We start from the raw sequence: 251158 nt of genomic DNA, 5'->3' as shown, positions 1-251158 counted from the left end.
AAGACTGCTTTCTTCCATTTGCGCAACATCTCTAAAATTAGAAATATCCTGTCTCAGAGTGACGCTGAAAAACTAGTTCATGCATTTATTACTTCCAGACTGGACGACTGTAATTCATTATTATCAGGATGTCCAAAAAACTCACTGAAAAGCCTTCAGCTAATCCAAAATGCTGCAGCAAGAGTCCTGACAGGGATTAGAAAGAGAGCAGATTTCTCCTGTTTTGGCTTCCCTTCATTGGCTTCCTGTTAAATCCAGAATTGAATTCAAAATCCTGCTCCTCACATACAAGGTCTTAAATAATCAGGCCCCATCATATAGTAATGATCTTGTAGTACCATATCACCCTATTAGAGCACTTCGCTCTCGCTCTGCAGGCCTACTTGTTGTTCCTAGAGTATTTAAAAGTAGAATGGGAGGCAGAGCCTTCAGTTTTCAGGCCCCTCTTCTATGGAACCAGCTTCCAGTTTGGATTCGGGGGACAGACACTATCTCTACTTTTAAGATTAGGCTTAAAACTTTCCTTTTTGATAAAGCATATGGTTAGGGCTGAACCAGGTGACCCTGAATCCTCCCTTAGTTGTGCTGCAATAGACGTAGGCTGCCGGGGGATTCCCATGATGCATTGAGTTTTTCCTTTCCAGTCACCTTTCTCACTCACTATGTGTTAACAGACCTCTCTGCATTGAATCATATCTGTTATTAACCTCTGTCTCTCTTCCACAGCATGTCTTTCATCCTGTTTTCCGTCTCTCACCCCAACCGGTCGCAGCTGATGGCCCCGCCCCTCCCTGAGCCTGGTTCTGCCGGAGGTTTCTTCCTGTTAAAAGGGAGTTTTTCCTTCCCACTGTTGCCAAAGTGCTGCTCATAGGGGGTCATATGATTGTTGAAGCACCTTGAGGCGACTTTTGTTGTGATTTGGCGCTATATAAATAAAATTGAATTGAATTGAATTGAATTGAACTATATGCCTTTTTGAGCATTGCTATCTGTCAGGGAATTCCTTTCTTCTTTTTTTTTGCCTGTCCCATTTGGTTCTTTAGCCGTCAGAATTGTTGTCTGAAGACCAACAAGGATACCCAATGGATTTACTTTGCCAAATGGGTCATCATGGCATTGCCGTATTGGTCCATTTGATCGACTTTTGTTTTTATTATTTATTTTATTTTATTTTACACACGGGACAGACATGAGTGAGGGATAGGAAAGGGAGAAAGAAAGAGGAAGGCAAAGAAAAACAGAAGGGGAGAGGGACAGTGAGAAAGGGGAAAAAAATCTCCTGGATCACCTGTTGAGAGAAAAAGAATAGAAAACAAGCAATAAAAAGCCAAAGCAACATACTAAACACAACACATTATTCTAGCATCACATTAATCTAGCTAAGTGTAAACAGCAGTAAACACTAAATATTGAATGTTGTTGTGCAGCACGCAGGACAGACAGCGCACAATGTGCTTTGACGTAGCAGCCAAGAAAGGTGTAATTTAAGTCTACGAACTGTGAACACCCATGTGCACACCTGTGTGGATCAGCGCGCTTGTATTCAAATGGTTTCCCCATGTAATGGTCTGCAAGAGGCTGTAGAGAGCCATAACCCTGTCCCCCAGGGCATGAAGCAGGCATGAAGGAGATCCAGGCCCCAGACATCCAGAGGCCCCAGAGTGCGAGAGCCCAAGGAGAATGCATTGAGTATTTCTTCCTCAGTCACCTTTCTCTCTCACTGAGGTTGTATCCCAATTCAGGGTCTGCAGCCTTAAAGGCCGCATTTTAAGGCCGATTACATCACAGTGAAGGCTGTCCCAATTCAAAGGCTGCTTGAAATGCGGCCCTCAAATGCGTCCTTCACTTCCCTGAAATTTAAGGCTGTGGCGGTGTAGACTTCGTGGCCCAATATATCCCACAATTCATAGCACGGCAGTCGGTGTGGATAATTTTGCGGCAGACGGCAGAAGCGGAGTGGCCAAGGAGTAAACTGATAAAAGTAAGTACTGAATAATATATCACTTATTTATGTGCAAATGTTGAATAATGAAGAACATTAAAACATTACTGTTGGCCACATGTCGGCAAAGTTATGTGTCATTAGTCATGTTTGTACTTTCAGCATTTACTTGGTTTTAAAGCCTTTACTTTAAAATATACGCCGCTCAATAGTGGACTTTAATCTTACAGAGATTGTGATGATTTTGTGGATAATTAAAGTCAGTCATATATCCACAAACACAACAGGCTGAAAGTCAGTGATGCTGCTCGGTTTGCAGTCCTGAACATCACGGCACAAGCAGGATTCACTGCACTGTTAATGTTAGCTATGTTATATTGCTGCCTCTGTTCGGTGGTGTCGAGCCAAACAGACTTTAACGTGTGTTTGAACGAGCTGACGGTTCACTCGTTAAGCTGAAAAAAAGATGCTTTAATCACAGCAGTCACACATGTGTCCACTGTACCATCTGGGAACTCTTCTTGTTTAGCACTCGTAATAACACAAACACTAAATCCTGTTTGTAGCAGTGTGTACACCTGAGACTCTCACCTGTCTGTCTGTCCTGCTCTCTCTCTCTGTTTCTTTCTCTCTGATTGTGGAATAAAAGTATGAACATGTGTTTATAAGTTACACTTGTGTTTGAATCCTGCAGCTTATCACACATTTGATCTCCATGTGTGACGACTGCAAGTGTCCAGAGTGAGGACAGACTGAGGGACCCACTGCTGCACATCATCTGTGAGGCTTTGCACCCCTGATGATCCACCAGGACAAACTCAGCAGTGTGTGAGGAAGAGGAGGAGGAAGAGCCAGCAGCAGCTGACAGATGGAGAGAATAGACAGACTGTTCCCTGTTTGTGAAGGACTGCTAGGAAAGTTTAACATGTCCTGTCCTGAATCAGTCTAATTAGGTAATGTTCAAATAATGTGATCATTCCAGTGTTTTCAGTGTGGGAGAAAGTACTCAGGGCCTTCAAGTTACACACTATGAAAGGCAGCAACAAGTGTAATATTCAGAAACCTAAAGTCTGTATCAGCAGCAGAATGGAGCTAAAAATAAATGTTTGTTTCAGTTCTATGAAGCTTTGAGTATTTTGGATCAGTAACACTGCTGTGTTTGTTGCATCATATTGCTGTACTTGTTTATGCTTTATATATTCTGAGGTAAGTTGATCTATAGTGTTACATCATATTCTATAAGGATGTTATGTGTTTGTAGACTTTCTAACCAGTTTGACCCATTTAGCAGAAGTCAGCCTGTTTAAGGCTCTGATCTCTCCCTCCCTCCCTCCCTCCAACATTAGCTAATTGTTATTTACTAACTAATCTTAAAATGACAGTTCAGCACAGAAATGAAGCCCAACAGTCATGTTTTACAGTCCCGTGGTCTCAGCCTCAGATACTCAACTAATCAGAGTGATGTCATGACAAAAACGAATGACCAACAAAACACTTTTTTTTCCGCCTTCATTTCTGTCAAACAAAGCTGTATGTAACGTTTCTCGTGGTTAGTATCATGGTTGCTAGGCAACCTGAACAGCGCGACGAAGGCTAGAACGTCCCATTTCACAAGCCTCTCACTTCCGCACTTCTCGTACTTATAGTACGCACCGTATGTAGTACACGTAGTGCGCGTACTTCAAGCGAGCGGTCTCTTGATTGGGACACAGCCGAAGTTTTCCAGAGGCCTGGTAATGAGCTAATCATGTGATACAGGTGTGTTGACCCAGGGTGCGATCTAAAACCTGCAGGGACACTGGACCCCTGCAGTAGATGCTATGCAGATGACACTGAGCTTTGTCTATCCATAAAACCAGGTAACACACACCAATTAATTAAATTGCTGAAATGTTTTAAAGATATAAAGACCTGGGTGATGTCTAACTTTCTGCTGCTGATTGTACGTGGCCCTAGAATTCCTAGAAATATAATATCTAACCAGATACTTGCTCTGGATGGAATTACCGTGGCCTCCAGTAGCACTGTCAGAATCTTGGAGTAATATTTGACCAGGACATTATACAAATATGTAGAGCTGCTTTATTTCATATGCGCAATATCTCTAAACATCTCAAAATATTCTGTCTCAGAGTGATGCTGTTAATTAATTTATTACTTCTAGACTGGATTACTATTACTACTACTACTACTAGTGTGCATAACACAGGATAAATGGACTCAAATATGGAAACAACAATGGAAATGCACTACCTCACAAAGATGGAGGGAATTTGGATGGAAAATTTTGATTAGGTTCTTTATCACCTCTTACCAAAAGACTCATTATGATGGGAATCCCCCGTATGCTGGAGAAAATATGGACACAGACGAGTACACCTCTGACATTTGCAGGCAGAATTTTAAACCTTGGGTGAAATGGGGTCAATGCAGTTCTTAAGCATGCATGCAAATGTTCATTAGTCAGCTGTGAGCGAGTTTTTCCTATTTATGTTTAAATGCCAGATTTTCACTTCAGGAAGCACACAGCCCCACCCCACTGACGACTTGCTGTTGGCCAACACCCACAACGACTTTTACTGTTGGTTTGATGATCCATCAAGCGGCTTTCACACCTCAATAGAGACTTCCCCAACAATAGGGCTTCGGAGCGTGATGTCACGGGGGTGGGCGTGGAAAGGATTTTGGCCCGATTCACCATTTTGGGGGTCTAAGCTAGGAGCGATAGCATAGCCATGGTTCGTACTTGCTGTGTGCTCGGCTGCAATGTTCGATCTTACGACCGGCACGGGAATAAGGTTGGATTGTCTTTTTATGCTTTCCCAACCTGGAAGCAACGTGAAGGAGCTCATGTATCGGATGTTACCAAACGAAGGCGTCTAGCCTGGATAGCAGCCGTGAGACGAGCTGATATCAAGTTCTGTTACGTCTCCAGATATCAGCTGGTGTGCTCACGACATTTTCATTCCGGTAAGTTCTAAATATGTTCTTATCACAAAATAAAGTACTATTTGGAGGTAAACGACAACCGCACCCCCAGCCACAGTCTCTTATTTTAAAAGTTGATCTTAGTCAATTAACACAAACATTTTTGAGTATTCATACGGCCTTAATGTATAAACCATTTAAAAGTTCCCTTGTGTATTTGCACTCTTTTTATTGGACAGGCTTTGACAATGGAGCAGCAGAGTGTGAAGGTGAAGCCTCAGCAGAAGTTACCACAGAAGAGCAGCCAGAGATGGACACCACCGAAGAGCAACACCATAACAACCTTGTTATTTTGGCTGAGGGACAAATTTGTGCTGGACAAGTAGAAGCAGAGGTAACGGGTGCAGATGCAGAAAACATTGATATCAGAGAGAAACAGACAGAAGATCAACAACTGACAAATGATTGTGTGCACTGTGTACAGAGCAGAGCAGAAATAAACCGGCTGCTGGAGGAGAACAGAAAGCTTAAATCAAAGTTGGATTTAAGCTTTAAGATCCCAGCATTTACAAGGGGCTTCTGTCAACTAGATGCCAAGGACATAGAAAATACACGAGCCATTGCACACCTAAGAATCCATGTTGAACGAGTAATTGGCAGTTTGCGCAACAAATTCAAAATGCTACATACTACCATGCCCATCCGTTCTCTTCTTCCATGTGAGGGTGAAGACGTTACCTTCCTTGATAAAATTGTGAGGGTGTGTTGTGTTTTGGTTAACATGTGCCCCAGTGTGGTAGTGAAACCAGGCACACATGAGACTTGTACTTGTTAATTAATAATTGTTTAAAAAAGGAAAACCTTTTTAGTTTTTTGTATGTGTGACTGTATGAACACATTGACATTGCGTTATGTAACCATTTCTGTACCTGTATACTATAAGCGAAAGTTTATCATCACTTTGGACTCTTTGTTTCACTAAAATTACGTTATAATAAAAGCAAGATAACAAATAACTGCTTTGCACTCTTTATTTCACACTTTGACAATTGGTACATGGTAAGTGCTGCACGTTTGAAATCAAGTTATACATATTTCAATGCACTTCTGACAAAAAACTAGACACCAGAAGAAAAAACGTTGTGACCACTCGGGGCTGCATTTCGCTTAGAGAAATGTTTTCCTACAAGTTCAGGAAGGCACACCTTCTGAAACAACTCCTGAGCTTTCTTTAAATGTGATTCCTGTTCTTCAGTTACTTTAGCTGTGTTTATGTACTTTACGCAGTGCAGTTGTAGCTCGGTAAGGCCAAGAGACTGTGCACCTGTGCTGTGCAAACACGCCAGAGACAGTGGTAATGTGGATGACTGTACAGTGTGTGATGTGTAGTATTTCTCCAATCCAGACAAACACACTGCTTTATTGTGTTTTTGAAGTGTGTCTAACACTGGTGACAACTCCTCAAACGTAGCAGAGGGAATCTTTCTTTTTGAAGGACGGCTTCTTCTGCCTTTCACCACAGACGGTCCGTTTATATTTTCATCAAGAGTCTTTTTTTGTGCTGCTGAAGATGTAAAGTCAATGTTATGGCCAACCTCTGGCTGTATCTTGGTTGTGTTCCCCGGCAAAACCCAGTAGGCTGGTTCATCTGTGACTGTCTTTGTGCCACGTATCCTCACTGTTGCCTCCACTTTAAACAGAAGTGCAGCGACATGGGTGCAGGTCTCAGCAACTCCGGCCATACAGGTGCAGTGTGCAGTTTCGACCTTCCCTGTGGTGCTTACAATTACCCATGGTCGTAATGCAGGTTCATTCAATCTTTGGGAGTGCAGTACCTGTAACATGCAAGGACAAGGTTGATGTAAAGACAATAAATGAAATGAGACAGGGAGGACACTGATTGGCGTTAATAATTTGCCCGATTATCAATGTGTTAATTTGCATCTACTATACAATTATGGGCACATAATATGATAACGATATTTTAACAGTTCAATGATAAAGATTTAACATTAATTATGGTGGGGGGTGGAAAATGGCTATGTCACTCGATGCACTCCAGCTGACTTACCTTGGTATGAATGACGACGTACTCAGATTTTGGCGGCTTGAAAATAGCCAAATCTTGCACCCAGCCATTTGTAAATTGGATGTGCGCCTCCAGTGACTTGTAATTACGAAACTGGTTCGCAGCGTAAGCACTTACTCCACAAACAAGATAGGTGAAGATATCGGGGTAGGACAGTGGCGGTAAGTCGTCTGGGTCTTTACTCCACTGCCGTATGTCGTATGGGTCCAGATTTGCGATGCACTCTATTTTTTTTTCAAATACTGCTGCTTCGCCTCTGGACGCAATCGATCTCTATACCGTCCGTTTTCTTTCGAGCTGCTTTTAAGCATGTTTCTTGTCGTAGTCGCCGTTCCAATACAGTGTTTGTGTTTGGATCGTAGACCCCGAAAATGGAGCTGCGCTCCCACAATGCATTGCGGCGTGACGTCAACTCCGAAGCCCTATAGAGACACTTTAGTCACTCATCCCCCCACCTTCCCCGCTCCCCCCACAACAGAGCCATCGATGCTATCAAAGACTTCACCCACAGGAGCCCCCTCCTCACTTCACACCTATGAGGATTTCAAACCACCTTCTCCCACTACAGCCCTTCATATTCATGAAGCAGATGTGAGGACGCAGTTTAACCCCTCTAGACCTACTAAAGAACCAAGTCAATTCAATTTTTATCTATATAGCGCCAAATCACAACAAAAGTTGCCTCAAGGCGCTTTATATTGTACAGTTGTCACCCAGGTCTTTATATCAAGCTCTGCTGTGTTCAAGCTATTAATTACTGCGCGCAAGAGAACCACAACACACATCAAACATTAAGTTTCAGTTATGCCAGCTTTAACTTTGGGATGCCTCAGCTTCTCCTTTATCCCCCCCACACACAACTCTCTGCATCAGGAAGGTCCTGGCACTGGTCATCCTGGGAGTTTCGTCCTTCTACGCCCTAACAGTTAGCAGATAACATAGTGAAGCAGCGCCAAGCAGTTTTCACAAGGTCATGCTGACACATAATTTGACTATGACTTTAAACATTGGTAACTTCAGGTGTTGCTCTGATATACAGGAAATGACATCACGGCTCAAACTCTTTGTCAGTAAACCATTTCTTTATTTAACATATAAAATTTTGGTTTAACTGTTGCAGGATCTCATAACAAACAAGCTGAAAAAAAACTGCAGAAAACATGGATCGATGCATTCATTAAAAACATGATAACAGGAAACAGATTTTTTGATTCAACTGCTGGAACAAAGCTAACCACTCAACATGAACACTACAGTAGAACAGTTTAGAAAGCTTAAAATGTAACAAGAGGCACATTTTCATTCATATTGTTTGAAGTCCTTTGAAGTGGTGAAGCTTCTCCCACATTCTTTACAGTAGTTCAGTTTGTCTCCAGTGTGTCTACGTTGATGTATTTTAGGGTCTTTTGATGACTGAAAGTTTTTCCGCAAAGGTCGCAAAAAAGTCTTTCCCACAGCGATGACAGGGTTGAGAACTGGATCCATCTGTGTCGCTCTGCTTCTAAACAAAGACACAAACACAGTGTAAGTCAGTCCGTCAACATTTGTATCCTGAACGTTGCCTGAAATAAAGAGCATCTCTGCCAAAGTCCAATTACATTTTACTGTTTACATTATCACACTCGGCTCAATTTAAATTGCTATAAAAACGATAAGAGTAAAACCATTAAATTAATACTAGTTTAATGCTACAATAACAATAATACAATTCTCAAACACTATCACTAAAAACCTGTGATTAGAGTCTGAATAATCACTCAGAGGTGTTTTTCCATGCAGTAAAATTGCTAACATGCTAATACAAGTTGTTTCAAACAGTTGGGTTGACAAGATAAAAATATAGATACATACCTCACAGTAACTGCACTTGTAGAGTCTTTCTTGTGTGGATCTTTTGGTGTGCTTTCAGGTCATATGGAGATTTAAAAGTCTTGTCACACAAGTCACATTTATAAGGTCTCTCCTCAGAGTGGGTAAACATGTGGCGTTGTAACTTTGTGCCTGTTAAACATAGTTTACCACACTGATCACAGCTGTACACATCATGTCTGGTGTGAATGCGTAGGTGTGTATTTCGGTGCTGTTTCCGGCTGAAGGTTTTTCCACAAACGTCACAGCTGTATGCTTTAATCCCAGAGTGGGTAACTAGATGACTCTGTAAGCTCTTACGCTGAGTAAAAGCTCTGCCACACTGATCACAGCTGTACGCTTTAACTCCACTGTGGATGAGTTGGTGTGTTTTTAAGCTTCCAGACTGAGTAAACGACTTTCCACAGTCTCCACAGCTGAACGGTCTCTCTCCAGTGTGGATGAGTTGGTGTGTTTTTAAGTGTCCAGAGTGGATAAAAGACTTTCCACAGTCTCCACAGCTGAACGGTCTCTCTCCAGTGTGGATGAGTTGGTGGTTTTTAAAGGTTCCAGACTCGGTAAAAGACTTTCCACAGTCTCCACAGCTGAACGGTCTCTCTCCAGTGTGGATGAGTTGGTGTCTTTTTAAGTTTCCAGACTCGGTAAAAGACTTTCCACAGTCTCCACAGCTGAACGGTCTCTCTCCAGTGTGGATGAGTTGGTGGTTTTTTAAGCTTCCAGACTGGGTAAAAGACTTCCCGCACTCATCACAGCTGAACGGTCTCTCTCCAGTGTGGATGAGTTGGTGTTTTTTAAAGGTTCCAGACTCGGTAAAAGACTTTCCACAGTCTCCACAGCTGAACGGTCTCTCTCCAGTGTGGATGAGTTGGTGGTTTTTTAAGCTTCCAGACTGGGTAAAAGACTTTCCACACTCATCACAGCTGAACGGTCTCTCTCCAGTGTGGATGAGTTGGTGTCTTTTTAAGTTTCCAGACTCGGTAAAAGACTTTCCACAGTCTCCACAGCTGAACGGTCTCTCTCCAGTGTGGATGAGTTGGTGGTTTTTTAAGCTTGCAGACTGGGTAAAAGACTTCCCGCACTCATCACAGCTGAACGGTCTCTCTCCAGTGTGGATGAGTTGGTGTTTTTTAAAGGTTCCAGACTCGGTAAAAGACTTTCCACAGTCTCCACAGCTGAACGGTCTCTCTCCAGTGTGGATGAGTTGGTGTTTTTTAAAGGTTCCAGACCCGGTAAAAGACTTTCCACAGTCTCCACAGCTGAACGGTCTCTCTCCAGTGTGGATGAGTTGGTGTCTTTTTAAGTTTCCAGAATCGGTAAAAGACTTTCCACAGTCTCCACAGCTGAACGGTCTCTCTCCAGTGTGGATGAGTTGGTGGTTTTTTAAGCTTCCAGACTGGGTAAAAGACTTCCCGCACTCATCACAGCTGAACGGTCTCTCTCCAGTGTGGATGAGTTGGTGTTTTTTAAAGGTTCCAGACTCGGTAAAAGACTTTCCACAGTCTCCACAGCTGAACGGTCTCTCTCCAGTGTGGATGAGTTGGTGGTTTTTTAAGGTTCCAGACTGGGTAAAAGACTTTCCGCACTCATCACAGCTGAACGGTCTCTCTCCAGTGTGGATGAGTTGGTGTTTTTTAAAGGTTCCAGACCCGGTAAAAGACTTTCCACAGTCTCCACAGCTGAACGGTCTCTCTCCAGTGTGGATGAGTTGGTGTCTTTTTAAGCTTCGAGACCCAGTAAACGACTTTCCACAGTCTCCACAGCTGAACGGTCTCTCTCCAGTGTGGATGACCTGATGCATTTTTAGGGAAGCTTTAACGGTAAAATCCTTCCCACACTCGTCACAACTGTATTTTCTCTCTCCCTTTCTTCTGTGAGGTTTGTCGGCCTCCTGAGAGCGCTGACTTCTTGGTCCACGTTGGTCCTGCAGTGACAGAGAAACAAACAGAGGCAGTGAGTGAAATGCAGTCGTGGAACAAACTGAACTCCCTCCATTAACCCTTTATGGGTGGTCCAAGTGTGCTATAGAGATTATCTATAGCACATTTGGACACACACACGCACACACGGACACACACACGCACACACACACGCACACACACACACACACACACCTGTGTTGAGCTCATTGTTTCCTCTGTAGTGACTCAGCTGAGCCCAGATGGCTGAAAATGTTCCTCTGCTGCTCCGTCAGACTCTTCTCCTCCTGCTGATCAGCTGGGACACAAAACAGATCTTTGTTAGGCTCCACACTGCACTGAAGAGTCAAAGTGTCTCATATGTTCATCTGACAACACAAAGTACAAATTTCACTCTGATTGCTTGTAGAAATCTTGTGAGACGTGTTGTGCTGCAAAGTGAGGAAACTCTCTCACTCACTTATACTTCAGGAAGAACTTTGTGACATTGGCTCTAATATTCTAAGCAGCCCTTTACTATGACAGGGCCAGAAAGTCCTATTTGAAGGTTTGGGAGAAGGACCATGTTAAAGGTGGATTGGGGTTTATACACTTTGTTATGATACAGGTAAGGCTGTAAGAGCCTGAGAAGGTGTCCTGAATGAACCTCTAAAACCAGTTTTCAGCTAACGACTCTGCTTCAGTCTGGAAAACAGCAACTACAAGTTTAAAGACTCCATCAACAATTCACACCCAGCAACAGCCTGAACAGCTCCTCCTGTGGTTTCCACAAACAGGGACAGACCTGTTACTCCCCCACCCCACACTTTCAACTCCTTCAGGCCCCCAGCTCCACCTACATAATGACTGAAACTAGCACCACTGAAGGAACAATGGGCTGGGAGGTCAGTTCCTTGACCATTAATATGCAAATTCTCATGACCATGTGATTGCAGCCATTCCCCAAACTCTTCGTGAAAGGTACTCATGACCATTGATCAATGAGCTTCTATCAGTGAAAAGACTTTTCTACTCCAACTTTCTGCCAGCAAATGCTCAACTTCTCCCAGCGTGCTGAGCCAATGATTAGTTGGTGTTTTTCTTTTGCTAATTAAAAAAAAAGAAAACCACTTCCTGTCATGTGTTCATCCAGAGCAGGTGGACAATAAAGTTTATTGTGATCCTGATACTGCAGCAGATCGCTCTCCAAGTTCCAAGTTCAACTTTATTGTTTATCAGTCAGTCCCTTTTTGCTGAGGAGACGGATGGCTTGTGGAAAAAAGCTGTTGCACAGTCTGGATGTGTGTGCCCGAATGCTTCGGTACCTTTTTCCAGATGGCAGGAGTGTAAAGAGTGTGTGAGAGGGGTGTGTCCGATCAGCCACAATGCTGGTGGCTTTGCGAATGCAACGTGTGGTGTAGATGTCCTCAATAGAGGGTAGAGAGACCCCGATGATCTTCTCTGCTGTTCCCACTATCCGCTGTAGGGTCTTGCGGTCTGATATGGCACAGCTCCCAAACCAGACAGTGATGCAGCCGCTCAGGATGCTCTCAATAGTTCCTCTATAGAAGGTGGTCAGGATCGGTGGTGGAAGCCGGGCCTTTCTCAGTCTTCTCAGAAAGAAGAGACGCTGTTGGGCTTTCTTGTGCAGGGAGCTGGTGTTGAGGGACCAGCCGAGGTCCTTCTCCAGGTGTACACCCAGGAATTTGGTGCTGTCAACGATCTCCACAGAGGAGCCGTTGATGCTCAGCGGTGAGTGGTCGCCTCGTGTCCTCCTAAAGTCAACAACCATCTCTTTTGTCTTGTCAACATTCAGAGACAGGTTGTTGTCCTTACACCAGTCCGTTAGTCTCTGCACTTCCTCTCTGTACGCTGACTCGTCGTTCTTGCTAATGAGACCCACCACGGTCGTGTCATCAGCGAATTTAATGATGTGATTTGAACTGTGTGTTGCTACACAGTCATGAGTCAGCAGTGTGAACAGCAGAGGACTGAGCACACAGCCTTGTGGGGCCCCAGTGCTCAGTGTGGTGGTGCTGGAGGTGCAGTTCCCGATCCGTACTGACTGAGGCCTTCCGGTCAGAAAGTCCAGGATCCAGTTGCAGAGGGAGGTGTTCAGGCCTAACAGGCTCAGCTTTCCGATCAGTTGTTGGGGGATGATCGTGTTAAATGCTGAGCTGAAATCTATGTACAGCATTCGGACGTGTGAGTCCTTCTTGTCCAAGTGTGTCAGGGCAAGATGGAGTGCAGTGGAGATGGCGTCGTCCGTTGAGCGGTTATGGCGGTATGCAAATTGCATTGGGTCCAGTGAGGGGGGCAGCAGGGTCTTGATGTGTCTCATGACGAGCCGTTCGAAGCACTTCATGATGGTGGGTGTAAGTGCGATAGGGCGGTAGTCATTGAGACAGGACACAGAAGACTTCTTGGGCACGGGGACGATGGTGGTGGCCTTGAAGCACGTGGGGACAACGGCACTGCTCAGAGAGATGTTGAAGATGTCGGTGAGAACATTTGCCAGCTGATCAGCACATTCTGAGCACTCTGCCTGGGATGTTGTCTGGTCCAGCAGCTTTACGTGGATTGACTCTGCGTAGAGTTTTCCTCACCTCAGCTGTAGTGAGACACAGGACCTGGTCGTTCGGAGGAGGGGTGGTCTTCCTCGCCGCCACGTCGTTCTGCCTGTCGAACCGAGCATAGAAGTTGTTAAGCACATCTGGGAGGGAGCCGTCACTGTCACAGGCAGGTGGTGTCGTCCTGTAGTTAGCGATGGCTTGTAAGCCTTGCCACATGCGTCGTGTGTCGCCGCTGTCCTTAAAGTGGTTGTGGATTCTCTGGGCGTGTGCGCGCTTCGCCTCTCTGATGGCCCGAGAAAGTTCAGCCCTCGCTCTTCTAAGCGCCACCTTATCTCCCTCTTTGAAGGCAGAGTCTCGGGTCCTTAGAAGTGCACGCACTTCCGCAGTAATCCACGGTTTCTGGTTGGGTCGTGAGATGATGATCTTGGAGACAGTGACGTCATCGGTGCACTTGTTGATATAGCTGGACACTGATGATGTGTACTCCTCCAAGTCAGTGAAGTCGCCGTAAGTTGCAGCCTCTCTAAACATGTTCCAGTCAGTGCTCTCAAAACAGTCCTGAAGAGCAGAGATGGCTCCTGCTGGCCAGGTTTTCACCTGCTTCAGAACCGGTTTTGATCGCCTGACGAGTGGTCTGTATGCTGGAATTAGCATAACAGAGATGTGGTCTGAGTAGCCGAGGTGGGGGCGGGGCTCTGCCCGATATGCGCCGGGGATGTTTGTGTAAACAAGATCCAGCGTGTTTTCTCCCCTCGTTGCAAAGTCCACATACTGATGGAATCTAGGAAGCACTGACTTGAGATTTGCATGGTTGAAGTCCCCAGCAACAATAAACAGTCCATCCGGGTGTGTATTTTGCAGTTCACTGATCTTTGTATACAATTCCCATAGCGCTTCCTTAGCATTAGCGCTAGGTGGAATGTACACTCCGATAATGAAAACAGTGGTGAATTCCCGTGGTAAGTAAAAAGGTCTGCATCTAACAGTCACAAACTCCACCAGCGATGAGCAATAACTAGAGACTAGCACAGAGTTCTTGCACCATTTCTCGTTGATGTAAACACACAAGCCGCCACCGCGAGTCTTACCGCACAGAGCTGCATTTCTGTCGGCGCGAAACGAGGCCAGCCCGTTTAGCTGAATAGCGGCGTCCGGTACTCTTTCGCTGAGCCATGTTTCCGTGAAAACAAAGACACAGCAGTCTCTAATCTCACGCTGTGTGGCCTGCTGGAGTCGGATGTAATCCAGTTTGTTATCCAGGGAGCAGACGTTGGATAAGATGATGGACGGTAGAGCCGGCCGGCAAGGGTTTGTTTTTAGCCTAGCACAGACTCCCGCCCGCTTGCCGCGCTTCCGCTTCCTCGCGCAACGCTTCCGATGTCTCCACCTCCGTCCGCCGGCATCAGGCAACGCCGAGGCTTCGAGGCCTGGTTCGCGGAGCAAGCCGAGTTCACGCAGCGTTTCCCGCAGCCCCTCCTGGATGTCGTCAACTAGGTTATTTAGGTTGAAAAGTGTCTGGCTGTTGTATGCACGAACACCGACACCAGTTGCGACGTTATCCATACATAGTGCAAAATAAGCACGCTACACACAAAAACGTAAACAATAAACAATGCAGCACCAGTTTTGGCTCCGGAGTGGCCGCTGTGTGCTACTGCCGCGCCGCCATTTCCTGTTATCACTTCAAATAGAAATCAGGCTGTAGAGGTTTGGTGCAGGCAGAAAAACAGCTGCAGGGACAATGAAAAGACTTTTCTGCTCCAACTTCTCCCAGCATGCTGAGCTAATGGTTAGCTGGTGTTTTTCTCCAAACACTCTCTCACTCTTCTCTCAACGTGTTCACAATAAACTGTGAACAGACACCGAGGAGAGCAGCAGAAGACCTCATTCAGGAGCTAAACTCAACATGAACTGAACTCACAGTAAAGTTAGCTCGGTGCTTACCTTTAGATGAGCCCACAAACCGAGAGAAACTCCGCGATGAAGCTGCAACTCTTTCCAAACACAGGAAACAGATCAGGGAGCAGAGACCCACGTGGTTCACGCTGATCTCGGCTACGATCCAGGAGACAAGGGTGGGCAGATCGATGCAGATATCGATCCAAACGGTGGTAGTGGTTTATGATCGATGCTTTAGTTCGTCCCTCTCCTCTAAATTTAGAACTTTACTCCCTTTGGATGAAAAAGCAGCTCTGTCTGTGAAAACACCGCTTCTTATGCGGCAGACTCACTTTGCTCCGCCCCCTTCTTTTTGCCCTGCTGGGATTTGTTACTGTGCGGTCACGTGACTCAGATGCGCTCGGAAGACGCATTTGGGCTGCAGAGAGAGAGAGAGAGAGAGAGAGAGAGAGGAGCACCATGTGGAGATATTTTACGGTTGTAAATGAAAATGCAGGAGAACAGATGGAAGGCATGTCAGCACCTAAAGCCACAGGAGACCACAACAAGATGTAGAGTTCAGCTTAGTTTTTTCACATCTCAGTTAAATGCTTTGACTGAATTCTCACTGCACAGTCTGTAGTGGAGATATCAAAGATAGGCACGGCTGTGGCACTGATTCAGTCTTTGAGCACTACGGTCACCCCGGTGTGTCGGCCAGAACACCACTTAAGGCCAAATTGCCCAGAGCACGAAAGAAGGAGAGAGCTTAAGGTTCCGTTTGAGGCACTTTATTGTCACCGCTTAATTTCTGGGGCTGTAACACAGCGGGTGTACATAAGTGTGTGTCTGGGTGTGTGTGTGTGTGGTTTCCTACAAAGGAAATAAACAAGGGAAATAACAATAAATAAAGAGAATGGAAAAGTCAAATACTCAAATATAAACATAATACAACATAGTTAACATAATCAAATATAAAGATCAGAAAAATATAATACACTTCAAACTGCTCACACTATGCAACTAAATAGCATTAGTGCGAGGTTAAGCAACCGTCAGTACATGTGAACTACTTCCGGTAGTTATACAAAATAAAAGCGTCCCCCATTATATTCCGCTATAATGCTCTTATTGTGAAGGGCAAGCGGGACGCCATACTTCCGGTTATACTACGTTTGCTATTTTATTAATCCACGTACCTAATTGTTCGCTACAAACTCCGCTACTTCAAAGTAAACAATCACAAGCATCACATACAACATATAGAGAAGGTCTGATAACACAGGAATGACATTATGGGCATGTCCTGTGACCGTACATGCGTCAACAAGCTAAACCGGGGCCAAGCTAACAACATAAGTTAGCATATGAAATGAGGGTGAACTCACGCGTTGCATGCGTGGCCTACCGCTCCAACTATGGACTACATTAGCTCCTAAATGGTAACATACTACAGTACTGACACAACAAAGGCAAAATACGACACAGGTCACTACTTACTTGTCATTTACGCACACCTAACATGCCCCAGGAATCAGTGCACCCCCTCCGGACCAACACTGCTCAGCCGCCATTAAACTGCCCACCTTACTAACCGGATGATGTCACTAGAAGGTGGGCTGGCCCAAACTGACAGAAGATGGAACATTACATGAACTTATATAAACTTATAAACACCAGTAAAACTATTATATGAACTTTGGGCAGGGATAGCTCAGTAGGTAGAGTGGTTGCCCCATGATCGGAAGGTCGGGGGTTCGATTCCCCTTAACAGCTACCCTGAGGTACCCCTGAGCAAGGTACCGTCCCTACACACTGCTCCCCGGGCGCCCAATGGCTGCCCACTGCTTCACTGAGTGAATGGGTTAAATGCAGAGAGCAATTTCCCCACAGGGCTCAATAAAGTACGATAATGTACACACTTTCTTCTTGGGGCCTTTTATACACAGTCTGTCAAGTAAAATATTCACAGTCTTGGAGTAATATTCGACTCTTCTTTGGGCCTTGACTCTCATGTAAAATATTTTTCTCGTTCCTGTTTCTATCATTTAAGAAACATCTCTAAACTGCGACATGTGGTTTCCTCAGCTGAACTGGAAAAACTCATTCATGCATTTGTGTCATCACACTTAGATTACTGTAATTCCCTGTTTACTAGCTTGGATAAATCATCTCTCTGTCGCCTCCAGGCAATACAAAACGAAGCAGCCAGACAACTAACTCGCTCTACCAAGCGTGTTCACATCACTCCCATCTTATATTCTTTACATTGGCTCCCAATACAGTTTAGAATTTGCTTTAAAATTCTTGTTTTAACATACAGAGCACTAAATGGCCAGGCCCCAGATTATTTATCCAAGCTTCTTATAAAATACACTGCTGCTTGTCATCTCCGCTCACAGACTCAGAGTCTGTTAGTTGTTCCCCGTACACGACTGAAGACAAAAGGGGACAGCCTTTCGGTCAGTTGCACCAAGCCTGTAGAACAGTTTACCACATCAATTACGTTTGCTTGACTCTGTGGATTCTTTTAAAAAACAGTTAAAATCTTTTCTGTTCAAACAAGCCTTTTGTTGATCTACATATTTTATTTTATTTTTTTACATTATTTACATTTGATCTTTTACATTGTATATAATATCTATTGTTTTTATTATTTATCTTAATATTTGTGTACAGAGGGGAAAAAAAGTTACCGGGTGTTGAAAGATTTTATTATGTTTATGTATAGAAGTAGATTTCATTTAAGGTTCTCTAGATGTGTTTGCTCTTTTTACTAGAGAAGTTACACTGTGCAAGCTCAGCACGAAGTCTCTATCGTTGTATGTTATCTCTTCCACTCATGTGTCTGTGACAAAGTCTCTACCTTTGTATGTTATCTCTTCCTGCATGTGATGAAGTCTCTACCTTTGTATGTTATCTCTTCCACTCATGTGTCTGTGACGCAAACATGCTTGAGTATAAATAAAGGGTGGCAACTGCTGCGGAGTGTGAGTCTCCGTTTGAACTCTCACCCGTGTGCACGTTAAACCTGCAAACCTGTCTGAGTGTCATTTATTCTGACCTGAGTTGCATTACAGGAAAACTCCTGACACCGGGCCACCGAGGAAATGCCCGATGGCCAGTCCAGCATTGGTTGTGCCAACAGTTAACCCTTCGCGTGCAAACTGTGGCACGCGTGCCTAGGGTTGCTGACCCCTGATGTAGATGCTAAAAATGACAGCCTCAACATGATCAAACTATCTCTAATAATCAGCTATGTACCACAGGCCTTCAAGGTGGCTGTAGTTAAATCTTTACTCAAAAAGCCATCTGTAGATCCAGCAGTCTTAGCTAATTATAGGCCAATCTCCAACCTTCCTTTCATATCAAAAATCCTTGAAAGAGTAGTTGTCAAACAGCTAACAGATCATCTGCAGAAGAATGGCTTATTTGAAGAGTTTCAGTCAGGTTTCAACAGCTTTAGTGAAGGCTATAAATCAGGGGTGCCCAATCCCGGTCCTCGAGAGCTACCGTCCTGCAGCTTTTAGATGCATCCTTGTTCCCACACACCTGAATCAAATGAATGGCTTGTTATCAGGCCTTTGCCAAACATGATGGCATGCTGAAGAGATCAAACCATTTGATTCAGCTGTGTTGGAGTAGGGATGCATCTAAAAGCTGCAGGATAGTAGCTCTCGAGGACCGGGATTGGGCACCCCTGCTATAAATGATCTTCTTATGGCCTCTGACAGTGAACTCATCTCTGTGCTTGTCCTGCTAGACCTTAGTGCAGCATTCGATACTGTCGACCATAATATCCTATTAGAGCGATTAGAACATGCTGTAGGTATTACAGGTACTGTGCTGCAGTGGTTTGTATCATATCTATCTAATAGACTCCAATTCGTACATGTAAATGGAGAGTCCTCTTCACACACTGAGGTTAATTATGGAGTTCCACAGGGTTCAGTGCTAGGACCAATTCTGTTTACATTATACATGCTTCCCTTAGGCAGCATCATTAGAAGACATAGCATACATTTTCACTGCTATGCTGATGACACCCAGCTCTATCTGTCCATGAAGCCAGATAACACACACCAATTAGTTAAACTGCAGGAATGTCTTAAAGACATAAAGACCTGGATGGCTGCTAACTTTCTGCTTCTTAATTCAGATAAAACTGAGGTTACTGTACTCGGCCCTGAAAATCTTAGAAATATGGTATCTAACCAGATTCTTACTCTGGATGGCATTACCTTGGCCTCCAGTAACGCTGTGAGGAACCTTGGAGTCGTTTTTTACCAGGACATGTCCTTCAACGCACATATTAAACAAATATGTAAGACTGCTTTCTTCCATTTGCGCAACATCTCTAAAATTAGAAATATCCTGTCTCAGAGTGACGCTGAAAAACTAGTTCATGCATTTATTACTTCCAGACTGGACGACTGTAATTCATTATTATCAGGAAGTCCTAAAAACTCACTGAAAAGCCTTCAGCTAATCCAAAATGCTGCAGCAAGAGTCCTGACAGGGATTAGAAAGAGAGAGCATATTTCTCCTGTTTTGGCTTCCCTTCATTGGCTTCCTGTTAAATCCAGAATTGAATTCAAAATCCTGCTCCTCACATACAAGGTCTTAAATAATCAGGCCCCATCATATAGTAATGATCTTGTAGTACCATATCACCCTATTAGAGCACTTCGCTCTCGCTCTGCAGGCCTACTTGTTGTTCCTAGAGTATTTAATAGTAGAATGGGAGGCAGAGCCTTCAGTTTTCAGGCCCCTCTTCTATGGAACCAGCTTCCAGTTTGGATTCGGGGGACAGACACTATCTCTACTTTTAAGATTAGGCTTAAAACTTTCCTTTTTGCTAAAGCATATGGTTAGGGCTGAACCAGGTGACCCTGAATCCATCCCTTAGTTGTGCTGCAATAGACGTAGGCTGCCGGGGGATTCCCATGATGCATTGAGTTTTTCCTTTCCAGTCACCTTTCTCACTCACTATGTGTTAACAGACCTCTCTGCATTGAATCATATCTGTTATTAACCTCTGTCTCTCTTCCACAGCATGTCTTTCATCCTGTTTTCCGTCTCTCACCCCAACCGGTCGCAGCTGATGGCCCCGCCCCTCCCTGAGCCTGGTTCTGCCGGAGGTTTCTTCCTGTTAAAAGGGAGTTTTTCCTTCCCACTGTTGCCAAAGTGCTGCTCATAGGGGGTCATATGATTGTTGAAGCACCTTGAGGCGACTTTTGTTGTGATTTGGCGCTATATAAATAAAATTGAATTGAATTGAACTATATGCCTTTTTGAGCATTGCTATCTGTCAGGGAATTCCTTTCTTCTTTTTTTTTGCCTGTCCCATTTGGTTCTTTAGCCGTCAGAATTGTTGTCTGAAGACCAACAAGGATACCCAATGGATTTACTTTGCCAAATGGGTCATCATGGCATTGCCGTATTGGTCCATTTGATCGACTTTTTTTTTATTATTTATTTTATTTTATTTTACACACGGGACAGACATGAGTGAGGGATAGGAAAGGGAGAAAGAAAGAGGAAGGCAAAGAAAAACAGAAGGGGAGAGGGACAGTGAGAAAGGGAAAAAAAATCTCCTGGATCACCTGTTGAGAGAAAAAGAATAGAAAACAAGCAATAAAAAGCCAAAGCAACATACTAAACACAACACATTATTCTAGCATCACATTAATCTAGCTAAGTGTAAACAGCAGTAAACACTAAATATTGAATGTTGTTGTGCAGCACGCAGGACAGACAGCGCACAATGTGCTTTGACGTAGCAGCCAAGAAAGGTGTAATTTAAGTCTACGAACTGTGAACACCCATGTGCACACCTGTGTGGATCAGCGCGCTTGTATTCAAATGGTTTCCCCATGTAAGAGGCTGTAGAGAGCCATAACCCTGTCCCCCAGGGCATGAAGCAGGCATGGAGGAGATCCAGGCCCCAGACATCCAGAGGCCCCAGAGTGCGAGAGCCCAAGGAGAATGCATTGAGTATTTCTTCCTCAGTCACCTTTCTCTCTCACTGAGGTTGTATCCCAATTCAGGGTCTGCAGCCTTAAAGGCCGCATTTTAAGGCCGATTACATCACAGTGAAGGCTGTCCCAATTCAAAGGCTGCTTGAAATGCGGCCCTCAAATGCGTCCTTCACTTCCCTGAAATTTAAGGCTGTGGCGGTGTAGACTTCGTGGCCCAATATATCCCACAATTCATAGCACGGCAGTCGGTGTGGATAATTTTGCGGCAGACGGCAGAAGCGGAGTGGCCAAGGAGTAAACTGATAAAAGTAAGTACTGAATAATATATCACTTATTTATGTGCAAATGTTGAATAATGAAGAACATTAAAACATTACTGTTGGCCACATGTCGGCAAAGTTATGTGTCATTAGCGATGTTTGTACTTTCAGCATTTACTTGGTTTTAAAGCCTTTACTTTAAAATATACGCCGTTCAATAGCTGACCTTAATCTTACAGAGATTGTGATGATTTTGTGGATAATTAAAGTCAGTCATATATCCACAAACACAACAGGCTGAAAGTCAGTGATGCTGCTCGGTTTGCAGTCCTGAACATCACGGCACAAGCAGGATTCACTGCACTGTTAATGTTAGCTATGTTATATTGCTGCCTCTGTTCGGTGGTGTCGAGCAGACTTTAACGTGTGTTTGAACGAGCTGACGGTTCACTCGTTAAGCTGAAAGAAAGATGCTTTAATCACAGCAGTCACACATGTGTCCACTGTACCATCTGGGAACTCTTCTTGTTTAGCACTCGTAATAACACAAACACTAAATCCTGTTTGTAGCAGTGTGTACACCTGAGACTCTCACCTGTCTGTCTGTCCTGCTCTCTCTCTCTGTTTCTTTCTCTCTGATTGTGGAATAAAAGTATGAACATGTGTTTATAAGTTACACTTGTGTTTGAATCCTGCAGCTTATCACACATTTGATTTCCATGTGTGACGACTGCAAGTGTCCAGAGTGAGGACAGACTGAGGGACCCACTGCTGCACATCATCTGTGAGGCTTTGCACCCCTGATGATCCACCAGGACAAACTCAGCAGTGTGTGAGGAAGAGGAGGAGGAAGAGCCAGCAGCAGCTGACAGATGGAGAGAATAGACAGACTGTTCCCTGTTTGTGAAGGACTGCTAGGAAAGTTTAACATGTCCTGTCCTGAATCAGTCTAATTAGGTAATGTTCAAATAATGTGATCATTCCAGTGTTTTCAGTGTGGGAGAAAGTACTCAGGGCCTTCAAGTTACACACTATGAAAGGCAGCAACAAGTGTAATATTCAGAAACCTAAAGTCTGTATCAGCAGCAGAATGGAGCTAAAAACAAATGTTTGTTTCAGTTCTATGAAGCTTTGAGTATTTTGGATCAGTAACACTGCTGTGTTTGTTGCATCATATTGCTGTAATTGTTTATGCTTTATATATTCTGAGGTAAGTTGATCTATAGTGTTACATCATATTCTATAAGGATGTTATGTGTTTGTAGACTTTCTGCCCAGTTTGACCCATTTAGCAGAAGTCAGCCTGTTTAAGGCTCTGATCTCTCCCTCCCTCCCTCCCTCCCTCCCTCCAACATTAGCTAATTGTTATTTACTAACTAATCTTAAAATGACAGTTCAGCACAGAAATGAAGCCCAACAGTCATGTTTTACAGTCCCGTGGTCTCAGCCTCAGATACTCAACTAATCAGAGTGATGTCATGACAAAAACGAATGACCAACAAAACACTTTTTTTTCCGCCTTCATTTCTGTCAAACAAAGCTGTATGTAACGTTTCTCGTGGTTAGTATCATGGTTGCTAGGCAACCTGAACAGCGCGACGAAGGCTAGAACGTCCCATTTCACAAGCCTCTCACTTCCGCACTTCTCGTACTTATAGTACGCACCGTATGTAGTACACGTAGTGCGCGTACTTCAAGCGAGCGGTCTCTTGATTGGGACACAGCCGAAGTTTTCCAGAGGCCTGGTAATGAGCTAATCATGTGATACAGGTGTGTTGACCCAGGGTGCGATCTAAAACCTGCAGGGACACTGGACCCCTGCAGTAGATGCTATGCAGATGACACTGAGCTTTGTCTATCCATAAAACCAGGTAACACACACCAATTAATTAAATTGCTGAAATGTTTTAAAGATATAAAGACCTGGGTGATGTCTAACTTTCTGCTGCTGATTGTACGTGGCCCTAGAATTCCTAGAAATATAATATCTAACCAGATACTTGCTCTGGATGGAATTACCGTGGCCTCCAGTAGCACTGTCAGAATCTTGGAGTAATATTTGACCAGGACATTATACAAATATGTAGAGCTGCTTTATTTCATATGCGCAATATCTCTAAACATCTCAAAATATTCTGTCTCAGAGTGATGCTGTTAATTAATTTATTACTTCTAGACTGGATTACTATTACTACTACTACTACTAGTGTGCATAACACAGGATAAATGGACTCAAATATGGAAACAACAATGGAAATGCACTACCTCACAAAGATGGAGGGAATTTGGATGGAAAATTTTGATTAGGTTCTTTATCACCTCTTACCAAAAGACTCATTATGATGGGAATCCCCCCTATGCTGGAGAAAATATGGACACAGACGAGTACACCTCTGACATTTGCAGGCAGAATTTTAAACCTTGGGTGAAATGGGGTCAATGCAGTTCTTAAGCATGCATGCAAATGTTCATTAGTCAGCTGTGAGCGAGTTTTTCCTATTTATGTTTAAATGCCAGATTTTCACTTCAGGAAGCACACAGCCCCACCCCACTGACGACTTGCTGTTGGCCAACACCCACAACGACTTTTACTGTCGGTTTGATGATCCATCAAGCGGCTTTCACACCTCAATAGAGACTTCCCCAACAATAGGGCTTCGGAGCGTGATGTCACGGGGGTGGGCGTGGAAAGGATTTTGGCCCGATTCACCATTTTGGGGGTCTAAGCTAGGAGCGATAGCATAGCCATGGTTCGTACTTGCTGTGTGCTCAGCTGCAATGTTCGATCTTACGACCGGCACGGGAATAAGGTTGGATTGTCTTTTTATGCTTTCCCAACCTGGAAGCAACGTGAAGGAGCTCATGTATCGGATGTTACCAAACGAAGGCGTCTAGCCTGGATAGCAGCCGTGAGACGAGCTGATATCAAGTTCTGTTACGTCTCCAGATATCAGCTGGTGTGCTCACGACATTTTCATTCCGGTAAGTTCTAAATATGTTCTTATCACAAAATAAAGTACTATTTGGAGGTAAACGACAACCGCACCCCCAGCCACAGTCTCTTATTTTAAAAGTTGATCTTTGTCAATTAACACAAACATTTTTGAGTATTCATACGGCCTTAATGTATAAACCATTTAAAAGTTCCTTTGTGTATTTGCACTCTTTTTATTGGACAGGCTTTGACAATGGAGCAGCAGAGTGTGAAGGTGAAGCCTCAGCAGAAGTTACCACAGAAGAGCAGCCAGAGATGGACACCACCGAAGAGCAACACCATAACAACCTTGTTATTTTGGCTGAGGGACAAATTTGTGCTGGACAAGTAGAAGCAGAGGTAACGGGTGCTGATGCAGAAAACATTGATATCAGAGAGAAACAGACAGAAGATCAACAACTGACAAATGATTGTGTGCACTGTGTACAGAGCAGAGCAGAAATAAACCGGCTGCTGGAGGAGAACAGAAAGCTTAAATCAAAGTTGGATTTAAGCTTTAAGATCCCAGCATTTACAAGGGGCTTCTGTCAACTAGATGCCAAGGACATAGAAAATACACGAGCCATTGCACACCTAAGAATCCATGTTGAACGAGTAATTGACAGTTTGCGCAACAAATTCAAAATGCTACATACTACCATGCCCATCCGTTCTCTTCTTCCATGTGAGGGTGAAGACGTTACCTTCCTTGATAAAATTGTGAGGGTGTGTTGTGTTTTGGTTAACATGTGCCCCAGTGTGGTAGTGAAACCAGGCACACATGAGACTTGTACTTGTTAATTAATAATTGTTTAAAAAAGGAAAACCTTTTTAGTTTTTTGTATGTGTGACTGTATGAACACATTGACATTGCGTTATGTAACCATTTCTGTACCTGTATACTATAAGCGAAAGTTTATCATCACTTTGGACTCTTTGTTTCACTAAAATTACGTTATAATAAAAGCAAGATAACAAATAACTGCTTTGCACTCTTTATTTCACACTTTGACAATTGGTACATGGTAAGTGCTGCACGTTTGAAATCAAGTTATACATATTTCAATGCACTTCTGACAAAAAACTAGACACCAGAAGAAAAAACGTTGTGACCACACGGGGCTGCATTTCGCTTAGAGAAATGTTTTCCTACAAGTTCAGGAAGGCACACCTTCTGAAAGAACTCCTGAGCTTTCTTTAAATGTGATTCCTGTTCTTCAGTTACTTTAGCTGTGTTTATGTACTTTACGCAGTGCAGTTGTAGCTCGGTAAGGCCAAGGGACTGTGCACCTGTGCTGTGCAAACACGCCAGAGACAGTGGTAATGTGGATGACTGTACAGTGTGTGATGTGTAGTATTTCTCCAATCCAGACAAACACACTGCTTTATTGTGTTTTTGAAGTGTGTCTAACACTGGTGACAACTCCTCAAACGTAGCAGAGGGAATCTTTCTTTTTGAAGGACGGCTTCTTCTGCCTTTCACCACAGACGGTCCGTTTATATTTTCATCAAGAGTCTTTTTTTGTGCTGCTGAAGATGTAAAGTCAATGTTATGGCCAACCTCTGGCTGTATCTTGGTTGTGTTCCCCGGCAAAACCCAGTAGGCTGGTTCATCTGTGACTGTCTTTGTGCCACGTATCCTCACTGTTGCCTCCACTTTAAACAGAAGTGCAGCGACATGGGTGCAGGTCTCAGCAACTCCGGCCATACAGGTGCAGTGTGCAGTTTCGACCTTCCCTGTGGTGCTTACAATTACCCATGGTCGTAATGCAGGTTCATTCAATCTTTGGGAGTGCAGTACCTGTAACATGCAAGGACAAGGTTGATGTAAAGACAATAAATGAAATGAGACAGGGAGGACACTGATTGGCGTTAATAATTTGCCCGATTATCAATGTGTTAATTTGCATCTACTATACAATTATGGGCACATAATATGATAACGATATTTTAACAGTACAATGATAAAGATTTAACATTAATTATGGTGGGGGGTGGAAAATGGCTATGTCACTCGATGCACTCCAGCTGACTTACCTTGGTATGAATGACGACGTACTCAGATTTTGGCGGCTTGAAAATAGCCAAATCTTGCACCCAGCCATTTGTAAATTGGATATGCGCCTCCAGTGACTTGTAATTACGAAACTGGTTCGCAGTGTAAGCACTTACTCCACAAACAAGATAGGTGAAGATATCGGGGTAGGACAGTGGCGGTAAGTCGTCTGGGTCTTTACTCCACTGCCGTATGTCGTATGGGTCCAGATTTGCGATGCACTCTATTTTTTTTTCAAATACTGCTGCTTCGCCTCTGGACGCAATCGATCTCTATACCGTCCGTTTTCTTTCGAGCTGCTTTTAAGCATGTTTCTTGTCGTAGTCGCCGTTCCAATACAGTGTATTTGTTTGGATCGTAGACCCCGAAAATGGAGCTGCGCTCCCACAATGCATTGCGGCGTGACGTCAACTCCGAAGCCCTATAGAGACACTTTAGTCACTCATCCCCCCACCTTCCCCGCTCCCCCCACAACAGAGCCATCGATGCTATGAAAGACTTCACCCACAGGAGCCCCCTCCTCACTTCACACCTATGAGGATTTCAAACCACCTTCTCCCACTACAGCCCTTCATATTCATGAAGCAGATGTGAGGACGCAGTTTAACCCCTCTAGACCTACTAAAGAACCAAGTCAATTCAATTTTTATCTATATAGCGCCAAATCACAACAAAAGTTGCCTCAAGGCGCTTTATATTGTACAGTAGATACAGAGAAAAGCCCAACAATCATATGAACCCCTATGAGCAAGCACTTTGGCGACAGTGGGAAGGAAAAACTCCCTTTTAACAGGAAGAACCCTCCGGCAGAACCAGGCTCAGGGAGGGGCGGGGCCATCTGCTGCGACCGGTTGGGGTGAGAGAAGGAAAACAGGATAAAGACAAACCAGACTGTACTGCCATGTTTGTTGTTTACAATTGTGGTTTGTTTAGTTACTCCTCGTGTGTCATAGTGGTCTGATCAGACTTTATATATACCCTTCTGTGTCAGTTCATGTTTAGGTCAGTTATATTTCTTTGTGCAGTCATTTGGTTTGTTAAGTTTGCAGTTCTTTGCCCGAGTTCAGTTTTGTTTCTTTGACCTTTTTTATGAGCTCAACATTAATTACTTTTGTAAATATAATTTTTGGGTTAAATGAATGAAAACCCTGTTTTTCTAATAATTCTTGTGACTCCTGCTTTTTCCAACTCGGCCGATCACACAGCCCTAAATATTTGTTTAATGTCCTGGTCAAATATTACTCCAAGGTGTTACTGGAGGCCAAGGTAATGCAATCCAGAGCAAGTATCTGGTTAGATACCACATTTCTAGGTATTTTAGGGCCACGTATAATCAGCGGCAGAAAGCTAGTTGTCACCCAGGTCTTTATATCAAGCTCTGCTGTGTTCAAGCTATTAATTACTGCGCGCAAGAGAACCACAACACACATCAAACATTAAGTTTCAGTTATGCCAGCTTTAACTTTGGGATGCCTCAGCTTCTCCTTTATCCCCCCCCCCACACACAACTCTCTGCATCAGGAAGGTCCTGGCACTGGTCATCCTGGGAGTTTCGTCCTTCTACGCCCTAACAGTTAGCAGATAACATAGTGAAGCAGCGCCAAGCAGTTTTCACAAGGTCATGCTGACACATAATTTGACTATGACTTTAAACATTGGTAACTTCAGGTGTTGCTCTGATATACAGGAAATGACATCACGGCTCAAACTCTTTGTCAGTAAACCATTTCTTTATTTAACATGTAAAATTTTGGTTTAACTGTTGCAGGATCTCATATCACAAACAAGCTGAAAAAAAAAAACTGCAGAAAACATGGATCGATGCATTCATTAAAAACATAACAGGAAACAGATTTTTGATTCAACTGCTGGAACAAAGCTAACCACTCAACATGAACACTACAGTAGAACAGTTTAGAAAGCTTAAAATGTAACGAGGCACATTTTCATTCATATTGTTTGAAGTCCGTTGAAGTGGTGAAGCCTCTCCCACATTCTTTACAGTAGTTCAGTTTGTCTCCAGTGTGTCTACGTTGATGTATTTTTAGGGTCTTTTGATGACTGAAAGTTTTTCCGCAAAGGTCGCAAAAAAGTCTTTCCCACAGCGATGACAGGGTTGAGAACTGGATCCATCTGTGTCGCTCTGCTTCTAAACAAAGACACAAACACAGTGTAAGTCAGTCCTTCAACATTTTCACCCTGAACGTTGCCTGAAATAAAGAGCATCTCTGCCAAAGTCCAATTACATTTTACTGTTTACATTATCACACTCGGCTCAATTTAAATTGCTATAAAAACGATAAGAGTAAAACCATTAAATTAATACTAGTTTAATGCTACAATAACAATAATACAATTCTCAAACACTATCACTAAAAACCTGTGATTAGAGTCTGAATAATCACTCAGAGGTGTTTTTCCATGCAGTAAAATTGCTAACATGCTAATACAAGTTGTTTCAAACAGTTGGGTTGACAAGATAAAAATATAGATACATACCTCACAGTAACTGCACTTGTAGAGTCTTTCTTGTGTGGATCTTTTGGTGTGCTTTCAGGTCATATGGAGATTTAAAAGTCTTGTCACACAAGTCACATTTATAAGGTCTCTCCTCAGAGTGGGTAAACATGTGGCGTTGTAACTGTGTGCCTGTTAAACATAGTTTACCACACTGATCACAGCTGTACACATCATGTCTGGTGTGAATGCGTAGGTGTGTATTTCGGTTCTGTTTCAGGCTGAAGGTTTTTCCACAAACGTCACAGCTGTATGCTTTAATCCCAGAGTGGGTAACTAGATGACTCTGTAAGCTGCTACTCTGAGTAAAAGCTCTGCCACACTGATCACAGCTGTACGCTTTAACTCCACTGTGGATGAGTTGATGTGATTTTAAGCTTCTAGGCTGAGTAAACGACTTTCCACAGTCTCCACAGCTGAACGGTCTCTCTCCAGTGTGGATGAGTTGGTGTTTTTTAAAGTTTCCAGACTGGGTAAAAGACTTTCCACAGTCTCCACAGCTGAACGGTCTCTCTCCAGTGTGGATGAGTTGGTGGTTTTTTAAGCTTCCAGACTGGGTAAAAGACTTTCCGCACTCATCACAGCTGAACGGTCTCTCTCCAGTGTGGATGAGTAGGTGTTTTTTTAAGTTTCCAGACTCGGTAAAAGACTTTCCACAGTCTCCACAGCTGAACGGTCTCTTTCCAGTGTGGATGAGTTGGTGGTTTTTTAAGCTTCCGGACTGGGTAAAAGACTTCCCGCACTCATCACAGCTGAACGGTCTCTCTCCAGTGTGGATGAGTTGGTGTTTTTTAAAGGTTCCAGACTCGGTAAAAGACTTTCCACAGTCTCCACAGCTGAACGGTCTCTCTCCAGTGTGGATGAGTTGGTGGTTTTTTAAGGTTCCAGACTCGGTAAAAGACTTTCCACAGTCTCCACAGCTGAACGGTCTCTCTCCAGTGTGGATGAGTTGGTGGTTTTTTAAGTTTCCAGACTTGGTAAAAGACTTTCCGCACTCATCACAGCTGAACGGTCTCTCTCCAGTGTGGATGAGTTGGTGTCTTTTTAAGCTTCGAGACCCAGTAAACGACTTTCCACAGTCTCCACAGCTGAACGGTCTCTCTCCAGTGTGGATGACCTGATGCATTTTTAGGGAAGCTTTAACGGTAAAATCCTTCCCACACTCGTCACAACTGTATTTTCTCTCTCCCTTTCTTCTGTGAGGTTTGTCGGCCTCCTGAGAGCGCTGACTTCTTGGTCCACGTTGGTCCTGCAGTGACAGAGAAACAAACAGAGGCAGTGAGTGAAATGCAGTCGTGGAACAAACTGAACTCCCTCCATTAACCCTTTATGGGTGGTCCGAGTGTGCTATAGAGATTATCTATAGCACATTTGGACACACACACACACACACACACACACACACACACACACACACACACACCTGTGTTGAGCTCATTGTTTCCTCTGTAGTGACTCAGCTGAGTCCAGATGGCTGAAAATGTTCCTCTGCTGCTCCGTCAGACTCTTCTCCTCCTGCTGATCAGCTGGGACACAAAACAGATCTTTGTTAGGCTCCACACTGCACTGAAGAGTCAAAGTGTCTCATATGTTCATCTGACAACACAAAGTACAAATTTCACTCTGATTGCTTGTAGAAATCTTGTGAGACGTGTTGTGCTGCAAAGTGAGGAAACTCTCTCACTCACTTATACTTCAGGAGGAACTTTGTGACATTGGCTCTAATATTCTAAGCAGCCCTTTACTATGACAGGGCCAGAAAGTCCTATTTGAAGGTTTGGGAGAAGGACCATGTTAAAGGTGGATTGGGGTTTATACACTTTGTTATGATACAGGTAAGGCTGTAAGAGCCTGAGAAGGTGTCCTGAATGAACCTCTAAAACCAGTTTTCAGCTAACGACTCTGCTTCAGTCTGGAAAACAGCAACTACAAGTTTAAAGACTCCATCAACAATTCACACCCAGCAACAGCCTGAACAGCTCCTCCTGTGGTTTCCACAAACAGGGACAGACCTGTTACTCCCCCACCCCACACTTTCAACTCCTTCAGGCCCCCAGCTCCACCTACATAATGACTGAAACTAGCACCACTGAAGGAACAATGGGCTGGGAGGTCAGTTCCTTGACCATTAATATGCAAATTCTCATGACCATGTGATTGCAGCCATTCCCCAAACTCTTCGTGAAAGGTACTCATGACCATTGATCAATGAGCTATCAGTGAAAAGACTTTTCTACTCCAACTTTCTGCCAGCAAATGCTCAACTTCTCCCAGCGTGCTGAGCCAATGATTAGTTGTTTTTCTTTTGCTAATTAAAAAAAAGAAAACCACTTCCTGTCATGTGTTCATCCAGAGCAGCTGGACAATAAAGTTTATTGTGATCCTGATACTGCAGCAGATCGCTCTCCAAGTTCCAAGTTCAACTTTATTGTCACTTCAACCATATACAGTTTAAAAATACACAGTGAGGCGAAACAACGTTCCTCCAGGAACCAAGGTGCTACAAGACAAGTTAGTGCAAAAAATAATAATAATAATATATAATATATCTAGTAATAATATTGTGCAAAAGAGCATTTACAGGTTGGTGTGTGCGATGGTTTGGTGGTGTAGGTCAGTGTGTTTGCGCTTTGTGTTGGTTAGTCAGTCCAGTCTCAATGTTTTGAGGTATTTGAGTTAAGCTGAGTGATAATGTTAGTGTATGTGTGTGTGTGCGCGTGTTTATCAGTCAGTCCCTTTTTGCTGAGGAGACGGATGGCTTGTGGAAAAAAGCTGTTGCACAGTCTGGATGTGCGTGCCCGAATGCTTCGGTACCTTTTTCCAGATGGCAGGAGTGTAAAGAGTGTGTGAGAGGGGTGTGTCCGATCAGCCACAATGCTGGTGGCTTTGCGAATGCAGCATGTGGTGTAGATGTCCTCAATAGAGGGTAGAGAGACCCTGATGATCTTCTCTGCTGTTCCCACTATCCGCTGTAGGGTCTTGCGGTCTGATATGGCACAGCTCCCAAACCAGACAGTGATGCAGCCGCTCAGGATGCTCTCAATAGTTCCTCTATAGAAGGTGGTCAGGATCGGTGGTGGAAGCCGGGCCTTTCTCAGTCTTCTCAGAAAGAAGAGACGCTGTTGGGCTTTCTTGTGCAGGGAGCTGGTGTTGAGGGACCAGCCGAGGTCCTTCTCCAGGTGTACACCCAGGAATTTGGTGCTGTCAACGATCTCCACAGAGGAGCCGTTGATGCTCAGCGGTGAGTGGTCGCCTCGTGTCCTCCTAAAGTCAACAACCATCTCTTTTGTCTTGTCAACATTCAGAGACAGGTTGTTGTCCTTACACCAGTCCGTTAGTCTCTGCACTTCCTCTCTGTACGCTGACTCGTCGTTCTTGCTAATGAGACCCACCACGGTCGTGTCATCAGCGAATTTAATGATGTGATTTGAACTGTGTGTTGCTACACAGTCATGAGTCAGCAGTGTGAACAGCAGAGGACTGAGCACACAGCCTTGTGGGGCCCCAGTGCTCAGTGTGGTGGTGCTGGAGGTGCAGTTCCCGATCCGTACTGACTGAGGCCTTCCGGTCAGAAAGTCCAGGATCCAGTTGCAGAGGGAGGTGTTCAGGCCTAACACTTAGACCCCCGGAGAGCAGTCATTTTGGTTTTCTACCTTAGACCCCTGCGGAGTCATCATTTTGCGTTTCTACCTTTAAAAGCCGGAGAGCAGTCAGTCAAATGCTGGAGTCATTCATATGTATATTAGGTCGTTACCTAGGAATTCTGGAGGGAGGGGAGTGGGGGTGAGTGATTGAGGGGGTGGGGGAGTGGAGTGTTGCATGATGTCTTGGAAGCGGTTTCGTGCCATAGTTCCAATTATCTGTGGGTTTCCCAGGTTTGCTGACCAGCAGTCATTTACCGATGGAACCCTGTAAACCCCCCGCAAGATGACAATTGCAATAAATGCCATTAGTTCAGGGAGGTCCATGAACCAATGAACATGCTCCATGCACCACTCAGCAGGCCATTTGTAAATATGTGTACAAATGGTTGGTTTTTTGTACTGTTTTTATCAATAAATGTCAGCAACAAAGGACATACAAAGGACATGTGTTGATTTCTCCCTAAGATGGCAAACTGAAACACTCCACTCCCCCACCCCCTCAATCACTCACCCCCACTCCCCTCCCTCCAGAATTCCTAGGTAACGACCTAATATACATATGAATGACTAGCCAATTTAGCTTCCACTTCCACCATTTGACTGCTCTCGGGTTTTATAGGTAGAAAGGTAGAAGCCTGGGGATGCTAGTGGCTCAGGCTCAGCTTTCCGATCAGTTGTTGGGGGATGATCGTGTTAAATGCTGAGCTGAAATCTATGTACAGCATTCGGACGTGTGAGTCCTTCTTGTCCAAGTGTGTCAGGGCAAGATGGAGTGCAGTGGAGATGGCGTCGTCCGTTGAGCGGTTATGGCGGTATGCAAATTGCATTGGGTCCAGTGAGGGGGGCAGCAGGGTCTTGATGTGTCTCATGACGAGCCGTTCGAAGCACTTCATGATGGTGGGTGTAAGTGCGATAGGGCGGTAGTCATTGAGACAGGACACAGAAGACTTCTTGGGCACGGGGACGATGGTGGTGGCCTTGAAGCACGTGGGGACAACGGCACTGCTCAGAGAGATGTTGAAGATGTCGGTGAGAACATTTGCCAGCTGATCAGCACATTCTGAGCACTCTGCCTGGGATGTTGTCTGGTCCAGCAGCTTTACGTGGATTGACTCTGCGTAGAGTTTTCCTCACCTCAGCTGTAGTGAGACACAGGACCTGGTCGTTCGGAGGAGGGGTGGTCTTCCTCGCCGCCACGTCGTTCTGCCTGTCGAACCGAGCATAGAAGTTGTTAAGCACATCTGGGAGGGAGCCGTCACTGTCACAGGCAGGTGGTGTCGTCCTGTAGTTAGCGATGGCTTGTAAGCCCTGCCACATGCGTCGTGTGTCGCCGCTGTCCTTAAAGTGGTTGTGGATTCTCTGGGCGTGTGCGCGCTTCGCCTCTCTGATGGCCCGAGAAAGTTCAGCCCTCGCTCTTCTAAGCGCCACCTTATCTCCCTCTTTGAAGGCAGAGTCTCGGGTCCTTAGAAGTGCACGCACTTCCGCAGTAATCCACGGTTTCTGGTTGGGTCGTGAGATGATGATCTTGGAGACAGTGACGTCATCGGTGCACTTGCTGATATAGCTGGACACTGATGATGTGTACTCCTCCAAGTCAGTGAAGTCGCCGTAAGTTGCAGCCTCTCTAAACATGTTCCAGTCAGTGCTCTCAAAACATTCCTGAAGAGCAGAGATGGCTCCTGCTGGCCAGGTTTTCACCTGCTTCAGAACCGGTTTTGATCGCCTGACGAGTGGTCTGTATGCTGGAATTAGCATAACAGAGATGTGGTCTGAGTAGCCGAGGTGGGGGCGGGGCTCTGCCCGATATGCGCCGGGGATGTTTGTGTAAACAAGATCCAGCGTGTTTTCTCCCCTCGTTGCAAAGTCCACATACTGATGGAATCTAGGAAGCACTGACTTGAGATTTGCATGGTTGAAGTCCCCAGCAACAATAAACAGTCCATCCGGGTGTGTATTTTGCAGTTCACTGATCTTTGTATACAATTCCCATAGCGCTTCCTTAGCATTAGCGCTAGGTGGAATGTACACTCCGATAATGAAAACAGTGGTGAATTCCCGTGGTAAGTAAAAAGGTCTGCATCTAACAGTCACAAACTCCACCAGCGATGAGCAATAACTAGAGACTAGCACAGAGTTCTTGCACCATTTCTCGTTGATGTAAACACACAAGCCGCCACCGCGAGTCTTACCGCACAGAGCTGCATTTCTGTCGGCGCGAAACGAGGCCAGCCCGTTTAGCTGAATAGCGGCGTCCGGTACTCTTTCGCTGAGCCATGTTTCCGTGAAAACAAAGACACAGCAGTCTCTAATCTCACGCTGTGTGGCCTGCTGGAGTCGGATGTAATCCAGTTTGTTATCCAGGGAGCAGACGTTGGATAAGATGATGGACGGTAGAGCCGGCCGGCTAGGGTTTGTTTTTAGCCTAGCACAGACTCCCGCCCACTTGCCGCGCTTCCGCTTCCTCGCGCAACGCTTCCGATGTCTCCACCTCCGTCCGCCGGCATCAGGCAACGCCGAGGCTTCGAGGCCTGGTTCGCGGAGCAAGCCGAGTTCACGCAGCGTTTCCCGCAGCCCCTCCTGGATGTCGTCAACTAGGTTATTTAGGTTGAAAAGTGTCTGGCTGTTGTATGCACGAACACCGACACCAGTTGCGACGTTATCCATACATAGTGCAAAATAAGCACGCTACACACAAAAACGTAAACAATAAACAATGCAGCACCAGTTTTGGCTCCGGAGTGGCCGCTGCGTGCTACTGCCGCGCCGCCATTTCCTGTTATCACTTCAAATAGAAATGAGGCTGTAGAGGTTTGGTGCAGGCAGAAAAACAGCTGCAGGGACAATGAAAAGACTTTTCTGCTCCAACTTCTCCCAGCATGCTGAGCTAATGATTAGTTGGTGTTTTTCTCCAAACACTCTCTCACTCTTCTCTCAACGTGTTCACAATAAACTGTGAACAGACACCGAGGAGAGCAGCAGAAGACCTCATTCAGGAGCTAAACTCAACATGAACTGAACTCACAGTAAAGTTAGCTCGGTGCTTACCTTTAGATGAGCCCACAAACCGAGAGAAACTCCGCGATGAAGCTGCAACTCTTTCCAAACACAGGAAACAGATCAGGGAGCAGAGACCCACGTGGTTCACGCTGATCTCGGCTACGATCCAGGAGACAAGGGTGGGCAGATCGATGCAGATATCGATCCAAACGGTGGTAGTGGTTTATGATCGATGCTTTAGTTCGTCCCTCTCCTCTAAATTTAGAACTTTACTCCCTTTGGATGAAAAAGCAGCTCTGTCTGTGAAAACACCGCTTCTTATGCGGCAGACTCACTTTGCTCCGCCCCCTTCTTTTTGCCCTGCTGGGATTTGTTACTGTGCGGTCACGTGACTCAGATGCGCTTGGAAGACGCATTTGGGGTGCAGAGAGAGAGGGAGAGAGAGAGAGAGAGAGGAGCACCATGTGGAGATATTTTACGGTTGTAAATGAAAATGCAGGAGAACAGATGGAAGGCATGTCAGCACCTAAAGCCACAGGAGACCACAACAAGATGTAGAGTTCAGCTTAGTTTTTTCACATCTCAGTTAAATGCTTTGACTGAATTCTCACTGCACAGTCTGTAGTGGAGATATCAAAGATAGGCACGGCTGTGGCACTGATTCAGTCTTTGAGCACTACGGTCACCCCGGTGTGTCGGCCAGAACACCACTTAAGGCCAAATTGCCCAGAGCACGAAAGAAGGAGAGAGCTTAAGGTTCCGTTTGAGGCACTTTATTGTCACCGCTTAATTTCTGGGGCTGTAACACAGCGGGTGTACATAAGTGTGTGTCTGGGTGTGTGTGTGTGTGGTTTCCTACAAAGGAAATAAACAAGGGAAATAACAATAAATAAAGAGAATGGAAAAGTCAAATACTCAAATATAAACATAATACAACATAGTTAACATAATCAAATATAAAGATCAGAAAAATATAATACACTTCAAACTGCTCACACTATGCAACTAAATAGCATTAGTGCGAGGTTAAGCAACCGTCAGTACATGTGAACTACTTCCGGTAGTTATACAAAATAAAAGCGTCCCCCATTATATTCCGCTATAATGCTCTTATTGTGAAGGGCAAGCGGGACGCCATACTTCCGGTTATACTACGTTTGCTATTTTATTAATCCACGTACCTAATTGTTCGCTACAAACTCCGCTACTTCAAAGTAAACAATCACAAGCATCACATACAACATATAGAGAAGGTCTGATAACACAGGAATGACATTATGGACATACGAGCGACCGTACATGCGTCAACAAGCTAAACCGGGGCCAAGCTAACAACATAAGTTAGCATATGAAATGAGGGTGAACTCACGCGTTGCATGCGTGGCCTACCGCTCCAACTATGGACTACATTAGCTCCTAAATGGTAACATACTACAGTACTGACACAACAAAGGCAAAATACGACACAGGTCACTACTTACTTGTCATTTACGCACACCTAACATGCCCCAGGAATCAGTGCACCCCCTCCGGACCAACACTGCTCAGCCGCCATTAAACTGCCCACCTTACTAACCGGATGATGTCACTAGAAGGTGGGCTGGCCCAAACTGACAGAAGATGGAACATTACATGAACTTATATAAACTTATAAACACCAGTAAAACTATTATATGAACTTTGGGGCCTTTTATACACAGTCTGTCAAGTAAAATATTCACAGTCTTGGAGTAATATTCGACTCTTCTTTGGGCCTTGACTCTCATGTAAAATATTTTTCTCGTTCCTGTTTCTATCATTTAAGAAACATCTCTAAACTGCGACATGTGGTTTCCTCAGCTGAACTGGAAAAACTCATTCATGCATTTGTGTCATCACACTTAGATTACTGTAATTCCCTGTTTACTAGCTTGGATAAATCATCTCTCTGTCGCCTCCAGGCAATACAAAACGAAGCAGCCAGACAACTAACTCGCTCTACCAAGCGTGTTCACATCACTCCCATCTTATATTCTTTACATTGGCTCCCAATACAGTTTAGAATTTGCTTTAAAATTCTTGTTTTAACATACAGAGCACTAAATGGCCAGGCCCCAGATTATTTATCCAAGCTTCTTATAAAATACACTGCTGCTTGTCATCTCCGCTCACAGACTCAGAGTCTGTTAGTTGTTCCCCGTACACGACTGAAGACAAAAGGGGACAGCCTTTCAGTCAGTTGCACCAAGCCTGTAGAACAGTTTACCACATCAATTACGTTTGCTTGACTCTGTGGATTCTTTTAAAAAACAGTTAAAATCTTTTCTGTTCAAACAAGCCTTTTGTTGATCTACATATTTTATTTTATTTTTTTTACATTATTTACATTTGATCTTTTACATTGTATATAATGTCTATTGTTTTTATTGTTTATTTTAATATTTGTGTACAGAGGGGAAAAAAAGTTACCGGGCCACCGAGGAAATGCCCGATGGCCAGTCCAGCATTGGTTGTGCCAACACTTAACCCTTCACGTGCAAACTGTGGCACGCGTGCCTAGGGTTGCTGACCCCTGATGTAGATGCTAAAAATGACAGCCTCAACATGATCAAACTATCTCTAATAATCCTCTATGTACCACAGGCCTTCAAGGTGGCTGTAGTTAAACCTTTACTCAAAAAGCCATCTGTAGATCCAGCAGTCTTAGCTAATTATAGGCCAATCTCCAACCTTCCTTTCATATCAAAAATCTTTGAAAGAGTAGTTGTCAAACAGCTAACAGATCATCTGCAGAGGAATGGCTTATTTTAAGAGTTTCAGTCAGGTTTCAACAGCTTTAGTGAAGGCTACAAATGATCTTCTTATGGCCTCTGACAGTGGACTCATCTCTGTGCTTGTCCTGCTAGACCTCAGTGCAGCATTCGATACTATTGACCATAATATCCTATTAGAGCGATTAGAACATGCTGTAGGTATTACAGGTACTGCACTGCAGTGGTTTCTATCATATCTATCTAATAGACTCCAGTTTGTGCATGTAAATGGAGAGTCCTCTTCACACACTGAGGTCAATTATGGAGTTCCACAGGGTTCAGTGCTAGGACCAATTCTGTTTACATTATACATGCTTCCCTTAGGCAGTATCATTAGAAGACATAGCATACATTTTCACTGCTATGCAGATGACACCCAGCTCTATCTGTCCATGAAGCCAGATAACACACACCAATTAGTTAAACTGCAGGAATGTCTTAAAGACATAAAGACCTGGATGGCCGCTAACTTTCTGCTTCTTAATTCAGATAAAACTGAGCTTATTGTACTCCGCCCTGAAAATCTTAGAAATATGGTATCTAACCAGATTCTTACTCTGGATGGCATTACCTTGGCCTCCAGTAACGCTGTGAGGAACCTTGGAGTCATTTTTGACCAGGATATGTCTTTCAACACACTTATTAAACAAATATGTAAGACTGCTTTCTTCCATTTGCGCAACATCTCTAAAGTTAGAAATATCCTGTCTCAGAGTGACGCTGAAAAACTAGTTCATGCATTTATTACTTCCAGGCTGGACGACTGTAATTCATTATTATCAGGATGTCCAAAAAACTCGCTGAAAAGCCTTCAGCTAATCCAAAACGCTGCAGCAAGAGTCCTGACAGGGACTAGAAAGAGAGAGCATATTTCTCCTGTTTTGGCTTCCCTTCATTAGCTTCCTGTTAAATCCAGAATTGAATTCAAAATCCTGCTCCTCACATACAAGGTCTCAAATAATCAGGCCCCATCTTATCTTAATGACCTTGTAGTACCATATCACCCTATTAGAGCACTTCGCTCTCGTTTTGCAGGCCTACTTGTTGTTCCTAGAGTATTTAAAAGTAGAATGGGAGGCAGAGCCTTCAGTTTTCAGGCCCCTCTTCTGTGGAACCAGCTTCCAGTTTGGATTCGGGAGACAGACACTATCTCTACTTTTAAGATTAGGCTTAAAACTTTCCTTTTTGCTAAAGCATATGGTTAGGGCTGGACCAGGTGACCCTGAATCCTCCCTTAGTTATGCTGCAATAGACGTAGGCTGCCGGGGGTTTCCCATGATGCATTGAGTATTTCTTCCTCAGTCATCTTTCTCACTCACTATGTGTTAACAGACCTCTTTGCATTGAATCATATCTGCTATTAACCTCTGTCTCTCTTCCACAGCATGTCTTTATCCTGTCTTCCTTCTCTCACCCCAACCGGTCACAGCAGATGGCCCCGCCCCTCCCTGAGCCTGGTTCTGCCGGAAGTTTCTTCCTGTTAAAAGGGAGTTTTTCCTTCCCGCTGTTGCCAAAGTGCTGCTCATAGGGGGTCATATGATTGTTGAAGCACCTTGAGGCGACCTTTGTTGTGATTTGGCGCTATATAAATAAAATTGAATTGAACTGAACTATATGCCTTTTTGAGCATTGCTATCTGTCAGGGAATTTCTTTTTTTTTTTTTTCCTGTCCCATTTGGTTCTTTAGTCGTCAGAATTGTTGTCTGAAGACCTACAAGGATACCCAATGGATTTATTTTGCCAAATGGGTCATCATGGCATTGCCGTATTGGTCCATTTGATCGACTTTTGTTTTTATTATTTATTTTATTTTATTTTCAGTTGTTACAGACGGGACAGACATGAGTGAGGGATAGGAAAGGGAGAAAGAAAGAGGAAGGAAAAGAAAAATAGAAGGGGAGAGGGACAGTGAGAAAGGGGAAAAAAATCTCCTGGATCACCTGCTGAGAGAAAAAGAATAGAAAACAAGCAAAAAAAACCAAAGCAACATACTAAACACAACACATTATTCTAGCATCACATTAATCTAGCTAAGTGTAAACAGCAGTAAACACTAAATATTGAATGTTGTTGTGCAGCACGCAGGACAGACAGCGCACAATGTGCTTTGACGTAGCAGCCAAGAAAGGTGTGATTTAAGTCTATGAACTGTGAACACCCATGTGCACACCTGTGTGGATCAGCGCACTTATATTCAAATGGTTTCCCCATGTAATGGTCTGCAAGAGGATGTAGAGAGCCATAGCCCTGTCCCCCAGGGCATGAAGTAGGCATGGAGGAGATCCAGGCCCCAGACATCCAGAGGCCCCAGAGTGCGAGAGCCCAAGGAGGACCACTGGAGGGCATCCGTGCCACCCTCATGGGAAGGGCTGAGGATCCCCAGACGAGGGGTCACCCAGTAGCCATCGAGCAGAAGCTAGAGGGGGCTGCACCGGCGTGCCCGCCGGCTCTGCCGGCAGCCAGCTGTGCCAGAGTGAACCGAGCCGCAGGCCCAGAGGCCGGAGGCCCGAGGGCCCCCCCGCACCCCGGAGGAAGCCTGACCGAGCAACAGGCGCCAGGCCCCGGGGTCATATGATTGTTGAAGCACCTTGAGGCGACTTTTGTTGTGATTTGGCGCTATATAAATAAAATTGAATTGAATTGAACTATATGCCTTTTTGAGCATTGCTATCTGTCAGGGAATTTCTAAGAATCTCCCAACAGTTCTTCAGCTGAGACACCTGAGTTAGAAAACACAAACACTGCAGTTGTCTTTACTCCCGAGGGCAGCCAGAGCGCTCGTACTCGCAGAGAGACGCTCACGGATTCGTGCTCTGTCACTGTCTGCGTTCTTTATTTATACAAGCTGGTTACACGTGTGTACAAAGATAACAAAGTTATTCCAAGAACTCAGAGCTGAGGTTCCCCTTTTCTGCATCTGTATGTTCTCAGAACAGAGGAAGCTGTTAGTTGCTAAATAAGTTTATCACCACTGTAGCTGCCTCCACCAGTGTGTGAATGTGAGAGTGAATGAATAGTGGCATTGTAAAGCGCTTTGGGTGCCTTGAAAAGCGCTATATAAATCCAATCCATTATTATTATTATTATTATTATTATTATTATTATTAAAAGTTGTTATATGAAAAGTCACGTAGACATGAGGTTTGCTTAACTATCCTTACAAGGGCACATTTCATAAAACTGATCACATTATGTATAATTGACTCTTAACACTATCAAATCTACATTAGTGTCCGACACCACTGTAATTGTCATCTTTATATAGTGTCTTATTTGTAAGTATCAATAGAAATCCTGCGATCTTTTCCAGATCGTATTTTTTTTTCAATGTATCAACACTAATTAAATTCCCATCTTTAATCCGCCTATCAAATGTAGGTAATCCTTCAGCAGACCAGCTTTTAAGACTTGAGTCCAAGTTATTTGGGGTAAATCTCCCTTTTGACAAGAAAGCAGAACTCTTGCAGAACCAGGCTCAGGAAGGGGAGGCCATGTGCCACAACCGGGTAGAATGAGAGAAGGAAGACAGGATAACAGACATGCTGTGGAAAAGAACAAGAGATTAATAACAAGTATGATTCAATGCAGAGAGGTCTATTAACACATAGTGAGTGAGAAAGATGACTGAGGAAGAAATACTCAATACATCATGGGAAACCCTGGCAGCCTACACCTATTGCAGCATAAATAAGGGAGGGTTCAGAGTCACCTGAACCAGCTCTAACTATATGACTTAGTAAAAGGGAAAGCTTTACTTTTGTTGTGATTTGGCGCTATATAGATAAAAATTGAATTGACTTGAATCGGTTCTTTAGTAGGTCTAGAGGGGTTAAACTGCGTCCTCACATCTGCTTCATGAATATGAAGGGCTGTAGTGGGAGAAGGTGGTTTGAAATCCTCAAGGTTGTGAAGTGAGGAGGGGGCTCCTGTGGGTGAAGTCTTTGATAGCATCGATGGCTCTGTTGTGGGGGGAGCGGGGAAGGTGGGGGGATGATGGACCAAAGTGTCTCTATTGAGGTGTGAAAGCTGCTTGATGGATCATCAAACCGACAGTAAAAGTCGTTGAGGGTGTTGGCCAACAGCAAGTCATTAGTGGGGTGGGGCTGTGTACTTCCTGAAGTGAAAATATGGCATTTAAAGATGAATGGGAAAACTCGCTCACAGCTGACTAATGAACATTTGTATGCATGCTTAAGAACTGCATTGACCCCATTTCACCCAAGGTTTAAAATTCTGCCTGCAAATGTCAGAGGTGTACTCGTCTGTGTCCATATTTTCTCCAGCATACGGGGGATTCCCATCATAATGAGTCTTTTGGTAAGAGGTGATAAAGAACCTAATCAAAATTTTCCATCCAAATTCCCTCCATCTTTGTGAGGTAGTGCATTTCCATTGTTGTTTCCATATTTGAGTCCATTCATCCTGTGTTATGCACACTCCTCCCTCCTTCTCCCATAATATCTTATTTGTAAAAAATGTATACAAAGAGGAAATGTGTTTTTTGTTGACTTCGCCACTACATGCCTTTTTGAGCGTTGCTATCAAATCTACATTAGTGTCCGACGCCACTCTCATCGTCGTCTTTAGTTCCTTATTTGCAAGTATCGGCATGAATCCTGTCTTTCCAGATTGTATTTTTGTTTCAATGTATCAACACTAATTAAATTCCCATCTTTAATCAGACTATCAAATGTAGGTAATCCTTTAGCAGACCAACTTTCAAGACGTGAGTCCAATTTAATTGGGGTAACGTCACAGACATAAGCATATCCTTTAAATAATGCCAAGTCTTGTTCTAGCTTAAATTCAAAAATATATATTGTTAATTAAATGTTAAATAAAAGCTAGAAAAGGTTGCATTTCCTGCGAAAATGCAGTGTAGTGGAATCTGATGAAAACGGCAGGAAAATCTCCCTTTTAAAAGGACAGCCGAAGCTGCACAAAACACCTACAAACTTATCTCACTACAACGTGGTGCCGAAAATATGACTCGCAGCTCCAGCACGACACAGCTGCTGACATCCAGCTAGCCACAGCTAAAAAGATATTTAGAGAAAACGTACCATTTCCTCAGGTTACACGAGTTGAGTTTTTTCACGCTGAAAAGTTGGTTTGTTTTGGCTCTCACCGAAGACACCGACACTGCAGACATAGCTGTTCCTTTGTGCTGCTTTTAAACGAAACATTCTTTGCATGTGAGGAAAATGCTGTTCATCCTCTTCAGCTCTAGCGTAGACTCTGCAATGTTTTCATGTTTCTTCTTTCCATGTATCGCTACTTTGAAACGCTTGGGCCGCTCTGCCCACCACAGCTTCAAACTGGTCATGTGACTGCATGGCCACATCTCATTGGTAAAAAAAGTTACCAGAAACTCCACTGACGTCATGTTATCTAATGTGTTAAACTAATTATTTTTTTAAAAAGTAACGAGTCGAATTTTGCAAATGTAGCGGAGTAAAAGTACCGTTTCTTCTTCACAAATGTACTCAAGTAAAAGTAAAAAGTATCGTGCAAAAAAGATACTTTAAAAGTGCATTTTTTTCAAAAACTTACTCAAGTAAATGTAATGGAGTAAATGTAACTCGCTACTACTGTTACCTGATTCGTATTTTGAGGAAAGACAACGACTGCAGAGTCCCAGTACGGTGCGCCAAAACAAGGATTTTATTGAAACGTATATGGGGGGAAGTCGAGCACGATCACTCAAACAGCATCGATCTTCCCCGAACAATAGTTGGGGTGTGATACTTATAGACATGATGACCATGGTGACATGCGTCACTACAGATGAAAAACAACATGCATGTTCCAGTAATTCTATCTCAGGAGATATTCCAAAAAGAACAGTTCCTTCCGATGTTCCTCCACCTAACAGATGCATCCTGTCATTACACTCTTACACTGGACTAATCAGAACTAAACTGTCACGTATACAGGTACACAGCCTTTGCAATCAGTTCCCTCAGGCAGACTATGTGTCTGTGTTGTGACCTTAGCGCCTGACCCCCCTCTACGTCCTCTGTTACCAGGCAAACTTCAATGCAGGAGGCTGCTGAATGCAGACAGGCAATATGCAGTAAATTATACGATAAACATGTAGGCAACCTTTCAATAGCTGAACTTTGCTCCATTGATCGGCCAGACATCGCGCTGCCCGTAGCTTCAAACCATTAATTAACTTGACCGAGCTTCAACCCTTTAATTATGCAATATGTGTATAACATGATTACAGTTGCACCTGCAATGAAAGATTATGTGCTTATGCCAACCCGTGAAATACAGACTTTAATATAACCTCACCAGTTTCAATAAATGTGTCAATGAAAGATTACAATGATAAATCATAAATGATACAACAGTAATATTGATTATGAATATAAAATAATATTTCATCTCGACATTACCCACCTCTGTCCAAGAGTGAATGTTAGAACAAGTTCAGAATCAGCAACTGACCTCACAATAGTGTCAGACTCATTGGCAGGTATTTGTTCATGGCAGGTACTGACCGTAGGTAAAGACCGCTATCCTATGACTGAGATAGAGCTGAATGTAGAGAAACATGACAAAGGGGGTGTTTAGAAGTGGTGTTGCAGTACTGCTGATTGGTAAACATTTAGATTAGTCAGTGACCAGGAAATACAAAAGATTGATATAAATGTTGAGGTTGCTGATTAAATTCTTCTACTTGTAATGCAGTCTCAGAGGTGGCAAATTGGGCGATAAGATCTTAAGATCAAGCTTTTATATTTGAGGCAATTAGCCAAAATAAAGCCCATCTTATCAAAGGAGTGTTATGAGACAGCATAACTGAGTTTAAAACTTATCTGAAAACATACTGATTTGCTGAAGCCTTTGGCACTATTTTAAGGGGTTGACTCAACTTTCTTTAAAAACATTTTTAATGAAATTATTTTATTTTGTTTATTTGTTTATTTGTTTAAATCTACCTGTATATATACAGTACTTTTTAAAGCGCTATATAAACGTTAACATAAAACCATATAAATAAAGCTGGTACGGTCAGATGGATGGAATAAACGAGGAGTATGGATGTCCAATCTTGAGGAATGGAGAGGCAAGAGCAGTAAAAAATGAGGAGAAGGCAAATGTGTTGGCAAAAACGTTTGTTAAAATCCACAGTTCAGGCAATATTAGTGAAGAAGGGTGAAGAGGAAGAGTAATGCCATCATAGAGAATAGGGCTTTACTGAAACAGATAGAAGATACGGATGATTTATTAAATCACTTTAAAAAAGAGGTTGTGGTTGTGCCCATACATGAACCAGGAAAGGATGATACAAATCCAGGAAATTACAGTCTCATAGCTTTAACATCTGAGTTGGGAGTTCGCCTTGTAATCGGAAGGTTGCCGGTTCGAGCCCCGGCTTGGACAGTCTTGGTCGTTGTGTCCTTGGGCAAGACACTTCACCCGTTGCCTACTGGTGGTGGTCAGAGGGCCCGGTGGCGCCAGTGTCCGGCAGCCTCGCCTCTGTCAGTGCTCCTCAGGGTGGCTGTGGCTACAATGTAGCTGCCATCACCAGTGTGTGAATGGGTGGATGACTGGATATGTAAAACGCTTTGGGGTCCTTAGGGACTAGTAAAGCGCTATATAAACACAGGCCATTTACCATTTATCTTTAAAATTACGGAGCGAATAATAAATGACAAATTAATGTGTTATATAGAAAATAAAGGATACATATCTAAACATCAAAGTGGTTTCAGAAGAGGGAGAAATACAATGGATAAAGAAAGGAGGGGACGATGCTTGTAATAAAATTCAAAGGAGAGCAGGAGAAATGAGGAGCACAGTTTGGAGTAGGCGCGAGGAGGTGGTCATTTCTAGAATAAGGTTTGGACATACTGGTTTGAACACAAAACTATTCATGACAGGGAAACATGATGCAGGGAAACGTGATCACTGCAGAGAAGGGTGAACTATAGAACGTGTTAGATTACACTGTCAGAAATATCAGGTGGAGAGAAGGTAACTGATCCAAAACCTCAGTAACATAAAAATTAAACTGGATCTTATTGATTTACTGCAAAAGGACTCAAGACGTGAGTGTTATCAGGCCCTATTCCACTTTTTAAAAGAGAGTAAACATTTGAGGAGGGCTTGAGGGTCGACACTCCATACCAGTTGGTGGCAGTAACGCACCATTTTATTGTTTGCAAACCGCCAATAAAACTTAAGAAGAAGAAGAAGAAGCAGCAGGGGAGGAGACGAAGAAGAAGAGGTGTGCGTACTGTGCTCTTTGCTGTGTCTTGCCACAGTTTTAAAAGTAGGGCACTTGTTGAAGAACCCGTATCAAAGTATTGTGGCGACGCCTCGTGTTTAATGTAATTGATGAACGGCGTGTTGTGAGGTGTGTATTGCAGCTGCGAAGACGAACGTTCGTTCTCCTGTTATGCTGGGCTCACACTGTGCGATTTTTGGCCCATTTTGAGCCAGTTTTTGAGTCGTGCGACCGTTTTGTCGATCGGCCCGGTTTTGGCCTTCATCGTGCGTCGTGTAGTATACGTGGGGGTAACGAGAAGCGATTAACACCTCCGAGCAGCTCCCGAACATAAATCGCTTGGTCGGGAGGGTGTCACCGCAGCTTCTCGCACTGCGCACGCGCAAACACAACAACCGTGAAAATAGTTGGATTTACATTGCTGCTCAAACACAGCTGATCATGTTTTTCATTAGCAATTTAGCAAAGTTGATGGTGGTGGTGTGTCTGTGTGAGTGAAAGGCAGAGAGGGAGAGCGAGCGACAGAATTTCTGTTATAACCTTCATTTTATGGACGCACAGTGTGAGCACTCGGGTCGCATCAGAGCATCGGGCCGTATAGTGTGAGACTCTGCATCGTGACCTACGAACTTCTAACCCCTGCGAGTCAATCGTGCAGTTCGAGCAGAAGCTGAATAATGCGACTGAAAAAATCGCACAGCGTCTGCCCAGCTTTAGGTTACAGCTGGTAGGAAGGTGCGTTCAGTGTGTCTTTGTAAATTTAAGTTTCCATGTCAAACGACATGAAACAGTTATTTCTGGATGCGCAATTGTTCGCTGAGTTTGGTAACAATGTGTTTTTGTAAACCACGTGATGATTTAAGTCATTTAATCTTTACAGAACATGTGAGCGAGGCTAAAAGAGCAATATTTTTATGTTTAGTAAACTGACGTTTCTAAATGTTACTGCTTTTATTTTATTAGTTCTGACGAGGACAGCTGAATGATGTTGTTGGTGAGCTTGGATTAAATCATCTCTAAACAAAGAACTTGTCCTCGTGGTGACTGACTTGGGGAGTGGAGGTCAGTGAGCCCATTGTCTCTGCTGGTCCGACTCCAACTACAAAGCCGGCCCGCTCGCCCCCTCCTGAGTCTGAGAGGAGATCCAGAGTAAGTCAGTTATAACTACACTGGTTGCTTAACTTCATCATTTTCTACAGGGTCTCTCTCTCTTAGCTCATTTTGGTTTGATTTCTGCCTTCTGTTTAGCCTCTCTGTTTGTCTGCCTCAGGAACTTAATGGTTTATCATTTGAGTTCAACTCTCTGTTTCCCTTCATATGAAGGTGATGTCTGTGGAGTGATCATGACTTCATTAAAAATCCTCTGTTTTCCTTTTCCACTTTTCTTTCATATTCTTTCTGACGTCTTTTCTTGTGTAAGCTGCTAACTCTTGTGATGGAGATTTCTTTATTTTATGTGTTGATCATATGTTTTGACAATATCGCTTTAGTAATATCTATAGTACATTTTGTGCGACTTTGTTCTACATATAGGAAAACATCAAATATGTTATTCCACACACAGATGGGTATTGTGAGTGAGTTGGACTGACACTCCCAGGCACCATGAGACATGAGGCAGTAGAGGTGGGAATCACCATACAACTCACGATACGATATTATTGCAATTTTTTAAAAATATTTTGCGATATTCAGATTCTGTACATAAAGGTCAACTTTATCAATATTCATTTTATCTAATAACAAAGTCTCACACTCAGTCTTTCTCTCATTTCAGTCAGTTTTATTGTTGACAAACTGGACGGTTTGTATTACAGTCTAGTCCAACTTAACTGAATGCAACCATCTGGTACAATTATAGCTATTCTGAACTATGCAATTTATGAAAACTATGCAGCCCATTCAGCAACTGAAGAATTTGAAAGTAAATTAAAACAAAATATAATTTTACATTAAATAAAGTTTTAAACTTAATTAAAATAAAACATGTCTTAAATTAAAATAAGTAAACTGTCATGTTTATTGCTGCCAAAAAAAAAGTTAAACACATTTGGACAGTGAAGGAATGTCAGGATTCTTGCTCAGAAAAAGGATCAACATGAAGTCAGATCCTGTTCCAGTCCACGAAAAAATTGTTTGTAACAAAATATCGATTTCTGCTGTCCCTGTATCGATACATTATTAGCAAACAAAATATCACGATACTACACAGTATCGATTTTTTCCCCCACCCCTATTAGGCAGATAGTGAGACTCCTCCTTATCTCCAGGGAGGAGGTGTTGAGATGAAAATATTTGAAGTGCCTCAATTCTATGCTGTATATGAACTAAAATGCCATATAACCGAATAGTGTAGTATTAAGTGGACATGGCCCTGAAAAATAAAGACATTAGACTACGTGTCCTTGGGGGGTAGAAAGCTGTAGACCAGCGGTCCCCAACCTTTTTTGCACCACGGACCGGTTTATGTCTGACAATATTTTGACGGACGGCTTTGTGAGGTAAGAGGGGGCACTTGTGGATGAGCTGAAGGTATAGACCTGATGTCACTGTTTGGGTTCTTTGTCATTACAGGAGAAAGAAGTGAAAGCAGGCCGAAACCTCAGCACATGGATGACATCAGCCAAAAACATCCAGCACCAGAAAGTAAAGATGAGCCAGCGGCGAGCCCTGTGGAAAAGACTTTTCCTGCTATGAAGCAGATCAGAAGACGCAAGCGCGCCAACAGGGAGGACAGAAGCTTGAGCTGTGATCAGTGTGGAAAGGCTTTTACTCAGAAAGGTCACTTGAAATCACATCAGCTGATCCACACCGGTGTGAAACCATTCAGCTGTGATCAATGTGGGAAGACCTTTACTCTTAGATGGAGCTTAAAATTACATCAGGTCATCCACACTGGATTTAAAGCTTTCAACTGTGATCAGTGTGAAAAGTCTTTTACTCTGAGATGCACCTTAAAAAGACATCAGCTGATCCACACCGGTGTGAAGCCATTCAGCTGTGATCAATGTGGAAAGACCTTTAGTCTAAGATGCAACTTAAAAAAACATCAGCTACTCCACACCGGTGTGAAACCATTCAGCTGTGATCAGTGTGGGATGTCTTTTACTCGAAAAGGTCACTTAAAGAGACATTATATGATCCATGTTGGAGGTAAATCATTTATCTGTGATCTGTGTGGAAAGGCTTTTATGGATAGAGATCACTTAGAGAGACATCAGGGCATCCACAGTGAAGTTAAACCTTTCACCTGTGATCAGTGTGGAAATTCTTTTACTCAGAAGAGCAACTTAAAAGCACATCAGCTCATCCACAGTGGATATAAACCGTTTGGCTGTGATCAGTGTGGAAAGGCTTTTACTCAGAAGAGCAACTTAAAAGCACATCAGCTCATCCACAGTGGATATAAACAGTTCAGCTGTGATCAGTGTGGAAAGGCTTTTACGTCTATGACTGGCTTAAACTCACATCAGCTCATCCACTCTGGAGTTAAATCATTTGTATGTGGTGACTGTGGAAAGGCTTTTACTCGTATGACTAGCTTAAAATCACATCAGCGCACCCACTCTCGAGTTAAATCATTTGTATGTGATCAGTGTGGAAAGGCTTTCATCCATTACAAAAGTCTATTGAGCCATCAAAAGACCCACAAAGTGTCCTCCTGTGCGAAAAGTGGCAGACCAATGGGACATTACCCTGACAGGGTTCATTTGAACACAGTGGGAGAAACGGGGGTTCTGAACAAAAGTTCTTCTGGATGCTGCGTCAAACTTAAAAAGCTTGAGATCAGGCTTCACAGAATTCAGCTTTAATTTCCTGAGAAAGTCAGAGCTTCACTGTCTTTGTAGATCTAGTGAAAACATGAAAGGGTGCAAAAAGAGGCACTGTGGTACTGCATGATGAAGTCAGAAGTGACAGAGAAGTATGTGAGCGTGGTTCAGGACATGTTTGTGTGGTAGCAGTGACTACCACACATACTTGGGTTGAAGGTGGGGGGAGGATTACATCAATTCTGAGCCCCTTCTTCCTTTTTCAAAGAGAGGGCAATACTCAGGAAAGGATGATGACAATAGAGCTGCAAGACAGGATGGAAAGAAAAAGAGTTTAAGAGAAGATCATGAATGTTGTGAAGCGATCGAGCCGCGATTACAAAATCTTAGCTTATGGAGTTAGTTATCCCAACACAAGTTTAGCGAGTTTAACTTCACTGGCTGTGTCCACAAACAGCATACAGAGAAAAAATTACTCCCATCATCTGATCACAAGAAAAGCAAAATGTCAGAAGAGTTCACCTTCTGGGTCAAACTGTCAGACCTGTTACTGTTTATTTGGCTGTTCATTGTGAGGTAATTATCAGTGGCAGTGCTGCGCCACTTCTGTTGTAACTCACAGGAAATGTGTTTTAAATGGGCTCTATTGTCACAAAACACGGAGTGTACAGGTAACAGAACCCCAAAAGCATACTCAGTACACCCAAGCTCAGAACTATGTACAAGTTTTATATAACTGAGGAATCTTCTAACACAGCTAAGGGAACCAAAATTATATTTAAATGTTCATTTGCTATTTCATCTAGGGTTTGAGAGTAACGAAATTTCTATTCTCTGTATGTCCTGTACATGTGGCAGAATTGACAAATAAAGTTGACTTTGACTTTGAAAAAGTAAGGCTCATGCCGCGGGGGACGAGGTAATGTGTAAAGTTTTCAGTGGTCTGTGTTTTCTTACAGGATGTGAGTGTGTTTTGCTCCATGAAGAGACAAACCTACATTCTTTTTTTTATGTTGCAATAAAAATATTTTTATTGTAAGTCATAAATGTGTGTCATTTATGATAAAACTGACTTGCTGTCCCTTTGTTCCCGTGTACCTAAGTAATTGTGGGTAATATCTTGATGCATGCTCAATCATCCAGGTAAGGAAATCCCAGAAGTTGATTCTGTTCATCTGTGCATAATGAATAATGAAGGCTGTTAATCATTAGCATGCAAAGTGTCATGACCACTGATCACTAAATCCACTATTGGAGTGTACATTGTCCGCTCCATTCATAGCTGAATGCATCACATTTACTTCTCCACATTTTGTACCAGAAGATTCACCAGCCTTTAGAAGACAGTGGTCCCGAACCAGAAATGGTAAAGTCGCTGTGTATAAGAGCAAGGATATTTTATACAGTGGCTTGCAAAAGTATTCGGCCCCCTTGAACTTTTCCACATCTTGTCACATTACAGCCACAAACATGAATCAATTTGATTGGAATCCCCCTTCCCCCGCCACACACACATAAAACATATTAACATAAAAGTGTTGTCGGAACCATACTGAATTTCCCCAAAAACACACACACACACATATGAAGAGAGAGAGAGTATACATAGTATGCAAACGGCTACCAAACAGCCATCATAATTCGTCATACAATGAGAACAGGACAAATCAACAACTGACACTGACTAATTAATATTAAAATCTGTAACATAACATATTGTTTTGAGTTTAGTCTGTTACTGTTACTATTTTTACCATTTCTTCTTGGAGCAACTGTAACCCACATTATTTCCTTAGGGATTAATAAAGTATTCTGACTCTGATTGTTTCAGGATGAGCTGCCATTATCCAATCACACATCTGCTTACCTGTAGCTCGTTTCTCCTCCTCTTCTTTTGAATGAATGAATGAATGAATGCTTTATTGGCCATATGCAGGTTGCCCCACAGAGGAATAGGACCCCCCCCCCCCCCCCCCCCCCCCCCGACTTACACACACAACAACAAGACAACACAAGGGAATACAGTCGGAGACCGGCAGCGTTGAGAGAATAACACTGAAAAAATTACACAACATTGGGAAAAGTACAAGAGGAAAAAAAGAGACCTCTTCACACGCTGGGCAACCTATGGGAGGACAGCATGAGAACAGGAAACAAAAAAACTCCTCTGCACAGAGAGCACATTAATGTCCACATCACAACATCAGAGCACATGACAAGCCACAGGGGATGGATAGGGGGGTGGGGGGTGATTCGAAGGAACACAGCAGTCGTCCTACACCATGCTATCATTTCAGCGCGGCACGCAGACCCGCTGCCTTCCCCCGCAGGAACAAGCATCGAAGGCGTTTGGAAGGGAGGGGGATGAGTGCGTGCTTATCAGTGTAAGTGTGTCCAGAGTTCAGCTGAGACAGTGTCCTTCGCTGTATCAGGCTAAGTAAACAGTCCTCCAGCCGATCCTGGTGTCCTTCATGGGATGGGAAGAATAGTCATCACACAGTCGTTATCAGGGAGTTGTTGTGGTGGGCTCCAGCCTTGGGCCTAGCAGCTGGCGCCGTGGTGTCCAAATGTTGAATATTGTTGATTTCTCCTTTATGCGAGCAGCGAATTTAGCACTCTGACACTGGGGCCTCGATTTCCCGTTGGAGCGCTGCGAGCCTCCCCATGATGGTGTGTGATTCTTACTCTGAATCTGAATAAGTACGCGGGACCACTGTGTGCGGTAAGACCATCTCTTTACCTCCTGTATTACCATCTACCGGCATGCATTGCCAGTGCGTAACACGTAATTACACAATCAAACAGTGAACACATACTGCCCATACAACAAATGTACCAGAGACAATTATGAATACACCACATCTCCCCTTTTAAACAAAAACAGAATATTCCTTTTCTCAGGACAGAACTTCTCTTTTTCAAAGCCATACAAGAACATCTGGCAAACAATCTGCATTACATTTTTAACCTTTTGTTTTTGTTTTCTTGTTCTTTTCTTTTCTTAACAACTCTTTTTAGCTTTATTTTACTGTGCTCTACAAAACCCTTATAACACAGTTACATAACAACAACCTTTTTTTTTTTTCTTACAGATCTAACTTTTTAGGTTTAACTATTGGCCTCCCTGACTTGGTTCTGACCACATCAGTGTTAACAGGTGTAGCAGGGATCACACTGGGTGTTTGAGGCTTCTGCAACACAGGCACATTAGCAGGTTCATGCACAGGTGAACTTAAAGGAATCAAATGCACACGATTACGCCTCACAGTCCCTTGTGGTAACTCCACTGTGTATGATCGGGGTGTAGAGTGATTTTGGATAACAGTGCCTGTAGTTTTGACATCAGTCACCCAAACTTGCTCTCCTGGGGACAGGCTGCATAAAGGTTTTGCGCGGTGGCGCCTGTTGAAGTTTGCCATGTCCATCATCCTCTTCTCCCTTTCCTTTCGAGCGAGCAGTGCGTTGTCCGGCAGTGTGGGCTCCAGCTGCGATGGAAGCATCGGCAGTGTGGTTCGCAGACGTCTGCCCATTAAAAGCTCTGCAGGGCTGTATCCGGACTGCAGTGGTGTAGCTCTATAGGCAAGAAGAGCTAGATAAGGATCAGCTGCTTTTTTCAGAAGATTTTTTACAGTCTGCACAGCACGTTCTGCTTCTCCATTACTTTGCGGAAACTTGGGACTGCTTGTGATGTGTTTGAAGCCGTATGCTGCTGCAAAGTCTGTAAAGATTTGACCTGAATACTGTGGCCCATTATCAGACATGAGGACCTCTGGGATGCCGTGACGGGCAAAGAAAGATTTCAGGTGAGTAATGACATCGTTTGATTTTGTCCTGTTTAACAAAGCAATCTCAACAAATCTAGAGTGATAGTCAACAGCGAGAAGGTAAGTTTTCCCTCCCAGCTCGAAAAGATCTGTGCCCACTCTCTGCCATGGGCGGGCAGGGTATTCTGTTGGCATGAGTGGCTCACTGTTATTGTGTCTTTCTTGAATACACGTTTTGCACTTGAGCACCATCTCAGAGATTTGTTGACTCAGCCCGGGCCACCACACTGTTTGGCGTGCACGAGCTTTACATTTTACAACACCTTGATGTCCTTCGTGTAGTTTTTCCAGCACCTCGTTTCTCATTGCTGAAGGAATGACAAGCCATGTGTCTTTTAACAAAAGGCCGTCTTCAACAGTGAGCGTGGCTCGGTCAGGCCAGTAATTTCGCAGTAGAGGCTCTTGTTTTGCATGTTCTGGCCAGCCTTCGGTGCACATGTCCATGACGCGAGCACACACACTGTCGCTTTTCAGTTGTTCCTTCAGTGTTTGCATATATGATGAACTGACAGGCATGTTTGCTACAATACTGTCGACATATATGTCTGTGCTTTCCATTAGCTCTTTGTCTGACAGGTTCATTGGTTTTTTCAGAGGTGAGCGGGACAAAGTATCTGCTGTCCAGAGCGATTTCCCTGGGGCGTACTGCACAGTGTACGAGTAACGCATGAGTCTCATTCTGAATCGCTGGATCCTGGGTGGCAAGAGATCCAGAGCTTGTCCTCCCAGTAAGGAAACGAGAGGTTTGTGGTCCGTTTCAAGACAAAAATGTTTACCAATCAGGAAATCACGAAAACGCTCACACGCCCATGTAGATGCCAGTGCCTCTTTTTCCACTTGTGCGTATCGTTGTTCTGTAGGAGAAAGGGACCTCGATGCATACGCCACTGGTCGCCATCCTTCTTCCCACAGCTGCAAAAGAACACCTCCGAGACCATAGGATGAAGCATCTGCTGATACTTTAATGTCTCTGTTGGGGTCATACATTGCGAGCACTGGGGGTGAGGTCAGGGCATCTCGTAATGTTTTGAAAGCTCTCACTTGGTCAGTTCCCCAATACCATGCGTTCTTTTTGGAAAGAAGATCTCGCAGGGCTTTGTCTTTTTCAGCTAAATGGGGGATGAACTTGCCCACTTGATTCACCATGCCCAGAAAACTGCGCAACTCTGACACATTAGTTGGCTCTGTCATTTCTGTAATTGCCTCCGTTTTCTTCGGGTCAGGACTGATTCCTGTATCCGCTATGATGTGACCCAAGAAAGCAACCTTGCTCTGGGAGAGCTCGCATTTTTCAACATTCAGCGTTATGCCTGCTTTTTCCAGTCTTTGCAGTGTAGCATGGAGACGGGAATCGTGCTCCTGATGGTTACGTCCCCACACCAACACATCGTCAATGTGACACACCACTCCTTCGAGACCCTCGATGACCTCCGCCATCATGCGCTGAAAGTGTTCGGGCGCTGAGTTGATCCCAAACGGTAGGCGGTTAAAGTGGAACCGCCCAAAGGGTGTGATGAAGGTGGTGAGTTTGGCAGACTCATCGGACAGGGGAATCTGCCAGAAGCCCATGTTGGCATCCAGTTTGCTAAACACTTTGGCTCCTGCGAGCATTCCGAGACTTTGTTCAACCGATGGCAGCACATATTTTTCCCTGCACACATACTCATTTAGTCCGGTAAAGTCTACGCAAAGTCTTAGCCTAGGGCTGTTTTTCTTTGGAACAACAACCATGCCGGCACACCAATCCGTTGGTTCCTCAACTCGGGTAATGACACCAAGCTCTTCTATTCGTTGGAGTTCCTCTTTTACCCTTCCCATCAGAGGCAGAGGAAGCCTTCGCGGAGTTTTGAGTGAGTATGGCACAGCATTCGGTTTGAGTTTAATGTGATAGGCCCGCTGCACTTTCCCTAGACCATTGCAAAGTTTAGGGTAAGTAGTCTTCAGAGTGTCCATTGAAACCGCGTCAACTCGCACCAGCAGGCCAAGAGCTGTAATGGCGGGCAGGCCTAGCAGTGGAGTGCTCAGGTTTCTTACAACATAGACCTTCTCTGTTGTCTGTTTCGCTCCGTAGTTGAGCTGTAGCTTTGTAAAACCTGCAACGTCCAGTGGTGTTTTTCCAGGGCCTAACAAAGGTTTTTCTGGCTGCTGGAGGACTGGTCTGTGTTCGTTAGCAAAAATCTTTGATAAGTCCGAGTCAGCTATTACAGTCACATCTGCTCCAGTATCCAGTTTGAAAGTGATTTTTGCATCTTTCACTTGTATGTTGGCTGTCCACGCCTGGCCGTCACTGGAAACTGAGCCTAGGAAGAAACCTTGCTCCTCTTCCTCCTCAATACTTTGCACTGTCTTGCTTTGTCTGCAGACTCGCTGGTAGTGACCTTTTTTTCCACATAAATGACATTTTGCATCATTTGCTGGGCACTCAGGTTTCGGATGTGGAGAGCCTCCGCACTTGTAGCATTTGTTACTTTGTCTCTTGCTATATTGCTGTTGTGTTTTGACAGTTTTATTTTTGAACATGTTGAACTTTGTTTTGTCGTGCTTTTGTATCACTCTGTCAACTGTTTTCGCATTTACATGCATTACATTTGTTTCACTTCTCAAAGCTGACTGTTGCTTTTTGATTTCTTCTGACTGCCTGGCCATATTTATAGCTTTATCCAAGTCCAAGTCTTTTTCCATCTGCATGCGCTCAGACAGCCTCGTGTCGGCCAAGCCCACTACTATTCTGTCTCTTATCAGCTCATCGTGGAGCGGTCCGTAGTTACAGTGCTCTGCTAATGCATGCAAGGCAGTCACGAATGCATCAACAGTCTCATTCGGCTCTTGTTTGCGCATATTAAAACGTGCGCGCTCATAAACAACATTTTTCCTCACAATGAAAAAGTTGTGGAAGCTATCTCTCACTTTAGCATAGTCCCGTTGGTCTACATCACTTAACTTTAGTCCTCTCAGGACGTCATCCGCTTCGTCTCCCATACAATATATGAGAGTGTTCACTTGATTTTCCTCCGAGCTCGCAGACAGATTACTTGCCTGACGGAATCTCTCGAAGCGACGGACCCATCTTGTCCATTCGTGTGGTTTGGAAAAATCAAAGGGCTCCGGTGGTTGGATGCTAAACGTAGCGCTGGGAGTGCTAGCCGCGGTGCTAACTCCTGCCCTCGGACGATCGTCTACGTCGTCATTCGGCATTTTGTTTCCACCTTCCCCTTCTCCTCACACTCGGCAGATGTATGGAGTCTTACGAGTCACACAGCACTTCTGACACCATGTGTGATTCTTACTCTGAATCTGAATAAGTACGCGGGACCACTGTGTGCGGTAAGACCATCTCTTTTACTTCCTGTATTACCATCTACCGGCATGCATTGCCAGTGCGTAACACGTAATTACACAATCAAACAGTGAACACATACTGCCCATACAACAAATGTACCAGAGACAATTATGAATACACCACAGATGGTATCAAGCTTCTGTTCCGTGGTGTTGTCATTCTTTTGGTTCTGAGACCCCACAGCTGCAGTGAGCCGTTCCGCGATGTTATCCAACTTTCGCTCAAGGGTGTTATTGTGAGCAGGCCCCTCTCTGATGTATCCCATCATACGCTCAATGGTGTTAGTTTGAGTCTTCACGGCAGCTGTAAGCGTCTCCAAGGTGTTAACCATGCTGCGTTCGGTGTGGGAGGCCGCGACTCGTCCCATCGCTTCAATTCCAGCGGTCAGCTTAGGGGGAGTTTGAACAGCTGGTTCCGCTCTCTTATTTCTCCGATAAGTCAGGGCCAAGCCAGCTCCGATCAGCAAGAACCCTGTTATCATGGCAAGAACCCTGTTATCACCCTTTTCTATTTTTTCTAAACTGAGCACCTGATGGCTTTGAACTTTTCTTGTCCATCTTACATTGGTTTTAATTTTGCACTCCAGTATGAACACCCATCCCTCAACTCGAGGATCACCACAACATAACCTAACAGACCTACACCTTAGTTCACAGATTCCCTTTGTGTAGGTTTTATTTCTGGGATTTCACACAACCCAGGATTCAAATCATGAATACATAATGGGCTTGGATTTACATCATTATGAATGAAATGTGCTCTATCTGGAAGCAGCCGGCCCCGCCCCTTTCGACAGGTTGTGTGTGAGACTTTAAATCATCAAACTGTAAATTATACATTTTAAATTGTTATTGATCCTTTACCCCGAGTCCTAATGTGTATATTTATTTTCTTACTCTTCTTATATTTATTGTTTGTTTACTTGCACTGCTGTAACTGGAGCCTCGTCGTCTCGTCTCTCTGGACTGTCTGTAGCGGAGATGACAATAAAGTTTACTTTGACTTCAGCAGCGAGCAGGAGCACCGAGGAAAAACATGGGTGCAAATTATAAGTCTGTATCATGATGTCTGGTGTTTTAGTGTTTGTTGATTTGTTTTTATTTTGTTTTTATTTTGCGAGTCGGTTATTAGATGCTGCTCCAGCCGGTCAGAGAATCCCCCGCCGCCCCGCCCTCTCCTTTCTGTGCCGCAAGCAGCAGGCGCACCTCGCAAACGGAGGGCGCCCTTACTCCCAGCAAATGGGCGATAGAAAAACGATTGGTGCCCATGCCATTCCCAATATGCGCTGGCTGATGTTGGAGCAGCATGAGTACGAGCAATTATTTATTTATTTTTGCCGATGCCCACTAGGGCAACCGCCCGTATCAAAAACCGCTACTGGTTACAGTGATGGTTCATGCACTTCATATAAAAGCAGACCAAACAGATGTGCAGGTGACTTCGGGTCACTTCAGACAGGGTCAGTGAATGTCTCATTCAAAAAAACTGTGGGGAATGAAATGGGATAGTCCTTAATTAATACGTTTAAGCCTCTGGAAATAGGGACTGTGTTTGAAGTAAATTAAACATCTGCACTTGATTGGAAATCCGCTGTGGTTTTGTACAGAGGCTAAACTGGTGTATGTGTTCATAATTTGTAAACTGAAGATAATTAATCTCAGAAATCATGACACAATATGGAGCCCGCATAAGCTGCATTTACTAGCATCAGGAATACCCGTCCTGTAGTAACTCAGTATCAGATCGATACTGTTGCGACTTTCATCCATAAATAAAGCCGCGGCCGGCTGAGTTGGTTGTGTCCCTGTGACGCGCCTCCAATAATCCATATGAGTCGGACTTGTACTTTGCGCATTTATTTTAAGAACAAAACAAAAACAAACGTTTGCGCTTTCAATCAATTTACAAATAGCGCATGGATTAACTGGTGTGCCAAAAAATGACGCTCAACAGAAAAGTTTGCCCACATCCACTCACCCAACACACCTGCATCAGGTAAATAGACTGTGACCACACCCACATGCCATCACCTAAGACGCAGGTAAAGCTATACACCTGTGCCACCGTAACAAATAAGCAAAACATAAACATTGACTTTGGCTCTTACAGATACCAAAGCTGTTACGACTCTGCTAATCACAGTTCAATCAAGTTCACTTCTCCATCCCTGAGGGATCCTCTTGGTCATACCGTATTTTAATAAGAAGAATCGGATTTGATATTCTCCGCATGCTCATTGGACAGGAGCCTGTCAATCACAAATTATTAGCCAATGAGCAAGCCGTTTCACAGCCAGATCCGTGCTTCCAAAGTTACGTGGGTTTTCTATCACCAAGATGGCGACCGCGGAAACGCTCGTCCCGACGCTTTCAAACGGCTTCAGAAAACAGCGCGTGGCGTCACCTGTAGCTACGATCGCACCTGACAACCGCGTGAACCACGTGGGTCTCTGCTCCCTGATCTGTTTCCTGTGTTTGGAAAGAGTTGCAGCTTCATCGCGGAGTTTCTCTCGGTTTGTGGGCTCATCTAAAGGTAAGCACCGAGCTAACTTTACTGTGAGTTCAGTTCATGTTGAGTTTAGCTCCTGAATGAGGTCTTCTGCTGCTCTCCTCGGTGTCTGTTCACAGTTTATTGTGAACACGTTGAGAGAAGAGTGAGAGAGTGTTTGGAGAAAAACACCAACTAATCATTAGCTCAGCATGCTGGGAGAAGTTGAGTGTTTGCTGTGATGCACAGGAAGATGTTAACAAAAACTAATGAAACAGAGATGAAAGTAAACCGTGTTCATATTTGAAAGCACAGAGAATAAAATATATTGTGGTGGTTAATGTGCAGCTCTTGGTGATTTGGGAGAATCATGTTTTTAATCGTGTTGTGGATTAAATGTTGGGTTTGATTTCATTTTGTCTACATGCATGTTGTAGAGAAGTTGGAGCAGAAAAGTCTTTTCATTGTCCCTGCAGCTGTTTTTCTGCCTGCACCAAACCTCTACAGCCTCATTTCTATTTGAAGTGATAACAGGAAATGGATGAGAGCGATCTGCTGCAGTATCAGGGTCACTATAAACTTTATTGTCCAGCTGCTGTGGATGAACACATGAGAGGAAGTGAACTCCTAAAATGATCTGCAGACAGCAGTGAGAGTGATGAGGAGAGAATAGAGATACCAGTAACAACACATAAGACAAAACACAAACTGCAGGAGACAAAAAGAAAGACATGCACCGGTGACTGCGGTCTGTGTGTTGAGGCCAGGAGAAAATTAGGCTTAAGCTGAAATTGGGGAACTTGGCTATCTATACTCCAGAAGCCAGGGAGGTTGTTTGCAGGGGAGTTACTAAATTTTTAAAACCCAACTTGGAAATATCACATTTTTACTTGATAGCAGCAGGTGTTAAAATTATTGGTCATATTTTGTGGCAGGATGCCTAAATAACATTAAATGTTTAAATGTGTCCATTTTAAAGTTTGAGAGCTCTACTGGACAGCTGTGAGGTTACAAATGAAGAGCGTGTTATGTGCAACAATGTAGCAATTTTACTGTTACACTTTGATTCTCTTTACAGACTTGTCATCTGCATTGTATCACCGTCTGATAAGGTCGCTTATTAGAGTATTGTGCACTCATAGGGGTCATTTTGATGCCCGATATGCCTGTTTTTGTGAGCATGTACAGAGCTAGGAGTAAAAGCCCAGCTTAAGAGGAAGCTGATATTCACTGTTTCTATGTAGCTAGCTACACAAATCTGGTTAATGTTTGCAAACATGCTGTCTTTTAGGCTATATCAGAATCAGAAAGACTTTATTTATCCCCAAGGAGCAATTAATAAAGCCTCACATAGAAGCTGCAACTCCACTGAGCATGTGCATGTGTTTGTGCATGTCCGCCAGACTCAGGGAGATGCACCAATGTGCTATGGGAGGGGTGAGATGGGACAGAAGACACACCGAGTTTAATAATAACAAAGAACGCAGCAGTGACACATTAACACATGTGGATTAAAAAAAGAGGTGTGTGAAGACGTGCTCATTGCATCATGGGAAGGCCTTAGCAGCATGAGCCTGTTGCAGCATAACTAATGAAGCATTCAGGGTCACTTGATCCAACATTAACTATAAGTTTTATTAAACAGGAGAATTTTAAGTAAGTTTTTTGTTATTCGAGTTTTTATTCGGGAAATACAGGCATGAATGCACTTTTGGCTCATCATTTCATCATTTTAAAGTAACAAAACCGAGAAGGAAAGAAAAATGTCTGGGCCTTGTCGTACAATGGGTACACTAAAGTTTGACTTTGCAAAAAACTGTGTTTCAGGCTAAAAAGTTCTGTGGTTCAAAAAACCTATGAAAAGCACTTTTTTATACTTGTGTTAGGTTTTGTATAGAAATGACACAAAATTCAATCTCGGGCTAAATGTGATGTAAAAAGTTTACACTGACATCCATCTTGATCAAAGATGAGTGTTGTGAAGCTTATCTCAAAAGTAGAATCTGCCTACCAAATCCAAACTGGGAGCTAGTTCTGCAGCAGAGAGGGGCAACAGGAGGTTGAAAGCTGAAGTCTCTGCCTCCCATTCTACTTTCAAATATCATAAGAACGGCAAGTAAACCTGCAGCAAAGTGGTCTGCAGTGGAAACATGGTATTTTGAGGTCATTAAGATGGGGCCGGATTATTCAAGACCTTGTATGTGAGGAGGAAGATTTAAAATTCACTTCTCGATTTAACAGAGAGTCAATGAAGGGACGCCAGTGTAGTATTCTCTCTCTTTGTAGTCCCTCTCAGTAGTCTCGTTGTCTAATAAAAATCTGTTCTTTGTCCCAGCTGATCAGCAGGAGGAGAAGAGTCTGACGGAGCAGCAGAGAAAGATTTTCAGCTATTTGGTCTCAGCTGACTCACTACAAAGGAAACAATGAGTTTCGCAGAAAAGGTGAGAAAAATATCAGTTTCTCTGTTGGTGAATCTGGGTGCACTTCATCGGCTCTCAAATCTAAACTGGGAGCTGTGTGTTAGCTGTGTGTTAGCCCCAGGCTACACATTCATACCTATACAAACAAGAATCAAGTTAATAGATGAAATAAGAAGATCACACATTAACAGGACACTAAAATAGCAGATTAAGAAAATTGAAATTCATATTAAACCCCCAAATTTTAAATGTAATAATTTCCCATTTAAACATAATCTGATCTACAAACATCTCAGAGTGACAGCCCTGGTCTTTATGAGAAATATTGTGAAGTCTTTAAAGCTCCCATTTCGACAATATCATAGGATTAAAACAGTGGAGTGCCACCCAACAACTCTCAGCTGATCAGCAGTGAAATATGACTAGAAGTAGAGAAAATAAACAGGATAGTAGCTGGATACGTTTTCATGGTCCAGTATTGTTCTGATTTTCTTTTTCCCCTCCCTCTGGCAGTCAGGTAATTTTCTGGGTATTGAGATTGAGTTTGTAGCATCGTGATAATCCTGCTTTAATCAGCTTCACTCTACTAATTACTGCTTGTTCTGGGTGGGGATGAGAAACATAAGAGAGATGATATTTACCACTTTTAGTTGCTTCTTTGTCATAAGGGGTCTGGTATAGTTTTAATTAATATCTCAATCTAAACACTAGGTATAGCCATTTACAGATATTCTAATGGTTAAGTTATGGAAAAATGAATAATTGATAGTAAAGTATGCTCCTGTCACCAGAAGGTTGGGGTAATCCACAAGGTATTTGGCAACTGCCATGATTCAACATCAGGTTTAAAGCTCGTGTTAATGGAGGAAGTTTGAAGGTTGAGTTTGTTCCACGACTGCATTTCACTCACTGCCTCTGTTTGTATCTCTGTCACTGCAGGACCAACATGGAGCGAGAAGTCAGCGCTCTCAGGAGGCCGACAAACCTCACAGAAGAAAGAGAGACAAAACATACACCTGTGACGATTGTGGGAAAGGTTTTACCTGGAAGGTCTCATTAAAAAAACATCAAGTCATTCACACTGGAGAGAGACCGTTTAGCTGTGATTTGTGTGGAAAGTCTTTTAGACAGCCTGGAAGTTTAAAAAGACACCAGCTCATTCATAGTGGAGTTAAAGAACATACTTGCAATCAGTGTGGGAAGTGTTTCTCTCGGAAAGAAGGGTTGGAAGAGCACAAACGTATCCACAGTGGCATTAAACAGTACAGCTGTGATCAGTGTGGTAAAGTCTTTGCTCACCGTAGCGGCTTATGGACTCATCAAGTTGCCCACTCTGGAATTAAGGCATACAGCTGTGAGGTTTGTGGAAAAACCTTCAGCCAAGTAGGGCACCGAAATGCACACCTACGCATTCACACCAAAGAGGATGTGTACTACTGTGAACAGTGTGGAAAAGTGTTTATGACAAACAGAGACTTAAAAATCCACAAATTCACTCACACTGGAGAGAGACCTTATAAATGTGACGTGTGCGATAAGGCTTTTAAAGATCCAAGTTCCCTCAAAGCGCACCAACAGATCCACACCAGGAAGAAACTCTACAAGTGCAGTTACTGCGAGGTATGTGTTTACATTTTTATCTTGTAGTTTTAGTGTTTGAACAACTCTGCTTATTAAATTTTGTTACAATATTAGCAACTATGCTGTATGTACAGGAGATTCATCACATTTCAATATCATTTTTTGTTTTGTTTCTTTCATGATTAGGTCAACAAAACAAACCTTTATGTAACTATATTATTTAATGGCACTTTCATGGTATTAAAAGATTATTTCTGTAAAAATGTGGCTGTATGTGAGTTTACAGTTACTCATTTTCTGTCTGGTCTACATAGAATAAAAAGAATTGTAGTGTCATTATAAAGATATAAGACTTAAAAAACAACCACAACTAAATAGTCTACTCTCAAGTAGGCTGTTTGGCTGTGATGCCACTGCTGGTTGTTAACATTAATGTTTTCATAACACTTCCATTACAGCTGGTAAGTGGGCCTTAGAAACTGTCCACACCTAAACTTTTGAGGCACAAATTCTTCTGTCTCCGTTCAAAACACATTTTAGTTATCTTTGACGCACCTGAGGGATTTACTATGAGGGAATTTCAACCACTGTCAGAGATCAAGTTTTCCGCTTCAGCTTCTGTACGAGGTCATATAAAAAATGTCAACCATAAAAAGATCCCCATGAGTGCCACCTAATCTAATCGAAGACATTGTCCAATGATGATAAAGTGGTGAAATATAAAGAAAATAAAAGTGTAACACTAAATTTCTACATAATTGTAAAAATATTAGATTAATATTGCAAAGAAACATTAAGTTTGTTATTTCAAGTGACAATTTTAGAGTAATGGTGCATTCACTGGTCGTGTGCGCATTCGCACCTCGAAGCACGTCCAAAGCGAACTGGTCAGGCTTTAAAATATGCAATTTTCATGCCCGTGAAGCGGAAATGTGGGAGGAAGTAGTGCCAGATGGCAGCTGTCGATCTAGCGTTTGAAGAGAGGGTCTCCCTTCTCTATTCACCGTGGAGAGCAGAGCAGTGGCGTAAAGGACGCTTTACACATTAGTCATTACAAAAATTTATTTGAAACAATATTAAGATGCTCAAACTGAAAAACATTAAACATGAATATATAAAATATAACTATTTACAGAGAGACAGGAATAAAAAGGACCCAGCTTAAAGTGGAAGAGCCTCAGGGAGAAGGAGGAGAAAAATAAGAACATTGTTTCTGCCCTGGAGGCTCCTGATTGGTTTTCGCGGCGCGACTTGACGCTGGAGTTCAGATTTTTCCAACTCAAGCGGTAGACGCAATAAGCGGGAATGCACAAAATGCACCACACAAACTGCAGTGCGTATTTTACTTCGCGCTTCAAACGCATCAGCCAGGCTTCTTTTTGCGCGAATCAGGCAGAAAAGTGTTTTTTGCGATGCAAATCTGTCGCGCTTCATCACGCTCCTCCATTGACTTTACATGTTAACCTGAAGCTCTGGTCGCTTCTAATGCGTTCGGTGTGAACGCATTAGTTGAAAGTACATGAGTGTTATTGTTGTATTCTTTTTGGTATACCTACAATAACTATATTTTACTTTTTAGTTATCACTGACATAGTAAAATGTAACTGGACATTGGCAGAGATTCTCTTAATTTCAGGCAACCTTCAGGAAAAAAGATTTTGAAGAAATTCCCTGACTCTGACTGTGTTTGTGTCTTTGTTTAGAAGCAGAGCGACACAGATGGATCCAGTTCTCAACCCTGTCATCACTGTGGTGGTGGGAAAGCGTTTCATTGTGACATTTGTGGAAAAACTTTCAATTGGCAAAGGAGCCCAAAAATACATCTACGTAGACACACTGGACACAAACTCAAGTACTGCAAAGAATGTGGGAAAGGCTTCCCCACAGCAGGCGAATTAAAGCGCCATGAACTCATTCACAGTAGCATTAAAATGAACCTCTGTGACCAGTGTGGGTCATCCTTCACCACTGCAGGTGAGCTTAAAGCTCATAAACGAGTCCACACAGGAGAGAAACCATACAAGTGCAGACACTGTGACAGAAGCTTCTCTCGTGCAAATACTCGTAATGATCATGAACGTACACACATTGAAGGAAACTTCAGCTGTGACCAGTGTGACAAGAGCTTCAAGAATCTCAGTTCATACTCCAAACACAAACGATCGCACTCTGCAAATAAGCTATTTCAGTGTGACCAATGTGCAAAACCGTTCACTTCATTATCTGCTCTGACCAAACATCTGCATGATCATGCAGGACTAAAATCTTTGCTGCCATTGGATCACAACAAATCTGAACAGACAGAAAGAACCTCTTCCTGATCAGGCTCCACATAGTTCTGACTGTTTACCCCTGTAAAGAGTCAGCTAATGTCACACCTGGTTCTTATGACATAGCTATGACTTTTGGACTGGCAGTGATACTCTTTGTATTTAATAAGTGGCAACCATTGAAAACTACAGACATTCACCACCAACAGGAGGTGCCATATGGGTTTAGTGCTATTTGGACCAGGTGGTAGTCAGAGGCCCTGGCGTTCTGAGCTGTGGCATACATGACTAACCATGGGACCAGTATAATTTTAAATTTGAACTAGACCTGGGCTGTACTTCTGTGTAATACTTATTTACAGTGGTGGCCCGCAGAAGTAAAAGCCTTTGTCCCAACAATCAGTTTACTCCCTTCGAGCAAGTGCTTTGGCCACAGTGGGAAGGAAAAAGTCCCTTTTATGAAGGGAGCTGGGATGAAGAAGAGACATAAACATGCTGTGGAAGAGAACCAAAGATTAATGAAAGTTTTTCATTTTAACATGGATGAGTTGCTCAGTGGAAACCAAATGTACCTACAAATAATCGAATCTAACCTGAACCTGAAGCCATTCGATATTTTATTTTGATAAATATGGCAGCACTGAGACTCATTTCCTGACTCGTTTTTTTCAGTTAATTCAAATGATTTAATCTTTTAGTTTTGGTTTCTAATTTAGGTTCAGTTCGTTTCATGTAACCTTGCCCACATGTTAGTTTGTAGCTATATTTAATTAACTTTAAAGTTTGTCTTATTAAATGTTTCGGTGTGAAAAATAAAGAAATAATCGTATATTATCGTTACAGCCATTGGACCCATCCTACAATCCTACACTCAATCCTGCTTATGTTGGTGACTTTATTTCACTCAAGGTCACTTTAAATCACTCATACTGTAAACTGTAAAGCTGCTACGTTGGTCATTTTAAACCACTTCAAGGTCACTTTAAATCACAATTCTAAATTGTAAAGTTAGACTGAAATTAACCTTTTTTACCTCAAAGTGTATATTTACTCCCCTTACCTTAGTCATATAGTGTATATTTATTCCTACTCTTCCTATATTAATTGTTGTTCTTTTTGCACTGAATGGAACTGGAGCCTCATCGTCTCATCTCTATATACTGTACTGTATATAGCAGAGATGACAATAAAGTTTACTTTCGCTTTAAAACGAAAAACTATTTCAATGTCTTTTGCTCTATAAACGTGTCTCATGCAGTCTGGTTCGCCTCGAGGTCAATCCAAAATTCTCCATTGATTAGTGCATTGGGGCAGTAACTGAAATTAGCACGGTTAACAGTGAAAACCTTATGAATCTATGATGTATCCATATCAAACATGTAGTCCTAATCCGCCCTGGGTCCAGCATCTGTAGTTTGGTTTCACCAGGTTGAGGAGGTTTGGCCTTTTTCTCGTCTTTTTGATCTGTAAACGGGAGCCTGACAGACAAGTGATGGAAAAAGGTTTGAAAACCAACTCTGTCTCATGCATGTTTTATTGGTGTCTATTGACATACAGTAAACATTTTTTGTGTCTTAGATAAAAGAGTTCAATCCAAAGTTAAAGCAAGATTCAAGTCCATAAATTATGAAATAACTGATGGTAAAATAAAATTAACTAGAACTCAGAGTAGAACTTATAAAGCCATAATGTGGTGTGAAGATAAATAAATAAATAAATAAATGAAGTTCCATAACCAAGATCTATGCCAGGGGTGTCCAAAACCTGGCCTCAAGGGCCGGTGTCCTGCAGGTTTTAGATGTATCTTTGATCCAGCACAGCTGATTTAAATGGCTAAATGACCTTCTCGATATTTCTTGAAGTTCTCCAGAGGCCTGGTAATGAAACAATCATTTGAATCAGGTGTGTTGACCCAGGGTGAGATCTAAAACCTGCAGGTCATTGACCCTTGAGGCCTGGAGTGTGCTGCCAGCTAAATCTAAGCTTTATCACTCTGACTTTCCCACACTGTCAAACTCTTTGTGTTATCACTGGTCCAGTTCCGCCTTCACCAGACCAATCAGCAGTCATGCCCCATAGTTTAAATCTAACCTTGCATCTGCCATTGGCCTTTACAGACGCCTTTGTGCAACCCACCCCCTCCTCTTCTTTGCCCCTCTTCACTCAGGCTCCATATAAACCACCTTCGTCTCCACCATCAGGATCTAGGCTCTTAGGGGTCCTACTCTAATCCCTTTCACAGCTGGGGTCCGTTCTGCCAAGACATACCATCAGAGGCTAACTGCCAAACACGTCTATCTAAATTATGTTCATCGATAATTCTGTCTTTGACAGAAAAAGGAACAGAAATCCTATAAAGTGAGATTAAATGTGTCACATTGTCAGTAGTTGGTGCCTGCATATATTTCCTCTTCCTGTTGAAGAAAGGTGTAAATCCTCCTTCATTAAGACTTTCTGTGAATCAAGTCAAATGTAGTCATGATGATCTCTAAGGTTGCAGTACAGCAAACCTGGAACAAATGCAAACTGGATTATGGTGAACCTTAAACTCACATTTTAAGATTATAGTCTTTTTACAGCATTTTTACAGCTGTTATTTTAAAAGATTTATTGCAGAAAATTCAGTATTTTTTACTCCTTTACATTTGTTTGACAGCTTTAGTTATTTTCCAAATCAAATTTAACCCAACATCCTGACTCATCCTAGCAGTCCAGTTAAAAGCCCACATCGACTCATCTACTGTTGAAAACATGTCTCAATTTATTCAAAAACTCTTTATGCTGTTTCATTCAGTTGAATAACAGAAAACATAAACTACAGCTCATACAACTGCTCTCATAGCTTACTCAGGTTTAAAAAAATTACAAATTTCAACTTAATGAGAGAAAGAGTTAAAAAAAAGTTTTTAAAAAAACACTACCACAAGAAAAACCTCACTGGTGTTAACAAAATTGAACAAAACATTGTGATGTACAGCACACATACTCAGTCCCACCGTCGATAATTTCTTCAGTTCAGTCGATACTTTTCCAGATACAAAATCTGCACGTTAGATTTCCACAGTTGAAATTTTGTGCCCAGCATTAGTTTTGAAGTGTTTGATGATGTAAAGATGGTGGCAGCAGACGGGTGTGCCACAAGGCCACATTAATGTCGAGTGCAACACTTTCATCTTTTCATTACTGCTGATTAGCTGCTAAATGTGTTTATTGCTGGAATTTCAGCTAACAGAGCACAAATGAGAAAAAAATATTACTTGTAGGATTTTTATCCCCCAAGATCATAAGGAATTGTATGTAATTTCACAAAACAAATAGATTAACACCTGAATTGATGTGAGTAACAGAGTTCAGGTATTTGCAGTGTTTCCTTTCACTGCATGCTTCTCTGTGACGTCTCTGACTGAAGTGGGGACAATCAATAGTTTCTTTATGTGCTGATGGAGACTCAGCTGGTGTTTCAAATGTCCTCTTTAGTCTCTTTTCAAACTCCAGGTCTGAAAGGTGAAGCCAATACAAAGTGCCCTAAACCTATTTTTTTTTTCTCGCTGGCCACCAGGGGGCGATAGTTATGGTTGCAAAAAAGATTTAAGCTCCTGTGTAAATATCTGTCTGCCTGGACCTCTTTAAATTGTTTCCTGGTGAGTTCATGGGCTGATTTGCTAATTTCAGGTCATAGTGAACGAAACATTAGGCCAGGTTTGTGGACTTTAAGCTCAGACAAATGGGAGGTTGCATCATAAATTCTGTGCCAAGTGATGTGGATCCATCTGTTTTGGGACTTCTGTGGAAATAGAGGAGCAGCTGAAAGCGTCTATTAGTTCAACTTTTTACATTTTAGAACTAAACGGTTTTAGCTTATTTTGAGCCACCTATCACACTGGCTATGCCAAACTTGCTTTGTGCACTCCTGTGGTAAGCAAACACCGGTATCGTGTGTGTGTGTATAAGTTAATGGATATTTTTCACTGGAAAAACAACTTAATGAAGAAAAATAATCACATCAGTGAAACAAAAAGGTAAAAATATGGAAGGAAACATTTTTCTTATTGGAAATTAATTCCAAATGAAGTATAAACAAAAACAGGTTTTTCTCTGGCAAAAAATGCGGATTATTCGACCACTGAAAGTCATCCCCAACAAAGTCCCTTGTTTTTGAGAAAACCAACAGCAGCCGGCTGTTAATGGAAATAACCCACCCCCGCCCCCCAGGTTTGTTTAAATGTTTGTGGAATCTGTTAACATGAGCAAAAGTGTAAAGTGAAGACAAAACCAGTCGACTACAAGCACAGCTGGTGCTTTTCGGGGAAGAGATGTCCCAGATTTTCACCGGCACACTCTGTCTCTGTTGCTCTTTACATATGTGACAGAAGTCATAACTACAATACAAATTGTTAACATGGGGGCTTTAGCAAACTAGAAGTTACCTACACTTGATTCCAGTTGTATCTGTACAGACCCTTAAAAAGCTTTAATGTTGAGACTATACAATGCTACATAACACACCGGGATGCCATTCGTACTGTAAGGTGTAGCAATGACTTACACCTAAAGACATATGCAGAAGAGAGAATCCCACAGTTAAATTTGAACTGTTTCAGCTGAGTTTGGGTTGTGGTCCAGCATAAAACCTGTGCTAAATCAATCCATCTGCTCTGAAGGCACCTTGGAAAATAAGGTTCAACAGCAGTCCTCACTTTCTGACGTGATTTAAATAATGATCTTCAAAGTTTGAAGAGCTTTGAATCATTAACATGACTTCAAGGCAGGTTAGTTGGAAGAATTGTGGTCCAATAACTTCATTTTGGATCCAAGGTTTTCCATCGAGGGAACACCTTTCTAGGATTCGTGACTATTCTCCAGGTGATAATGTCATGACCTGTGGAATATACTTCCATTATCCATGTGTCACCAGAGAAAAGGATGAGTATAACTTGATAGTATAAGGAATAGGGTAAAAACTGATCAAAGAAAAGGTATCTTACTTTAATGCTGAGGGTGGAGTCTAGAATTTTACGTCCAGCCCTTTACTGTTGGTTCTCACGCAAGCATTTCTAAAAAGAAATTTAAAAAAAAAAAGAAGCCAAGTGTTTATGAACTCTCAACAGTGCAAGGCTACAAAAACACAAACCATCAGCTCATCTCACTTGCAGAAGTACAAATAAAAGTAAAGATGGCTAATATGCGATTGCTATTGTGAAATATTAAAAATAATAAAAGTCAAGTGACAGAGGGGAGCAAAGTAGAAAGTTGATGATGCATGGAGCAAGGATATTGAAAGTGGATGAGTAAATACCTGGGGTCAAACATTCAAAGCATCAAACAATGAACAAGAGAGGTGCAGAAGAGAGCGTGGGGAGGGTGAAGCAAGTGGAGATGAGTGTTAGGGGTCATTTGTAAAATAAGGAAGCAGCAACAGTGCAAGGGAAGGTTTACAAGATGTTAGTACGGTCTGCTATGATGCATATTTTACAGATGGTGATACTAACAAAAAGGCAAGAGGATGGACAGGATTAAAAATGAGTGCGAAACACAGAAAAAATTAGAGAGGCAGGGCTGAGATGGTTTGCACATGTGCAGAAGATGGAAAGTGAATATACTGGCCAAAGCATGCTGAAGATGGAGCTGCCAGGAAAGAAGTAACACCTCATGGATGAAGGTCGTAAAGGAGGACAGTGGGCTGGTGTGACAAACGAGGATGGTAAAGAAAGGGTGAAATGGAGGCAGATGACTAACATAAAATCTTATCCTGAGTAAAACACAGAATGAAGGCATGTGAAGTAATAAAAGTTCAGATGTATTAATATGTATGTAGCGTAGTTATGTAGTGGCAGATCATTTGTGATTTATAGTGGAGACAAAGTTTAAAAAATTAGTTTGTAAATGTCCGTCGGGTGTAGTGGTTAACAAATTCACTTGCAAGCAAACAGTCTGTGGGTCAGTTCCAGCCTTGGGGTAACTGCTGAATCAAACATGCTGAGCTACTTGCTGAGGCACCGGAAGCAGTTTCTTTAATTCAAATGTGATTATCTCTGCTAAATGTTTGTGTGTAAACAACGCATATGATTTTAGGCCAAAAAAAACATTTTACTTTTTTCATTTCATACATTTTGGATGTCAGGTTGTACAAGAGTAGTGCACATGTTGGGCCAGCTGTTTTTCCCTGCTTCTAGTTTTTAATATTACAGTAAGTGAGAGGACTTAAAGGGAGGATGCAGATGCAGGCCAAATAAGGTGATGTAGACGCAGAGAGAGAACAAACAGATGATCTAACAATAGGTGAGGGAAGACGAGATTTTATACACAAACTGGGCACATTGAAGCCACGTGAAAGCATCAAGACCAGGGAGACAATCAAAGAGGAGTACAGTCAGATCGAAGATAATCAGGAAACTCTCAGAGACAGGGCTTTAAGCATAGGAGCTGCTGTTCACTGCGTATTTATGGGTAATCAAGCTTACTTGACGATTTTATTCTCCAAGTTAAAGTTTATCAGGTCTAGGTTGTGATTCATCAGCAGATAAAGAATCGTGGAAAACTCCACCGCATCCATCTGCAGGTCATCACTGAAAGACAGGGTCAGTCTGTCAGTTCGGTTTAAAGAGACAAATGTAGTGTAGCTGCGGGCCAAGTAAAGAAGAAGTGTGCCTCATTTCTTTAAAATCATAATTTCTTTTACGGCAGCCATGCGTCAATGTGTAAACAGTTGGAGATTTGAAAGATGAACATAGTGAGTGCAAAAGTGCTAGAAAATGTAAATCTGAATTCATATGCTAAACATACTTCAACAGTTACTGTATTTATTCACATGACTGGTTGGTATTTACACAAAAATCCATTATAAGATAAATAAGGATTATAATGAGCTGTGAATCATGCAAAGCTACCCTGATACCATCTCTGAATAAAAACACCCTTAAGGAAGAACACATGGAACAATAAGCTTGTTACAGTAACATTAAGTTGTTACATGGGTCTCACTTTGTAGGTTTGTGGTGATGGCTGAAGTCTGCACTGATGAGGCGCTCTGTGAAACTAGAGCAGCTGGTCGCTCCAGTCTCTGGTATGTGCTGATCTGTGATGCTTCCAAGATGGCATCCATCACAGGGCCTCATTTTGGCACGGCCAGAAAACCTGAACGAGATCAGCGAAGCGAACAAAGGTGCGTTCAGTAAAACTGTGGCTCGCTGGCAGAGGGCCAGGCGGATGATTTAAATCAGTAACAATACCACAGCGTGGAAACACGTCATTACAAGCATATGATCTGCACTGATGATGTTAATCACATAATATCATTGGGTCACTGCCTCCTCAGTATGTGGATACGTGCAAAATGTCCCATTACCTGTTCATATAAACCAGGGGTGCCCAATCCCGGTCCTCGAGAGCTACCGTCCTGCAGCTTTTAGATGCATCCTTGTTCCCACACACCTGAATCAAATGAATGGCTTGTTATCAGGCCTTTGCCAAACATGATGGCATGCTGAAGAGATCAAACCATTTGATTCAGCTGTGTTGGAGTAGGGATGCATCTAAAAGCTGCAGGATAGTAGCTCTCGAGGACCGGGATTGGGCACCCCTGATATAAACAATTTCAATTAAAAAAATGTTGTCTTTTGTTTATCTATTTCCTGTAGCGATTAATATTTTATAATAACATTTGAATATTTATTACTAATAATATAATAATATTTTATATTTTAATGATAATAACATTTCAATAACAACATAATAATTTTTTAAAATTTTTTATCACTTGCTTACACAGTTTGTAAGTCTGTGTGCTTAAACTGAACTGGTATTTGAAGACTGGTATTGAGTCACATCTCTATAAATAGTAACACAAAGACTTCACTACTCTCAATCTTACAATAACAGACTCAGGAGGGGTTTTTTTTTTTACTTTCCTGGATGATGTCATGCAAACATGCCACACAAGAACACATTAACCCGGTGCAGAGGATTTAACATTTAAGAGGCCGGTTTCCTTTTCATTTGTACAGTGAACCTGAGCGACAATTTTTTAAGTGATGCATTCATGCAGAAACTTCTAAGAACAGCTTCTCGTTTACTCAGAAGATTTTGTCAGCGTACCAATCTCAACATCAGTCACCTCAAGGTGCTTTATATTGTAAGGTAGACCCTACAATGTCAAAGAAAAACCCAACTATCATATGACCCCCTGATTGTTAAATCAGATATATATGTACACATTTTTTGTGTAAAGACTGTTTGAAGTTATGCCAACAGTTTCCTCTTGTTTGAGAAGTCTTCTAACATTGGTTCAATTTAATAATGAGATGAATTATCATGAACTAAAATGCGTCAAAAACACAAATCACTGATTAAGTTATTAACAAAAGTCTGGGTATAGTTTTGTCTTACACTGTGTTGTAGGACTTGAGTTCGAGCTTTTCTGTATGAATGATATGCTTTCTGAAAACTCAATAAAAACACTTTGATTAAGTTATTAACAAAACCCAGCTCTCAGACTGAATCCCTCTATACATGCTAGCATTTCTGTTACACCACTATCGCTCAAATGGTCTTAGATCATCAGGTCGGTCCTTCTGGTTGTTTAAGGGTTAAATATAAAAGCTTAAGTCATCAACAACATCCTTTAAATCGCTTCTAAACACAAAAACCCCAAACGTTTTGTAGACTTGCAATGCCACTTATTTATTGCCCTTATATTATTTTTATTATGGTAATAATATTAATCACTTTACATTATAAACAAAGATGCTTACACTGTAACACTTGAAGCACATTTTATTGATTCTTATCTACAGGCCAGTACTTTGCATGCCTGCACTTTGTTGTACTGTGTTTGGTTACTCAAGCAAACGGAGCTCTTTCTCCACCACGGCTCACGTAACACATAAAAAGCGCTAAACAAAGAAACACGCCTAGCTTCTTTTCCTTTGTCATTCAGACTTTATGGAAATTCTCTGTGTTTGTCCAGCTTTAGTAATCGTATCCTCTACTGTTTGAAATTTTACACTCTAAAGCACTTTTTACATATATTCCACAATGCACACAAAAGGCTTAAGGAAACATTTGCAGGTGTTCCAGTGTCCATCGTTCTGTGTGGGAAAGAAAATGTCAGCCCTGACGACTTTAGTTTTGAAGAAATAAACAATAGTAACATAAAACATGCACGATGGGTCAACTTGGTGGGGAATATTTTCTAAACTGCTGTAATGTTGCATTTAGTCCACTCCAGGCTGAGTTAAATAAAAAAACAGAGCTGATCAAGCAGAAGTCTGTGCTGTGAAGCTGGATGTGGGGATTAGAAAGATAAGAAGATACTGTCCCCATGTAGTGCACAGATCTGAATATTGGGAGCACTTTGTTTTACTAGTAATCTGAGATCTCATTCCGAAACACATGACACGCATAAAAAATGATGAACAATTAAACATCTTCTGTCTACTTTTTAAAAGGTGTATTTTATAACGTATTATATTACCAACTAGATATTGGTTATGGATGACCTCTGGTTAACAAGCATTTTTTATGAGGGTATTTTGAACATGTGGCTCTTGCTCACTGTGATTTCGGAAAAGCATACGGGGTGACTATTTTCACATGAATGTTTTTCAAGCAAAAGAAAACTGAAAAAAGAAAATGCAACAGTAATTCAGCTGTGAGGTTTTTCTGCTTGGGGTGCTTTGGAGAGCAGGTCATCTGCTAATCCTTGGCTGCTGCTGTCTCCATTCTTATGCCTACTAAGTGTCCTTGGGCAAGACAGTATAGGAACGCACGCACGCACACACACACACACACACACACACACACACACACACACACACACACACACACACACACACACACACACACACACACACACACACACACACACACACACAAATCCCAAATATCTTTGAAATCCAATCCAAGCCTGACAGCTGTTCACAACTTTGACTGATCTTCTTTACTATTTCCTAACACTTAAAGACCAAACAACTGCTTGTTTCATAAGGAAGAATAACCAAATTAAAGCTCGAGTCTGGAGATTTGTCATGCAGAGATATAATGGGATTCAGTCTGGAGAGGTCAGCCCCTGCTTTTGATTTTTGAGTTGTCTCTCGTGCAGCCTGAGCAAGTCCAAGCTACACCTACACAGGTCCCAACTAATCAATGTTTGGAAAATAGCATCACTGTTCTTAAAGATCTTAGTGCAAAGATAATAAAACCTGAATTTTTGAAAGCAAGCCTGAAGTTTTTATCTTTAACTGATAAAAACTAACAAGAAAAACAGATTTTTAAGATGAGCTTTATTTTTCACATTTTTTCCTGTTTGTTGTCCACTTAATATACAGAAACAGGGAACCTGCTGCCAACACTGTCTCTGTATTGTGAATGGACTCATAGCCCTCAGCTGGTGTATTGAGCTGGAATCCACAGTCATGTAACACATGAGGATAAGTTACAGTCAGTGAGGCGTAATAAGGAAAACAAACCCTGGGTTGTTAAAAGTGCTTTGTTGTACGGTGCTCTGCATCAGGTCATTTCTCACACAATGCAGTGTGCCAGTTTTATACGTGTTTTTCTCTCTATTGCTTTTCCTTGACACACATGATATTCACATACTACAACATTGTAGATTTGTACTGACAGATTATCCAAAAATACCTGACACTTACTCGTGAGGTCAGAGGTTCTCGGCCCCAGGTGTGTTTTGCTGATAATCCAGCCTCGGTAAAACACGCAATGAAAATAACAACAAAACCTGCTTCTTTCTGCCTGATTGTGATCTGGATTGCAGCAAGTCAGCTTACCCTCTGGTGTTGTCTGGACTTCAGCTTCTCCTCCGACATCACAAAGCGAAATCAGAAATGTCTTCAGTGTTTCACTGCCATCAGCTCTGCTCAACTAAGAAAAATCTGGTTTGTTGACACTTGAGATTCTTGATCATTTGCCAGATTATCTTTGCCTCAACGCCACTCCTACAGTGCTTGTACAGAAGGTAGAATTTCAATGTGGAAATCAGCCAAGTCTCCTCCTCTGATAGGCCTCAGTCTGTGCCAATGAAAACAGGTATGCTGACGTTAAGAGAACTTTCCATTTGTTACATCAGAGAGAGAGAAAAATGATCTGTCACACGCCTAACAAAACTTTGTAGAATTGTTTTTCTTTTTTTACAAAATGAAAAGTAGAATTTCCAGGTTTTGGAGACCCAAACCTTTTCTTTGAAACTTTGAAACAACAGATGTGAAAATACAACCATAAATCTGTGCCAAAATACATGGAACAAAAACACAATAATACACAGCAAATTCAAAAGTGTTAAATGTTTTGGTGTTAGTAGTCTTCTTGCAAAAGTAGAGTTAATTTTACTCTAAGTAGAGTCACATTCTTTTAATGTAACTCTGAGGTGTAAAATGATAGTAGTTAACCCTTTAGTTAACCCTTTACAGCCGATCGGAGCGGGCACGCTCCATTTTGCGTAACTATTTTTAAATCCCGGTAGCTCTGCAACCACGTAAGCTAGCGCAATAATTTTTTTTGCATATGAAACCGGAGGAGTTGTACTTACATCTTATGCCATCAGCTTGTCCTAGGTCACAGTTTCCTTCCACATATAGCTTTGCAAAAACTGCATAAAAATCACTTGCAGCAACAAAAACATGATATTCCAGAAACACGCTTTGCCGATCCGATCAGCTGTTTGTAACACTTCCTACGTCCATCAGCGCGAACTATCACATGACCGCATGACCTGCCCGAAACCGGAAGTGACGGAAATGTAGTTTTTTTACGATCGGGGCCTTATGAGCCTATACTTGTGTTTTAAAAAGTTATGTTTGAGTTTATGACTTTCTGTGTCGTTTCTGGGATGCTTAGGACTCATATTGCACTGCTGGAAATAGTTTATTTTGATGCATATGCTGTTATTTTGCAAATTTGCACTATAATATTTATTTTCGTTTTTCCTGCAGTGTATAAAAATTGGTGTATTTCAAAAATAAAACTATGAAGACACTCAAAATAAATTTCCTGTGGTGGGAAACTAGTTTGTGCAACTTTTTTGTATTTACAGTTTTGAGGGATGAGCCTCTTAAATTTCTCTAACTAGAAATATATGTTAAAAAAACAAAAACGATTTTCAATTTTTTTGTAGTTTATTGCACTTTTTTGCAATTTATGTAATTACTATGCACCTAATGCAGACATATTATTAAAGTTTGGGCTATAATGGTTGTATTGATGTATAGCAACTTGAAATGCTCCCAAAAATGGCTCCACAGCATGTAAAAATATAATATAAGCTCTGGCGGACTTGGTTCTATGGTAGGTCTTAAAGGGTTAAAATCGAGTGTTAAAAATGAGTGTTTCTATGTCAAATCTGGAGGTGTTACAATGGAAACATTAACTCTTGACCTCTTAACTCTGAACTCCTACAGGGGCTATGACACCAACAGAGTAAATTCACAGACTCCGCCCCCAGCACGGCTCCAATCGAAGCTGAAGTGAAGCCGCTTCAGAACATTTTGCTCTACATATTTGAGTTGTTTGCCATGCTTGGTAAGTCATTCTTTCAAAGATTGTTTCAATTATTATTATTAGCTTTTACTTCTGTGGCTCTTTGGAGTTGAGACAAAGCTGTGTGAAAGGCATTAGCCATGTTGCTCGCTGATAGCATAACATTCTGTTTTAGCTAGCTGAAAGGTATTGTTTGCGGGCAAATACCACAGCCTTGAAAAAAAGCTTGCATGTGAATTTTCAGTCAAACTTTTGGTCAAATACACCTAAAACAATGTCTAGAATGTGAAATGTTGGTATAATGGTGCTACTTGAAGCCTGAAAACGATCGCCCATAAAAAAAAACGAGCAAACAGCAGTAGCAGACGTCCTGACTGGATTCTACGTTAGCATAGATCCCTCCAGAGTTTTGTGCACACGGTTTAGGTAAAAATAAAAAAGGTTGAGGTTTTACATTTAGTTCAGTATTACCTGTTGCCTGTGTCCTTGTCTTTTGGGAAAATACTTTACACAAGTAATGGCTCAAAGAGGATTCCTTTTTTTACTGTGCTGGAATTGATTACCGGATTATTTGTGCCATTAATTAGTGTCAACTAATTTTTATTCAATCTCCGCACAGGATATGCTTGTGAAGATGGAATATGGGGGAGAGCAGAAGTGCGTTGAAGTTCCACAAAGGGATGAATGAAGGACATGCATGTTGTATTGAAGAAATAAGTGTTGAGAATGCTGTTATTTGCATTTACCAGCTCACCTATGTCAGACCTTTTGATAAACACAATTCTAATGAAAGTGAGAACATGTACACTGTTACATCTTTCAGAAAATATTTTGAAATTGTGGTGCACAGTTCAGAATAAATGTTTTTCAAAAACCATTGAAACTCCACTATGGATGAGCTGGTGTGTTTTTAGGTGTGCATGTTGGCTAAAATCCTTTCCACACTCATCACAGCTGTATGGTTTAACGCCACTGTGGAGGAATTGGTGTGCTTTTAAGCTTCCAGAGTGGGTAAAAGACTTTCCACACTTGTCACAGCTGAACTGTCTCTCTCCAGTGTGGATGAGTTGGTGGATTTTTAGTGAATTCTTCTTAGTAAAATCTTTCCCACACTCGTCACAGCTGTATTTCTTCTCCCCCTTTCTTCTGTGAGGTTGGTCGGCCTCCTGAGAGCGCTGACTTCTCGCTCCATGTTGGTCCTGCAGTGACAGAGATACAAACACAGGCAGTGAGTGAAATTTAGGGCTGGGCATCATCACTGATTTCGATTCGGGGAAATCTTGCCTCAGACAATCAGAAATATTAGAATTCTGATCACTATGTACTTATCCATATTTTATATTTCTAAAATGAAAGCTGACATGTGTGAGACTTCATCAGAGGTGTAAGCATCACAGCAGATGCCTTTGTGTCAAAGTAACTGAGGATAAAACAGAAAAACATGAAGGAGAATTTTCTGGCCTGGGTTTAAAAATATTCTGCAGTGGATCAAACACGAAAGAAAACCATTAATCAACATATGAACATTACCTGATGCTGCTGAAGTGAAGCAGAGCAAAGTTACAGACGTTTTATTACAGACACAGCTCAGCTAAGCATTTTGAAATTTTGCATAATTTCAAAAAGTTTACATTTGTTCTGTATTGAACAGCAGAAATGAGGCTTTGTTGCTGGGAGTGAAAAAAAAAAGAGAAACAAAAAGCAAAACAATAACAAAAAAGAAACAGCACCCGACAGAGCTGTAAACAACAGTCTTCTTTTGCTGCTGGTTCAGTCAGTTTTGTTTGGAGAGTGACAAAACCTGCAGCTTCAGAACCTAGCGCCAAGAAAGATGTAAACATAAAGGAACTGAGAACGCATCAGAATCAGTGAGCAGCCAGCTTTCAGCCCCGACGGCACGGACGTCTTTGTGCAGAATCCGTGCACATGCTCTCATTTACTGTTTTAGCCGTTTGGTGGTTGTTGAAATTTTCTGAGGTTTAACCTGAGATTCTGGCGTTTTGGGCAAAATTAATTTATATTTAAAAATCAAGTCAGGATTTTAATGAATTGATATCATGTTATCCAAGCTACAATCAATTTTAATCGATAATCAAAACCCAGTGAAATGCAGTCGTGGAACAAACTGTCATTACTTGAAGCTTTTCAACAGTCCTCTTTGGTGACATCTGCTGGTCAAAATATGAAGAGCAGCTTGAATCTACAAATTATAATGAAGCGCTTCATTATGTTTAGTATCATGTGACAGTTCTGTCTGATATCAGGCTACTGTTGTGTTGCTTTGCACATGTATTTTCTGTGTGATTGAAAAGGTTTTGAAATTTCATTAATAAATAATTTTGATGAATATCCTTATTTAAACATGTGCTGTGGTGTGGTTTCTCTTTGCTTGTGACTTCTTGATGTTTGTAAACATAATAGATATAAAATAAAAACATAGTACATAATAAAATACAACACAGTCATATAACAGGTTGGGAGGATGAGAGTTTTAGACGTGACTGATTATTTGGTGAAACTGTGATATTTTCCTCACCTCCTGTGTTGAGCTCATTGTTTCCTCTGTAGTGACTCAGCCGAGTCCAGATGGCTGAAAATGTTCCTCTGCTGCTCCGTCAGACTCTTCTCCTCCTGCTGATCAGCTGGGACACAAAACAGATCTTTGTTAGGCTCCACACTGCACTGAAGAGTCAAAGTGTCTCATATGTTCATCTGACAACACAAAGTACAAGTTTCACTCTGATTGCTTGTAGAAATCTTGTGAGACGTGTTGTGCTGCAAAGTGAGGAAACTCTCTCACTCACTTATACTTCAGGAGGAACTTTGTGACATTGGCTCTAATATTCTAAGCAGCCCTTTACTATGACAGGGCCAGAAAGTCCTATTTGAAGGTTTGGGAGAAGGACCATGTTAAAGGTGGATTGGGGTTTATACACTTTGTTATGATACAGGTAAGGCTGTAAGAGCCTGAGAAGGTGTCCTGAATGAACCTCTAAAACCAGTTTTCAGCTAACGACTCTGCTTCAGTCTGGAAAACAGCAACTACAAGTTTAAAGACTCCGTCAACAATTCACACCCAGCAACAGCCTGAACAGCTCCTCCTGTGGTTTCCACAAACAGGGACAGACCTGTTACTCCCCCACCCCACACTTTCAACTCCTTCAGGCCCCCAGTTCCACCCCCCACCCCCACCATTCATAATAACAGGGGCCCACACCTGATCACCACTTCACAAGTCTCTCCAGCCCCCATGGTGCCGCTCTCCAAACTCCACCATTCCCCAAACTTTGATTCTGTTCATCTGGACGTAGCTTTTTGTGGGAGAAACGTTTCGTCACTCATCCAAGTGACTTCTTCAGTCTCAACCGACTGCAGGTTTCCCCAATCTTCAACAGTGCACTTGCATAATGACTGAAACGAGCTCCACTGAAGGAACAATGGGCTGGGAGGTCAGTTATTGAGCATTAATTTGCAAATTCTCATGATCATTGATCAACAACCACTGATCACTTGCAGCGGGAATGGTACTCATTGCTATTGATCAGCAGACTTTGATTAATGAGCTTTGATCAGTGGTTTCAGTGCTTTCCTTCCTGCTTTGACTGCAGCTGTGTTTGACACAGGAAGACATTATTACATTTTTCTTGATTATACTTTATTCTTTTTGGGGGAAGTGCAGCTTTAAACCTTCAGATGATTCAGGTCAACCCAACAAATCAATCCGAACAATCACAGGTGGGAAAAACTTCTGTAGACAAAATGAAATAAAAATTCAATCCACAACATGATTAGAAACATGATTCTCCCAAATCACCAAGAGCTGCACATTAACCACCACAATATATTTTTATTCTCTGTGCTTTCAAATATGAACACTGTTTACTTTCATCTCTGTTTCATTAGTTTTTGTTAACATCTTCCTGTGCATCACTTTACAGCAGCCACACTCATTAAAATGAGACTTTGTAGGAGTTCACTTCCTCTCACGTGTTCATCCACAGCAGCTGGACAATAAAGTTTATTGTGACCCTGATACTGCAGCAGATCGCTCTCATCCATTTCCTGTTATCGCTTCAAATAGAAACGAGGCTGTAGAGGTTTGGTGCAGGCAGAAAAACAGCTGCAGGGACAATGAAAAGACTTTTCTGCTCCAACTTCTCCCAGCATGCTGAGCTAATGATTAGTTGGTGTTTTTCTCCAAACACTCTCTCACTCTTCTCTCAACGTGTTCACAATAAACTGTGAACAGACACCGAGGAGAGCAGCAGAAGACCTCATTCAGGAGCTAAACTCAACATGAACTGAACTCACAGTAAAGTTAGCTCGGTGCTTACCTTTAGATGAGCCCACAAACCGAGAGAAACTCCGCGATGAAGCTGCAACTCTTTCCAAACACAGGAAACAGATCAGGGAGCAGAGACCCACGTGGTTCACGCTGATCTCAGCTACGATCCAGGAGACAAGGGTGGGCAGATCGATGCAGATATCGATCCAAACGTTGGTAGTGGTTTACGATCGATGCTCCTCCGAGTTCACTATTTTACTCGCTGCGGATGAAGAAGCAGCTGTCTGTCCGAACACCTCTTCTTATGCGGCAGACTAACTTTGCTCCGCCCCCTTCTTCTGCCCTGCTCGGATTTGATACTGTGCCGTCACGTGACTCGGCTACACACAGAAAACCCATTTGGACTGCAAAGAGAGAGAAACAGGAGCAACATGTGGAGATATTTTACGGCTGTAAATGAAAATGCTGGAGAACAGCTGGAAGGCTTGTCAGCACCTAAAGCCACAGGAGACCACACAAGCTGTAGAGTTCAGCTTATTTTTTCACACTCCAGTTAAATACTTTGACTGAATTCTCACTGCACACACTCAAACTGGCCCAGCGTACATTCATATCAGGACAGTGAGATCATTTTATATAGATTATTTTTAATTACTGTTATGCATGGCCCGACGATATGAGGTGCTATTAACCCACAAACAACAGATCCTGTAACGCAGCGCTGCGGCCTCTTTCCCAGACATTCCCGCGTCAATCAAGTCAAACTTCTGTTATTGCGAAGCTAGCCCCTCACAATGGCAAAGAGAGAGCACCGGTGGGAGACTGAATGTATGTTTACAGACATTGCTGGTAAACCAACAGTTTACATTGGTAGTAAACTGGTAAATCACAAAGTGAAGCTGTTGTGAAAGCAAATTTTATTGTAGCAGAGGAGACAGTCAAATCAGCCCGGTACCACTCTGATGAAGCTGTGCGATGCTATCCAGAAAAAAAGGCAGATTTTGGCAAATGTGAGCCTGAGGAGAAATACGATTGCTGATCGGGTTTGTGAGATGGCCACTGATTTAGGAACACAGTTTTGTGAAAGAAGCAAACACGTTATTGCATACTCTCTTGCTGTGATGAACGTACAGACATGATGGGCATTGCACAGCTCGCCATCTTCATCAGTGGAGAGGAAATATTGAACATTAAATCGATGCACGGGACAACGACAGGAAAAGACATTTTTAAAAACGTATGTCAAAGTGTAACCGACATGAAACTGTCCTGGGACAAACTTGTTGGACTTACAACAGATGGAGCGCCGGTGTTGTGCAGTGGACAAGTCGGCAGAATGAGAGTAAAGATGCAGGAGGAGAAATGTACTGGTGAGTTAACAGCAGATCACACACCAGGAAAGGCTGTGTGGTAAAGTCCTAAAATGGTAAATGGTAAATGGCCTGCATTTGTATAGCGCTTTTCTAGTCCATAGGACCCCAAAGCGCTTTACACTACATTCAGTCATTCACCCATTCACACACACATTCACACACTGGCGATAGCAAGCTACACTGTAGCCACAGCTGCCCTGGGGCGCACTGACAGATGGAGCATGTAATGATCACCGTAACGCCGACCGTAAATTTTATCTGAGCTGAAGGTTTAAATCACCGTCAATTTCAGTCTTTTATGTGAGAAATAGATTCAGAGTTTGCCGACATTCCCTATCATACAGAGGTCCGTTGGCTGAGTTGGGGAAAAGTTCTTAATAGTGTTTTTGTGCTCAGCAAGGAAATCTGTCAGTTCATGGACATGGCATGTATGATGCGGTGAAGGCATTTCAAGTGAAGCTGTCACAAATGCACCAGTGCAACTTGTCTCACTTTCACTGTTGCCAAGTAATGTTGAACCATGTCGGCGCACTTTGCTGATAAACTGAGCGCACTGCGCACTGAGTACGCACGGCGCTTTGGTGACTTTGAAGCACACAAAGAGAATTTCGAGCTGCTTTGCAACCCATTTACGTGAAAACTGCACCTGTGCAGATTCAGATGGAGTTCCACTGTAATGGGACCCTCAAGGCAAAGTATGACACTGAATGGCCCGCACAGTTTATTAGTTCCATTCCTGAAGTAATGCCACAGCTCTTTACATGCGGCTCCAACCTTGTGTATGCTTTCATTTATTTAATCTGGGGTTTTTGGCAGCATGTTCATATTTCTAACTTGCATAATTTTGACAGGATCTATTTTTATGAAGAGCAAATATATAAAGTTAAAGTTTTTTTAAGGTTTTTTTTTTCTGGAATAATATTCCCGTCTGTTTTTATTCATATTTATGTTTAAAAAACTGTTTAAGTGTGTTCAAAAAATGGTTATCTTGTTTGGCCTGCGACCTAAAGTGTGCCTTGAGTTTTGGCCCCCTGTGCAGTTGAGTTTGACACCCCTGCTGTAGAGAAACTCTGGGTTTGTGTGCTGACAAGCATCACTCACGGTACGTTACGAAAGCTCACTCATACCTTTCCTCATGTGACAAATTCAAAAAGATGCTGAAACCTTTAGAACATCATAAACTACACATTGTTGTACTCTTTTAGGATGGAACAGCTTTCAGATTTGTTTACTCTTAAAGAATAAAAGATGTTTTTAAGAATTTTGCATTCAAGAGGAGAATGTTTAAATAAGTCATGTAAATGAGAATTACAAAGTTGGTGGCTGCAGTATAAACAAATTGGTGTATCTCAAAAATAAAACTATGAAGACACTCAAAATTAATTTCGTCTGGTTGGAAGCACACAAACTGTTTTATGCAACTTTTTTACATTTACAATTTTGAGGGAGGAACCTCTGAAATTTCTTTAACTAGAAATGTGTGTAAAAATACCACTTTTGCAATTTATGTAGTTACTGTTGACTTAATGCATACATATGATTAAAATGTGGGATATAAGGGTTGTATTGATGTATAGCAACTTGAAATGCTCCCAGAAATGGAAGTACAACATGTAAAAATATAAAGATAAGCTCAGGCAGACTTGGTTCTGTGGTAGGTCTATAAGGTTAAACTGCTTCCTCACATCTGCTTCATGAATATGAAGGGTTGTAGTGGGAGATGGTGGTGTGAAATCCTCATAGCTGTGGAGTGAGGAGGGGGCTCCTGTGGGTGAAGTCTTTGATGGTGGTGATGGCTCTGTGCTGGTGGGAGTGGGGAGGTGGGGGGATGATGTCTCTATTGTTGGGGAAGGTGGAGATGTCAAGGCTGCTTGATGTCTCATCAAACCGGCAGTAAAAGTCGTTGAGGGCTTTGGCCAACAGCAAGTCGTCAGTGGAGTGGGGCTGTGTGCTTATACCCTTACTCTCATTTCCCTTAGCGTATCTGTAACATGCAACTTCTGTCGGTGCTGTGCTACTGGAAACTGAATTTCCCGGAGGAACCGACCCGAGGCATTAATAAAGTTCCATCCATCCATCGGACATTTGCACACATGCTTAAGAATTGCATTGACCCCATTTCCTCCAAAGTAAAATTCTAGCTACACATGCCCATGAAAATTTCTCCCACTGAAATAAGAGCCAGCACTGTTTTGCAGTATGTTTTAGATTACAATGTTTTGAGTTTGTCATACATATTTACTGCCCAGTTTAAAGCATTTCTGAATATTGAGTCTTTTTTGTGGTGAATTGTTTGTACCAAAATAATTGATTCTGTTCATCTGGACATGGCGTTTTCAGTGTTGCAAGTGACTTCTTCAAACTCAGCTGACTGCAGGTTTCCCAAACCTAGTAAACACTACATTTGCATAATGACGAAAACAGCCCACTGAATGAACAATGAGCTGTAAGATAAGTTTCTTCATCATTAATATGCAAATCATGACCATTGATCAACAGCCACAGATCAAATTCCATGAGTACCATTCACAGAGAGTTGGGGAATGGCTGCAATCCCAGCTTTGTAAGATGGTGAAAGATGTACCCTCAGGGTTAGTGGCTCCAGATTGGATCATGGAGGTAGTGGACCCCCTGCCCTGCAATAACACATACAAAACCCAACAATCCCTTTGGTGACAGTGGGAAGGAAAATCTCCCTTTTAATAGGAAGAAACCTCCGGCAGAACCAGGCTCAGGGAATCAAGTGTTATTAAAATAACAATCTCATAAGATGAAGATCAGGGACCAACCCAGAAGTCACTGACACTTCACTAGCTGTAAACTATTGGTTTAGGAATAAGTGATGGCACTGAACTTTCTATTTCACAAAAGTCAATTTATTTAGGATATCTGAGGAAGTACTGATTTTATTTGGAGACACAAAGGAACATTTGGCACTTCCCTCATCTCACATCTGTTTCATTGTTGTACCCAATCATTCTACAACTGAAATGCCTTGGACTGCTAACCATTTCAGGCAAGTGGAGTGAACCATATTTTGCTAGACTCTCATCAGATTGGGGCTTCCTTTTATTGATCTTTGGAGAGAAGTCTTCATTACTGGTATTATTCAGGTCTTGTTCACATGTTTGCCCCAGGTTTCTCAGCCAAGAGGAGCTTAAACCCCAGATACTGTGAGTTCTTTTCACACGTTGAGATCACTGATAACTCTCAGGAACGACGTGATCTCGTAGAAACAATTAGGTGTTATGGATTCAACTATAATTGCGACACTTTTTTTTTTTTTACTTTACTGGAAAACATTTCTGCATTTTACCCATATTTTATTTTTAACTCAAAATCAAAATTCCAGATTCTACTACAGGTTGGTTTTGCACCAGATAGGACGACAGATTTCAGGTGGCCCTGTGTCTTTCTCTATTACATCTGCCACTGCATCTCGATAATCTTTGTGTGGCTTTTAGTGGGTCCTGACCCTCTCATATTTTGAAAAATCTATGTTTGAATCTCCCTTAATAATTGTGTTAAGAATTCTCTCCGCCTTTGTCAAAAGTTGGGTATTAGGAAAAAGTGAAATAAATATAAATATAAAGTCCCAATGTGTAGAGCACACATTAATAAATTAGTCATGTTCCCTGTGAAAGTAAATGAGCCTAATTCTTAAAGACCCCTGAAATTATTTACCAGATGTTTATTTTTTGAATAAAATAAAAATCTGAGTTTAACAAAACATTTTAATTGTAAATATCAAGCTTACCTTTCTTTCTTCCATAAAATGTGCTTGTGGGCACGCCAGCCATTTTGAAAAGGTGGGAAAAACAATTGGCAAGGCCACACCCCCACACATGGGATATAATTTTAAAGGTTCTGTTGTCCTCTCTAAGAAACATCAGGACTTAGAGGAGTGGCAAGTAGAGTATGAGAGCTACAAGCAAAAAACTAAATGTGTACTACAGTGCGCAAAAATGAATTACTGGGTCATCAGGGGGTCTTGAGGGACATTTATAAAACAAAAAATCCCACAAACCTTAAAAGTGCACTTGAAAAGCTCACACAAGAAGGTTAACCTAGCTTACCTAGAAGACCTCATCAGGGGGAGCACGCTCCCCCTCGTTGAAGAGCTCACCCACTTAACTCGCATCCCAAGAAAATAGCTAACCCCAGATAAGGCAGCGTGATGCATCCCGAGATAACAGGACTGAGACATCTAAATAAAGGTGTGAAACAATCGCCTTCAAAAGGTTATCAATTAACTTTAACCAAAATTAGGACCACTCGGTGCGGCAAGAGTTAATAGTTATTAGTCTCAACACCCAAGGATAATTAGAAGAGCATGACTGATATGATGCAACTGAGATTTTGTTACACTTAACTTTTGCAAAACACAAATAAAACTAAATTGAAACTAAGGATTTTCAGAAAATAAAAACTAGACTAAACTAGCAAAGAATTGGTAAAAACTAATTACAACTGGCAAAAAATTGAAAATCTGGAGTCGAAACTAAATAAAAGATAAAACCTAATGAAAATGGCGAAACGTTTAAAACTCTGGTGCAGAGATTGGCAAATCTGACCAGGAACGTTATAAAATTGATTGTCAGAACAGTCAGCGTTAAAGCCACTTTTGACAGTCCATACTAGGATGGCATTGGACATTTTGGGGGTGGAAAGGGGGTTGGTGTGACCAAGGTGTGGTTTGGCTTGTCGTATGTATATTTGAGATCATATGGCTCTGGATGGACCAGTTACCAGGGCATGGAAGGAGGACAGACTCATTAAAGGAGGAGAAGGCATTTCCTGGGATTGGAGATCCTCTGGGTGAGTGGTTGATTAAAAGCATGCATAAAATAGAAGTTATCTGTTGTTATTGATTGGTAATAGATTGATAATTGGCCACATTTACAGCTGTATTGACTTGTTGTGGACGTAGTCGACTTCAGGTTTAAACACTCTCATTAACAGGTTGAAAATAGTGATATTAAAGGAAGAGTATGCAGCGCCACCCTGTCAGACGCCAGTGATGGTGGAGCTCACTGATGAATCAGGTGAGCTGGATTCATGGCTGATTCAAAACTAAGATCCCCCTGCTGTGGTCAGTAAGGGGAGAAAAGGGGGAAATAAAATCAAGAATTAGAGAGGCATTTATAAACGTTTAGGTGTCAAGTGAAACGGGACAAAAGGGGGTGTTTTACTGTTATTTTCAATGTCAGCATTATTATTGTATGAGAATCATGCAACAAGCATTGCATCGATGATCATTTATTGAAGCTTTTGACCTTATACTAACATCTGTGTTCCTGTGATTGTTATAACGTCTGATGAATCTTCTATTTACAGGTGTTAGGATAATGATATAATTTTTCATTGCAAGTGTAACCATGATCGTTTTTATACATATTGCAACTTGTTGCTCATTGTAGAGTTGTGCTCAAGTTAATAAGGGTTAAAAGCTACAGTCAGCGTGAATGTCTGACTGATCTATTGAGGGAAAAGGCTTCGAGCATGGAGGGCCGCACGCGCTTACAAAACACTGATATCATGTTATTTTTTGTGATCTTTTCTTAAATTATGTCTTTAAGGTTAGTTTAAATAGTGGCAGTTAATTAAACGAGATTTATTAAAATATTAAATACCTGAGTCAGAACGTTACACGCGGATCACCTTAAGAGTCTGGGAAACTTTGTAGCTGCCTAATTTTTTTTTGAATGTTCTAGCTCCGTTGATTTGACACATTGGAATGTGTCAAAAAAGGGGGGGAAGGTTGAGCTTTAACATCAAACAAGGATTATTTGAACATTTTATAACTTCATTTGTGTCTTTAATAATTTAGGAATGGTAAAGCTTAAGCTAATAGCGGTCCGAGAAGACGGACCTTTTAGAGAATCAGTGAAAAAGCATAAACTATCACTTTCATGTTTAATCATTACTCATTGAAATGAACTGAATAGCGTTTAGAAGATTTGTTAATTTTTTGTCTTTTGTTAAAAAGAGGGGTTTCAATAATCTTCAGACACACCTTGCAAATGTGCTTATAACGAGTTGGCACTCGGCCTTTTGAAGGTCAGAAGCTTCGTTCGGCGTGACTGTCCGGACTGATAAAGTGTAAGAAATGCCTTGAGTGCGGAGGGCTAAATGCAAACACTGCTTACACACACATAGGATATGATTAGAATAAGTCCCTGGGACATTCTGAATGTTTTAGACCAATTCTGAATCACTAGAAGGTCAGTAGATAACAACATTAGATTATTAGGGTTAGGAAGAGAGGTGTTTTGGTTTTCTGTCTCTTACAGAGAAAGGAACAGACACCAGACGAGGTCACAGAGATGCGAGGATCCTCCGTAGCAGAGTCAGACACAGTGACTGCCGAGACATCAACTGGGTCCAAGGGTCATGGCGTTTGGGCTCCAGCTAGTCACCACAAAAGGATGGATCCCATAAACACAGCAATAACCATGAAGGGGTTGGCGGAAATCCGGGAACACCAGACCAACGAAGTTCGAGAGGCTTTTGGGCAAAAAGGGGACACCTTCCTGTTCCTTTTTCTGGAGAATACACAGATCGTTGTTTGAAATCGGAGCAGAATAATCCCCTGATCTGTGACACTGGTAGCTGCAGCAATAAAATAAAGGTTAAGAGCTCTTCGGACAGAGGTTCTAGTCTACGTCTGAATGGTATCAGGGAACACCAAATAAAGCTGTGGGAGAACAGGGGAGTGTCATCTGGACCTGCTATCCTTGTAGTAATAGTTTGTCTTGCACCTGACTTGCGCAAACACAGAGGTCATCTTACATATGGTTTGCCCCTCAGGGGGACAAAGGACCTCAGGAGTGAGAAGAGATGAACCCGGCCACACTGGGCTACAGGGTGTTTGTGAGGTCATTATTCTAATGACCTCATCAGGGGGAATTGTAAAATTATGATATTATTTTATGCCATGTTATACCCCTAATTAAAGATTGTGAATTATTATGTAGTTTTAGTTTGCATTATTCTCCTGAATTAGAAGAAGCTGATAACTATTGCATTAGTTAAACTGATTTGCATTACATTAAATTGCTGACTTGTTGTGAATGAATGATATTGTTTTATGATGCATTATATTGCTGAGTTATAAGAAATACTGTTCGCAGAAGGTTATTGTCTAATTTGTCTGAGTAGAAGAGAACAGAGTGTGCTGGAGTTTTCTGCCCCATTTCAGCAGGAGCAGATAAACAGGGAGCCAAGGTCGTAGCTTAGGCGCTGTGTGAGAGAGAGCATGTGAATGTTTAGGCTTTTTATGATAAGGTGGAGGCACCAGAGGTTATAAAAGTTTGAGCAATGCTCCACCATTTTGAGATTTTGAGGCTGTCTGCATCAGTGTCCATCTCCCACGTGTGTGATCATTAAATCATCGTTTGACTCAACCCGGCCGGACCAGTGTTGTTATTGTGGTTTTTTCTCTTGTCTCCATCCCCAATATTTTGAACCTTAACAAGGGGCAGCCATCTGCCACAGGCGGTTGGGGTGAGAGAAGGAAGACAGGAGAAAAGACATGCTGTGGAAGACAGAGATTAATAACAAGTATGATTCAATGCAGAGAGCTCTATATAGTGAGTGAGAAAGCTGACTGAGGAAGAAATACTGAATACATCATGGGAATCCCCCAGCAGCCTACACCCATTACAGCATTAAAAAGGGAGAATTCAGGGTCACCTGATGTTGCCCTAACTATATATTTTAGTAAAAGGGAAAGTTTGAAGCCTAATCTTAAAAGTAGAGATCGTGTCTGCCTCACCAATCCCAACTGGAAGCTGGTTCCACAGAAGAGGGGCCTGAAAACTCAAAGCTCTGCCTCTCACTCTACTTTTAAATATTCTAGGAACAACAACTAATCCCTGTCAGTACTCTTGCTGCAGCATTTTGGATTACCTGCAGGCTTCTCTGGGAGTTTTTAGGACATCCTGATAATAGCAAATTACAGTAGTCCAGTCTAGAAATAATAAATGCATGGAGTAGTTTTTGAGTGTCACTCTGACAGGATATAGGACAGTATCTGGTTCGATACCATATTTCTAGGTATTGTAGGCCAAGTATAATCAGCAGCAGGAAGTTAGAGGTCACCCAGGTCTTTATATGCGTGTTATCTGGCTTCATTCCATTATTGTAAATTTAAATGTTATTATCAAACGATCAGACAAGAGAGGGTTTACAGAAAACAGTGTTAAATGTTCAGTTTCTATGTCATATGTTAAAACAAGTTCTAGAGTGTGATTAACGTGATGGGTGGGTTACTTTACATTCGAGATCAACAAAAGTGGACAAGAAAAGATTGAGACCCATCAGTCCAGGCAACTTTTTTCAATCTCTGCAACTTTCAGATTTTAGGGGCAGAATTTGTCTTAAACAAAATAAAGCATGGATCCATCCTGCTGCTGGTGTAATAGCGTGGAGATGTTTGGTTGGCACAATTTGGGTCCCTTAGTACCAACTGACATCATTTACAGACCACAGCCTACCTGAGTCTCAGTCCAATAGAGCACCTTTGGGATGTGGTGAAATAAGATTCACATCATGGACGTCCAGCTGAAAAATCAGCTGTCATGTCAATATAGACCAACAACTTCAGAGAGGCAGTGCCAACAAAGGAAACTCTGATAAGCTGAGCAAATCAAACCACAACTTTAAAAGATCATTTTCCAAAATTAATCTTTTTATATCTCTGTCAGGGGTAGACATTTGTTCAAAACACAAGTAAGAGAAATGAGACAACTTCAGACCGACTCAGAGTGTAATTAGAAAACGTGCGCACGGGTGAATGTCTCTCTGAGAAGACACACACTCCGAGCACAGGCTCGCTTGCTTTATTTATAAGGCAAAAATGGGTTACATAGTACTTCCTCTTTTAACAGATGTTGACGAGAGGTTAAACATTAAATCAGCTTATCTGATCTTTCACACACTGGGATAAAAATACAGAAGTATATCATGCTTTATCTGACATCACAGACACTATAGGAAAGAATGCATCATTATATCATGCTGTCAAACATCTCAAACACTTAGGTAAGGAATGCATCAGTTTTCCTTTAACAATAACCTTGGTTAGGTGATTCTTCAACAATAGGCTTGGTTATGTGAAAATATATGAACACACAAAATATAAGGCATACTTGGTTAGAATATAAGGCTCACTTGGTTAGAATATAAGGCCTACTTGATTATATTGTATTATAGAGATTTGGTTATAATGTATAATGTAGAAAATCTTCTAACAATCTCAAACACAAATCAGAATTTTTGATACCTACAGCAACTTTGTTAAAATACAAAAGATTTTAAAGATCTTATTTTTTCATGAATTTCAGGTCACTGAGAACATTTGTCACATCAGTTTTTGGTTTGACATACAGGAAATGACATCATGGATCAAACTCTTTGTCAGTAAATTATTTCTTTATTTAACATGTAAAATTTTGGTTTAACTGTTGAAGGATTTCATAACACAAAAAACCTGAACACAAAAAAAAAACAAAAACAAAAAAAAAACACCCAACAAAAACACATGGATCAAAATACATTCAATAAAAACATAAGAGGAAACAGATTTTTTGATTCAACTGCTGGAACAATGCTAACCACTCAACACCAACACTACAGTAGAACAGTTTAGAAAGCTTAAAATGTAACAAGAGGCACATTTTCATTCATAGCTGCCTCATCAGATCTTTACAGGAGATTCCATCTGAACTCTGTGGAGCCTGATCTCAAGGGCTTTGAGTCTGACCCTGAAACCAAACGAGGATCTTTCTGTCTCTGCAGCTTCACAGAGATGGGAGTGATTTCAGTCCTGCATGATCACGCTGATGTTTGCACAGAGCAGACAATGTGGTGAATATTTTGGCACATTGGTAACAGTGAAAGAGTTTATTAGTAACGTGGGATCGTTTGTGTGTGGAGTATGAACTGAAATTCTTGAAGCTCTTGTCACACTGGTCACAGCTGTAGTTTCCTTCCATGTGTGTCCGTTCATGCCTGTTACAATCACCTGATTGTGGAAAGCTTTTGTCACAGTGTCTGCACTTGTATGGTTTCTCTCCTGTGTGGACGCGTTTGTGTGTTTTAAGCTCACCTCTAGTGGTGAAGGATGACCCACACTGATCACAGAGATGCTTTTTGACCCCACTGTGAAAGAGTTCGTGTCGTTTTAAGTCACGTTTTGTGGTGAAGCCTTTCCCACATTCTTTGCAGTAGTTCATTTTGTCTCCAGTGTGTCTACGTTGATGTAGTTTTAGGGTGTTTGAATGACTGAAAGTTTTTCCACAAAGGTCACAACGAAAGTCTTTCCCACCACCACAGTGACGACAGGGTTGAGAATTGGATCCATCTGTGTCGCTCTGCTTCTAAACAAAGACACAAAGACACAGTGTAAGTCAGTCCTTCAACATTTTCATCCTGAACGTCGCCTGAAATAAAGAGCATCTCTGCAGACGGCCAATTACATTTTACTCCTTCAGTTAACAGTTTACTGGGCTATACAAACACACACTGTGGTACCACACCCTTGTGAGCATCAGTTGAACAGTATTGTACCTAACCAGATTCTTACTCTCGGTGGCATTACCTTGGCCTCCAGTAACACTGTGGGGAACTTTGGACTCATTTTGGACCAGGACAAATTCTGTCGCCTCTTTGGTGACATCTGCTGTTCAAAATATGTAGAGCAGCTTGAATCTACAAATTATGAAGCGTTTCCTTGTAATTACCCACGCTGCAGAGCTCAGTCCCGTCGACTGAGTTTCTTAGAGTGGGCAATTATAAGGAAACACTTCAGTAACTTCCAGTAACGCTGTGAGGAACCTTGGAGTCATTTTGACCAGGATATGTTCTTCAATGCACATTAAGCAATTCATTATTATCAAGAAGTCCTAAAAACTCGCTGAAAAGCCTTCAGTTAATCCGAAATGCTGCAGCAAGAGTCCTGACAGGGACTAGAAAGAGAGAGCAGATTTCTCCTTCATTGGCTTCCTGTTTAATCCAGAATTGAATTCAAAATCCGGTCTTGAATAATCAGGCCCAATCTTATTTTAATGACCTTGTAGTACCATATCACCCTGTTAGAGCACTTTGCTCTCGCACTGCAGCCTTACTTGTTGTTCCTACAGTATTTAAAAGTAGAATGGGAGGCAGATCGTTCGGTTTCAGGCCCCTCTTCTGTGGAACCAGCTTCCAGTTTGGATTCAGGAGACAGACACAGTGTCTACTTTCAAGATTAGGCTTCAAACTTTCCTTTTTGCTAAAGCATATAGTTAGGGCTGGACCAGGTGACCCTGAATTTACAGTCATGTTTTCATTTTTACATACTGTATTAACACAACTGATCTAAAGGTCAGACAAAAAACATAAGATCAGAGTAGAAAAAGTTATATTTTTTACTGTAACAACCACAAACATGTTTAATGAATCATATTTCATAACTTTAAATGCAAATATAAATTGTCAATTTTAAAATCCTATGCACAAGTTTTGCAAACAACAAAGTTATTTGCATCCATTTACCTTTTATCCTGATTTTTTAAATAACCACTTCAAACTATTTAAGAACAATCAGCTGTTCTTCAATAAGATGCCACACAAATTATTTGTGCCACTCCAAAAATTTCTGTCCACGATAAAGGAAACATCACAGCCTGATACCTGCAGGTCTGACAGCAGCAGCTGTATCACTCCTGTTTCTACCTGGAGACAGCAGTCGCCTCATTGTTCTGACACACAACACAAAACTATCCACAACACTACACACTAACTACACACTCCAAACACGCTAAACATCCATCCATCCATCTCTCTCTCTCTCTCTCTAAAAACGCCGGATACATATTGTTTATCGTGACTCTGCTTGCTTTGTCTTTAAGTGGTCATGTGATTTGCTTACCACGACTACTTTATTCTTCCTCAGTCAAACAGCAGCACTCATGCGATTGTTTTGCCCCCTTAGCTCCAGGTGTTGTGCTAGAAAGTGATCGTGATTACCGTCCACGGGAGCGCACGCAGCTGCTTAAAGCTGTAGCTTCCAGATTACTTACGTAGTCAGCTACTTCCGTTACTTGTAACGCCGTTATTCCCATCACTGATTAAAAGGGAGTTTTTCCTTCTCACAGTCGTCAAAGTGCTTGCACATAGAGGGTCATATGATTGTTGGGCTTTTCTCTGTATGTATTATTGTAGGGCAGGGGTCGGCAACCGTAGGCACGTGTGCCACAGTTGGCACGGGAAGGGTTAACTGATGGCACGACCAATGCTGGACTGGCCATCGGGCATTTGCTCGGTGGCCCGGTGACTTTTTTCCCTTTGTAACGGTATAAACAATGAAAGGTGGTGGATTGGCCAGATGCTGTAAAAATAACTCAGTTGTTTGGTGGTGGCTGTGGCGGAGCTTCCTCAGATTCAGTAAAATTAGCAAGTGGTGGAGGCCAGCGGGTGGATGAGGGAAAGGGGAGGCAGGAGGAGGAGAGACCCGAGGCGGCCGCCGGTCCGAGTGTCAGGTGAACTGAACTTCAGGTAAGAAGTTATGACCTGCAGTCTATCTGGGTCAGATATAAACCAAGTTTAGGTGGAGTTTATTTTCGTTGTGCTGACTTTTTACCGTCAGTTACAATAACTTGTACTGCGTGCTAGCTAGCATGACGGAGTTTATATACTGCTGGGTGGGTGCTTTGATGTTAGTGATACCATAGTGAACTGTATTTTATTCATAAGGTTAGTTAGTAGAGTTGCCTGTAAAAAGACGGAATCGTCCCTCATTCAGAGAAATTATTACGCATTTCGTATTAAGGTGAAAAGGAACAGAGTTTGTCCCGAACTTCAGCTAGAATGAAAAAAAGACAAAGATTGATTTATTCTGTCTTTACGCTGCACAGCTGCCTCTTCTTCTCTCATTCTCCCCCCTGCCTCTCCTGTTGCTACTTCAATCATGAAACTGATCAATGATCAGCTGATCGGCTTTCCTCTCTTGTTTGTTTATCGCCCACTTTGCGCCAGAGAGGGGAAACCAGCGGATGTCGCGCTAAACAACAGCAGCGCGTTTAAGCTTGATCAGCTGTTGTTAGAATTTATTTAATATTAATTTCTAATATCAGCTGAGGTTTGCTGGAGCCACAGCTGTAAAAGCTGCTGGTCATGATGTCGGTTTGGATATGTGGTGAGAGGGAAACATGAAGATGAAACCAGGAGATGTCCTTACTGAATCATCAGAGCTGAACAGGTGATGGAGAAACAGGTTTACCTTTTAGGTGACATGAATGAGTTGAAGTTATGAACTGTTTCTGAGAGACAAATAACACCAAGATCCTTTTCTATGTAGCTGACAGCTGGTAACTGTGCAGGGTCTACCTTACAATATAAAGAACCTTCAGGGAACTACTGCTGTGATTTGGCGCTATATAAATAAAACTGAATTGAATACCACGAAACTACGTGAATTTTAAATAACATCATATCACTTTTCAGCACTTTCAGTTTAGTTTTTTAGGATCATTTAAACAAAAATGATAACTGAATTGAAAATCTGAATAATCACACAACACCGTCTCTCCATTCTGTAGAACTCTGCTTATTAAATTGTGTTAGCAACATGCTAACACGGTTTAATGAGCAGAGTTGTTCCAAACAGTCAGGCTAAAATGACACGATAAAAATATAAAAACATACCTCACAGTAACTGCACTTATAGAGTCTCTTTCTGGTGTGGATCTGTTGGTGTTGTCTCAGGTAATGTGGAGATTTAAAAGTATTCTCACACAGGTCACATTTATAAGGTAGTTCCTCAGAGTGGGTAAACATGTGGCGTTTTAATAGTGTGTGTTTAGCAAACTCTTTGCCACACTGTTCACAGCTGTACACATCATGTCTGGTGTGAATGCGTAGGTGTGTATTTAGGCTCTGTTTCAGGCTGAAAGATTTTCCACAAATGTCACAGCTGTATGTTTTAATTCCAGAGTGGGTAACTAGATGATTCTGTAAGTTACTACGCTGAGTAAAAGCTCTGCCACACTGATCACAGCTGTACGCTTTAACTCCACTGTGGATGAGTTGGTGTTTTTTTAGAGCATTCTTCCGAGAAAAAGTGTGTCCACACTCGTCACAGCTGAACGGTCTCTCTCCAGTGTGGATGACCTGATGGTTTTGTAGTGAAGCCTTCCTAAGAAAATCCTTACCACACTCGTCACAGCTGTACGCTTTAACTCCACTGTGGACGAGTTGGTGTTTTTTTAGACTACCCTTCGAGGAAAAACTCTTTCCACACTCGTCACAGCTGTATGCTTTAACTCCACTATGGATGAGCTGGTGTGCTTTTAAGCTTCCAGACTGGGTAAAAGACTTTCCACAGTCATCACAGCTGTATTTCTTCTCTCCCTTTCTTCTGTGAGGTTTGTCGGCCTCCTGAGAGCGCTGACTTCTCGCTCCATGTTGGTCCTGCAGTGACAGAGATACAAACACAGGCAGTGAGTGAAATTTAGGGCTGGGCATCATCACTGATTTCGATTCGGGGAAATCTTGCCTCAGACAATCAGAAATATTAGAATTCTGATCACTATGTACTTATCCATATTTTATATTTCTAAAATGAAAGCTGACATGTGTGAGACTTCATCAGAGGTGTAAGCAGCACAGCAGATGCCTTTGTGTCAAAGTAACTGAGGATAAAACAGAAAAACATGAAGGAGAATTTTCTGGCCTGGGTTTAAAAATATTCTGCAGTGTATCAAACACGAAAGAAAACCATTAATCAACATATGAACATTACCTGATGCTGCTGAAGTGAAGCAGAGCAAAATTACAGACGTTTTATGACAGACACATCTAAACGTTTTGCATAATTTTAAAAAGTTTACATTTGTTCTGTATTGAACAGCAGAAATTAGGCTTTGTTGCTGGGAGTGAAAAAACAAAAAACAGCACCCGACAGAGCTGTAAACAATGGAGAGAGAGAATTCTGCTGGTTTAATTAATTTTATTTTGGAGAGAGACAAAACCTGCAGCTTCAGAATCTAGCGCCGAAAAAGACGTAAACACAAAGAGCGGACCGGCGAACGCATCAGAATCAGTGAGCTGCCGGCTTTCTCACCCGACGTCGAGTCCATGTCATGTACCTGCTCTCATTTGCTGTTTTAGCTGTTTTGTGAAATTTTCTGAGGTTTAACTTGAGATTCTGGCGTTTTGGGCAAAATTAATTTATATTTAAAAATCCATTCAGGATTTTAATGAATTGATATCATGTTATCCAAGCTACAATCAATTTTAATCGATAATCAAAACCCAGTGAAATGCAGTCGTGGAACAAACTGTCATTACTTGAAGCTTTTCAACAGTCCTCTTTGGTGACATCTGTTGGTCAAAATATGAAGAGCAGCTTGAATCTACAAATTATAATGAAGCGCTTCATTATGTTTAGTATCATGTGACAGTTCTGTCTGATATCAGGCTACTGTTGTGTTGCTTTGCACATGTATTTTCTGTGTGATTGAAAAGGTTTTGAAATTTCATTAATAAATAATTTTGATGAATATCCTTATTTAAACATGTGCTGTGGTGTGGTTTCTCTTTGCTTGTGACTTCTTGATGTTTGTAAACATAATAGATATAAAATAAAAACATAGTACATAATAAAATACAACACAGTCATATAACAGGTTGGGAGGATGAGAGTTTTAGACGTGACTGATTATTTGGTGAAACTGTGATACTTTCCTCACCTCCTGTGTTGAGCTCATTGTTTCCTCTGTAGTGACTCAGCTGAGTCCAGATGGCTGAAAATGTTCCTCTGCTGCTCCGTCAGACTCTTCTCCTCCTGCTGATCAGCTGGGACACAAAACAGATCTTTGTTAGGCTCCACACTGCACTGAAGAGTCAAAGTGTCTCATATGTTCATCTGACAACACAAAGTACAAATTTCACTCTGATTGCTTGTAGAAATCTTGTGAGACGTGTTGTGCTGCAAAGTGAGGAAACTCTCTCACTCACTTATACTTCAGGAGGAACTTTGTGACATTGGCTCTAATATTCTAAGCAGCCCTTTACTATGACAGGGCCAGAAAGTCCTATTTGAAGGTTTGGGAGAAGGACCATGTTAAAGGTGGATTGGGGTTTATACACTTTGTTATGATACAGGTAAGGCTGTAAGAGCCTGAGAAGGTGTCCTGAATGAAGCTCTAAAACCAGTTTTCAGCTAACGACTCTGCTTCAGTCTGGAAAACAGCAACTACAAGTTTAAAGACTCCATCAACAATTCACACCCAGCAACAGCCTGAACAGCTCCTCCTGTGGTTTCCACAAACAGGGACAGACCTGTTACTCCCCCACCCCACACTTTCAACTCCTTCAGGCCCCCAGTCCCACCACCTCCACCATGTAAACAGACTCTTTAACATACAGACCCCAACAAAGCAGCTGAACCAGACTCAGTGTCTCCATCATAAACCATACAGTTGGTTTACACAGCTTTGTGTATGTATGTGTAATGTATATATAGACACGTGTGTGTGTGTGTGTGTGTGTGTGTGTGTGTGTGTGTGTGTGTGTGTGTGTGTGTGTGTGTTTGTTTGTTTTACATTGCTGTGCTTGAGAGCCTCCATCTACCGGAACCAAATTCCTTGTTTGTGTCTGCACATATACTTGGCCAAGAAACACGATTCTGATTCTGATGTTCATCTGACAACACAAAGTACAAATTTCACTCTGATTGGTTGTAGAAATCTTGCGAGACTGGACATGGAGAACCTGCATTCAGCTTTTATGCTCCATATATCTGGAACAAACTCCCAGAAAGCCTCAGAGCAGCTGAAACACTCAGTTTATTTAAATCCAGGTTGCAGACTCACCTGTTCTCAGCTGTATTTGAATAAAGCACCAAATCTGCACGGTTTTACTTTTAAACTTAAATTTCAAAACCTACATTTTAACTACTGATTTTATGTACTGCCCCCCCCCCCCTTTTTAAATCATGCTTTTTATTTTTTTGTTTTTTAATGTCTCTGAAAAGCACTTTGAATCAACTTGCTGTTGAATTGTGCTATATAATGAATGAATGAAACAGCCTTTATTTTGCAGGTTGCCCTGCAGCGAGATGCCCAGGAGAATTTTCAGGCTGCCCTAACACTCTAAATAAACTTGCCTTGCCTATAGAAAGAAAACTGAACAGAACATCTGAATTCACTTGATGCTAAACATTCATTTCATAGAATAGTTTTTGTTAACATCTTCCTGTGCATCACTTTACAGCAGCCAGACTCGTTAAAATGAGACTTTGTAGGAGTTCACTTCCTCTCATGTGTTCATTAGGGGTGGGTTTTTATAATCGATTCATCGATTAAAATTGATTCTGGCTTGGATAACGTAAAATCGATTCATTAAAATCCTGAATCGATTTTTTTAATATAAATTTATTTTGCCCGAAATGCCAGAATCTCAGGTGACATCTCACAAAATTTCAAGAACCACCAAACAGCTAAGACAGTAAATGAGAGCAGGAACACAGATTCTGCACATAGACTTAAACACACAGCGCGACCCGCGGATCAGAATCAGTTAGATGTCGCCTTTCTCACGGTCGGGGCTGAAAGCCGACAGCTCGCTGATTCTGATCTGTCGGCGGGTCCGCGCTTTGCGTTCACGCCCTTTATGAGCAGATTCTAAAGCTGTTAGTTTGATGTCTCTCCAAACAATATTGACCGAACCAGCAGCAGAAGAAGATCCAAACGCTTCACATAAACATCGTCATGAATTCACTCTGACTTTTACTGTTTTGCTTCCACCGCGATGCGCAGCTCTCTCTCTCTCTCTCTCTGTACTTCAAAAACAGTTTCCCTTTCTTCATTATTCGCTTGCTTGTTACGCACAAGTCTACTGTTGTTTACAGCGCTGTCGGCCGCTGTTTTTTTCCCCTTTTACATTCTTCCGAAAAGAAAACCTCATTTCTGCTGTTCAATACTGAACAAATTTAAACTTTTTAAAATTATTCAAAATGCAAAACGCTTAGCCGTGTCTCTAATAAAACCGCTGTAACGTCAGAGGTAATGTTCATATGTTGATTAATGGTTTTCTTTCGTTTTTGATGTACTGCAGAATATTTTTATAAAATCCCAGGCCAGGAAAATCACCTTCATGTTTTTCTGTGTTTTATCTTCAGCTACTTTGACACAAAGGCATCTGCTGTGACGCTCACACCTTTGAAAAAGTCTTGCGTGTGTCAGCTTCCTTTTTATTGATACAAAAATATGTAAATGTACTGATCTGAATTATAATATTTCTGACTGTCAAAATTTCCCAGATTTAAATCGAATCGAATTAAATCGAATCGTGGATCGAATCGATTCGGGACCTTGTGAATCGGAATTGAATCGATTCTAGAAATCAGTGACGATACCCAGCCCTAGTGTTCATCCACAGCAGCTGGACATTAAAGTTTATTGTGACCCCGATACTGCAGCAGATCGCTCTGATTTCCTGTTATCACTTCAAATAGAAATGAGGCTGTAGAATGTCAAACTCTGGCCCGCGCGCCAAATTTGGCCCGCAGCCCAATAGAGATTGAAAATGTGACGTCATTCAGGGGTAAAACCGCAAAGAATTCTGGGAACTCATGGCAAGAGGTACAAGCGCACGCAGGCTTTCAATTGAAATCAGTTATACAGCGATAAAAAGAAACACAAAAATGTCAAGAAGCTGTTGTATTATTAAATGCAATAGCCGGTCCCATGACAGCCACGGAAAGCCGACGGGTAAAGAGATCGGTTGTTATCGGATTACGTCGTTGAAGAGAAATTGTTCGAGCCATGTTTCCAAAGTAACAAAGAGGCGACTGGATTGCAGCCATTCAAAGACCAAATATAACGTCCCAGAACACTCCAGCTCACAGGTTAGTCTGCTCCAAGCATTTCCACAAAGGTCAGTCTTCTGTTGTAGTTAATGCGTCATTTTTCATAACATAATTGGTGATATAGGTTACAAGCAAGTCTGGCGCTGAACAGAAATTGTCGCGCTATGCTCCTTTGTTTATTGTGCATAAATAGTGAATTGTCCTGACACAATATTGTGTTTCGCTTCTGTTATTACCATGGTACATTGACAAAAACATATACTTTTATTCACAGGATAAAACAGTTGTTTTGTATCACTAATTGCCCGGTACGATTACAGCATACAATATTATTGTCACTGCTACATTTCTGTGATGCTACCAGAAATTATTTCCACTACTAATTAATTACCGTTGAGCTCAAAGGTCCTATTAATAAACGGTTTATAAATAAATAAACGGTTTATAAACGGTTAATGAATGTGTATTTATGAAGACGATTTGTGAGACTGGTAAACTTATGATATGTACGATGGTCTTTACTTTCTACACGGTGCATTTCAAGGTCCTGTACCCATCTGTCGGTAAACTGTAGCTGGGCTTGTTGCAGTGACCTGAAGTTACTAAACTTCACGAGTGTATGCACTCACTCCAAGAAGCGTATAATTATAAATATGAGCAGTGATGCTCAGTGATGACACGACGAATCCTACTTCCGGGCCTAAAGTAGTCTGCGTTTAATATGGCTTTTGTGTTGTTAACATGTTTAATGTTATGTATTTTCTTCTATTTGATCTCAAAAAGCTCCTAAAACAGTCAGTGATCACTGTTGACCTCCCTCGGCTTTTATTACCGCTAATCATTTATTTAAGCTCAGTTTTTAAAACCTTAGGATGTAACTACAGCCCAGCCCATGCATATGAATGACTAACCTCGTATTGTGGATGGATTATCTCAGTTGTTCTCCTGGCTGAAGTTTGGTCCTTTTACAGCATCCTGCCATGCGATTACATTTGTTCCTGACCACCGAGAACACTCACGTTAACTTTTATCGATTGGAAAAAAAGTTAGCTTGTTTATATTATGCTAACATAGCTGTGTCGCTAGCGGTCACGTAGCACATCATTATATACAAGCTAGCCCAACTTCAGTAACCCTACAAACGTCACTGCTTTTTAGTTTTCGGTCTTCATTTATGCTGGAAGTGATAACAGAGCTGTACGTTTTAATTTCTCAGATTTATATCTAATTTAGTTCTGAGCTCAGATAAAATAATTATTGTGGGTGATTTTAACATCCATGTAGATGCTAAAAATGACAGCCTCAACATGGCATTTAATCTGTTATTAGACTCAATTGGTTTCTCTCAAAATGTAAAAGAACCCACCCACCACTTTAATCACACTCTAGATCTTGTTTTAACATATGGCATAGAAACTGAACATTTAACAGTGTTTCCTGAAAACCCTCTCCTGTCTGATCATTTCCTGATAACATTTACATTTACAATAAGTGATTACACAGCGGTGAAGAGTAGACTTTATCAAAGTAGATGTCTTTCTGAAAGCACTGTAACTAAGTTTAAGAATATAATCCACCCACTGTTATCATCTTCAATGCCCTGTACCAACACAGAGCAGAGCAGCTATCTGAACGCTACCCCAACAGAGGTCGATTATCTTGTTAATAATTTCACCTCCTCACTACGTACGACTCTGGATACTGTAGCTCCTGTGAAAACTAAGGTCTCTAATCAGAAGTACCTGACTCCGTGGTATAATTCTCAAACACGTACCCTAAAGCAGATGACTCGTAATCTGGAGAGGAAATGGCGTGTCACAAATCTAGAGGATCATCATTTAGCCTGGAGAAATAGTTTGCTGCTTTATAAGAAAGCCCTCCGCAAAGCCAGAACATCTTACTATTCATCACTGATTGAAGAAAATAAGAACAACCCCAGGTTTCTCTTCAGCACTGTAGCCAGGCTGACAAAAAGTCAGAGCTCTTTTGAGCCAACCATCCCTTTAACGTTAACTAGTAATGACTTCATGAACTTCTTCACAAATAAAATTTTTATCGTTAGAGAAAAAATTACCAATAATCATCCCACAGATGTAATATTATCTACAGCTACTCTTAGTATCATTGATGTTAAGTTAATGCTTTATTGGCCATATGCAGGTTGCCCCGCAGAGGAATAGGACCCCCCCCCGACTTACACACACAACAAAGACATCACATGGGAATACAGTCGGAGATCGGCAGCGTTGCAGAGAATAACACTGAAAAATTACACAACAATGGGAAAAGTACAAGAGGAAAAAAAGAGACCTCTTCTCACGCTGGGCACTGTTAGATTATAATATTATTTTATGCCATGTTATACCCCTAATTAAAGATTGTGAATTATTATGTAGTTTTAGTTTGCATTATTCTCCTGAATTAGAAGAAGCTGATAACTATTGCATTAGTTAAACTGATTTGCATTAAATTAGACTGCTGATTTATTGTGGATGAATGATATTGTTTTATGATGTTACAAGAAAATACTGTTTGCAGAAAGTCATCGCCTTATTTGTCTGATTAGAAGAGAACGGAACATGCTAGAGTTTTCTGCCCCATCTCAGCAGGAGCAGATAAACGGGAAGCCAAGGTCGTAGCTTAGGCGCCATGTGAGAGAAAGAATGTGAATGTTTAGGCTTTTATGATAAGGTGGGAGAACCAGAGGCTATAAGAGTTTGAGCAATGCTCCACCATTTTGAGATCTGAGGCTGTCTGCATACAGTGTCCATCTCCCACGCGTGTGATCATTAAAATCATCGTTTGACTTAACCCGGCCGGACCAGTGTTGTTATTTTGGTTTTTTCTCTTGTCTCCATCCCCAATTTTGAACTGGTAACAGCACCTATGGGAGGACAGCATGAGAACAGGAAACAAAAAAACTCCTCTACACAGAGAGCACATTAATGTCCACATCACAACATTAGAGCACGTGACAAGCCACAGGGGTTGGATAGGGGGGTGGGGGGTAATCCGAAGGAACACAGCAGTCGTCCTACACAGCGCTACCATTTCAGCGCGGCACGCAGACCCGCAGTCTTCCCCCGCAGGAAACAAGCATCGAAGGCGTTTGGAAAGGGAGGGGGATGAGTGCGTGCTTATCAGTGTAAGTGTGTCCAGAGTTCAGCTGAGACAGTGTCCTTTGCTCTATCAGGCTAAGTAAACAGTGACACTGACACTGGTCTCTCGATCTCCCGTTGGAGATAACTTTTTTGTTAAGTTAAGGCCTGATCCTTCTGAAATTCATAGCCAGTGCTCGGAAAAAGCACAGTGTATCCAGGAAACACACTATATGCTGCAATAAATGCAGTGCCCAAGTGTCCCCTCGCCTAACTTTTGTGCCAGTACGCCTAAATTTTTCAAGTTAGGCGTACCGGTGCGCCCATGTCAAAAAGTTAGTCTAGAGTAGTGATGGGACGTTCTGTATCGAGGCTTCGGAGCGTGTGTCGAGTAATGGAGGGGGCGTTTCCGCGAAGCGCGTATCGAGGCTTGCTTCATTTATGGGAGGAGCTGAAAATGATGACGTCCGAAGCCTCGCTGCCCGGCTGTACCACGTGACTGGTTCATGAAGTGGTTCGAACTTTGCCGCGAGATATGACAGCGATATAAAGCCCTCAGACTTCATTCAAAAATGTGGGTGTTTGATGGAGAGTTGCGGTTAGTGAGAGTTTGGAGACCGTTTGGAGGTTTATGAGAGTGAGGAGAGAAAGTCAGGAGAGAATGGAGCCAGCTAAGAAGAGGAGGATGTCCTCCCCTGTGTGGGAACATTTTGATCTTATTCCTCCCAACAAGGTATGTAAATTTCTACAGAAGATGTATTTTCATGATACTGATGGTGCAATACAATTTATGTTAAGCTGTCTGTACTTTTGTACAAGGTGAAGTGTTTGCTATGTGCCAGGGAGCTGGGATATAACAACAACAACACCTTATCCATGCTTAGGCACTACAGAGCTTTGCATGAGAATAAGAGGAACACCGATTGTGGAGCAAGACCAGGTGAGCCATCAAATGCAATGATAATATAGGATGCAGTAATGTTACTAAATGATATAACAATATTATACAACTGTTATAAGTTACGTATGTGATATTTATATTTGTGCTTTATCTTTATTGTCTTTCCTCAGGAGAACAATCTCAAATAGATGAAGACCTGGTCAGCATGGTGATTGAGGACTCCCAGCCATTTAGCATTGTGGAGGACAAAGGATTTAAAAGATTTGTTAAATCATTAAATCCTAGCTATGTTCTCCCCACTAAAGGTCATAAAAGCAGTGAAAATTTAGTTTTTACAGAATAAAATGTGAACAGGCAGAACTGAGGCTCAAAGCCTCAGTGTGTAGCTGTCCATACCTCAACGTTACAAAAGCACAACCACTGTCCACACCCCAACCACACCTCACCTCACAGTAAATGATCGTTTCCATTTCAAGCATTTCCAAATAATCATTTTCCATACTGCCACTATAAATATACACAGTATACTGCCATCACTACAATATACATGTTTTACACACTCCTTTTGTTGTTGACATTTACAGGCTGTGTGCAAAATGCCACACTCTTCAAATTCATGCCAGCTATTATTTTTACGTCCAGTAGGTGTCCTGCTAGAGCAAATGAAGCTTCATGAAGCTTCGCGTTGGGGTGAACCAATTGGATGAAAAGCTTCAGTGCTTCATGGGGCTTCATCTGCCCATCACTAGTCTAGAGCCCTGCTCACAGTAAAGTTAGCTCGGTGCTTACCTTTAGATGAGCCCACAAACCGAGAGAAACTCCGTGATGAAGCTTTGGCTACGTCCACACGTACACGGGTATTTTGAAAACGGAGATTTCAAAATAGTCAAAACGGACTTTTCGAAAGTATCCACCCTGGCAGGCGTTTTTCAGTGACCGAAAACGCCGTTTACGTGTGGACGAAAGGTGCAAACGCATAGAAAAACCTGCGTTTTCAAAAATACCCAGGAAACAGATGAGGGAAACGTTTGTAGTGATGGCCCGCTTGAAGCTGATGCTCTGGTGCGTGTGTCAAAAAATCAACACACTGCTTCAGAAGCTCCGTGTCGAAGCTTGATTCGTTTGGCCAAAGTCACGTGATCAGTGACGTCCGAAGCTTTGTTTAGAACGTGACTACTTCGGGGTCTCATTCAATGCTTTATAAGGAAGTGAATAATTCGCAGGATTTGTGGTGTTTTGATGGTGACAGGTAGCAAACCACTGATATTTCTACTGAGAGACATGGAGCCAGCGAGGAGGAGAGGAGGTTCTGTTGTGTGGGAGTATTTTGAGTAGATTTTGGTCATTCGGTGGGTTTTCCAGCTTTGTGTTCTGGCTGTTTGCTTTTGTTTTGTGCGTGTTTATTTTATCTGAAAACGGGAAAAACTCAAAATGCCAAAAATCTGTTTTTCATAATATAAATATCATCAAATATCTTTAGAAAAACTTCCATTTGACTCGTTACATTTAATGTTAAAATATATATATTTTATTTTTCAATTAATCTTAAAATGTTAGTCTGCCAAATGTGCAGCAATTTCATGTATTTATTCTCTTTAGCTGAGTTTGTGGGGCCCAGGTAGACTGTATAACTGCATCTCTACCAGTTTCTCTGCACTCCAGCCTCTTCTGTTCCACGTGAAGGGATTTTCCTTAATGCAGGAGAAATTATCTCCACGAAAAGGAACAGTTTCGGCCATCGCACAGTGGAACAAATTCTCTTCTTAAATAAAAATGAAAAAGGGTTACCTTAAATGCATCATGTTTTTAGTTTGCAAGTTCATAAGCACTTTCCCTTTCACAATCAATTCTACCCCCAGGTCAGAAATATTTATAGGAAAATTTCCCTAATATAATATTATTGATAAATACACCCATCTTGCGATTAATTTCACAAGTGGATGGAGGCAGGACCTCACAGCAGAAGCATACTCCATAATGTGTTGTACATTATTATATGTATATTGTATGTAACGTGGTGTTTTCCAATTATTCTATTTACCAACATCAAGAAGTGAAAAGCAAAGAAAGACCACAAACTGGTGCATGTTTAAACAAGGAAAATTTGCTGGTCGAAATTATTTATTAAACAAATAAATCACATTTTTAACCCCAAAAAATAAACGTTCAAAGCAACACAACGGTGGCCCAATAGCAGACAGAATTCCACTCTGTAGAGTGAGTGGGCAATCATAATGAAGCAGTTGGTTTTATTTTGTGGATTCAAGCTGCTCTTCATATTTTTGGCCACCAGATGTCACCAGAGAGGACTATGTTGAAAAGCTTCGAGTAATGAACCGTTTTTCAATACAAGCCTCAGTGCTTCAGAAAGCTTCATTTGGCCATCACTCAAGGGCGTAGATTTGGCATGGACGGAAGGGACATGTCCCCACCAATAATTTGATCTCTTCGAGTAAAGAAAAACAAGCCCGATAGTAAGAAAAAAATGATCTGTCAGCGTCTCGGTGCAGAAAGAGTTAAATTATGTTCTCTACTGGAGTCCTACGTCATGTGACAAATATGGCCAATGTGATTGGCTGAGCCTTTCATAAGGGAGCTCTGTTTAGTTTCAGCAGCGGCAAACCTGCGCTGCCAGGAGGAGAGGAGGATGGCAGCGCAAAGGAAGAACCTGGATATAAGAAATTGTTTTTCAAAGAAACCTGTAAGTCACGTAAAGTCAAGTTCACTCATATAATGTGTCCGTCACAATAACATTACAGGCTACGCTAGGCCATACATGCCAACACTCACGATTTTTCCGAGAAATCCCGAATTTCAGTGCCCCTCCCGAAAATCTCCCGGGGCGACCATTCTCCCCCCAATTTCTCCTGATTTTCCACCCGGACAACAAAACTGAAAACCATATCGCAGACCGGCCCAGCCAATTCCAGTTTCCAACAATGGCTACTATTACTGCAGCTACTTAGTTTTAATATTACTCTTATTTCTCTTTCTGGGTCGCAAAATAAACTTTTAACACATTTTCAGGCGAGAATGTAGCTGTGTAAACGTTAAATAACTTAAACATGTTATTGTTTGGCCTTTTTCCGTGCTTTAGTTGTGTTTTATTTGTTGGTGAGTAAAGCGTTTTGTCTGAGACTAAAGTTATTAGATTAAATTAGATTAAATAAAACTTTATTAATCCCTCGGGAGGATTCCTCCGTGTTGGAGGTTCCATTTTTTAGGGCAGAAATACCGTGGTAACTCGCATATCTCACGGAGGAATAAACCACACACACGTTGTTAGAGTTTTACATCAGAGGCACACGCCTTCCTCTGCGCCATCATTTATTGCACACACACTTCCGTATTTATACCTTTCAGATTAAGAGCACATACATATATGATAGGGCAACTGTAACTGTCCCTGAGACAGTTAAAATAAAGTTGGTTATTTTGTGTTTCTGTGATAGATTCATGCTTAATTTAGTTCATTTATTTATAAGATAAGATGATAAAAGTGTAACATCAATTAAAAAACATGTCTAAAATATGTGATTACAAAATATGGGTTTGTTAAATATGTAAAGTGCTGTAAAGTTTGTATGAGGTAAAGTTTGTAATTGTCACATGACCAGAGTTTGGTTGAGAGCACAACCACGGCATTGTGGAGCTAGCATGGATACGTGGCTACAGATGCATCTACAGCCTCAGCGTTAATGTTATTCTGAATGTGGTCCAAGAGGCGCACACGGTATGGTTTCATGTATATTGTTTGTATAATGTTGCATACGTGTTCTACACTGGTAATGAGAGGACATTTTTGTGATATCCATTATTGTGCATTTTTTCTGTTCTGCTTGCACAAGACTGTTTATGGACATTTATGTTGTAAACTTTGTGTTTCTTCAGTTTTCACGGTGTCTGAAGACAATAAGAGTGAGAGAGAGAAATAAATTTCCGAAGACATCAGTATGATGCGTGGCCATTCTTTGTTGGACCCCTGTAGTTACAGTGAAAACGTACCGCCAACGTGGCTGGAAGTTCGACGTTAGAAGCAATGCATGTTCCAGAATAAGAAAAGAAGAAATGTTCTTGACAGCGCAGTGTGTGTGGTTCGAGAACACAACGGAAAAGAGGCTTGCAAACTTAAAAAGAGGAAACACCATTATTGGCGCTTTGGACAGCAACGAACATGACTTCACCAATAGAGGGCGACATTGACCATCATAAACTACAGCTCTGCAAATCTCTGCCGCTGCACACAGCAAGAACTGTAAAATCCCTGGCGGTCTTCAAGGAAAAGATAACAGCTCTTCAGTCAGCGCCAGGTTGGGCTGTGATATATCCACAACTTCATGGAGAGGTTTGGAGTTTGGAGAGGTCTATTAAAATAATAATTTATTTTGTTTAAGAAAGGTACTGAGTTAAAGGTAACCAACCTGTCATTATAGCCAAAGTGTTCCCTTTTATTTTACAAGTGGTGTTGTTTAAAGTGTTCTAAAAATGTTTAAGAGTTCAACTTAAAAGAAGAATAACAAGGGGTGTAGTTAAGCAAATTGTTGCAAGAATCAGATTGTACTGAGAATTGTATATTTGCCAGGATCGCATGTACATATAGCAACAACTTGTTTATGCAGCAGGTTTGCTGAAACATGCACAATGTCAGTAAACACAGAAAAATCACAAATTGAAGAATGCAGAGAACAAATTGATTCCCTTAAGGAAGAGCTAAGTAGATTGAATGAACAATTGAAATTACAGACTGATGATGTTGAAAGGGAGAAATTGGAGTTACTGATAGGTGCTATTCATGATAAAATAGAAATCCAGCTGATAATGTTGAAGAAGCCTGCCTCTAATACTTCAAGACTAGAGCCCAGGAAATCCTCAAGGGAGCGAAAGTTAACGCCCAAAATGCTAGAACTCAAGCAACAAGAGTTCTCTCAGGAGAGTAAATTTATCAAACTATATGAAAGCTGGAAAGAACAAGTTAAAGCTACACGTTCCAAACTTAAAGATGAGTGCTCTGACCAGGAATTAGCTGACATGATGGATACTGTCGAAGGGCTAGAGTCACAAGTGAAAAATAGATACGAAGATATGAGATCGCAGTCAGCCCCTTCTACTGAGACTAGAAGAAAAATTGATTCCTGCACAGCAGTAACAGCGGACTTGATGAGAATACTTAAAGTACGTATGAGTGAAGTGGGGCAAGAAGAGTTTGATGCTAAGGCAGAAAATGCGAGACTTCACATGGTGCTAGACAGAGAATATGCTCAGTCAATATTTGGGACTACAATCTCCCGACCTTCTGTACGTAGCTGCCGCTCAAGCTGTCTATCGGAGCAGCAAAGCATCAATGTAAAAAAGGCAGAGTGCGCTGCACAGCTTGCCGCGAAGCAGGCTGAGATAGAGATGGAGGAGGCTATTGCTACACAAAGGCAAGAGCTTAAAAGACTAGAAAATCAGCGAGATCTTCAGGTAATAACTGCAAAGCTAAAGGCTTATTCTCAAGCAGATTCAAGTGAAGCCTGTGGAGAAGACAAAAGCGCACACAGTGCGGTAGTCAGTTGTCCTCCATTAGCTCCTGAAGAAATCATACCAGAGCAAACCTACAAGAATAATAACAATAAACAACCAAACAACAATGAGTCATTGTTAATGCAAGCCTTGCATGACACAATGGTCCTCACCAGACTTCCTGCACCTGAGCCCCCAGTCTTCTCAGGGGACCCACTTAAGTTCTTAGAGTGGAGCACTAGTTTCAAAGCTTTGATAGAGCGGCGATGCACAAATCCAGCTGACAGGTTGTTCTACCTACGCAAATACATCAGTGGAGAAGCACGGTCTGTATTGGAGGGAAGCTTTTACAGAAAGGATGATGAAGCATATGACCAAGCTTGGGAAGCTTTGAATGCTCGGTATGGCCACCCCTTTATAATTCAGTGTGCATTTAGGGAAAAACTGAACAACTGGCCAAAGATTGGTTCAAGAGAGTCGCTTAAACTGAGACAATTCAGTGATTTTCTGACAGCCTGCAGCAATGCTATGCCATACATCAAAGAACTGCAGGCGTTAAATGACTGTGAAGAGAATCAAAAATTGCTCCAAAAACCTCCTGACTGGGTGACTTCTCGTTGGAATCGTCGCGTCACAGTGCAGTTACAGCAAAAAGAAGAATATCCAAGCTTCAAACAATTTGCTGATTTTGTTGCACAAGAAACGGAAGTTGCATGCAATCCTGTAACATCATTTCATGCCTTGAAACACACTGAAGAAAGGTCAGCTAGAGACATAAAGCGTCCAAAGGCTAATGCATACATCACAAATGTGAAAGCATCAGAGAGAACAACCACAGGATACAGCGGAGTGGAGAACAATTCAAATGAGCCTGATATAGAAAGAAAAGCAAATGCTTTGCCATCAAACTCAGTCACATGTATTTGCTGTGGAGAAAGCCATTCTATTCACAAATGCCAGACCTTTGCTAAAATGTCCGTGGAAAACAAAAGAAAGTTCATACTTGACAATAACCTGTGCTTTGGTTGTCTCAGAAGAGGACACAATTCAAAAGACTGTAAGCGTAAGGCGACTTGCGGGGTTTGTAAAAAACATCATCCAACAGCTCTTCACGAAGACCGTCCAAAGACTCCAGTGAACACATCATCACATAGAATGCAGGCAGAAGAAAACATATCTGCACTTTCTTGTTGCATGGACAGAGGAGATGGTGGGAGCACATCCATGATCGTGCCTGTGTGGGTTTCTTCAACCACCACTCCAGAGAGAGAGACCTTAGTGTATGCTCTATTAGATACACAGAGTAGCAACACTTTTGTAGATCAAGGGATATGTGAGGAGATGGGGATGAGTTTAGAGCCAGTGAAGTTAAAGCTAACCACTATGATGGGAAGAGATTCCATTGTTCAGAGCGAAAGAGTTAGTGGGCTCAGAGTTAGAGGGTTTTCCTCCAAAAGCTTTATCAACTTGCCACTTGCCTATACCAGAGACTTCATCCCACTTGAACGTTCACACATTCCCACCTCTGAAACTGCCAAAAGATGGGAACATCTAATCAGAATAGCACAGGAGATGCCTGAGTTAATGGATTGCAAGGTTAGGCTGTTAATAGGCTACGACTGTCCTAGAGCACTGGCACCACGGCAAGTAATCGCGGGAGGTGACGAAGAGCCATATGCAATCAAGACAGACCTGGGCTGGAGCATTGTTGGCAGTTCACAAAAAATGGCAACATCAGCAGAAGTGACAGGCCTGTGCCATCGCTTATCTGTTAAGGAACTTCCACCCTTGACACCAGCCACCATCATCAGAGTGCTTGAGTCAGACTTCAAAGACACAGCTCCTGGAGAAAAGAGCATATCACAAGATGACATACAGTTCATGCAACTGCTAAATGAGAAAATACACCAGAATGCTGATGGGCACCTAGAGATGCCACTTCCCTTTAAGGCACGCCCTCAGCTGCCAGAAAATAAGCGTCTGGCTCTGGTGCGACTTAAGCACCTGAAAGGGAAGTTTGAGAAAAATCCCAAATTTAAGGACGATTATGTAAGGTTCATGGACAATGTCTTCAAGGAAGGTGATGCTGAAAGAGCTGAAGATGATCCCAGAGAAGGAAATATGTGGTATATTCCACATCAAGGCGTCTATCACCCGAGAAAACCGGAAAAAATCAGGGTTGTGTTTGACTGCTCTGCAAAGTACAGTGGCACAGCTCTGAATATTGCATCAAGTCTATACAGATGTTTAGAGACATAATGCAAAGCATGTTTGTTTCTTATGGCTTACAAATGTGTTTGCCTTTAACATAATTTACATTTCATTTATACAGTTTCACAGACAAAACAATAAAATAGGTTTCCTGAACTGTTCTTCATGGCCCAAATTTTGAATCCTTTTGAGGGTGATGCATTATCCAAGAAAGTGGGCAATTTGTTCATTGATCTCTGACCCTCGCTGACTATGACGCCTCCTAATTCTGCTTCCAGCCTTGCTGATTAATTTGGTCTTCCTTTTGGCATCCCTGTCACTGATGCTGTCACCAGTTGTACACAACATCTCTGTTTGTCCACCAGTCTAATCTGTAATTCAGGTGAACCCAGAATTACATGTATCTTTGTAATGTTTCAAAAAATATACACTATATGTTGATGGGCATTGTCACACTTTTCTTTCCTTTATAAGTAAGAATCTCTATGGTTTTAATGACAATTCATATACAGATTGTGGAGGACATTTAATTCAACACTCTAAAAAGTTCCTCATCTGCAGACTATAGTACAATTTCAGCCCACCGTTAATAAACCCATCCAATGCAGGGTTATCAGAGAAATTATGCAAATGTTATGTTTTTATGTACTGGTAATCTATTTATCATTTATCATGATTCCTGCTCTGATGATTACGTTCTTCTACTTCTGTAATTTTAATAGATAAAGGATGTTGAACATTAAGCTCCAAACAGGATGAGTGAGGAAGACCACAGAGGAGAATCATGGATGTAGTAAAATAATACATGCAGTTGTTTTTTTTTCATGGTGGAGGAGCAACTTCTGATACTATCTTAAAGAAAAAACACATCAAATTGAAGAGTAAAAATAATGACAACAATATGTCTACATTTTTTTATTAATTCCTTAAAGTAAATGCAGTCTTGTCATGGTCAGAGTTGCCCACTCATATTTAACTAATTCAAATACAATTACTGCATATCAATGCTTATGTTCTAATAAAAGGCATTGTTTAATACTTCTTCCATGACAACCCAAATAAATCAATGATAGGGAAACGGGAAGATTAGTCATCAGGCAAGGTTTACTGTTCATTTACCATGCCCTGATAACAGTAAGCTTAACAAAAGAAAAATGTTGGGGATGAGAACCAGGCGGCTGAGCCAGATCAAAGACATTACTAAAACAAAAAGACGCCAACAGCTTCCCTAAAGTGGAAATAAAATAATATGCAAAACAAAAGGCCTGTGTACCTGCTTGACACATAAGATCAGTCACAGGACACAAAAGTGTCATCACCTGCCTAACCCAGTGTTTTTAACACTTAAAGCTCAGTTGAATGTGTTTGGGGTACCCCGATCTTATCTGTCCAGCCTCACACCCAAACACTCTGTTCACACACATAGACACCTACTAACAAAAGTTCAAAGACAGTCTGAAGCCAACCTGCTGGCCTGGGAGCTGGTTTTTTGAAATTATCCCAGGCAAGCGATTGGTCTACTGTTCCCCAGATCAGCCAATAGAGACGTGCCAATTACCTTTGTATTGAGTGTATTGAGTATTGAATGAGGCTTGACACCTGAAAGACAAGAGTAAGAGAAAACAAAGAGCTGGGTACCATGGCATGTAACAGATGTTGTTCCATGCTCATTTTTGATTGTCTCAGTAAATATGTTAACTGCAAAAACATTGAAAATCTAATTCAACTCACTTGTTTAATAGAAAATAATATTTTCCTTCTTGTTCGTTAATTTTCACGTCACTCTAAGTAATAGTAGTCTTAGAAGTATAAAAACAACTTTCAATTCTCATAATTTATATGAAAGTCTTTAATCACATCTTTTACAATATATTTTAAGCAATATGCTTTTGCCTTTTTCTCTGACACTCATTGTCTTTAACATTAATATTATGAATTACCTATACAATATCTTGCCTTTTGATTACAGGTTTCATAATTTTTTTTTCATACTGTAACTCGTAGAAATATTTCTGCCAATACTATTTTGATTATATTTTATACATGAAATAACAAGGTCGTACATTGCCTGCCTTAACATTTTTTAGTTTTTGCTTCATTATTAGAATTAAATTAGTATTATTTGTTAATTCAATGCAAACTGATGTGTGGGACAAGAGTCACATGACATAGAGCCAACCCACTTTTGATCTTTCGGTATTTATTGAGGTGTTGCGTCGCACGGACAGATAACGTAGCTTTCATTGCGACAGGAAACGTTTATATGTGGTTACGCTGTCATTACATATAATTATTATTAGTACACTGAACTTTTCATCGAGGCCTACGTGGACTAAAATTTTTGGTTTACCCACCAACAATAAAATGGAAAGGTGAGTAATTAACACTACAAATGGGACTATTAACAAGAAACGAGCACATTCTAGCCACTTAATGCCAGTTATTTTCCTCAGTCTAATTACAGAAAATTGTTTTAGATTGTTTGCGCTTTGTGTATAGTCTTCGTCCAGAAATGTGTCTAAAATCATAATTTTTAGAATTTGAAAACCTCAATAATATTGATATACTAACCAATAGAGAGCATATATAGAGATATAGCATATACCGAAGATTAGATTTTGTACTCTTAGGCGTACATTTAAAAGTAACACCCTCCAGTTAAGCTTAGTGAAAACTGCTCAGTCCTTTGACTTTTGATGTTGTATCTTTTCCAAAATATATATATTCATTGAGAAAAAGAAGTGATAACACATTCAGATAATTGAAAAATACGTAACATTTTGTAGTACGAAGAAATACGTTAAAACAAAATCAATGTTTGGTTGCATTACTTGTAAAAAAAAACACAAACATAATAAGTAACACTGTTCACCATGATAAATAACTCATCTTACAAAAATGTTTTTGTCACGTAAGGTCATAAATTCTCTTTTAAGCAAAGATTTGCACTGGGTATTACCAGAATTTAATCTTTCATTGGCTTGACACAATGACTCTTTCAAGTCATGGTGATTGTGATAATGATTGTAAAGTCCGTTCAGAGCAACGGTCTTTGTACTATATGTGTCTTTTTCTGTGTGACTTTTATCTTTCATTATTATATAAATGTGATGTATGTTATGTTCACAAAGTGAATACTTCAAAATGAGGAGGACATGCTACAACAAAACAGACTGGGTGAATGTGAGACTTCGAGGAGGAGTACTGACACATCCATTTCAACGGGATGGTTCTAGCTGCGGAGTAATGGTCATCATGGTATGGTACAACATTAACGCAATAATATTTTTCTGTGAAATTAGATAAGAAGATGGGGTGGGGGAAGTTAAAATAATCTTAAAAGGTTAAATTGTGTAAACAGGAAGTGTAACATTTGCAGATGTTTTCAATTAATTGTTTTTGTTGTTTTTTTATTTATTTCAGATGGCCAAAGAAGTAATGGAAGCCATCCATCCATCCATCCATCCATCCATCCATCCGCTTCCGCTTATCCTTTTTCAGGGTCGCGGGGGGCACTGGAGCCTATCCCAGCTGTCATGGGGCGAGAGGCGGGGTACACCCCGGACAGGTCGCCAGTCTGTCGCAGGGCCAACACACAGAGATTTTTGACGACAAAAAAAGAGATGGCCCAGGCACGAAGGACATTTGCACAGACAATACTTGAGGCCTCCGGTGTGTAATATCTTCTTCAAATGGACATATTTATTTGTGTCAAACTGATGAACACTAACATATATATATATATTATGTTTTAGTATTTGACAGTGACAACAACTGTGCCATGTGTGCAACAGTGAAACCACCTAATCCAGGACCCTCCATCATTGACTGGGTATAGTATTTTTAAAAATTGTTTTATGTTATCTTCCAAAAAATATTTGACTCTGTGTCTTTAATGATTGTAATTGATTAAAACATAGAATTATTTATGTAATGTGTTTATGAAAGTTCATATGTTTTTGTTTACAGATCCAGTGTGATAATTGCAACCGCTGGTTCCATTCTGAATGCCTGGACATGACAAATGAACAGCTCAGCAGTGCTCAGAAGACAGAGTGGAAGTGTGTGCTTTGTGTAACCTAATTCCACATGCGGTGAAAGCTACTTGAATAATCTGCTTATAGTTGTTATTGGTGTTTTGAGGAACACATGTGTAAAACACAATGTGTATAACATTCTTGCTTTGTGCACGTACTTCAAGTATTTCCTTTTTGATTTTTTGGGTTGATTTGTGTGATGACAGATAATGAATAACAATATATCTAAACTGTGTAGTAGTAATATGAGAAATCAGTAATCTGAGAAATGTAATTTCTCACCCTGACCGGTTGAGGCAGATGGCCCCGCCCCTCCCTGAGCCTGGTTCTGCCGGAGGTTTCTTCCTGTTAAAAGGGAGTTTTTCCTTCCCACTGTTGCTCATAGGGGGTCATATGATTGTTGGGTTTTTCTCTGTATGTATTATTGTAAGGTTTAACTTATTATGTAAGTGCCTTAAGTTGACTATTGTTGTGATTAAGCACTGAATAAATAATGTCTAAAACTGAAGTTGATACTTGAGGTGGTGTGTGAATGACATTTTGAAAAATTTAAATTGTGTGTGGAAAGACATTTCTTGTAGTTAAGCAAATACTTCAATGAACTCATTTTGTTTGGTAATGGAATAGGATTTAATTTTATCAGAAATCCGTACAGTAATTTTGGCTGTGGATCACAGGGTGCAGAGTGGGGGTCACCCAGAGTCATAATCCAGTGAGATATCTGCGTCACCTCTTATAGTTTTCCTGTAATCTGAGATCAAAGATGAGAATATATAGAGTATAGTACAGTAAATTGTGCAAAGTTTACTATCAATTTTCTCAAAATCCGTACAGTAATTTTGGCTGTGGATCACAGGGTGCAGAGTGGGGGTCACCCAGAGTCATAATCCAGTGAAATATCTGTGTCACCTCTTACAGTTTTCCTGTAATCTGAGCTCAAAGATGTCAATATATAGAGTATAGTACAGTAAATTGTGCAAAGTTTACTATCAATTTTCTCAAAAACCGTACAGTAATTTTGGCTGTGGATCACAGCATGCAGAGTGGGGGTCACCCAGAGTCAGAATCCAGTGAAATATCTGCGTCACCTCTTACAGTTTTCCTGTAATCTGAGCTCAAAGATGTCAATATGTAGAGTACAGTAAAGCAAAATGGGAAGATTTTACTATGAATTTTCTCAAAATCCGTACAGTAATTTTGGCTGTGGATCACAGGGTGCAGAGTGGGGGTCACCCAGAGTCATAATCCAGTGAAATATCTGCGTCACCTCTTATAGTTTTCCTGTAATCTGAGGTCAAAGATGAGGACATTAAAAATACAGTTGAGTAAATTGGGTAAATTTTATTGTTAATTTTCTCTGAATCATACAGTAATTTGGGCTGTGGATCACAGGGGGGAAAGTGGAGATAAACCAAAACTGGTAGTGGATTGTGAAGTAAAATAGTATCAGGACACAAAACACTGCGTTTCTAAGCCAGTCTTCACCCATACCGTAATATACGTAAGAGTAGTGCAACCACATTTTCGGTGCGGCTGGCGGAGCGGCTAGCTTGACTGTGACTTCCTAAGTGAGGGCTCACTTGACCGCAGTCTTTAAGACGCCCAAATCGAGGGTTGATGGTGTCATCAGTTTGTGCCACTGCTCTCTCGCTCCGGGATTATGAGGTCACGTGCCTTCACGCTTGTGCTTAACGAAGGACGGATTTATGTTTTCTTCTCCAGACCTTTTTTTTTGGTTGTTTTATTTGCAACGCTTGGGTTGTATGAACGCTGGGCGTTATGTTGTTGAGCCGCAGCCGTTCAACCGGGCTTTTATATGGTTGTTGAAGAAGGCGTATTAAAGAACCACCGTGGATTACCGATACCAGCGTGGGTGTGTGTTCTTCCGACTAGCCTGCTAGGTGTTTTGCCGCCTCCTCTCAACCACGCAACACAACCCGACGTTACAGTATGTATTGCAGCTGCGAAGACGAACGTACGTTCTCCTGCTAGGTTACAGCTGGTAGGAAGGTGCGTTCAGTGTGTCTTTGTAATTTTAAGTTTCCATGTCAAACGAGATAAAACAGTTATTTCTGGATGCGCACTTATTTGCTGAGATTAACAATGTGTTTTTGTAAACCACGTGATGATTTAAGTCATTTAATCTTTACAGAACATGTGAGCGAGGCTAATAGAGCAATATTTTTATGTTTAGTAAACTGACGTTTCTAAATGTAACTGCTTTTATTTTATCAGTTCTGACGAGGACAGCTGAGTGATGTTGTTGGTGAGCTTGGATTAAATCATCTCTAAACAAAGAACTTGTCCTCGTGGTGACTGACTTGGGGAGTGGAGGTCAGTGAGCCCATTGTCTCTGCTGGTCCGACTCCAACTACAAAGCCGGCCCGCTCGCCCCCTCCTGAGTCTGAGAGGAGATCCAGAGTAAGTCAGTTATAACTACACTGGTTGCTTAACTTTATCATTTTCTACAGGGTCTCTCTCTCTTAGCTCATTTTGGTTTGATTTCTGCCTTCTGTTTAGCCTCTGTTTGTCTGCCTCAGTACCTTAATGTTTTATCATTTGAGTTACACTCTTTGTTTCCCTTCATATGAAGGTGATGTCTGTGGAGTGATCATGACTTCGTTAAAAATGCTGTTTTCCTTTTCCACGTTTCTTCTTTCATATTCTTTCTGACGTCTTTTCTTGTGTAAGCTGCTAACTCTTGTGATGGACATTTCTTTATTTTATGTGTTGATCATATGTTTTGACAATATGACTTTAGTAATATCTATAGTACATTTTGTGTGACTTGGTTCTACATATAGGAAAACATCAAATAAGTATTTCACAGGTTATTCCACACACAGATGGGTATTGTGAGTGAGTTGGACTGACACTCCCAGGCACCATGAGACATTAGGCAGATAGTGAGACTCCTTATCTCCAGGGAGGAGGTGTTGAGATGAAAATATTTGATGTGCCTCAATTCTATGCTGTATATTAACTAAAATGCCATATAACCATATAGTGTAGTATTAAGTGGACATGGCCATGAAAAATAAAGGCATTAGACTACGTGTCCTTGGGGGGTAGAAAGCTGTAGACTCTCGCCCACGCTTGCCTGTGAAAAAGTAGATAACAGGGGACCATCTTCTAGTGGAGATGCATTATAACTCACCTGTGCATTAGAATAAAAGGTGTTGATTGCAGCTGACAGTGTCTGCAGACTTTGATAACTGTGACACCCTCGTGGTTAATCAGAGGGAAATCTGAGTCAGTGTGGATTTGGTTGTACAGCTCTCACACATACAACCTGAACTGCACATTGTAAGTGTGATGTTCTTCAAATTTGAACAAAGTAAAAACTAAAAAACTTTTTATTCACAAGTTGAACTTTTACTACTTTTATCCCCAAAATGAGCTCACTTCAAATATTTACCACAGCATAGCGTCCCCAGGCACCTGAGACGTTTGGCAGATGGTGAAACTGTTTATCTTTGTGAGGTAAGAGGGGGCACTTGTGGATGAGCTGAAGGTATAGACCTGATGTCACTGTTTGGGTTCTTTGTCATTACAGGAGAAAGAAGTGAAAGCAGGCCGAAACCTCAGCACATGGATGACATCAACCAAAAACATCCAGCACCAGCAAGTAAAGATGAGCCAGCGGCGATCCCTGTGGAAAAGACTTTTCCTGCTATGAAGCAGCCCAGAAGACGCAAGCGCGCCAACGGGGAGGACAGAAGCTTGAGCTGTGATCTGTGTGGAAAGTCTTTTACTCAGATTGGTCACTTGAAATCACATCAGCTGATCCACACCGGTGTGAAACCATTCAGCTGTGATCAGTGTGGAAAGACCTTTACTCAGAGATGCAACTTAAAATCACATCAGCTCGTCCACACGAAATTTAAAGCTTTCAACTGTGATCTGTGTGGGATGTCTTTTACTCACAGTAGCAACTTAAAAAGACATCAGCTGATCCACACCGGTGTGAAACCATTCAGCTGTGATCAGTGTGGAAAGACCTTTACTCAGATTTTTCACTTGAAATCACATCAGCTGATCCACACCGGTGTGAAACCATTCAGCTGTGATCAGTGTGGAAAGACCTTTACTCAGAGATGCAACTTAAAATCACATCAGCTCGTCCACACGAAATTTAAAGCTTTCAACTGTGATCTGTGTGGGATGTCTTTTACTCACAGTAGCAACTTAAAAAGACATCAGCTGATCCACACCGGTGTGAAACCATTCAGCTGTGATCAGTGTGGAAAGACCTTTACTCGGATTGGTAGATTAAAAACACATCAGCTCATCCACAGTGGAGATAAACCATTCAGGTGTGATCTGTGTGGAAAGTCTTTTACTCAGATGGGCAATTTAAAAACACATCAGCTTATCCACAGTGGAGATAAACCTCTCAGCTGTGATCAGTGTGGAAAGGCTTTTGCTTACGTTGGTAACTTAAAAAGACATCAGCTCATCCACAGTGGAGAGAAACCATTCAGTTGTGATCTGTGTGGAAAGTCTTTTACTCAGATAGGCAATTTAAAAGTACATCAGCTCATCCACAGTGGAGATAAACCTCTCACCTGTGATCAGTGTGGAAAGGCTTTTGCTTACGTTAGTAACTTAAAAAGACATCAGCTCATCCACAGTGGAGATAAACCCTTCAGCTGTGAGCAGTGTGGAAAGTCTTTTACTCACATTGCTGCCTTGAAATCACATCAGCTTATCCACTCTGGTACTAAACAATTTGTATGTGGTGACTGTGGAAAGGCTTATATTGAGATCGAAAGGTTAAAAGCACATCAGCTCATCCACTCTGGTGCTAAACAATTTGTATGTGGTCAGTGTGGAAAGGCTTTTACTCACATGACTGGCTTAAAATCACATCAGCTCACCCACTCTGGAGTTACATCATTTAAATGTGGTCAATGTGGAAAGGCTTTTACTCACATGACTGGCTTAAAATCACATCAGCTCACCCACTCTGGAGTTACATCATTTAAATGTGGTCAATGTGGAAAGGCTTTTACTCACATGACTGGCTTAAAATCACATCAGCTCACCCACTCTGGAGTTAAATCATTTGTATGTGGTCACTGTGGAAAGTCTTTCATCCATAAAACAAATCTATTGAGGCATCAGAAAACCCACAAAGTGTCCTCCTCTGAGAAAAGTGGAAGACCAATGGGACATTACTAGGGCTGCCACAAATGATTATTTTGATAGTCGACTAGTCACCGATTATTTTTGCAATTAGTCGACTAATCAGATCATGCATCCATTGGACGTAAAATGTACAGCATGCATCTGCTCTTATATAACTATCATGAGCTTACAGCTTTAAGTGTTTAAGGTCTGTGCTAACTAAGAATAGAGACAAGGTGATAGTTTATTAAATTTTAATGAAATGTGCAGATTGTTTCGGTGAAGTTTAATAAACTCCTTGCTAGGGATGGGTACCTGTATCCGGTGCCATGACGGCACCAGTTCTGACATAAACGGTAGTAACCAGACCGAAAAGAAGCGCACATTTCGGTGCTTTATTTCGGTGCTTTTATTTTCCTGAGATGTCATACACTTTAGATTCTAGCCAATCATTTTACGTTTCCGAGGATAGTAGGCGGGTCCAGGTACGTACGTTCTTTTGGAGCAGAGCTACAGATTAAAAATGCCCAAGGCAAAGCGGTGAAAAGTCTGGCTGTACTTCACAGCAAAATATGCAAACTCAGCAGCCTGCAACAAGTGCTTTAAGGTGATACTTTGATACTGTCAAAGGAGGTAACACCTCGAATCCGATGAAACACCTGGCGACGCATAACGGTGTTTTTTAAAGCCGAAAAATGCGCCGTATTTGATAGCTTGCTGCGAGACCTCACACCGAGCACATCTACTGCGGGTGTGGTGCCTGTTATCGGACCCGGAGTTAGCAACATCCCCCAAAAACCCGAAGAGGGGAGTCCTGGCCCCTAGCCCTGCCAGTGTAGCAGAAATGATGATGCAGCAGCAGCCGTTCTTCTCTGCGTGAGTAGCTTAATGTTGTTCGTGTGTAATTTACGTTGAGTAGGCTAAACACGTTATTACATTAATGCATGTAAGGTGAACTAGCAAACAGCATCATATCTATTTGCGGCTGTCTTCTTGTTTGATGGCAGATACTCCCTTCACCCTGGCCAAAAAGGCTAAAATGACCAAAGAAAGATTGGAAAACAGTTAAACATGAGAGGTTTTTGGAGAAAGTTTGTGTTTTTTCCATTGATTAAGCACTGCTTCCAGCCAAGAGTGATGCCATATATGCCCCATAGCTGCAGAAAAGACTAACATTGTTATCTTTTTACAAAAAAACAGCTGAACATGAGAGGTTTTTGGACCAATTTTGTGTTCTCCATTCTTTAAGCACCGGCACCGTTTCAAAAGTACCAGTTTGGCACCGGTATCGGATAAAACCTAAACGATACCAAATCCCTACTCCTTGCTATCTAAAATATAACAGGACACCGGAGTATATTCTCGAGCATCTCACATTTCTGATAATCAGCTGTCTGCTTGACGTTTTTTCAGCTGTGTAAAAACTATAACTTTAATCTCAGCCAAACCGATTTACTCAGGAACAAATAAAATACTGAAAAAAAGCAGAACAGTAACATTTTTAAGTTATCTAAGTGACTTATATATCATGTTTAACCTGAGTAGTGAAAGATGGCGGTGGGTTTGGAAACCATTTGCCGGGAGTCCGGTGTTCTCACCGGCTCCAGGGAGCCTGTAACCCCGGCTAGCTATCGAAGTCTCCGAAAACGTCGGAGCACTTTTGAAAAAATGTGGTGTCTTGATAAACTGAGCAGATATTTGAAGTTTACACAGCTACATTCTCGCCTGAAAATATGTTAAGCGTTTACTTTGTGACCCAGAAAGAATGATAAGAATAAAACTGACTAGCTGCCGCCATTGTTGGAAACTGAGCTGTGCAATGAATTCTGGGACACAGCTTCTTCTTCTTCGGTGTTTAATGGCAGCTGTCATCCTTCTTCATGCAGTGCTGCCGTCTTCTGTTTCAGTCCGTTATTAAATCCTACTACTTATTCCTGCGTCTTTTGGGATCTTACAAAGCTTCAAACGACGCCTTGACTATTAAATTAGTCGTTGGCGATTTTGATAGTCGACGTAATCGTGACTAGTCGACTAATCGTGGCAGCCCTAGACATTACCCTGACAGGGTTCATTTGAACACAGTGGGAGAAACAGGGGTTTGAACAAAAGTTCTTCTGGATGCTGCGTCAAACTTAAAAAGCTTGAGATCAGGCTTCACAATTCAACTTGTTCCAAGTTTAGCAAGTTAAACTTCACTGGCTGTGTCCACAAACAGCATACAGAGAAAAAATTACTCCCATCATCTGATCACAAGAAAAACAAAATGTCAGAAGAGTTCACCTTCTGGGTCAAACTGTCAGACCTGTTACTGTTTATTTTAGGAGTCCCCAATCCCAGTCCACGAGGGCCGGTGTCCCTGCAGGTTTTAGATCTCACTCTGGGTCAACACACCTGAATCACATGATTACTTCATTACCAGGCCTCTGGACAACGTCAAGACATGTTGAAGGGGATAATTTAACATTTTTAAATCATCTATGACGGATCAAGGACACCTCTAAACCCTGCAGGGACACCGGCCCTCGTGGACTGGGATTGGGGACCCCTGGTTTATTTGGCTATTCATCGTGAGGTAATTATCAGTGTCAGTGCTGCGCCACTTCTATTGTAACTCACATGAAATGTGTTTTAAATGGGCTCTATTGTCTTACAATATTGTGTGAGTCTGTTTTGCTCCACAAAGACACAACCCCTCCTGCAATTTTTAATGTTACAGTAAAAAAAAGGTAAATTGATAAATTTGTGTCATTTTGAAACAGGCAGTATGTGGAAAATTAAATATTTTCTTACCCATGTGTAAAGTTTTCAGTGGTCTGTGTTTTCTTACAGGATGTGAGTGTTTTGCTCCATGAAGAGACAAACCTACATTTTTTTATGTTGCAATAAAAATATTTTTATTGTAAGTCATAAATGTGTCATTTATGATAAAACTGACTTGCTGTCCCTTTGTTCTCGTGTACCTAAGTAATTGTGGGTAATATCTTGATGCATGCTCAATCATCCAGGTAAGGAAATCCCAGAAGTTGATTCTGTTCATCTGGACGTAGCGTTTTCAGTGGGACAAACGTTTCGTCACTCATCCAAGAGACTTCTTCAGTCTCAGCTGACTGCAGGTTTCTCCAATCTTATAAAGAGTACATTTGCATAATGAATGAGGGGGTTTTCCATGACGAAGGACTCAAAACAATATCAGAGCCTTAGTCCAAACAATTAAAAAACCCGGTTGCACCTCCAGCAGCAGCGGCACACAGTCCAACAAGCCAAGTTCTTGTGGCCAACTTGGTTGGTGGCAAATCCGGCAAGACCGTTTAGGCAGCCTCCCACGGGTTCAGTGGCACCAAAACAGTCTAGGCGGCCTGCGATGAGACCAGTGGCGGCAGCATTGCGGCTCAGGCAGCCTGCCCCGGGTCCAGTGACAGTGGTGTTACAGATCAACCGGCCTGCCCTGGGTCCTGTGGCACTGATAACATAACGGCTCCGGTGGCTCTCAACAGCTCCTTAGCTGTTGGCCTGGAAAGTGGCCAATGATTATTGGTCTTGGCTGATGGCTGGTGTTTCGCTGCTGGACTCGGAAGCAGCGGTGCAGTCGGTGCTGGATGAGGAAGCGGGTGTGCAGGTGTGGTAGGTATGGACAGCTCGCAGACCCCCGGTGCTCAAACCTCCGACTCAGGCAGAGCGGGACCATCCAGTGCGCAGATCCTCTGCGCTCAAACTTCCACCTCAGGTTGAGCGGGCACCTCTAGTGTGCAGACCCATGTAGCTCAAACCCCCAGATTGGGCTGAATGGCGCTCTCTGGCGCACAGACCCTCGGCCCTTAAACCTCTAGCCTGGGCTAAGCAGCCCATCCGGCACGCAGACCCCCGGAGCTCAAACCTCCAGCTCTGGCTGAGCAGACCCCTCTGGCTCGCAGACCCTCGACCCTTAAACCTCCAGCTCAGGCTGAGCGCTAATGCTAAGCTCCATTCCCAATCTGGATAGTTATCATCTGGTTATGTCTGGGGATTACAACCTGGTAATGGATTCTGTTTGGGATCGCTCTTCCCAATCTTTACTAAGACCTGTTATGTGACAGCTGTGTGCAGGCAGGAAAAGGACCCAAGGTGCAGACTCCGGAGACAGATGTGAACTCAAAACAGCTTTAATGTTAAACTCAAATATAACATAACTGGAAAAAATCAAAATAAACTTACACCAGAGGACTGACAAAACACACAGCTAGGTAAACGGTAGATCGCAACACAGACACAAACACAGGGCTCAAATACACAGAGGGAGCAATCAGGGAATGGGTAACAGGAGGGAAGCACAGCTGGGGCAAATCAGGCCTAACGAGACAAGGGGAAGCAAAACCAGACACAGTAACATCAGACATGGACTTTCAAAGTAAAACAGGAAACCCATAACACAGACTGAACAAAAGACACAGACTCACATGCAAGCACTACAACAGAGGGAACAGAGACGTGGGACCAGGGCAGACACAGACACTGACTGGACACGGGGATATAGCAACTAAGGATACACAGAGACGCTAACTAGACAAGGGGATACAGCTGACAGGGGAGACAGAGCAACTAGAGAAGACAGAGACATAAACCATAAGACAGAACTCAAAGAAACCAAAGACTAGAAATAATAAATAATAAACTCAAAAACCCTGGGTCAACGACCCAGGCATCCTAACAAGACCATCTAAATCTGTGCAAACAATTCAGTCGTTCGTAGAGCCACATAAACTTGTAGACCCTTGGAGATTTAAGTATCCCACTAGAAGGGAGTATTCATTTTACTCTAATGTGCATAAGTCATTTTCTAGGATAGATTTTTTTTCTGGTTGGCCCCTACTTACTGAGTGCTATTACAGACTGTAAATATGATCCAATTGTCATTTCTGATCATGCCCCGGTTACAGAGGTGGGTCGAGTATCCAAAAATTGTACTCAAGTAAGAGTAGCATGACTTTGAAATATTATTACTCAAGTAAAAGTGAAAAGTAGTCTTCAAAAAAGTTACTCGAGTAAGAGTAAAGTACTTGGTGAAAAGACTACTCAAGTAGCGAGTAACTGTTTGAAATGTCCGATTTATTTTATAAATGCTATCAGACAAACAAAAATAAATAAATATACAAATTTTAGTATTTTCAAAAGGAATATATGTAAAAACATCAACAAAATAAAGCACAACAATTCTAATTTCCAGATTTTCACAACATTTTTCAAACAAGCTTTTTTCACCAATACCTGCAGTAAATAATATAAATATATAAACAGTGCAAACAATTTCCAGTGACAAGATATGCTGTAAACTTTATATTCATTTTTGCTCCAAATGGCACAGCAACCTCAGAGAAAACAGAACGAGACATCTTCCTCATGTACATACAAGCCAGCTCAGTTCATCATAAATTGTATGGGTGTGCATCTATTTCTGCATATTTAGCAAAAATGTGCCATTTCTTCACTCAGTGAGGTGATGGTTAAGCTTCAGCAGCAGTTTGCTCTCAAGGTTCTTTCTGTGAAGCTGTGACTGTTTAGCAGTGAACAGGAGTCCTGCATGACTGAGAAGTCCTTCACAAGCTCCAGATGCAGGAAGAGCTGTATTGCCTTTGATTGACAGCTTCTTGATGTGAGGAACGCCATGCAATAGATCCACACCTCCAGTGAATGGACATGAAAGGTACCGCTCCAGCCCTGCATCTGGCTTTCCTGACCCCATGGATCTATCATCTTAGTCGGTTAGGCTGCTGTTTGCGCTGGCATCATCCAGCTTTGTGTCTAGGTGATGTCTGATGAAGTTGAGACCTGTGGAAAGATGTATGGTTTTCAAAAGAATTGGGTCTCTTCATTATAGTGCTGTATACACTGCAAAGCTGCGGATGTTTGGCAAGAAGATTTGATCACACTGGAGATGTTTTTTACTAACTCTTGTAGAAAAACAAAATCTTGTCATTCATATCCCGCACAAACAGTTTGCAATGAATTCCAGATTAAGTTTAAAATAAGAACGCATGCAAGGCGAAGCAGTGCTAGCCAATAGATCGTCCTGTTTGGCTGTTACTCTGGGAAAAGATGAGAAAGACTGTGATGGAAGCGTGACTGGAGTTGCGATGTAGCCTATATAATATTTATATTGTACGAATGTGATAATTCTGTATATTGTAATAATGTGATATTATATTGTTAAAAAACGTGAAAGGTATATTGTTAGAACAATATACTTTTCACTTTTCTTTTGCCTGGGTGGCAGCTCTACGCTTCCATAGCCGAGGCTTTTCAATGTGGCCTCACAAAATTATCACGACTACAACAACCATGAAAAGAGTTGGATGGACATTGCTGCTCAATCACAGCTGCCTGGTCAGTGTTTTTCATTAGTAATTTAGCAAAGTTGACAGTGGTGGTGTGTGTCTGTGTGAGTGAGTGAAAGATAGAGAGGGAGAGTGAGAGATTGATTTTGTAGGATAAGCATTAGAGCTGGGCGATAGAACAATAACTAAATGTATTGCGAAATAACTTTTTCTCAATAGAAAAATTAAACTATTGCGATAGGCCTCATCTCTCTTGGACTCTTAAAAAAAAAAGAACAGCCAATCCAAATTAAGTTGCACAGAGAATCACTAATTCGTCATTCGGCTTTTGTCAGACTAAAGTAACTGTTAAAACTGTTTGAAAAGCTAATCTATACAACAAGGAGAGATTGAGAATTTCCTTTTAGTTCTCAGTTTATTTGATATTGACAAAAGTTAGTCAATTTTGTCTGTTCTTCTGTAAAACCAACTAAGATTTTTTTATAGAATTAATATTTTGTTTCTAAGTGGAATTGACAATTTAGTCTGTTTTGTTTGTCCTATTTTGAAACTTAAACGCTTTAGCGGCTGCCTTTTGTGTAGTTTGCAATATTTGCCTTTATTTATCTGAAAAAGTCTCGTGTTCCTCAAGTACATGGGGGAACTGCGAACTGTGCTTCAGCGACTCACACATGCAGGAATTTTTAAAAGAACCAAGAGAGGCACTGAAAAGGATCTGCAATGGTGAGCTGTTTTGATTTGGGAGGATTTTCAAGCGGACCAACAGGGAAAGCCTCGCTTCCTTACTGCTGCAATTATTGGGTGCAGGTTCCTAGAAACTCAGTTTGGGTATTCTAGTGGGTGTTCTTCTTCGTCTAAAGGCGTAAATATGATGTGGGGAACATGAACAGAAGCAGTGACTGCAGCACTGCATGGCAGATTTTAATCCCTACAGCATGTTGTGTCACCAGAAAGCAAAACCTTTCCTGTGATTTCTGGTAGATTTGGTTTTTTTGTTTGTTTGTTTGTTTTAGTACCAGGCTGATTTTGCCAGATAGGTTAGGGTTGTTTTCTTTTTGTAAGAGAAACACAGGTTTATTTTTTATATATATTTAGACATGTCCTGAACAAGGCCTAATATGTTTTGTTTGTAACGGTGCACTTAGGGGGAAAAAACCTGCCAGGTATCATCCCTCTGGGGGTGATATTTTGTGTGTTGATGATGTAAAAGCAGGCCTGCAAGATCAGGAGTAAAAGTGTTATAAAATACTTTAATTGAGAGCAAATATAAGGTGAGCTTCTCTAGATTACAATGGGCTTCTGAGAAAATTCACCTACATAGGACGCTGACCATATTAGATAGTAAGTCCTCTGTTTTAAAAGGATTGTAGCGATTCAATCCATTTCAAAAGCAATAAGAATAGTTTTTATTTTTGGAATGATGAAATATTGCTGTCAGTGGATATTTAAATTCATGCGCGGTTTTCTACTATCAGCAATGATTGGTACGATTGCATGTGACTGGATGAATGCATGTGATTGGACTGTGGCTGGACTGATGATGTGGACTAAGTGTGACTGACTTGAAATTGTGAAGACGTTAACTATTTTAGCATTAGTCACTGCTAATGCCTAACCCACCCAAACAGTGAAAAAGGGTGGATGTATGTGCTTTTGTTTGCTTGTTTTTGCAGGAGCAGGAGGATGACAGAGACCAGAGGAGGGGAGACTGTAGGTTCACATGAGTGTGTGTGGGCCTTACAGACTTAACCCTTAAGCTGCTACTTTTCTGTGTTACTGATTTTGTGTGGAGAAAACTGTGTTTTCCTGGCTGCTTGTTGGTTACAGTAACACACTGTATTGTTGGAAAATGTTAAATGCTACAGGAGAAAAATGTGTATTCAATGTGAAACACATACTGTGTTAAAATCGGTATCACTCCTTTCACAGACAAGGAGGGTTGACCACATGATTTACAGCAACCTCTGGAATCTGTTGATCCAGGCCCGACCTGCGAGGAAACACCACTGGCTAATGTTTTTTTTCCCTCTCTAAGGGTTCTGGCGTCACGCAGGCAGACATGAGTGAAATGAAGCAGATTGTGCAGTGATTACTCATTATCATATCGTTATTCATTTTAAGGTGTTGAGCTCAAAGTGTGAAAACAAGTGAGTGACATTACTTAAGATAAAACTACTGTAACCAGTAACTTAATTAAACACATGGGATGATCCATGGTTTGAGCAAATTATGGTAACAGTAGTGTTTTAATGATTTGGGGAAATAAACTGCATATGACACACTTTTGTCTGTGTTGGATGCCTTATTACTCTCATAACCTACAGTTGTTCGTAAGTGTGAAGTTTGTATTTACTCACCAATTTTGGTTTCTAGGTAATTGTGGTGTGGATGCAGGCTCCAGGCAGAGCCAAGAGTTAGACCCACTTGACATGACATTAATGCTGATTTTAGTCTTTAACAGGGCTGAAGCAAAATTACTCCGGAGGAGGAGCCCTGATGTTGTCTGAGAATTTGTGTAACTAACCTTTTCCTTTTTGTTATTCTCCTAGTTCTGATGAGTTGACTCATGGGAGAGACCACGTGTCAAACGGAGGGATTCTAGGTTTAAACAATGTTTTCTATGTTTTCCATGAGTTTTTTCATGGTGTTTTTGTCCATGGCTTTTTACTGTGATTTGTGGGATTAACCGTTCATGTACAGGTATTAAACCTCTACAGGGGGGTTAAGTCCATGTTCAGATAAGGTTTTGATGATCTATAAGTAAACTTCACTGAACTGAAAGGAAAATGTGGTTTGAAGCCTCGCTTCTGTCAGTCTGCCCATGACTGTAGCTGCCTCCACCAGTGTGTGAATGTGAGAGTGAATGAATAGTGGCATTGTAAAGCGCTTTGAGGGTCTCGAAAAGTGCTATATAAATGCAATTCATTATTATTATTATGATGATGATGGTTGATGTGTTTTCTAAATGGTTAGAAGTTTTTCCTCCTAGTGAAGAGATACAGGTGCAGCAGCCAGAGTATTGCTGGAAGAAATCATCCCAAGGGTGGAATCTCCTGACTGAGTCTGCGTGCTGATCAGAAGTCTTCAGAGACCCAGCAAGAACAGGGACCATTCATAACAGAGCTGACAGCCCAGGCAGTGGTTAAGGTCAAAGGTCATGGGGTTTGGGGCCCTACTAGTCATCATGAGAAGATTCCAGAACCACAGCAATAACCATAAAGCTGCGTTGGAACGAGAGGGTGAGGGCTGAAAAGAGCGCCCTCCTCCAACAAGAGCGTGCTGAGCTCCAACTCAGCAACTGCAGAGTGAGACTCTGTGGCACCCAAGAGGGATCAGCGAATGAATGCAGATCACATCTGCTTAAAACAGCCAATCAGTTTCCCTGGAAAGCTTAGTGTGTTTTCAAGTTACGGAGGTCGTTGTTGTGACGTTAATAATCATTTTATAAATGATATGCATTTACATGATTCTCCGAACATCACAAACTCTGTTAGAGTCCTGAGCATGAGTAAAAGTGATTGGAGTAATTATAGCATGCAAGTTTTACAGCAACTTGTGTGCATTTTGTAGGGTAGGTAGACTGATTATCTAGCATGTCAGTTCCTGATGCGTAAGTGCATTAGGCCCTCATTGTCTGAGTAAACATAGTGTGGGATTATAATATGATCTTATGCCATGTTATACCCCTGATTAAAGATTGTGAAATCATTATGTAGTTTTAGTTTGTAGTATTCTCCTGAATTAGGTGAAAACTATTACAGTTATTAAACTGATTTGTATTACGTTAGACTGCTGATTCAGTGTGAATGAATGATATTGTTTATGATGCATTATACTGCTGAGTTATAAGAAATGCTGTTTTCAGAGAGTCAGGTCCTTGCTTTTTCTGATAGTGGAGGAGACAGAGAGCACATTCCACGGGAGACTACACCCCCACCGTTGTTGAAGGCAGACAAAATAGGGAGCCAAGGCCATAAGTCAGGCTCGCTAGGAGTTAGAAAGAATGTGAATGTTTAGGTTTTTACGACTAGGTGCGGGCCACTAGAGGCTATAAGAGTTTGAGTAACCCTCCACCAGTTTGAGATTTGCTGTGACCCTCTTCATGCATGTCTCCCCATCTGGATGGGGAGTGTTCAATTGTATGTAATAAAAGATTGTTGATTGAGCATTTGTACACCGAATATTGTCCGTCCTTCAGCCCAAAGATCGAAAGAATTGGGAGATTTTAACAATAGTAACAGTCGTGAGTTCTTTTGACATGTGTACTCAATTTTTACACATTTGACACCGTAAAGATTGGATTTTTGGTTTATCCCATTTCATTGAGGGGTTTTGATCGGCCTCAAAAATGCTGGAAGCACTAAAGAAGGAAGTCGTTCTTCCAGAGTTGTGGTTGTTTTGGTTTCCCCAATCACTGATGTGGGCACAGTAAAGATAATTGTAAATGCCTTGGAGAGGGTTCACACCTTTTAAACGGGCTGATGGCCCTACAATAGTAAAGAGTACAGTACGCTGCATAGACAGAGAGGAAAGATCTATAATTCTGTTGCAAAATGTAGCTCAGAAGTGTTGGCTGTGTGGAAACTCATGGCTACTTTTGGGTTTTACTTTAAAACTCGAGAAGCACTAACATCAGTGTTAGTATATGTTTGTGCTATTCATTTGCCTACAGGTTCGGACATTCACTGTCCCTGATGGCAAACATCTGGACAGGGCAAAGCAAATGGCACAAAGGAGTGTGTGATGTTTGGTGAGGCATGTGTGCCTCAATCCCTAATAACACTGGGGAAGAGGGTCTTTTACAGAAACAGTTAATAAATTGGGAGATTTAATGATAAAGTGGGAAATATATCACACACCTAAAAACTTCCTTATCTTAACAACGGGTTCTTATGAGAGAGCCGCTTGATGTAACTAAGACATATAACCTGTCTATTTCATACATTCGAGAACAGTGGGAGAATGATTTGGGTGTTGTGGTGGCAGATTTCTTTTCTCATGTATTAATCACACATTTAATCATATCACATTAGTTATAGTAATATCACTTTCTCACTTTACTATAGTAAGAGCACTCCTGTCACTAGTTTACATGCATGTGGAAAGTTAACACAGTGAGGCCATTGTAATGGGAGACATTAAACAGATAGTGAGACTCCTTCTGCTTATCAGGGATGTAAATCCTTAGGTGAAGGCTAAGCAGAAAACAAGGTCATAATTCTCTCTGTGAGGGAGGAGGTATAGCCCCCTGTGAGAGGGGCCAACATGTGAGGTTGTGGAATGCTCTTTGTCTGTGTGGGCGGTGGCCACAATCCGGAGGTGGTCCCGGTGTTTCACCGGGATGCTCTCTCCACATCGCAATGTGTTTATTAAACCCACTTCAAATCAAGCTCGCTGGGTGTGTTGCAGGTTATTGTTAAATTTTCCACGACAGTGCCCAGCTGTCTGACGAAGAGTGAGATATGGCTCTTACCAGGGTCCATTCGTCTTCTATATGTTCAAGACACTCCCTAATACAATTCAAAGTGTTACACAGGTTACATTTTTCAAAAGTTAAACTAGCAAAAATATTTCCGAACATAGACATAGACCCATCGTGTGATAGATGCAAACAGACTCCAGCTACTTCCCTTCATATGTTTTGGTCCTGTCCGAAAATTGCTCCTTTCTGGTCATCATTTTTTGAAGTCATCTCTAAAGCCTATGCCTATAACATCTCGCCTCCCCCTTGGTGACAGTTTTTGGTTGTTTCTCTGGTATTGTGACTTCTGTTCCCCCTGCCCATTTACAGAGGGTCATTGCGTTTTTGTCATTATTAGCGAGACGCCTGATTTTATTTAAATGGAAGTCTACTACTGCTCCATCACACCACCGCTGGATAACGGATGTTATGCAAAATGTCAAACTGGAAAAAATCAGATGTACTCTGAACGGATCCATCGGCAAATTCCACACAACGTGGAACCCTCTGTTAACATACGTCAACAATTTATCCGGTCTGGAACTGGAATCTTCAGTGTTTTTGTTTGCCCTAGAACAGTCCTGTAAAAACAATAGAGAGGTGCACCCCCCTCCCCCCTTTCTTTTTCTTTTTTTTGCTGTTGTTGCTGTGCTTTTTGTTTGTTTTTTTGTTTGTTTGTTTGTTTTGTTTTTTGTTTCCCTTTTCCCGTCTTGGTATTATCTGTCTTTATGATCTGTGGGATTGTTGTTTTGTGGTTTTCTGTAAAATAATAGGAATGCTATGTATGATAATTGGAAAACTACAAGTGTTAAAAAAAAGAATTACTACTACATTGAAAGCTGTTATAGTACGTCTTAAACTCATAGACATTTGGAGATTCAAATATCCTCATTCCAAAACGTTTACTTAGTGCAACCTTTTGGTTAGTTCTGGAAAGTTTTGATAGCGATAGCATAGATGTAGGTGGCCTTCGCCAGCAACAGATCATAAAGCCGTATTAAAATAAATTTAACTTCCCCTAAATCTTCTGTTGTTAAATCTACATATTGGAAACTCAACAGCTCTTTTTTAGAGAAAGATGATGTGAAAAAGGATCTTAAAGAACTGATCTCAAACTATTGATCTATAGCTCGAGAAAAATTAAAGTTTGCAAATAACTGGGAATTATTAAAATTTGAAATTGACAAATATTTAAGGAAGGTTGGCAGCCTTAATGTGAAATCGAAAAGATTAGAGGAAGAAAAATCAATCTCTCAAATTGACACTAATTGAAGAGGATAAATTGAACCTTGCTAAATTACAAGATAAATTAGATGGCTTATACTCAGTGTTTTGCTTGTAAATAAATAACTGAAAAGTGGGACGTCCGTATTTATTCAGCCCCACTGTTCGCTTCAACAGTGCTCCGTGGGATGTTCAAGGCCTGGGAAATCTTTTTGTAGCCTAAGCCTGCTTTAAATTTTCAATAATTTTATCTCTGACCTGTCTGGTGTCTAAATCGAATCGAGAATCTGTGGCAAGATCTGAAAACTGCTGTTCACAAACCCTGTCTATGTAATCTGACTGAGCTGGAGCTGTTTTGCAAAGAAGAATGGGGAAAAATTTCAGTCTCTAGATGTGCAAAGCTGGTAGAGACATACCCTAAAAGACTGGCAGCTGTAATTGCAGAAAAAGGTGGTTCTACAAAGGTGGGGTGACCATGGCTCAGCGGTTGGGAAGCGCATCTGTAACCAGAAGGTCACCGGTTCGATCTCTCTGTCCTGGTCATCGTGTCCTTGGGCAAGACACTTTACCCTACCGGCCAGAGGGGCCGATGGCGCGGTATAGCAGCCTCGCTTCTGTCAGTCTGCCCCAGGGCAGCTGTGGCTGCAACCTGCTTGCCTCCACCAGTGTGTGAATGTGAAAGTGAATGAATAGTGGAATTGTAAAGCGCTTCGGGTGCCTTGAAAAGCGCTATATAAATGCAATCCATTATTATCATTACAATGTATTGACTCAGGGGGCTGAATAATTACGCACTCCCCACTTTTCAGTTATTTATTTGTAAAAAAATGTGTGGAATCATGTTTGATTTTCATTACACTTCTTACGTGTACACCACCTTATGTTCGTCTTTCACGTGGAATAAAAATAAAATGGATTCATGTTTGTGGCTGTAATGTGACAAAATGTGGGAAAGTTCAAGGGGGCGTGTACAACCCTTTAAATAAAGAAGTGCTTGTGCTTCCTCTTTAAGATCTCCCGGATTACACTGAGGGTGGTATCGTGCACGTCTCCCACATATGTGCTTAATACATAATTGTTGTGTACTGGACCTGATCTGAGTATTGGTTGTTTGTTCTCAGCCCAACATAAAACAATCGCGACAAGAGGCTCAGCATGACCTCATTAAAAATGCTCCGTTTTCTTTTTCCACTTCTCTTCTTTCATATTCTTTCTGACGTCTTTTCTTGTGTAAGCTGCTAACTCTTGTGATGGACATTTCTTTATTTTATGTGTTGATCATATGTTTTGACAATATCACTTTAGTAATATCTATAGTACATTTTGTGTGGTTTTGTTTTACACATAGGAAAACATCAAATATGTATTTCACAGGTTATTCCACACACAGATGGGTATTGTGAGTGAGTTGGACTGACACTCCCAGGCACCATGAGACATTAGGCAGATAGTGAGACTCCTCCTTATCTCCAGGGAGGAGGTGTTGAGATGAAAATATTTGAAGTGCCTCAATTCTATGCTGTATATGAACTAAAATGCCATATAACCGAATAGTGTAGTATTAAGTGGACATGGCCCTGAAAAATAAAGACATTAGACTACGTGTCCTTGGGGGGTAGAAAGCTGTAGACCAGCGGTCCCCAACCTTTTTTGCACCACGGACCGGTTTATGCCTGACAATATTTTCATGGACCAGCTTTGTGAGGTAAGAGGGGGCACTTGTGGATGAGCTGAAGATATACACCTGATGTCACTGTTTGGGTTCTTTGTCATTACAGGAGAAAGAAGTGAAAGCAGGCCCAAACCTCAGCACATGGATGACATCAACCAAAAACATCCAGCACCAGCAAGTAAAGATGAGCCAGCGGCGATCCCTGTGGAAAAGACTTTTCCTGCTATGAAGCAGCCCAGAAGACGCAAGCGCGCCAATGGGGAGGAGAGAAGCTTGAGCTGTGATCAGTGTGGGAAGACCTTTACTCTGAAAGGTCATTTAAAGAGACATCAGCTCGCCCACACTGGATTTAAAGCTTTCAACTGTGATCAGTGTGGAAAGTCTTTTACTCGGATTGATAGGTTAAAAAGACATCAGCGCAGCCACAGATTGGTAGCTTGAAATCACATCAGCTGATCCACACCAGTGTGAAACCATTCAGCTGTGATCAGTGTGGACAGTCTTTTGCTCACATCAGTAGCTTAAAAGAGTAAACATTTGGGTAGGGCTTGAGGGTCGACACTCCATACCAGTTGGTGGCGGTAACGCACCATTTTATTGTTTGCAAACCGCCAATAAAACTGAAGAAGAAGAAGAAGCAGGGCAGCAGACGAAGAGGAAGGAGGAGTGTGCGTACTGTGCTCTTTGCTGTGTCTTTCCGCCGTTTTAAAAATGGGCACTTTTTGAAGAACCCGCATCAAAGTATTGTGGAGAAGCGTCGTGTTAAATCTAATTGATGAACGGCTTTTTGTGAGGTATGTATCGCAGCTGCGAAGACGAACGTACGTTCTCCTGCTAGGTTACAGCTGGTAGGAAGGTGCGTTCAGTGTGTCTTTGTAATTTTAAGTTTCCATGTCAAACGAGATAAAACAGTTATTTCTGGATGCGCACTTATTTGCTGAGATTAACAATGTGTTTTTGTAAACCACGTGATGATTTAAGTCATTTAATCTTTACAGAACATGTGAGCGAGGCTAAAAGAGCAATATTTTTATGTTTAGTAAACTGACGTTTCTAAATGTAACTGCTTTTATTTTATCAGTTCTGACGAGGACAGCTGAGTGATGTTGTTGGTGAGCTTGGATTAAATCATCTCTAAACAAAGAACTTGTCCTCGTGGTGACTGACTTGGGGAGTGGAGGTCAGTGAGCCCATTGTCTCTGCTGGTCCGACTCCAACTACAAAGCCGGCCCGCTCGCCCCCTCCTGAGTCTGAGAGGAGATCCAGAGTAAGTCAGTTATAACTACACTGGTTGCTTAACTTCATCATTTTCTACAGGGTCTCTCTCTCTTAGCTCACTTTGGTTTGATTTCTGCCTTCTGTTTAGCCTCTCTGTTTGTCTGCCTCAGTACATTAATGTTTTATCATTTGAGTTACACTCTCTGTTTCCCTTCATATGAAGGTGATGTCTGTGGAGTGATCATGACCTCGTTAATAATCCTCTGTTTTCCTTTTCCACTTCTCTTTCATATTCTTTCTGTTCTTGTGTAAGCTGCTAACTCTTGTGATGGACATTTCTTTATTTTATGTGTTGATCATATGTTTTGACAATATGACTTTAGTAATATCTATAGTACATTTTGTGCGACTTTGTTCTACACATAGGAAAACATCAAATAAGTATTTCACAGGTTATTCCACACACAGATGGGTATTGTGAGTGAGTTGGACTGACACTCCCAGGCACCATGAGACATTAGGCAGATGGTGAGACTCCTCCTTATCTCCAGGGAGGAGGTGTTGAGATGAAAATATTTGAAGTGCCTCAATTCTATGCTGTATATGAACTAAAATGCCATATAACCGTATAGTGCAGTATTAAGTGGACATGGTCATGAAAAATAAAGACATTAGACTACGTGTCCTTGGGGGGTGGAAAGCTGTAGACTCTCACCCACGCTTGCCTGTGAAAAACTAGATAACAGGGGACCATCTTCTAGTGGAGATGCATTATAACTCACCTGTGCATTAGAATAAAAGGTGTTGATTGCAGCTGACAGTGTCTGCAGACTTTGATAACTGTGACACCCTCGTGGTTAATCAGAGGCAAATCTGAGCCAGTGTGGATTTGGTTGTACAGCTCTCACACACACAACCTGAACTGCACATTGTAAGTGTGATGTTCTTCAAATTTGAACAAAGTAAAAACTAAAAAACTCACACAAGCCAAAATTTTATTCACAAGTTGAACTTTTACTACTTTTATCCCCAAAATGAGCTCATGTTGTGAAATCAGTTTTACCCCGGTTCTTTTTATTCCTCGAGCATCCAGAGATGGCTCCGGACTCAGTAGTCATTTTCACAAAATCTTTATTCATCTTCATTTAAGCATGCACTTCTAGAAGGGAAGACGAGGCCGATGTCCCTCTGCAAAAATCTTCACCCCTTTGTTAGTTACAGCCAGCTTTATAGAGGCTGTCATAAAACCCCCTACGGTGTGCTGCAAACTCTGTGTCTGTGTCTATGTGCACGAGCACATGAATGCCTACATGTGCGCGTTCCCGCGTGCCTATATGAGTGCTCGTGTGTGACTGTGTGCACATGAGTGATGTTGTGATATTTTGATACCATGGTAGCATTTACAGGATAATGTTTTGTGGTGATGTTGTGCAGAGAAACTGCTACTCAATAAGGCCCATTTACTAGTTGTTTTTCTCTTTCTCTGTGACCCAAGAATTAATGTGTAAGACTCACAGGCTGGTACCCCAAGGTCGAAAACACCACAGAGACGAGACCACTTCCTTACTCCCATCCTCCCTTTTTCTTTATCTCCTGGAAAAGGCTCGTTAAAGGCCAGGTGGTTTGTTTCAGAATTCACTAATGAAAGAACTCTGTATTCTATGTCTAGGAGTGTATTTTGCTGGGATGATCATAAATTGTAGCTGAACTGATAAACTACACAAGGGATACTTTGCTCAGAAGGCAGGAAGACGTTTCCTTATTTAGTCTGTACCGGTTTGAACTGGGAAAGCTGACACACGAACCTTTTTTTCTCTATATAAACTGCTGTGTACCAAATAAACCTTTGAGTTGATTCTGGGAAAGCAATCTGAACAGTCTCTGTATCACTTTGTTCTCCTAACTGCTCCCGATATCGTAACTAACCCAGCTGAACGGCATACCAGAGTGTTACTTTGAATAATTAGGAGTCTTATAAGGAAAGGACAAAACTCTGCTTATCGCTCACGCCTTGGAGGAAACCGGGGACGGAAATTTCCTTCAAGTGAGTGTGCGTGTGGATGTGTGTGCGTGACAGTTAAAACACTGTGGGTGTAGGTAACTCCCTAGAGGTCATAAAACCCCTCTCACTTCCAGACCACAGTTATCCAGTTACAATGTTGAAACCCCCACCCTAAAACATCCTCTGGGGAATTTCCACTCAGTGGGGGAGAAGCCTTCTACAATCTACTCCTAAGTTCACAACACAGTGAGGCCTTTATTACTTTAAGGGCAGTGTCTCTACAATAGTTCTACATTCTATGATAACACATTTCTAAACTCTAAATCAGCTAAACATTCTACACTCACTTCAAATGTTTACCACAGCATAGCGTCCCCAGGCACCTGAGACGTTTGGCAGATGGTGAAACTGTTTATCTTTGTGAGGTAAGAGGGGGCACTTGTGGATGAGCTGAAGATATAGACCTGATGTCACTGTTTGGGTTCTTTGTCATTACAGGAGAAAGAAGTGAAAGCAGGCCAAAACCTGAGCACATGGATGACATCAACCAAAAACATCCAGCACCAGCAAGTAAAGATGAGCCAGCGGCGATCCCTGTGGAAAAGACTTTTCCTGCTATGAAGCAGCCCAGAAGACGCAAGCGCGCCAACAGGGAGGACAGAAGCTTGAGCTGTGATCAGTGTGGAAAGACCTTTACTCAGAGATGCAACTTAAAATCACATCAGCTCGTCCACACGAAATTTAAAGCTTTCAACTGTGATCTGTGTGGGATGTCTTTTACTCACAGTAACAACTTAAAAAGACATCAGCTGATCCACACCGATGTGAAACCATTCAGCTGTGATCAGTGTGGAAAGTCTTTTATTCAGAAATATCATTTAAAGATACATAAGCTGATCCACAGCAGTGTGAAACCATTCAGCTGTGGTGAGTGCGGAAAGTCTTTTATTCAGAGTAACCGCTTAAAAGCACATCAGCTCGTCCACAGTGAAGTTAAACCATTCAGCTGTGATCAGTGTGGAAACACCTTTACTCAGAGATGCAGCTTAAAAGTACATCAGCGCCTCCACACTGCATTTAAAGCTTTATGCTGTGATCAGTGTGGGAAGTCTTTTACTCACAAAGGTCACTTAAAGAGACATTATAAGATCCATGTTGGAGGTAAATCATTTGTCTGTGATCAGTGTGGAAAGTCTTTTCATTATAGAGATCACTTAGAGAGACATCAGGGCGTCCACAGTGAAGTTAAACCTTTCACCTGTGATCAGTGTGGAAAGGCTTTTACTGAGATTGGTAGATTAAAAACACATCAGCTCATCCACAGTGGAGATAAACCATTCAGTTGTGATCTGTGTGGAAAGTCTTTTACTCAGATGGGCAATTTAAAAACACATCAGCTCATCCACAGTGGAGATAAACCTCTCAGCTGTGATCAGTGTGGAAAGGCTTTTGCTTACGTTGGTAACTTAAAAAGACATCAGCTCATCCACAGTGGAGATAAACCTTTCAACTGTGAGCAGTGTGAACAGTCTTTTACTCACATTGCTGCCTTGAAATCACATCAGCTCACCCACTCTGGTACTAAACAATTTGTATGTGGTGACTGTGGAAAGGCTTTTACTCACATGAATGGCTTAAAATCACATCAGCTCATCCACTCTGGTACTAAACAATTTGTATGTGGTGACTGTGGAAAGGCTTTTACTTACATGACTGGCTTAAAATCACATCAGCTCATCCACAGTGAAGATAAACCTTTCAGCTGTGAGCAGTGTGGAGAGTCTTTTACACACATTGCTGCCTTGAAATCACATCAGCTGATCCACTCTGGTACTAAACAATTTGTATGTGGTGACTGTGGAAAGGCTTTTACTCACATGACTGGCTTAAAATCACATCAGCTCATCCACTCTGGTGCTAAACAATTTGTATGTGGTCAGTGTGGAAAGGCTTTTACTTACATGACTGGCTTAAAATCACATCAGCTCACCCACTCTGGAGTTAAATCATTTGTATGTGGTCAGTGTGGAAAGTCTTTCATCCATAAAACAAATCTATTGAGGCATCAGAAAACCCACAAAGTGTCCTCCTCTGACAAGGTGATAGTTTATTAAATTTTAATGAAATGTGCAGATTGTTTCGGTGAAGTTTAATAAACTCCTTGCTATCTAAAATATAACAGGACACCGGAGTAAATTCTCGAGCATCTCACACTTCTGATAATCAGCTGTCTGCTTGACGTTTATTCAGCTGTGTAAAAACTATAACTTTAATCTCAGCCAAACCGATTTACTCAGGAACAAATAAAATACAAAAAAACCCCGAACAGTAACATTTTTAAGTTATCTAAGTGACTTATATATCATGTTTAACCTGAGTAGCGAGAGACGCCGGTGGGTTTGAAAAACGATTTGCCGGGAGTCCGGTGTTCTCACCGGTTCGCTATCGAGCTTTTGAAAAAATGTGGTGTCTTGATAAAGTGAGCAGATATTTGAAGTTTACACAGCTACATTCTCGCCTGAAAATATGTTAAACGTTTATTTTGTGACCCAGAAAGAATGATAAGAATAAAACTGACTAGCTGCCGCCATTGTTGGAAACTGAGCTGTGCTATGAATTCTGGGACACAGCTTCTTCTTCTTCGGGGTTTAATGGCAGCTGTCATCCTTGTACATGCAGTGCTGCCATCTTCTGTTTCAGTCCGTTATTACACTCTTAAATCCTGCTACTTATTCCTGCGTCTTTTGGGATCTTGCAAAGCTTCAAACGACGCGTCGACTATTAAATTAGTTGTCGGCGTAATCGTGACTAGTCGACTAATCGTGGCAGCCCTAGACATTACCCTGACAGGGTTCATTTGAACACAGTGGGAGAAACGGGGGTTTGAACAAAAGTTCTTCTGGATGCTGCGTCAAACTTAAAAAGCTTGAGATCAGGCTTCACAATTCAACTTGTTCCAAGTTTAGCAAGTTAAACTTCACTGGCTGTGTCCACAAACAGCATGCAGAGCAAACATTACTCCCATCATCTGATCACAAGAAAAGCAAAATGTCAGAACAGTTCACCTTCTGGGTCAAACTGTCAGACCTGTTACTGTTTATTTGGCTGTTCATCGTGAGGTAATTATCAGTGTCAGTGCTGCGCCACTTCTGTTGTAACTCACATGAAATGTGTTTTAAATGGGCTCTATTGCCGTACAATATTGTGTGAGTCTGTTTTGCTCCACAAAGACACAACCCCTCCTGCAATTTATAATGTTACAGTAAAAAAAAAGGTAAATTGATAAATTTGTGTCATTTTTAAACAGTATGTGGAAAATTAAATATTTTCTTACCCATGTGTAAAGTTTTCAGTGGTCTGTGTTTTCTTACAGGATGTGAGTGTGTTTTGCTCCATGAAGAGACAAACCTACATTTTTTTTATGTTGCAGTAAAAATATTTTTATTGTAAGTCATAAATTGTAGTCATTTTATCTAGACAGTATGTAAAAGATTAACTGAATCCTATGAAAAATAAAATGTAGAAAGATGTGATGTATCTTTCCGGGGTTTTTTTCTGAATAATTACACACTGCTTAAAATTAATTGCAGTATAAATTTTTTTTTCTTCCTCTGTAAGAAACTGACTTGCTGTCCCTTTGTTCCCGTGTACCTAAGTAATTGTGGGTAATATCTTGATGCATGCTCAATCATCCAGGTAAGGAAATCCCAGAAGTTGATTCTGTTCATCTGGACGTAGCGTTTTCAGTGGGACAAACGTTTCGTAACTCATCCCAGAGACTTCTTCAGTCTCAGCTGACTGCAGGTTTCTCCAATCTTATAAAGAGTATGTTTGCATACTAATGAACAATGGGCTGTTAATCATTAATACAGGGAGTGCAGAATTATTAGGCAAGTTGTATTTTTGAGGAATAATTTTATTATTGAACAACAACCATGTTCTCAATGAACCCAAAAAACTCATTAATATCAAAGCTGAATGTTTTTGGAAGTAGTTTTTAGTTTTAGCTATTTTAGGGGGATATCTGTGTGTGCAGGTGACTATTACTGTGCATAATTATTAGGCAACTTAACAAAAAACAAATATATACCCATTTCAATTATTTATTTTTACCAGTGAAACCAATATAATTTCAATTCAATTTTATTTATATAGCGCCAAATCACAACAAAAGTCGCCTCAAGGCGCTTCATAGATACAGAGAATGGTAAATGGCCTGTATTTATATAGCGCTTTACTAGTCCCTAAGGACCCCAAAGCGCTTTACATGTCCAGTCATCCACCCATTCACACACACATTCACACACTGGTGATGGCAAGCTACATTGTAGCCACAGCCACCCTGGGGCGCACTGACAGAGGCGAGGCTGCCGGACACTGGCGCCACCGGGCCCTCTGACCACCACCAGTAGGCAACGGGTGAAGTGTCTTGCCCAAGGACACAACGACCGAGACTGTCCAAGCCGGGGCTCGAACCGGCAACCTTCCGATTACAAGGCGAACTCCCAACTCTTGAGCCACGATCGCCCAACAATCATATGACCCCCTATGAGCAAGCACTTTGCGACAGTGGGAAGGAAAAACTCCCTTTTAACAGGAAGAAACCTCCGGCAGAACAAGGCTCAGGGAGGGGCGGGGCCATCTGCTGCGACCGGTTGGGGTGAGAGAATGAAGACAGGATAAAGACATGCTGTGGAAGAGAGACAGAGGTTAATAACAGATATGATTCAATGCAGAGAGGTCTGTTAACACATAGTGAGTGAGAAAGGTGACTGGAAAGGAAAAACTCAATGCATCATGGGAATCCCCGGCAGCCTACATCTATTGCAGCATAACTAAGGGAGGATTCAGGGTCACCTGGTCCAGCCCTAACCATATGCTTTAGCAAAAAGGAAAGTTTGAAGCCTAATCTTAAAAGTAGAGATAGTGTCTGTCTCCCGAATCCAAACTGGAAGCTGGTTCCACAGAAGAGGGGCCTGAAAACTGAAGGCTCTGCCTCCCATTCTACTTTTAAATACTCTAGGAACAACAAGTAGGCCTGCAGAGTGAGAGCGAAGTGCTCTAATAGGGTGATATGGTACTACAAGGTCATTAAGATAAGATGGGGCCTGATTATTTAAGACCTTGTAAGTGAGGAGCAGGATTTTGAATTCAATTCTGGATTTAACAGGAAGCTAATGAAGGGAAGACAATACAGAAGAAATCTGCTCTCTCTTTCTAGTCCCTGTCAGGACTCTTGCTGCAGCATTTTGGATTAGCTGAAGGCTTTTCAGTGAGTTTTTAGGACTTCCTGATAATAATGAATTACAGTCGTCCAGCCTGGAAGTAATAAAAGCATGAACTAGTTTTTCAGCATCACTCTGAGACAGGATATTTCTCATTTTAGAGATGTTGCGCAAATGGAAGAACGCAGTCTTACATGGTTGTTTAATATGTGCGTTGAAGGACATGTCCTGGTCAAAAATGACTCCAAGGTTCCTCACAGTGTTACTGGAGGCCAAGGTAATGCCATCCAGAGTAAGAATCTGGTTAGATACCATATTTCTAAGATTTTCAGGGCCGAGTACAATAACCTCAGTTTTATCTGAATTAAGAAGCAGAAAGTTAGCGGCCATCCAGGTCTTTATATCTTTAAGACATTCCTGCAGTTTAACTAATTGGTGTGTGTTATCTGGCTTCATGGACAGATAGAGCTGGGTGTCATCGGCATAGCAGTGTAAATGTATGCTATGTCTTCTAATGATACTGCCTAAGGGAAGCATGTATAATGTAAACAGAATTGGTCCTAGCACTGAACCCTGTGGAACTCCATAATTAACCTCAGTGTGTGAAGAGGACTCTCCATTTACATGCACAAATTGGAGTCTATTAGATAGATATGATACAAACCACTGCAGCACAGTACCTGTAATACCTACAGCATGTTCTAATCGCTCTAATAGGATATTATGGTCAACAGTATCGAATGCTGCACTGAGGTCTAGCAGGACAAGCACAGAGATGAGTCCACTGTCAGAGGCCATAAGAAGATCATTTGTAACCTTCACTAAAGCTGTTTCTGTGCTGTGATGAGCTCTGAAACCTGACTGAAACTCTTCAAATAAACCATTCCTCTGCAGATGATCTGTTAGCTGTTTGACAACTACTCTTTCAAGGATTTTTGATATGAAAGGAAGGTTGGAGATTGGCTTATAATTAGCTAAGACTGCTGGGTCTAGAGATGGCTTTTTGAGTAAAGGTTTAACTACAGCTAGCTTGAAGGCCTGTGGTACATAGCCGATCATTAGAGATAGGTTGATCATATTTAAGATCGAAGAATTAATTAATGGCAGGACTTCTTTGAGCAGTTTTGTAGGAATGGGGTCTAAAAGACACGTTGATGGTTTGGAGGAAGTAATTATTGAAGTTAACTCAGAAAGATCAATTAGAGAAAAAGAGTCTAACTTAACATCAATGATACTAAGAGTAGCTGTAGATAATATTACATCTGTGGGATGATTATTGGTAATTTTTTCTCTAACGATAAAAATTTTATTTGTGAAGAAGTTCATGAAGTCATTACTAGTTAACGTTAAAGGGATGGTTGGCTCAAAAGAGCTCTGACTTTTTGTCAGCCTGGCTACAGTGCTGAAGAGAAACCTGGGGTTGTTCTTATTTTCTTCAATCAGTGATGAATAGTAAGATGTTCTGGCTTTGCGGAGGGCTTTCTTATAAAGCAGCAAACTATTTCTCCAGGCAAAATTATGATCTTCTAAATTTGTGACACGCCATTTCCTCTCCAGATTACGAGTCATCTGCTTTAGGCTACGTGTTTGAGAATTATACCACGGAGTCAGGTACTTCTGATTAGAGACCTTAGTTTTCACAGGAGCTACAGTATCCAGAGTCGTACGTAGTGAGGAGGTGAAATTATTAATAAGATAATCGACCTCTGTTGGGGTAGCGTTCAGATTGCTGCTCTGCTCTGTGTTGGTACAGGGCATTGAAGATGATAACAGTGGGTGGATTATATTCTTAAACTTAGTTACAGCACTTTCAGAAAGACATCTACTTTGATAAAGTAGGGGGGGGTGCCCAGCAGGCACCAACCACCTTGCAACTGCAGCTCAATGAAGCAGCTTCGGCAATGGAGATGCTGAACATGGTCCATTTGGACTCAATGTCCCCAGTCTCCCTCGGAATGCTGTTGAAGCTCTGCCGGAGGTGTGCGTTGAAGATCTCGCGGACTGGGGCCTCTGCTAGACGTTCCCCAGCACACCCTCACTACACGTTTAGGTGCACCAGGTCTGTCCAGCGTCCTCCCCCGCCACCTGATCTAACTCACCACCAATTGGTGATCAGTTGACAGCTCAACCCCTCTCTTTACTCGAGTGTCCAGAACATATGGTCGCAGGTCTAGTGACACGATTACAAAATCGATCATCGACCTGTGGCCTAGAGTGTCCTGATGCCGCGTGCACTTATGGACACTCTTTGGTTCGAACAAGGTGTTCGTTATGGCCAAACTGTGATTGTCACAGAAGTCCAATAACAAAACACCGCTCAGGTTCAGGTCAGGAAGGCCATTCCTCCCAATCACGCCCCTCCAGGTCTCGCTGTCGTTACCCACGTGAGCACTGAAGTCTCCCAGCAGGACAACAGAGTCTCCAGGTGGGGCACCTTCCAGCACCCCCCCCAGGGACTCTAAGAAGGCTGGGTACTCTGAACTACCACTCGGCGCATAAGCGCAGATGACAGTCAGGACCCGTTCCCCGACCCTAAGGCGCAGGGAACAAACCCTCTCATCCACCGGGAAGAACCCCAACGTACCGGCAGCAAGCCGAGGGGATATTAGAATACCCACCCTAGCCCGCCACCTCTCACCAGGAGCAACTCCAGACTGAGACAGAGTCCAGCCCCTCTCCAGGAGGGGTGAGCCCAACTATATCTAGCCGGTACCTCTCAACCTCACGCACTAACTCAGGCTCTTTCCCCACCAGAGAGGTGACATTCCATGTCCCAATTGCCAGTTTTAGCAGCTGGGGATCAGTCCGCCAGGGCCACCCGGCACACCATGCACCTGACCCCTATGGTACCTCCTGCGGGTGGTGGGCCTGTGGGAGGATAGGCCCATGTCCCCTTTTCGGGCTGTGCCAGGCTGGGCCCCATGGACTAAGGCCCGGCCACCAGACGCTCGTCCTCTGGCACCCTCCCCAGGCCCGAAGGGCATATTTTTTTAATTTCTTTGTCAATTTGTGTACTTTCTTTTTTTTTAATGCTAGGGGTCTTCAAAACTATTTTAAACATAAAGCCAATTTTAACACAAAGCTAGAAAATGATCATTTATTTTTGACGGTGATGAAAAAAAAATCTAGCTGGTTAAATAAATTTCCAAATGCCAAATTATTACTAGGTCGAGACTTTAACTGTATTATGGATGCTGAAATAGATAAATTTCCTCCAGGACATTCGAACAGAATTAATACTACATTGGGAGGGGAGGGGGGGGCGCTTGAGCATAGGTCGTAAGTAGTCGTGTCTTCCACAGCTCCCGCTTTAATATATTAAATTCATTCATTCTGCACCTTGCAACTGACTGAACTTCGTTTGAACATTTAGTAGGTGACTTTATTATCCTATGAGTGGATGAATGCCTCCTCAACTGCCCAAACGACAGGGTGGGAAAGCCACAGCGCGGGGCGATTCAAACTCCTCGGCCAGTACAGAAACAGATGCTAAAGCTAACAGCATGGATGCGCTAGCAAATGCGGTTACGGCGGTACAAGCCTCTATCAACTCGTTTCGGGAGGAGAACCGGGCATCTATTGCTTCTCTACATTCAATCCTGAGTGGGTACGGCCAACGAATTACCGATATGGAAGAAGGAATGAATGAGTTCGACAAGAGACTGAGCAGCATGAAGACCTCCCAATCCTTGCTTGTTAAAGAGAATGAGGCTTTAAGAGAGAAGGTGGCTGTTGGGTCTGTGTTTTCACAAGGCCCGCTGGTTTAGAGACTTATTTGTCATGAAGAAAACAAGACAGTCAGCGATCAATCGATTTACATGCAAGGGAGGCCTAGTCGGTGTCTACCACAAAATGACCCCAAATCCGGCCTCTGCTTGCTGCCTTTTATTGGGAAAACAGTTGACACAAAACAATAGTACCTCCCCTCATAAACCCCACTTGGTTACAAAGACAATGCACTTTATGTATGTGTGTGTGTGTGTGTGCAGGTAAGAATGTGTGTATGTGCGTACGAATGTGCGTGTGTATGTGTGTGTAAACATCTGTATGCATGCGAGAATGTGTGTGTGACCTCCTGCTGACCAAAAGGGTTATAAAAGCAGGAAGCAACATCACAAGAAACAGATCTTCACAAGGATGTGCTTGTCAAGTCAAGTCAAGTCAAGTTTATTTATAGAGCACATTTAAAAACAACCAAGGCTGACCAAAGTGCTGTACAGTAAATACAGATAAAATACAATAGAACACAATTTCGTAATAACACCTCGCTGATAAAAATAAAATAAAAATATATAAAACAAATAAATTAAACCTTTCTAAAAGCCAATGAAAAGAGGTGAGTTTTAAGAGCGGTTTTAAAAGTTTCTAGGCTTTTGGAGAGTCTGACGTGAGGAGGTAAACTGTTCCACAGTCTGGGTGCAGCCACAGCAAACGCCCTCTCTCCCTATGTCTTTAATTTATACCTGGGAACATCTAAAAGCATCAGGTCGGCTGACCTCAAAGATCTCCTGGGGCGATAAGTACTAAGGAGTTCTGACAGGTAAGAAGGTGCAGTGCCATTTAAAACCTTAAAAGCCAGCAATAAGATTTTAAAATCAATCCTAAAGGCAACTGGGAGCCAGTGGAGAGAGCAGAGAACCGGAGTGATGTGGTCTCTTTTTTTTGAACCGGTCAACAGGCGAGCGGCAGCGTTCTGCACCAGTTGAAGGCGATGTAGACAGGAACGATCTAGGCCAGCATAGAGGGAATTGCAGTAGTCTAGCCGTGAAGTAATAAAAGCATGGACCACTCTTTCTAGATCGTTCCTGCAAAGGTAAGACTTGACTTTGGCTAAAATCCGCAAATGATAAAAAGATCCCTTAACTACAGAGCTGATTTGTTTATCAAGTTTAAAAGCATTGTCAAAAATAACACCAAGACTCTTAATGGAAGAAGTGCAATCGGAGGTTAGGGGTCCCAAAAAGTCAAGAGAGAAGTTGGGATCTTTAGGAAGCCCAAACACAATGACTTCAGTTTTGCTTTCATTAAGGTGTAAGAAGTTAAGAGTCATCCAAGTCTTAATGTCAGACAAGCAGGAGAGTAGCGGCTGCAAAGAAACATTGCAGTTCAACCTCAGAGGGAGGTAGATCTGAATATCATCGGCAAAGATGTGGAAGGACACATTATGTTTACGGAGCACATCGCCCAGAGGGAGCAAGTACAGAATAAACAACAGGGGGCCTAGTATGGACCCCTGAGGTACGCCACAGGTTAAAGGAGCTCTGGGAGATGACAGTTCACCAAGGTGAACAGAAAAACTCCTATTATTCAAATAGGACTGGAAAAACTTTAAGACAGTGCCCTTTAAACCGACACAATGTTGAAGGCGGGATAGCAGTATGTTGTGATCAACAGTGTCGAAGGCTGCTGTCAGGTCCAGGGTTACTAAGACAGCAGCACAACCAGAGTCAACAGTTAAAAGCAAATCATTAAAAACTCTCAGAAGGGCGGTTTCTGTGCTATGCCGAGCTCTAAAACCAGACTGGAACTTCTCATAGAGATTGTTATTGTCAAGAAATAGCTGGAGCTGCGTGAGGGCGGCTCGTTCCAGTACTTTAGACAGAAAAGGGAGGTTGGAAATGGGCCTATAGTTAGAGAGTAGGGATGGATCTAGATTAGGCTTTTTAAGGAGAGGTTGAACAACAGCGTGCTTGAAGGGTGTTGGAAAACAACCAGAACTGAGGCAGGCATTGATCAGGACCAGAAGGAAAGGTCCGACTGAGTCCAGAACCTGCTTCAGAAGCCGAGAGGGGATAGCATCGGTGGAACAGTTGGTAGTCTTAACCTTGCAGACTATTTCATGCAGCTGAGAGAGAGAGATTGGTTCGAACTGATTAAAGGCAGAATGGCACAAAGACAAAACACAGGGATTGGAAGGTGAAGATGGAATGACAGACTGCAGGGAGGAAATCTTGTTTACAAAGAACTTTAGAAAGTCATTACAGAGGGTGGCAGAAGGTGTGAGGCTGGTGGATGTGTAAGGATTTACAATGGAATTTAAAACACGAAACAGAGTCTGAGGTTTATGGACACTACTGCTAACCAGGTTTGATATGTAGGAGGACTTGGCCTCTTTAACGGCTTTCTGATAGGTTGAAAGAGAGTCTCTGAGGATATTAAAAGAAATGTGCAGCTTGTCCTTTTTCCATTTTCTCTCAGCACACCTACAGGTGCGCCTGAGAGCACGAACAGAGTCTGTAATCCAGGGTTCAGCGTGAGCTTTGGGACGGAGTGTTTTTAGGGGAGCGATGAGGTCCAAAATAGAAGTACATGTTGAGTTGAAAAGAGCAGTTAAATCTTCTGCACACAAGGAATCAATCCAGTCCACCGTGGAGAGCTCAGAGTTGCTAAAAGCAGCAGAAAACTGAGATGGTACATGGGTATTGATGATCCGGTGACGGCGTGAAGGAGGTTTAACTGCAGCATCAGAACAATGTGCAGTGGCAGAAAATAGAACAGGAAAATGATCGGAGATACACGCACTCTCACAAATTTCAGAGATGTGGATACCCAAGCCGTGAGACATGACAAGGTCCAAAGTGTGACCCTTCTCATGTGTGGAGCCAGACACACACTGAGTAAGGTTGAAGGAATCCAACAGTGAAACAAAGTCTCTAACCAGGGGCTTAGATGGACAGCACACATGAATATTCAGGTCCCCCCCCCCCCCCCCCCCCCCCGAACCTCGAGAAGCTGGGGAGGGGGACTAATGAATTCCTTTCATCACAGAGTTAAAACAATGTAAAGATGGTAAGCATAAAAATTACAACATTTAACAATTCACTTCAACAGTGGCATACTTGGAAAACTACACCAGATGGCAGAATATACGCATTGTGAGGATACCAGAGAATGCGGAGGGCCCACGACCAACGGAATTCATCACCAAACTACTCTTTGATGTGCTTGATGAGAACAACTTTGAGAGACCGCCATCGGTGGATAGAGCCCACAGGAGTTTGGCTTCTAAACCAGTAGATGGCGACAACAGATCACGTCCGTTCATTGTCAGACTCCACCACTTCCAAACCAGAGAGCTTATCCTACGCCTTGTCAGACAGAAGGGCCCACTCCTATTCAACGGATCGAGATTCCACATATTTCCTGACTACAGCCCAGAAGTCAACAAACGACGCGCGGCCTTCTCCGAGTCCAAAAGGAAGCTCCACGCTGCGAAGGTCAGGTTCGGTCTCTTCTACCCAGCCACTCTGCAGTTCACACACAACGGGAAACGCTTGAGGTTTACCGACCCTGTAGAGGCGCTGACCTACATTAATAATAATATCACTATTGATAACGGACGCCCGGCCTCGCACCCTGCAGAGACTGGTGACCGAGGTAATGGTAACGATTGGGTTGATTACATTGAAGATCACTTCACAGAAGGTGGCATCATTAGACATGGCTACTCTGTCAAACTTTGAATATTTCTTTACTCTTAATGTGTGCTGTTATCATTGGTCATAGTGGCAATGAACATTTTATATTTGATGGTGAACATCTTCTTAAATGTTCAACTTTTTTTTTCTTTTCTTCTTTACTGATGTTATTGCCCTTTTTTTCTTTTTCAAATTATGAAAGGATGTTACAGTTTGTACCCTGTTGAAGTTTTTTTTTTTTTTGGGGGGGGGGGGGGGGGTAGCCTTTTTAAGGCCCGTTTATGTGTTATGTGTTGTTTTGGTGTGGCATTTGCTTTGTATTCACCATGTGCACCTACTGTGCTTTTTATCGCTTAAATTGGGCAAACATCTATATTTTTGAATTACATGGTTCTGACAAAGAGTAAATTGGACCCTGTCACAGATAATGCTGACATAAAAATTATAAGTTGGAATGTGAAGGGTATGAACATGTTGGCCCCCCTGTGAGAGGGGCCAACATGTGAGGTTGTGGAATGTTCTTTGTCTGTGTGTCTGTATATAAGATGTAAGGACGGTGGCCACAATCCGGAGATGGTCCTGGTGTTTCACTGGGATGCTCTCTCCACATCGCAATGTGTTTATTAAACCCACTTCAAATCAAGCTTGCTGGGTGTGTTGCAGGTTATTGTTAAATTTTCCACGACAGTGCCCAGCTGTCTGACGAAGAGTGAGATATGGCTCTTACCAGGGTCCATTCGTCTTCTATATGTTCAAGACACTCCCTAATACAATTCAAAGTGTTACACAGGTTACATTTTTCAAAAGTTAAACTAGCAAAAATATTTCCGAACATAGCCATAGACCCATCGTGTGATAGATGCAAACAGACTCCAGCTACTTCCCTTCATATGTATTGGTCCTGTTCGAAAATTGCTCCTTTCTGGTCATCATTTTTTGAAGTCATCTCTAAAGCCTATGCCTATAACATCTCGCCTCCCCCTTGGTGACAATTTTTGGTTGTTTCTCTGGTATTGTGACTTCTGTTCCCCCTGCCCATTTACAGAGGGTCATTGCGTTTTTGTCATTATTAGCGAGACGCCTGATTTTATTTAAATGGAAGTCTACTACTGCTCCATCACACCACCGCTGGATAACGGATGTTATGCAAAATGTCAAACTGGAAAAAATCAGATGTACTCTGAACGGATCCATCGGCAAATTCCACACAACGTGGAACCCTCTGTTAACATACGTCAACAATTTATCCGGTCTGGAACTGGAATCTTCAGTGTTTTTGTTTGCCCTAGAACAGTCCTGTAAAAACAATAGAGAGGTGCACCCCCCCCTTTCTTTTTTTTTTTGCTGTTGTTGCTGTGCTTTTTGTTTGTTTGTTTTTTTGTTTGTTTGTTTAGTGTTTTTGTTCCCTTGTCCTGTCTTGGTATTATCTGTCTTTATGATCTGTGCACTGTAAAAACTGTGATTGGGGTTAATTAGAATCTAATAGGAGATTAATGGTAATTATTACTCAGTAAAAACGTGTATGAGTAGTTTTAATCAAATCTAAGCAAAATTCAACAATTTTGAGATGTTCAGTTATTTAAATTTACACAGTTTTGTTTGGGGTAAATTCAGCAATGGTTTGTTGAGTAGATTTTAAAAATTTTTTTGAGTACTAAAAAAATTTAAGAAATCTAATAGATTTAACTGATGAAAGCATTTTCATTTTAATCATTGTACACTTCCGCCCATAATCCTTTGTGCCACGTGCAGGACACACGCACTTCATGAGTGGACGTCTCCATTTTGTCAGAGGTAAGACTTCTTAATTTGTTCAAATATAAGACACGGTTTAAACAATAACGTATATCGGTTTTGAGTAAAGGTTTTAAAGAGTATGATACGTCGAAATTTTATTAATAATCATCACTGTAATGATAGTATCGTATTTTTACACAAATGGCAGTTAGTGGACTGCTAGCACAAGGTCACTTTCCAAGCCTTCACGACTGTGTTACTGAACAGCTTTAACTAACCACATGTTTTACCGTATTAAAAAATATCAACGGTATATTCCGATGAGTTTTAACGTCTTTCATCCACGTTTAAAAGTTCATGAAAAGGTTTTGCGGTCAGTTGTGAGTGATTTTGTCAGCCACGGTCAGTTTTTCGAACTCCAGTTTCCAATAATGTCGGCCGCTACTAAGTTTTAAAATTACTCTTAGTAATCTTTCTGGGTCACAAATAATCTTTCTGTGGCTCAAGAGTTGGGAGTTCGCCTTGTAATCGGAAGGTTGCCGGTTCGAGCCCCAGCTTGGACAGTCTCGGTCGTTGTGTCCTTGGGCAAGACACTTCACCTGTTGCCTACTGGTGGTGGTCAGAGGGCCTGGTGGCGCCAGTGTCCGGCAGCCTCGCCTCTGTCAGTGCGCCCCAGGGTGGCTGTGGCTACAATGTAGCTTACCATCACCAGTGTGTGAATGTGTGCGTGAATGGGTGGATGACTGGATATGTAAAGCGCTTTGGGGTCCTTAGGGACTAGAAAAGCGCTATATAAATACAGGCCATTTACAAAATAAACTTTTAACATATTTTCAGGCGCGAAAGTAGCTGTGTAAACATCAAATATCTGCTCTGTTTATCAAGATATCGCATGTTTGCAAAAGTGCTTCGACGTTTTCGGAGCATCTGCTACCCACCAGCTTGATAGCAAGCCGGGAGCTCGAGGGTCACTGAAGCCGCTGAGAACAGCACAACTCCCGGCACATCATTTTCAGATCACCGCGGGGTTTCGCTACTCAGTTTAAACGTAATGTATAAGTCACTTAGACAACCTAAAAATGTTATTGTTTGGTTTTTTTCAGTGTTTTATTTGTTCGTGAGTAAATCGGTTTGGCTGAGATTAATGATAATGTTGCTTTCCTTTCAGGTAATGGAAGATCCCTCAACTTAAATTCACCTGATCAGCATGTAGACTGTGCATTATAAAGTAAGTTGTGATAACATGTTATATTAAATTAAACTAATGGTTTTGAAATTGAAGCGGCATGAAATTACCAAGTTGACCCCACTTAATCTAACTTATTTGTTTTTGTAAAAACAATAAGTAGAAAATAATTGCTTATTATTTGTAGGATTTTTTTCTTCTTCTCTATAATCTCAACATGTGTATAGATACCCATGCTCTTACATTTGTCATGAAAAACTATTTAGATTCTTAGATATATATTTTTCCATCACTTTAGGACCTGGCAAATGGGATGGCAGTGTAAGATATGCAAATCTTTTTCTACTACAAAGGGGAATCTTCTACGTCATTACAGATTACAACACGCAACATTTGGTCGTGGACAGCACCAGCCATGTCTGTATGGCAGTTGTCCTTGCACATTTAAAACACAAGGAGCCCTTCGCACACATTTGTCCAGATACCATACCGCTGAAGAGAGTCCAAGGCCTGGAGTGATCACTGCATTTAAGTGTTTGGCTTGCACTGCTTTTTGCTCTACTCAGAAGGACTATTTTCAGCATATAGGAAATCACTTGAAGAGACACGAAACTCTATTTTGCGTTTTTAATGGATGTGACTTTCGCACAAATATATACAATACATTTCTAAAGCACAAAGGCAGGAGACATACATGTTGTTCCTTAACTGATTTTAAGAAAGAAGTCTTGGAAAGTCATCCTAGTCAGAACACTGACCATTCTGATGTCCCTGAACTCAACAGTGATGAATGCTCTAGTGATGTTGATCCAGAAAGTGCATCTCGTACTGTTCTTCAAGGACTTGGCTTACTTCTACTCAAGTTAGAAAGCACTTACAATGTTTCAGTGAGGTGCATTAATGCTTTGGTTGAAGATCTCTTCTATATTTCTTCTTCAGCATCTGTGGAGGCGGTTAAAAATATAATTGATTCAGCACTGAAATCTAACAAATGCACAGTTGACCACACTATCATAAAGGACTTGGCTGAACAGTTGTGCAGCTCTCATCCCATTAGCAGAGCTCTTGGAGCAGGCGGGCCACTTGGTTCAGCTTTCAAGAGAAATAAGTATTTTAAGGAGCATTTCCAGTTTGTGGATCCTATTGAATATATTCTTGATGCTGAACAAAAAAAGAGCTTTCAATATGTACCAGTTCTAAAGACTTTGCAAGAAGTACTGAAGAACAAAGATATTGCAGTGGAAGCCTTTTCGAGGTGCTCAAGTAGCACTGGGCATTTTGAGTCCATTTTTGATGGTACGTGTTTTAAGGACAATGACTTTTATGCTGTAGAAGAAACAAGACTCTCTATAATAATTTATGTTGATGAATTTGAGGTGTGTAACCCATTAGGAACCTCTCGAAAAAAACATAAAATAACTGCAGTTTATTGGGTTTTGGCCAATTTGCCATTGAGATTACAGTCTGCCTTAACATCAATACAACTAGCTTTACTTTGCAAATCTGTTGATGTGAAACAGTTTGAATACAAAGTAGTATTGGATCCACTTTTGAAAGATCTTGTCACTTTTGAACAGGAGGGGTTTTTTATTTCATGTTTAGGGAGAAATATTAAAGGCGCCCTACACTGTGTTGTAGCTGATAACCTTGGTGCTCATGCAATTAGTGGACTTGTTGAAAGTTTTAACGGGCCATATGTTTGTAGATTTTGCCTTGGACATGCTTCAGAGTACCAGACATATGAAGTACGGTCTGGGGTCTTCCCACTTCGAAAAAACGATGACTATGATTTACACGTACAAGCTGTCAAAGAAAATCCGAATTTAGTGCCTCATTTTGGCTTAAAGCGGTCATGTCCATTAACTGATCAACTTAATAATTTTCACTTTGTGTCTGGATACCCACCAGATGTCCTTCATGACCTTTTTGAGGGAATAGTGCCAAGAGAGTTAGCATTGTGTTTTCAAGTTTTTTTGAAGAAGCACTACTTCAGTTTGACTGAACTGAATAATATAATCACATGTTTTCCATATAAGGGCTCAGACAAATTGAACAGTCCACAAGCAATCCCTTCAAATTTTGCTGGTCGCAAAACTGTAGGAGGAAATGCTCATGAAAACTGGGCCCTAATACGTTTGTTGCCTCTCCTTGTTGGTTTACGTGTACCTGAAGATGATCCTGTTTGGCAACTTCTTCTGACTTTGAAGGACATTGTTGAGTTAGTGGTTGCCCCTGTTCACACAACACAAAGTATTGCCTACCTTGAATTTAAAATATCTGAACATCGTGTCAGATATTTGGAAGTTTTTCCTGATCAAAGGCTCACACCAAAACACCATTTTTTGGAGCACTACCCTGCTGTAATAGAAAAATATGGGCCATTGGTTGGAGTATGGACAATGCGCTTTGAGGCGAAACACAGATTTTTCAAGCAAGTTGTGAGACACACTAACAATTTCAAAAATGTGTTGCTGACCCTTTCTACAAGGCATCAAATGATGATGGCATACCACATGCAATCAAAAGAGGTGAAACCTGCCCTGCTTGTCACAAAAATATCCAGAATGCCTGTAGATGTGCTGCATCCAGACATACAGGCAGATTTAAGAGCAAGATCACCATCTCTGACTTGTGTGCAGCTTGCCACCACTGTCACCTACAGTGGAACAAGATACACTGCTGGGATGATCCTGTCTAATGGTTCAACATGTGGACTACCAGACTTTGCTGAGATAATACAGATAGTCGTTTTGGACAATTGTGTATATTTCATTGTGAAGTTACTTGCTGCATGGTATGTAGAGCATCTGAGATCTTTTCAACTGGAGGACACTGGCAAGATCAGTCTTTTGGAGCAGCAGAAACTTGGTGACATGTGGCCCTTGGCTTCTTACAATGTGGGAAGAAAACGCTTGGTAACCCTGAAACGTTACATCTGCTGTGAATAATAGGTAAAAACAAAACAAAACGACAACAACAAAAACTTGATAACATGTACATCTCCCAAGTATTTGTTATTTGCAACATTTGGTGTGTTGAAGTGTGCTTTTTGTTTTATAGTTTTATATCTCAACTATTGTATAAATGAAAAGTAATAACTAATTTTATTTAATTGAAGGGAAATTTAACTCTGCCCATTTACATTTTATTCTAGGTTGAACAAGATGGAGGCAAAGCTTCGTGTAATTATTGATGACCAAATCGAGAAGTTGGTTCTTCCATCAGGGATCCCACCAACATTGGAGGAGCTGCAGAGTGTTGTGAAGGATACTTTTGGGATTTCAAATGACTTCAGTCTTCAGTATTTTGACCCAGAATTCCAGGACTACTTCACTCTTCACAGAGCTGACCAGATAAAAGACAAAGACACTGTGAAGGTTGTTGGCATCACCCCGGTCATGATAAACTTGACTCCGGTTGATGACAGTTTTGGCAGCCCCTCTGGCCAACTGTCTGACTATGACTCCTCATATGCTGAGTCAGTTGTATCCAATGCAGACTCTGCTGCAACTACTTCTTCTCAGGACACCATTATTCTCAAAAGGCAGAAGACCACAGAACGTTGTGAGCCCTGGCCGAAACAGTTTCCCATTCCACAGTTTGCATATGAAACTGAGATGTACCTGGAAAGAGCCACTGAGGAGTATAAAAAGAATGGAAGAATTACTTTTCAACTTTATTTGAAAAAATAGGACACACTACTTTTTTTTCTTTTTTTTAAAACAGTTCTTATGAACTCCTGTGTCAATGGAGGACTTAATGTGTTCGATTTTAACACTCTAAATAACACATTCAAAATAAATTGGTTAAAAATATAATTACAAATCCTACATCCATTTGGATACTATACCTATGTACATGTTTTCTAAGGAAGGTGTCCTTACTTATAATTTTAATATTGATAAAATCCCTATATAAATCTCTGCATTTCATCGCCAAGCTTTTTTAGCATGGACTCTTATTTACAAACATGGTCTACACAAACACCAAAACCACAACAGATGTGTGATTAACTTGTTAATCTTAATGGTTAAATTTCATATTCACAAATCCAAATGTTTAGGAAGACATCCCTCTTTTTATGTTTTTTTTCCCACGAGCTTGTGCAATACCTTTAATATAGTGCTGTTTAATTCTACTTTGTATAATGATGTTTAAATAAAGGTTTGTAAAAAAAAAAAAAAGAAGAAGACGAAGAAGGAGGAGTGTGCGTACTGTGCTCTTTGCTGTGTCTTGCCGCCGTTTTAAAAATGGGCACTTTTTGAAGAACCCGCATCAAAGTATTGTGGAGAAGCGTCGTGTTAAATCTAATTGATGAACGGCTTGTTGTGAAGTATTGTAACAGCCACTATGGTGTGGTGTCCCTTTAAGACGCCCAAGTCGAGGGTTGATGGTGTCATCAGTTTGTGCCACTGCTCTCTCGCTCCGGGATTATGAGGACACGTGCCTTCACGCTTGTGCTTAACGAAGGACGGATTTATGTTTTCTTCTCCAGACATTTTTTTTGTTGTTGTTTTATTTGCAACGCTTGGGTTGTATGAACGCTGGGCGTTATGTTGTTGAGCCGCAGCCGTTCAACCGGGCTTTTATATGGTTGTTGAAGAAGGCGTATTAAAGAACCACCGTGGATTACCGATACCAGCGTGGGTGTGTGTTCTTCCGACTAGCCTGCTAGGTGTTTTGCCGCCTCCTCTCAACCACGCAACACAACCCGACGTTACAGTATGTATTGCAGCTGCGAAGACGAACGTACGTTCTCCTGTTAGGTTACAGCTGGTAGGAAGGTGCGTTCAGTGTGTCTTTGTAATTTTAAGTTTCCATGTCAAACGAGATGAAACAGTTATTTCTGGATGCGCACTTATTTGCTGAGATTAACAATGTGTTTTTGTAAACCACGTGATGATTTAAGTCATTTAATCTTTACAGAACATGTGAGCGAGGCTAAAAGAGCAATATTTTTATGTTTAGTAAACTGACGTTTCTAAATGTAACTGCTTTTATTTCATTAGTTCTGACGAGGACAGCTGAATGATGTTGTTGGTGAGCTTGGATTAAATCATCTCTAAACAAAGAACTTGTCCTCGTGGTGACTGACTTGGGGAGTGGAGGTCAGTGAGCCCATTGTCTCTGCTGGTCCGACTCCAACTACAAAGCCGGCCCGCTCGCCCCCTCCTGAGTCTGAGAGGAGATCCAGAGTAAGTCAGTTATAACTACACTGGTTGCTTAACTTTATCATTTTCTACAGGGTCTCTCTCTCTTAGCCAGTGTTGGGGAGTAACGGAACACATGTACCGCCGTTACGTATTTAAAATACAAAATATGAGTAACTGTATTCCGTTACAGTTACCGTTTAAAAAGGTGGTATTCAGAATACAGTTACTTTGTTGAAATAAATGGATTACACTGCGGTACTTTCCTGTTTCATATTGTCGCGGGTCAGGACTGTTTGGGTTTTGTTTGACAGCTACGTTGTGTTGTTCCAGGAGGCAGCGTTACGGTTGCCATGGTTACAGGGCGACGCTCTCTCTCTGCGACTGTGTGCTTCCTGGGTGAGAGAGCGCCTTTTCGTTGTTGTTGTGCTAAGCTAACAGGCAGAATGCTACAAGCATAGCTCTAAAGAATGTAGCATCATGGGCAGTGTAGTCCGTGTTGCAGGGAGAATGGACTGCCATACACGTTATGGGTCTGTGAGCGCGAGGAGGAAGAAAAAGGGGAGTGGAAAGGTACGAGCTGTCATCGAGGAAAAACGGGAGCTGGAAGCATGTAAATATAATAATAACCACTTCAGCCAAGAAGAGTGCCTGACGAGCCCAGTTGTAAGTAAGCTATTAAGACTCGACTGTACGCTGTGTTCGTGTTTTCCTCCGAAAACAATAAGTTCCGTTGGAGCAGTCTTTCAACGCCTCTCTCTGTCTCTCGCAAGCAAAGTTGACCCAGACAACAAAGTAAAGCTATTTTTCGGCTATGAGCCGACAGGGACCCCGCCGTTTTAGTCAGAGGTCCCTTTACTACGGTTCGGCGTCGCGGACCTTCAGTAACAGTAATAAATCACACAGCAATAGTACATTCACGTTGTTGTAAAAAGCATGATAATATATTAAGTAATCCAAAGTATTCAGAATACGTTACTGTCATTGAGTAACGTAACGGAACACGTTACAGAATACATTTTGGGGCATGTATTCTGTATTCTGTAATGGAATACATTTTAAAAGTAACCTTCCCAACACTGAGTGTAGTATTAAGTGGACATGGCCATGAAAAATAAAGGCATTAGACTACGTGTCCTTGGGGGGTGGAAAGCTGTAGACTCTCACCCACGCTTGCCTGTGAAAAAGTAGATAACAGGGGACCATCTTCTAGTGGAGATGCATTATAACTCACCTGTGCATTAGAATAAAAGGTGTTGATTGCAGCTGACAGTGTCTGCAGACTTTGATAACTGTGACACCCTCGTGGTTAATCAGAGGGAAATCTGAGTCAGTGTGGATTTGGTTGTACAGCTCTCACACATACAACCTGAACTGCACATTGTAAGTGTGATGTTCTTCAAATTTGAACAAAGTAAAAACTAAAAAACTTTGAAGTCATACGAGCCAATATTTTATTCACAATGTTGAACTTTTACTACTTTTATCCCCAAAATGAGCTCACTTCAAATATTTACCACAGCATAGCGTCCCCAGGCACCTGAGACGTTTGGCAGATGGTGAAACTGTTTATCTTTGTGAGGTAAGAGGGGGCACTTGTGGATGAGCTGAAGATATACACCTGATGTCACTGTTTGGGTTCTTTGTCATTACAGGAGAAAGAAGTGAAAGCAGGCCCAAACCTCAGCACATGGATGACATCAACCAAAAACATCCAGCACCAGCAAGTAAAGATGAGCCAGCGGCGATCCCTGTGGAAAAGACTTTTCCTGCTATGAAGCAGCCCAGAAGACGCAAGCGCGCCAACAGGGAGGAGAGAAGCTTGAGCTGTGACCAGTGTGGAAAGACCTTTACTCTGATTGGTAGCTTAAAATCACATCAGCTGATCCACACCAGTGTGAAACCATTCAGCTGTGATCAGTGTGGAAAGACCTTTACTCTGAGATGCAACTTAAAATCACATCAGCTCGTCCACACGAAATTTAAAGCTTTCAACTGTGATCTGTGTGGGATGTCTTTTACTCACAGTAACAACTTAAAAAGACATCAGCTGATCCACACCGGTGTGAAACCATTCAGCTGTGATCAGTGTGGAAAGACCTTTACTCAGATTTTTCACTTCAAATCACATCAGCTGATCCACACCGGTGTGAAACCATTCAGCTGTGATCAGTGTGGGAAGTCTTTTACTCAGAAAGCTCACTTAAAAACACATCAGCTGATCCACACCGGTGTGAAACCATTCAGCTGTGATCAGTGTGAAAAGCGCTATACTCTGAAAGGTGACTTAAAGAAACATTATATGATCCATGTTGGAGTTAAATCATTTGTCTGTGATCAGTGTGGAAAGTCTTTTACTCAGAAGAGCAACTTAAACTCACATCAGCGCACCCACTCTGGAGTTAAATCATTTGTATGTGGTCCCTGTGGAAAGGCTTTTACTCGTATGACTGGCTTAAAATTACATCAGCGCACCCACTCTCGAGTTAAATCATTTGTATGTGGTGACTGTGGAAAGGCTTTCATCCATTACAAAAGTCTATTGAGGCATCAAAAGACCCACAAAGTGTCCTCCTGTGAGAAAAGTGGCAGACCAATGGGACATTACCCTGACAGGGTTCATTTGAACACAGTGGGAGAAACGGGGGATCTGAACAAAAGTTCTTCTGGATGCTGCGTCAAACTTAAAAAGCTTGAGATCAGGCTTCACAGAATTCAGCTTTAATTTCCTGAGAAAGTCAGAGCTTCACTGTCTTTGTAGATCTAGTGAAAACATGAAAGGGTGCAAAAAGAGGCACTGTGGTACTGCATGATGAAGTCAGAAGTGACAGAGAAGTATGTGAGCGTGGTTCAGGACATGTTTGTGTGGTAGCAGTGACTACCACACATACTTGGGTTGAAGGTGGGGGGAGGATTACATCAATTCTGAGCCCCAGATGGAAATTAGCCCTTGGCTATAATCTGGTATGTTTACATTCATGTAATTTTTTTTTTTACATTTGTATTCATTAACATGCACTGTCCTAAATAAATAAATTCAAATTCAAATTCAAACCACTGTAGTTATGGCTAGACAGGTTACCCTGAATCTTCCCTTAGGTATGCTGCAATAGGTGGAGGCTGCTGGGAATTTCCCATGATGCATTGAGTATTTCTTCCTCAGTCACCTTTCTCTCTCACTACTTGTTAATAGCAGAGATGGATAGTAATGCATGCGTTACTGTAATCCGATTACTTTTTTCAAGTAACCAGTAAAGTAAGGGATTACTATTGCAAAAAAGGTAATTAGATTACTGTTACTTTCCCGTAGGAACGCTGCGTTACTGCGTTACTAAAACCGTCTTATTTTTTTTTTCAAGAATGTCTCATGACAGTGATGTAAGCGAGTGCGACGTTCGTGGCAACAGCTGTGTAACTCCCAAAATGACAACACAGGCACAGCTTCTTCAAGACGGGCGCTTCGCTGCATTTATTGAACACCGTGAAAACTATAAACATAAAACTCAAAGGCTTTAAGTGCTTCAATCTATCAGAAATAACACTTGTGCTTTAACAACAAAAACTTACCTCGTGGCCGCCTGCCACTTCGGAGGTCCTAGAAGAATACCTTTACAGTCTTGCGGATTCTAAATTAAAACATAAAATAATTAGAACACCGTACATTACAAATTTTCACAATATTACAATACAGTTATAGCAAATGACAAATACCTTGTACAGCTGGTAGACTAAACAGGGCTTTGCCAATAGCTCGCTGAACTCCTTAGTGTGATTATTAAACGTGGGCTCACAGCCTATATTATCAAACCTCGCAATAATAGCGGTGTAACAAAACTTGTTCTTTGTGACAAGATAAACACACCTTTACAATATTGACCACAGAAATGTACAAGCAAGAACATTTTAACTGCTGGAACCATCTATTAAACTTCTTTATGCATAAGCCATTTCTGTGACACTTACACTCCCACCAAAATCACTCATTGTTTGCAATGTGACTTTCTAATGTGTCAACATTAAAGTCTGGTTCACTTTCCATGTCAGTCTCCAGTAAAGTCACTACCTTGTGAATAGGTCTTTCCAGATATATCAGCCTTGTCAGTGCTTTTCCCCTGTCAAAGGTAGTTTCGCTGGTCTTGAGCTTCACCTTTCGAACCTTGCCATCTGGGCTCTCTATAGCCTCTACTATTAGAGCAAGTTTCCATTTACATCTTGGAGCATTATCATCCTGCAGTATCACAATGTCATTTACTCGCAGGTTTCGTGAGACGTTCTGCCATTTCCTTCGCCGCTGGAAATTTAACAGATACTCTCGCCTCCACCTTTGCCAAAACTCATTTGCTAGAAATTGTACTCTCTTCTATCTTTTGTTCAAGTACAAATCCTCTCTGCAAAACTCTCCTGGAGGTGGAACAATAACTGAAGATTTCATCGTTAATATGTGATTGGGAGTTAATGGCTCTGGTCCCAAGGGATTGTTGAGATACTCAACAAGGTCTGCTGTTAATGATGGCCATTGTCTCGTAAAGCAGTGTTCTTAGACTAGCTGTATCGAGTCTGTTTCAGAACTTGTCCAGCATCGCTGTCAGTACACTTCGTACTGTTTGAATTTGATGTTCCCAGATGCCCCCCATGTGGCTAGCTGCCGGAACGTTCACCACAAATTCACAACCAATAGCTCTTTGTGGTTCTTGATCCATATCCTTCATTAGCTCCAAAAATTCTCTTTTGGCGCCCATAAAGTTTGTCCCTTGGTCATGTGGCAGGATGAATGTTATTCCTTGGTTCAACCCACTTTCAGCCTGGCGCATTAGGGGGCGCTAGTATAAATAGTGGCCATTTGAGCATTCCTGGATCGCTTACCTGTGATCTCCTTTTTGGTCACCTGACTTCCCTTTGGTGTTGCAGAGATCATTCTGAAGCCTCCATCGCGACTGGTAGGTGTTTACTCATTGTAGTGTGTACATTACCTTACTTGGTGGTAAACAGATATTGTTTTTAGGTCATAGCTGTAGAAGCCTCCTATGAGCCACTCTGCTCATGTTTCATGACGCGGTTTACTTGGTACGTAATTCAATTTTGTTACGATCTCTGCCTTTTATTGTTCTTTTATAGTAATTACTTATTATGCTTTGCAGGAAGTGTGGGCCTTAGTTTTACGCAACGCTACGCTAACTGAAGTGCTGCTGCTTTGCTTTGCTTTGCTTTTACCGTCTGTTCCCGTTGCGAGGTTTCTCTTCCTGCTGCTGCCAGCTTTTTAAAGTGGACGTCAGCGTGGACAGCGGCCATATGCATGCCGGTTATGGGAATCAGCTGGCGTACATATTAATTGACCGGATGATTAACTTATAGTTGGGCAGGCGGCAAGTTGGAGCAACACGGCGATTCCGTTTGCTCCAGATTTTAACGTTTTATCCAGATTGTACGTTGTTTTTCTGTTGTTTTGATTTGTAGTTTGGATTTTTGTTACGCCACTGGTGGGAGGCCCTTTTTCTAGCTGAAGATCACCAGTGTGGTCCTGCAGTTGGGTTATCCCCCGGTGCTACATTAGTTTTGTTGTAATATATTAAAATTTTCTTTGTTCCTTTATTCAGATGCGGAGTGCCGACATGGAGTAGACTAGGGTGCCTTGGTGGTGGGATCCTTTGAGTGTACACACCTGCCTCGTTTAGTTCATTAGTGTGAGCGTGTGATTTTGTGTTGCACTTGTATCTTGGTGTGTTTCTTTTGAGTTTGTGCGTGGCATCCCTGCCCCTCCACTGGTAAGCCTCAGCTCTGAATACCTTTTTAAGCATATTTGTACATGGATATTTATGATTGTGCTTTTATATGGTGTTTTAAATGATTATTAATAAATTGTCAACTTGTTTTATCATTGAACCTCGTCTCTGTACTGAGTATAACAAACCTAACTGCCTTCTTGGTGATTAGTGTTACTTCCAGTATTCTCTGGGTGAAATTCCCAGAGTGGCGTTGTCTTTTAAACTGTGAAGAGTATTTACTTTATTCTCACTTTGTGCTGCCACAGTCACATCTTAATTGCTGGACAGGACCTCTTACGGCTATCAGAACTTGAAGAGCGTTCATGAAGGCATCTGTCGATAAGTCATCTAGCGTTTCAATGTGCACAACTCGTGAACATAAACACGTGAACAATAGTCCATACCTTTTGACTTCCTTTCTTCCTTCCTTTACCATGAATGAACCAAAACAGTCGACACCACAATACGAGAACGGAGGTGCTGTCAGACACTTTGATGAGTCTTCACATATCTCACGCCAAAACTTCTGAACTGGTGGACAGAAACAAAGAGCGTGGATGTAATTGTCCGGTGTATTTGCTAGACAGTGTGAGCAGTTGTTGGAAGGCGTATAGCCCATCTTGAACATCCTATGACCAGTATAGCGCACTCTATGTAATATTTTGTATTGTATTAATTGCAAACTGGGATTTCTGATCCATTGAAAGGTTTTTAAGCTGAATCTGTTTCTACCTTGAGAAACAATATGTACTCTCATCCTGTACACTGAAGGCTCAGAGTTTAAATCGCCTTTGTCCCACCAAAGAAATCTCAAATAGTCTTGATGCTCCTTGGTGACGTGGAATTGGTGGAACATCCTCTCCACATCCCACATGATGGCGATGGGGCCCTTTCTGAATCGACATAACACTCCAATCAGTGCATTGGTAAGATCTGGTCCAGTCAGAAGATGATCGTTAAGAGATGTCCCCTGGAAATGGGCCGAACAATCAAAAACCACATGTATTTTCTCAGGTTTGTGGGAGTGGTAGACCCCATGGTGCGGTATATACCATGCTGCCTCATTATCCAGTTCTTGCTCTGGGACCTTCTCTGCGTCTCCACCTGCTATGATGTTGTCCATGAACTTGACGTAATCTTCATAGTATTTCTTATCTCTTCTGAGCCGACGTTCCAACGAAGACAGTCTATGCTCAGCACATTGTTTGTTGATTGGAAGATTTGGGTTGTCGGTTTTGAATGGCAATGGGACTTCATAGTGACCGTTTTCCTTATGCCTTTGGTCACCTTTGACATGAACAAAATGTCTTCCTGAGAGACTGGATTGTCATCTGTTGCATGCTCAGAGAAATCAGATCCCAAAGCCTTTATTACATCAACTGGACCAACTTCCTTCACTTCTGCATACAAAATGCACTTCTTGCTTGAGTTCAACTGCTTGTTGTACTGCAGGAGTAACTTCTTGAACAATGATTCTGTGGCTTATGCCAATATCATCATTGTGATTTTGAACTTAATGTATAACCAACTATGCTCCAGCCGAGATCAGTTAGCTGTGTGTAAGGCTGACTCTCCTCACCTGCAATAATTTCCCATGGAAGAAGGGCTTGCTGACAGTTATAGCCGAGAAGCAGACCAACTTTGCATTCAAGCATTGGAGGTAACCTATCTGCCAGCCTTTTCAAGGTGAGGCCAATTCAAAGCAGTTTCAGACGTCGGGATGTGTGATCTGTTCACAGGGATGAACTCTCTTGTATAGACCAGTGGCAATGTAATTCTCTTTTCCTGCTTGTAGCCTCTAACTTGAAGATTTACCAGTTTCTCGCATGGTATGACTGTTGACTTGGCGGACATGGTCGATAGTCTTAGATGAGCCTTACTCTTATCTGTGTCGAGATCCTGGGCCACTTCATCCAAGATAAAGGATGTATCGCTCTGAGAATCGAGGAGGGCATACACTAGAACTTCTCTGTCTAGGTGATTTTTTTTTTTTTGACGAAACCCAGACCGGTAGAATGGTGGATGTCCGTGTGCTCGAAGTTACTTGAGTTACTCTATTAGTGATTGCGGTTGCTGGTTCATCTCCTTCGCCCTTGTCTTGAGAGTTATCATTCGTTTCAGGCATTATCCTTCTACGCTCTACAAACTTGTCATCATGCACACACGTGGGATGCTTCTTCTGGCATTTTTCACACGTGTTCCTTTTATCACACTTCTTACAATGATGTCCCCCCTTTAAACATCCAAAACACAACCTTTCTGCTTGTACAAACTTGATACGATCCTGGACTGATTTTTCCGTGAATTTGAAGCATTTATCCAGTGTGTGACCATTTCTTTTGCAGTAAAGTAAACTGTGAAGTTTGTCTCTGAAGCATTTTCCTATAGTGAACAGATCTCCAAAGCACCTTTCCCGCACTTCCCAAGCTGCATCATACGCTTCATCTGTGCCCACTAGGAGAAATCCTTCAACCACTCTCTTTGCGGGTCCACCAAGATACTTCCTGAGATAATAGAGCTTTTCGTTCTTTGGAATGTTTTTTCTTTCAATCAAGGTCTCAAATGACAACTGCCAGTCCTTGAACTTTAAAGGGTCACCAGTGAACAGTGCAGGTTCCAGAGTTGGAAGACGATTAGCACTTATTGCGTCTGCTAGTATGCTGACTAGATCCAAGTTTGGCTGTGGATGAGTTGCTGAAGCGGCAGCTTGTGTTGCTTTAGGGATAAATGGCAGACTTGATGCGTTAACTGCTTGGCCTGTGGTGCCCTTAGGTTGCACACCAGGATTTTGTTGGGCTTGGTTTATGACTGTGGGAGTACGTGGAACAAATGCAGGGCTTGTGGCATTATGGGCTTGGGTTGTATTTGGCGCTTGAGAGGGAACTTGTGGTGGAGCAGGGATTGCTGAGGTTTCGCTCTCAGTTTTGATACTGCGCACTAAACTACGACTTTCAGAAATACTTTCAGCTTCTGCATAAACCTTTACTTTAGCTCTTGCAGCATTCAGTTTTTTAACCTCTTCCAAGCGTTCAATCTTTCTGCGCTGCTCCTCCATTGCTTGTTGCCTTTCTAAGTTTTCAAGTTCCAACTTTTTTAGTTCAGCTGCTTCCCTTTCTTGATCCTCCATTACTGCTAATATTTCTTGACACACAGCTGCCTCAGCCTCTGCTTCTATTGATTTGTGAGTATGACGGGCTTGAACCACTTTTAGACCTTCGTGATCTTGATCTTGATTTAGTACTTTCAGATCCTAAGCACGACCCAACATCTGGCCATGGCTCTTCATCACCATCTGCAAGGTCTCCTTGTAAGTGTTTTTTAGCTCTTCTGACAATGAACGAGGAAAGTGATGTACATGTATCCACTTTGCATCTTTCATCTGCATCAGGAGTTTGTATTTGCCATATTTGTTCATAAATGATTTGTACATCTTTGCAAGCAACATTTACATTGTTGATGAGCTCATTCAATCCACTCTCGGAAACTTCATTTCTTAATATTACTTTGCTCAATCTTGCTTCATATCTCCATTTTTTTCAAAAACGGCATATCTGTGTTGGAGGCCTTTGAGTTTCTTCTCTTGAAGCTCTTTACCCTTTTCTGTTAGTGTTCTTACTCTTTCACTTTTACAAACAGTCTGTAGTTCTGTAATTTGTTCATCATTTTCTTCCACTTCAGTAAGTGGTACAGCATGGTGCTCTTCGAGATCTTTGTCAACGATCTCGGAGTCTAGTTAAATGTCATTGAGCGCACTGTGTTCAGAGTTCAAATACTTCTTATATTTGTGACTTAAGTTACTTTGGGGTTACTGTTACTGTATACTTTAAGTGCACCTTTTCTTAAAGGACCTTGTAAACTTCACTCAAACTTTGACCTTAAGCAAGCACACAGAACTATTCACCAAACTACAAAGCATACCTTGAAGTACAGTAGAAATGAAATAAACTTTGACAAATGTGTTATAGAAACTTATTGTGGCTCTTTAAACTTGACTTAAACCACTCTTATTCTACCTTTAACACTGTCCTTTAACAATTTACACCTTACTCCAGTATAACGTTGCTGCTGCTGTGCTTGGCTGCTTGAGAATGGTGAGCTTATGCAATTGCGCCCTCTTGTGTCGCTCCACTTCACCGTCACTCTCTGCAGCTGCCGTCTTCGTAATTAGCTTCTCACCGGCACTGGCTAGGGCGAGTTTTCACTGTAACTCCAAAATGACAACACAGGCACAGCTTCTTCAAGATGGGCGCTTCGCTGCATTTATTGAACGCCGTGAAAACTATAAACATAAAACTCAAAGGCTTTAAGTGCTTCAATCTATCAGAAATAACACTTGTGCTTTAACAACAAAAACTTACCTCGTGGCCGCCTGCCACTTCGGAGGTCCTAGAAGAATACCTTTACAGTCTTGCGGATTCTAAATTAAAACATAAAATAATTAGAACACCGTACATTACAAATTTTCACAATATTACAATACAGTTATAGCAAATGACAAATACCTTGTACAGCTGGTAGACTAAACAGGGCTTTGCCAATAGCTCACTGAACTCCTTAGTGTGATTATTAAACGTGGGCTCACAGCCTATATTATCACGCCCAAACCTCGCAATAATAGCGGTGTAACAAAACTTGTTCTTTGTGACAAGATAAACACACCTTTACAATATTGACCACAGAAATGTACAAGCAAGAACATTTTAACTGCTGGAACAATCTATTAAACTTCTGTATACATAAGCCATTTCTGTGACACTTACAAGCTGTGTGCAGATCAACAATGGATAATATATCGAGTGCACGAGAGAGTATGAGCATCCAGCGTTTAAAGAGTGGTAGTGCTGACCTTACTTTGAGTTTGATTCCATGAAAAGTGACAAAAACATTAGCGTTCATTGTTCGTGGGAAGAAAACTTATTTTTACAGCGAAAAAAACCCTAAACTTCCAAGCAAGCACCAAGTGCGCTACCATGCAATGGGAAAAATCACAGAGAAATTTGCAGATTATTCCATTGACCGCTGCTTTACAGGTGAAAAGGGAGCAACAGGACCGCTAGTCTTTGATTTAATTTATTTTCTGCTGTGTTTTACTTGCATCTATTTGAAAGACTGGGCGTAAACACAAATTTTTTTTTATTTTATATGCTGGAATGTGCAGAAAATAGGTTTAAATGTTAAACAAATTTCTTCCAGTCAGAGAATGTTGCATATAATTTAATTTTTGTTTGATGCAAAAGTTAAAAGATTAAAACTAATAAAACAAGTTTTAAAAAGAGACTTTTCCATTTGATTACATTTTTGTATGATAGATTATGCAGAAATAGTAGAATTGGGCTGAAAAATCTATCGCTTTATCACCCGTTCAGGTTGTAAATTGTGTTTTTAAAAAGTAACTAAGTAATTAATTACTTTTGAAAATAAGTAATCAGATCCATCATTACAATATTGAGGGCTTTGTATAATAGTCTAACTGCAAAAATAAAGACCAACGGTGAACTTTCAGTTGCTTTTAAGCTTGAAAGGTCCGCAAGACAGGGATGCCCCCTGAGTCCACTCTCATTTGCCATTTCTATAGAGCTGCTGGCTCAAAGGATTAGGCAGAATGATAAAATAAAAGGGATTAATATTGTTGGAAGTGAGCAGAAATTGGCCTTGTTCGCAGATGATGTTTTGGTTCACTTATCAAAACCTACAGAAAGTTCTTAGTAACTTTTGAAAGCCCCCCCCCCCCCCGCAAAAAAATTGCTCAACAAATACAAACTAGGCTGGGACAAAAAAAAAAAATGAAATATTTGGGCATTAACTTATCAATGGATATTACCAGTTTGGAAGAAATCAACTACTCCCCATTTAAAAAATATATTATGGTAGATATTAACAGATGGTCATTAACCCCTTATCTAAGCATCTCTTCTAGAGTAGACACCATAAAATTGAGAATGCTTCCAAAGATATTATACTTATTCCAGTCTATTTCTGTTTTTTTCTTTCTTCCCCCCCCCCCTTCTCACCGTCTCTTCTCCCCTTTGGTTTTCTTTCTCTCCCTCTCTTTCTTTCATTCTTTCTCCCTGTCCTATCCCCCAGTCATGTCTGTCCCGTTTGTAGCAACTGAAAATAAAATAAATTCATAATTATAATAAAGGTCAATCAAATGGACCTTAAGACAACAATTCTGATGGCTGAAGATCCAAACGGGACGAAAAAAAAAAAAAAAAAAAGGAGTGCAGTGTGGCAGGCAGGAGTAGGACCCAAAATGCAGGCGCTCAGCCTCAAGGTGTTAACTCAAAGTCACAGCTTTATTGGCTGGCAGGGGAAAAAAAACATACAAACTAAAACTGGGAAACAACAAACTAAAACTCACAGGGAGCTCCACAGAGCAAGAGCGACAACGCGACACTGACTCAGAGAAACACAGGGTTTAAATACACTGGGAAGTAACAAGGGGAATGAGACACAGAAGGAGGGCACAGCTGGGAGAAATCAGGACTGACGAGACAAGAAAAGCAGGACGCATTCACATAAGACACGGACCTTCAAAGTAAAACAGGAAGTATGATATAGAGACACGGTGGAGACAGCAACTAAGAAACACAGAGACAAACCATAAGGTAGAGGACTCTAAGAACCGAAAGACACAGAGGGAAACTCACACATGCAGACACAGACTTACACAGAACAGAGGGGACACAGAGAAACATGAAGGGCAAGGGATCGAAACTAGAAACCATAGAATAACTCACACAAGTACAATAATACAAAAATCACAAAGAACTAAACATGCTGGGTCATGGGACCCAGGACCCTGACAATTTCTATAGAAAACCCTGATAGATACTTTGCAGAATGGGATTGGATCCTCTCTAGATTTATATGGGCGAGTAAAAAGCCAAGAGTTAAGTTTAAAACACTTCAGCTTTCAAAGGATAAAGGAGGACTAGGCCTCCCTTGCCTACATGACTATTATAGGGCAACCCAAATAAGAAATCTGGTGGGCTGGTGTAAACCTGGATACTGTTCAAGATGGAAGGAAGTGGAACTTTCCTTGGGAGGTAACTTCCTTGGTGGGGTACTGATACAAGATCCCTCAGAGTTACGACACCTGGAAGACCCGGGTAACCCTTGGATAGTAAGCTCAATAAAAACATGGAAAAGAGTACTTAAAAAGTATCAATTAATCCAAAGGGCCGGATTCCTTAGGTGGTTTGCATATGGACCAGATTTTTTGCCTAGTAAGACCAACTCGACATTTAAAACATGGGCTAATAAAGGCCTCACCACATACAGTATCTTGTTGAAAGATGGAAAAGTGATGAGTTTCCAGGATCTCAAGAAAAAGTTTGGGTTGCAAAATCAAGATTATTTTTATAGATATTTGCAACTGAGGGACTTCCTGAATAAAAAAACTAAAACATCCCCAGTTATCAACTGGGAATGAAGAAATTATTTATATATTTGAGAATGCATATAGAGATGCACCCTATTGAAAGATTATTTCCAAATGATATTGTTCACTGACCAATCTAAGAGGTCATGATACAAGATATGTTAAAGCAAGATGGGAAACAGAGAGTAATCTATCCCTAACAGGAGAGGAATGGGATGGGCTCTGTAGGCAGCAGTGGTCGGTAACAAGCTCCCCCTCGTGGAGGGAATTCAGCTGGAAGAATGTAATTCATCATTTTAATACCCCGGCTCAAAAATCCAATTATTCTCATAAAATAACATGCTGGAGGCAGTGTGGACATGCAGCAGCAAATCATTTCCACATTTTTTGGGAATTTCCTCGTGTGGCTCAATCTTTGAAGGAAATACATAAGGTCCTGGAAACAATCTTTCAAAAGAAAATACAATTTCATTTTGCAGTATTGTACCTAGGTAACTTAGAGAGTCTTAATCTATGCAAACCGGATAAATATTTGTTGAGTGTGCTGTTGGTAGCTGCTAAAAAGGCCATTGGCTTAAAGAGGACACTCCTACTATAAATGAGTGGATTGATGTGATACTATTTTTGTTATGGAAAGAACAATTTTTAGGCTAAAGTGGCAGGCGGACTCATTTGAAGATTAGTGGTTGAAATATGTACAAAATGGGAGGCCCGATTCTGTATAATCTCATTGTATTTTCTGTTTTTTGTTTTTTGTCTCCCCCCCCCCCCCCCCCCCCCCCACTGTGTTTATTTGATGTTGTATTGTAGAAAACAAATAAAACAATTTGAAGAAAAGAAAAGAAGTAATCAGTAACGTAATGTGATTACTTTTTTGGTGAAGTAATCAGTAATTAGTTACTGATTACTTTTTTCATGTACTTTGACCAACACTGGTTTATAGACCTCTTTGCATTGAATCATACTTGTTATTAATCTCTGGCTCTCTTCCACAGCATGTCTTTTATCCTGTTTTCTTCTCTGAAGAAGTCACTCGGAACACTGAAAACGCCACGTCCAGATGAACAGAATCAACTTTTCGGGACAACATTTAGGTACAAACAATTCACCACAAAAAGACTAAATATCCAGGAAAATTGACAGGTGCTTTGAACTGTGCAGTAAACATGTTTGACAAACTTAACACAATGTAACTTAAATCATACTGCAAGACAGAGCTGGCTTTCATTTCAGTGGGAGATAGTTTCATGGACATTTGCAGCTAGAAGTTTAAACTTTGGGTGAAATGGGGTCAATGCAACTCTTAAGCATCCATGCAAATGTTCATTAGTCAGCTGTGAGTGATTTTTTTTTTTTCCCATTCATCTTTAAATTGCAGATTTTCACTTCAGGAAGCACACAGCCCAACTCCACTGATGACTTGCTGTTGGCCAACACCCTCAATGACTTTTACAGCTGGTTTGATGAGCCATCAAGCAGCCTTGACATCCCCACCTCCCCACTCCCACCAGCACAAAGCCATCACCACCATCAAAGACCTCACCCACAGGAGCTCCCTCCTCACTCCACACCTGAGAGCATTTCACACCACCTTCTCCCACTACAACCCTTCATATTCATGAAGCAGATGTGAGGAAGCAGTTTAAGAGCCCGAATGCTCAGAAAGCTCCTGGCCCAGACGGTGTGTCTCCTGCCTCACTGTGCAAATGAGCTGGCCCCAGTGTTTTCTGGCATTTTCAATTCCTCCTGCCTGCTACAAGTCCTCCACCTTAGTCATCCACCAAATGTCCTCTGCTCTTGTCCCCGTACTCCAGGGTGGGCAACTCCAGGCCTCGAGGGCAGATGTCCTGCAGGTTTTACATATAACCCTGGGTCAACACACCTGAATCAAAGAATTAGTTTATTACCAGGCCTCTGGAGAACTACAAAAAATGTTGAGGAGGTCATTTAGCCATTTGAATCAGCTGTGTTGGATCAAGGACACATCTAAAATCTTCAGGACACTGGCCCTCGAGGCCTGGAGTTGTCCACCCCTGCTGTACACCAACTGCTGCACCTCCAACCACCAGTCGGTCAAGCTAATTAACTTTGAAGATGACACCACCATTATCGACTCATCTCGGACAGGGATGAGTCTGCCTACAGGATGGAGATTGAACGTCTGGTGTCCTGGTGCAGCTGCAACAACCTGGTGCTGAACAACCAGAAGACAGTGGCGATTATTGTGGACTTAAGGAAGCACACAGCCCCACTACCCCCATCATCCTGACTGACACCCTCATCACCACTGTGGACTCATTCCGCTTCCTGACCTCACCCTGGAGTGAGTGGGTGCCCACCATCACCTTAATTATAAAGAAGGCCCAGCAGAGGATGTACTTCCTGAGGCAGCTGAAGAAATTCAACCTGCCAACACGGACGATGATGCAATTCTACACTGCAATGATCGAGTCCATCCTCACCTCCTCCATCACCGTGTGGTACGCTGGAGTCGCCACCACTTACAAACTTACAAACAGAGACTGCAGTGTGTTGTACGCTCTGCTGAGAAGGTGATTGGCTGCAGACTCCCATCTCTGCACCTCCAGGACACTGGGGCGTGCAGCTCGGATCACAGCTGACCCTTCTCACCCTGGACACAGTCGGTTTGACCTGCTCCCCTCAGGCAGGAGGCTCCGGTCCATTCGGACCAGAACCTGTCGCCATAAGAACAGTTTCTTCCCCTCTGCTGTTGGACTCATGAACAATAAACATAAGACTGTTCCAACCACAAACACATGACCTATACTGTGTTCTCTGCATCTGTCCCATTTTTGCACTTATCATCGCCTGCATTCATGTACATCCCAATCTGCTTCGCACTATTTAAAATGTTTATTTTTATTTATTTATTTTACAGGCTGCATCATGCCTGTTCAAGAGTTGCCCACAGCAGATGGCAGGAATAAAATCTCCAACTACATACTAAATGAAAAATTGTTTGGCTGTTCAGACAAAACCCTCTTGGGGTCCGGGTTTGGACCGAAGTCATGGGATTGGGGATCCTGTTGTAGGGTCTACCTTACCATATAAAGTGATTTGAGGAGACTGTTGTTATGATTAAAGTAAAATCCAATTGAAAAAGAACACACTAACACTTTTATTTGTCACAGATTTAGCAGAGAGGAGTCGATCGCTGTGCACACAGAGCCGAGAAAAAAGACGCTCATGTCTGTTCATTTCTGCTCTGTTTGATGAAAAAAGTGTTACTGAGGAACAACAAGAGGGCTTGCCTCTGAACACTCAGCTTGAGGAGTTTTAAAACAGAGCCAAAGCTTGACAGTCACACATCAACATTCAGAAGATTGTTTCAGAGTCTGGTTTAGTGAAATTTGAGGTTAATGGTGTGCCACAGACTTTGTAATTCCCATGTGTATGACTTATTTAAACATTCTCCAAAATGCAAAACTCTTAAAAACAACTTTTACCTTTTAAGAGTAATTAAATCTGAAAGCTGTTCCATCCTAAAGGATTACAACACTGCGTAGTTTATCATTTTATAAAAGTTTCAGCAGCTTTTTGAATTTGTCACATGTGTGGAAAGTTAAGAGTGAGCCTTTGTATCTTACTGTGAGTGATGCTCGTCAGCACACAAACCCAGAGTTTCTCTACAGGAACACAGACAGAGTTATTCCCTGTACTGTAAGGACACATTCAGCATTGTGCAGTAAACCCAGATCATCCCAGTTAAATGATTACATGGATGTGAGTGTGATCGTCAGAGCAGCACTGATCAGAGTCAGGTTATAATGTCCAAGGTGTACACAAACACTAAGTTTGATATTAAAATGTGTGAAGCGAAAATTCAGCCAAAGCCTTTAACTGGGATGTGAAAAAATATAAAATCACAGTATTTAATATTGAGGTCGTGTCAGCTGTATAATATAATTCTGCATATTTCCTAGTAAGAAGGAAATGTGTTTGTTCTTCACAGGCCGTTAACTGAGCACGAAGTCATTTGGATGAGTTTTTCTTGTATTTGTTCATCTCACATCTCTTATTTTCTTCCATATGAGGCGTTCGTTCAGGAAATGTCTGTGAAGTGCAGCTGCATGTAACATGAGTAATACAGTCACTACAAGTGGATGAAATGCTAATTAAAGAAGGAGTGTAACAGCTGATATTTCTGTGGAGATTATACAAGCACTACATGGCGTAAGTTTTTGGACAGCTGGAAAAATACCCGGAGAACAACCCGGAAATATCGTGATGCATGCTCAATCATCCAGGTAAGTAAAACTCAAAAAGTTGATTCTGTTTACCTGGACGTACCGTTCCATATGAACAGAATCAACTTTTGGAGAACCTGGAAATATGGGAACATGCAAACTGCTCACAGGAAGAGACTGAGGTTGCACAAGCTCCTCCAGTCCTCCTGTCAGGCCTGAGCCACTATGCTGCCTATTTTTCAACACTGCAAACAAACGAGCTGAAAGCTGAACTCTGCAGCTTGTTGTGGTCTCCTGTGGCTTTAGGTGATAACAAGCCTTCCATCTGTTCTCCAGCATTTTCATTTACAGCCATAAAATATTTCCACATGATGCTCCTCTTTCTCTCTGCTTGGGATGTGTCGTTCGTGAACGAAACGGCTCTTAGAGCCGACTCTTTGAAGTGAACGACGCGAGCCGAGTCTTTTCATTGTCCCTGCAGCTGTTTTTCTGCCTGCACCAAACCTCTACAGCCTGATTTCTATTTGAAGTGATAACAGGAAATGGATGAGAGCGATCTGCTGCAGTATCAGGGTCACAATAAACTTTATTGTCCAGCTCCTCTGGATGAACACATGAGAGGAAGTGAACTCCTACAAAGTCTCATTTTAATGAGTGTGGCTGCTGTAAAGTGATGCACAGGAAGATGTTAACAAAAACTAATGAAACAGAGATGAAAGTAAACAGTGTTCATATTTGGAAGCACAGAGAATAAAAATATATTGTGGTGGTTAATGTGCAGCTCTTGGTGATTTGGGAGAATCATGTTTTTAATCATGTTGTGGATTGAATGTTGGGTTTGATTTCATTTTATCTATACATATTTTGTCCACTTGTGATCCTTCTGATTGATTTTTTTTTTTTGGTTGACTTGAACCATGTGAAGGTTTAAAGCTGCACTTCCCCCAAAAAGAATAAACTATAATATTGAAGAATGTAAAAATGTCTTCCTGTGTCAAACACAGCTGCAGTCAAAGGAGGAAGGAAAGCTGGTTAAAACTGTTGAATGTGTAAGTTTAAAGGCCCCATCATTAAAGCACAGGTAGATCTGAGTATAATTACAATTCTTCTTTCTATGAAATGAATGTTCAGCATCGAGTGAATTCAGATGTTCTGTTCAGTTTTCTTTCCGTAGTGAAAGTTCACAGCAACAATCGTCTTAAACTGCTTCATATTGTGATCCACTGTATGGTTTATGATGGAGACCCTGAGTCTGGTTCAGCTGCTTTGTTGGGGTCTGTATGTTAAAGAGTCTGTTTGCATGGTGGAGGTGGTGGGACTGGGGGCCTGAAGGAGTTGAAAGTGTGGGGTGGGGGAGTAACAGGTCTGCCCCTGTTTGTGGAAACCACAGGAGGAGCTGTTCAGGCTGTTGCTGGGTGTGAATTGTTGATGGAGTCTTTAAACTTGTAGTTGCTGTTTTCCAGACTGAAGCAGAGTCGTTAGCTGAAAACTGGTTTTAGAGGTTCATTCAGGACACCTTCTCAGGCTCTTACAGCCTTACCTGTATCATAACAAAGTGTATAAACCCCAATCCACCTTTAACATGGTCCTTCTCCCAAACCTTCAAATAGGACTTTCTGGCCCTGTCATAGTAAAGGGCTGCTTAGAATATTAGAGCCAATGTCACAAAGTTCCTCCTGAAGTATAAGTGAGTGAGAGAGTTTCCTCACTTTGCAGCACAACACGTCTCACAAGATTTCTACAAGCAATCAGAGTGAAATTTGTACTTTGTGTTGTCAGATGAACATATGAGACACTTTGACTCTTCAGTGCAGTGTGGAGCCTAACAAAGATCTGTTTTGTGTCCCAGCTGATCAGCAGGAGGAGAAGAGTCTGATGGAGCAGCAGAGGAACATTTTCAGCCATCTGGACTCAGCTGAGTCACTACAGAGGAAACAATGAGCTCAACACAGGAGGTGAGGAAAGTATCACAGTTTCACCAAATAATCAGTCACGTCTAAAACTCTCATCCTCCCAACCTGTTATATGACTGTGTTGTATTTTATTATGTACTATGTTTTTATTTTATATCTATTATGTTTACAAACATCAAGAAGTCACAAGCAAAGAGAAACCACACCACAGCACATGTTTAAATAAGGATATTCATCAAAATTATTTATTAATGAAATTTCAAAACCTTTTCAATCACACAGAAAATACATGTGCAAAGCAACACAACAGTAGCCTGATATCAGACAGAACTGTCACATGATACTAAACATAATGAAGCGCTTCATTATAATTTGTAGATTCAAGCTGCTCTTCATATTTTGACCAGCAGATGTCACCAAAGAGGACTGTTGAAAAGCTTCAAGTAATGACAGTTTGTTCCACGACTGCATTTCACTGGGTTTTGATTATCGATTAAAATTGATTGTAGCTTGGATAACATGATATCAATTCATTAAAATCCTGACTTGATTTTTAAATATAAATTAATTTTGCCCAAAACGCCAGAATCTCAGGTTAAACCTCAGAAAATTTCAACAACCACCAAACGGCTAAAACAGTAAATGAGAGCATGTGCACGGATTCTGCACAAAGACGTCCGTGCCGTCGGGGCTGAAAGCCGGCTGCTCACTGATTCTGATGCGTTCTCAGTTCCTTTATGTTTACATCTTTCTTGGCGCTAGGTTCTGAAGCTGCAGGTTTTGTCACTCTCCAAACAAAACTGACTGAACCAGCAGCAAAAGAAGACTGTTGTTTACAGCTCTGCCGGGTGCTGTTTCTTTTTTGTTATTGTTTTGCTTTTTGTTTCTCTTTTTTTTTCACTCCCAGCAACAAAGCCTAATTTCTGCTGTTCAATACAGAACAAATGTAAAGTTTTTGAAATTATGCAAAATTTCAAAATGCTTAGCTGAGCTGTGTCTGTAATAAAACGTCTGTAACTTTGCTCTGCTTCACTTCAGCAGCATCAGGTAATGTTCATATGTTGATTAATGGTTTTCTTTCGTGTTTGATCCACTGCAGAATATTTTTAAACCCAGGCCAGAAAATTCTCCTTCATGTTTTTCTGTTTTATCCTCAGTTACTTTGACACAAAGGCATCTGCTGTGATGCTTACACCTCTGATGAAGTCTCACACATGTCAGCTTTCATTTTAGAAATATAAAATATGGATAAGTACATAGTGATCAGAATTCTAATATTTCTGATTGTCTGAGGCAAAATTTCCCCGAATCGAAATCAGTGATGATGCTCAACCCTACATTTCACTCACTGCCTGTGTTTGTATCTCTGTCACTGCAGGACCAACATGGAGCGAGAAGTCAGCGCTCTCAGGAGGCCGACAAACCTCACAGAAGAAAGGGGGAGAAGAAATACAGCTGTGACGAGTGTGGGAAAGATTTTACTAAGAAGGATTCACTAAAAACCCACCAACTCATCCACACTGGAGAGAGACCGTTCAGCTGTGACAAGTGTGGAAAGTCTTTTACCCACTCTGGAAGCTTAAAAACACACCAATTCCTCCACAGTGGCGTTAAACCATACAGCTGTGATGAGTGTGGAAAGGATTTTAGCCAACATGGACACCTAAAAACACACCAGCTCATCCATAGTGGAGTTAAAGTGTACATCTGTGATCAGTGTGGGAAGTGTTTTTCTCGGAAGGATAGCTTGGAATATCATAAACGCATCCACAGTGGAGTTAAACCATACAGCTGTGACGAGTGTGGAAAGAGTTTTTCCTGGAAGGGTAGTCTAAAAAAACACCAACTCGTCCACAGTGGAGTTAAAGTGTACAGCTGTGACGAGTGTGGGAAGGATTTTCTTAGGAAGGCTTCACTACAAAACCATCAGGTCATCCACACTGGAGAGAGACCGTTCAGCTGTGACTTGTGTGGACAGACTTTTTCCTGGAAGGATGCTCTAAAAAAACACCAAGTCATCCACAGTGGAGTTAAAGCATACAGCTGTGATCAGTGTGGCAGAGCTTTTACTCAGCGTAGCAGCTTACAGAGTCATCTAGTTTCCCACTCTGGAATTAAGGCATACAGCTGTGACATTTGTGGAAAAACTTTCAGCCGGCTAGGGACCCGAAACAGACACCTACGCATTCACACCAGACATGATGTGTACTGTTGTGGTCAGTGTGGCAAAGAGTTTGCTACAAACACAAACTTACAAAACCATATTATTACCCACTCCGAGGAGAGACCTTATAAATGTGACCTGTGTGAGAAGACTTTTAAAACTCCATATTACCTGAAAGATCACCAACAGATCCACACCAGAAAGACACTCTCCAAGTGCAGTTACTGTGAGGTATGTATTTTTATTTTTATGTTGTGCTTTTAGTCAGACTCTCTGAAACATCTGTTAGCAACGTGTTAGCATTTCTGCTGCATTGAAAAGCAGCTCTGAGTGATTATTCAGATTTGAATTACAGTATTTTAGTGGTAGCAGTTGAGAATTATATTAGTGTTATTGTAGTATTGTTTCTATTATAGTTTTTGCAACACATTAAGCTGAGTATTATAATGCAAAAAGTAAATGGATGTTATTTTATGTCTTGTCTTAGTCCTGGATGTTGACACAGATGATGTTTTGTTTTTTGTCATTTTCAGGTGACGTTAGCAATAAAAATATTGAAGGACTGACTTACACTGTCTTTGTGTCTTTGTTTAGAAGCAGAGCGACACAGATGGATCCAGTTCTCAACCCTGTCATCGCTGTGGTGGTGGGAAAGACTTTCGTTGTGACCTTTGTGGGAAAAGTTTCAGACATCAAATCACCCTAAAAAGACATCAACGTAGACACACTGGAGACAAAATGAACTACTGTAAAGAATGTGGGAGAGGCTTCCCCACAACAAGTGAGTTAAAACAACACGAACTCTATCACAATGGGGTTAGAAAGCACGTCTGTGATCAGTGTGGGTCATCCTTCACCACTGCAACTCACCTTAAAAAACACAAATTAGTCCACACAGGAGAGAAACCATACAAGTGCAGATACTGTGACAAAAGCTTCTCACAATCAACTAATCGTAACTATCATGAACGTACACACATGGAAGTAAACTACAGCTGTGACCAGTGTGACAAGAGCTTCAGGAATTTCAGTTCATACTCCGAACACAAACGATCCCACGTTACTAATAAACTGTTTCACTGTTACCAATGTGCCAAAATATTCACCACATTGTCTGCTCTGTGCAAACATCAGCGTGATCATGCAGGACTGAAATCACTCCCATCTCTGTGAATCTGCAGAGACAGAAAGATCCTCGTCTGGTTTCAGGGTCAGACTTAAAACCCTTGAAATCAGGCTCCACAGAGTTCACAGTGAATCTCCTGTAAAGATCTGATGAGGCAGCTATGAATGAAAATGTGCCTCTCGTTACATTTTAAGCTTTCTAAACTGTTCTACTGTAGTGTTGGTGTTGAGTGGTTAGCTTTGTTCCAGCAGTTGAATCAAAAAATCTGTTTCCTCTTATGTTTTTATTGAATGTATTTTGATCCATGTGTTTTTGTTGGGTGTTTTTTTTTTTTTTTTTTTTTGTGTTCAGGTTGTTTGTGTTATGAAATCCTTCAACAGTTAAAACAAATTTGAAATGTTAAATAAAGAAATGGTTTAATGACAAAGAGTTTGACCCATGATGTCATTTCCTGTATATCAAACCAAAAACTGACGTGACAAATGTTCTCAGTGACACAGATGGAGGTTTATCAGAGGAGACTTGGCTGTTCTGACACTAAACAGGGTTCCTGCAGCTTACTGAAAATCCTGACCTGAAATTTATGAAAAAATAAGATCATCTTTAAAATCTTTTAATTTTTTAACAAAGTTGCTGTTGGTATTAAACATTCTGATTTGTGTTTGTGTGTATAAAAAAGATTAATTTTGGAAAATAATCTTTTAAAGTTGTGGTTTGAGTTGCTCAGTTTCAGAGTTTCCTTTGTTGGCACTGCCTCTCTTCAGAAGTTGTTGGTCTATATTGACATGACAGCTGATTTTTCGGCTGGACGTCATGATGTGAATCTTAGGGACCGAGTTTCAGAGGTGATCTCCCCCAGCCTCACTTGGTCGTTGAGACTGGAATGGGGAGGGTGAGGGTGAAGGGGGGAGAGATGGAAGGTGTGTTGGGGGTCAGTGTCTGAAGTAGTGTCCCTGGGGAGGGGAGGGTGAGGCGTGGGAGTCGGTCCGTCTCAAACCTGCAGTAGAATGTGTTTAACTCGTTGGCGAGGTCTTTGTTTTCTTCAACAGTGGGTGGGGGGCGTCTGTAGCTGGTGATTTCCTGCAGGCCCCTCCACACTGACGCTGGGTTGTTGGCTGAGAGCTGTTCTTCCATCTTCTGGGAGTATCCTGTGAAAGTGACACTCAAAAACTACTCCATGCATTTATTATTTCTAGACTGGACTACTGTAATTTGCTACTATCAGGATGTCCGAAAAACTCGCTGAGACACCTTCAGTTAATCTAAAATTGCTGCAGCAAGAATACTGACAGCGCTTACTTCTTGTTCCTTTAGTATTTAAAAGTAGAATGGGAGGTAGAGACGTCAGTTTTTTGGCCCCTCTGTCTCCCAGTTGGGATTGAGGCGGCAGACACTGTGTCTACTTTTAAGTTTAGGCTTAACTTTCCCTTTTACTAAAACATATAGTTATGGCTAGACAGGCTACCCTGAATCTTCCCTTAGGTATGCTGCAATAGGTGGTTGCTGCTGGGGGTTTCCCATGATGCATTGAATATTTCTTCCTCAGTCACCTTTCTCTCTCACTGAGGTTGTATCACAATTCAGGGTCTGCAGCCTTAAAGGCCGCATTTTAAGGCCGATTACATCACAGCGACGCGATGAAGGCTGTCCCAATTCAAAGGCTGCTCGAAATGCGGCCCTCAAATGCGTCCTTCACTTCCCTGAAATTTAAGGCTGTGGCGGTGTAGACTTCGTGGCCCAATATATCCCACAATTCATAGCATGGCAGTCGGTGTGGATAATTTTGCCGCAGACGGCAGAAGCGGAGCGGCCAAGGAGTAAACTGATAAAAGTAAGTACTGAATAATATATCACTTATTTATGTGCAAATGTTTAATAATGAAGAACATTAAAACATTACTGTTGGCCACATGTCGGCAAAGTTATGTGTCATTAGTCATGTTTGTACTTTCAGCATTTACTTGGTTTTAAAGCCTTTACTTTAAAATATACGCCGTTCAATAGCTGACCTTAATCTTACAGAGAATCTGATGATTTTGTGGATAATTAAAGTCAGTCATATATCCACAAACACAACAAGCTGAAAGTCAGTGATGCTGCTCGGTTTGCAGTCATGAATATCACGGCACAAGCAGGATTCACTGCACTGTTAATGTTAGCTATGTTATATTGCTGCCTCTGTTCGGTGGTGTCGAGCCAAACGGACTTTAACGTGTGTTTGAACGAGCTGACGGTTCACTCGTTAAGCTGAAAGAAAGATGCTTTAATCACAGGAGTCACACATGTGTCCACTGTACCATCTGGGAACTCTTCTTGTTTACACTCGTAATAACACAAACACTAAATCCTCCTGTTTTGTAGCAGTGTGTACACCTGAGACTGTCACCTGTCTGTCTGTCCTGCACTCTCTCTCCGTTTCTCTCTGATTGTGGAATAAAAGTATGAACATGTGTTTATAAGTTACACTTGTGTTTGAATCCTGCAGCTTATCACACATTTGATTTCCATGTGTGACGACTGCAAGTGTCCAAAGTGAGGACAGACTGAGGGACCCACTGCTGCACATCATCTGTGAGGCTTTGCACCCCTGATGATCCACCAGGACAAACTCAGCAGTGTGTGAGGAAGAGGAGGAGGAAGAGCCAGCAGCAGCTGACAGATGGAGAGAATAGACAGACTGTTCCCTGTTTGTGAAGGACTGCTAGGAAAGTTTAACATAACTGTCTGTCCTGAATCAGTCTTATTAGGTAATGTTCAAATAATTTTATCATTCCAGTGTTTTCAGTGTGGGAGAAAGTACTCAGGGCCTTCAAGTTACACACTATGAAAGGCAGCAACAAGTTTAATGTTCAGAAACCTAAAGTCTGTATCAGCAGCAGAATGGAGCTAAAAATAAATGTTTGTTTCAGTTCTATGAAGCTTTGAGTATTTTGGATCAGTAGCACTGCTGTGTTTGTTGCATCATATTGCTGTAATTGTTTATATGTGATCTATAGTGTAACATCATATTCTATAAGGATGTTATGTGTTTGTATACTTTCTTCTCCCTCTCTCGCTCTCTCGCTCCCCCTCTCTCTCCCCAACAGTGAGATGATTTCAGTCTCATGAACAACGTGATCTAATTGTTATTACTAACTAATCTTAAATGACAGTTCAGCACAGAAATGAAGCCCAACAATCATGTTTTACAGTCCCGTGGTCTCAGCCTCAGATACTCAACTAATCAGAGTGATGTCATGACTAAAACGAATGACTAACAAAACATTTTTCTCCTTCATTTCTGTCAAACAAAGCTGTATGTAACGTTTCTCGTGGTTAGTATCATGGTTGCTAGCGCGATGAAGGCTAGAACGTCCCATTTCACAAGCCTCTCACTTCCGCACTTCTCGTACTTATAGTACGCACCGTACGTAGTGCGCGTACTTCAAGCGAGCGGTCTCTTGATTGGGACACAGCTGAAGTTTTCCAGAGGCCTGGTAATGAGCTAATCATGTGATACAGGTGTGTTGACCCAGGGTGCGATCTAAAACCTGCAGGGACACTGGACTGAGATTGGGGACCCCTGCAGTAGATGCTATGCAGATGACACTGAGCTTTGTCTATCCATAAAACCAGGTAACACACACCAATTAATTAAATTGCTGAAATGTTTTAAAGATATAAAGACCTGGGTGATGTCTAACTTTCTGCTGCTGATTGTACGTGGCCCTGGAATTCCTAGAAATATAATATCTAACCAGATACTTGCTCTGGATGGAATTACCGTGGCCTCCAGTAGCACTGTCAGAATCTTGGAGTAATATTTGACCAGGACATTATACAAATATGTAGAGCTGCTTTATTTCATATGCGCAATATCTCTAAACATCTCAAAATATCCCGTCTCAGAGTGATGCTGTTCATTAATTTATTACTTCTAGACTGGATTACTATTACTACTACTACTACTAGTGTGCATAACACAGGATAAATGGACTCAAATATGGAAACAACAATGGAAATGCACTACCTCACAAAGATGGAGGGAATTTGGATGGAAAATTTTGATTAGGTTCTTTATCACCTCTTACCAAAAGACTCATTATGATGGGAATCCCCCGTATGCTGGAGAAAATATGGACACAGACGAGTACACCTCTGACATTTGCAGGCAGAATTTTAAACCTTGGGTGTAGGGATGGGTATCGTTTAGGTTTTATCCGATACCGGTGCCAAACCGGTACTTTTGAAACGGTGCCGGTGCTTGAACGGTGCTCAAACCGGTGCTTAAAGAATGGAGAAGACAAAATTGGTCCAAAAACCTCTCATGTTCAGCTGTTTTTTTGAAAAAAAAATTCTGCCTTTTCTGCAGCTAGAGGGCATATATGGTATCATTCTTGGCTGGAAGCAGTGCTTAAACAATGGGAGAAACACCAATTTTGTCCAAAAACCTCTCATGTTTGACTGTTTTCCATTTTTTTCTTTGGTCATTTTAGTCTTTTTGGCCAGGGTGAAGGGAGTATCTGCCATCAAACAAGAAGACAGCTGCATGTAACAACAACGGTGTTTGCTAGTTCACCTTACATGCATTAATTTAATAACGTGGCTAGAGTACTCAACGTAAATTATACACGAACAACATTAAGCTACTCACGCAGAGAAGAACGGCTGCTGCTGCCATCGTCATCCTCTTTTAAAAAAAATGCTATGTGTCGCCAGGTGTTTCATCGGATTTGAGGTGTTACCTCCTTTGACAGTATCACAGTATCAGCTTAAAGCACTTGTTGCAGGCTGCTGAATTTGCATACTTTGCTGTGAAGTACAGCCAGACTTTAGACCGCTTTGCCTTGGGCATTTTTAATCTGTAGCTCTGCTCTAAAAGAACGTACGTACCTGGACCCGCCTACTGTCCTCTGAAACATAAAATGATTGGCTAGAATTCAAAGTATATGACATCTCAGGGGAAAAAAAGCACCGAAATGTGCGCTGCTTTTCGGTCTGGTTACTACCGTTTATGACAGAACTGGTGCCATCATGGCACCGGATACCGGTACCCATCCCTACTTGGGTGAAATGGGGTCAATGCAGTTCTTAAGCATGCATGCAAATGTTCATTAGTCAGCTGTGAGCGAGTTTTTCCTATTTATGTTTAAATGCCAGATTTTCACTTCAGGAAGCACACAGCCCCACTCCACTGACGACTTGCTGTTGGCCAACACCCTCAACGACTTTTACTGTCGGTTTGATGATCCATCAAGCGGCTTTCACACCTCAATAGAGACTTCCCCAACAATAGATACACTTTGGTCCATCATCCCCCCACCTTCCCTGCTCCCCCCACAACAGAGCCATCTACACTATCAAAGACTTCACCCACAGGAGCCCCCTCCTCACTTCACACCTATGAGGATTTCAAACCACCTTCTCCCACTACAGCCCTTCATATTCATGAAGCAGATGTGAGGACGCAGTTTAACCCCTCTAGACCTACTAAGGAACCAAGTCAATTCAATTTTTATCTATATAGCGCCAAATCACAACAAAAGTTGCCTCAAGGTGCTTTATATTGTACAGTAGATACAGAGAAAAGCCCAACAATCATATGAACCCCTATGAGCAAGCACTTTGGCGACAGTGGGAAGGAAAAACTCCCTTTTAACAGGAAGAACCCTCCGGCAGAACCAGGCTCAGGGAGGGGCGGGGCCATCTGCTGCGACCGGTTGGGGTGAGAGAAGGAAAACAGGATAAAGACAAACCAGACTGTACTGCCATGTTTGTTGTTTACAATTGTGTTTTGTTTAGTTACTCCTCGTGTGTCATAGTGGTCTGATCAGACTTTATATATACCCTTCTGTGTCAGTTCATGTTTAGGTCAGTTATATTTCTTTGTGCAGTCATTTGGTTTGTTAAGTTTGCAGTTCTTTGCCTGAGTTCAGTTTTGTTTCTTTGACCTTTTTTATGAGCTCAACATTAATTACTTTTGTAAATATAATTTTTGGGTTAAATGAATGAAAACCCTGTTTTTATAATAATTCCTGTTACTCCTGCTTTTTCCAACTCGGCCGATCACACAGCCCTAAATATTTGTTTAATGTCCTGGTCAAATATTACTCCAAGGTGTTACTGGAGGCCAAGGTAATGCAATCCAGAGCAAGTATCTGGTTAGATACCACATTTCTAGGTATTTTAGGGCCACGTATAATCAGCGGCAGAAAGCTAGTTGTCACCCAGGTCTTTATATCAAGCTCTGCTGTGTTCAAGCTATTAATTACTGCGCGCAAGAGAACCACAACACACATCAAACATTAAGGTTCAGTTATGCCAGCTTTAACTTTGGGATGCCTCAGCTTCTCCTTTATACCCCCCCCCCCCCCCCCCCACACACACACACACACACACAACTCTCTGCATCAGGAAGGTCCTGGCACTGGTCATTCCTGGGAGTTTCGTCCTTCTACGCCCTAACAGTTAGCAGATAACATAGTGAAGCAGCGCCAAGCAGTTTTCACAAGGTCATGCTGACACATAATTTGACTATGACTTTAAATATTGGTAACTTCAGGTGTTGCTCTGATATACAGGAAATGACATCACGGCTCAAACTCTTTGTCAGTAAACCATTTCTTTATTTAACATATAAAATTTTGGTTTAACTGTTGCAGGATTTCATAACAAACAAGCTGAAAAAAAAACTGCAGAAAACATGGATCGATGCATTCATTAAAAACATGATAACAGGAAACAGATTTTTTGATTCAACTGCTGGAACAAAGCTAACCACTCAACATGAACACTACAGTAGAACAGTTTAGAAAGCTTAAAATGTAACGAGGCACATTTTCATTCATAGCTGCCTCATCAGATCAGGAGACTCTACCTGAACTCTGGAGCCTGATCTCAAGGGTTTAAGTCTGACCCTGAAACCAGAAGAGGATCTTTCTGTCTCTTCAGATTCACTGTGATCCAGAGATGGCAATGATTTCAGTCCTGCATGATTAGGCTGATGTTTGCACAGAGGAGATAATTTAGTAAATGTTTTTGAACATTGTAACAGTAAAACAAGTTCCTTCATAATCATTATGCAAATTTTTACTCTGTGAATGGTACTCATGGCCATTGACCAATGGTCATAAGAATTTGCTTATTAACGATCAAGAAATTGACCTCACAGCCCATTGTTCATTCATTGGACTGGTTTCAGTCGTTATGCAAATGTACTGTTTACAAGATTTACTTAAAAGCAGGAATCAAGACTGTCAGGGGTAGACATTTGTTCAAACACAAGTAAGAGAAATGAGACAACTGCAGACCGACTCAGAGTGTAATTAGAAAACGTGCGCACGGGTGAATGTCTCTGAGAAGACAAAACACACCGAGCACAGGCTTGCTTGCTTTATTTATAAGGCAAAAATGGGTTACATAGTACTTCCTCTTTTAACTGTCAGGGAAGAGGTTAAACATTAAATCAGCTTATCTGATCTTTCACACACTGGGATAAGAATACAGAAGTATATCATGCTTTATCTGACATCACAGACACTGAAGTGAAGAATGCATCATTATATCATGCTGTCAAACATCTCAGACACTGAGGTAAGGAATGCATCAGTTTTCCTTTAACAATAGACTTGGTTAGGTGATTCTTCAACAATAGGCTTGGTTATGTGAAAATATATGAACACACAAAATATAAGGCATACTTGGTTAAAATATAAGGCTTACTTGATTATATTGTTTTATAGAGATTTGGTTATAATGTATAATGTAGAAAATCTCTAACAAAGACGTAACAGGTTATTCGTAACATGGAATCGCTTGTGAGTGGAGTATGAACTGAGATTACTCAAACTCTCTTACAGATGAAGTTCTTTCATGCGTCTGCGTTCATGCTTAGTGTGATCACATGATTGTGAAAGGGTTTTGTCACAGTGTCTGCACTTGTATGGTTTTTCTCATGTGTGGACTCGCTTTTGAAGCTGATGTGCACTGATGAAGGATGACCCACACTGATCGTAGACGTGCTTTTTAACTCCACTGTGAAGGAGTTCATATTGTTTGAAGTCCTTTGAAGTGGTGAAGCCTCTCCCACATTCTTTACAGTAGTTCATTTTGTCTCCAGTGTGTCTACGTTGATGTATTTTTAGGGTCTTTTGATGACTGAAAGTTTTTCCACAAAGGTCACAAAAAAGTCTTTCCCACAGTGATGACAGGGTTGAGAACTGGATCCATCTGTGTCGCTCTGCTTCTAAACAAAGACACAAACACAGTGTAAGTCAGTCCTTCAACATTTTCATCCTGAACATTGCCTGAAATAATGAGCATCTCTGCCAAGTCCAATTGCATTTTACTGTTTACATTATCACACTCAGCTCAATTTAATGTGCTATAAAAACGATAAGAGTAAAAACATTAAATTAATACTAGTTTAATTCTACAATAACTAGGGATGGGTACCGGTGTCCGGTGCCATGATGGCACCGGTTCTGACATAAACGGTAGTAACCAGACCGAAAAGCAGCGCACATTTCGGTGCTTTATTTCGGTGCTTTTTTTTCCTGAGCTGTGATACACTTCTAGCCAATCATTTTACGTTTCCGAGGATAGTAGGCGGGGCCAGGTACGTACGTTCTTTTATGCAGAGCTACTGATTAAAAATGCCCAAGGCGAAGCGGTCAAAAGTCTGGCTGTACTTCACAGCAAAAGATGCAAACTGAGCAGCCTGCAACAAGTGCTTTAAGCTGATACTGTGATACTGTCAAAGGAGATAACACCTCGAATCCGATGAAACACCTGGCGACGCATAGCGTTGTTTTTTTTTTTCAAAAACCAAGAAATGCGCTGTATTTGATAGCTTGCTGCGAGACCTCACACCGAGCGCATCTACTGCGGTGGTGCCTTTTATCAGACCCGGAGTTAGCAACATACCCAAAAACACAAAGAGGAGAGTCCTGGCCCCTAGCCCTGTCAGTGTAGCAGAAATGATGATGATGGCAGCAGCAGCCGTTCTTCTCTGCGTGAGTAGCTTAATGTTGTTCGTGTAATTTACGTTGAGTAGGCTAACCACGTTATTACATTAATGCATGTAAGGTGAACTAGCAAACATCATCATAGCTACATGCGGCTGTCTTCTTGTTTGATGGCAGATACTCCCTTCACCCTGGACAAAAAGGCTAAAATAACCAAAGAAAAAGAGGGAAACAGCTGAACATGAGAGGTTTTTGGACAAAGTTTGTGTTTTTTCCATTGTTTAAGCACTGCTTCCAGCCAAGAGTGATACCATATATGCCCCATAGCTGCATAAAAGGCTAACATTGTTATCTTTTTACAAAAAAAAACAGCTGAACATGAGAGGTTTTTGGACCAATTTTGTGTTCTCCATTCTTTAAGCACCGGTTTGAGCACCGTTTAAGCACCGGCACCGTTTCAAAAGTACCGATTTGGCACCGGTATCGGATAAAACCTAAACGATACCCATCCCTAACAATAACAGTAATACAATCCTCAAACACGATCACTAAAAACCTGTGATTAGAGTCTGAATAATCATTCAGAGGTGTTTTTCCATGCAGTAAAATTGCTAACATGCTAACACAATTTGATGAGCAGAGTTGTTTCAAACAGTCGGCTGACAAGATAAAAATATAAACATATATAAGCATACCTCACAGTAACTGCACATGTAGAGACTTTCTTGTGTGGATCTTTTGGTGTGCTTTCAGGTAATGTGGAGATTTAAAAGTCTTCGCACACAAGTCACATTTATAAGGTTGTTCCTCAGAGTGGGTAAACATGTGACGTTGTAACTCTGTGTTTGTAGCAAACTGTTTACCACACTGTTCACAGCTGTACACATCATGTCTGGTGTGAATGCGTAGGTGTTTATTTCGGTTCTGTTTCAGGCTGAAAGTTTTTCCACAAATGTCACAGCTGTATGCCTTAATTCCAGAGTGGGTAACTAGATGACTCTGTAAGCTGCTACTGAGAGTAAAACCTTTCCCACAATCATCACAGCTGTACGCTTTAACTCCACTGTGGATGAGCTGGTGTGTTTTTAAGTATGAAGCTGAGGGAAAAGACCTTCCACAAATATCACACTTGAATGGTCTCTCTCCAGTGTGGATGAGTTGGTGTCGTTTTAAGTGTGAAACCTGCATAAAAGACTTTCCACACTCATCACAGCTGAATGGTCTCTCTCCACTGTGGATGAGTTGGTGTCGTTTTAAGTGTGAAGCCCGCATAAAAGACTTTCCACACTCGTCACAGCTGAATGGTCTCTCTCCAGTGTGGATGAGTTTGTGTGTTTTTAAGTGTCCAGACTCGGTAAAAGACTTTCCACAGTCTCCACAGCTGAACGGTCTCTCTCCACTGTGGATGAGTTGGTGTCGTTTTAAGTGTGAAGCCTGCATAAAAGACTTTCCACACTCGTCACAGCTGAATGGTCTCTCTCCAGTGTGGATTACCTGATGCCTTTTTAGGGAAGCTTTTACGGTAAAATCCTTCCCACACTCGTCACAGCTGAATGGTCTCTCTCCAGTGTGGATTACCTGATGCATTTTTAGGGAAGCTTTTACGGTAAAATCCTTCCCACACTCGTCACAGCTGTGTTTTTTCTCTCTCTTTCTTCTGTGAGGTTTGTCGGCCTCCTGAGAGCGCTGACTTCTCGCTCCACGTTGGTCCTGCAGTGACAGAGATACAAACACAGGCAGTGAGTTGTGGGAAACACATTCTTCTAACCGGGCTTTTATTAGTGGTACTTTGTGCAAAGCTTGTGTTAAATAAGTAGTTATACATGTACTCATTTTCATACACACATTGCAAATGTGCTCATGAGAGATGGCATTGAGTCTTTTGAGGGTCAAACACGCTTCCAGACAAAGATAAATATTCGACTTGTTTCTAGGGCAAAGATTAGAGACATTTGGCCTGCAAAGTGCCCGTACACCTGTTCAGTGAGATGAGTACAGGATGTTTCAGAGACATGTATGAGGAGAAAATAACGGCAGGAAACACACAGAGTGTGAGACGGTGAAGAGGGTTTTTAATTGTTATAGAAGTCAAGAGAGTTAAAAAAGGAAATGTGTCTAACTGTAACTGGTGTATATTACGATATCTGCTAACGTATTGTGAGGCTGGACCTTAATATACAAAAATAGTGTGATGTCTGCTTCCTTGTTGAGATCTCTGTGAGTGGCACTGCAGATCTCTCCCGCGTACGTGTAATCAATAAATCATTGTTTGACTGGACTTCTAACAATGATTTGAGAGAGACGTAAAGCTAGTGTATAAGTTCATCTTTGATGGTTTGTAAAGCATTCCCACGTTAAGCTTAATAACCGATATATGGAGCGACTGCCTCTCTCTCTCCCTCTGCTGTTGCTACTTCAATCATGAAACTGCTTAATGATCAGCTTTTCTGTCGCGAGTCCGTCTCTCTTCTTTATGTTTGGCCCACTTTGCGCCAGAAAGAGGAAACCAGCGGCTGAACAACTTCGCACTCTCCCTGTAATGGATGCTCCCGTGTGTTTCAATCAATCAGTCTTTATTTATAAAGCACTTTTCATACAAAAAAAAAAAAAAAGTAGCACAAAGTGCTTTACATAGTTAAAAGCAGCCCACCCCACCCTCCAACTCACTCCCCACACTCTCATTAACATAAATGATGTGAATACCCCCCCCACACACACACACACACCCGTGCACACTTAAAGAGTAAAATTGGGCTGGGCACACATGAGCCCGGTGAGGAAACACTATCACAGGGAGCCGTCTGCACCGGGAGCCGGTCACAGACCGCAGCCTCCAGGCTGGGCACACAGCAGGAGGGAGGCAAAGAAGCCCCCCAGCCAGGCTGAGAGGACCCCCAGAGCCCCAGCAGCCACGGTTGATCACAGCCCCAGTGCAGAGAGCGCCCTCCGAGGAAACACTGGAGATATGACACAATAGGATATATACAGGGTAAAATGATAAAATAAATAAGAACGGGATACAATATAAATATAAATATAAATAGAGTAAGAAGATTAAAAATGAATAAGAATAAAATCAATAAATATTAGGTAAAGCCTAAATTAATAATAGAATAACAGGATAGAATAAATAAGCATAAAATAAATAAACGTTAGGTAAAAGCTAAATTAACCCTTTAAGACCTACCATAGAACCAAGTTCGCCAGAGCTTATATTATATTTTTACATGCTGTGGAGCCATTTTTGGGAGCATTTCAAGTTGCTATACATCAATACAACCATTATAGCCCAAACTTTAATAATATGTCTGCATTAGGTGCATAGTAATTACATAAATTGCAAAAAAGTGCAATAAACAACAAAAAAATTGAAAATCGTTTTAGTTTTTTTAACATATATTTCTAGTTAGAGAAATTTAAGAGGCTTATCCCTCAAAACTGTAAATACAAAAAAGTTACACAAACTAGTTTCCCACCACAGGAAATTTATTTTGAGTGTCTTCATAGTTTTATTTTTGAAATACACCAATTTTTATATACTGCAGGAAAAATGAAAATAAATATTATAGTGCAAATTTGCAAAATAACAGCATATGCATCAAAATAAACTATTTCCAGCAGTGCAATATGAGTCTTAAGCATCCCAGAAACGACACAGAAAGTCATAAAGTCAAACATAACTTTTTAAAACACATAACAAGTAAAACACAAGCTCATAAGGCCCCGATCGTAAAAAACTACATTTCCGCAAAATGACGTCACTTCCGGTTTCGGGCAGGTCATGCGGTCATGTGATAGTTCGCGCTGATGGACGTAGGAAGTGTTACAAACAGCTGATGGATCGGCGAAGCGTGTTTCTGGAATATCATGTTTTTGTTGCTGCAAGTGATTTTTATGCAGTTTTTGCAAAGCTATATGTGGAAGGAAACTGTGACCTAGGACAAGCTGATGGCATAAGATGTAAGTACAACTCCTCCAGTTTCATATGCAAAAAAAATTATTGCGCTAGCTTACTTGGTTGCAGAGCTACCGGGATTTAAAAATAGTTACGCAAAACAGAGCGTGCCCGCTCCGATCGGCTGTAAAGGGTTAAAAAGGTGGTCTTGAGCCTGTTCTTAAAAACATGTACGTTCTCTGCGGCCCTGAGCTCCTCCGGCAGGCTGTTCCACAGACGAGGACCATACCACTGAAAAGCTGCCTCTCCGTGAGTATGTGTCCTGACTTTAGGAACGATCAAAAGGCCAGTACCAGAGGACCTCAGGGTCCGCGAGGGCTCATATGGTAAAAGCAGATCTGAGAGATAAGAAGGCCCAAGACCATTAAGACATTTAAAAACCAGTAAAAGAACTTTAAAATCGATCCTGAAACACACGGGGAGCCAGTGCAGCGATTCTAAAACCGGTGTAATGTGGGCCCGCCCTCTGGTCTTCGTCAGCACACGAGCTGCAGAGTTTTGCAAAAGTTGTAAAGTTGAAATATTCTTTTTGGGGAGACCAGAGAGCAGGGCATTACAGTAATCAATGCGACTGGTAATAAAAGCATGCGTCAGCATCTCCGTGTTGGCCCGAGAGAGAATAGGGCGGACTCTGGCTATATTTTTTAGATGATAAAATCCAATTTTGGTTACATGTTTAATATGTGGGATAAAACCAAGCTCAGAGTCAAAAATAACACCCAGGTTTTTCACTTGTAGTGAAGGACATAGTGAAAATGCCTCTAATTTAGACAAGAGTTTCTCTCTCTGAGCCTCGGGACCGACGATTAAAACTTCAGTTTTGTCCTGGTTAAGCTGTAAAAAGTTTTCTGCCATCCAAGATCTTATATCTAAAATACAGTTAAAAAGGGCATCCTTTGGTCTGGTGTCATCAGGAGACACGGAGATGTACAGCTTACAGTTTGCGTACTAGTGTGCTCTCGACTAATGTGTGGTAGAGGTAGCACTTTTATTTTTCATATTCTAAATAAATGAGTACTTTTGGAAAGTCAGAAACTGTTGCTCATTCGCTATCCACCCGCACACCTCCGCGGCTGGCTTCATCTCCACCGCACGTTGAAAGCAAATGTGCCAGGCCTCAAAGACAATGGGTGGTTTGCGCAACAAAAGCAGGAGAATCGAGCATATGACTTGTAAAAATCTCAGCAGGGGTGATTAACACCTCGGGACTTGCACCAGAAAATAAACGCAGTGATTTTAGTAGGTGTTGGGTTCAAGGGATTTTGAGAAGGGTTAGTAAATCTAGTGTTGAGGTTAGCTCGGTGCTTACCTTTAGATGAGCCCACAAACCGAGAGAAACTCCGCGATGAAGCTGGAACTCTTTCCAAACACAGGAAACAGATCAGGGAGCAGAGACCCACGTGGTTCATGCTGATCTCAGCTACGATCCAGGAGACAAGGGTGGGCAGATCGATGCAGATATCGATCCAAACGGTGGTAGTGGTTTACGATCGATGCTCCTCCGAGTTCACTATTTTACTCGCTGCGGATGAAGAAGCAGCTGTCTGTGCGAACACCTCTTCTTATGCGGGAGACTCACTTTGCTCCGCCCCCTTCTTCTGCCCTGCTGGGATTTGATACTGTGCCGTCACGTGACTCGGCTACACACAGAAAACCCATTTGGACTGCAAAGAGAGAGAAACAGGAGCAACATGTGGAGATATTTTACGGCTGTAAATGAAAATGCTGGAGAACAGCTGGAAGGCTTGTCAGCACCTAAAGCCACAGGAGACCACACAAGCTGTAGAGTTCAGCTTATTTTTTCACACTCCAGTTAAATACTTTGACTGAATTCTCACTGCACACACTCAAACTGGCCCAGCGTACATTCATATCAGGCCCGCGAGATCATTTCATATAGATTTTTTAAAATTACTGTTATGCATGGCCCGACGATATGAGGTGCTATTAACACACAAACAACAGATCCTGTAACGCAGCGCTGCAGCCTCTTTCCCAGACGTTAGGCTACCTGGCAACATTCCCGCGTCAATCAAGTCAAACTTCTGTTATTGCGAAGCTAGTCCCTCACAATGGCAAAGAAAAAAGTTATTTCTGAAAATGGAGCCTTTCAGCACCAGTGGGAGACTGAATGTATGTTTACAGACATTGCTGGTAAACCAGCAGTTTACATTGGTAGTAAACTGGTAAATCACATGGTGAAGCTGTTGTGAAAGCAAATTTTATTGTAGCAGAGGAGACAGTCAAATCAGCCCGGTACCACTCTGATGAAGCTGTGCGATGCTATCCAGACAAAACGCAGATTTTGGCAAATGTGAGCCTGAGGAGAAATATGATTGCCGATCGGGTTTGTGAGATGGCCACTGATTTAGGAACACAGCTTTGTGAAAGAAGCAAACACGTTATTGCATACTGTGTATGAAAGTATAGACATGATGGACATTGCACAGCTGGCCATCTTCATCAGTGGAGAGGAAATATTGAACATTAAATCGATGCAAGGGACAACGACAGGAAAAGACATTTTTAAAAACGTATGTCAAAGTGTAACCGACATGAAACTGCCCTGGGACAAACTTGTTGGACTTACAACAGATGGAGCGCCATGTCATGTAAATCGTATAGTATACATGTATAGTCATGTAAATGAGAATTACAAAGTTGGTGGCTGCAGTATAAACAAATTGGTGTATCTCAAAAATAAAACTATGAAGACACTCAAAATTAATTTCGTCTGGTTGGAAACTGTTTTATGCAACTTTTTTACATTTACAATTTTGAGGGATGAACCTCTGAAATTTCTTTAACTAGAAATGTGTGTAAAAATACCACTTTTGCAATTTATGTAGTTACTGTTGACTTAATGCATACATATGATTAAAATGTGGGATATAAGGGTTGTATTGATGTATAGCAACTTGAAATGCTCCCAGAAATGGAAGTACAACATGTAAAAATATAAAGATAAGCTCAGGCAGACTTGGTTCTGTGGTAGGTCTAACACTAGCATCCCCAGGCTTCTACCTTTCTACCTATAAAACCCGAGAGCAGTCAAATGGTGGAAGTGGAAGCTAAATTGGCTAGTCATTCATCTGTATATTAGGTCGTTACCTAGGAATTCTGGAGGGAGGGGAGTGGGGGTGAGTGATTGAGGGGGTGGGGGAGTGGAGTGTTTCAGTTTGCCATCTTAGGGAGAAATCAACACATGTCCTTTGTATGTCCTTTGTTGCTGACATTTATTGATGAAAACAGTACAAAAAACCAACCATTTGTACACATATTTACAAATAATGATAAAAAGTGAGTGAGTACATTTCAACATTTTCAGCAATCACTCACAATCCTGGCACTGCCACGGTATCTGTCGTCTGCATTTACCACATGTGTACCTGTAGCAGTGAACACATCGCACAGTGGCCTGATTTTTTTTGCATCTGTGTACTTGGATTTTAGGTCGCAAGCCACCCAAAACTTGCTCCATGCACCACTCAGCAGGCCATTTGTAAATATGTGTACAAATGGTTGGTTTTTTGTACTGTTTTTATCAAATGTCAGCAACAAAGGACATACAAAGGACATGTGTTGATTTCTCCCTAAGATGGCAAACTGAAACACTGAAACACTCCACTCCCCCACCCCCTCAATCACTCACTGAGTGATTGAGGGGGTGGGGGAGCTGCTAAAAGCGGTGAGCTTCCTTTTGTGTTTCATCTTGATGCATTCTCAATCATCCAGGGAAACAAATCTCCAAAAGTCACCAACTTGGAGTGTTTCAGTTTGCCATCTTAGGGAGAAATCAACACACATGGGTGTATGTCCTTTGTTGCTGACATTTATTGATAAAAACAGTACAAAAAACCAACCATTTGTACACATATTTACAAATGGCCTGCTGAGTGGTGCATGGAGCAAGTTTTGGGTGGCTTGCGACCTAAAATCCAAGTACACAGATGCAAAAAAAATCAGGCCACTGTGCGATGTGTTCACTGCTACAGGTACACATGTGGTAAATGCAGACGACAGATACCGTGGCAGTGCCAGGATTGTGAGTGATTGCTGAAAATGTTGAAATGTACTCACTCACTTTTTATCATTATTTGTAAATATGTGTACAAATGGTTGGTTTTTTGTACTGTTTTCATCAATAAATGTCAGCAACAAAGGACATACAAAGGACATGTGTTGATTTCTCCCTAAGATGGCAAACTGAAACACTCCACTCCCCCACCCCCTCAATCACTCACCCCCACTCCCCTCCCTCCAGAATTCCTAGGTAACGACCTAATATACATATGAATGACTCCAGCATTTGACTGACTGCTCTCCGGCTTTTAAAGGTAGAAACGCAAAATGATGACTCCGCAGGGGTCTAAGGTAGAAAACCAAAATGACTGCTCTCCGGGGGTCTAAGCTAAAGGGTTAAACTGCTTCCTCACATCTGCTTCATGAATATGAAGGGTTGTAGTGGGAGATGGTGGTGTGAAATCCTCATAGCTGTGGAGTGAGGAGGGGGCTCCTGTGGGTGAAGTCTTTGATGGTGGTGATGGCTCTGTGCTGGTGGGAGTGGGGAGGTGGGGGGATGATGTCTCTATTGTTGGGGAAGGTGGAGATGTCAAGGCTGCTTGATGTCTCATCAAACCGGCAGTAAAAGTCGTTGAGGGCTTTGGCCAACAGCAAGTCGTCAGTGGAGTGGGGCTGTGTGCTTATATCCTTACTCTCATTTCCCTTAGCATATCTGTAACATGCAACTTCTGTCGGTGCTGTGCTACTGGAAATTGAATTTCCCGGAGGAACCAAACCCGAGGGATTAATAAAGTTCCATCCATCCATCGGACATTTGCACATATGCTTAAGAATTGCATTGACCCCATTTCCTCCAAAGTAAAATTCTAGCTACACATGCCCATGAAAATTTCTCCCACTGAAATAAGAGCCAGCACTGTTTTGCAGTATGTTTTAGATTACAATGTTTTGAGTTTGTCATACATATTTACTGCCCAGTTTAAAGCATTTCTGAATATTGAGTCTTTTTTGTGGTGAATTGTTTGTACCAAAATAATTGATTCTGTTCATCTGGACATGGCGTTTTCAGTGTTGCAAGTGACTTCTTCAATCTCAGCTGACTGCAGGTTTCCCAAACCTAGTAAACAGTACATTTGCATAATGATGAAAACAGCCCACTGAATGAACAATGAGCTGTAAGATAAGTTTCTTCATCATTAATATGCAAATCATGACCATTGATCAACAGCCACAGATCAAATTCCATGAGTACCATTCACAGAGAGTTGGGGAATGGCTGCAACCCCAGCTTTGTAAGATGGTGAAAGATGTACCCTCAGGGTTAGTGGCTCCAGATTGGATCATGGAGGTAGTGGACCCCCTGCCCTGCAATAACACATACAAAACGCTTGAGCTCTCAGCGAAGGCGGTCGCACTTTCTCCTCTCCTCCTCACCCTTATCTTCCCTGCTTCGCCTCTATGTCCTTGTCTTGTCTTGTGTGAATTTACTTTCCCTGGAACAGTCTCTCACTGTCGTTCTCTAAACCTAAAAGAGAATTATGGATTTGATCAACTGGTCTCTGAGTGCTATTGACACCCTTTTCTCAACGAGAAGTCGGGGCTCGGGAGAGCCTGAGTGCCCTGGAGGGACTTTCCCTGCCGGTTACACGATGGACGGGTGGCAGAACTGGAGGACCGTGTGCCTGGCGGGACTGTCGATCAAGGACGCTGAAGATATCTACCTATTCGGAACCATGATAACAGGGTTCATGCTGATCGGCGTTGGCTTAGCCCTGGTTTATCAGAGAAATAAGAAAGCGGAACCGGCTGTTCAAACCCCCACAAGGCTGCCCGCTGGATTCGAAGCGACGGGACGAGGTGCGACCTCTCACAACGAACGTAATATGGTCAACACCTTGGAGACGCTTACAGCTGCTGTGAAGGCTCAAAACAACACCATTGAGCGTATGAGGGGAAACATCAGAGAGAGGCCTGCTCAAAATGAGACCCTTGAGCGACAGTTGGAAAACATCGCGGAACGGATCACTGCAGTTGTGAGGTCTCAGAATCAAAAGACTGACAACACCACGGAACAGAAGTTTGATACCATCATGGGGAGGCTCGCAGCTCTTCAACGGGAGATCGAGAGACCAGCCTCGGAGTGCTAGAATTCGAGCTGCTCACAAAGGAGAAATCAACAATATTCAACATTTGGACACCACGGCTCCAGCTGCAGGCCCAAGGCTGGAGCCCACCAAAACAACTCCCTGATAACAACTGTGTGATGACTATTCTTCCCGCCCCATGAAGGACACCTGGATTGGCTGGAGGACTGTTTACTTAGCCTGATAGGCCGAAGGACACTGTCTCAGCTAAACTATGGACACGCACACACACACACTTACACTGATAAGCACTCACTCATCCCCCTCCCTTTCCAACGCCTTCGATGCTTGTGCCCTACCGGGGATGATAGCAGTCAACTGGACCAGCACAGATGCTGCAGGACCGGATGCGCTGTCTACGCCGGCTCTCTCTTACCCTTTACCCGCCCTGTTGCTTGTCTCGTGTTTCTATGGTGTATTGATAGTCATGTGCTTTTGTGCTGAGGTGTTTTTTCTTTTATCAAACTGTTCTCCCACTAGGAGCTCAGTCTGAGTGGAGTTTTTTTTCTCCTCCTCTTACCTCATGTAGTGTATTTTCGTTGTTTTTTTCCTATCAGCCGACCTTCTGACATGTCTGCCCAATGTGATGTTTGTGTAAAGTTGGTCAGAAGGTTCCTTTGTGAGTGCGCATGCGCCATTAGCGTGCTGCCTGCTGTAACCCCTAATTTCCCTCGGGATGAATAAAGTATTCTGATTCTGATTCTGAAAACCCAACAATCCCTTTGGTGACAGTGGGAAGGAAAATCTCCCTTTTAATAGGAAGAAACCTCCGGCAGAACCAGGCTCAGGGAGGGGCGGCCATCTGCCACAGGCGGTTGGGGTGAGAGAAGGAAAACAGGAGAAAAGACATGCTGTGGAAGACAGAGATTAATAACCACTAGCATCCCCAGGCTTCTACCTTTCTACCTATAAAACCCGAGAGCAGTCAAATGGTGGAAGTGGAAGCTAAATTGGCTAGTCATCCATATGTATATTAGGTCGTTACCTAGGAATTCTGGAGGGAGGGGAGTGGGGGTGAGTGATTGAGGGGGTGGGGGAGTGGAGTGTTTCAGTTTGCCATCTTAGGGAGAAATCAACACATGTCCTTTGTATGTCCTTTGTTGCTGACATTTATTGATGAAAACAGTACAAAAAACCAACCATTTGTACACATATTTACAAATAATGATAAAAAGTGAGTGAGTACATTTCAACATTTTCAGCAATCACTCACAATCCTAGCACTGCCACGGTATCTGTCGTCTGCATTTACCACATGTGTACCTGTAGCAGTGAACACATCGCACAGTGGCCTGATTTTTTTTGCATCTGTGTACTTGGATTTTAGGTCGCAAGCCACCCAAAACTTGCTCCATGCACCACTCAGCAGGCCATTTGTAAATATGTGTACAAATGGTTGGTTTTTTGTACTGTTTTTATCAATAAATGTCAGCAACAAAGGACATACAAAGGACATGTGTTGATTTCCCCCTAAGATGGCAAACTGAAACACTGAAACACTCCACTCTGCTAAAAGCGGTGAGCTTCCTTTTGTGTTTCATCTTGATGCATTCTCAATCATCCAGGGAAACAAATCTCCAAAAGTCACCAACTTGGAGTGTTTCAGTTTGCCATCTTAGGGAGAAATCAACACACATGGGTGTATGTCCTTTGTTGCTATAACTATATATTTTAGTAAAAGGGAAAGTTTGAAGCCTAATCTTAAAAGTAGAGATCGTGTCTGCCTCACCAATCCCAACTGGAAGCTGGTTCCACAGAAGAGGGACCTGAAAACTCACAGCTCTGCCTCTCACTCTACTTTTAAATATTCTAGGAACAACAACTAATCCCTGTCAGTACTCTTGCTGCAGCATTTTGGATTACCTGCAGGCTTCTCTGGGAGTTTTTAGGACATCCCGATAATAGCAAATTACAGTAGTCCAGTCTAGAAATAATAAATGCATGGAGTAGTTTTTGAGTGTCACTCTGACAGGATATACTCTCCCCTCCTCCCAAACATCTCCCAGTGTCACAGTGGATCAGGTCAGGAGGCAACTGAGGAAGCTTTGCCCCAGAAAGGCAGCAGGCCCAGACAAGGTGTGTCCTAGGATGCTAAAGGCGTGTGCTGCTGAACTTGGGGAGCCGCTACAACGAGTCTTCAACCTCAGTCTGCGACTGGGGAGAGTGCCCGCCCTATGGAAGACATCCTGCATCGTCCCGGTCCCCAAAAAGAACCGGCCCAATGAGCTGAATGACTTCCGACCGGTGGCACTGACGTCACATCTTATGAAGACTCTAGAGCGGCTCTTCCTCAACCTCCTCCGACCACAGGTACAACATGCCCAGGACCCACTACAGTTTGCATACAAGGCGGGTGTCGGAGTGGAGGATGCCATCCTGTACCTCCTACACAGAGCCCACTCACACCTGGATGGGGGAAAAGGCACGGTCAGGATCCTGTTTCTTGACTTTTCCAGTGCCTTTAATACCATCCGGCCCTGTATGCTTCAGGAAAAACTGAACAGGATGGAGGTGGACCCCTGCCTGGTCGCTTGGATCTCCGACTACCTCACCGACAGACCACAGTACGTCAGGCTGAAGGACATCACGTCTGACACAGTGGTCAGCAGCACAGGAGCACCACAGGGAACTGTGCTGTCCCCTCTTCTCTTCACCCTGTACACCTCTGACTTCTGCTACAACTCTGAATTATGCCACATTCAGAAGTTTGCAGACGACACAGCCATCATGGGGTGTATCTTGGATGATCAGGAAGAGGAGTACAGAAGTCTGGTGAGGAACTTTGTCGCATGGAGTCACACAAACCACCTGCAACTCAACACCTCAAAGACTAAGGAACTGGTTGTGGACTTCGGGAGGTCCAGAGCAGGTCCACTGCCGGTTCAGATAGAGGGGGAGGAGGTGGAGGTGGTCAACAAGTACAAGTACCTCGGGCTGTGGGTGGACAATAAACTGGACTGGTCATGCAACACAGAGCACCTGTATAAAAAAGCACAAAGCCGACTGTACTTCCTCAGGAGGCTGAGGTCTTTTAACATTTGCAGGAAGCTCCTGAGGATGTTTTACCAGTCGGTGGTTGCTGGAGTACTTTTCTATGCTGTGGTGTGCTGGGGGAGCAGCACAGCAAAGAAGGACTCATCCAGGCTGGAGAAACTGATCAGGAGGGCTAGCTCTGTGGTCGGCATGAAGCTGGACACTCTGGTGACAGTGGCAGAGAAAAGGACATTAAAGAAACTGATGGACATTATGGACAATGCCAGGCATCCTCTGCACACGGCCATAAACAACCAGAAGAGTCTGTTCAGTGACAGGTTGCTTCTCCCCAAGACAAGAACTAACAGACTTAAAAACTCCTTTGTCCCACACGCCATCAGACTGTTTAACTCCTCTCTGGAGGGGAGAGGGAGGGGAAACAGGAGGACAAAGGAGGGGGGAACAACTAAGCTGTAGTGCCTCTTCACTTCACTGTACAATACTTTTGTAAATAGTCAACAGTGCAATAGACCTCAATACTTGAAATGTGCAATTCACTTGTATTTTTATTTTTTTATTCCCATTTATTCCCTTCGTATATTTTATTTATATTGTCTCTGTATTTATATATATATATATATATATATATATATATATATATATGTGTGTGTGTGTGTGTGTGTGTGTGTGTGTGTGTGTGTGTGTGTGTATATATAATATTCTGTAACTTCTGTCGGTGCTGTGCTTTTTTGGAAATCGAATTTCCCAGAGGAACCCACCCGAGGGATTAATAAAGTTCTATCTTATCTTATCTTATAGGACAGTATCTGGTTAGATACCATATTTCTAGGTATTGTAGGGCCAAGTATAATCAGCAGCAGAAAGATAGAGGTCACCCAGGTCTTTATATGCATGTTATCTGGCTTCATTCCATTATTGTAAATTTAAATGTTATTATCAAACGATCAGACAAGAGAGGGTTTACAGAACAACAACTCAAACCACAACTTTAATTTTGGAAAATGATCTTTTAATCTTTTTATATCTCAAACACAAATCAGATTTTTGATACCTACAGCAACTTTGTTAACCCTTTAAGACCTACCATAGAACCAAGTCCGCCAGAGCTTATATTATATTTTTACATGCTGTGGAGCCATTTTTGGGAGCATTTCAAGTTGCTATACATCAATACAACCATTATAGCCCAGATTTTAATAATATGTATTCATTAAGTGCATAGTAATTACATAAATTGCAAAAAAGTGCAATAAACTACAAAAAAAATTGAAAATCGTTTTTGATTTTTTAACATATATTTGTAGTTAGAGAAATTTAAGAGGCTTATCCCTCAAAACTGTAAATACAAAAAAGTTGCACAAAATAGTTTCCCACCACGGGAAATTTATTTTGAGTGTCTTCATAGTTTTATTTTTGAAATACACCAATTTTTATACACTGCAGGAAAAACGAAAATAAATATTATACTGCAAATTTGCAAAAAAGCAGCATATGCATCAAAATAAACTATTTCCAGCAGTGCAATATGAGTCCTAAGCATCCCAGAAACGACACAGAAAGTCATAAAGTCAAAGATAACTTTTAAAAAGAGCAGTATAGGCCCTGAGGCCCTGATCGCAAAAGACTACATTTCCGCGAAAATGACGTCACTTCCGGTTTCGGCCAGGTAATGGCGGAAATGCAAAAGTTCGCGCTGACGTCTATTCCAACGTAGGAAGTGTTTTGAACAGCTGATCGGACCAGCAAAGCGTGTTTCTGGAATATTATGTTTTTGTTCCTGCAAGCGCTTTTTATGCAGTTTTTGCAAAGCTTTATGTGGAAGGAAACCGTGACCGAGGACAAGCTGATGGCACAATATGTAAGTACAACTCCTCCGGTTTCATATGCAAAAAAAATTTTTGCGCTAGCTTACGTGGTTGCAGTGCTACCGGGATTTAAAAATAGTTACGCATAACAGAGCGTTCCCGCTCCGATCGGCTCTAAAGGGTTAAAATATAAAAGATTTTAAAGATCTTATTTTTTCATAAATTTCAGGTCAGAATTTTCAGTAAGCTGCAGGAACCCTGTTCAGTGTCAGAACAGCCAAGTCTCCTCTGATAAACCTCCATCTGTGTCACTGAGAACATATGTCATGTCAGTTTTTGGTTTGATATACAGGAAATGACATCATGGATCAAACTCTTTGTCATTAAACTATTTCTTTATTTAACATTTCAAATTTTGTATTAACTGTTGAAGGATTTCATAACACAAACAACCTGAACCAAAAAAAAAAAAAAAAAAACAAAAAAAAACAAACAAACACCCAACAAAAACACATGGATCAAAATACATTCAATAAAAACATAATAAGAGGAAACAGATTTTTTGATTCAACTGCTGGAACAAAGCTAACCACTCAACACCAACACTACAGTAGAACAGTTTAGAAAGCTTAAAATGTAACAAGAGGCACATTTTCATTCATAGCTGCCTCATCAGATCTTTACAGGAGATTCACTCTGAACTCTGTGGAGCCTGATCTCAAGGGTTTTAAGTCTGACCCTGAAACCAGACGAGGATCTTTCTGTCTCTGCAGCTTCACAGAGATGGGAGTGATTTCAGTCCTGCATGATCACGCTGATGTTTGCACAGAGCAGACAATGTGGTGAATATTTTGGCACATTGGTAACAGTGAAAGAGTTTATTAGTAACGTGGGATCGTTTGTGTTTGGAGTATGAACTGAAATTCTTGAAGCTCTTGTCACACTGGTCACAGCTGTAGTTTCCTTCCATGTGTGTCCGTTCATGACAGTTACGATTAGCTGATTGTGGAAAGCTTTTGTCACAGTGTCTGCACTTGTATGGTTTCTCTCCTGTGTGGACGCGTTTGTGTCTTTTAAGCTCACCTGCAGAGGTGTAGGATGACCCACACTGATCACAGAGATGCTTTTTGACCCCACTGTGAAAGAGTTCGTGTCGTTTTAAGTCACGTTTTGTGGGGAAGCCTTTCCCACATTCTTTGCAGTAGTTCATTTTGTCTCCAGTGTGTCTACGTTGATGTAGTTTTAGGGCATTTGAATGACTGAAAGTTTTTCCACAAAGGTCACAACGAAAGTCTTTCCCACCACCACAGCGACGACAGGGTTGAGAACTGGATCCATCTGTGTCGCTCTGCTTCTAAACAAAGACACAAAGACACAGTGTAAGTCAGTCCTTCAACATTTTCATCCTGAACGTCGCCTGAAATAAAGAGCATCTCTGCAGACGGCCAATTACATTTTACTCCTTCAGTTAACAGTTTACTGGGCTATACAAACACACACTGTGGTACCACACCCTTGTGAGCATCAGTTGAACAGTATTGTATCCAACCAGATTCTTACTCTCGGTGGCATTACCTTGGCCTCCAGTAACACTGTGGGGAACTTTGGACTCATTTTGGACCAGGACAAATTCTGTCGCCTCTTTGGTGACATCTGCTGTTCACAATATGTAGAGCAGCTTGAATCTACAAATTATGAAGTGCTTCCTTGTAATTACCCACGCTGCAGAGCTCAGTCCCGTCGACTGAGTTTTATAGAGTGGGCAATTATAAGGAAACACTTCAGTAACTTCCAGTAACGCTGTGAGGAACCTTGGAGTCATTTTGACCAGGACATGTCCTTCAATGCACATTAAACAATTCATTATTATCAGGAAGTCCTAAAAACTCACTGAAAAGCCTTCAGTTAATCCGAAATGCTGCAGCAAGAGTCCTGACAGGGACTAGAAAGAGAGAGCAGATTTCTCCTTCATTGGCTTCCCTTCATTGGCTTCCTGTTTAATCCAGAATTGAATTCAAAATCCGGTCTTGAATAATCAGGCCCAATCTTATTTTAATGACCTTGTAGTACCATATCACCCTGTTAGAGCACTTTGCTCTCGCACTGCAGCCTTACTTGTTGTTCCTACAGTATTTAAAAGTAGAATGGGAGGCAGATCGTTCGGCTTCAGGCCCCTCTTCTGTGTAACCAACTTCCAGTTTGGATTCAGGAGACAGACACTATCTCTACTTTTAAGATTAGGCTTAAAACTTTCCTTTTTGCTAAAGCATATAGTTAGGGCTGGACCAGGTGACCCTGAATCCTCCCTTAGTTATGCTGCAATAGACATAGGCTGCCGGGGGATTCCCATGATGCATTGAGTTTTTCCTTTCCAGTCACCTTTCTCACTCACTATGTATTAACAGACCTCTCTGCATCGAATCATATCTGTTATTAACCTCTGTCTCTCTTCCACAGCATGTCTTTTATCCTGTCTTCCTTCTCTCACCCCAACCGGTCGCAGCAGATGGCCGCCCCTCCCTGAGCCTGGTTCTGCCGGAGGTTTCTTCCTGTTAAAAGGGAGTTTTTCCTTCCCACAGTCGTCAAAGTGCTTGCACATAGAGGGTCATATGATTGTTGGGCTTTTCTCTGTATGTACTATTGTAGGGCAGGGGTCGGCAACCGTAGGCACGTGTGCCACAGTTGGCACACGAAGGGTTAACTGATGGCACGACCAATGCTGGACTGGCCATCGGGCATTTGCTCGGTGGCCCGGTGACTTTTTTTCCCCTTTGTAACGGTATAAACAATGAAAGGTGGTGGATTGGCCAGATGCTGTAAAAATAACTCAGTTGTTTGGTGGTGGCTGTGGCGGAGCTTCCTCAGATTCAGTAAAATTAGCAAGTGGTGGAGGCCAGCGGGTGGATGAGGGAAAGGGGAGGCAGGAGGAGGAGACACCCGAGGCGGCCGCCGGTCCGAGTGTCAGGTGACCTGAACTTCAGGTAAGAAGTTATGACCTGCAGTCTATCTGGGTCAGATATAAACCAAGTTTAGGTGGAGTTTATTTTCGTTGTGCTGACTTTTTACAGTCAGTTACAATAACTCGTACTGCGTGCTAGCTAGCATGACGGAGTTCCTATACAGCTGGGTGGGTGCTTTGATGTTAGTGATACCATAGTGAACTGTATTTTATTCATAAGGTTAGTTAGTAGAGTTGCCTGTAAAAAGACGAATCGTCCCTCATTCAGAGAAATTATTACGCGTTTCGTATTAAGGTGAAAAGGAACAGAGTTTGTCCCGAACTTCAGCTAGAAAGAAAAAAAGACACAAAGATTGATTTATTCTGTCTTTACGCTGCACAGCTGCCTCTTCTTCTCTCATTCTCTCCCTCCCTCTCCTGTTGCTACTGATCAATGATCAGCTGATCAGCTTTCCTCTCTTGTTTGTTTATCGCCCACTTTGCGCCAGAGAGGGGAAACCAGCGGATGTCGCGCTAAACAACAGCAGCACGTTTAAGCTCGATCAGCTGTTGTTAGAATTTATTTAATATTACTTTCTAGTATCAGCTAATGTTTGCAGGAGCCACAGCTGTAAAAGCTGCTGGTCATGATGTCGGTTTGGATATGTGGTGAGAGGGAAACATGCAGATGAAACCAGGAGATGTCCTTACTGAATCATCAGAGCTGAACAGGTGATGGAGAAACAGGTTTACCTTTTAGGTGACATGAATGAGTTGAAGTTATGAACTGTTTCTGAGAGACAAATAACACCAGGATCCTTTTCTAAGTAACTGACAGCTGGTAACTGTGCAGGGGCGGGTCTAGCAAAGTTTTGCCAGGGGGGCCAGGTGGGGCATTAACAGGGAAAGGGGGGCACAAAGAAATATTTTCTTATTCTCATTTAAAATGTCTGGCTGTTATTAAATAATTATCTGAAGCTTACAACCAAAGTTTTTATCTGACATGAAATGTATAGAAGCAGCTGGAATCCATAGATGTGCGTGTTCACGGAGCTTGCATTGTCACCTGCTGGACACTACCTGACAAGTTTAACTGTCTTCAGAACATTGCAGAGGCCTTGTTGACAGTATTTGGTTCTACATATCTGTGTGAGCAGATTTTCTCTCACATGAAGAGTGTCCTCACGTAGCCGTCTGAATGCTGGACACTGGGAGACCTGTGTCTCCGAGTGGGAGACCAGAGATCACATTAGCATGTGTATCTCTGTATTAACAAACATGCCATATTGGCCCAGTTTATTTTTCTTATCATTGTTGTGAGGAGACCATAAATAGCATTTGTATTTTCTGTATTTGCTGTTGTGGAGTTCTTGTTATGGATAAAAAGTGTCTTTTTTTTTTGTTTCAAAATAGCTGCTAACTATTCGCTGATAGCTGTCAACATCTGTGAACAAATATAATTCTATAAAGTTGTTCTATGTAGTGTGTAACTGTTAATATAGAGCGTTATTAAATTTATTGCTAATACAATCATATGGCACACTGACTTCTGAGGAAATTTTAAATGGCACTGGCCATCAGAAAGGTTGCCTAAATCTGTTGTAGGGTCTACCTTACAATATAAAGTACCTTGAGGCAACTACTGTTGTGATTTGGCGCTATATAAATAAAACTGAATTGAATACCATGAAACTACGTGAATTTTAAATAACACCATATCAGTTTTCAGCACTTTCAGTTTAGTTTTTTAGGATCATTTAAACAAAAATGATAACTAAAATGAAAATCTGAATAATCACACAACACCGTCTCTCCATTCTGTAGAACTCTGCTTATTAAATTGTGTTAGCAACATGCTAACACGGTTTAATGAGCAGAGTTGTTCCAAACAGTCAGGCTAAAATGACACGATAAAAATATAAAAACATACCTCACAGTAACTGCACTTGTAGAGTCTCTTTCTGGTGTGGATCTGTTGGTGTAGTCTCAGGTAATGTGGAGCTTTAAAAGTCTTCTCACACAGATCACACTTATAAGGTAGTTCCTCAGAGTGGGTAAACATGTGACGTTGTAACTTTGCGTCTGTTGTAAACTCTTTGCCACACTGTTGACAGCTGTACACATCATGTCCGGTGTGAATGCGTAGGTGTGTATTTCGGCTCTGTTTCAGGCTGAAAGATTTTCCACAAATGTCACAGCTGTATGCTTTAATTCCAGAGTGGGTAACTAGATGACTCTGTAAGTGGCCACTTTGAGTAAAAGCTCTGCCACACTGATCACAGCTGTACGCTTTAACTCCACTGTGGATGACTTGGTGTTTTTTTAGACCATTCTTCCGAGAAAAAGTGTGTCCACACTCGTCACAGCTGAACGGTCTCTCTCCAGTGTGGATGACCTGATGGTTTTCTAGTGAAGCCTTCCTAAGAAAATCCTTCCCACACTCGTCACAGCTGTACGCTTTAACTCCACTGTGGACGAGTTGGTGTTTTTTTAGACTACCCTTCCAGGAAAAACTCTTTCCACACTCGTCACAGCTGTATGGTTTAACTCCACTATGGAAGAGCTGGTGTGCTTTTAAGCTTCCAAACCGGGTAAAAGACTTTCCACAGTCATCACAGCTGAACGGTCTCTCTCCAGTGTGGATGAGTTGGTGGGTTTTTAGTGAATCCTTCCTAGTAAAATCTTTCCCACACTCATCACAGCTGTACGCTTTAACTCCACTGTGGATGAGTTGGTGTTTTTTTAGACTATCCTTCCAGGAAAAAGTCTGTCCACACTCGTCACAGCTGAACGGTCTCTCTCCAGTGTGGATGAGTTGGTGGGTTTTTAGACTATCCTTCCAGGAAAAAGTCTGTCCACACTCGTCACAGCTGAACGGTCTCTCTCCAGTGTGGATGACCTGATGGTTTTCTAGTGAAGCCTTCCTAAGAAAATCCTTCCCACACTCGTCACAGCTGTACGCTTTAACTCCACTGTGGACGAGTTGGTGTTTTTTTAGACTACCCTTCCAGGAAAAACTCTTTCCACACTCGTCACAGCTGTATGGTTTAACTCCACTATGGAAGAGCTGGTGTGCTTTTAAGCTTCCAAACCGGGTAAAAGACTTTCCACAGTCATCACAGCTGAACGGTCTCTCTCCAGTGTGGATGAGTTGGTGGGTTTTTAGTGAATCCTTCCTAGTAAAATCTTTCCCACACTCATCACAGCTGTACGCTTTAACTCCACTGTGGATGAGTTGGTGTTTTTTTAGACTATCCTTCCAGGAAAAAGTCTGTCCACACTCGTCACAGCTGAACGGTCTCTCTCCAGTGTGGATGAGTTGGTGGGTTTTTAGTGAATCCTTCTTAGTAAAATCTTTCCCACACTCATCACAGGTGTATTTCTTCTCCCCCTTTGTTCTGTGAGGTTTGTCGGCCTCCTGAGAGCGCTGACTTCTCGCTCCATGTTGGTCCTGCAGTGACAGAGATACAAACACAGGCAGTGAGTGAAATGTAGGGCTGGGCATCATCACTGATTTCGATTCAGGGAAATTTTGCCTCAGACAGTCAGAAATATTAGAATTCTGATCACTATGTACTTATCAGTACATATCTGTATTTTATATTTCTAAAATGAAAGCTGACATGTGTGAGACTTCATCAGAGGTGTAAGCAGCACAGCAGATGCCTTTGTGTCAAAGTAACTGAGGATAAAACAGAAAAACATGAAGGAGAATTTTCTGGCCTGGGTTTAAAAATATTCTGCAGTGGATCAAACACGAAAGAAAACCATTAATCAACATATGAACATTACCTGATGCTGCTGAAGTGAAGCAGAGCAAAGTTACAGAGGTTTTATTACAGACACGGCTAAACGTTTTGCATAATTTAAAAAAGTTTACATTTGTTCTGTATTGAACAGCAGAAATTAGGCTTTGTTGCTCGAAGTGAAAAAACAAAAAACAGCACCCGACAGAGCTGTAAACAATGGAGAGAGAGAATTCTGCTGGTTTAATAAATTTTATTTTGGAGAGAGACAAAACCGGCAGCTTCAGAATCTAGCGCCGAAAAAGACGTAAACACAAAGAGCGGACCGGCGAACGCATCAGAATCAGTGAGCTGCCGGCTTTCAGCCCCGATGGCACGGACGTCTTTGTTTACGTCTTTGTGCAGAATCCGTGCACCTGCTCTCATTTACTGTTTTAGCCGTTTGGTGGTTGTTGAAATTTTCTGAGGTTTAACCTGAGATTGTAGCGTTTTCAGGATTTTAATCAATTGATATCATGTTATCCAAGCTACAATCAATTTTAATTGATAAAACCCTCCCCGATTGAAATGCAGTCGTGAAACAAACTGTCATTACTTGAAGCTTTTCAACAGTCCTCTTTGGTGACATCTGCTGGTCAAAATATGAAGAGCAGCTTGAATCTACAAATTATAATGAAGCGCTTCATTATGTTTAGTATCATGTGACAGTTCTGTCTGATATCAGGCTACTGTTGTGTTGCTTTGCACATGTATTTTCTGTGTGATTGAAAAGGTTTTGAAATTTCATTAATAAATAATTTTGATGAATATCCTTATTTAAACATGTGCTGTGGTGTGGTTTCTCTTTGCTTGTGACTTCTTGATGTTTGTAAACATAATAGATGTAAAATAAAAAAAAACATAGTACATAATAAAATACAACACAGTCATATAACAGGTTGGGAGGATGAGCGTTTTAGACGTGACTGATTATTTGGTGAAACTGTGATATTTTCCTCACCTTCTGTGTTGAGCTCATTGTTTCCTCTGTAGTGACTCAGCTGAACCCAGATGGCTGAAAATGTTCCTCTGCTGCTCCGTCAGACTCTTCTCCTCCTGCTGATCAGCTGGGACACAAAACAGATCTTTGTAAGGCTCCACACTGCACTGAAGAGTCAAAGTGTCTCATATGTTCATCTGACAACACAAAGTACAAATTTCACTCTGATTGCTTGTAGAAATCTTGTGAGACGTGTTGTGCTGCAAAGTGTCTCATATGTGTCCTGTTTATTTTCTGCGCTTTTGGTCACTCAGACCACATCACTTTCTCCAGAGATCAACTGCTAAACATCAGGCAGTCGCCTCACTATAGTTCTTATCCATTTTTCACAAACCCGGAAAGTTTTTTGGAGATTTTAGTTGGAGGCGCAGCAGCTCTCTGTGGCTCCTGGAGAAGATGTAGACAGGGCAGTCGCGCTGGTGCGCTGGTGAAACTACGTCGGCGAGGATTCCGCACGGCACTCCCCTCCATTCACCTCACGAATCTCCGCTCTCTTCCAAACAAAGTCGATGAACTACTGCTCTTAAAGCGGACTAACAAGGGCTTTGCACGCTCTGCTGCCCTCTGCTTCACTGAAACCTGGCTCGGTGAGCGAGTCCCAGACGCTGTCTTAAATCTGCCGGGCTTCCAACTTCACCGGACGGACCGCGAAACAGAGCTCTCAAGGAAAACAAAGGGTGGTGGAGTCTGCTTCTACATTAATGAAGGTTGGTGTACTGATGTCACAGTGTTACAGAAACACTGCAGCCCACACTTGGAAAGTTTTTTCATCAACTGTAAACCTTTTTATTCACCGCGGGAGTTTTCTTCCTTCATGCTGGTCGGAGTTTACATCCCTCCACAGGCCAACGCGAACAACGCACTGTGCAAGCTGGCTGACCAGATTACTACCCTGGAGAGGAAATTCCCGGATTCCTTTACAATTATTCTTGGGGATTTTAACAGAGCAAACCTAAACTACGAACTCCCTAAATACAGACAGCATACTGTATAAACTGCCCCATCAAGGACAACATCATACTGGATCACTGTTACACCACTCTAAAAGATGCCTATCGCTCTGTGCCCCGGGCAGCTTTGGGACATTCTGATCACTGCATGGTCCATTTTATTCCAGTTTATAGGCAAAAACTCAAACGTGCGAAAACTGAAGAAGTGGACTAACGCAGCAAAGCAGGAACTGCAGGACTGTTTTGACTCCACTAATTGGACTGTTTTTGAAGCTGCATCTGAGAACCTAGATAAGCTCACGGACACTGTGACATCATACATCAGTTTCTGTGAAGACGTGTGTGTGCGCCACAAAGACCTTTTGCACATACAACAACAATAAACCATGGTTCACTGCTAAACTCCAACATCTTCGTAAGGCCAAGGAGGACGCCTACAGAAGTGGTGACAGGGCCCTGTACAAGCAAGCTAGGAACACACAGGAGATCAAAGCAGCTAAAAGGATCTACTCCCAGAAGCTGGAAGAACGGCTCTCAGTCAACGACCCAGCGTCAGTGTGGAGGGGCCTGCAGGAAATCACCAGACGCCCCCCACCCACTATTGAAGGAAACAAAGACCTGGCCAACGAGTTAAACACTTTCTACTGCAGGTTTGAGACGGACAGACTCCCACGCCCCACCCTCCCCAGGGACATTGCTTCAGACATTGACCCCCAACACACCTTCCACCTCTCCCCCCCTTCACCCTCCCCAATCCAGACCCAACGACCACCCCCACCCTCCCCAATCCAGACCCAACGACCACCACCACCCTCTCCAATCCAGACTCAACCACCTCCACCACACCTCTCACCCCCCTTTCTTCCTCCCTGAAACTCAGAATACACACTCAGGATGTGAGCCGACTATTCCAGAAACAGAAGCGCAGGAAAGCCCCCGGACCAGACGGTGTCTCACCCTCCTTTCTCAAAACCTGTGCTGAACAGCTGGCTCCCATCTTTACTCGCATCTTCAACACATCCCTGGAGCTGTGTGAAGTTCCCTCCTGCTTCAAACGCTCCACCATCATCCCTGTTCCCAAGAAACCCACCATCACAGGACTGAATGACTACAGACCTGTCGCCTTGACGTCTGTGGTCATGAAATCCTTCGAACGACTAGTGTTAGCCCATCTGAAAGACATTACAGACCACCAGCTGGACCCTCTGCAGTTTGCCTACCAGGCAAACAGGTTGGTGGATGATGCAGTGAACATGGGGCTGCATTACATCCTGCAACACCTCGACCGCCCGGGAACTTATGCCAGGGTCCTGTTGCCAGGGTCCTGTTTGTGGACTTTAGTTCGGCTTTTAACACCATTGTGCCTGAACTTCTCTCCTCCAAACTCTCCCAGCTCAGCGTGTCTCCAGCTACCTGTCAGTGGATCACCAGCTTCCTGACAGACAGAAAGCAGCAAGTGAGGCTGGGGGAGATCACCTCTGAAACTCGGTCCCTCAGTATTGGTGCCCTCAAGGATGTGTCCTCTCACCACTACTGTTCTCCCTCTACACTAACGACTGCACCTCCAAGAACTCGGCTGTCAAACTCCTAAAGTTTGCAGATGACACCACTGTCATTGGCCTCATTCAGGATGGTGATGAGTCTGCATACCGGCAGGAAGTTGAGCGGCTGGTACTCTGGTGCAGTCAGCACAATCTGGAGCTGAACACTCTTAAAACTGTAGAGATGACAGTGGACTTCAGGAGACATCCCTCAACTCTGCTCCCCCTCACCATATCAGACAGCCCTGTGTCAACTGCGAAGATCTTCAAGTTCCTGGGTACAACCATCTCCCAGGACCTGAAGTGGGAGACCAACATCAACTCCATCCTCAAAAAGACCCAGCAGAGGATGTACTTCCTGAGACAACTGGGGAAGTACAGTCTCCCACAGGAGCTGCTGATCCAGTTCTACACTGCGGTCATTGAGTCTGTCCTGTGCTCCTCCATCACAGTCTGGTATGGAGCAGCCACTAAACAGGACAAGAGCAGACTGCAGCGGACTGTACGGGCAGCAGAAAGGATCATCAGCGCCCCCCTGCCCTCCATCCAGGATCTGTACCTCTCAAGAACCAGGAAACGGGCAGGGAAAAATCATCACAGACCCCTCACACCCTGGACACAGACTTTTTGATCTGCTGCCCTCTGGCAGACGGTACAGAAGCCTGCAGACCAGGACCACCCGACATAGGAACAGTTTCTTTCCCCTCGCCATCTCCCTCCTAAACAGTTGACCTGTCACACTGCTCCCACTGCCAGACTGCAACTGCACCTTATGTACATTCTGCAGTATTCATTCCACCTCACTTCATTTCTGTATTTTATGTATATAAGTTTAGATTAGTTATTTATAGTTTGTTTACACAGCTTTGTGTATGTATGTGTGATTTACATTGCTGTGCTTGAGAGCCTCCATCTACCGGAACCAAATTCCTTGTATGTGTCTGCACATATACTTGGCCAATAAACACGATTCTGATTCTGATGTTCATCTGACAACACAAAGTACAAATTTCACTCTGATTGGTTGTAGAAATCTTGTGAGACTAGACATGGAGAAGCTGCATTCAGCTTTTATGCTCCATATATCTGGAACAAACTCCCAGAAAGCCTCAGACCAGCTGAAACACTCAGTTTATTTAAATCCAAGTTGCAGACTCACCTGTTCTCAGCTGCATTTGAGTAAAGCACCAAATCTGCACGGTTTTACTTTTAAGCTTAAATTTCAAAACCTACATTTTAACTACTGATTTTATGTACTGCCCCCCCCCCCCCTTTTTAAATCATGCTTTTTATTTTTTTGTTTTTTAATGTCTCTGAAAAGCACTTTGAATCAACTTGCTGTTGAATGGTGCTATATAAATAAACTTGCCTTGCCTATAGAAAGAAAACTGAACAGAACATCTGAATTCACTTGATGCTAAACATTCATTTCATAGAATAGTTTTTGTTGACATCTTCCTGTGCATCACTTTACAGCAGTCAGACTCATTAAAATGAGACTTTGTAGGAGTTCACTTCCTCTCATGTGTTCATCCACAGCAGCTGGACAATAAAGTTTATTGTGACCCTGATACTGCAGCAGATCGCTCTCATCCATTTCCTGTTATCACTTCAAATAGAAATCAGGCTGTAGAGTGTCAAACTCTGGCCCGCGCGCCAAATTTGGCCCGCAGCCCAATTACATTTGGCCCGCAAAACCATAGGCTTTGGAGCGTGATGTCATGGTAGGGGGCGTGGTCATGATTTTTCGTTGAGCTGCCATCTTAGTAGGCGAAACAAATGGCTACAGGAGTGAAAGCACACGGAAACATCAGCTATGGCTCGTACTTGCTGTGTTGTCAGTTGCAATGTTAGATCCCAAGATCGGGAAGGGAATAACCTGGAAAATGGGCTCTTTTTATCGTTTCCCCTCCTGGAAGCAACGTGAGGAATCTCACGTATCTGATGTAACCAAACGAAGACATCAAGCTTGGATAGCAGTGGTGAGACGAGCTGATATCGAGTTCTCTGCCATCGTTTTTTGTTGGTGTGCTCTCCACATTTTCATTCCGGTAATTTCTAAAGAAATTCATATTGCTCTTTATAGGCTTTTCGACGGCCCGAACACGGACACACTGTCGGAGCTTAGTATTGTATTGTATTGTATTGTATTGTATCTTTATTTGTTTCAGACATATAAAACAAAAAACAATATATACACACTACATATATTTTCATTTACAGATACGAATATATATGTAGATATACACACACACACGTATGTGTTCAGATAAACAAAAAATATATAGAATAGCGATTCTGATGTGTCGGCTCCGCTCTGTGTTTACGTCTTTTTTGCGCTGATTCTGAGCTGCAGGTTTTGTCTCTCTCCAACCAAGATTCACCGAGCCAGCAGCAAAGGAGCAGCAAACTGCGCTTCACATTTGATCAATGTCGTCATGAATTCCCTCTGACTTTTGCTGTTTTGCTTCCACCACGATAAAAATCACACTTCCTGCACAGCTCTCTCTCTGATGAAGTCTCACATGTATCAGTACTGATAAATGATCAGAATTATAATATTTCTGACTGTCTGAGGCTAAATTGAATCGAATCAAGTCTTTGAGAACCGGAATCGAATGGATTATAGAAATCAGTGATGATACCCAGCCCTAGTGAGCAGCCTAGGCCTGAGAGAAGTGGATGTAGCTGTGGATGAAAAGAACTATTGATAACTTTTTTGTTAAGTTAAGGCCTGATCCTTCTGAAATTCATAGCCAGTGCTCGGAAAAAGCACAGTGTATCCAGGAAACACATTATATGCTGCAATAAATGCACTGCCCAAGTGTCCCCTCTCCCCACTGTCTTTCAGCAGCAGACAGCAGCAAACAGGTCGTCAGAGGAGCCGAAATGATGATTAAGTTTAACATTTTCTACAATATTGACAAAGCACTTTAAGCACAAGTTTGTTAGTTAATAATTTAGAAATTAATATTGTCTGTATGGACTTCCCCCCCCCCAAAGAAAGTGCACATGTAAAACTGCGGTGTTAAGCGATACGGTTGAAAAATTTGAGTGCGCCTAACTTTTGTGCCGGTGTTGTGCCCAAAAGTGATTGTCTGCCAGAAAGTGATTGCCGTCCGCGGGAGCGCGCGCAGCTGCTTAAAGCTGCAGCGCCCGGATTACTTCCGTTGCCAGCTACTTCCGTGCAACTGATATAACGTGGGGGAAAAAAAACCCCAAACACATTTATGCCTTTGTTATTAGGCAAAGGTATGCATTTATGGAGCTTTAATTTTTAAAGTTAGGCGTACCGGTGCGCCCATGTCAAAAAGTTAGTCTAGAGCCCTGCTCACAGTAAAGTTAGCTCGGTGCTTACCTTTAGATGAGCCCACAAACCGAGAGAAACTCCGTGATGAAGCTTTGGCTACGTTCACACGTACACGGGTATTTTGAAAACGGAGATTTCAAAATAGTCACAGTCACAGTGTGATGCCAAAATAGGACCACACCTTTGACGCTGCGTTTTTCACGTTTTCCTCGTGCACACGTAAACACAAAAACTGACTTTTCGAAAGTATCCACCCTGGCAGGCGTTTTTCAGTGTCCGAAAACGCCGTTTACGTGTGGACGAAAGGTGCAAACTAGTGATGGGACGTTCTGTATCGAGGGTTCGGAGCGTGTGTCGAGTAATGGAGGGGGCGTTTCCGCGATGCGCGTATCGAGGCTTGCTTCATTTATGGGAGGAGCTGAAAATGATGACGTCGAAGCCTCGCTGCCCGGCTGTACCACGTGACTGGTTCATGAAGTGGTTCGAACTTTGCCGCGAGATATGACAGCGATATAAACCCCTCAGACTTCATTCAAAAATGTGGGTGTTTGATGGAGAGTTGCGGTTAGTGAGAGTTTGGAGACAGTTTGGAGGTTTATGAGAGTGAGGAGAGAAAGTCAGGAGAGAATGGGGCCAGCTAAGAAGAGGAAGATGTCCTCCCCTGTGTGGGAACATTTTGATCTTATTCCTCCCAACAAGGTATGTAAATTTCTACAGAAGATGTATTTTCATGATACTGATGGTGCAATACAATTTATGTTAAGCTGTCTGTACTTTTGTACAAGGTGAAGTGTTTGCTATGTGCCAGGGAGCTGGGATATAACAACACCTTATCCATGCTTAGGCACTACAGAGCTTTGCATGAGAATAAGGGGAACACCGATTGTGGAGCAAGACCAGGTGAGCCATCAAATGCAATGATAATATAGGATGCAGTAATGTTACTAAATGATATAACAATATTATACAACTGTTATAAGTTACGTGTGTGATATTTATATTTGTGCTTTATCTTTATTGTCTTTCCTCAGGAGAACAATCTCAAATAGATGAAGACCTGGTCAGCATGGTGATTGAGGACTCCCAGCTATTTAGCATTGTGGAGGACAAAGGATTCAAAAGATTTGTTAAATCATTAAATCCCAGCTATGTTCTCCCCACTAAAAAGGTCATAAAAGCAGTGAAAATTTAGTTTTTACAGAATAAAATGTGAACAGGCAGGACTGAGGCCTCAGTGTGTAGCTGTCCATACCTCAACGTTACAAAAGCACAACTACTGTCCACACCCCAACCACACCTCACCTCACAGTAAATGATCATTTCCATTTCAAGCATTTCCAAATAATCATTTCCCATACTGCCAGTATAAATATACACAGTATACTGCCATCACTACAATATACATGTTTTACACACTCCTTTTGTTGTTGACATTTACAGGCTGTGTGCAAAATGCCACACTCTTCAAATTCATGCCAGCTATTATTTTTACGTCCAGTAGGTGTCCTGCTAGAGCAAATGAAGCTTCATGAAGCTTCGCGTTGGGGTGAACCAATTGGATGAAAAGCTTCAGTGCTTCATGGGGCTTCATCTGCCCATCACTAGTGCAAACGCATAGAAAAATCTGCGTTTTCAAAAATACCCAGGAAACAGATGCGGGAAACGTTGGTAGTGGTATAGTTTGTAGTGATGGTCCGCTTGAAGCTGATGCTCCGGTGCCTGTGTCAAAAAAATCAACACACTGCTTCCGAAGCTCTGTATCGAAGCTTGATTCGTTTGGCCAGAGTCACGTGATCAGTGACGTCCGAAGCGTCGTTTAGAACGTGACTACTTCGGGGTCTCGTTCAATGCTTTATAAGGAAGTGAATAATTCGCAGGATTTGTGGAGTGTTTTGATGGTGACAGGTAGCAAACCACTGATATTTCTACTGAGAGACATGGAGCCAGCGAGGAAGAGAGGAGGTTCTGTTGTGTGGGAGTATTTTGAGTAGATTTTGGTCATTCGGGTGGGTTTTCCAGCTTTGTGTTCTGGCTGTTTGCTTTTGTTTTGTGCGTGTTTATTTTATCTGAAAACGGGAAAAACTCAAAATGTCAAAAATCTGTTTTTCATAATATAAATATCATCAAATATCTTTAGAAAAACTTCCATTTGACTCGTTACATTTAATGTTAAAATATATATATTTTATTTTTCAATTAATCTTAAAATGTTAGTCTGCCAAATGTGCAGCAATTTAATGTATTTATTCTCTTTAGCTGAGTTTGTGGGGCCCAGGTAGACTGTATAACTGCATCTCTACCAGTTTCTCTGCACTCCAGCCTCTTCTGTTCCACGTGAAGGGATTTTCCTTAATGCAGGAGAAATTATCTCCACGAAAAGGAACAGTTTCAGCCATCGCACAGTGGAACAAATTCTCTTCTTAAATAAAAATGAAAAAGGGTTACCTTAAATGCATCATGTTTTTAGTTTGCAAGTTCATAAGCATTTTCCATTTCACAATCAATTCTACCCGCAGGTCAGAAATATGTCTGGGAAAATTTCCCTAATATAATATAAATACACCCGTCTTGCGATTAATTTCACAAGTGCATGGAGACAAGACCTCACAGCAGAATCATACTCCATAATGTGTTGTACAGTATTATATGTATATTATATGTAACGTCGTGTTTTCCAATTATTGTATTTACCAACATCAAGAAGTGAAAAGCAAAGAAAGACCACACAATGGTGCATGTTTAAACAAGGAAAATTTGCTGGTCGAAATTATTCATTACACAAATAAACCACATTTTTTAACCCCAAAAAATACACGTTCAAAGCAACACAACGGTGGCCCAATATCAGAGAAAATTCCACTCTGTAGAGTGAGTGGGCAATCATAATGAAGCAGTTGGTTTTATTTTGTGGATTCAAGCTGCTCTTCATATTTTTGGCCACCAGATGTCACCAGAGAGGACTGTGTTGAAAAGCTTCGAGTAATGAACCATTTTTCAATACAAGCTTCAGAAAGCTTCATTTGGCCATCACTAATAGTTTGTTTCGCTCCTCTAAGTTCACTACTTTACTCGCTGTGGATGAAAAATTGATATGATTATTAGTGTTAGTAGGACAGAGATTAAGAGTAGAATACGGCACAAAATGAAGGAACGCTGGCAAAAGCAATGGGAGGAAGAGAGGAAAGGGTGATGGTTTTACAAAATCCAAAGGAAATTGGGAGACATGAGAAGTACAGGAAGAAACAGGAGACTGTTATATCTCGACTTAGATTCGGACACACTGGTTTTAATACCACATTACTTTTAATAGGAAAACACTGTACAGTGGAGTGTGACTGCAGTAGGGAACAGGAAATAATGTTTTATTGCATTGTCAGAAGTATGATATTGAAAGAAGACAACTAATCAAAATGCTGGCCGATATGAGAGTAAAACTGGACTTGATTTATTTATTTTGCATGAGCTCTATAAGTAAAAGCTACTTTTCCAGCTATCCAAAAACATGCATCTCAACTGGAAACTCAAAGTCACCCACTGAAAACTGACTTAGTTTGAAAATAAAAGAGACCATTTAAAGATTCAACCAATGCTGATATTTGAATCTATCCAAAACATGTCTAGTTAATGATAAAGGACTGAACAGGTCTCCTTTTTGTTTTTGCTTCTTGATTAAAAAAAAGGACAAATATACTTGCCTACATATGCTATTCTACCTGCTTTTAAACCGTTTAAAATTACAATTCATAGTTTTATATGTGAATTATATAATGTTAAATTACTATTAAACAAATGACTGACTAAGTATTTCAGACTTTAGTTTACTTCAGCCATATATCATATAAATCAGGTATCATACAAAAGTAAAAATAGCTTCAAATACAGTCATGACAATAAAAGAATATGACTTTAAGGACTTAACAACATTACTTCAGTTATAGTACACCAACATCAGATAGGGGGCTGGGATGTTTTATTCTAAACATGAACTACTGTTACAGCAACAGACATGGACTACATGCCCCACAAAACAAACACATGCCTGCTCCTCTCGTTAGCTGAAATGAACTGCTGGCATATTTGTTTTACATCTATACTGTCCAGTCTCTCCTGGTGGACATGGCATCACATTATTCATGGTTACATACAATTTTAGACTGATGTGGACCAAGCCTAGCACCTACTTGGCAACCTTGAGACCTCAGAATTAGGGAGACATTCAAATGGGCTGGGGGGATATACATGTACATATATATACAAAAAACTTGAATCTTACAGTGTTTATTTATAAAATAAGATAAAATAAGTTAAATGTCACCATTATTACCGGAAACAGGCCGGGGGTGTCCAAATTCAGAGGCTGCGCCCACCTGAGGACCCGGCCTTTGTGGTCTAAGTGGGCCGGGTCCTCCGAAAGCCAGGTAGACCGGAAATGAACGACTGTGAAATTGGACGGTCTAGCCTTCAGAATTACGTCACCTGCCGTCTGCTCCTTGCTGTCTAAAATATAACCAGACGCTGGCGTAGATGGTCGAATAAACTGCTGTTTTCACACAGCAGTTTATTCAGCTGTGTGAAAACCCGGGAAAAATCCTCCCGAGAGATTAATAAAGTTTTATTTAATTTAATTTAATCTAATAACTTTAATCTCAGCCAAAACGATTTACTCACCAACAAATAAAACACAACTAAAGCACTGAAAAAGGCCAAACAATAACACGTTTAAGTTATTTGACGTTTACACAGCTACATTCTCGCCTGAAAATGTGTTAAAAGTTTATTTTGCGACCCAGAAAGAGTAATAAGAGTAATATTAAAACTAAGTAGCTGCAGTAATAGTAGCCATTGTTGGAAACTGGAATTGGCTGGGCCGGTCTGCGATATGGTTTTCAGTTTTGTTGTCCGGGTGGAAAATCAGGAGAAATTGGGGGGAGAATGGTCGCCCCGGGAGATTTTCGGGAGGGGCACTGAAATTCGGGATTTCTCGGAAAAATCGTGAGTGTTGGCATGTATGGCCTAGCATAGCCTGTAATGTTATTGTGACGGACACAATATATGAGTGAACTTGACTTTAAGTGACTTACAGGTTTCTTTGAAAACCAATTTCTTATATCCAGGTTCTTCCTTTGCGCTGCCATCCTCCTCTCCTCCTGGCAGCGCAGGTTTGTTTGCCGCTGCTGAAACTAAACAGAGCTCCCTGAAAAGCTCAGCCAATCACATTGGCCATATTTGTCACATGACGTAGGACTCCAGTAGAGAACGTAATTTAACTCTTTCTGCACCGCTCGCTGAATGAGACGCTGACAGATCGTTTTTTTTCTTACCATCGGGTTTGTTTTTCTTTACTCGAAGAGATCAAATTATTGGTGGGGACAATTCAATAATTGCTGGTGGGGACATGTCCCTTCCGTCCATGCCAAATCTACGCCCTTGGTTCTCCATCATCAAAGTAGATGGAGCTTGGAAAGAAAGCGAATGGACTTCTTTAGGTTTCATGAAGATGTTGCATCTCTCACCCCACTGTTGGCAGTCACCCATCTCCAATGCAGTTTTGAGATGGGTGACTTTGAAAGCTCAGAGCAGGCGGCAGACCAGCATGCACAAGCGCAAACAATGTGCGGTAAATGCGGGAAGCTTGCACCAGCCTGTAGGCTGTACGGAAAGTCAGAGAGGGACATCATTCTTCTTCTGCTCTTCTGCGGCAGTTGCCAGCTTAAATTTTGGTGTTTTGTCACCACCTGCTTGTCTTCACAGCTCACAGAGTAGTTGAGCGCTCACCGTTTATTTTTTATTATTATTATTATTTTTCTATTCAAAAAAGGCTGAAAGTGGAGTCCTGCACAGCAAAATCTCCAGTGTTAAATTAACACTGTGTTACGGCCGAGACCGTTTTAGACGAGGGACAGGACTCAAATGCAGGACGCCGAACAGCACGTAAGTAGATTTTAAGAATAATGTTTAATGACTTCACAAATATTCATAAACAAAAGGTGAGTTAGACAAGTACGACGTTCCACCACTGAATCTAAGTAACAATCTGGTCCGGGTCAGAGGGGACAGCTATTCCGGGAACTGGACTGGAAAGCAAGTCACATTAGATCCAGGAAAAGGTCGGGGTCACTGTAACAGAGTGCAGATGTTCAGATACGGATAAGGAGACATATGAATATGTTGTTGGTTCAGAATCCTCCTTCGTACTGCGTACTTGCCACAGGTGGTCGGAGATGATGTAGAGGGGTGAGTAGTCCGGGTGTGTAATCCAAAAACTCCTGGCGTGGAGGCAGAGAGGCAGGTAGGTGATTCGAGTAATAGCCTGTGGGACTGCCAGATGGTCCAATATCCAAGTAGGAGCTCTTTGGCAGGGATTGGCAGTTAGGTGTAGCTAAGAGAGAGGCACACAAAAAACAAACATACAGTGAGGCAAGGTGATTCACAAAATACATAGGGAATCATGGTGGTGGCCTGCACTGACTGATGTTAGCAGAGAATCTGGCGAAGAGAGATTGAGAACGCTGGCCTTATGAGTCCCCGGCTAAATTACCCACAGGTGTAAGCGATCAGCAAAAACACTGAAGCCCCTCCCAGGGGTGGAGACGCCAGCTCGGAGGGAGACACAGTGGCACACACCCGGACCATGACACACTGGAGATTTTGCTGTGTGGCACTGCAGAAATCCCCCTGCACGAAAATATTAAAACACACACTACACACACTTGTACTTCTGTATTTTTAACCCCTGGAGGGTCTTGGGTCGATTTGTGGCTATTTTTCGGCTATTTTCAAATTTTGATTACCTGCCATTTGCACAGTGTTGAATGGAATATAGCGAAAGTCTGCAAAAAAAAGTTTGGTCACATTTACTGTTAAAATTTCAGTATGACTTCCGGAAATTAGCTTCAGGGGCTAAGCTAGCGATAAACTTACGCTATTGATCCTAGGGTCGATTTGTGCCCCATTGAAACCCATTATAAACGCTATTTTTCACGGCAAAAAAAATACGGTCAAATCGATCTCGATCGGTAATGCTTCCGCTTCCGCTTGCAGTACTGGCCTTGGAGTTGTAATTTTTTTATTTGTCCACCGGGTGGCGCCCTTGCTCCACATTTGACCCGGGGCTGGAAAACAGCGGGCTGCTTAAAGAGACCTGCGGGAAATGACGCCTCTTTTCCGGCGTGCTGCAGCGGTTTCGCCCGCTGATCGGGCGGGACAATTTTCGGCCCCAGGACCGTTTGAGGTTGGATTTTTTTTTTTAAATCAACAGGAAATGACGTATTTGTTGTGACGTGGTACCGGATGTGTGTGTTGGAAAAAGGGGTCCGACGCAACATGCCCCGGTCATCGTCGCGAGTCAACCCGGGAGCATGCACCGATTCCGGGCTAGAGGAGGAGCATTTGCCGCCTGGAGACCATTTTCTGGTCCTGAAAAAAAAAATAAAAGGCGATCGAAATGACTGTTTGTGCCAATCTTTAGTCCATCTAAAGGCCTAATTATAATAACAATCAAATATTACTTCAAATGTTTTTTTGGGAAAATATTTAGTTTTTTCGTTTTTTTTTTCGTTTTTTTGTAATTTAAAGGGTTAAAACAACGAAAATATAATTAAAACTTTATATGAATATTTCAGGGAGAAGTAGTTTTAAAAGACTGACCAATTTAAAGTGAAAAAAAAAATTAATATTTAATATTTTTATTGCACTTTTTGGGCGTGGTCGATAGTGTGCATTTTATGAAATGCGCTCCTGGAAAAAAAATAAAAGGCGATCGAAATGACTCTTGGTGCCAATCTTTAGTCCATCCAAAGGCCTAATTATAATAACAATTGAATATTACCTCAAATGTTTTTTTTGGAAAATATTCAAGTTTTTTGTTTTTTGGGGCAAAAAAAGCAGTGCGCTCATGTGACGAAACCGGGATATAAAGGGTTAAAATCCGCGAAATGTAATTAAAACTTGACATGAATATTTCAAGGAGAAGTAGGTCTAAAAGATTGGCTAATTTAAAGTGGAAAAAAATATTAATATATAAATTTTTTATAGTGCTTTTTTGGGCGTGGTCGATTTGTGGCTCTAAGACCAATAGTGTATGCATTTTTCTAGGACCCTCCAGGGGTTAACTAGGGTTTCTCCTGCTTGTGCATCACCTTCCTCCCTCAAAATGCATCACTGCATTTAATCCTGCTTGTTCAAATTCAAATTCAAATTCAAATTTTATTTGTCACGTACACAGTCATACACAGTACGATATGTAGTGAAATGCTTGGACAACTGCTCGTGACCTAAAGAAAACAAAAAAGGAAAAGGCTATGAATAAGAAAGGAAATAAATATGAAACATTAAAAAGGGTAAATTTAACTAGGAAGGAATAAAATATAAATTAAGGTTAAAAATGAAATAACTGTACAACACAAATTAGAATGAAGGGTAAATTTAACTGGGAAGAATAAGATAAAATATATAAATTAAAGTTGAAAATAAAATAACTGTACGACAAAATACACAATATAGAACTATATAAGAATGTATGAAGAAATCTAAATATAAATAAATATATACACAATAACAGCAGCTGTACAAGTATTAACCGGAAATGAAGAATATAGTGACCAGTGTTGTGCAAAACCAAAGTCCAGAAAGTCCAGTGTGTGTGTAAGAACTGTATGTGTGGGTCAGTACTGTGTGGTGGTGTGATTGAGAGACCGTATCGCCTGCGGGAAGAAGCTCCTCCTCAGTCTCTCTGTGTTGGTCTTCAGGGAGCGGAATCGCTTTCCTGACCTCAGCAGAGAGAACAGTCTGTTGTTGGGATGGCTGAGGTCCTTCACGATCTTCCTGGCCTTGGTCCAGCACCGCCTGCTGTAGATTGAGTGCAGGTCAGGGAGCTCGGAGCGGATGGTGCGCTCAGCTGACCGCACAACCCTCTGTAGAGCTCGTCTGTCCTGCATGGTGCTGTTCCCGAACCAGGTTAAGATGTTTCCCGCCAGGATGCTCTCTATGGTGCACGAGTAAAAGTTCCTGAGCACCTTGGAGGGCAGTTGGAAGTCTCTCAAGCGTCTGAGGTGGTAGAGACGCTGTCGGGCCTTTTTCACCACGGTGTTGATGTGACAGGACCATGACAGGTCCTGCGTGATGTGAACTCCGAGGTATTTGAAGCTGTCCACTCTCTCCACTGGGCACTCGTTGATGACGGGGGTCTGGTAGTTCCTCTCCTGCTTAGTGCTGAAGTCCACTATCAGCTCCTTTGTCTTACTGACGTTTAGAAGGAGGTTGTTCCTCTGGCACCAGTTCTCCAGATTCCTAATCTCCTTCAGGTAGGCCGTCTCGTTGTTATCAGAGATCAGGCCCACCACGACGGTGTCGTCAGCAAACTTGATGATGGTGGTGGAGCTGGTAGTGGCCACACAGTGGTGTTCTGTCTTTAACTTTGAAACCACTTCCCTTTTATTTTCACAAGCCATATGATACATGGTAATCCAAACAGTTATCATGACTGACATGAATTTTTAATAACTGCATATTGTATGCCAAAAACATTAAAGTAATCAGTTCATTAGTGATTCTATTATATATATACTGTAGGGTATTTACCTCAAGCTTTGATGTTGTAATTAAAATTAAATTGAGCACTTGATAAGAACCATATTTGACATTTATAAGATACTGAGCAGTAAGTACCAGAGTCAAAACTGCACGTAAGCTAACTTTGTGTATATTTTATTATTTATAGGATCAATAAAAACCTTTTTTTGTACTTTTATCTCCTCATGCAGCAAAACAAACTCAAATTTTAAAACAACAAAGACATTTATAGGACATTTCACATGAGTAAACTAGAACAGAAATGGCGCAGCACCGACTCCACTGACAAGAATCAGGAGGTTCTGACAGAATTCTGCTGCTATTTATTGCACAGTTTAAGTAAAATCAGAAGACCTAATACATAAATAAATAAATAACAACAATTCAAAGGAAGTCTCTGCAAATGCTGGCTGCCAGCTTCAGACAGGTGTTTTTTCACCTCCATTATTCAATGGGAGACATGGATATTTCAAAATCTGTTAAGTTCTGACAGGCAGTTAGCAAAGGTTCCACCTAGTGGAGAAAATACATATTGCTGTAACAATAAAGCTTTAGCACTAATTGTTACACTTCATATCCTTTATTACAAACAACTGTTTTTAGAATACTTACAGAATTAAGCGCTGCTATATGAACATGTACATGCTGCTAAAAGGTTTTGTTAAAGCAACATTTAGACAAGCCGCAAGTTAAGTGTTCATACACAGCTAGCAAAGCTTAACTGGTTGTGCTTTTGCCAAAACCAGAGACAACAAAAATGCATGCAGTCAATTTAATCCATGAAACGAAATAAAAAGTATGTACTAGGTTAACCAACTACATCTGCTGAGGTTCTGGAATCTCAAAGGCTTTAAGCACAAATATTTAAAATTAGGTACACTAGAATAAAGATGTGAAACACCAGTTTTTTGCAGGAAAAAAGTTTCTTGTTGTTAATTTTAAGTAATGTGTAAGTAAATTCAGAGAATGCATGAGTAACTTTAAGTGTTGCATAATTTTAGGTATTTTATCAGAATGGAGACAAATTTTACTCTGAGTAATTTTGATTTCTTGGTATGTAGCTTATAAATGTATAAGGTGACTATAAACATCTGATTATGTAAAACAAAGCCTCAGATTAGCATACAGTCTACATATTCATTTCTTTGAAGCATCCAGTACAACACGGTGTAAATGCAGCTGTTATCAGGAAGTTTACATGGTAAATTTCATTGTCTGTACTTCTGGATCAAATCCTCAAAGCAAACATCACATCTGTAGTCTTTTTATTTACTTGATAATCCTAACAGTCCCGGTACTTTTCTAATACTTAGCTGAATACTTTAAAAGTTTAAAAATACTTGCTTGCACCAGACAGCACGTCTGAGGTCATAACTGATCTGATGGACTTTCTCGCAGTAACACTAAACAGGAGATTAAAGCTGAATTCTGTGAAGCCTGATCTTAAACTTTGAAAGTTTGACCCAATGGTCTGGCAGTTTTGTCACAGCAGTGTGTGCAGTATTCATGTGTTGGGGTGTTTTTAGAGCACACGGCACTCTGAATGTTTTTCCACAAAGGTCAGCACAATAATGCTTACATCTGCAGTTTGCATTATTATTATTCAGTTCATGTGCAGTTACGGTGTTAACGTCATTTTAACGAGATTAACTCTAACAGCACTATTTTTTACATGATAAAAACTACCAAAGAACTTTCCACTCTGAGCACAACTTAAAGGTTTAATTCCAGCTTAGATAAGCTTATGCAAACTTAAGATGCTAATCTGACCAAAGGACTTGCAACATTGATGGCAGTTGAAAGGTTTCACTCCAGCGTGGATGATCTGATGTTCTCCTCATTTGGCACAGCTACATCTTTCACCACGGCTGTCTTCCTCTGCTTATCCACCACTACTATGTACATTCACAGCATAAGAGGCCATCCAGGTGGGTCTCTTTACATTGCTTTCACGTCCTTTTACGTCAACACCTTGCAGTCTAGTGGTCATAGCCAGAGTGCCAACACTTCTTATTAGCCTGCACCCACGTACACTTCTGACCTGTAGTCAGTTGACTGAAGTAGGTGCACTGAAACAGATAGTGCTCAGAGTTGGAGCGGTACGAACAATACACCTGTCACTCCTCTGACTTGCTGCTTGACGGTGAAGGGAACTCTGGTGCGGTGTCGTGTTCTGGCGCATCAGAAACTGCTTGTCAAATAGAATTTACTACAGCACAGAGTAGGAGCGTCAAAACCAGAATGTGGTGTGAAGAAAAGGGGAGGCATAGATGCTCTGTATGTTTTGTTGTTCCCTGCATGTTTGATGAAAAAAGATGTCAAAGTACCAACTCCATCTGATGTCCCTTGATTTCCTCACTGTTTACAATCCAGTACAGTACAGTGAGCTTAGTAGAAAAGTCTTACAGATCCATTTCTTGGATGGTATTTGTTTGGTGATGGTTAATCCTCCTGCACTCTGCTTTATAATCCAACTGCAAATCCTCAGTATAATCCCATCTTCCAGGTGTGTCTGCTCTGCACAGAGTTCGGAGGAAGGACGATTGAATCTTCTCAAAACACTGATTATTGGATTATCTCCATGGATCCCTATCACTCACCCTCCCTCTATGAGCAAGTCTGAACATGCCAGTATACGTGCTGTGAGACTTACACTTCCTTTCAGTATTCACCACATGTTGAATATTCAAAATCAATGCAGAATTAGTTCTCAGTCATACAATATATCTATTACAACTTAACCCCATTTCTTCAAGTGGCTTTTCCTTCTGCAAGCCACCAATGCAAATAAGAATGTGTTCTTCAGCCTAATTAAATAATGGCTACACAGGCACGCTCACTGACTCACAAGAGGTATTTCTGCAACTTTATAACACAAGTACTACTACCACCAAATATTACTGTTTTGAAGGGAAGAGACTAAAATGTAACTGGGACATTTTGGAGCATGAAGAGCTTCTAGGAAAAATACTTGTTATATATATGCTGTATATGCAGATTCTTACATTTGAACTTTATTACTCACTGCAAGCCCAGAAACACTACCTCATCAGATCTAACTGTGATATTAGCTGACACCCTTTACAGGAGATTTCATCTGAACTCTGTGGAGCCTGATCTCAAGGCTTTTAAGTCCGTCCCTGCAACCAGAAGAGGAGATTTTCATCTCTTCGGATTCACTGTGACCAAATGATGGGAGTGATTTCAGCCCTGTATGATCATGTTGATGTTTGCACAGAGCAGATAATGAAGTGAATGTTTTTGCACATTGGTCACACTGAAACTGTTTATTTACAGCGTGGGATCGTTTGTGTCTGGAGTATGAACTGAGATTCTTGAAGCTTTTGTCACACTGGTCACAGCTGTAGTTTCCTTCAGTGTGTGTACGTTCATGAAGTATACGGCTATTTGAATGAGAGAAGCTTTTGTCACAGTATGTGCACTTGTATGGTTTCTCTCCTGTGTGGACTCGTTTATGTGCTTTAAGCTGACCTGCAGTGGTGAAGGATGACCCACACTGGTCACAGACGTGCTTTTTAACCCCACTGTGAATGAGTTCATGGCGTTTTAATGCACTAGGTGTGGGGAAGCCTCTGCCACATTCTTTGCAGTAGTTCAACTTTTGTCCAGTATGTCCACGTTGATGTATTTTTAGATTCCTTTGATGATAGAAAGTTTTTCCACAAAGGTCACAATGAAATACTTTCCCACCACCACAGTGATGACAGGGTTGAGAACTGGATCCATCTGTGTCGCTCTGCTTCTAAACAAAGACACAAAGAGAGTGTAAGTCAGTCCTTCAACATTTTTATCCTGAATGTCACTTAAAAAAAAGAAAGAAAGAAAAGAGTCCCTACATAATTTTTATGGTTTCAATTATAACATTTAGGTTATGTTACAGATCACTACCAAAACTGGAGACTCCTCAGCTTCCTGGCACTGTTACCCTCATTCACTGGCAATGCCACCGGGGTCAACAGAACAACTGAACTTTCAAGCAAATTGCCCAATCCTATACCATGATAATAACAATATAATAATACAGTGGTACCACAACAAGTAACAGTAATTCCACAATAACATCACTCTAATACTGACACAATTCTGCAGCAATACAGCAATAAGGCCACTGTAATGAAAAGTTTAAAGTAAATCTGAGTGCAAAAATAGATCTGACTGCTGGGTCCACCTGACAAGAAGGACAGGAATATGGTACTGTTGAAATCCTACTACACATACAGACACATAAATTCAATCCATTGCATCCTTAAACAATAGTCTATATTACCGGCAACAAGTCAGACTCACTCCCGATGGGTGTTGGACTCGCTGCCCTTTGTCACAAATTCTACCAGTAGTAATAGTAGACATAACGATGACCAGTACTACAAAATGCAATTTTTATTTCAAAAAATGTAAGCAAATTCACAACTGAAACTAAATTGGATGACTCAACCAGTGTCCCATTGAAATGTAGTAGAATTACTAACATGCAAACACAATTGAATAAGCCGAGTTGTTCCAAACAGTCAGGCTAAAATGACAAGATAACAATATAAATACATACCTCACAGTAACTGCACTTGGAGAGTCTCTTTCTGGTGTGGATCTGTTGGTGTTCTTTCAGGGAATGTGGATATTTAAAAGCCTTCTCACACAGGTCACATTTATAGGATCTCTCTTCGGTGTGGGTAATTTTGTGGATTTGTAAGTTTGCATATGTTGTAAACCATTTGTCACACTGATCACAGCAGTACACATCCTCTCCAGTGTGAATGCGTTGGTGTTTATTTCGGCGTCCAAGGTTGTTAAAGGTTTTCCCACAAAAGTCACAGCTGTACGCCTTAATTCCAGAGTGGGAAACTTGATGAGTCTGTAAGGCATCGTTGCGAGTATAAGATTTACCGCACTGATCACACTTGTAAGCCTTAACTCCACTGTGGATGAGTTGGTGATTTTTTAGCCCACTCTTCTGTCTAAAAGGTTTTCCACACAAGTCACAGCTGAATGGTTTCTCTCCAGTGTGGATGAGCGTATGACTATTTAGGTTATTCTTTAGAGTAAAACACTTTCCACACAGGTTACACTTGAATGGTTTAACTCCACTGTGAATGCGTTTGTGTGTCTTTAAGGTATTCCTCAAACTAAAAGATTTTCCACACAAGTCACAGCTGAACAGTCTCTCTCCAGTGTGGATGACTTGATGTCTTCTTAGGTTAGACTTTACAGTAAAATCCTTCCCACACTCCTCACAGCTGTATGTTTTCTCTCTCTTTCTTCTGTGAGGTTTGTCGGCTTCCTGAGAGCGCTGACTTCTCGCTCCATGTTGGTCCTGCAGTGACAGAGATACAAACAGAGGCAGTGAGTGAAATGCAGTCATGGAACAAACCGAAACTTCAAACTAGTTTTAAACCTGAAGGTTGAAACAAAATCAAGGCTGTCAAAAACAATGTTTACAGTAAGGCAAGGTTCAGTACAGATGAGAATTCAAGCAGAAATTCTGTGAACTATTTGAATATCTTTCAGAGATTGTCATGGTCATATATCAAATCAAATCACTTTTATTGTCACATCACATGTGCAGGTACACTGGTACAGTACATGTGAGTGAAATTCTTGTGTGCGAGCTTTACAAGCAACAGAGGTGTGCAAAGTACAATAAAATAAGAACAAGCAAAATATAAGAATGGCTAAATCTGAGAGTTATATGAATAAATATATGTACAATATAAGAGTGTATGCATATTACTGAATGTGTATACTAAATATGTATGTCTATGTGTGTGTATACATATTTTACAAATTAAATAGAGTAAAACAATAAAATATATAAAATATACAGTGGTTGGTAGTTGACATGTGCAAAACAAGTGGCATTTATATACAGTATGACGTGCATAATGTTGAAGTTCCAGTAGTGAAGGTGAGGTGTCTATGACGTGTTCAGCAGTCTGATGGCCTGATGGAAGAAGCTGTCTCTCAGTCTGCTGGTACGGGACCGGATGCTGCAGAACCTCCTTCCTGATGGAAGCAGTCTGAACAGTTTATGGCTGGGGTGACTGGAGTCCTTGATGATCCTCCCCGCTTTCCTCAGGCACCGCTTCCTGTAGATGTCTTGGAGGGAGGGAAGCTCACCTCCGATTATCCGTTCAGAGCACCGCACTACTCTCTGGAGAGCTTTGCGGTTGTAGGTGGTGCTGTTGTCATACCAGGTGGTGATGCATCCAGTGAGGATGCTCTCAATGTGGGCGACCATGGCTCAGGGGGTTGGGAAGCGTATCTGTCGCCGGTTCAATCCCCGGGCTCTCCGTCCTGGTCGTTGTGTCCTTGGGCAAGACACTTTACCCTACCGCCTACTGGTGTTGGCCAGAGGGGCCGATGGCGCGATATGGCAGCCTCACTTCTGTCAGTCTGCCCCAGGGCAGCTGTGGCTACAACCGTAGCTTGTGTGTGAATGTGAGAGTGAATGAATAGTGGCATTGTAAAGCGCTTTGGGTGCCTTGAAAAGCGCTATATAAATCCAGTCCATTATTAATGGCACAGTGATAGAAGGTCCTGAGGATGCGGGGGCTCATGCCGAATCTTTTCAGTCTCCTGAGAAAGAAGAGGCGCTGCTGCGCCTTCTTCACTGTTTTGTTTGTGTGTACTGACCACGTAAGATCCTCAGCCAGATGTACACCAAGGAAGCAGAAGCTGCTCACTCTCTCCACAGCAGCGCCGTTGATGGTGATGGGGGTGTGTACTTCTCTGCACCTCCGGAAGTCCACTATCAACTCCTTTGTCTTTGTGACGTTGAGGGTGAGATGGTTGTCTTGACACCAGTGGGTCAGGGCGCTGACCTCCTCCCTGTAAGCCGTCTCATCACCGTTGGTGATAAGACCCACCACTGTAGTGTCGTCCGCAAACTTCACAATGATGTTGGAGTTGTTAGTGGCCGTGCAGTCGTAGGTGTAGAGTGAGTACAGGAGAGGGCTCAGTACACACCCCTGTGGAGCACCAGTGTTCAGTGTGACGGGGGATGAGGTGATGCTGCCCAGTCTGACCACTTGGCGTCTGTCAGACAGGAAGCTATGGATCCAGCTGCAGAGGGAGCTGCTCAGTCCTAGATCCTGCAGTTTCCTGTCCAGCTTCGAGGGAACGATGGTATATCAGGATTGTGATGCATTAGATGAGCCCAGTGAAATATAGAGCATTCCCAGAGTATTTTAATTTAACAAAACACCAGCACTTGGTGTCCCTGTATCAATTTACTCACGCAGATTTGACTGCAGTTGCCATGTAACTACAGCAACAACTGTGACTGGCCTCTCTAGTACAGTTAATTCACGGTCTCAATATAAGAAATGTTAATCTCGGCATCAATAAAAGGACACATTCGTTGAGAAAAGTACTGAACACACGGGAATGTCCAAAGAAGACAAATATCGTTTCTCCTAAAAATAATGGCCACAACAAACAGGATACAGGAGGGGGATAAAACACCAGGACAGCCACAAACATAAATGCTGGCAACAACGTAGACTGCTTATGTAGAGCTTATAATTTAACATACGAAGATTGACCACATAAGTCTAAGTCAGCCAACACTCTGTCATGTTGGAAATAACTCTTTATTTTTCAGTATATTTTTCAGTAAGCAGATAGTGACAAACATGCCTGCTGCGCCCAAACTTTAAAGAGCCACTTTACATCATTTCTGCCAATAAACAACAAAGCAGTCTCTCCATGGTATTTCTCATTCAACGGACAGAGAGCACAAAGACGACTGCCACCAGCTGCAGTGAGTCTGTTGACCCACAGAAAAGTGAGATACTTTCCATGTGGAGGGGCGTGGCCTGCAGTGCCGTGCAGGGAAGGCAGACGCACCTGCACAGCATCCGTAATCACGCCCGCCGACTTAAATATTGTACTGGGTCCTGTGGTTGTGGTAATGTTGAGCTGGCAGCGGAAGAGCTGCAGCTCTGTGTGCATTGTGAACAGCAACCATGTGTGTGCTAATAAAGAATGCTGTAAAGCATGGTAATGTCACCGGGTCTGCACGGCAGACCCAGGACTGGGCCAGCAGAGGGAGGGGCCGGTGCAAATGGTGGCCGACCTGGTGTCACCAGTGACTTCAACATGATCTCCTTTTATCTAAATTACATATGAGCAGAAATGCAGGACAAGAGAGCCATACTTAAAAAATGCTTTAAAAATTATTGTTTAATTGATTGATGTTTTTGTTCCCGTTTCTTAGTCTGATCTTTTTTCTTGTTTTAATTTCAGAGATTCTCTATGTGTGAATATACTGAGGTTGAGAAAGAATAACAACACTAAGCCTGATGTTACCTGAGACCGTAATAAAACCAACAGCAGCCGATAAAGTGCACATAGTTATAGCACTGTAGCTTAGCAGTGATATTGTGCTGACCTTTTGTGTTGAACTCATTGTTTCCTCTGTAGTGGCCGACCTGAGTACAGGTGGGTGAAAATGTTCTTCTGCTGCTCCGTCAGACTCTTCTCCTCCTGCTGAACAGCTGGGACACAGAACAGATCTTTGTTAGGCAACCATCCTTGAAAAAAAAAAGAACCTACGCAAATTAACATTAAGAAGATTGACTTGTTCCAGCAGCTGCAGGATGGTTTCTGCAGGCTGAAGAACAGCAGTCACTGCAGGAATTAACATCTGCACATTGATTGTCTATTAGAGGAACAAAGTGAATGCAGACACACACAGACTCTCTCCAAACCCACAGAATAAAAGCTGTCCAGCTCTGTGTGTCCATCAAAATGTTTTTTACAAATCCTGCTGGAATCAATGTTGTTACAGCTGCAGTCAAAGCAAGATGGAAATATTTGAGAAGGAAATGTTTAATCCAATCAAACCAAAAGTCTTAACAGGTAAACACAGAATAACTGCAGTTTGGTTCCCCATTATAGCTTCAGAATTGACGTTTGTGACAGCAGGTGCACAAACAAGCTGATCAATTTATCCCTACCAAGTTAAAACAAACTATTCTAAAATAATTAAAGAGTGAGGATGTCAAAGTTATTGAGAGAAAATAAATTTCTCTTCCCATTCCTCTTTAAGTAAAAGAAGCAAACTTCAAAAGTCATATATGAGATCTGCCCAACTGATCACACAACTGAAGTGTAATCTGGACGTGAACGAATGTGTATTTTGTGAAAACAAACCTGAAAGCCTGACTCACTCCTGGCTGCAGTCCAGTGGGATTCAGTTACCACGCTTAATAACCTCGTGAAAACCAGCCTATTATTTTACGTGTTTAGTAGCCATATACATGTAGAAACGTGTCTGTACAGCAATACCACATAACCTGTGCTATATTTTATAATCTAAGCATCTAAGTCTTTAAAAGGAATAAAAAAAAGAGATGAGAGTGTTTATGATAACACATTTCTCCTACTTGCCTCCACACAATGAGCCGTACATAACGATGTAGATGCGCAGACCTTTTTAGAGTCGACCTTTAAAAAGAGCTGCAGTGATCGCGGTCAGCGCTCCTTTTGTCTCCTCCGCTCCTCAGTTTGTTCTCCTTCAGCGTGTAAACCATAAACGGCAGGAGACCTGCAGCAGTGAGCAGCGTCCAGCTTCCGAAGCGTGGATCGCGACACCCAGGTCACGTGACCAGGACTTAAACCTTTGGCGTAATCAAGTCAAAATGATGGAGCTATATAAATATATAAATATATTTGAACGGCTACTGTCACATGACAGAAAGCGAGAGACAAAGAGTGGTGAGCTCCATTGACTCCCATCAGCAGAGAGAGGGGGAGAGAGCCACACACTGCGCTGTAAATTCATTCAAATCTCTCAATAAACGCGCCTCTGCTTTTAAACAACACAGGATGAAATCTTCAGCTCGGGCTCCATCCGCTCTTTTTTTCTACTTTCACCTGAAAAGAAATTGCCGAATCGTTTGACGTCATTGTCACGCTAACCCGTTACCCACGCGCTGCGCAGCCGTGACGATATGCGCTTCCGGTGTGAATATATCATAAACAAATCCACAGCAGAGTGAAGTACAGGAAGGTTTCCTCGTGTTCAGAGGCTGCTGAGCAGAGGAGGATTTAAAGATGTGCGTGAAATTGACGATCTGTCAGAATTATCTAGGCCAGCGTCTGGCTTTTATTGGCAGTGTGTAGAACAAACCCGATGACACGAACTGACAGAAAGCTAAAAGTCAACCAAACACATGCAACGTTGCAAAACCAGCTGTAAACCTGTGTGCTTATTACAGTAAACACAGCATCCTTTCTCTGTGTGTTTCGCATCATAAACTGACTTCTAAATAGATTTATTCTGAGCAACACAAACGATAAAAGATGGAATATTTTGCTGAAGCACAAAGTTTTCTGTCTTTAACCGTCTCAGTATTTTTCTTTCCTTGTTTTGCGGGATTTCTCCAAAACGTGTAGACCGCAGCTACTGACAGTCTGGTATAATAAGTAGTTTGTTGGGGTTGTGCAGGGCTCGTCTGCGTCACTCAGCAGCATCCATCAACATGTAATGGTAGCCGAAATGGCCAGTAGGTGTCAATGCGGGGATGGGTTTCTGATTATTTCAGACGGGTCGGATGTTGCGGTGTTTCACGCTTTGCACATTCAGGATCTACCCAAGACTAACCGAACTGACATTAAAGTTTGCTCAGTTCTTACCCTACAACCCACAAACCGAGAGAAGGGGTGAAGCTGGAAGCAGGGAGCAGAAACTAGTGATGGGACGTTCTGTATCGAGGCTTCGGAGCGTGTGTCGAGTAATGGAGGGGGCGTTTCCGCGAAGCGCGTATCGAGGCTTGCTTCATTTATGGGAGGAGCTGAAAATGATGACGTCCGAAGCCTCGCTGCCCGGCTGTACCACGTGACTGGTTCATGAAGTGGTTCGAACTTTGCCGCGAGATATGACAGCGATATAAAGCCCTCAGACTTCAATCAAAATGTGGGTGTTTGATGGAGAGTTGCGGTTAGTGAGAGTTTGGAGACAGTTTGGAGGTTTATGAGAGTGAGGAGAGAAAGTCAGGAGAGAATGGAGCCAGCTAAGAAGAGGAGGATGTCCTCCCCTGTGTGGGAACATTTTGATCTTATTCCTCCCAACAAGGTATGTAAATTTCTACAGAAGATGTATTTTCATAATACTGATGGTGCAATACAATTTATGTTAAGCTGTCTGTACTTTTGTACAAGGTGAAGTGTTTGCTATGTGCCAGGGAGCTGGGATATAACAACAACACCTCATCCATGCTTAGGCACTACAGAGCTTTGCATGAGAATAAGGGGGACACCGATTGTGGAGCAAGACCAGGTGAGCCATCAAATGCAATGATAATATAGGATGCAGTAATGTTACTAAATGATATAACAATATTATACAACTGTTATAAGTTACGTGTGTGATATTTATATTTGTGCTTTATCTTTATTGTCTTTCCTCAGGAGAACAATCTCAAATAGATGAAGACCTGGTCAGCATGGTGATTGAGGACTCCCAGCCATTTAGCATTGTGGAGGACAAAGGATTTAAAAGATTTGTTAAATCATTAAATCCCAGCTATGTTCTCCCCACTAAAAAGGCCATAAAAGCAGTGAAAATTTAGTTTTTACAGAATAAAATGTGAACAGGCAGGACTGAGGCCTCAGTGTGTAGCTGTCCATACCTCAACGTTACAAAAGCACAACTACTGTCCACACCCCAACCACACCTCACCTCACAGTAAATGATCATTTCCATTTCAAGCATTTCCAAATAATCATTTTCCATACTGCCACTATAAATATACACAGTATACTGCATCACTACAATATACATGTTTTACACACTCCTTTTGTTGTTGACATTTACAGGCTGTGTGCAAAATGCCACACTCTTCAAATTCATGCCAGCTATTATTTTTACGTCCAGTAGGTGTCCTACTAGAGCAAATGAAGCTTCATGAAGCTTCGCATTGGGGTGAACCAATTGGATGAAAAGCTTCAGTGCTTCATGGGGCTTCATCTGCCCATCACTAGCAGAAACCCACGTGGTTATCTGTAGACCCATCCCATTTCCGGCGTATTCCACCGGACACGAAGCCAATAGCGCAGACAGGGCAGCACGAGAGTTGAGGGCAAGCACCAGAAAGAAGTCCCTCCTATCTCCTTTTCCTGATCACTTTACCTTAACACGGATGAAAAACGTCATGACGTGAAGGAAAGATGCGAAGATAGATAGATAGATAGATAGATAGATAGATAGATAGATAGATAGATAGATAGATAGATAGATAGATAGATAGATAGATAGATAGATAGATAGATAGATAGATAGAGCCTCGCTACATGCTTCCTAACCGCGGCGGGGGATTGTCTGACCGGCTGGAGCGGCATCTAATAACCGACTCGCAAAATAAAGCAAAATAAAAACAAACCAACAAACACGAAAACACCAGACATTATGATACAGACTTATAATTTACACCGATGTTTTTTTTTTAATTCTATACACGTTAAGTGAGCGCGAGAGCCCTCGGTGCGCTTGCTTGTTGCTGAAGTCAAAGTAAACTTTATTGTCATCTCCGCTACATACAGAGAAACGAGATGACGAGGCTCCAGTTACAACAATGCAAGTAAACAAACAATAAATATAAGAAGAGTAAGAAAATAAATATACACATTAGGACTCGGGGTAAAGGATCAATAACAATTTAAAATGTATAATTTACAGTTTGATGATTTAAAGTCTCACACACAACCTGTCGAAAGGGGAGGGAAACCCGCTGCTTCCAGATAGAGCACATTTCATTCATAATGTTGTAAATGTAAGTCCATTATGTATTCATGATTTGCTCCTGGATTGTGCGAAGTCCCAGAAATAAACCTTAGACAAAGTGAATCTGTGAACTAAGGTGTAGGTCTGTTAGGTTATGTTGTGGTGATCCTCGTGTTGGGGGATTTGTGTTCATACTGGAGTGCAAAATTAAAACCAATGGAAGATGGAAAACCACCAACTTCCCACTACGATGAATCAAGGTTTGACCACATTGTTTTTGGAGCCAAATAAGGACCTCTTAATGATTGATAATTGAAGACCAAATAGTTTATTGGTGATTTATATGATGATTATAAAATATTTGCTCTAATTTTAGCTAACAGACTTAAGATGGTTGTTGACTCATTATTTATGAAACACAATCTGGCTTTATGCCCAAAAGACATATAACAATATCAGATTGGTTTTAGATATTCTGGATTATTCTGACCTAATAAATAGCAGTGGTTTCATATTATTTTTAGAGTTCTACAAGGCCTTCGACACGGTGAAGCATGAATTTATATTTCAAGCTCTAGATAGATATGGTTTTGGTACTTACTTTCTACGTTGATTAAAGCATTATAACAATAACAGCAGTGTCAAATTAACAAACAGTACTTCACCCAGATTTAACATACAAAGAGGGAAAAGACGAGGCTGTCCCAAAACAGGTGCCTGTACCTGTTTTAGTTAATTGCCCAACTATTGTTTAACCATATGAAGTCAAGCAATGTAAAAGGTATATCGCTAATTGGCAAAGATTTACAGATAACACAGGTAGCTGATGACACTACATTATTCCTAAAAGATGAGTATCAAATTTCTATTGCTATTGAAACAATCTCCACATTTCTTAAAGTTTCTGGATTGTACTTGAATATTCCTAAATGTGAACTTATGGCAATAAAAGAATGTTCAAAAACAGCTTTGTGTAACCTTCCAATAAAACAAGAAGTTCGTTATTTAGGTATTTGAATAACCAAAAACCAGGAAAGAAGAATTGATCAAAATTATATCTAATTCTAGTGAAACTCAAACACAGATTTACTCTGTGGCTCTTAAGAGATTTATCATTAAAAGGCAGAGTATTAAAAACTAAAGCAGATGGCATCTCTCATCCTACATACGCTGCATTGGCATTGCACCTTGATAATAAACTCATAAAAGAGGTTGATAAGTTACTTTTCAACTTTATTTGGAAAAATAGGACACACTACATTTAAAAAAACAGTTCTTATGAACTCCTGTGTCAACGGAGGACTTAATATGTTAGATTTTAACACTCTAAATAACACATTCAAAATAAATTGGTTAAAAAAAAATCTAATTACTAATCCTACATCCATTTAGATACTATATCATGTTTTCTAAGTTAGGTGGCACTGATTTTTTCCTTACTTGTAATTTTAATATTCATAAAATCCCCATAAAAACCTCTGTTTTTCATCGCCAAGCTTTTTTTTTTTTTTTAACATGGACTCTTATTTAGAAGCAGAACTTTAGTCCACACAGTTATTATATGTAGAATAACAAGGATATCTTATATAAAAGAAAATCTCTCTTCTTAGGGAGTTGGTTTAGGAATAATATTGTTTTAGTCGACCAATTATTCAATTCCAATGGTATGCTTTTTTCCTATAAAACATTTTGTCTATATTTAATAATTTAGCTGTAAATCGTGATGATTATACAAAAACATTTGGCTCAAAACCATCACAGGTTTGTATGCTTTTTAAGAATAAACCTAACATCACTTCATTCCACAGGCCGTTGGCATTTCCAATTCAAACTTTCGTTGGAAGATGTGCTTTTCTAAGCATTCTAAAAACAACAACAAATCTATCAGATCTTTATTTCAGGATAGTATAACCACAGAACCGTATGTAATTTTTTTTCTGGAACCGGTTGCCTGTGGAACGAAGTTTGGAAGACGAAGTTTTTAATTACCAACAAAGTTAAAGACATTTATTATAAATTAATACACAGAATTTACCCATCTAAAGATTATCTTCACAGCAAATTCAAATTAGACATTGATGCAAACTGCAGATTTTGTCAAAAGTGCAAGGAATCTACTATGCAGCTTTTTTGGTTTTGTAACCTTGTGCAAGACTTTTGGCCGAGATTATGTGTTTTTATCTCAGAAAATGTATTTAAAGGATTTGTACTGTTTTGGAACTATGTATTATTTGGTCTACAAAAACACCAAAGACATTTCAACATTGACAACAACAGATGTGTGATTAACTTGTTAATCTTAATGGCTAAATGTCATATTCACAAATCCAAACGTTTTGGAAGACATCCCTCTTTTTATGTATTTTCCTATGAGCTTGTGCAATATCTTAATTCAATTAAGAACTCTACTAACCCAAAAGCTATAAAAACTATGGTTGTGTGTAAAAAAAATGAAGATCCTTCAATCACTTTACTCTTTGCTTTGATCAGTTAAACTTTTCCCCCTAGCAGGTTCCCCCTGTAGGTTCTGAATAATGTTTATTTGTTTGTTTATTGTATACATTTTTTGGTAAGCATAACACCTTTAGTATAGTACTGTTTAACTCTAGTTTGTATTGTACTGATGTTTAAATAAAGGTTTGTAAAAAAAAAAGAAGAAGAAGAAGCAGCAGGGGGAGGAGACGAAGAAGAAGGAGGAGTGTGCGTACTGTGCTCTTTGCTGTGTCTTTCCGCCGTTTTAAAAATGGGCACTTTTTGAAGAACCCGCATCAAAGTATTGTGGAGAAGCGTCGTGTTAAATCTAATTGATGAACGGCAATTTGTGAGGTATGTATCGCAGCTGCGAAGACGAACGTACGTTCTCCTGTTAGGTTACAGCTGGTAGGAAGGTGCGTTCAGTGTGTCTTTGTAATTTTAAGTTTCCATATCAAACGAGATGAAACAGTTATTTCTGGATGCGCAATTGTTCGCTGAGTTTGGTAAAAATGTGTTTTTGTAAACCACGTGATGATTTAAGTCATTTAATCTTTACAGAACATGTGAGCGAGGCTAATAGAGCAATATTTTTATGTTTAGTAAACTGACGTTTCTAAATGTAACTGCTTTTATTTCATTAGTTCTGACGAGGACAGCTGAGTGATGTTGTTGGTGAGCTTGGATTAAATCATCTCTGTCCTCGTGGTGACTGACTTGGGGAGTGGAGGTCAGTGAGCCCATTGTCTCTGCTGGTCCGACTCCAACTACAAAGCCGGCCCGCTCGCCCCCTCCTGAGTCTGAGAGGAGATCCAGAGTAAGTCAGTTATAACTACACTGGTTGCTTAACTTTATCATTTTCTACAGGGTCTCTCTCTCTTAGCTCACTTTGGTTTGATTTCTGCCTTCTGTTTAGCCTCTCTGTTTGTCTGCCTCAGTACTTTAATGTTTTAAGAATAAGAATAGGAATAACTTTATTTATCCCGAGGGAAATTCTTTTGTCATGTACATGCTCAAAGCAGCAGGAGAGACAGACTTACTTTTATCATTTCAGTTAAACTCTTTGTTTCCCTTCATATGAAGGTGATGTCTGTGGAGTGATCTATGTGGAGATTGTGGGAAATACACATGTTGCAGTATTTCAATAAGTGTCAATAAATCAAGAAGCAAAATAATATTTAAACTAAAACACATTAAAAGAAGTGTTTTGCTTGTAACTGCATACGTTCCTGCACAGGGGCGGTTAGAACAGGATGTACTCAGGATGTGGCATACACGATCACGGGCCTCATAACGAACAACAGGAAACAGCTGGGGGTGAAAGGGTCTCGAAACTGCATTCTAAGTGTTGTAAAAAGCAGATGCAGCTAACTGTCGCTGATGCATGATATGTAACTTGCTCATGCATCTCGGGTGTGTACAACCCTTTAAATAAAGAAGTTCTCGTGCTTCCTCTTTTTCTCAGGGTTCCTGGGCTGTTGACCTGGTATTTTCAGTTCTTGTTCATTGTTTATCCTCTGCATGTTCTACTTCCTGTTTTATTGTGTTAGCCTTACTCTGTGCATTATGTTCTAGCTCCCTTCCCATTTATCATTAGTTCATTATGCTCAGCTGTTCTCTCACCTGTCTCTAGTCACTCATTTTTCAGCCTGTGTATTTATGTTCCTCAGTTCCACCAGTCCAGTGTCGTGTCATTGATGTTATGTTGTCGTTCCCGTCTGTGTTCAGTTATTTAGCCAGCCACTCAGTCTTTCAGTCAGCTAGTCAGTCTTGCCGTTGCTGCTTTGTCCATTCACTCGCACCAATAAATCCTCTTTGTTCTGCACCATGAGTCCTGCGTTTGGGTCATCTCTTCCACGCCTCCACACATCTGTGAGATCTACCCGACTACACTGAGGGTGGTATCGTGTATGTCTCCCACATATGTGCTTAATACATAATTGTTGTGTACTGGACCTGATCTGAGTATTGGTTGTTTGTTCTCAGCCCAACATAAAACAATCGGGACAAGAGGCTCAGCATGACCTCATTAAAAATCCACTTTTCTTCTTTCATATTCTTTCTGACGTCTTTTCTTGTGTAAGCTGCTAACTCTTGTGATGGAGATTTCTTTATTTTATGTGTTGATCATATGTTTTGACAAAATGACTTTAGTAATATCTATAGTACATTTTGTGTGGCTTTGTTCTACATACAGGAAAACATCAAATATGTATTTCACAGGTTATTCCACACACAGATGGGTATTGTGAGTGAGTTGGACTGAAACTCCCAGGCACCATGAGACATTAGGCAGATAGTGAGACTCCTTCTCCTTATCTCCAGGGAGGAGGTGTTGAGATGAAAATATTTGAAGTGCCTCAATTCTATGCTTTATATTAACTAAAATGCCATATAAGCATATAGTGTAATATTAAGTGGCCCTGAAAAATAAAGACATTAGACTACGTGTCCTTGAGGGGTAGAAAGCTGTAGACCAGCGGTCACCAACCTTTTTTGCACCACGGACCGGTTTATGCCCGACAATATTTTCACAGACCGGCCTTTAAGGTGTTGCAGATAAATACAACACAGTACTATTTAGATACAGAAACGTTTATATAATTATTTAGCCTTGTTGCACAAACATGCCTGCATAACTTAATAAATATAGAATTTGAAAAGTAACAAATGGTATCTAAAAAGATACACTAGCTACTAGATACATGTTCTGAAGAGTTTTGGCAAATAACCATTTGACATGTGCGTCTCACCTGCTCTTGTTCCATCTCTGTTCTGTCCTCATTCTCCTCTCCATCTCTCTCTCTGTTCCTCTCTCTCCCTCTTTGTGCTGACAATCAAGCCAAACACCAACATCATCAAATATACAGTTGAAACCAGATATTTATATACCCTTAAGATAAAAAAAAAGATTTTTTTAATTGTAACATCAAATCAGACTAAATGTTTATTTTTATAGATCGATAAATATAAAAAAACATATTTGTTAACTTTAAGAGTAAAGAGAGAAACTATCTGTATTTCTTAATTGCAAATGGCACCAAATTGTATTCAAAATTGAGCCACACTTATGGAGCTCCACAATTATTTTCCTGGTGTTTTGGTTGACATCTCTTGATTTTCCCATGTCAAAGAAACAGGATCTGTGTTTTGCCTTATATGGATCCACAGGTGTGCCACCAATTTTCTCACATGGACTCTACGAACCAATCAGAAGCTTCTTCAGCTCAGAATAGAATCGTCTGGAGTTTTCTTATTAATTAACAATAAACTTAGTGCATATGTGCTCCTAAATTTGATGAAAGTGATAAAAAACAGAAAGCTCTGTCTCTCTTTATTCTGACATTTAACTAATTTAAAATATATTTCAATATTTATTTATCTAAAACAAAACAAGTTTACTCTAAATTGATTTTTAACAGTAAAATTTTTTTTTTATGTTTTCTCCCTAAAGTGTATCTAAATATCTGGTTTTAACTAGAGATGGACCGATCCGATATTACGTATCGGTATCGGTCCGATACTGACCTAAATTACTGGATCGGATATCGGAGAAAAATAAAAAATGTAATCCGATCCATTAAATATCACGAAAGCACCTCACAAAACTTG

General features: G+C 41.7%; 14 protein-coding genes and 1 long non-coding RNA gene across 31 annotated transcripts in view; 8 read left to right on the top strand and 7 right to left on the bottom strand.

The window, feature by feature from the left end:
- Window positions 1-7842: 7842 nt before the first annotated feature.
- Window positions 7843-17382, bottom strand: LOC147321703 (uncharacterized). 4 transcript variants are annotated; one of them, XM_086305805.1, is made up of 5 exons: window positions 16675-17382; window positions 15241-15613; window positions 10940-11042; window positions 8811-10749; window positions 7843-8457 (listed from the first exon to the last, which is right to left on the bottom strand). In XM_086305805.1, the coding sequence occupies exons 3-4, from the start codon at window positions 10952-10954 to the stop codon at window positions 8812-8814; spliced, it is 1953 nt and encodes a 650-aa protein (XP_086161931.1). In that variant the 5' UTR covers window positions 10955-11042; window positions 15241-15613; window positions 16675-17382; the 3' UTR covers window positions 7843-8457; window position 8811. The 4 variants fall into 4 exon arrangements, with proteins under 4 accessions (XP_086161931.1, XP_086161929.1, XP_086161930.1 ...); XM_086305803.1 differs by having other exon boundaries at window positions 7843-8460; window positions 16675-17081; XM_086305804.1 differs by lacking the exon at window positions 15241-15613 and having other exon boundaries at window positions 7843-8460; window positions 16675-17081.
- Window positions 17383-24678: 7296 nt separating this feature from the next.
- Window positions 24679-26879, bottom strand: LOC147321702 (uncharacterized). The gene has a single exon (XM_086305881.1). It carries the CDS (start codon window positions 26197-26199, stop codon window positions 25474-25476), a length of 726 nt encoding a protein of 241 aa, XP_086162007.1. The 5' UTR covers window positions 26200-26879; the 3' UTR covers window positions 24679-25473.
- A 1277-nt stretch (window positions 26880-28156) lies between these two features.
- LOC147321701 (uncharacterized) lies at window positions 28157-37217 on the bottom strand. 5 transcript variants are annotated; one of them, XM_086305813.1, is made up of 4 exons: window positions 37085-37213; window positions 30386-30488; window positions 28945-30211; window positions 28157-28594 (listed from the first exon to the last, which is right to left on the bottom strand). In XM_086305813.1, the coding sequence occupies exons 2-3, from the start codon at window positions 30398-30400 to the stop codon at window positions 28946-28948; spliced, it is 1281 nt and encodes a 426-aa protein (XP_086161939.1). In that variant the 5' UTR covers window positions 30401-30488; window positions 37085-37213; the 3' UTR covers window positions 28157-28594; window position 28945. The 5 variants fall into 5 exon arrangements, with proteins under 5 accessions (XP_086161939.1, XP_086161940.1, XP_086161938.1 ...); XM_086305814.1 differs by having other exon boundaries at window positions 28157-28591; window positions 35652-37194; XM_086305812.1 differs by having other exon boundaries at window positions 35652-37192.
- Window positions 37218-46582: 9365 nt separating this feature from the next.
- Window positions 46583-51467, top strand: LOC147321700 (uncharacterized). Of its 3 annotated transcripts, none has more exons than XM_086305848.1 (3): window positions 46583-46637; window positions 47601-47786; window positions 49212-51467. In XM_086305848.1, exon 3 carries the CDS (start codon window positions 49247-49249, stop codon window positions 50447-50449), a length of 1203 nt encoding a protein of 400 aa, XP_086161974.1. In that variant the 5' UTR covers window positions 46583-46637; window positions 47601-47786; window positions 49212-49246; the 3' UTR covers window positions 50450-51467. The 3 variants fall into 3 exon arrangements, with proteins under 3 accessions (XP_086161974.1, XP_086161973.1, XP_086161975.1); XM_086305847.1 differs by having other exon boundaries at window positions 46626-46766; XM_086305849.1 differs by lacking the exon at window positions 46583-46637 and adding an exon at window positions 46958-47372.
- LOC147321697 (uncharacterized) lies at window positions 46627-126534 on the top strand. 3 transcript variants are annotated; one of them, XM_086305821.1, is made up of 3 exons: window positions 46627-46766; window positions 121317-121502; window positions 122638-126534. In XM_086305821.1, the coding sequence occupies exon 3, from the start codon at window positions 122673-122675 to the stop codon at window positions 124263-124265; it is 1593 nt and encodes a 530-aa protein (XP_086161947.1). In that variant the 5' UTR covers window positions 46627-46766; window positions 121317-121502; window positions 122638-122672; the 3' UTR covers window positions 124266-126534. The 3 variants fall into 3 exon arrangements, with proteins under 3 accessions (XP_086161947.1, XP_086161948.1, XP_086161946.1); XM_086305822.1 differs by lacking the exon at window positions 46627-46766 and adding an exon at window positions 120472-121029; XM_086305820.1 differs by lacking the exon at window positions 46627-46766 and adding an exon at window positions 120474-121091.
- On the top strand, window positions 59672-67721 carry LOC147321699 (uncharacterized). Its single transcript, XM_086305838.1, has 4 exons — window positions 59672-60103; window positions 62394-62499; window positions 63418-64098; window positions 65763-67721. Exons 2-4 carry the CDS (start codon window positions 62482-62484, stop codon window positions 66378-66380), a joined length of 1317 nt encoding a protein of 438 aa, XP_086161964.1. The 5' UTR covers window positions 59672-60103; window positions 62394-62481; the 3' UTR covers window positions 66381-67721.
- On the bottom strand, window positions 68494-83417 carry LOC147321698 (uncharacterized). Its single transcript, XR_015131003.1, has 7 exons — window positions 83153-83417; window positions 81355-81460; window positions 77114-80017; window positions 73311-73463; window positions 72791-72895; window positions 71315-71383; window positions 68494-71208 (listed from the first exon to the last, which is right to left on the bottom strand). It is a non-coding gene; the product is annotated as an uncharacterized LOC147321698 (long non-coding RNA).
- LOC147321693 (uncharacterized) lies at window positions 93240-199730 on the bottom strand. 2 transcript variants are annotated; one of them, XM_086305832.1, is made up of 4 exons: window positions 199579-199730; window positions 100211-100316; window positions 98166-98930; window positions 93240-94858 (listed from the first exon to the last, which is right to left on the bottom strand). In XM_086305832.1, the coding sequence occupies exons 2-4, from the start codon at window positions 100226-100228 to the stop codon at window positions 94280-94282; spliced, it is 1362 nt and encodes a 453-aa protein (XP_086161958.1). In that variant the 5' UTR covers window positions 100229-100316; window positions 199579-199730; the 3' UTR covers window positions 93240-94279. The 2 variants fall into 2 exon arrangements, with proteins under 2 accessions (XP_086161958.1, XP_086161957.1); XM_086305831.1 differs by lacking the exon at window positions 199579-199730 and adding an exon at window positions 108121-108416.
- On the top strand, window positions 139486-145640 carry LOC147321696 (uncharacterized). The gene is made up of 3 exons (XM_086305823.1): window positions 139486-139670; window positions 139958-140143; window positions 142595-145640. Exon 3 carries the CDS (start codon window positions 142630-142632, stop codon window positions 144208-144210), a length of 1581 nt encoding a protein of 526 aa, XP_086161949.1. The 5' UTR covers window positions 139486-139670; window positions 139958-140143; window positions 142595-142629; the 3' UTR covers window positions 144211-145640.
- Window positions 161899-168680, top strand: LOC147321695 (uncharacterized). Of its 3 annotated transcripts, XM_086305871.1 has the most exons (4): window positions 161899-162446; window positions 162672-162857; window positions 164335-164394; window positions 164468-168680. In XM_086305871.1, the coding sequence occupies exon 4, from the start codon at window positions 164503-164505 to the stop codon at window positions 165535-165537; it is 1035 nt and encodes a 344-aa protein (XP_086161997.1). In that variant the 5' UTR covers window positions 161899-162446; window positions 162672-162857; window positions 164335-164394; window positions 164468-164502; the 3' UTR covers window positions 165538-168680. The 3 variants fall into 3 exon arrangements, with proteins under 3 accessions (XP_086161997.1, XP_086161996.1, XP_086161995.1); XM_086305870.1 differs by lacking the exon at window positions 164335-164394 and having other exon boundaries at window positions 161905-162384; XM_086305869.1 differs by lacking the exon at window positions 164335-164394 and having other exon boundaries at window positions 161905-162446.
- LOC147321694 (uncharacterized) lies at window positions 182032-185899 on the top strand. The gene is made up of 3 exons (XM_086305817.1): window positions 182032-182121; window positions 183458-184474; window positions 184838-185899. The coding sequence occupies exons 1-3, from the start codon at window positions 182104-182106 to the stop codon at window positions 185414-185416; spliced, it is 1614 nt and encodes a 537-aa protein (XP_086161943.1). The 5' UTR covers window positions 182032-182103; the 3' UTR covers window positions 185417-185899.
- On the bottom strand, window positions 195011-223187 carry LOC147321691 (uncharacterized). Of its 2 annotated transcripts, XM_086305765.1 has the most exons (5): window positions 222808-223187; window positions 216920-217025; window positions 214104-215624; window positions 210270-210589; window positions 195011-195947 (listed from the first exon to the last, which is right to left on the bottom strand). In XM_086305765.1, the coding sequence occupies exons 2-5, from the start codon at window positions 216935-216937 to the stop codon at window positions 195011-195013; spliced, it is 2796 nt and encodes a 931-aa protein (XP_086161891.1). In that variant the 5' UTR covers window positions 216938-217025; window positions 222808-223187. The 2 variants fall into 2 exon arrangements, with proteins under 2 accessions (XP_086161891.1, XP_086161892.1); XM_086305766.1 differs by lacking the exons at window positions 210270-210589; window positions 214104-215624; window positions 216920-217025; window positions 222808-223187 and having other exon boundaries at window positions 195011-195425; window positions 195594-195952.
- LOC147321692 (uncharacterized) lies at window positions 203693-204534 on the top strand. Its single transcript, XM_086305887.1, has one exon. It carries the CDS (start codon window positions 203831-203833, stop codon window positions 204437-204439), a length of 609 nt encoding a protein of 202 aa, XP_086162013.1. The 5' UTR covers window positions 203693-203830; the 3' UTR covers window positions 204440-204534.
- Window positions 223188-232341: 9154 nt separating the features above from the next.
- On the bottom strand, window positions 232342-241196 carry LOC147321690 (uncharacterized). Of its 2 annotated transcripts, XM_086305827.1 has the most exons (3): window positions 240740-241196; window positions 236897-237661; window positions 232342-236092 (listed from the first exon to the last, which is right to left on the bottom strand). In XM_086305827.1, exons 1-3 carry the CDS (start codon window positions 240755-240757, stop codon window positions 235397-235399), a joined length of 1479 nt encoding a protein of 492 aa, XP_086161953.1. In that variant the 5' UTR covers window positions 240758-241196; the 3' UTR covers window positions 232342-235396. The 2 variants fall into 2 exon arrangements, with proteins under 2 accessions (XP_086161953.1, XP_086161952.1); XM_086305826.1 differs by lacking the exon at window positions 240740-241196 and having other exon boundaries at window positions 236897-237709.
- Window positions 241197-247751: 6555 nt separating this feature from the next.
- The window catches only part of LOC147321689 (uncharacterized), a 7999-nt gene continuing 4592 nt past the window's right edge, over window positions 247752-251158 (top strand). Inside the window, exons 1-2 of the mRNA XM_086305828.1 lie at window positions 247752-247900; window positions 248191-248363. The gene's annotated coding sequence lies outside the window, so the exon portion shown is untranslated. The remainder of the gene's footprint in view (window positions 247901-248190; window positions 248364-251158) is intronic.

The sequence above is a fragment of the Aulonocara sp. 'chitande type north' Nkhata Bay genome, linkage group LG9, assembly GCF_057382095.1.
Source record: "Aulonocara sp. 'chitande type north' Nkhata Bay isolate Kocher_YH1m ecotype deep benthic linkage group LG9, A_spYH_male_GT1.1, whole genome shotgun sequence".
NCBI classification, from domain to species: Eukaryota; Metazoa; Chordata; class Actinopteri; order Cichliformes; family Cichlidae; genus Aulonocara; species Aulonocara sp. 'chitande type north' Nkhata Bay.
The sequence above is the reverse complement of the archived record's forward strand: the minus strand, read 5'-3'. Positions and strand labels throughout refer to the sequence as shown.

Bases quoted from the DNA above. Each gene is read 5' to 3' on its own strand.
- LOC147321695 (XM_086305871.1), top strand. From the start codon at position 164,503: ATGGATGACATCAACCAAAAACATCCAGCACCAGCAAGTAAAGATGAG.
- LOC147321697 (XM_086305821.1), top strand. From the start codon at position 122,673: ATGGATGACATCAACCAAAAACATCCAGCACCAGCAAGTAAAGATGAG.
- LOC147321702 (XM_086305881.1), bottom strand. From the start codon at position 26,199: ATGTTACAGGTACTGCACTCCCAAAGATTGAATGAACCTGCATTACGA.
- LOC147321690 (XM_086305826.1), bottom strand. From the start codon at position 237,709: ATGACTGCATTTCACTCACTGCCTCTGTTTGTATCTCTGTCACTGCAG. The intron at 236,093-236,896 runs GTATGTATTTAT...GTCTTTGTTTAG, and splicing joins CCAAGTGCAGTTACTGTGAG to AAGCAGAGCGACACAGATGG.
- LOC147321700 (XM_086305848.1), top strand. From the start codon at position 49,247: ATGGATGACATCAGCCAAAAACATCCAGCACCAGAAAGTAAAGATGAG.
- LOC147321699 (XM_086305838.1), top strand. The intron at 64,099-65,762 runs GTATGTGTTTAC...GTCTTTGTTTAG, and splicing joins ACAAGTGCAGTTACTGCGAG to AAGCAGAGCGACACAGATGG.
- LOC147321701 (XM_086305811.1), bottom strand. From the start codon at position 35,270: ATGGATAACGTCGCAACTGGTGTCGGTGTTCGTGCATACAACAGCCAG.
- LOC147321691 (XM_086305765.1), bottom strand. The intron at 210,590-214,103 runs GTATGTTTTTAT...GTCTTTGTTTAG, and splicing joins ACAAGTGCAGTTACTGTGAG to AAGCAGAGCGACACAGATGG. The intron at 195,948-210,269 runs GTGCAGACACTG...GAAAAAACACAG, and splicing joins ACAGGAGAGAAACCATACAA to CTGTGACGAGTGTGGGAAGG.
- LOC147321692 (XM_086305887.1), top strand. From the start codon at position 203,831: ATGGATTTGATCAACTGGTCTCTGAGTGCTATTGACACCCTTTTCTCA.
- LOC147321694 (XM_086305817.1), top strand. The intron at 184,475-184,837 runs GTATGTATTTTT...GTCTTTGTTTAG, and splicing joins CCAAGTGCAGTTACTGTGAG to AAGCAGAGCGACACAGATGG.
- LOC147321693 (XM_086305832.1), bottom strand. The intron at 94,859-98,165 runs GTATGTTTTTAT...GTCTTTGTTTAG, and splicing joins ATAAGTGCAGTTACTGTGAG to AAGCAGAGCGACACAGATGG.
- LOC147321696 (XM_086305823.1), top strand. From the start codon at position 142,630: ATGGATGACATCAACCAAAAACATCCAGCACCAGCAAGTAAAGATGAG.